The 255,510-nt window shown below is 43.0% G+C and overlaps 4 protein-coding genes and 1 long non-coding RNA gene across 18 annotated transcripts; 2 read left to right on the top strand and 3 right to left on the bottom strand.

Moving 5' to 3' along the window:
• The first annotated feature begins 28,208 nt into the window (after positions 1-28,208).
• On the top strand, positions 28,209-74,161 carry LOC308608298. The gene is made up of 4 exons (XR_014014136.1): positions 28,209-28,391; positions 33,889-33,950; positions 38,520-38,602; positions 74,072-74,161. It is a non-coding gene; the product is annotated as an uncharacterized lncRNA (long non-coding RNA).
• Positions 73,971-95,130, bottom strand: CASP3 (caspase 3). Of its 2 annotated transcripts, XM_081221181.1 has the most exons (8): positions 95,041-95,106; positions 91,921-91,984; positions 84,834-84,901; positions 82,720-82,844; positions 78,931-79,059; positions 78,426-78,601; positions 77,968-78,088; positions 73,971-76,300 (listed from the first exon to the last, which is right to left on the bottom strand). In XM_081221181.1, the coding sequence occupies exons 3-8, from the start codon at positions 84,884-84,886 to the stop codon at positions 76,077-76,079; spliced, it is 828 nt and encodes a 275-aa protein (XP_081077307.1). In that variant the 5' UTR covers positions 84,887-84,901; positions 91,921-91,984; positions 95,041-95,106; the 3' UTR covers positions 73,971-76,076. The 2 variants fall into 2 exon arrangements, with proteins under 2 accessions (XP_081077307.1, XP_081077306.1); XM_081221180.1 differs by lacking the exon at positions 91,921-91,984 and having other exon boundaries at positions 95,041-95,130.
• A 214-nt stretch (positions 95,131-95,344) lies between these two features.
• On the top strand, positions 95,345-156,133 carry PRIMPOL (primase and DNA directed polymerase). 10 transcript variants are annotated; one of them, XM_081220988.1, is made up of 14 exons: positions 95,345-95,676; positions 101,158-101,394; positions 103,327-103,424; positions 104,313-104,442; positions 111,760-111,907; positions 116,134-116,421; positions 125,117-125,279; positions 127,280-127,368; positions 129,326-129,415; positions 129,491-129,599; positions 135,149-135,231; positions 135,311-135,357; positions 138,457-138,538; positions 155,754-156,133. In XM_081220988.1, the coding sequence occupies exons 2-14, from the start codon at positions 101,215-101,217 to the stop codon at positions 156,038-156,040; spliced, it is 1,794 nt and encodes a 597-aa protein (XP_081077114.1). In that variant the 5' UTR covers positions 95,345-95,676; positions 101,158-101,214; the 3' UTR covers positions 156,041-156,133. The 10 variants fall into 10 exon arrangements, with proteins under 10 accessions (XP_081077114.1, XP_081077117.1, XP_081077116.1 ...); XM_081220991.1 differs by having other exon boundaries at positions 101,155-101,394; positions 104,391-104,442; XM_081220990.1 differs by having other exon boundaries at positions 101,155-101,394; positions 104,316-104,442.
• Positions 135,735-168,961, bottom strand: CENPU (centromere protein U). 4 transcript variants are annotated; one of them, XR_014014112.1, is made up of 15 exons: positions 168,790-168,874; positions 165,667-165,715; positions 163,779-163,896; positions 159,048-159,153; positions 155,053-155,113; positions 154,367-154,600; positions 150,605-150,671; positions 149,336-149,444; positions 147,487-147,565; positions 147,213-147,260; positions 146,041-146,102; positions 143,884-144,040; positions 139,264-139,448; positions 138,177-138,450; positions 135,737-137,371 (listed from the first exon to the last, which is right to left on the bottom strand). XR_014014112.1 is itself a non-coding variant. In XM_081220999.1 (13 exons), the coding sequence occupies exons 1-13, from the start codon at positions 168,819-168,821 to the stop codon at positions 139,335-139,337; spliced, it is 1,173 nt and encodes a 390-aa protein (XP_081077125.1). In that variant the 5' UTR covers positions 168,822-168,961; the 3' UTR covers positions 138,942-139,334. The 4 variants fall into 4 exon arrangements, 2 of the variants coding, with proteins under 2 accessions (XP_081077125.1, XP_081077124.1); XR_014014111.1 differs by having other exon boundaries at positions 135,735-138,450; XM_081220999.1 differs by lacking the exons at positions 135,737-137,371; positions 138,177-138,450 and having other exon boundaries at positions 138,942-139,448; positions 154,430-154,600; positions 168,790-168,961.
• Positions 168,962-181,525: 12,564 nt separating this feature from the next.
• Positions 181,526-246,843, bottom strand: ACSL1 (acyl-CoA synthetase long chain family member 1). The gene is made up of 21 exons (XM_081221175.1): positions 246,686-246,843; positions 226,497-226,723; positions 208,072-208,186; positions 207,273-207,337; positions 204,853-204,954; positions 202,224-202,323; positions 201,839-202,017; positions 198,489-198,521; positions 198,282-198,333; positions 197,691-197,764; positions 195,995-196,072; positions 194,087-194,221; positions 192,252-192,386; positions 191,301-191,396; positions 190,354-190,426; positions 188,425-188,513; positions 187,357-187,473; positions 185,124-185,267; positions 183,680-183,781; positions 183,500-183,571; positions 181,526-183,123 (listed from the first exon to the last, which is right to left on the bottom strand). The coding sequence occupies exons 2-21, from the start codon at positions 226,692-226,694 to the stop codon at positions 182,983-182,985; spliced, it is 2,100 nt and encodes a 699-aa protein (XP_081077301.1). The 5' UTR covers positions 226,695-226,723; positions 246,686-246,843; the 3' UTR covers positions 181,526-182,982.
• Positions 246,844-255,510: the final 8,667 nt, after the last annotated feature.

The raw sequence follows: 255,510 nt of genomic DNA, 5'->3' as shown, positions 1-255,510 counted from the left end.
TCCCCACAATATATTCCTTACTTTGCTTAAAGTGGTTTTGCAACTCTGATCAAACTTTAACTGATACAGAATTTGGAACCAGAGTGCGTGACGCTGTAATAAAAACCTAAAACACGCGCACTGGCTTTGCGACCGGTCTTGAATGTCTGTCGGTGGAGGCTCAAATAAACATGAGGAAAATGTTCTTGGAATCTGGAAGGAAGGAGACATTTTTATACAGTGGTGGGAAGTTTAGCAACATTGACATCCATGGTAACTTGGAAAATAGAAACTGTACCGATGAACCATGTGATCTAGCCACAGAATTGTCCAGGCACAGTGTTGACAGTGCCACCTGGCCTCTTCCAGCTCCTACATTAAAATGAGAGGGTATAAAGATAAGCTAAGGAACAAACACTTAAATATAAAGGTGACAGGTCTTGCTGAGTTTGAAGATAAAATTGTTTCTCATTCTCAGATGACAAGCCAATCTAAAATTAAGAAATGGCTTCTGGATCTGGTTCCAGTCAAGATGGAGTAAGCAGACTGCACGGTCTCTCTCCCACTGATTCCACCTATAAACCCTAGACAGAACACATAAAGCAACTAATGAAGACTGAAAGGAAATAACAGCAGGTAGATTGGGGAGGGAAATCAAAACTCCAAGAAGGTCCAGTAAGATGGTGAGTGTCCTGGGTTTTTTTCCTTCCACATTTCTTGGCATAGATGCAGGACAACCTGGAACTCAGAACTGCTTAAGTTGCACACACAGGAAAAAGTGCAAGAGAAACTCTCTCTTTCTGATCAAAGGAAAAGAGAGAGAGTCACAGTCCTTGAGGGTCTTGGGGAGGGGGAGGGGTGTGAGTCACCGTGGCAGAGGGCAGCCTGTGGCAGACTGGATCACCCGAAGACGCCACCACAGTATCTCCCTTCCCACATGCTCCTTTGACAAGGTGATCTTGTCATCTCCCATCGAGAGGTGGAGTCTGCGTCTCTTCCCCTTGAACCTGGGTGGACCTTTGTGACTACCTCAACCAACAGAGTATAGCAGAAGTAATACTATGTTGACTTCTAAGAGTAGATCATAAAAGGCAGTGCAGTTTCCTTCTGGATTTCTCTTTGGATACTTGCTTTTAGAGCCCAGCTGCCATGCCGTCCAGAAGCCCAGATACACGAAGAAGTCACATGTAGTTCTGACTGACGGCTGCAGCTGAAGTCCTAGCTGACAGCCAGCGTTAACCCCAGATTCCAGCACCAGCCCCCACCTGACTGCATCCACATAAGAGCCCCCAACTGAGAACCGCCTGCCAAAACCAAATCAACCCCACAATTTTGAGAGGTAATAGCACTGACTGATTTTTTTTGTTGTTTGATGCCACTGAAGTTGGGGTGGTTTGTCACACAGCAATAGGGAACTAGAACAGGGGTCATAAAAACAGCTGTTTTGGGGCTTCCCTGGTGGTGCAGTGGTTGAGAGTCCGCCTGCCGATGCAGGGGACACGGGTTCGTGCCCCGGTCTGGGAAGATCCCACATGCCGCAGAGCGGCTGGGCCCGTGAGCCATGGCCGCTGAGCCTGCGCGTCTGGAGCCTGTGCTCCGCAACGGGAGAGGCCACAACAGTGAGAGGCCCGCGTACTGCAAAAAAAAAAAACAAAAAAAAAACAGCTGTTTTGGTGTCTTGCTCATGAGCTCTCAGACTTCCTCCAGATCTACCATCCTACCTCCCACCTACATCTCAGTCGCTAAAGTTTCCCCACCCTGTTGTTCTCATAGCGTGGTTTGCCCTTCTCATCTTGGTCTTTAGGAAAACCACTGACGAGTCAATCCCTCATTGACTAGGAATCCCCATACCCCAGACACTGATACTAGGAATACCTCCAAGATCCACCCCCAGTAACCTCACCCATCAGATGTGGAACCAGCAAAGTAGGAAGTTCCTCACCTGCCATGAACAATAAGCCTCGACAGATCAGAAGCTCAGCAACCCCTTGTGAATGTGGGGAAGAGTAATGCATGTAATTATTATAATCAAAGTATCACATTATGGAAATCTAAAGAAATGTTTTAGAGAAATACAGAATAAATAATGACGGAAGAGAGAAAAGGAAGAAAAGATAAAAGAGGAGATTAAAAGAAAATGGGCAAAAAAATGAAAAAAATAGATACAGGGTCAGAGAAATACCGAGGGAAGACATAAAGATCATTAGGTGAGAAACAAAAAGTGAGGAGAAAGAAGATCAAATACAGTCCCTAGCACTTGAGAGGTGTGCCAAAAATACCTGCTGAAGGCATGCACACTCGAGTGGGCACGAGCCAAAGGACTGTGCAAAAAATGTACTAGCACCTTACTGTATGTAATCTATACTTCATTTAAAAAGTAAACAAGGGACTTCCCTGGCGGTCCAGTGGTTAAGACTCCACGCTTCCAGTGCAGGGGCCACAGGTTCAATCCCTAGGTGGGTAACTAAAATCCCACATGCCTTGCGGCCAAAAAATAAAAGTAAAAAGTAAACAGCAAGAGAAAAATGTACCAACTGGACTGATGCATACTGATCTTACATCTGTGCTGTTAGAACAGTGGCATTCGAGTGACTTACTATCTATTAACAATGCAAAATTATGACATTTGGAGATGGGACCTGAAATTTGAGTATATTATTAGAAAAGACGTTATAAGGATGACTCTGCTTTTTATGGTACATACAGAAAGACTGAGAGAATGTATTGAATGCTCGAAGTTGGCTTCCTGACCATCTGTTAGGATGTTAATCATTAAGGAACAAAGCATACTCTACCATTAAATAGAGCATGCTGAAAGAAGACAATAGTCATGATAGATGTAGAAATAAGCAAGAACAAAATAAGCAACAGTGTAGAAGCCAACAGTCCTCCATTTACAGAGAGACACCAAACCAAAGAAGCATATTCTCTCCTACCTGCAGCCCTTGTACAATAAACCATCACTGTGTGTGGCGGACAAAGGGAGGCTGTGACCTGCATCTCCAGTTTTGGGCGAGGAGAAATTATTCTACCAATCGGAGACAGATGCCAAGAAGAGAAGACGACGTCATCTAGCTTTACTCCTGGTAGCACCCTGGTTTGAGAGGGCCCGTGACACGGCATTCCAGACAGTGTATTTGGGCAAATGGGTTACAGGCGGGGCCAAAACGTTGAGTCCCTCATCCCTTGGGGTGGCCACGTGCAGCTCCACACATTTATCCCAGCATGCAATACACAAATACAATTTTCTATCATTATCTCTCTCTATGTGTGTCCAGTGGGGTGAAGAAGGTTGGGAGACTGTGTTGTGGTTGAAATGGTTCTTGATTTATGAGGCCTTCATATAGGTAACAAAATTCTGTGCATAATCTACCCTGATTCCAACCAGTTAAGGAGAAGTAAAATCCCCTTCAGACTATCTCACGATTCCCTTGGGACTCTCCCTGCCCTCACTGACCCACACTCTGCTCCCAAATTTACACAGAGAGAAGTAAAGTTGGAGAAGGGTAATGGGGTAAATGTCCAGTTGTCACTGATCAGCTTAGTGACCTTGGGCAAATTACAAAGATCATATAGTGAAATCCCTTCAACGTATAGATGAGGAAACCTAGACTGAGGTTAAATAGTTAGAAATATCAAAGATGTGCCTAGTGGTAGCACCGAGACAAGAACCCCTATTTTCTCCAGTCCCAGTATGCGGCTGCAACTGCCCTTGAACCAGACTCCTGCCCTACATGCCTCAAGTAAATTATTCATTTAAGTAAAAGAAAAAAAGCACCACGTGCACTGTCACTATGGGAGATCAGCAGAGCTGCTATGATCCAAGGATACTGGCTTCCACCAGAACGGGATGGTCAAAACGGGCAAAGAGCCTTGGTATGCTTGTCGCACTTAAGGATCAGGGTTCTGCTTTGCTGATGCAGAAGCCCCAGAACTGGCTGCACCATGGGAGGACAGACTCACACCAGCTATACCCAAAGACCTGAAATCTAAACCAGAATGCTAGTTTACTACCGTATAAGGGGGAATAGTTCTTTCCAGACTGTTTACTCCAATCTCAGCAGCCCCTTCTCATTTTCCAGGTCCCTTAGAGGCTGCTTGATGAGCATGAAATCAGAGCACAGGGATTCCCAGGCCCCGGAACACCTGATGAAGCATCCTGTGCCATAACAGGGGATTTCAGTGACTGCCAGTTACTTCCTTCTCCCACCCCCTCACCTTCCCCCGACGCTTACTGCCGAATTCCTGCTTGAGAGGGTGGTGTTCAGCCATCCGCCTCCTACTGACAGTCATTCTTTCCTAGATAAAGCAAACACAACTGATTCGTATTCCTCCAGGTTAATAACACCTATTATGTTCAGCCTCAGATACGTTAATACAGATGTCCTGATATAAAGCATTGATTGGCTTAGGGCATCTCTATCTCCTTAGTCAATAATTTACTGACTGCATTCATTATCTTTTGAAACTTCCTCATTGAGTCCCAGAGGTTAACTTTATCTCAAAGTTGTGTCTTATTGTTACTCCATGTACTAACTACAATATCTGCTACAAGCAATGCCTAGCAACTAGCTAGGGTGTCAACCAAAGAATTCTCATGGACCATCTTTTGAGAAATCATGAAGTGTAGCACGTATTATAGCTGCTCATTTCATACTTTCGCCCTATGGCACATGGGGCTGATTCTGCTGCACTGAACCACATGTTTCCATAACTTCTCTAGTTATTCTCTCCCCCTTTTAGTCCATTTTCCGTATCTTTTTTTTTTTCTTTTTTAATCTTCCAGCTACCTTTCGTCTCCATACTTATACCAAGGCACACACACAAGTATCAGCTGTACTGACAAACAGCCTCGGTTCCTTCTGGAACGCAGCAAAGATTAGATCCTTATTTTTGGTGCAGAGTGCCACTGCCAGTTCTCAGCCCTGAGACCTTGGAGCCTCAGTTTCCTCACCTGCAAAATGATGACAGTCACTTTTGTCACCTGTTTTCTTCACAAGGTTGCTGAGAAATTCAAATAAGAGAATGCAGGTAAGAACACTGTGAAAGGCTCAGCGAGCCACACAAAGGTAAGGAAAACATGCAGATAATTTGCAATAAAAATAATTAGGCATTCACGTTTGTTCATTTAAATGTGGCTTTGCTCCTTTTTTGCATCAATTAAATCAAGAGAAATGTCAGGTATGATCCTTAGGGACCAAGATTATGTTTTTGCTGGGCAAGAGGAATATGCCCTCGAGTGCCTTGGGGATATAGTTAATTTGGTTTTTCTATGCTTTAGAATTAAAGCCCTATCTGGAATTCTCATGCCTTTTTATCCTTCTAAGCATTTTGATGCTAATGTAGGAAAGTTCAGAAGCGATGACTATTCTAAATATATATTACTCTATTTGATGAGTATCTTCATTAATACTTACGGTTCATCACATGACTGGCTTTTTCAAACGCAAGAGGAGGTGGATGGCAAGCCAACCCTTGTGCCTGCACACACAAAAAATTTGGAGACCCAAATAAGTAAATTTAATTAGAGATTGCACATGACATGATTGTGGGATGCAGGCAAATTTACCCTGCCCTACAGCAGGAGGGCTTTGTCCTGGTGTGTAACATTTCAAAGGCCCTTGTTCATGGGAACCATTTCTCCCTTCTGCATAGATGAGTTTGCAGCTGCTGTCAGGTGTAGAGATTTCATTTTAAATACTGAATGTGCCCCAGCTCCTGTAATAACCTGCAGCTGTTTGACCACTCCGTGCAAGAGGCTGAATGTTGTGCATTGTCCCTGGAGCTGCTTCAGACCAAAGCAAAATATTTTCCACTTCCAGGAATCAGTGAAGGGCCACCTATCAGTGGAATTTAAAATATTTCTCCAATTAAGCTCCAGACCTACAGTGTCAGTCTTGAATGTGAGAAGAAAGGGACAGCAAGTCAGCAGAGTTGCTCTAAAAAGAACTGTTCTTTTTTTTTTTTTTTCTTTTTGCGGTATGTGGGCCTCTCACTGTTGTGGCCTCTCCCGTTGCGGAGCACAGGCTCCGGACGCGCAGGCCCAGCGGCCACGGCTCACGGGCCCAGCCGCTCCGCGGCATATGGGATCCTCCCAGACCGGGGCACGAACCCGTATCCCCTGCATCGGCAGGCGGACTCTCAACCACTGCGCCACCAGGGAGGCCCAAAAGAACTGTTCTTGAGATGACAGAGTTCTCTGTTTGGAGCAGCCTTCGGCCCTGTTTCTGAAGAAGGAAACACCTGTGTGCAGCAGGGGTGCAAAGCCCTCATTCCCTCCAGGCAAAATGAGAGAGAAAAGTCTGTGGATTTTTCAGTGCTGTTATCTAACGGTCAAGAAGTGAGTGCCTAACTAACAAGCAGCGTATATAGTGTATAGACAATACATGTTAGTTGAATGAATTAAGTACTGAACACCATAATTTTAATAACATTTTAACGTTGCAAAACTCCATCAGTCTGAGTTCGAGTTTTTTCCTTAAAATTCTAAAAATACAGATTTCACTTATATCCCATGTCCTTTTCTATCTGGGCATTGCAGGAGCAGACATTAGATGCTGGTTTATTGCTCGGCTATTACTTTTTTTTTCTTTTTAGATTGTTCAGGATTGACCGCACTAGAGTTGGTCATATTCCAAATACTTGCACCAAGTATCTGTAACAATAAGTGCAAACCTAATGGTATTTAGTTGTGTTCTGGAGGAATTTTGGGTAATGATTATAGATGCTAGAATTAGAAAAAGAAATAATGGGTGTGATTATCATTTCCTTCTGTTATCTATTCAACCCCTCTGTCTTGCTTTTCTTTCCGTCATAAAAATAGAATAGAAACAAAATGTCAAGGTTTTGTTTTTGCCACTGGATTGTCATATGTGTTCATTTAATTTTTCTCCACAGAAACAAGATGTCCTTGGCTGAGGGGACATTTAGGGCCTAGAATACAAGGTTACACAATAGGGTTTGGTGCACAGAGATGCTGAAGCTGACCCCTTCTCTCTCCTTGTCCCAAACCTGAGGACCTTACTCAGAAGAGACTCTGGGATTTGTCATATTGTAACGTCCACAGGAAACAGGCTGTGGGTCTGAGAAAGCCAACCTTGCTGGGGTTTCTCATGTGAATGCTGGATAGTATTCATCTGTGTTCCCTTACAGGGACACAGTAGTACTGAAGCCTGCAGAGTTGGACACCAGGATCCCAAGAGCAAATGTCTTATCTCAGAGCTGTGACTCAGGGGCCTCAGTAGAGGGTCTTCATCTTAACTGTGTTTGCCCAAGAACTGAAGGGCCCTTTACAGTAGAGTCCTTCAACCACGAAGGGAATTACAATTTGGGATCCTTGTAAGATACACTAAGAGGATACAGGAAAGAAGGAGGGCAATGGAAAGGAGAAAGGGAACATTCCTTCACTTACGCCCCTGCATTGTACCCAACCTCACGGCCTCACCAAAGTCACGGCCCACAGCTTCCGGCAGCAAAGCTGCGGGATCCAGGAGTCTCCGGGACAACTCCTGACGAATGTCTATGCTGAATTGCTGATCCAACCTGGAGCAACTTGCCTTTCCTTCCCTCTACACCTCTGACGTCTCTGAGCTTCTTTCCAATGAGATCACTACTTTGAGGGCAGTGCAAATGAAACCTAACCACACTGCTGTGCCTCTTTTTATTACAAACTTTTTCCTCCCAACACCTTTTAGGGTGCGGTGCATAAATGTACACGCGGACTTTTTTTTTGTCGGAACTGAGAAAGATGATGAAGCGTTAGGGATGGCCTAGGTTTGGATATGCAATAGCAGCAGATCCTTCCGCTTAACCCCATGCAAAAAAAAAAAAAAAGAGAGATTCTGTGTATTCCAGCCTCTGTCACCCTGGCAGCACCTCCTTCAGGTCACTCCTGTGAGCTCAGACTTATGACCAGTTATTTTATTTTATTTTTTTTGCTTCACAATGGTGTATTAGTTTCTGCTTTATAACAAAGTGAATCAGTTATACATATACATCTGTTCCCATATCCCTTCCCTCTTGCGTCTCCCTCCCTCCCACCCTCCCTATCCCACCCCTCCAGTTGTTATGACCAGTTTTCAAAGACCGTCCCTGAGCGGAACCGAGAGGCTAAGGTACAGTTTTCAAATGTGGAGTTTCCTCTTCAGGACCTCCCGACTCATTTGTGTCCCAGCCCATTTGGGGGAGGATGGAGAGAGTCACTTGCTAAAAGGCTGAGTGCCCACAGCTGGCCGCGCTGAGCTGTTTCTGAAGCTCAGAGCAGCTATGACTCATCCCTCCCACAGTCCGTTAACTTCTCACTCCTCTTAGGAGACCAGCTACCCTTCTCACTCTGACTCCTACAAACCCACTTATTTTCAAATTTGCTCAATAACCGTGACATTCAAACCCAACCTGCTCCTTGCACAGGATGCTGAGAAAACACACAGGGGAAGTCGAGGGTCTGCAGTAAAAAATAATGACCATAAGGTAAGGACTATTTTCTTGGACTCTGGGTGGTAAGAAATAGGTGGTAGGAAGAGATTCCAGCATGTTTTAGGATATGTGCCCTCTTGCCCAATCAAGTTAAAGGAATTCAGTCATCCTAAATGGTGATTTTCAGGAAGTCACACAAGATTTTAATTGAATTCACAGGCTCCTGCATGATTAGGAACATAATACTTTGGGTACCCAAACAGAGGTAACAACAGAGCTAAAATGATTTTCTGCCTTAAAGTAGTAATGCTCAAAGTTATTCTCCCTGTGACACTTTCAGGCCCTGTTGCCAAAGTCACAAAAGTTAAAAAAAAAAAATTTTTTTTTTCAGAGAAGGTTCAGGTCTTTCCTCCATGGCTCCAGCTGCCAATGCGATTAAAAAATGCAACAGGGGCTTCCTCGGTGGCGCAGTGGTTGAGAATCTGCCTTCCAATGCAGGGGACACGGGTTTGAGCCCTGGTCTGGGAAGATCCCACATGCCGCGGAGCAACTCAGCCTGTGAGCCACAACTACTGAGCCTGCGCGTCTGGAGCCTGTGCTCTGCAACAAGAGAGGCCGGGATAGTGAGAGGCCCGCACACCACGATGAAGAGTGGCCCCCACTTGCCACAACTAGAGAAAGCCCTCGCACAGAAACGAAGACCCGACACAGCCAAAAATAAATAAATAAATAAATAAATAAATAAATAAATAAATAAATAAAAAGTATCAGGATGAACTTATTAAAAACAAAACAAATAAACAAACAAACAAAAAACCACACTCTAAATGAAAAACATCTCTCTGTATTGCTATGGAGTGGTTTCCAGAATACAGTGTGAATAAAGCAAGGGTGGAGCTGTATTTATATATGTTTTTAAATAGAAGGATAAACCACAAATAAATTTGAAAAAATAATTCCCTAGATTGAGGGAACCAGTTATAGGTGAAGGGTAGAAACTAGATTTCTCTGAAAAAACTTTGTTTTGTAGATTTTACTTTGGAAGCATGATTATAAAACAAAATTGAATAAAAGAGAAAAAGATAAAACTCTTAAAATAAAAACAATAGGCTCACAAAATCATACAGATGAGCAAACTTTCTAAGCAAATACAGTGCTTTGTATTTGCTTAGGAAAATAAACAAATGTTTCTTCATTTGGACCTTCTTAAAAGAAGTACTGTGGCTTAAGCTGGCAAACTAGTTTTTCTCTGGGATCCATAGACTAGAGATGGGAATATAAACCCTAAATCTTAAAGAGAACATTTTGTAACGAGAAATGCCTATTTGCTCATTCCTTTCCTATGTAAATTTTTTTAATTTCCATTTTTCATAAAGAAAGTAAATCTAACTGAATCATTCCTCTGCTGAAAACCCTTCAAGGACTCCCCACTGCTTACCTGAACAAGCATGATACACATTCCCTCAGGGGTATCTGAGATGATTTTAAGTGATCCATGGATAAATATTTTCTAAATTTGTAATTGTAATGCATTTATTGTATTAGAAAAATAAAACTGTGATTTCGGGGATATTACTGCTTAGGCCAAGATGAAGTAAAAATGAACTGATTTTAATATTAAATAATATTAATTTAATATTAAATAATGTTATAGAGACAACACGGGTACGGCAAAACTTTAAAGAGAGTGGGAAAAAAGCTGTTTTGGAAACTGGCTGACAAGATGGAGTTCAAGTTTTTCCACATGGCACACACGGTGCTTACTTCTCCAACCTCATTTCTTGCCACCTCTTGCTCAAAATTTTATGCCTCAGCAACAAACACCAAATACCACTGGTTTTCCACTCTCCCATCGGTGTCTTGCATTCCTAAGCCCACCTTTTTCTAGTCACCTACCCTCTGAACTCCAAATTATCCTTTAAAACAGCTTTCAGGAAGACCATACACCTGTACTTCTGCTCTAACTGCACTTGCCCACAATATCTGGGAATGATCTCTTTGTGTGTTTTTAACCCACAGGACTTTGAGCTCTCAGGGCAAGGACTGTCCTATTTATCTTTGTATCCCCAGTGGTAACACAGTAATTATTAACTCAGTAATTTCTTGCGTAAAACCTAGAGTCGGTATGGAATAAGTTTAGTCATAAAGTGGTAGTGCTTTTATTGAAATCTCTTCTATGTGCAAGGCACGGTAATGGACAATTGGAATCAAAGAAGAATGAGAATAAACCGTTCAGGGAGGTTATAATGATCTCATTTAACCCTCAGAATGATTTTATGGGTTAGGAATTATTCTCTATCTTACAGATGAGAAATCTGAAGCTGAGTGGCAGCAATATAGCATAATGGCTAAACGATTGATTTCTGCCATTAGAAAGCCTGTGTTCAAATCCATTTAACAGCTCTGAATGGGTTACTCAACCCCTGTAAATCTTCGTTTCCTCTTCCATAAAAGGGAATACTGATAACAATACCTATCTCTTAGGGTTGTTTTCAGGATTAAATGAGATAAGGTTGATAAGGCCACTTCAACAGTGCCTGGCACATACTATTTATTAAATCTGCATATATATATGACATTTATTAAAATATAAATCACAATAAGTATACTATAATAAATAAAAAAGACTGTTGTGCTGCTTCAAGGTCTGCCTCAAAAACAGAAGACATAAGTAAATTATATCCAAAAATAATTTAAAAGCAACTTAAAACTTTATATCATCTTTTGAAAATGCCATAGAAATTTTCCTTTATAATACACAACAAAATGTCTATAATATCCTCCTCATCCAGCAAAAAAAGCCCTACTGATCACAGCATTCAACAACATCCAATCTTTTTTTTTTCCATGTCTCAACCCCGTCCCCCCAAAACAGAACAAATCTCTCTCTTCAAACACACCCTGTGCTGGCTCTTTTACTCTTTGCCCATCTCATTTCATCTCCCAAACCCTTTATCTTCTTTCCTCAAGTAACTTTCTACCTGTTCATTGTAAATCAATTTTGCTGTGAACCTAAAACTGCTCTAAAAAATAAACTCAATATTTTAAAAACATCTTCAGAGCCTTCTTGGTGTATATGCTACATCACAACCCTTCAGCACAGTCTGGACAAAACCGACTATATTTTTCATTAGAGTAATAATAAAATTATAACAGCTAGTATTTTTTGAACATTTCTTATATGACAGGCACTGTTGTAAGTACTTCACATACATTATCTCATTTAGTCCAGACCACCCCATCCCCACGCCTCCAGCCCTTAACTTCACTCTGATCTGTTGAGTAAGGCAAAGATACCAAGATGGCAAAGACGGACTTATCCTCATCGGGCAGGACCTTGTAAATATGTGACCTCTTCTTTCCATGTCTCATTAAGTTAACCTCCCCAAATCACATACTTAGTAATGGAAGAGGTAACATTTCTCTCTGACCCCAAAACCCACAGTTTTCGCAAACTCCATGAGGATAAAAGACAAAATTATTCAAAGCAGAGCTGTCTCAAACTATAGTGTTGAAGAACAAATCAGTGGCTGCCAGAGGTGAGTGTGAGTACAAAGGTACAGCACAGGGAATTTTATGGGATGGTAGAATTGTTCTGTATGCTGACTGTGCAGCTGGTTACATGAATTTATACGTGTTAACATTCATACAAAGTCCATTTACCGGTAGGATGACTTTTTTCAAAGCAAAGCTGTTTCAACACTTAGAAATTTTCTCCTATACAATGTGGATAAAATTGAAATCGATTCCAAAATTAAAAAGTAAAAAAATCTAAGCTGTCTTTCTGTTCTTCCTCTAGCAGAGCTGTACCCAAAGGTCAGCCCTTGGTAAAGCTGTGACTAAGCAAAGGCTCCTCTTACCCTCCTCCTCCCTTTCCGAGCACCTGTCTTCCTCTCCCGATTCCCCACACCCCCCCAAACCACAAGCAGAGAACCCATGGGTTCATGCTGCCCTCCCCACAAACGCACAGGCTTTGCTATGTGCAACATCCAGGCCCACTGCCCTTATGCCCCTGCACTGGGGAGCTCCCCCATTCCACAACTGTTTATCAAAACTCATTTCCTTCACCTGAGGTTCCACTCTCAGCTAATTGCCAGAGCAGGAAGGATCCAGTAAACCCATCTCACCAGTGGAGGTCTTAATAACCAAGAATGATTGAATGGGATAGAAATATCAGTCGGAAGGAGACAGATCACAGGGAAATCTTGGGCAGAGAAGCTTTCAGAACCTCATTCAACTCATTCTTTGTAGTATGAGAGGCCTGCCCAGTCCGGCCTCAAAATATACACAAGCCGGGCTTCCCTGGTGGCGCAGTGGTTGAGAGTCCACCTGCCGATGCAGGGGACACGGGTTCGTGCCCCGGTCCGGGAAGATCCCACATGCCACGGAGCCGCTGGGCCCGTGAGCCATGGCCGCTGAGCCTGCGCGTCTGGAGCCTGTGCTCCGCAACGGGAGAGGCCACGACAGTGAGAGGCCCGTGTACCGCAAAAAAACAAAAAAACAAAACAAAAAATATACATATATACATATATATATATATATATATATATATATATATATATATACACAAGCCATCTCAGAAAGATGTCATTCCTTAGAAGCCTTCAGAATCGTAGGAGAGGCTGTACGTGTGTTGGGGGGCAGACACTCTGTACTTTCTGCTCAATTTTGCTGTGACCCTAAAACTGCTTTAAAAAATAAAGTCTATTTAAAAGAGGTCTTCAGGGACTTCCCTGGTGGTGCAGTGGTTAAGAATCCACCTGCCAGTGTAGGGGACACAGGTTCGATCCCTGGTCCGGGAAGATCCCGCACGCACGGAGCAACTAAGCCCATGGGCCACAACTACTGAGCCTGCTCTCTAGAGCCCACGAGCCACAACTACTGAGCCCACGTGCTGCAACTACTGAAGCCCGCACGCGTAGAGCCGGTGCTCCGCAACAAGAGAAGACACCGCAATGAGAAGCCTGCGCACTGCAACGAAGAGTAGCCCCCGCTCACCGCAACTAGAGAAAGCCCGCGCGCAGCAACGAAGACCCAACGCAGCCAGAAATAAATAAGTAAATAAATGTTTAAAAATAAAAAAATAAACGAGGTCTTCAGAGCCTTCTCAGGATATATGCTACATTACAATTCTTCAAAACTGACTATATTATTCATTAATAACGATAGTAACAAATATTATCCTATAGATAGTGTTTATATATTATATTTAATAATTTTAGTATTATAAAATTATATTTATAAATTATATTTAATAATCTATAGTATTATAAATAATGATAGAATAATACAATAATAACAGCTGGTATTTTCTGAACACTTATGACAAGCACTGTTCTAAGTGTCCCCTGTGTGTTGCCTCATCTAGTTCTCTCACAATCTTAACAGGTAGATAGTATTCTTGTCTCCGTTTAACAGGTGAAGAAATTGAGACAAAAGCGGTTAAAGCAATTTCTTGCGATCGACACGGAGATGTGGCACCCAGAGGTCCGGCCATGCTGCCCACCTGCGGGGAGCAGTGGTCAGCCTTCTGCTGTCAGCTGCTTCAGAGTCGGCCGCAGCTGCAGACCACCCCTGGCCTGCAGGCCTCCCCCTCTGGGGCAGCACACACCAAACTCCCGCACAAGTTCCCTGTAAAAAAGGCCTGGCCATTTCAGCCCAATGCAGGAGACTGACAGTCGGGGTTGGCTGAGGTTGCGTCAGACCTGCATCTCACTTCCATCCCTTCCTCCAGCCAGTCCTGCTCCTGCCTTGCCTTCCTAAGTCCTGATCCTTCATAAACATCCTGCACCCCAAACTCTGTCTCGGAATAGGCTTCCGGAGGACGCAACCTACAGCACTCACCAGGGGTCACGCAGCTGCTAAGTGGTGATGCCATTTGGCAGTCTGATGATCTTAAACACTGTGAAACGCTGCTTCCAAATATAAAAACAAATACAGGACACTCTGATAGTAATTTAGCAAGGGCTGAAACAATTACCTGGAATATCTGAAACTGTCTTTAATTTTTTTTTTTTTTTTTGCGGTACACGGGCCTCTCACTGTTGTGGCCTCTCCCGTTGCGGAGCACAGGCTCCGGACGCGCAGGCTCAGCGGCCACGGCTCACGGGCCCAGCCGCTGCGCGGCATGTGGGATCTTCCCGGACCGGGGCACGAACCCGTGTGCCCTGCATCGGCAGGAGGACTCTCAACCACTGCGCCACCAGGGAAGCCCCACCCCTCTCCAGTATACATACAGTTCAGTTTTCAGTATATTCCCAAAGCTGTGCAACCATCGCTGCCATCTAATTCCAGAACATTTCATCACCTCAAAAAGAAAGCCTGTACCCTTGAGCAGTCACTCCCCATTTGTCTTCAATTTTGGTCTTCCTGAACAATAATTAAACTATTCATCTGTTTGTGCCAGTTATGAAATTTATCTACCATCATCCAACGTACAAACTTTCCTAATGTCACTCTCTTTTAAAGTACCAAAGACATAAACATGTTCAAATTCTTGTTTGGTAATCTCATTCTTGGGAATTTATTCTTTTTAAAAAAATTACAAAAGATGGGGGGGAAATCAGTTTGCATAGTTTATAAAACTAGGAACAACTTTTGTTCATCAAGGGTATTTGGTTAATTAAATCACAGCCCATTAACAAAGTGGAATATTATGTATCTATTAAAGACTAAAGAGCAACAAGAAAAATGCCTGGTATAACATTAACCATAAAAGCAGAATATAACATTGCATCTGCAACTATGTGAAATATGTACATATGGATAAGGATCGAAAGGAAATGGAGAAAGATGAAAACAGTTGCTGAGGCAGGATGTTGAAAATGCATTATTTTCATTCGTCTGAGTTCCTTTATTATTGTCAAAAGGTGGTCCCTGCAATGAATGAGAATTGGAGGGAAATTCCATATAATATACTCTTGCCAGTGAAACTTCTCATTCAGAAGGGGAGGTAAGTACAGCATACAAGTCTTGTTAAGAGCAAGGATTCTGGAGTCATACGGACTTGGATTTTAATTCTGGCTCTGATACTTCGGAGATGTGACCTCAGGCAATAATCTAACCTCTGTAAGACTCATTTTCCACAACTGTTAACAGGGGCTCATGGCACACCTGCCCCATAGGGCTGATGCGAAGATGCAGTGAGACCGTCGTTTCGTGTCTAGCACCACTTTGGTAGCTACTGATAGTTTTGCTGCAATGGTTCTGGGAGTGACAGTGATGGTGCCGACAAGGGGACAGGAGAACAGAGGTTTTTGTTTACGAAAATATTACTAACACTGAAAAACTTGAATGGCAGTAAAATTTTACACTGAATACACAGGCAGAGGACTTTCCATTCTATCAATTGATTACTCCAATTCAGACCAAAGGAGCATTACTTCAAAGGAGAGCTGGAGTTGCAGGCATTATTATCCCTTCTCAGCTGGAGATACCCAGAAATCTGTACTAACAAGATGCTCATTGGTGTCCTGGTTGAAAACATCATCAAAGAAAATCAATTACTGCGGATTTTTTTTTTTTTTTGCGGTACGCAGGCCTCTCACTGTTGTGGCCTCTCCCGTTGCGGAGCACAGGCTCCAGGTGCGCAGGCTCAGCGGCCATGGCTCACGGGCCCAGCCGCTCCGCGGCATGGGGGATCTTCCCGGACCAGGGCATGAACCCGTGTCCCCTGCATCGGCAGGTGGACTCTCAACCACTGCGCCACCAGGGAAGCCCAATTACTGCGGAATTTGTGTGACTCATTTTATTAATGAATACAGTGCCTACTAACTGTTCTCATTGTTGTAATTGTTGATATTGTCATCATTACTAACAAAAAGCCAGTGCGGCACATCAAGCACGCCTCCCTCTTGCCTTTGTCTTGACTCCCGTCGTGGATGAGCTGTCCTCTTCTCCAAGGCCCATGCCTCCTTCGCACACAGGATACCAGCCCAGACTTTCCTGCCCACTCAAGGACTCTGTCATTTCCTCTTACTCTTGCATCTGTTTGTCCTCTCCCCTCATCAGAATATAAACATGCTACAGCATATCCCAACTTAATAAAAAACCAAAATCCACGCTTGATCCCATATCCCCTTCTAAGTACACCGCATTTCTCAATTCCCCTTTACCCCCAAACTCCCTGAAAGAGAATAGCAGAATCCTGAAAATTACTGAAGCTATAATTGGCACACAGTAAGCTGTATGTATTTCATATGTACGATTTAATAATGTACAGTGGGCATATGCATATACCCGTGAAACCCCCACCACATTCAAGATAGTGAACATATCACCCTTGAAAGTTGCCTCATGCCCCTTGGAAATCCCTTCCCTCCCACCCCTTACTCCCTGGCAACCACTGATTTCATTCTGTCACTATGTATTCATTTGCATTTTCCAGAATTCTTATAAATGAAATCATACAATATGTACTCCTTTTTTTGGGTCTGTCTTCTTTCACATAGGTTAATACTTGTGAGATTCATCATGTTGCAACATGTACAAATGTTTCATTCCTTTTTATTGCTGAGTATTATTTATTTATACCACAGTTTATCCATTTACCTGTTGATGGATGCTTGGGTTACTTCCAGTTTAGGGCTATTACAAATAAAGCTACCATAAACATTCATGTACAAATCTTTGTATAGCGATATGCTTTCATTTGTCCTGGGTAAATACCTAGATGGAATGGCTGGATCATTTCAAAACAAATGCAAAATTGTTTCCAGGTTGTTTGTACAATTTTACATTCCCAGCAGCAGTGTAGGAGAGTTCCAGACCCTCCACATCCTAATCAACACTTGGGATGTAATCAGATTTTATTTTTTTTACCATTCCAATAGTTGTGGTTTCTCATTGTGGTTTTAATTTGCATTTTCCTACTGACGAATTAGGTTGAGCATCTTTTCATGTGCTTGTTTGCCATCCAGAAACTTTTTTTGGTGAAGCGTCTGTTCAAATCTTTGCCCATTTTTTATTGAGTTGTTTTCTTATTGTTGAGTTTTGAGAGTTTTTTTTTTTTAATATCCTGGATATATATCCTTTCTTGGACATAATTTACAAATATTTTATCCCAGTCTTTTCATTCTCTTGACAGTGTCTTTTTTTTTTTTTTTTTTTTTTCCTTTTTTTTTTTTTTTTCTTTTTTTTGTGGTACGCGGGCCTCTCACTGTTGTGGCCTCTCCCGTTGTGGAGCACAGGCTCCGGACACGCAGGCTCAGCGGCCATGGCTCACAGGCCTAGCCACTCCGCGGCATGTGGGATCTTCCTGGACTGGGGCACGAACCAGTGTCCCCTGCGTCGGCAGGCAGACTCTCAACCACTGCGCCACCAGGGAAGCCCGACAGTGTCTTTTAAAGAGCAGAAATTTAAATTTTGATAAGTACAATTTATAATTTTTTTATGCATAGTACTTTAGGTGTTGTATTTAAGAAATCTGTGCCAAACTCAATGTCATAAATGTTTTATCCTATGTTTTCGTCTAGAAGTTTCATAGTTTTAGGTTTCATATTTGTCTATAATCCATTTGAGTTAATTTTTGTAGATTGTGTGAGGTATATGGATTGAAGTGTTTTTCTTTTCTTTTCTTTTTTTTTTTGGTATCTAATTGTTTCAGCACCACTGGCTGGCAAAACCATCCTTTCTTCACAGAAGTCCCTTTGCACCTTTATTGAAAATCAATTGTTCATATGTCTGTGGAAATACTTCTGGTATCTTCATTCTGCTCCACTGATCTATTTGTCTCTGTCTATGACAATATTACATTATCCTGATTACTGTACCTTTATAATAAACCTTGAAATCAAGTAGTGTTAGGCCTCCAACTTCATTCTTCTTTATAAAAGTTGTTTTGATTGTTTTAGGTCCTTTCATTTCCACATGAATTTTAGAATCAATTTTTCAATTTCTACAAAAAACCCTGTTGAGATTGTAATCTGGATTGTGTTAAATCTATAGACCAATTTGAGGAGATTAACATCTTAACGATATTGAGTCATATATAGATATGCCATTGAATAAGGATCCTCCACACACTTAGGTCTTCCTCTCAGCAATGTCTTATAGTTTTCAGTGTACAGATATTCCACATTTTTTTCAGATTTATCCCAAAATATTTTATATTTTTGATGCTATTATAAATGGAATTGTTATTTTTAAATTTCAATTTCTGATTGTTCATTGTTTTTATATGGAAACAAAATTGGTTTCTGTGTATTGGTCTTGTATCCTGCAACCTTTTTTTTTTTTTTTTTTTGCGGTATGTGGGCCTCTCACTGTAGTGGCCTCTCCCGTTGTGGAGCACAGGCTCCGGACGCGCAGGCTCAGCGGCCATGGCACACGGGCCTAGCCGCTCCGCGGCATGTGGGATCTTCCCGGACTGGGGCATGAACCCATGTCCCCTGCATCGGCAGGCGGACTCTCAACCACTGCGCCACCAGGGAAGCCCTCCTGCAACCTTTTTAACTTCACTAGTTCTAGTAACTTTTTTGTAGATTCCAAGAGACTTTCTACATAGACCAAGGGTTGCAAACTACAGCCCATGGGCCAGATGTGGTCTGATGCTTGCTTTTTAAGTGAAGTTTTACTGGAATACAGACATGCTCATTTGGTTATATATTGTCTACTGCTGCTTTGGCACTACAGTGGCAAAGGTGAGTAGTGCAACAGAGATAATACAGTTAAGCATGTCACATGCAAATAAAGACAGTTTTGTTTCTACAACCTTCAGTACAATGCTGAATAGAAGTGACAAAAAGCATTCTTGTAAGTATTCTTGAGCTTTGTCCTGGGATGTTAAGATACTTGGAAATGATTTGATCTTTTTGGATCTTGCCTTTAAGATCTTGTTCTTGCCAGGCAAGAGCACTATGGCTAATTAGTCTCATTACTGAGGCAAAAACTTCTGGGTACAGTACCAAATGCCATGTGAATCTTGCTGTTTTCCACTGTGGATAGAGGAAAAAGGCACTGTTACCAATACTGTGTGAGCACCAGACACTGTTTCTGCTAATCATTTTAGAGGGACCATATTCAGATGAGTATTTGGATAAAAAATCAAGAGGGACCCTCTGCAGATCTTTGAAATTCTCTCTTAGTGCTCTCTTCTCTCCAGTACTCTGTCTTGTGACCTCCAGCCACCTTGGTCTCCCTAGACTCTCAGCTCTATCTCCTCAACTCATGGAGTACACCAGGCTCTGTCCCCCTCCCTGTGCTGAGACCTGAAAACCCTCTTAAGGCAGTAAGCTGTAGCAGTCATATGTCTCACTCATTTTTTTTCTTGTCTCTCAGGCATCATTGTCTTTTGTTGCCTGTTGCCCAAAGTCTTTCAAACCACTCTTTCATATATTTTGTCCATTTTAAAATTGTTTCATGCAAGAAAGTAAAAATGGTCCCTGTTATTCCATCTTGGCTAGAAGTGAAACTCTTCCTTCCTGCTACTTTTGTTCATGAAAATGTCTGGAAGTAAAACAAATTAAGAAAAAAAGGGGGGAGGGAGAAAAAAAGAGAGACTCCTTGAAAGAGTCTTCCATTTCCACTTCATTCCTTCCCGTTCTTTCTCAAACTCACTCCAATCTCTTGTCCCCAACACTGCTGAATCAAGTTCTTTGGTGAACTCCAACACATGACTCTCAGTCCTCATTTTACTCACGCTCACAGCTTGTGACACAATTAATCACTTCCTCCATCTTTTTCCCCTTCACAGACAAGATACCACACACACACACTCCTGGTTTTGCAGCTATCTGCATCTCTTTTATTGAACCCTCTTCCTTTTTCCAACCTCTCAAAGTTGGGGTACCCTGCGATCCATCTTCAGAACTCTTCTTTTCTCTATTGATACTCCTTCCTTTAATCACTTCATTCAGTCCCAAGATATCGAATACTATCTGCACACTCACTTATATTACCGCTCTTATCTCTTCCAGAATTATACACATATAAATTTTTACTTGACAGTTCTATAAGGATTTCTAATAGGCATCTCAGACTTGCATGTAAAAAGCAAAGTCTTGATTTTTTGTCCTCTAACCTGCTCTCTTTCATGAGGGTTCCCCATATCAGTAAATGCCAACAGTGTTCACTCAGTTGCCTACATCAAAACCTTTAATCACCCCCAGTTCCTCTCTTTCTCTCACACCACAATCCATCTACAAACCCAGAGAGTCATATCTTCAAACTCTAACCACTTATCAATTCTACAGTTAACACCCCGTTCCAAGCCAATATCATCCTTCACCTGGACTACTAAAAGTAACCTCTTAACTGGTTTCTCTACAGTATGTTCTCCATATAAACAGCTGTAGTGTTACTTTTAAAGCATAAGTCATCCTAGTTGGCTTTTTTTTTTTTTTTTTTTTTTGGGGTACGCGGGCCTCTCACTGTTGTGGCCTCTCCCGTTGTGGAGCACAGGCTCCGGACGCACAGGCTTAGCGGCCATGGCTCACGGGCCCAGCCGCTCCACAGCATGTGGGATCTTCCCGGACCGGGGCACGAACCCGCGTCCCCTGCATCAGCAGGCGGACTCTCAACCACTGCGCCACCAGGGAAGCCCCCTAGTTGGCTTTTTTACAGAAATTGATGAGGTGATCCTAAAATTCATGTGGAATTTCAAGGGACTCAAAATAGCCAAAAAAATATTGAAAAAGAGTAACAAAGTTGGAAGGCTCATATGTCCCAATTTCAAAACTACAGTTTTCAAGACTGTGTGACACTGGCATAAGGATAATATATAGCTCAATGGAAGAGAATAAGAATCCAGAAATAAACCCACACATCAATGATCAATTGACTTTTGACAAGGGTGCTAAGATAATTCAATTAGGGAAATAGTCTTTTTATTTTTATTTTTGGCCATGCCGTGTGACTTGTGGGGTCTTAGTTCCCCAACTAGGGATTGAACCTGGACCCACTGCAGTGAAAGTGCCGAGTCCAACCCACTGGACTGCCAGGGAATTCCTAGAAATAGTTTTTTAAATAAATGATGCTGGGACAACTGGATATCTATGTGCAAAAGAATGTATTTGGGCCCTACCTCACACTATTTACAAAAATTAATTTAAAATGGATCCAAGATCTAAATATGAAAGCTAAAACTATAAAACTCTTAGAAAGAAACGTAGATATAAATCTTCATGTCCCTGGGTTAGACAATGGTTTCTTGGGTAGGAAACCAAAAGCACAAGCAATCAAAGAAAAAATAAATAAATTGGACTTAACAAAATCAAAAACTTCCTTCAATATATACTACCAAGGCAGTGAAACGACAACCTACAGAATGGGGGGCAAAAATCTTCAGATCACATGTCGACAAGGGTCTATTATTGAGAATATATAAAGGACAAAACTCAACAATAAAAAGACATAATCCAATTAAAAAATGGGCAAAACATTTGAATAGACGTTTCTCCAAAGAAGATAAACAAATGACCAATAAGCATATGAAAAGAAGTGCAACTTCATTTTTCATACTTATTAGGGAAATGCAAATCAAACCATAATAGGATACCATTTAACACACACTAGATGACTATAATCAAAAGAAAGAAAATAATAAGTGTTGGTGAGGATGAGAACCCTCATACAGCTGCTATGGAAAACAGTCCAGCAGTTCCTTAAGACGTTAAGTATGGAGTCACCACATGATCCAACAATTCCACTCCTAGTTATATTATCCAGGAGAAATGAAAACACACATCCACACAAAAACTTATACCCAAATGCTCATAGCAACTTTATTCATAATTGCCAAAAAGTGGAAACAACCCAAATATCCACCACTGGATAAATAAAATGTGGTATATCCATATAACAGAATACTATTCAGCTATAAAAGGGAATGAAATACTGATACATGCTACAACATGAGTGAACCTTGAAAACATTATGCTAAGTGAAAGAAGCCAGACACAAAACACCACATGTTATATGATTCCTTTGTGAAATGTCCAGAATCAGTAAATCCATAGAGACAGGAAGTAGGTTAGGGGTTTCGAGGGCCTGGGGGAGGAGAATGGGGAGTGACTGCTCACCGGCACTGCTAAGAGGTTTCTTTGGGGGATGACAAAAGGTTCTGGAATAATACAGTGGCGGAGGTCACACAATCACGTGACTGTATGAAAACCACTGAATCGTACGCTTTAAAAGGGTAGGCTTTACCGTTTATGAAATATATCTCAACAAAAGTAAAATATGGAATATAAGCCACATCTTGTTACTCTCCTGCACAAAACTCTCCAATGGCTTCCCATCACACTTAAAATAAAATCCAAAGTCCTTCCTTAGACTACAAGACTCCATATGATCTGGCCCTTGGTTTCCTCTGCAGTGTCTTCACCCATCACTCTTGCTATCTCTCATGTGTGCCAGTCACTCTGCCCTCCCTGCTGTTCCACGGCTCCCTCCAGCTTCAGGCCTTTGGATTTGCTATGTCCTTCTTTGGAATGTTCTTCTCCAAGATCTTTGTGTGGCTCATTTCCTCACTTTATTCTGGAACCCGTCACTTTCTCTAAAAGACTTCCCCTAGGCATCCTATCAAAAATAACAGTACCATCATTTTCTAATCCTTTACCATTGCCTGTCATTATATAATCTGTAAATTTGTTTACTGTATGTCTCTCACTAGAATGTAAACTTTAGGAGGGAAGGGACTTTTCTTGTGTCCTGTTCACTGTTATATTCCCATACCTATTATCTTCGCCTGGGACCTAATAGGGATCCAGTATTTATTTATCAAGTTAAATAATGAAGAGGATAATCTATCTAGCTGGGTAAAAAAATACTTTAAATTTTAAAAGTTACTTCTCTTCTTTTTAAGGAAGTATAATTCATATCAGTTAGAAAGTAAGACTCATATCCACTTAAAATAAATGATAGAGAAGGGAGAAAAGACTCAAAATTTTGAAACTCTTGTCAGTACTGAGGGGTAGATGAACCTTGGCGAGCAGGACACGTTAATATGATTTTTGGATATGCAAACATAAAGTCCAAAGCTGAGGTGGGCATGTAAGGCTAAACTGCCCTGTATGCTAAAGACGAAAATTTTAATTTCCTTGGAGAGCCTAAATAAAAAGAGGCCCAAGAAGTAAAACCTGGGACTCCATGTGAGTTGGAAAGGTGAGGGGAACCACATACATGAAAGGAAGCAAGAGTTTGAAAAAAAGATGTGAAAATCTGGCAAGATAAAGGGTCCTTCCATGGAGGCTGAGATAGTGAGTCAGGTGAGAACAAATGCTCAGAGCCAGAGTGTCCCTGGAAAGCGGAGGGAACCATGGGAACTCAATCCCAATTTCACTCAAAAAGTGACCACAACTGTAATATCTCAGGAATGAAAAGAACAAGGTAAAAACAGAACATCAATTATCCACCTTTTAGGAAAATGATGGAAGTAAGTCATCAAGTTCCCCTCCTTGAAAAAAACTCACAGTTTGACAGTGAATGACGCCTCCTGGGATGATGCAGTGAAAGGCCTGAGGCTTTGAAACAAGGTTAACTCAGCAGCTGAGGCTTCCATCTCTGCTAGGTGCTTTAGTTATCAGAAAGAATACAGATATGGACAACCCACCAAGAAAACAAAACCAAGTGTTAAGTCCCACCCTATTTCATCCAAGGTTATTCCTATTAGAAAAGGATTTATCAAGATATTCTAATGCTTTGGACAGGACATCAATCAGTCTTAATTTGACACTGAATTAAACTGACATTTGATTATCCTTAATTTGAAAATAATAAATGTGAAAGTACTGTTTTGATTCTTTATTATGAGCATGTCTCAAACAAAAGCAAGGAGGAACTCCATTTAAATCAGTGGTGTTTTTTTTTTTTTCACTTGGGAAGCAGCACAGAACAGTGATCCTTTTTTGACCCACCCCTAACATTTAGACAAGAAATTATCTTGTAATCTTGAAGAAAGGTCAAGGTGACCACTGTTCCCCACCAAAGTCCAGTCATCCACAATTGGATGACACTCAAAAAAAATGTTACTCTAAATTCCACAGTCCTCTATGTGAAGAAATGACCTTGGGTCAAAAAAAGAACTGCTGGAAGAATCTATCATTCTTAAACGCGGCTCTCACGCCCGTTTATTTCTTATTTCTATCAACGAAGCAAAGCAGAAATCAAGAAGCAAAAACAAGGCTCAGAATGCTGCAGCCGACTGTCTATTTTTTCACAATCTGCCTACTCCTTAAACAAACATGAAACGTTGTAACGAGCTGTAGTCAGATACTATAGGAAGCTGAAAGACCAGAAGAAAAACCTCGAACATCCGGCCTTCATCTTTCTTCTACATGAAATCTACTTGCCTTCGTGACTATAAATATTTCCTCCCAAGAAGTTAAAATCAGACATGATGTCACAGAATGACCAGGTCCACACTATGTTTTTCAAAATTAGTATTTTTCTGACGAACACACAACCCACATATCGGAAAAACAATTATGTTTTATCAGAGGGGACCAAAACTAGAAATTCTGTTTATATCAATAGGTAAGCCACAAGACATGCACTGGGTTCAATGTGAGTATGTATTCCTTTGGGTCTTTTTAAAAACGCCTGTTAGCTGTATATGGTAATAATTATGGTGGAGTCGGGTCAGGGTAGATAGAAAGCTGTTTTGGAATCCACCATCTCTCTTGTTACCCAAAGCAAGAACCTCAGGAGAAAACAAAAGAATCCTGGTGAGCAAAACATCAGCAGCAAAAATGTACATTTTTCTCTCAAGTGTTGGTAGGAAGCTAATGAATGGGACCTCTGACCTGGAACCAATTAGCCCTGCAGTTCAAATGGCAGCCTGGGGCAAACTGAAGGGTGCGGTGTCAATTAATCTGTTTTCTGGGCTGCATACACTGAAAGGTGTTCCTTCTGTTTTGAAACAAAATTAAAGGACCCTGACCTAAAGTGAACTATGCCCCTAACTCTCTGCAGGACCCAAACTTGTGTATTAACATCACTTCAGACTTTAGCATCCCAACCTCACAGGCCCTTCGTCTTTTAAATTCCAATAATTTTGCTTTTAGTCTACTTCAGTGATTCTTATTAATGTCTCCACTTTGATACTGAATAATAATTATGATATTGACAACAGCTACCTCTTACATGCTCACTATGTGGCAGGTTCTAGGCTAAACCTATTATTACATCAATTCTTCATTATTGGAACAACCCTGTGTACTAAGTATTATTATTCTCAGTTTACCAATGAAGAAACTGAGGCCCAGAGACATTAGATAACCTGTCCAAAGTCACACAGCTAAGTAACAGGGCAAAGGGAACGCACACCCTGATCTGTCCTATGCTGCTTCTTCACTACTTTTTCCATCTCCTAGATATGAACTCTGAAATTCTTCCTTTTTTTCCTGCAATCTACTATCCTTCCACCCTTCAAGAGAGTCTGTTCAGGAGTACTTCAGGATGAAACCCTCCATGTATTCCACAAGAATTTACTGAGTAGCCACCTTCAAAATTCCTTCAGTCATTCACAAAGATTTATTGAGGGCCTACTGTGTGTTAGGTACCATTCAACGTGCTGAGGATACATCAGTAAACAACACACACAAAAATCCCTGCCCTGTGGAGCTTAAAGACAGTAAACATAAGAAATCAAAAATAGGGCAATGGATCAAAGATAATAGGTGCTAAGGGAAACATTAGAAAAAGAAGAGGAGGGTAGGGAACGTAAGGCTGTGTGTGTGGAGGATTCCAATTTTAAATGTTATGAAAACATAATATTGAGTAAAGACTTTCCAGGATATGATGGTCAGTTATATGTGTCAACTTGTCTGGGATATAGTACCCAGCTATTTAATCAAACACTCACCTAGATGTTGCTGTGAAGCTATTTTGGAGCTGTGGTTAACATCTACAAGCTGTAAGGGGGAGACTACCCTCCATAATGTGGGTGGGCCTCATCCAATCACTTGAAAGGCCTTAAAAGCAAAACTGAGGTTTCCCCAAGATAGAAGAAGTTTTGCCCCAAGACTGCAACATTAGCTCCCACTTAAGTTTCCAACCTGCCTACAGATTTCAGACTTGCCATTACAGAAGCCAATTCCTTGAAACAAATCTCTTAGTATACCTTATATATGTGTGTGTGTGTGTGCTACCATATGTGCATATATGTATGTGTATACTGTATACATATAGTATACATGCATATATATACTGAGTATACATATATGTATGTATACTCATTAATATATACATTTATGTGTGTATACATATACACACACACACACACACACATTTCCTACTGGCTGTTGTTTCTCTAGAGAATCCTGACTGATAACATGGGGTAACAGTGTTCCAGGCAAAGGGAAGGTAACAGCAAAGGCACCATGTGCTGGACACTGTGTCAGACATCAAGCAGACAACTGTGAATATCAGATGTGGCTCCTACCTTTCTCAAGCTTAGCAACAAGACAGAGAGAGAGAGATACTGCCAGCTGACCCATCTGTCTTCTCCCAGAATCTCAGGCCCTTCCCAGATTCATTTGCTTTACTCTTCAGCCTTGAACCCATGGTCATTAGTTTCAACCCTTCTTTTAACTGGCGTTCCTAGTTGCCCTGGCCTTTCATTACACTTGCCACATTACTATCATTACCAACTCACTGTTGGGTGATTATGGAGTTTAAGAAGTGTGTTCATATATACTTTAACTTGCCTTCACAAAAACTGTCATGTGGGGAGGAAAGGTAAAATCATCCTTATTTCACAGATGAGGAAACTGAGATTCAAAGAGGTAAACTAACCTGTACGAAATTACAGAGTTAATAAATGGCAAAGCGGGGTCTCAACCCACCATCCAGCTTTCTCCTCAACAAGAACACATTTTTTGAAAAAGCAATTTGTGGTCACCTGTAATTGTTCACCTCCCACCCATCATTCGCTCTTCAACCCATTTCTGACATTCCCCACTCTGGAACTGGAGCGTTCCTGCTTTCAGCGGGATGGGGTGGGGACTGTAGTTGCCCACGCATTACATTTATTAATCATGTCATATCACATATATTAATTACATATATCAAGGGTGTCAGTCAAGAGATGCGTTAGGAGACTTCTTATTTCCCCTTAAATACAGGCATTCCTCCAGGATTCTGTCTTCAGAGCACATTAACAATTACGAGTTGAAAGATCATGAAAACAGGGATCCCAGGCCCAACCGAAACAAAGTACGAAACTATAACTAGGCGCAATCTTTCAAGAAACGCGCGTGGATTTCCAGGGTAAAATATCTGACTTGCAGCCTCCTCTACAGTCTACTAATTTCCCATGAAATGCCTGCGAAGATATAAAGAAAACCCACCACTCCAATAAAACCCAGGACTGTCAGCCTCTCCCGCGCTCTGGGAAGGATGCTGGATAACTCCAAGGACAAGCTGACTGCAAGGACCAGCGCAAGGCGTGACCACCTGTGTAGGTGCCTGAAAGACCGCTCTCCCGGTTCAGAAAAGCCAAGCCCGTGCACACCCGATATCTAGGCAGCTGCACATCAGAAATCTGCTGCAGACCTGCTGCTTTCTTGTGACAGAAAGAAAGTAAGCAACTCCTAACACCCTCCCAAGCAGCCCACAAGCTCCGCCCACCTTTAACTTTTCTTGGACTCGCAGAGACGCTGTCACTCATGAAACGCCCCAGCAGGAAGTAGAGGGGCGAGGGCGGCAGCACGATGCAGTCTGGGAGTTGTAGTCCATGCTCAGAATGCGCAGGCGCAGGGGTGGAGGCGGGCGCCCAGGAGCAGAGCCCTACGGGAACTGTAGTTTCTCCTGCATTACGTAGACTAAGAGTGTCAGAAGGTCAGACGGTGCCGTTCTCATTTCAGACAGCGAGGGTGCCCTCAGCGAATGCCGGACGGACAGGAAGACTTGGTTTGGCAACTGTGCGTGTCGTCTTCCGTTCGACAGTAGATCTCAGATGGGTTGAGACAGCCCCCAAGTGGACTGAGTGGGGCGAAGGACAAGCCACCAAATCTGCAAACAGGACTATGGAACTGAGAAAATAGTGTAGAATTAAGGTAAGAAGCCGTCCCAAAGACTCAGAGAAAAAACGGACTTCAGTATCATTCACCTCATGAATCAGAAGAACATTTTTGAGAAATTTTGGCCTCTTCGAAAAGGATACCAAAAAAATTATGTATATAACATGCAGGCTAGTGAAAGTATGGCACAGCCTGGAAAAATATGCAACAAAATGTTAACATTCATTTTTTATTTATTTTATTTTATTTGCGGTACGCGGGCCTCTCACCGCTGTGGCCTCTCCCGTTGAGGAGCACAGGCTCCGGACGCGCAGGCTCAGCGGCCATGGCTCACGGGCCCAGCCGCTCCGCGGCATGTGGGATCTTCCCGGACCGGGGCACGAACCCGCGTCCCCTGCATAGGCAGGCGGACTCTCAACCACTGTGCCACCAAGGAAGCCCCCCTAACATTCATTTTTTAAAATGAGGGATTACTTTTTTTTTTTACACTATGTATTTTCTGAATTGTTTACAAGGACTAAGTATTCGTTTTTTGGTATAAAATACTTCAAATATGAAGAAAAGTATATAGAGCAATTTTTAATTTACAAAGCTTTGTCTTACTTACTTTAGGTCCTCCCTCCCCCCCTCCCTCCCTCCCTCCCTCCCTCCCTTCCTTCCTTCCTTCCTCTTTTTCTCCAACCCTCCCTCTTTCTTTCCTGCATTCTGAAAGAAAAAAATTACGGGGGGGTCAGGAGGGAGGAACGCTACAAATAGAGCTGTCCCTTATATAGTCCTTTCTCTTCTGCGGAGAAATACACACACACACATTCTGAAGTTTTTATGTATATGTGTATATATCAACATACAAGTGTGTGTATATTGTATGTTTTTCAGATAATGGTATCATACATACTGTACGAATCATTATGTAATTTGCTTTTCTCACTATGCTGCATCCTGCTTTGTTTTTTTAGGCTTATCAAAAAACAGAATACATATAGTTCTAATTCATTTATTTTAACTTCTATAGGCTATTGCATTGTGTGACAATGACACAATTATCTAATCTGATAAAGGATATTTACTCTGTCCCAAATATTTTGCTCTTATAAACAATACTTTTATACAGATTCTTAAGCCAATGTGCAAAAATTTCTCTAGGGCATTTACCTGTGAAATTGCCAGGTCTTGGGAGTATACCTTCTTTTAGCTTCACCGGATGCTGCCAAAATGCTCTACAAAGTATTTGAACCTCTTTTCACTCCACCAAAATAGACTGTGAATCTCCTCTGATCCACATTCTTGCCATAACTGAGTGTTGTCATAACGTCTTCTTTGTTAGCCTGATAGACTTACAGTAGTATCTGGTTATTATTTTAATTAAAATTTACTTGATTTTGTCAGAATTTTAAAATTTTGAAAATGGGGCTCTTATTCATTTTCTCCTTTGGTTCATCTAGGTATGGTAATTTTCTACAAGAAACATATTATTTATGTGGTAAAGTAATCTATTTTATATTTACATTGTGTTTAGATAATGGTGTCTTTCTCTTTATTCTAAGTTTTCCATAATATTTTATATTATTTCTATATTTTAATTATTTTAAATTTTATTACAGTACTTCTCAATATCTTTATGCATGCCAAGGACTGAGCAACGTTTCCCTGATAGTGTAGAGAGCACCATATTTCTAATGAGTTCTGCTTAAGTCTGCCTTAAGTTTTTAGCTGTTATGGCAACAAACACAGAGTATTGTGTATTGCGTACTCTTTACTCAGAGTATGTGTGTGTATTAAACCTGTAAGCCACAGAAAGCTCCTGACCTTTTTCTCCTGAATGGCTTCTCACCAGAAACTAGCTTTTCCTATTTTTGATTACTTTCAAAATTCCTAATTATTTATTATTTTGTTGTCTTTTTCTTTGCCCATTTACATCTAAGCCAGTTCATTGTTCTACTCATTTTTTTTCCAGGCATTGACTTTGTATCTTGCTGTCATACATAACATTTTTAGGGGTCAGGTTTATTGAGATATAATTTACACATAGTAAAATTCACCCTTTTTAGCATACAATTCTATAAGTTTTGACAAACACATATAGTGATATATCCACCACCATAATGAAGACAGATCCATCACCCCCAAAATATTCCTTCGTGCCTCTTTCTAGACAGCTGCTCCAACCTGAAGCCCTGGCAACCACTTAAAGGTTTTCTGTCCCTGTAGTTTTGCCTTTCTTTGAGTCTGTGGTTGTGTTTGCCTGCTCTGTTTGCTATAACAAAATATCACAGACCTGGTAGCTTAAACAACAGACATTTATAATTATTATTATTTTTAATTAATTTTATTTATTTATTTATTTTTGGCTGCATTGGGTCTTCGTTGGTGCGCGCGGGCTTTCTCTAGTTGCGGTGAGCGGGGGGACAACTCTTCGTTGCGGTGCGCGGGCTTCTCATTGCAGTGGCTTCTCTTGTTGCAGAGCACGGGCTCTAGGCGCGTGGGCTTCAGTAGTTGCAGCACGTGGGCTCAGCAGTTGTGGCTCGCGGGCTTTAGGGCGCAGGCTCAGTAGTTGTGGCACACGGGCTTAGTTGCTCCGTGGCATGTGGGATCTTCCCGGGCCAGGGATGGAACCCGTGTCCCCTGCATTGGCAGGTGGATTCTCAACCACTGCGCCACCAGGGAAGTCCTAACAGACATTTATTTCTCACCATTCTGGAGCCTGGGAAATCCAAGATCAAGGTGCCAGCAGATCTGGTTCCTGGTACGAGCCTGCTTCCTCACTTACAGACATCTGCCTTCTCACTATGAGAGTTCTGGTCTCTCTTCCTCTTCTTATAAGGACACTAATCCCATCGTGGAGGTTCCACCTTCATGACCTCATCTAAACCTAATTTCCTCTCAAAGGCCCCACCTCCAAATACCATCGAATATGGGGTTCAGGTTTCAACATAATCAATTTGGGGATGGGGGCTATGAACCTTCAGCTCACAACAGTGATATGAGTGGAATTATACATTACATAGCCTTTTGGGTGTCGGCAAAATGCATTTGAGATTCAATTATGTTGTTGTGTCAATAGATTTTTTATTGCCGAGTAGCATCCCCAATACATAGATGTTCTGTAATTTGTTCGTATACTCATCAGTTGAAGGAAATTTGGGGTTGTTTACAGTATGGGGCAAATACACATCAAGCTGCTATAACCATTTGCATAGAGGTTTTTGGGTGAAGATTAGCTTTTATTTCTCTTGGGTAGTTACACAAGAGTGGGTTTGTCATGTCGTATTTTATTTTATTTTCAGAAAAGTGTAAATTTATTCACTGCTGCATTATTCACAATGTGGAAAATAAGAAACAATCCAAGTGTTCATCCATAGGGAATAACTAAATAAACTGTGGTACAGTCATACAATGGAGTACTCTTCAGCAATTCAATGAGGGAGCTCTCTGTATACCTATATTGGAAAGCTCTTCAGTATACCATTTGAGATTTAAAAAGAAAAGGCAATGTCCAATTGTGTATGCTACCTTTTCCATAACAGAAAGTAAAAGTAAGAACATATATTCATATTTGCTTAATAAAGCCATGTCATAAAGTGTATGTTTAGGGCTTCCCTGGTGGCACAGTGGTTGAGAGTCTGCCTGCCGATGCAGGGGACACGGGTTCGTGCCCCAGTCCGGGAAGATACCACATGCCGCGGAGTGGCCCGTGAGCCATGGCTGCTGAGCCTGCGCGTCTGGAGCCTGTGCTCCGCAGCGGGAGAGGCCACAACAGTGAGAGGCCCGCATGCCGCAAAAAAAAAAAAAAAGTGTATGTTTAACTTGATAAGAAATTGCCAAACTATTAAGATGGATCAGTCAGATTTTTCCTTCTTTTGCCTGTCCTGTAAATGTTTGTGCTTCCTAGTATTTCCTCCTTGGATTTCTTCTCTTGCTACTCTTTTCTCTCCCCTTGGACAGTCTCAACCACTCCCTTGGATTTTGCTAACCACCGATGAACCTTATTCAATAGCTCCAACCCTGATTTTCTTGCTTGTATATCCACCTACCTTCAGAATACCTATGTCCACATTTCTACAGCCTTGCCCACTTTGTCCAAATGAGCTGACTAACACTATGACCATCACCGCTGTGTTCTTCTCTGTGACTGACCTCAGTCATGAAAACCAGTCATCGAAGCCAATAATCCGGGAAATGTTCTAAGCTTCTCTCTTTCACAATTCACCTTCATTAAGTTCTATAAATTCCACTGCTTAAAGAGGTCTTGATACTCTCCCTTCCTTTTCATTTTCCCACCACTATTGCCTCAGCTCAGAACCTTGCCTGTATTACCGCACTAGCCCATTTACTGACTTCTCTGCTTTATACAACCTCAAATATCCTTGCCCAAGTGTGTCTCTAACCTGCCTGCATCTCCAGCTACCTCTTCTGCTCATCCCTACCTCATTCCCTATGTCCCAGTTGCACTAAACTATTAGAAGGTCTTTGGAAAAATTATGTTGTTCATCATATGACATATTCCATGTCATTGTACATGCTGGCTAAGGGATAAGGTTATAAATCAGAGAATTTGGAAGAAACCTAGTAAATTCAGAGAAGAGAAATTTGGAAATTTTTGAAATTTAAATATAAACAAACTAATAAGGAGTCCAGTTAGAGCCTCTGGCTTGTGATTTTTATTTCTTTAATTATTTAATATATGGATACTCTTCTGCACTCTCATTGGAAGGGTGTATTGGGGCTATCTTCAAGGAAAATTGTCATATTAAAATTATAGTGTTCAACTCAGATATTCAGCTTCTTGTTATTTATCCTAGAGAAACACTTGTACTTATGCATAAAGGGGCATGTACAAGGATTTTCATTGCTTCTTAGTTGTATTTGTGGAAGACTGAAAACAACCTGAAAATTGGCAATAGGTTAGGGTTAAACTGTGGTGCATCTATAGAATGAAATGTGTTGCAGTAATTAAAGATAACATGTTAAATCTGACATAAAAACCTCTCAAGGGTATACAGTTTAGTGGGAGGGAGGAAGCTGTGGGATAAAATACATGGTATAATATGGTTTATGGCATTTTAAAAGGTCTAGAAGAATCATTTAAGACCAATGACGACAGTATTTACCTCCAGAGAGAGGATTGGGACTGGGGTAGTGATCAAGACAGGTTTTGCTTAGTCTTGTTGTGTGATTTTTCTAACTGGCGTGTTGTCTTAATGTATTATTACTCACAGTTTTTTTTTTAATTTATAAAATAAAAAAGCATGAAGAAAAGAGGGCAAAGCATTCGGACAGGTTTGGCACAAAAGGAGAAATGTAAATAGCAAAAAACAAAAGTTCCAAAAATATTCTGAAGAAAATTTATCAGGAATCAATGATAGCTCTGTTTGGATGATAAAGCTATGAATAATTCATTTTTGGCTTTCTACTCTTTCTACCCAGCTGTATTTTTCAATCTTTTTAAAGAATGGAAATACATAGATATTTTTAAAGGGCTAAGAAATGGCTGGAAAATCCTAACTACATCCACCTTTAATTCTCACTCTGCCAGGTGCCATTTGGCGTATGAGGAAGTTTCTGATGAAAAACTCCCATGGAAAAGTGATATTTGAGGTGAGTGGCCCTCTCCTGGTGTCATATGACAGACCAACACACTGATATGCTGGAAACCAACTCCCCCCCTTCAAAAAAGCCCTGACTTGTGGCATTTGCTGATTTCTGCCGTGTTATGTATGCTTTGAATTGTGACACCCCCAAAATATATGTTGAAGTCCTAACCCTCAGTACAGTACTTCAGAATGTGACCTTGTTTGGAAATAGGGTCATTGTAGATGTAATTAGTTAAGATGAGGCCATACTGGGAGGGCGCTTAATCCAATATTACTGGTGTCCTTATAAGAAGAGGCACAGAGACAAAGACACACAGGGAGAATGCCAGCGACCACAGAGGTGCAGATTGGAGAGATGCATCTACAAGCCAAAGAACACCAAAGGTTGACAGCCACCACTGGAAGCTGTGAAGAAGCAGAGAGGAATTCCACCCAGCATCTCAGAGGGCACAGAGCCCGGGTGACACCTTGATTTCAGACTTCTGGCCTCCAGAACTATAAGGGAATACAGTACATTTAAATCACTGTATTATCCTTTATACTATCAATTAGTTGCATTATTATATTGGTTAAGAAAATGATTTATACAAATAACTAATAAACACATAATAATAGTTAACTCTCAATTATGGTACTTTGTGTTAATTTTTAAGGTAGCCCTAGGAAACGAATACACCTGCCATAAATACTTCTGTTGTGGCCAACTGACATGACTTCACTGAATGCAGAGTTAAAGGACTGTCCACAAACAATTCTCATGAGCCATATAAGCTGTAGCACTGAACAGCTGATTTCGGGCTCATCTAAGCCACAGAGAGTTCCAAGTGTGTTCAGAGAAGAATTTGACATAGGTTCAACCAAGAACTTTCAGCATAGAAGTGTCATCAGTGGACATTGTCTTATGTGGTATGCACTTTACTTTTTAAATCTCCATGTTGGGTTCAAGATGTACATTAACCTATTTCAATTCTGGAGAAGCAAGTAAGAACATGAATGTGAAACTACCTGATAACCATTCAGGTAGCAATGACAACATGAGGATATATAGGTCAAGTTCCCCACTTGAGATTAATTCCTGTGTAATTCTCTTTTTTTTTTTATTTTTGGGTTTCTTTGGGGGGGTTGTTTTTAATTTTTGTTTCTTTCCTATGTTATTCTGACTGTTTCAGTTAGGAGTTTTAAAACTGCTTAGCGCTGATATATCCCAGATCAAGATACACACACACACACACACACACACACACACACACAGAGTGATTGATAATGGACACATACAGGAGTGTCAGGCAGTTGTCACCAAAACACACTCATCAACTTCTCAGTGAATTTGACAGAGGAGATGACGTTCGCTCAGTGATAGATACTATGTGTGACAGAATTAAAAGACTGAGAAGAAAATGAGAATCACTTTACAATCATTTCTGGCTTTGCTGTCAAGATTAAAACTGCTGCGATTTACAGAACCTCCTTCCAAGGTCAAGGTCCAGAGGAGGAGCTGCGGGCTGTGGGAGCTGGGACAGGAGGACCAATGATGAGCACTTCAGATGGAAAGACAGAACAACTTCGTATAGACCGCATTCCTGGATGCCATTTCCTCATGTAGATTCCTGGTTCCAGCAAGATGATAAGCAAATAGTAGAGAACCTTTCCACTTCACATTTGGCTAAGCCCCTCCTCTTTGTGGAACATATTAGATCTACCTTCATGTTTTTAAAAAAATACCCGTCCCCAACTAACTGTTTCCTGGAAAGAAATGAAGAAAAAAGAGAAGAAAAGAAAGAGAAAAAGAAAGGAAGAAAGAAAAAAAGGAAAGAAGAAAGGGAAGAAACAAGGGAGGAAGGAAAAAAAATGGCTTGGCTTATGGAATAAGATCTCTCCTCCAGAGAGCTTTAAATAGGAATTACCAAAAAAAGCAACTTTTTGGCATGACAAAGACCATTGGTGGCAGTTGGAAAGAATATAAATTTGGAATCTACATCCGTTGAGTGTTAGTTCTCCTTCCTTACCAGTGTCTTTCAAATAACTTTCAAAATAAAATCTTATTTTGGCAAAAGAAAAAAAAAAAGAATCTCACTACCACCTTGCCATACACATAATCATTAAAACCTTTATTAAGTGCTGTGTTTCTCTTCAGAATAAGTTGCCAGACTAAAGGAATTATACAGACATAGCGCCACAGTTCTTGAAGGTAACAAACTCAAGTTTCCTTCTTAGGAAAGGATGAGGAGAGCTCGTCACATTTACACATTGGGCTGACTCTCTTCTCGCTTTAAATCCTTGAACAGTTTTCCAGGGTAACGTCCACTCCTTCAAGAGGAATACCAGACCCTTTGGGAGCAGCGTCCAGCACGCACATTTACTCTCCCATCTGTAATCTTCCACTTCCTGTTTCTCATCCTCCTCCCTCCAGCCATATGGGATGCTATGCTGTTTCTTTCTTTCTTTTCTTTTTTTTTTTTAATATTTATTTGTTTATTTGGCTGTGTCGAGTCTTAGTTGCAGCACATGGGATCTTCGCTGGGGCACACGGGCTCCTTGTTGCGGCGCGCAGGCTCTCTGGTTGTGGCATGCGGGCTCTAGAGTGCACAGGCTTAATTTCCCCACGGCATGTGGGATCTTAGTTCCCGCCCAAGGATCGAACCTGTGTTCCCTGCATTGGAAGGTGGATTCTTAACCACTGGATCACCAGGGAAGTCCCGCTATGCTGCTTCCTGAAGACTCTCTGTTCCTGCCCCCGTCTCCTTGGTCCAGGGCACTCCCCCTCCCTGGATTGCTCTCCCCACCCCCCACTCATTACCTATCCACCCTCCAAGTCAGTCCTGAACCCTTGCCTTTTCTGCCAGGACTTCCCCTGCCCCTCAGTCCTTCTCTACCACATTATACTTGGTCATTACCTCTACTATACTATTTATCAATTTTGATTATAATCATTTATATTTCTCCCTTCCAGGAGAGATAAGCCTCTTAAACGCAGAGACAGTTTTGTTTTTCTCTTTGTCTCCCCAGGGCTTGGCACATAGTAGATGTTTAAATACTACTGAATGAAAACCAGTAATTGATAAAGTGCTTGGCTATTTACAAAATGTTTTTCAAGTGCATTATTTCTATTACTATTCTAGAATTGACTCCATTTTTACCTGTTATTAGCCATTATCATCAGCTCAGTTATTTTGCAAATGAGGATGCTATGGTTCACAGAGGGTAAGGAACTTGGCTTAAGATATTCAGCTGGTAAATGGTCAGGCTGGGCGACAAAGCTTGGATCTACTGACCAGAGAGCAGAGAGACAGGAACAGGAAGAATAGAAACCTCAGCAGACTATCAAGTTCATCAGGTCTTTTTACTGAACAGTCTGACAAGGGAGCTAGGAGGCTGGGTGTTTAAGACTCACTAGTTTTAAGATTTTAACTATGCTGGACCTCAGTTTTCTATAAAATGACAGGATTGTACTATATAAGTAATTCTCAATTATCTTATATTTCATATCCACTAATCTTTCTAATCCAGAGATTCCCAAACTTTCCTGGTTCCTGGTGCCCCTGGGCCAAAAGAAATACCTGAACAATTCTCTTTATTAAGTAGTGTGGTCTAAACAACTTAGTAGTAGTTGGCGAGGTATCCAACAGTTGTGTGTGCCCCCTCAAAAACTTAAAATAACCCACAGTGCCTCTGTAAGTTTGCTTGTCACACTAGAGTGGTTCAGAACACAATTTAAGAATCACAGTTTTAATCAAAGAAACTCAGCTCTACTCTGATAGAAATAAAGTCTCTTTTTTAGAGAAAAAATGCTTATATCATAGTTATTTACACAAATTTTAAACACATGATCATTATAATGGCATTATTGAAGGTATATTTTAACGCCAAAGTTTTAAAACACAGATAATTCTGTTAATAAGCTGAAACATAGCAAAATGTTGCTGGGAATATGGTTTCCTGATATCATCATAAAGCACAAAATAAATTCTGGTAATATTATTAGAATTATTATAGCTCTGACTAACACAAAAAAATAAAAATCATTCTATTAGAAATTAAATGGTAGTAAAACTATTGACCTTGACTTTTACAGCTATCATTATAAACTTCAAAGATAAAAAATAAAACCATCACCAGGAAACATATAACGATTATTAAACCTTATTGTTGAGAAGCCTGTAGTTGCATTTTGCTGAATAGCATCTCAGTTCTTGGAATAAAGTTTTAAACAGCAACTGGAAGAACAGCTTTAAGTTAAAAATGTTTTATTTTTAGAGTTGTCATGGTGTAAAAGTTATTCTCACATAGCTAAGTTGCTGGAAAGAGTCCAAGTTTTGTGAAAGTTTTTCATTAAGTGTTTCATGTTGTCCCTGCTTTACACCCAAACAATTGCAAACTCTTCATAAGCTGTTGTAATACTGGTTTAGCTGATAAATTAAGAAAATCCCCCTTCTTTGAGATCCTAAGCCACAAAACATGTGTTACATTGCTAATAAGGGGGAGTGGACAGAGATGGGCCACCCAAGGATTCTCCTATTCCTGCATCATCTGCAAGGAGAAAACAGCAATTTAATTGTGATTCTTGCTTATCCAGGTCAACAGTTACCACCAATACAAGGAACCCAACTGCACAGAGATGGAGCCTAGAGCAGCAGGAGGTGGTACATAAAAACACAGGTACTAAAAAAAAAAAAAAAAACACACAGGTACTCCAGGAAACTGGGGGAGGGGCGGGACAATAATTAATAGCTGTCAGGTGTGGTTTTCAGGATGTAGGATGTGGCTGGTGGGCTAGAGGAAGAGAATTAGAAGAAATGATGCTCATCCAAGGTTATTTTGATTAACTAGCCAGAAGCCCACAGATGGATACTCACAGTAAAATGATCAAAGCAGAAACAGCACATTTGGCACGTAGATGTGGGGATTGAGGGAGAATTCATTTTAGCTTTAATTTTTAAATAGTTTTAATTAATTTTGATTTTACTTTAATTAATTTTTAAAAGCTTTATTTTTTTAATATTTTTTAAAAGCTAGGATTTTTTTTTTTAAGTAGTTATGTATTCAGTATTTTATTTATTTATTGTTGGCTGTGTTGGGTCTTCGTTTCTGTGCGAGGGCTTTCTCCAGTTGTGGCGAGCGGGGGCCACTCTTCATCGCGGTGCGCGGGCCTCTCACTATCGCGGCCTCTCCTGTTGCGGAGCACAGGCTCCAGACGCGCAGGCTCAGTAGTTGTGGCTCACGGGCCTAGTCGCTGCGCGGCACGTGGGATCCTCCCAGACCAAAAGCTTTAATTTTAGAAAAGCTTTTAGTTTCTTATTGTGGAGATACATATGTATATATATAACAAAATATACCATTTTAACCATTCTTAAGTGTAGAATTCAGTGGCATTAAGTACATTCACATTGTTGTATACTCATTACCATCATCCATCTCCAGAGTGTTTTCATCTTCCCAAACTGAAACTCTGCACCCATTAAACAACCCTCTGTTACCCTCTCCACTCCCACCCCGGCCCCTTGCAACCACCATTGTACCGTCTGCCTCTGTGAATTTGACTATTCTAAGTACCTCATGTAAGTGTAATTGTACAGTATTTGTCCTTTTGTGTCAGACTTCTTCATTTAGCATAATGTCGAGGTTCATCCATATTATAGACATGTCAGAATTTCCTTACTTTCTAAGGCTAAATAATATTCCACTGCATGCATATATCACATTTTATTTGTCCATTCATCTGTCACTGGACACTTGGGTGCTTCCACCCTTAGGTTATTGGGAATAACGCCGCTATGAACATGGATTTACAAATATCTGTTTAAGTCCCTGCTTTTAGTTCCTTTGGGTAAATATCCAGAAGTGGAATTGTTGGCTTATACGGTAATTCTATGTTTCTTTTTTCTTTGCCTTTTCTTTTTTCTTTTTATTTTTTCAGGAACTGCTGTACCGTTTTCCACAATAGCTGCACCATTTTACATCCCTAACAGCAATGCATGTGTTCTAATTTCACCACATCCTTGCCAACACTTGTTATTTTCTGGGTTTTGTTTGTTTTAATAATAGCTATCCCAGTGGGTATAAAGTGTTGTCTCATGATTTTGATTTGCATTTCCCTAAGCGCTACTGATGCTAAGCATCTTTTCATGTGCTTCTTGGCCAATTGCATATCTTCTTTGGAGAAATAGCTATTCAAGTTCTTTACCCATTTTTATTTTATCTTATTTATGTATGTATGTATGTATGTATGTTTGGCTGCGTTGGGTCTTCGTTGCTGCACACGGGCCTTCTCTAGTTGCGGAGAGCAGGGGCTGCTCTTCATTTTGGTGCGTGGGCTTCTCATTGTGGTGGCCTCTCCCGCTGCGGAGCATAGACTGTAGGCACGTGGGCTTCAGTAGTTGTGGCACGCAGGCTCAGTAGCTCTGGCTCACGGGCTTAGTTGCTCCGTGGCATGTGGGATCTTTCTGGACCAGGGCTCAAACCTGTGTCCCCTGCATTGGTAGTCGGATTCCCAACTACTGCACCACCAGGGAAGCCCCTTTACCCATTTTTAAATTGTTTTTGTTGTTGTTACAGTCATTGAGTTGTAGGAGTTCTTTAAGTATTCTGGATATTAATCTATCAGATATATGATTCACAAATAATTTCTCCCATTCCGTGGGTTCTGTTTTCACTCTGTTGATAGTGTCCTTTGATGCACAAAAGTTTTTGATTTCGATGAAATCCAATTTACCTATTTTTGTTTTGTTGCCTGTGCTTTTGGTGTCAGAAAATTTTGAGTTTTAAATTTAAAAACATCATGTCTCCTGCCTCATAGGTACCACTGGACCAGGTCTTTGTTTGCTAGGATTCTGTCAGGGGTAAATGCATTTTGAAGTAGAGAACATGGATAATTGCACACTTGGAATGGAAAACTAAGGTAATTATGAATGTTCCAGATGCAAACAGAGAGGGTTCACCAATCCATCCTGGACGTCTTTTGTCAGAATTGCCTAAATAGTGCAGGGGTGGAGTTTAGGACACAAGGCCTTTGGGGGCCAAGCAGACAAGGTGTGGAGATGAGATGGAGGTAAGATAGAATGAGATAAGAATATGAAGAAGTCCTTTGTTTAGAAGATTGGGAAGGGGGCAGCTTCACTTTGCTGAGGGATACAAGGTGTTAATCACACTCTGGTGGAAAACCCCTGCTTATTCTAACACAGAGAGAAGGGTTTGACCTCTTCCCGAAATTCAGTTGTATTAAGGTGTGAACCCTCAGTGATGTTGTAGGCTCATTTTAGACTATAGGGCAGTAGATTGCCATGACTCATTGCTCTCCTAAGAAATTCAAACTTACATTCAACTTGGTTTACCCTCTGCTGTCTAGAAGAAGTTGCTCTGGGTGTGAAAGTTCAAGGCAAAAGTTCATACCTTCCTACCAACTCAGGAGATTTGACAGAAGTCTTGCCCTCCGAGGGGCCCAGTCCAGAGCAAGGCCTAGTCCTTGGGCTGAATCAGCTGAATATCCTCCTGGATATATCCTTTCCCTTCCTCAAGACATTGACTCTGAATAGACACTCCAAGATAGATCTCCCCTCAGGGTCTGTCTGGTCCCTTCACTGCTTATCCTCCGGTCACTTCTGCTGAGACCAGACTACCCCATCCCTCTGCTGACTCTGGAGAATTGAAAGCTACTCCCATGGTACATAGACTTCTTGCTACTTCACAAACACACAGCCTCACCTGGGACAGGACGCGGCAGGAAAGTTAAGGGTGGTCATTGCTTGCCTCTTAGGGTCTCTAGACAGTTTGATCATTGCCTCCCAGGACTTTATTACCTTGCAGTCCCCTGGGCCAATCAGAAATATTTCCCCTGAGGACAGGGTAATCAGCCCGATGTGACCTACTTACTAGTTAAGTCTCCAACCTGATCAAAAGGGCCTCCTGCTCAGACACCTCCTGCTCATTAGTTAGAGCACAGACCTGTGTCCACTCGAGAAAGCCTGGAACCAGGAGAAAGGTGACTTCACGAGCAGAGGACGCCACACTCCGTGTGAGCAGCAGGTAGCAGTGATCCTGCCACATGGGCTGAAGTAGTGGCAATGGGGACACTTTGGGGAGGCGGGGAGGGCCTTGGTATGAAAAGCATTTATCAGGGTGTTTAAGTGGTATCAGGGAAAACTTGTAATGGGAAACTACTAAAATCAATCTATCATAGAGCATCTGTGACTATAATTTCTCTTGGAGGACTTGGTGCCAGCCTAGTGAAACATCCGGATTTCTGGTTGGAAGTTGCCACCAAATTTCCATAAATTATCCATGCACATCTTTTAGAAAGTGTTCAAAGCAAAATCTCTGACCTCCTGTCTTCTCCTGACCCCAATGCCCTGATACCACGTCTCTCCTGCCTGTGTCTCTCTGATAGTTTGCCCAGAAAAACTCAATTCATGTCCATTTCTATTTTAATCAGAGTCAAACCCTCTGGAGGGAAGGCAATAACTGAGCAGCTATTAGAAGCGGGGAATACTATGAGGTTAGCCTGTTGTTGTAATGAAAAGCACAACAAAAGATAAAAAGTAATAACATTACATGCAAGGGAGTTCACCAGAAACTTTTGCTGCTATTTACAGTATTTTTAGGAGGAAGAAAGAAATAAATATGGTGCTAGAAAACCTCAGATATTTAAGTGATTTTTGCCAAAGTCACACTGTCAAAAATTAAGCAGTTTGATATTAGATATTTTTTGGAAGAACGTGGAGAATGAACAAACCAGCAAAGAAAGAGATTGTTCATGGAAATTAAGTCTCCTGACTTCCAGATCAGATTCAGCTAGAAATACTCTTACTTTTATATATGCCTCATCTTCATGTCACAATCTTGATGCACCTGGAGTTTGCACACACTAATTGCTGTACCATGCCGTATGCAGGTGTATGATTCATTCATCTTCGAAAATCTTATTTACTTTTTCAAGTCAATTGGTTTCTCTGAAACATCGTGTTGCTGCCTAGTAGTCAACAGTTCAGCATCATTTTTTTTTTTTTTTTGCTTCAAGAAATAGCAGAGAAAATAACAGTAGCACTTTAAGGTGGGTTTTATTTCTCCATATGTAAATATATATATCGTTTGATCAAAAAAATGTATTCGTAGTCAGGTGAAGATTATAGCGATCTGTTTGAACATCTGTTTTATCTTGACTAGTTTTAAATTCAGGAGCAGTAATTTCATCGCAATTCAACTTGTTTCTGTTTTATTATATCATACTCGGCTAATCTTAAAGACCCCTAATAGCTTTCATTCTATTTAGACCAGACTATCACACATCTCTAGACTGAGTAGTATAATGCCCACTATTCAAATAAAAGCAAGTTATTGTAATATAATGACACCTCCAAATGCTAAAAGCAGACCCATGGATATTAAGTTGAGGTAGAGACACCAGCATTCCTACTTATTATTTTAGGGCAGAAATATCCCAGTTATGCTGATTGCAAAATAAAATGGAAACTGTATGGTGGAGAGGGACTTGGGAACCACACAGACTGGATTATAACTCCAGCCCTTACACATAGAAACTGCATGACTTTGGGTAGATTATGAACTCCCCCAGAATTTGAATTTCCTCACCTGCAAAATGGAGATTAACATCTACACATTATGATTGACGTGGCATAAAAGAAAACTAACACAAATGCCATGGGCAGTGCCTGGTCCTTAGGGCAGGTGGCATTCAACAGAGATTAGTCCCCTTCCCACCTTTGCTTGCACTACAAAATTGGAAATATACAGCTATAAAAAGTTGTCTTGGAAGAGACTGAAGTGGAAACTTGTGTTATGAAAAACAGGATTGCAAGGGTGTGAATTCTGAGGCATGAGGATTTGTGAGCATATACTTGGAGCTTTATGCCTGCAAGATACTTGTAGAGCTTTTATAGCTTTAAGAGAACAGTCTGGATGCCATCTTCTTCCTCTACCATAGAACTTCCTTTCCTTTTCTGAGATTTGTGGACAGTACCTTGTACAGCTCTAAAATAATGCAATTCTTTCCCTATTGTCTGGACTATTCTAAAAGGTTACAAAACAGTATTTCACCAGCAGAGGCTACTACAGTTTATATAAAGGTTACAATCTGAAACTTCCTCTAAGATTATGCAATGAATTTTGGGGGGGAAAGGGAGGAAATACTTTAAGTTTAAAATTTTATAAAATAAATAAAAAATTATGATTACTTGTTGCATATGTCTATCACACTATATTATATTTATATACATATTTGTTTCCTATTTTATTTATTTTAAAATATTATTTATTTATTTGGGTGCACTGGGTCTTAGTTGTGGCATGCGGGATCTTCGTTGCCTTGTGCAGAATCTTCATTGCGGCATCTTCGTCGCGGCACGTGGGATCTTTTAGTTGCGGCATTCAGGTTCTCAGTTGCAGTATGTGGGATCTAGTTCCCTGACCAGGGATCAAACCCGGACCCCCTACATTGGGAGCGTGGAGTCTTAGCCACGGGGCCACCAGGGAATTCCCCTGTTTCCTATTTTAGTGTGTAAGTTCCTTGAGGGCAGAGACTGTGTCATAAGTTTCCTGCACCCTTGGTGCCTTGCTAAGCACAGAGTACACAGTAGGTGCTCAATAAACACTTTTAAAAATGTACTAAGAATAAATCTTGGTAGACATAAAAATACATGAGTACAATCTATTGACATGGCCAGGCCCACAAAATTCAACTTCCAGCTGTCAAAATCTTCCCCATCTTTCAAGGCCCAGCCCAGAAGCAAAGGAATTTCTTCCCAGACTCTTCCCTAATCCTTCCACAACCCCGAGAGGTAATATACCTCACTTTTGCATTCTCATAGCGCTTCATACCTCTTCTTTTTGAACACCTGCCACTTTCTGCCTCGTGTTATAATCTGTTCAATGACTTAGGTATAAATTATTATTAACTCCTGACTATCCATTATTGCATCATCCTCAAATGTCTCAGAGTCCTCACCAAACGCATGTTGAATTCACCCCTTATTCAACAGCTAACCTCTGAAATCCTAAAGTTAAAAGACAAAGTTTTGGGCTTCCCTGGTGGCGCAGTGGTTGAGAGTCTGCCTGCCGATGCAGGGGACGTGGGTTCGTGCCCTGGTCCGGGAGGATCCCACATGCCGTGGAGTGGCTGGGCCTGTGGGCCGTGGCTGCTGGGCCTGCGCCTCCGGAGCCTGGGCTCCGCAACGGGAGAGGCCACAACAGTGAGAGGCCCGCGTACCATAAAAAGTAAAAATAAAAATAAAAAAAAGACACAGTTTTAAAGTAGCTTCAGAACCTTTTTGGAAATACATATATTCATAACAAGATGAATATAGGAAAATACGGAACTTCGTATAATAGAAGGATACTACCTGGACTTGCATCTGGGCTCCATCATTTATTTGCTGCTGGGTCATGGTCGAGTTACGTAGCCTCTCTGTGCCTCAGTTCCTTCATCTGTAAAATGGGGATGATAATAATACCTAACACTTATGGTTGGAGACGGTATATGTAGAGGTCTTTGAGGAGAGCTTGTCACATAGTGAGTGCTCAGTCATTGTCATCTACTATTTAATCATCACCATCATCGTCATCATCATCATCATCGACTCAGAGAAAGATTCCTACTTTATATTCAGCTTCTCGAAAGAATACCAGACATTGGTGATATGAAAGGAAATGACACTGATACGAATTTTTAAAATTCTATTGTGGTGGGCTTCCCTGGTGGCGCAGTGGTTGAGAGTCCGCCTGCCGATGCAGGGGACACGGGTTTGTGCCCCAGTCTGGGAAGATCCCACATGCCGCGGAGCGGCTGGGCCCGTGAGCCATGGCTGCTGAGCCTGCACGTCCAGAGCCTGTGCTCCACAGCGGGAGAGGCCACAACAGTGAGAGGCCCGTGTACCGCCAAAAAAAAAGTAGCCATCTTAACAGGCGTGAATTGATGTCTCGTTGTTTTGACTTGCATTTCCCTGATGATTAGTGTGTTAAACATCTTTTCCTATACCTGTTGGCCATGTGTCTGTCCTTTTTGGAGAAATGTCTATTCTGGTCTTTGCCCATTTTTGACCAGATTATTTGTTTTTTTGCTATTGCATTGTATGTGTTCCTTGTATATTTTGGAAATTAACCACTCTCTGATATATGGATTGCAGATATTTTCTCTATGTTGTAGGGTGCCTTCTCATTCAGTTTTTATTTTCTGTGCTTGGCAGAACCTTTTAATCTGACATAGTCCCATTTATTTATTTTTGCTTTTACAGTTTTTAAACTTTTACAGTTTCAGGTCTTACATTTAAGTCTTTTATCCACTTTGAGTTGATTTTTGAATATCGTGTAACACACGGGTCCAGTTTCTGATATGAATTTTTACATTGATAAATTGGTTCTTTATTTTGCCATTCAGTTTCTGCAGTCCCCACTTCAACCTCACAGTCCACCTTTTTTTTGTCTTCTAAAATTTCTTCTCTTCTTGTAAGGTTCATCTTTGCCTGGACAGGGCCCAGTTCCCTCTGCTTTGCTTCCCGCATTGCTTACTGACCCAGATCTGCACCGCTCCTGGTGCCCTCCTGCCCCGCCTGCGGCCAGCACTGAGTCAACAAGCAAAATCTCACATGTAATATTCTGAGATTCAACCCTCAGGTAATAATTCTCCTGCATTTAGTCATTCATATCCTTTGGTTCACAGAGACGTTGAATCTAGTGCCTTCAAATGGCTGACCTAAATAATATCCCTAGATTTTTGAAGGTAATATAAAGTTTATTTTAGTAACAACCGTGAGTCATTACAGAAGCTAATGAACTTGGGAGTTCTATATAAAATCATCCAAGCATATAAAGCCTATTTTCCAAGGTTCCTTTTTCTCAGTTCAAGGCCACAAAAATTGGAACGTGATAGAACTTGACTCCTACATTTGCCATATGTCTAAATAATTATGAGGTATAAATGAAGCCAGCAAAGTGTTAAATAAAACATGCTCTGTTCTCCTACCGTGACAAATATACTACAGTAATGACCTATAAAGGCCAAGGTTGAAGTTAGAATTCTCAGACTCCTTGGTGGTCTGTACAGGAATGTGGTAGCAGAGGGAAAGCTGGCCCCAACCCTGGGCCAATCGCCTTCCCCTTCACCCGAGCCCTGTTCTCACATGAGGGGCCTTGCATCCCCCGTGTGGACTTCCTAAGCCCCATTCAAGCTCCATCCACACATCCTCACCCCCTTCAGACAGCAGCACTTTGGGTACTGTTTGGCTAAGCAGCCTGCCTTTGAAGATAGAAGAAGCCATGCAGGCTCACAGCCATTTGAGGAGCGTCCTCAGTATGCAGTCTGTTCCAGAAGAGAGGGCACAAGCTCTGGGTGGGAAGGGGTGTGGTGGGGGGAAGGCCGGAGAGGCACGTTCTAAGGCACAAGGTCTAGGCAGGGGCCTTCTTGCCCAAATCAACTGCTCAACCAACAGTGGTACATCACGTGCTCTCAGCCCTTTCATTTCAGTCTCAGCCACAGTGAACCGTTCCGTGGAAGCACAGACTTTCCTCGTGCTGTCAGCATCTTACCTGAAGCTCAAGCTCGAGCCAGACTTTCTGCCCCAAGGTCATCTCCAACACACACAAATGCAGCCCAGAAATACCAGGAAGTTCACAGCCTAGGAGGAAACCTCAACTAGTCCAGGTCAGAAGCAGGTGGGCAAATCTCAAGCTTTCCATCTTTTTCAGGTGGACAATTCTGAACAGCTTTCCCTGGGCTTCTTTTGAGATCCCGGTGGAAACAAGCCCACCGCTCACAGCAGCAACCTCAGCAGCCCACCCTGGTCTCAGCTTTTCCTCCTTCCCTGTCTCACTCTCTTGCTTCCTGGAATCACCACCCAAATAAACCACCCACACCCCTCAGGCTCTGCTTTGGGGGTACTCAGAGGACTAAAGGGACAAATCCAGAAAACAGAAGGACCAGCCCCTTCCAAGAACAATTGCATCATCATGGACACAATCTCACTGGTGACCTTTATCAACGATCACGTAAGCACGTTTCCTAAGGGGAAAGTGTCCTCGACATTTATATTACAACCTAAACTCTTACTAAAGAGGTCTTTTGTTTGGTTTTATTTTTCTTGGAGGGGGCGGTCCCTTTGCTCTTTCCTCTACCTCAGTGTCTAAATTCCTCATGTGACGCCTCACTTTCCTGGTTAAAATTTCCCCGAATTGACTGTGGCCTGTTGGGAGACAGGATGGAGGGAGCTGCTTATAGAAAATGAACAAGAAGGGGGAGCAGGGCTTCCCTGGTGGTGCAGTGGTTGAGAGTCCACCTGCCGATGCAGGGGACGGGGGTTCGTGGCCCGGTCCGGGAGGATCCCACATGCTGCGGAGCGGCTGGGCCCGTGAGCCACGGCCGTTGAGCCTGCGCGTCTGGAGCCTGTGCTCCGCAACAGGAGAGGCCACAACAGTGAGAGGCCGCATACCGCAAAAAAAAAAAGATGCCAACGAACATGACAAAGTGCAAACAGCACTTTTTACAGCTGACCATCATGCTGAAGACTGTGGACTACAGATTTTCCTGAACAGTCCCATTTCAAATTTTTGACATGAGATTTGGAAACACATTCCTCTGGTCAGACCATTGTCCAGATTTAAGCTTCAGAAAATAGGGCCCCAGACCATCAATGGCCGTGGCCAGGTGAGGGGCTACTTGCTGTTGCCTGGGTACCTTGTGTGAATCCGGGGCCTCCTATGGGGCACATAGCACCCAGGTCCTGGGTGCCCGTGAGAAGGGGCTCTTTGACAAGGCCAATCAACACCTCTTGCACAGCCTGGCCCTGTTAGGTGTGCGCCACTGCAGAAAGCCCCTCTGGGCCGGGTTATTACCAGCCTCTAGAACCACCTTATTCTGCACCAGCTTTTACTAATGGCTCTGAGTGGAGACCCCTTTGCCCAGACTTTGGCCCCCGTGGGAGGGAGCCTGCTACCTGGGGCTGGGGTGCCTTAACTCTTTGACAGCTTTCTTCTGTTTAATTTTGAGTTGGAGCAGGCAGAGGATTAAAAGAGAAAAGCAAATTAAAAAAAAAAAGAAAAAGAAAACAGGGTCAGCATGCAATAGGAGGCCTAGTTAGGGTCATGGGGCTCTTCTTCCTCACGGCCTGATTCTGCCCGGAGGCCTTCAGCCACTCCTGACCTGAAGGTGAACCCGATCACCTCCTATTTCCCTCCACATTTCAAAACCAGAAATGGGGTGGGTGGCAGAGAGATCAACCTGGGAAACCAGTCGTCTTAGAACTGGAAGCAACCTTAGACTAATCCCTCACTTAAAACATGAGATTATGTCATCGGATTATATAGTCTAAGGTAATGTATTGGAGTTTTCTATAGATTTGGAAAGAAGAATCCTAAAACCTGAAATGGTTGCACATTGCTATTTAATAACGTTTTCTACAAGCAAGGGGCTATTTTGTACAGACTGGTATGGAGGGATCCTGCGAGGTGTAACCGGAGGGAATTGATTTCATTACCTGTGCTGCCCCCTAGTGGTGGAAGTAAAAAGGCACACCCAGGACAGGACACAGGCATTAGGGCCTCCAGGAAACAGACATTTACAGACATGAGAATAGACAATTACCCATCATTAGAAACAATGCTACAATAACTTAGGTTTTGTCCTCCTTTCAGAAATTAGAATAGCATCCATATGACTATGAATAAACACCTTTTATGTACAAGCACTGGAAAATCACATTTTAACCTTCAACACAAGACCATGGAAAGATGTTTTAAATATTCCAAGTATTATTGAGCAAACATTTATTGAAATGAGCCATGAGCCTGGCACTGTTCTAGGCTCTTGGGATAAAAAGGTGAATAATACAGAGCCTTTGACTAAAAGAGCTCACAGTTCTTGCCCCGGAATGAACAAGCAACAAATCATTACACAGTGTGATGTGCACAATAATAGACAGTATAATGATATTTTTCATATTTTCCATCTAAACAACAGCAATTCAACAAAATGTAAATGGAGGAGTACAGGGATACTCTCTTCCCTCTCCTAATATCTGAAACGAACCTTCCATATCTGCCGCTCCAGGCTCCTCTTTTAAGATGCAAACACCCAAGAAGGCTGGTGTTCTTGTCAAAGCCTGAAGTCAGCCTGAGGTCACAAGATGCAACTTTCAACAGATAATTTTCCCCATCTTCCATAAACTTTTAAATGTAGTCTTTGAAGACTTTGAAGACAAAACAAAACAAAAAACAACCACCAAAAAAAAAACCCCACTTGCCTACTAGTCACATTTTTAAAAACACCTATTAACTTTACCACTTTATTATTTTTCCATTATCAGTGTAGAAGCAACAAATTGTCTTTTTACAATAATATTATTAACAGCATCAAACAGAGATATCAGAGAAGAAAAACGAACTTGCCAGATATAGGATTTCTAGAACAAAACAATGGAAAGGGAAAACTTTTAAAACAGGCCAAATGACAAATTAAATAGAAAATAGTTGGAAGTGTGGTAATGAAGCAAACAGAAAAAATATAGCAAGCAGTATTGGGAAAAGAAAATAGTGTCCAGAGCTTTGGGTGTCTTTGTCATCAAAATGGAAGATGGAAAAGAGGCAATATGCATTGATCCAACTGTGTTAACAAATTTCAGTAAAAAGCAAATTGAGGGACTTCCCTGGTGGCGCAATTGTTAAGAAACCGCCAGCCAATTCAGGGGACACGGGTTCGAGCCCTGGTCTGGGAGGATCCCACATGCCCAGGAACAAATAAGCCTGTGCACCACAACTACTGAGCCTGCATCTAGAGCCCACATGCCTAGAGCCCAAGCTCTGCAACAGGAGAAGCCACCGCAATGAGAAGCCCATGTACCTCAATGAAGAGTAGCCCCACTCTCCGCAACTAGAGAAAGCCTGCGTGCAGCAACGAAGATCCAATGCAGCCATAAATAAATAATTTTTTTTAAGTAAAAAAAAAAAAAAGTAAATTGAAATATATTCATCTTCAGTAGGTAAACAAAAGGACTAATGCTTTAGATTTGGGCAAATTTGGTTAAAAAGACGGAAGCAATTTTGAACCATTTAAAAAGAAAGAATCAGGCCAAAATTTAGGATTAATTTAATTGGGATTTAATTAGTAATTTAGGGGGAAATGTTACCTAAACAAGTAATAACCAAGGAATGACAGACACATTCTAAAATATCAAAAGCTAACAATGTCTTCATGTCGGTGCCTCTGAGAAAGGACTAAAAATGATAGTTTCCACTTTTTTTTTTTTTTTTTTTTTTTTGTGGTACGCGGGCCTCTCAGTGTTGTGGCCTCTCCCGTTGTGGAGCACAGGCTCCGGACTCACAGGCTAAGCCACCCCGGCTCATGGGCCCAGTCGCTCCGCGGCATGTGGGATCCTCCCGCACCGGGGCATGAACCCGTGTCCTCTGCATCGGCAGGCGGACTCTCAACCACTGCGCCACCAGGGAAGCCCAATAGTTTTCACTTTTAAAGAAGGTTGAATGAAGTTGGATCACAGAATCTACCTCCCTCAATACCTAATGATATAAATCACCCCAAAAGAAACAGCATAATTTCCTTGGAGTAACCAACATGGAAAAGGGTATAATGCCAGGCTATAAACTTCAGAAGGAGATGTTGGTTAATGATAGAGAAAAAATTTTTTGACAAGGCTCTGCCAGGTATCAAACCTACTCTCATCAACAAAATGAGTCCAGAGCCATTGGACAGCACAGGTGCAGAGTCTAGGACCACAAAACCATAAGGACTTCCAAGAATGTTCACTATTGTCTCAAAATGGAAAAAAAAAAAAAAAAGAAATGAAAATTAATAAAAATCTCATTGCTGTATTATTAAAATCCCTTCAAATATTTTTATAGGAAAATTATATGTAATGTGAAATATGTGATCCTTTTAACATGTTTGATATAGTAAAGAACAAGGGTGTCTCCAAAATCGAAGACCTGCCATAATTTCTAAGAGGCCCTGCTACTATTTTCTGTATTGAGAAGAAGGGAACTGAGGGAATAGCTTTATCTTGTCTTGGAGTGAAAAAAATTGTTCTAAAGGTCAGCATTGACTTCACTTTTGCTTCAGTTATTTTTTTCGGTTAAATTCAAACAAAATATGACAAGTCAAAAAAAATTTTTTAATCTTGCTGGATAGGCTCAACAGGAGAGTGGAAGTGACAGAAAATTAGAAACTTAAGAACAGTGACTAGAAATTACTCAATCTGAAAAACAGAGAGAAAATATATTGGGGGAAAAAAAAATGAACAGAGCCTCAGGGACCTGTGGAACAATAACAAAAGTTATACTACTTGTGTCATTGGAGTCCCAGAAGGAGAGAGAAGGAACGGGGAACTGAAAAAAACATTTGAAGAAATAATGACTGAAAGATGTAAACCTATTGATTCACGGAACTGAATGAAATCCAAATCAAAGAAATCCATGCCAAGACACATTGTAATCAAACATCTGAAAACTAAAGACAAAGAAAAAAATCTAAATGCAATCAGAGAAAAATGACACATTTCCTATAGGGGAACAGCAATTTAAAACAGCAGATTACTCCTCTGAAACCATGAACCATGGAGGTTGGCAGGAAGTGGCACAACATTTTTCAAGTAATAAAAGAAAGGAATAGGTGATGTGAATTCTGTGTCCAGAGAAACCATCCTCAGGAAGGAAAAAGAAATAGACATCCTCAGATGAAAGAAAACTAAGACAATGTATCACCAGCAGACATACCCTTAAAAAATGGTGAAAGGAAGTTCTCCAGATAGAAAATGATAACAGAAGAAGACCTGGGATTTCAGAAAGAAAGAAAGAAAGAAACAGCAAGGGAATGGGTAAAAATAGGGTTAAATATAGTAAGCTATTCTTCTCATGAGTTTCTGAAATCATACTTGATGGTTGAAGCAGAAATTAAAACAGCATCTATTTGGTGCTCAATATATGTAAAAGAAACACTTGAAAGAATTACGTTTTAAAAATAGGGGGTAAAAAGGACCTAAATGGAAGTAAGTTTTCAGCACTTCACTTGTAGTTAAACATCAAAATCAATAGATTGTGATGTCATGTATGTATCTTGTAATACCTAGAGCAACCACAAAGAAAGGTATACAAAGCAATATGCTCAAAAAAAGTTCACAGTAACAAGATGGAATCCTAAAAAAAAGAGGCCAGGCACCGCACAAAAAAACAAGAAAAGAGAAATAGGAAACAAACAGAAAACAAATAATAAAGTAGCAGGCTTCAGCTCCAACATTTCAAGAATTGCTTTAAAAGGAAACGGTCTACACATACTAATTAAAGGACAGAGATTAGCAGAATAGATTTTTTTTTTAATTAATTAATTTATTTATTTTTGGCTGCGCTGGGTCTTTGTCACTGCACGAGGGCTTTCTCCAGTTGCTGCGAGCGGGAGCTGCTCCTCATCGCAGTGTGCGGGCCTCTCACTGTCGCGGCCTCTCCCGTTGCGGAGCACAGGCTCCAGATGCGCAGGCTCAGTACTTGTGGCTCATGGGCCCAGTTGCTCCATGACATGTGGGATCCTCCCAGACCAGGGCACAAATCTGTGTCCCACGCATTGGCAGGCAGATTCCCAACCATTGCGCCACCAGGGAAGTCCCAGGATAGATTTTTAAAACGAAAAGAAAGTGTAATCCAACTACGTGCTGTCTGCAAGAAACTCACTTCAAACACAGTGACATAGGTAATTTGAAAGTAAAAGGATAAAAAAAGATTTGTCAAGCTAACATGAGTAATAGTGAAAGCAAGTGTGGTGCTATATTGATAACAGAAAAAAATTAAAGGGACTTCCCTGGTGGTTCATTGGTTAAGAATCCACCTGCCAATGCAGGGGACACGGGTTCGAGCCCTGGTCCGGGAGGATCCCACATGCCACGGAGCAACTAAGCCCGTGCACCACAACTACTGAACCTGTGCTCTAGAGCCCGCAGGCCACAACTACTGAGCCCACGAGCCACAACTACTGAAGCCTACGTGCCTAGAGCCCGTGCTCTGCAACAAGATAAGCCACCACAATGAGAAGCCTGCGCACTGCAACGAAGACTAGCCCCTGCTCGCTGCAAGGAGAGAAAAGCCCGTGCACAGCAACGAGGACCCAACGCAGCCAAAAATAAATAAATAAAATAAATAAATTTATTTAAAAAAATTTTTTAAAGGATAAAGAGGGTTATTAAATAATCATTTTTTAAAATCCACCAAGAAGACATAGAGACACTAAATGTGTATGTACCAAACAATAGAGCTTTAAAATTCAATTAAATGTAAAACTTTTAATCAAAATTAGCATTATAGTGATACCATTTATTCAGAATTACTTTAGTCTATCCACCCTTCCATCATCTATCTTTCAGTCTTCCTGTTTATCCGTCTATGAGCCCAGAGGGTGAACGGCATGTATTTTCCTGTATTAACCATGGTTGTTTGTAGGCTGTGGGGTTGGGAATGGTTCTTTACCATCTTCTTCGTCCTTGGTGTGATCGTTGATTTTTTTATTATATGAGCACTTTTTAGAACAGTAAAGTCATAGAAATAAGGAACTAAATTAAAGTAAAATAATATATAAATTAATTTGTTCAGTGTTTAAACTTTTTATTGGCATTCTGTTAGATTCAAATTAGATTTTGGAATAGTATCTCACAGAAGGCAGATGTGCTCAACTTATGTTAACTCTGCCTTTGCCTGTGGTTTAATTTAAGCAATTTGCTTTTGTAAAGGAACACAGATCCAACCTATTTTAAATATATGTAAATGCTTATTTATTTAATTAAAATGAGATAGTGTCAAGTACTCATTTGAATAACGCAGAGCATCTTGATCTGTGTTCTGGGGAACTGTGTGTTATATGTGTGTGGAGATTACTGATGCTCTCAGCCATCAGGAAGGCTCAGTTTGGCCTTGGGCCCTGGGCATTTATGTTAGGCCACAGGCATTGTTGTCCATTAACCCCCATCTGCTATAGAAATGTTATTTACGGGGGCTTCCCTGTTGGCGCAGTGGTTGGGAGTCCACCTGCCGATGCAGGGTACACAGGTTCATGCCCTGGTCTGGGAGGATCCCACATGCCGCGGAGCGGCCTGGCCCGTGAGCCATGGCCGCTGAGCCTGCATGTCCGGAGCCCGTGCTCTGCAACAGGAGAGGCCACAACAGTGAGAGGCCCGCGTACCACACACACAAAAAAAGAAATGTTATTTTCTGTGCGTGCTATGATTAAAAAAAAAAAGGAGCTGGGCGATTTATTACACCCTAATGCATAAGTCATGTTGGTCAATGAAGGTGAAGCTTCTTCTGAATTAACAGGAAACCTCACTAATATTTATGCCAATTTAAATATAATTAAACAGAGCAACTGATTATTAAGTAAAACAACCCATTTGAATTGCAGAATTGTAAGGTTGTAGGTTACATTTCATAGATCATAGCAGTAATCTAAATCTGTCATGAAGACAAGAGCCAAGAACATCCAAGACATTATTAAAGAGGAAAGAGAAGAAACTTACCCTGCCCAACATCCGAACTTTTATGAAGCTACAGCAATTAAGACAGTGTGGTATTGCTACAAAGATAAACAAACTGACCAATGAAACTGGCCCATGAAGGAGAATACAGAACTCCCAAACCGTCCTCACATATTTAATCTTTGATATATGATATAGATGGCATGGCAGATCAGCAAGGAAAGGAGGGATTTTTCAATAAGCACAACTAGAAAAAAATGGTTATTGGTACAGGGAAAAAAGAAAATTATAGTCCTAGCTCCCTCTATATACAAAAATTAATTCCAGAGGGTCATTCTTTCTTTTTTTTAACATCTTCATTGGAGTATAGTTGCTTACAATGTTGTGTTAGTTGCTGCTGTATAACAAAGTGAATCAGCCATATGTATACATATATTCCCATATCTCCTCCCTCTTGCGTCTCCCTCCCAATCCTACCCCTTTAGGTGGTCACAAAGCACCGAGCTGATCTCCCTGTGCTATGTGGCTGCTTCCCACTATCTATTTTACATTTGGTAGTGTATATATGTCCATGCCACTCTCTCACTTCATCCCAGCTTGCCCTTCCCCCTCCCCGTGTCCTCAAGTCCATTCTCTACACCTGAGTCTTTATTCCTGTCCTGCCCCTAGCTTCTTCAGAACCTTTTTCTTTTTTTTTTTAGATTCCATATATATGTGTTAGCATACGGTATTCGTTTTTCTCTTTCTGACTTACTTCACTCTGTGTGACAGTCTCTAGGTCCATCCACAGAGGATCATTCTTAAACGTCAGAAGCAAAATGTTAAAATGTTTAGTAGAAAGTAGAAGCAAGTGAGATGCAGAAATGCATTTAACCATTAAAGGAGATTAAAATTTTGGACTATAGCAAAATTAAGAAATTCTTTCATCAAATGGTGAAAAGAGAAACTATAAAATGGAAAAAGATATTTGCAGCACATAAAACCTACAAAGCGTTAACATATCAGCACAGTTTAAGGAGCTCTTACAAATTAATGAAAAACAACAATAGAAAATTGGCAAAAGACATTAATAGGAATTTCACAGAAGAGGAAACATCCGGCCAATAAACACATAAAAAATTGCTCAATCTCAGTAATTGGGAAAATGAACAATGAGACATTTTGCGTCTATTCTATTGGCAAATATTAAGAAGTTTGACAATACCAAATATGGAGAGATTGTGGATCAAATATGAAGAGAAAGCTATTTATTATTTGGTCAGAGTTTCAATTAGAACCACCACTTTGGAAAACAATTTGGATTATCTCATGAAGTTGAGCATTCTCATACTTTACGACAAAAAAATTCCTCTAAGTATAAGCTGTAGGGAAACTTGCCCATGTGTACCAGAAGACCAAAAAAAAAAAAAAAAAACCCTCACATAGTGCCATTCATAATAGCAAAAATCTGGAAATAAACCAAATGTTCATTCATAAGAGAATGGGTAAATTAACAGGAGAATGGATATAAGTTATACATTTAAAAAAGAAATACAACCAAGCAATATGTTGGTTAAGCAATCATATATATGCAATAAAACATTTTTTGAAAGCCCAGGAATCATAAGCATAAATTCAGGGCAGTGGTTACCCCTGGGCTGGAGGGTATGAAGCAAGGAGAAGAAAGGGGTAGGGCAGATGTTAGTAGATGTTAGGCCAGAGTGCTTGTTCTTGGGTTGTGTGGTGGGTTCACAGGTGATCACTGGTTTATTCAAATACACTCAAATATATTCACATAGAGGCCCAGGAACAGTCAAGGGTGACCTATGAACCAAGAGGTGCCATGAACCAAGGATTATGATTAATCCATTTTGTGTACTTTAAGTCATTTTAAAAACAGAGAAAAGTAAACCAACAGAAAAGAATTTTTAACAAATGGAATATTGGGCTTCTTGTCATTTTCCTATTCTACAATTCTTCATTGCCTCTTTTTTTTTTTTTTTTTTTGCGGTATGCGGACCTCTCACTGCTGTGGCCTCTCCCGTTGCGGAGCACAGGCTCTGGACGCGCAGGCTCAGCGGCCATGGCTCACGGGCCCAGCCGCTCCTCAGCATGTGGGATCTTCCCGGACCGGGGCACAGACCTGTGTCCCCGGCATCAGCAGGCAGACTCTCAACCACTGCGCCACCAGGGAAGCCCTTCATTGCCTCTTTAGCAATGTTTTATTTTAAATTTGATTCCTCGCAAGACTTCTTACATTTGGTTCTTCAGATTTCTTTTCCAAGTCTATTCTTAAATATATAGTGTTCACTATTTGTTAGTATCCAGGTGAGAAAATTCAGAATATGTGCTTTTATTTATTTTTAAAAATATTTATTTATTTATTTGGCTTTGCTGGGTGTTAGTTGCGGCATGCGAGATCTTTAGCTGCAGCCTGTGAACTCTAAGCTGCAGCTTGTGGGATCTAGTTCCCTGACCAGGGATCAAACCCACTGCATTGGGAGAGCAGAGTCTTAGCCACTGGACCACCAGGGAAGTCCCCAGAATATGTGCTTTTTTTTTTTTTTTGCGATATGCGGGCCTCTCACTGTTGTGGCCTCTCCCGTTGCGGAGCACAGGCTCCGGATGTGCAGGCTCAGCGGCCATGGCTCATGGGCCCAGCCGCTCCGTGGCATGTGGGATCTTCCCGGACCGGGGCAGGAACCCGTGTCCCCTGCATCGGCAGGCGGACTCTTAACCACTGCACCACCAGGGAAGCCCAAGAATATGTGCTTTTAAAGGTTCAGTTCCTGCAACATGTTCTAAGTATTCATGTTTCATGTAAACTATTATTTCCTTTCCAATTGTAACTGTCATCTAGAACACAGTGGCCACTATACTTACTCTACAAGTGTTTGGGTGGATTTTTAAAGTAGCCTAAGGTAGGATTAAATGCTAGTTTCTAACAATACAGATTCATCGGTGGCCTAGCACACTAATCTTCAGTTGCTAGTTATCTCTGTTTTTTTCCACTGAGTTGGAAAGGGAAAGTGCAGACTCTGTGAAGTTAGACTAGTTGTGTTACCCGTAACGTTTGGAGAGCTTTGTTCTTTCAGCCTTTTGCTGTTCAACTGTCACACGCAGCATGTTAGGTGAGAAGGTCCTCTTGTCTGGGGATTTTCCCATCGTGCCTTGTGATGCATGAGCGCAGACCCTGCATTTAGAAGCATTTAAGTATTTTGTATATCAGTGTGACAATTAAAGGAACAAATAGTTATTGTACGTTTAGTTCCTGAAGATAAGACCACAGTGACAGTAATGAGGTCAAGACATGGTATCCAGAGAGGGTGAGACTTGGTCTTTAAGGGTGAATTCCCTTTACCTCCCTGCCCTTACTCATTGACCAGGAGGTTTAGATGGAGCAATGCAGCAAGTAACAAACATCCTGGTGTGTAATCACTATCGTGTGCTGCTGATACATGTGATGGTCACTAGACCTGTCTTCCTGTTGACAACAGGTAGGTTGAAGAAAATGTCTCCTTGGGGATTTTCTTGAGTCTTTAAATTGTATCAGAATGAACTTACTTAGAGTTCAGGAAGCTTGGAGCACAGGTTGAATTTTAGTCTTTGGTAGATCTAGGTTAGAGTAACGGGCCTATCCTTTGTCCTTGTAGCCTCAGGTCACCCTTGGGAAAACATGATGCCACTACTGATTTTGAACTTGATGGAGAGTGGGTTGCTAACCCCTGTGTCTAGGGAGAAAAAGAGACATTAATGCCAAGAGTTATGAAATGAGTGGGACTGACATCTGCTTATTATGGGAGGTAGGGGTTTAAGATATAAGAACTTAGGACTTGACAGCCATATTCGTTCATGGGGCTTGAAAAAACCCTGTCCAGTGACCTTTAGGCAATGTGAAAACTGATGAACGCAAATTTGAAACCAGTGTTATTTCACGATCATCCAGATCAATTGGTAGAGCTCTCTTACTTGTAAATGAAATATCACACCTCAGAGGTATTGTAATAATCCAACACAGCACAATTCAGCTCATGTCTGTTCTTCCAGAAGTGCCTGAAATACCCAAAATCCTACAAATTAATATTGCATATGGCGAGAGTGCTTGTCTTTTTTAAGCTATAGATTTCATGTTTATAAGAGCTACGGGTAGGGCCAGTTTTTTTGGGTTTTAAAAATTTATTTATTTTTGGCTGCGTTGGGTCTTCACTGTTGCATGGGGGCTTTCTCTAGTTGTGACGAGCGGGGGCTACTCTTCGTTGTAGTGCGCAGGCTTCTCATTGTGGTGGTTTCTCTTGTTTCGGAGCCCGGGCTCTAGGTGCACGGGCTTCAGTAGCTGTGACACACGGGCTCAGTAGTTGTGGCTCACGGGCTCTAGAGCACAGGCTCAGTAGTTGTGGCGCACGGGCTTAGTTGCTCCGTGGCATGTGGGATCTTCCTGGACCAGGGCTCGAACCCGTGTCCTCTGCCTTGGCAGGCAGATTCTTAACCACTGCGCCACCAGGGAAGTCCAGGGCCAGTTTTAACACAGATCATGGCAAGTTTATTTTTCAAAATGCAATTTTGATATTTCACTATTAGTGTTGGGTAGTGGAGGCATTGTTGATGTATAGGGCTTTACAAACTGTTTGCACCATCCCATAAAAAGTCCACTCGCTCTTAATGGACAAGGTGTTTCAAATGTTGGAATAAAGTCTTTTAAAACTTGCTGAATAAGTATTTGAATGTGAACTGCTTCTACCCATCCTGAAAAGATACTAGAGCATATATCTATAAGGATAACATTTTATTTACTAGAGCATATATCTATAAGGATAACATTTTATTTACTAGAACATATATCTGTAAGGATAACATTTTATTTGAATAGATTGTCTAAATAGTTACAAATATCCTTCCAGGAGAAGGATGAGCTACCTTCTTTGTCTTTAAGGTTTTTCTCTTACTGTGAGCTTGAAAAATAGGGCAGTTCTGACAGTCCTGGTGAGCTCCACTGGCAAAACTGTAGAGCATGTTACTCACACCTAATTATTCACAGCATCCCTTCTTTGTTCCTGTGTGCCAAGCTGTGAGTTAAATTAGTGGGAGATGGAAGTAATTTTTTGGCAGTACCAAGTGGCCATCGAGGGAGTGCCAAAGATAATTTGGGTACAAAGTCACCCTAACAGAGTCCTAAGTATTTTCCCCCACTGAATTTAGTGTTGTCAGAGAAGACCGGTCATTTTTTTTAAATCCAGGGTCCAATCTGGGGACAAGGAATAGCAATGACTTGTGTTAGCGACCTAGCAATTTAATCGTCACAGAGGTGGTCATAGAAGGGCCATTTGGACATCTCACCTCCTGTGCAAGGGAGACACCCTTATGGTTTTATAACCATCATTACCTCAAAGCATAGCCAGTGCCCTTGAAAATGTTAACAGGTTTTTTTTTTTAAAGAGGAAACAGTACTCACTTGAGGAAGAAGAGGTTCTGCTGCCTGGGTGCCCTTGGTGTTCAGCTGGGTGTAGAGCGAGGTTGTTTCCTGTCGTGTGGGCTTGAGCGGGCTGGTTATTGTCTAAAAGTTTTCTGTCTTCCTAGGCTGCCCCTCTCTTTGGAAGCTTTTTTTTTTTGGTTTGCACCCACTGCCCTTTCTGTGTTGCCAGCTTCTCTGTTCTTCAATCCAGGATGCATGAGACAATAAGAAACTCAGGGAACTCATTGCCACATCACTCCCTGGGTTCTGAGGTCACTTCCCCGTCTTCCTCCTCCTCTCCCCTTTCAGAGTTTTCTATATTTGCTTTATAACATCCAGGCTTTCTAGCAGAAGGAATAAGAAGAGTGAATTGACTCCACCTTGGTCTCTACAGTATTTTTATATCAGTTAAATAGGAATTCCGTTGGAATTGAGACACAGCATAAATTTCAGAGGTCCCTAGGGATACACGGGGTGATCTTCATCAGAGTTTTCTCCAGTAGGAACCCTGCACCTGGGTCACTTTTTAAAAATCAACTTTTGGGAATTCCCTGGTGGTCCAGTGGTTAAGATTCCTCACTTTCACTGCTGAAGGAGCAGGTTTGATCCCTGGTCAGGGATCTAAGATCCCACAAGCTGCATGGCGCAGCCAAAAAAAAAAAAAAAATCAACTTTTGGTTGGTTTAATATTTATATAATAATGAATATTTTATATACAACTGAGTGCACTTAAGACTGCACTTTGATGTGTTTTGACAAATACATACACCCACGTAGGCATCACCACCATCAAGATATCGAATATTCCCATTACCTCCTAAAATCTTCCTTCTGCCCTTTTGCAGTTTCTAGAGTCCTAATCTCTTCCCCAGGCAAGCACTAATATGATTTTTCTCACTGAGAGCTTGGTTTTTTGCCGGTTCTCATCCCTTATTTAAATGGAATCTTATAGTATGTACTCTTGTCTGGCTTCTCTCACTCAGCAAGATGCCTCTAAGATTCAACCATGTTGTGTATATTGGTAGTTTGTTACTTTTTTACTGGTGATGACTATTCCACGGTACAACTATACCTCAGTTTGTGTATGCATTCACCTCTTGATGGACATTTGTGTTGTTTCCATTTTGGGCCCTTATGAATAAAGGTGCTATGAACATTCACGTACAAGTCTTTTGGTGGACATGCATCTCTATTTCTCTTGAATAAACACCTAGAAGTAGAATGAGCGGCTCACATAATAAGTGTATATTTAACTTTTAAGAAAGTGCCAAACTGATTTCACAAGTGGCTGTCCAAGTTTGCATTACCAACAGCGGAGTATGAGAATCTGATTACTTCACATCACATCCTTGGGCTCTGGCCGGGGTCCCCGCCTCCAACATTGATGAGGGTCCCTCCAAAGCCAGTATGGTTTCGGTGCAACGCTCAGCCGATGGCACTTCTTAGTAAAGCTAGTCCGTGCCCTCTCCCCACGGCCCCCCATCTTGGCTCTTTCAATTCCCTTCACTGGAGTGCTGGGTTAGGACAGATTCTGGGATCTTCTCTTGCACAGACCCAGAACCACTCTTCCCATTTGACTTTGGACTCCGAGAGGTCTTTCTCAAATCTAACCCCACATTTTTTTCAGCACAGGGGAATGCTTTCTTTTTTTTTTAAAACATCTTTATTGGAGTATAATTGCTTTACAGTGGTGTGTTAGTTTCTGCTTTATAACAAAGTGAATCAGCTATACGTATACATGTATCCCCCTATCTCCTCCCTCTTGCGTCTCCCTCCCACCCTCCCTATCCCACCCGGGGAATCCTTCTTTAAGGGAAAACTAATACTGCCAGGTGTTGTTAAGAAGCTCAGCCTGCAAGAGATGTAAAAATCTTTTGGAGGGGTACTAGAGACTGGTAAACCAATCAGGTTTCAGTGATCTGGATAGGAGGTAATGAACAAGATAACTTTGTAGCTGTTTTAATCCCAATAGACCTGGAGCCTACTAATATTAATACAAAATTTTTTTCATTGAAAATGAGGGAAAAAAGACTTTATGCAAAAGAAATATTCCTCAATTAATTCCAATAATTCAGTTTCAATTAATTTGAAAATAACTTTTACCATCTCTTTCTCTTTATAGTGGTAGTCATCAGGACATTAAATTTTATTTGGAAAATCTGGCTAGTATTTTTTCCATTTTCTGGTGGTCACCTACTCATTAGACCACCTACTAGGAATCCTACTCAACTGGTACGTCTCTCCTTAAACAGCAGGGACATTTTGGTCATGACATCACTGCAAGAGGCCCAGAGCAGGGGGCCAGGTGAATTTAGTCCTGTATGGGACTCAGTTTCCCCATATTTAGATTGAGAGTATTTTAAAAAGTAGATCTCAGGCCACGTGACCTGAATTCTTGTGAACGTACATTACAGCCTCAAGAAGTCTGCAGAACAGAATGGAAGGTGCCTGAGATGGTACTAGATGCTTCCTCCAGGGCAAAACATTTCCCAAAAGGACAATTTTCTTTCAGGGTGCGGTATCCGGAAATTTTTTGCTGTAATTCTGTAGAATACATTAATCTAGCAAGAAGAAAAATCACCTGGTGAACTTCCAGCTGAATCGAAGCTGATTCATAAGTTGTCTACCAAGTGTTACTCACCTCCGTGCTCAGCCCTCAGCCCTCACTTGGAGCTGGGCATGACCAGGCAGGCACAGTGGGTAGAATTCTCAGATGCCCCCCCAATTCCTGCCCCCTGGTGTCCATGCCCTGTATGATTCTCGCCCCTTGAGTGCAGGCAAGACCTGGGAATATGGTGGGATTTCACTCCTGTCATAGGTTAGGTTACGGGGCAGAAGTGAAGGGAGTTTGCAGAGGTAACTGTCTCCAACTGGTTGCCTGTGAATAATCAGAAGGGAGGTGATCCTGGCGGAGCCTGACCTGAGCAAGTGAACACCTCAAAAGGGGGCCTGGGCCTTCTCTGGAGGGAGGAAATATTTGAAGTGAGAGATCCTCCTGCTGGCCTAAAAGCAAACAGCATGTCAGGAACCGCCTGTAAAGGGGCCCTCGAGGCGAGGACTCAAGGGTGGCTCGTCGTTGCTGAGGGTGATGTCCGGCTGCCAGTCAGCAAGAAAACAGCCATAAGGAACTGAGTTCTACCAATAACTTTAATGAGCCTGGAAATGGTTTCTTCCTGAGTCAAACCTCCAGATGAGAACACAGCCCACTGGCACCTTGATTTCAGCTTGGTTGGACCCTGACCTGAGAACCTAGCTCCACTGCGCCTGGACTCCAGACAACAGAAACTGTGCAAGAGTAAACGTGTTGTTTTAAGATGCTGAGTGTGTGTAAGTGGTTTTGCATCAGTAGAAAATGAAAGCAGCAGAGACCAATCCATATTCACATTCTTGCAGCTTTCTGCAGAAGCTGCTTGCACCTTGAATTCACAGCACTAGCACAGCTGCCTTGCACGTACATACGTGCAGTGAATCCAACCTATTATGAGCTCTAGGAATCCGAGGGAAGCCGTGGACGATCCCTTAGGAAATACATGAGCCGTGATGTAGGGCAGAACTGATTGCTTGTGAAGTCCTAAGCTCTGAGCTTTATATGCATCCTCTCTAATCTTCCCAACCACACTGCAGGGATGATGTTATGGTTGTAATTATTTTATGAATAAGAAAACTGAGGTTCACGGAGGTGAACAAAAATGCCCAAGGTCATGTAGTAAACGAGCAGAGACATCAGCCTTCATGACTGGATCCTGCTGATCCCAAAGCCGGTGAACTTTCAATGTCACAACGCTCCTTCCTGTTTCTCACCTCCACTTTCTTTTTGAGTTCCTAAAAGCCACATCATCATTTGGCTTCCCAATTGCCCAACTCTGTGGCACGCTCACGCAGTTACTCCTTGCTTGGAGCGATGCTTGGAGCCCAAACTCTCCTTGTTGGTCTTCTTGCTCATGTATGTTTGCTGCTACCCACACACAACACCATGGACAGATGCTCCCGACTTCATTCCGTCAGCTATAGGAGCTGCTGCTGCTTTGCTTTCTGGATCCTAAGGTAACAGATGGGTGAAAGAAGAATGGAGTTGCATAGAAAATCGAAAAGGAAAGTAAAAAAGAAAATTATGGTGTTTTAAATGCATTGCCAAGAGACTTCGAAATTTTTTAGTTAAGAAAACCAGTGTGTACATCACAGGATAGGGGTCTGCCCATCTGCAACCAAATTTGACTCCAACTCTGTAGTGTTCCAGCTCTATCCTGAGGCTTGTTTACCCTCCTTTAAGGTGGCTTCTTTAAGTGATGCACTAAAGTATAGTTGTGGGTCATCTTGAGGGCAGGTTCTGGAAAGGTGAGTCTCTGCCATTTGTTCACATTGTTCATAACCATCTGAGAGCTTGTACTCTTCTGCTCTCTCCTCCAGCTACTCCCCCCACCCCCCAACCAAGAAAAGATCCTTTCTGATCGTCTATCACTTTGACCAACTCTCCATACACGTGCTGATGCAGTATCTCACAAGGACAAAGCTCTAAGGATCAGGTGTGAGGTGTTTTCCCAATCTGTTGTGCAGACACACGCTTTCTTCTAGATTCCAGGTGCATGCTTTGGCTTGTGTTTTTCATTTGGTGTCCGTTAAAGAAGTGAGTAATCGGGGGATTGTAGAAAGAGCAAGGGCTTGGGAAGCAGAAGTACCTGGATTCCTGTTCAGGCACCACCAACCACAGGCTGTGTGACCTTAGGCCAGTCGTTTAACCTCTGAGCTTTCAATTCCAAAATTTCAACCTCAGTTAGCAAATTGAGATGATAATGCTACTTCCTAAGATTCTTGTGAGAATTATGGGAGATAACTGTTTGTGAAGAGCTTGGCACAGAGAAATTGCGTAAGGGTAGCTGCTGTCATAAGCACATGTGGCAAAATCTGCATCCTCACGTCCTTTCACCCTGTCACAGCCTCCGGTTCCCGCACTGTCGATTTGGCTGTGAGACACAAGGCCTTCATGGCCCCAAGGAGACTTGTCGCATTAAGCTCTTGTGTTTTGATGTTTAACAGCTGAAGGCCAGGTGTGACACAGACAGAGAAGGCTGATCTGCCTCTCCCCTCTCTGTCCTCCCACCACCAGGTGAAAATCCTCCAAGCTGGGGAAGGGAGGAGACCTGGTGAGGCAAGAGCCGGGGTGAGTCAATGCCGAGGGCCTCACAGAAGGAGCCCTGCTGTGCAGCCCCTTAGATTTGGGGTTCTGCAACTTAGAACAGACTGGCACCCCATTTCCTGCTTGGATCCCTGAAGGAGAAGCTCCCTACGTGCCCGCCCCATCATGGTAGCTGTAGAACAAGGCATAAGCTGTAGAAAGGGCTTAAGTAGGTGGGCTGGGGGCAGCCTCCCAGACACCCTGCTTGTCCCGCCAGGCCTCAAGAAACAGCTCAATGACCTTCCCCTGTGGTCTGAGATGCAGCTGACTTTGATGGGTGAAGGACAGCAACAGAATGTGCCGCCCTAAAAAATACCTTTGGCACAGGATTCGTTTGAGGAACTACAGACACACGAGAAGCTCTGAAAACAAAGGAGAAGTTACCCTTTTGCAAGAGAAATGTACATTTACAAAGGAAATTTCCACTTGTGGGGTTATCTCCCTCTCCCTACCAGGAAGATAAGGAAAACCCTTAATCACAAGGGACCTATCAACTACCAGGAAGGGAAGGAAAACCCTTAATCACAAGGGACCTATCAACAGAGGAGGTACACACTGAAATCTGTGTAACAAGCCTTACCCTTGTTTACCTTGCTCTTCCTGGTAACAGTCCCCATAACTGAGCTCCCCTCTCTTTTCTTTCGTCTTTAGTGAAGAGGTTACTCAAGCCAGTGGCTTAGGTCATGTTGGGGAGTTTCTCAGTTTTGCTGGGTGTCTTCCATGTACACACAGGTTCATGAACTTCTGTTCGTTTATTGTCTTGTGAATCTGTCTCTTATTACAGGGACCTCAGCCAAGAACTCAGAAGGGTAGAGGGAGAATTATTTTTCCTCCCCAACAAGGGCCTCGTGACTGGGAATGAGAGGACGCAGAGTGGCCGCAGAGTACACAGTGAGAGCGGAAACCCCATGGGCACGCAGGTGTCCTGATGGATGCCGGGGGGGGAGGGGAGGAGGACAGCCAAGCAGAATGACATTCATCTCAGCAGGACCCACGGGGCACCTGTGACACTGGAAGACCAGATACCTCCAACCTCCTCCTCCCTGCATGTCATGATGCTTCACAAACTCCCAGGCAGGGAGTGAGCCCCAAGTTGGATGGTTTAACTCTGAGTGGATTGGGTTTGCCCTAAACCGATGAGTTCTCCACTACCAAGCAGAATTGAGGTTCAAGTAACTTGACATATCCACAGAGTGATAAAGACAGTTCGGGGCTTCCCTGGTGGCGCAGTGGTTGGGAGTCCGCCTGCTGATGCAGGGGACGCGGGTTCGTGCCCCGGTCCGGGAGGATCCCACGTGCCGCGGAGCGGCTGGGCCCGTGAGCCATGGCTGCTGAGCCTGCGCGTCCGGAGCCTCTGCTCCGCAGCGGAAGAGGCCGCGACAGTGAGAGGCCCGCGTACTAAAAAAAAAAAAAAAAAAAAGACTTCGTGTATCCAGTGACCCCACCCATGTCACAGATCTAAGCCTAAATCAGCCTGCTTTTACCAGAAACTCCTGCCAAGGAAACCTGACATACACCACACACAATCCTCCAACGCAGCTTTAGCTAGTTCACCTTACCCTAGAAAACAGGACCTGCTACTTTTGTAAGGAAATCCCCACCCTCCTACCCAGTCGCGCTGTTTCCACGTGGCCTCTTCTCTCTGTAAACCTCCTTCTTGCCCGAAATCCCTCCGGAAGTGGGTTCCACTGCTTGTGAGACGCTGTGCTCCCCAAATCCTTGAATAAGGGACTTCAAACTCATTACTAACTCATTTTCGTTTTGTCATTAAATGAGAAAGTTGTGAGGGGAAACAGAATATGCCACCCCAAAATAGCCATTTTGACATGTGGATGTTTTGGCCTGAAGGCATGAAGACCCAGCAGTCTCTGGAAAAGCTTTTTGCCTCTCCCTTAACTGCCTAAAGGAATTTAGATAAAGGGCTTGTTGCAGGAAAAGAGCTATTACTAGAGATAGCTTTTACATCAGAAAGACTTATCTGCAAGGCAAGGCAAACATTTGTTTACCAGACATTTTTTTCTTCTCCTCTCCCTGTGATTTGTCTACCCCCTTCTTGGCTCAGGGTGGTATGTAAGCCTCACTTAGAATAGAAGGGGCACAAAGTTGAGAGCTATAAGGACAGATAAGTCAAGAAGGTCGTTTCCCTAGTTCTACTGGCATTTCCAACAACAGCAAACTGATGGATACGTAGAATAACCTGCCATGGTTCTCTAGAGCTTTAATCTGTCAAGACAACTTTTCCATCGTTATCTTTTAAAAAATTCTCATGTCACTACTACTGGAAGGAAGATATTATTGCCCCCATTTTAGAGAAAGAGAAACTGTAGTTCAGACTGGGGAAGAAGCAGCTAGTGAGCGGATTCCAGAGCTGGTACTACCCAAACTACACGAAACCAACCCAGTGGAGGAAGTGGGCACGTGGGAGGTGAAGCAGGGCGGGGGGGAATTCTGAGCTGAAATGAACTGTGACTGTATTTCGTGAAAAACATTTCTTAGTCATAGTTTACCTGTAAGCTTCACATGCCGAAAAAAATGGGTTGCCCCAAAACATAAGACCTTCAAAGACAGTGCAGGTGTCAACTAGGAATTTCCCAGAATTTACTTGATGTCATTCAAAATTATGCTCCCGTCTAACGAAGCAAGTTGATATCAGTGCAGTGGTTGGAAGGGACTTTTACATCAGGGCTTGAACACGGAGTAGATGCCCTTAAGGCTCATAGATAAACTTCCACAATAAGCTTCCATCGGTGACTTGATGACTTTCAAGAAGAAAACTGTAAAGAGAATCCCTAACACTTTTAGTGGTTAACTTTAAGGATGTGAATGTATTATAGTGGCTCTGAGTCTAGCCTATCTTTTTTATGTTTTCCCTGGGTAAACCAAACCACTGTTTTGGTTCAACTATTTCAATCTATTAATTCTGCTCTATGCTTGAGGGCATGTGAGGAGATGAGGAGAGAACACGGGGGTAAATCAGGTTCTAATTTTGTCCCATTTTGTACTTACATGAGAAATTCAAATGAAATATAAAGGATATTTGATTGCTTTGAATATCAGATATACCCAGAAAGTTCAAATTAAATTTCTCACATTAAAGGTTTTTTGAAAAAAATTTGTTTGGAAGGTACCAAGGGTACCTTCAACAGGGATTAACTGAAACGAAAATAGGCAGATGGAATCTGTCCTTAATGGACAGACTTTTAATATTTAGATCATTTAATCTTGTATCAGCCTGGGTTGGGTCAAGGTTGTGATGATAAATCAGACCAGAGTTGATACACACAAGCCAGACAAATCTGATTTGTTTGTCAGTGCAAGGTCCAAGCTCATAGCTGGGGACGGAGAGCCACGAGGAGGGCAAGCAGGAGATGGGGAGAGAAGGGTGAGGCGTGGGTGCAGAACAAGATTTTGGTACCCAGACTGCCTCCATCACTTACCCCCGCAGGAGTTCAACTCATTCTCACAGATTTACAAATGATTGAAACTCTCAACAGACACCACTTGCAAATTTTATTGCTCAGTCTCTTACCTCTGAATTTGCATCAGCAACAGTAGCTCAGAAAGCAAATGTTCAAAACAGAGACCCAGCAGTATTGGCTGGAAACAGGCAACTACGATTTCTACCTGGTGCTTTTGTCTATTTTATGTTCCAATTACAAATTGGAAACAAAAATATATATATTTTAAAGTTTTGAGCAGAATTATTGGTTATTTTTTCTAAGCTTTAAAAATGAGCAGGGACCTTGGGAAATGTGAGATTATGTCCCTCCTTATTTTGGGAGTGAGGAGGAAATGAAGGAGGTGGGAGTTAAAATGCCCTTTCTTTTATGAATGGTGATAACAGGTGGTAGTTTTAAACAGTGTTAATTGGCAGAAACAGAAGGTGTTTTTTTAAAAGTTCCCTAAAAGCAAAGGTTTATAAACAAAACTACATTTTATCACATTATCTTATACTATACTCCTGCACATGGAATCTCATTTCAGCAAATCAGTGCCCATAGGGAGGAGGACACATCCAGCATTCTGACCCCTTAGTTCCATGACCTCAGCTCCAAAATGGTCTTTCATACTACTTCACTCTTCAACATCAGTCACATCTTTTTCATGATTGAATTTGCCCCACCTCCCATCCATTCTCTGACTACAATCTGCAATCCTTTTAGTCTTATTGTTCCACTACTTGTACGATGAGGGTTCTTCAAATTCATCAGGACCATCAGGCCACGGACCACTCTTCTTATTCCCTAAAATTACCCCCCTTCCGTGTTCATTGCCGTCTCTCCAGCTTAGCTTCCATGGTCCATCAGTTAGTTGAGTAGTAACTCATTTTGCAGTCTCCTGAAGTCCGTGGCTCCTCTTTTTTTTTTTTTTTTACAAATGTGGGCAAATACCCAAAGTTGGATGAAGCCAATACATACCAAGCAGCTGAATGTTCCTAGATAAAACCCCACAGCAGGGCAGGCTGGTACCCCTGTGATTCACCATCGCTGGTTTCAACTGGGTCCTAAACACTGCCCAGCGATCTCACTAAACTTCTCCAGTCAACTCACTCTCCAGCTCTTGACAGTGATGGTTTCAAAGCTTCCTTATTCTTCTAACCCTTTGAACAGTTAACTTTGAGCAGAGTCATTGTCTTCTACTTCTTAAAAAATACAGAGTGTTATAACCTCCTGCTACAAAAGTTACAAGCCTAGCTTTATTCACACCCAGCTTCTCATATTTCCTCCCATTAAAAACAAACAAAACCACCTCCTTTCTGCATCCTCACAATTAGCTCAGATTTAACCCCTTCTCATTTCTTAGGAACCCTACACTGTCAGTTACTTTTCCCTCCAGTATTTTCAGTCTTTTTCCTGACTGGATTCTCGCCATCAGCATTTAAACATGCTCAAATCTCTCACACAACACAATATTCCAACTCACTTCCCCCTCTAGCTACTTCTTCCCCCCAATCCCGCCCTTCCTTCGAAGCCAATTTCTCAAGTTTTCTATACTTTCAATTTCCATTTCCTCACTTGGCACTCATTTAGCAGTCCTCTCTAAGCTGGCTTCTGCCTCAATGTTTGCACAGAATCCCCTTTGTCAAGATCACCTATAACCTCCTGTCACAAATCCAATGCATATTTCAAATGTTCATTTTCTCTGAATTTTCAGTAGATTGTCCCAGCAGACCGCTTCCTTGGGAAGCAGTTTCTTCCCTCGGCTTTCTCACCCTATACTCTCCTGTTTTCCCACCTTCAGCCCTGGCCGTCCTTTTCGGTCTCCTTTCCTGGGTCCCTAGATGTCGGAGCCTCTTCCGTTGCACTAGTACTCTGTCCTGAGGTGGGATCTCTAGGTAGAGCATCCTCAAGGCCCCGCTCTGCAGCATCCCCCCATCAGCCTCACCTGCTCTCCTTCTGCTGACTCTCCTCCACCCACAGTGGCCTCCTCAATGCTCCTTAAACCTGCCACGTAGAAATGAGTCTCTGGAAATATTTCAGGAAGATCAGTGAATTAGCTTTCAGTACATTGACCAAACATGCTTCCCTCTTGGGAAACTGTATATGAGGCTGTTAGGTCCCTGAGCTGACATTTAAGTCACCTAAAACCAAAGCATAAGGTGTAGATCAGACATTGGCCTCTTAGCTCAAACATGCTACTTAATTGCTTTTGCACCAACTTTAAATCTGGAAAAACATTTTCTTGAAAGGGAGATGCTTGCTTTTTCTGAACATCCCTATGCATGTCAGTTCCTCAGTTCTTTCAATTATCAACGTAGCAGACGGTAGAGATTCTGTGCACAAAAATTCTTTGATGGATATTTCTTGGTCTGCCTCATCATGTGATAATTTATTACAATCATATTGCAAAGGATAAGGATGGAACAACTAGAGAGTGAATTAAGAAACGAATGTGAATAGTCTAGTTTGCTCCTTGAGCTATAAAAAGCTGATGCTGAGTATTACTTTAGGCTCAAGTTCTAATATCAAGCGTGTTACGATTTCTCAACTAATACCTACAGAGGTTGAAGCAAAGAGGAAAATAAACAAGCTAAACAAAATCCTGCAACATGGCTATGGACAGCTGTGGCATCCCTTCCAGCCCTACCCCCCCCCCCCGCCCCGCCCCGTATGGATCCACATTCTCATTCATGAAAGTTTTGTGCCATCCCTATCCCCCCTTGATTTGATTCCATTTTTGAAGCCAGGTAATACACTGACACGGTTCCAAAAAGTCAAAACGATATAGAAAAGTCAACACAAAAGAAATTTCACTTCCATCCCTGTCCCCATCCACCATCTACATTTGTATTAGTGTCCTTTATCCTCCTGGTGTTACCTTACGCATATTCTTATACTCTCCCCGCCCCCTCGTCCTTTTTTACACAAATTACAGCGTACTGTCTATAGCATTCTGTGTTTCATCCTTTCCCACCTGATCATACACACTGGAGATCTTATCAGTTCAAGAGGGTCCTCCTCATTTGTTTTACAGCAAGTCGTGTTCCACTGTGTGGATGTATCAGTGTATCTAACCTATCTTTTTTACAGCTGCGTTGCTGTATTAAAAAACAATGCTGAGGTGAATAGTTGCGTATATACTTTTGTACATGTACGGGTGTATGGGCAGTTTGAGCTCCAAGACCTGAGATTGCTACTTCAAGAGTAAATAATTGGATAGGTATTGCCGGATTCTCCTCCACACACTGTTGTGCGGTCCCACCAACGGGGGATACATTTCCCCACAGCTTAGCCAACAGAATGTTGTCAAACGAGGTCTTTTGTCCGTCTGCTAGATGACAGATGATACCTTAGTTTAATCTGCATTTCTCTTGTGATGATTAAGATTTTCATCTGAGGTGTAAGGGACATTTGGTGTTTTTCTGTGAACTGTCTATTCATGGCCCTTAGTCCATTTTTCTATTGGGTTCTTGGCCTTGGTATTTTTCTTTTTAATATTGAAGACTTCTTTATTTAGCAGAGATTAGAATGGGTTCTACTGTCAACGTACTACAGAACTATAGCTTTAAAAGAGTCTTAAAGGAGTTATTCATGTCACCCTGTACTCCTTGGAAACAGGAATCCCCTAGTCCCAATTAGAGAATTTTATTAGTTTTCTGACTTAAGATGTACATTCACTATAGAAATACTGGAAGAAATGTAAACCACTCATGTTTGCACTTTCTCATATTTCTTTTCTAAGTACATAAAACACAAAGGGGACTTCTTCCCCTGTCACAGCTCCTCTTCCAGAGCTGACCATCTGGGGACATCACAGGTTTTTTCCCATACCCCCCCCCCCCCAGTTCTTCCCCCACCCTCTATTCGCCCTACTAAAAATTTATGGGTTGAAATGATTCATTTCAGCAATATCCTTTACACTCTGCTACTCCCCATTCCTCAAAGCAAGGAAACAAACAAAAATATGGTCATATTTAGGGGCTGTGATCTCTGCAAACTTAGTATCCTTCCTGGCGTCATGGTAACTTCAGAAATGGTCTTCTGCGGGGACCTGGGAGAAAAGGAAGGCGGCTTATCCTATTCGGTAATTTGCCACCATCTCAAAGTATTTGATTAAAGCGTCCTGTTGCATCTTATCTGGCCCTTCCAAATCAAGCACTTGGTTAAAAATATTTTAATTTCAGTGAGTAGCACGTCAGAAACAACAACAACAAAAACTCGAATGTATTTGGTTATTTTGGTAATTTTAAGTTAAAATTTATATTTGGAAATAAAAATTCATAATAACAAATTTTTATAAAATTGTCACACAGGGGCTTCCCTGGTGGCGCAGTGGTAGAGAGTCCGCCTGCTGATGCAGGGGACACGGGTTTGTGCCCCAGTCCGGAGGATCCCACATGCTGCGGAGCGGCTGGGCCCGTGAGCCATGGCCACGGAGCCTGCGCGTCCGGAGCCTGTGCTCCGCAACGGGAGAGGCCACAGCAGTGAGAGGCCCATGTACCGCGGAAAAAAAAAAAAATTGTCACACAGGAACACACTTTAAGATATTTCATTGACTTAGAAAAAGTTACAGACATAGCCAAAACAAATAGCTTTCATTTATAAACATGAGTTCCTTTCTTTTAGCAAAAGAAGGCTCACAGGAAATGTCAGACTGAAAACCAGCGGGATACAGCGATGCAGGGACAGCTCAACATCCCGAGCTAGGAGGCTCCTAGCCTGCTCTCCCCAGCTCGGGGCCGTGCTGCCTCTCCTCTCTGGCCTTCAGTTTCCCTGGGCACCAAAGGAGGGAAGACTGAATAACTGCTAACATCCTGCATGCCACGGTCCTTTCATTTCAGAGAACCGTATATGATCATAACAGTATCATTCTCCTTTGATTATAAATGTCAACAAAATACAACTTAACATGCTCAAAAATTTTACTACAAAGAGTGCTATGATTTTTCCCATCCTTGGTAAAGGATGGTTGAGGGCCCACATTATTAGGCCACACTCACTGCTTATATTGGAAAATGAGGAAATGCTAATGAAATTGCTTTTATGGGCTGACATTCATGGGTGGCAGAAAGGGACATTTCAGAAGGAGTGCAGGATTTGCCCTTCGGGAGTACTTCAGCTCCCAAAGCTTGGTGGCCAAGTGCACACGTGGCCACACCCATGTCTGCGTGCAGTCTGTCAAGGTCGCTGAGCACTTGTTATCGGTGAAGCGGAATGAGAGACCTCAGGATTTTCCCCCAACAACACTCCGAGCGTCTTGTAAATCATATTCATATTCATACACTTAAGCATTAATTTACATACTTGATTTCTGACAGGCCTCCCCCTCGGTGTAAAGTGAGAAGTGAATTGTTATTCAGTGTATCCGGTACAGTGGTAATGGTGCTAGCTGTGTTTTATATAATGTGCTATCTGCAGAAAGGCAGATAAGAATTTAACATCCAATTAAAAGCTGTCATTGAAAAAACTGAAAAAAAAAAAAGTGCCACCATTTTTATTATGACTCTCACCATCTTTTGAAAATTTCCATTTCAGAAGTTTGATTTGTTTCACTTTCTTGGAGCTTCTTGCCTTGGGTGCATCCTCCACATACACCAGTACCTATGGAGAAACTAGCCAGCATTCCTTTTCCTGAAGCCCTAGCCTATGGCTCTGCTTTCATCCCATAGGCTGCGCTGTGTCCCTGTTCAGGCTCAAGCCATCTTCTAATTACGAGTGCCCAGCTGACTGATTTACTGTTTCTTCCTCACACCTCACTGTGATTCTGTAAGTTGTATTTTAGTATGTTCCTATAGAATTTCTTCAATTCATGCTGCTATCAGTGTGATCAAAGTTTGAGGTTTTGCATAAGAGCCCTTCAGGTATTCTGTGGGAATGCGAGGCCCAGCAGCTGGTGGGAAGAGTTGCATTTCAGCACCATATAGTCCTAACTGTCTCCCTCTATTAATGTTGCATTTAACCTGAGAGTCAACTTAGTTTTCTTGCATATTCTCAAGTAAAACATTTAGTTCCTTTTTCAATACTAAACATGATTTTTTCTTTTTTTTTAAACAACAAGGACATGCTCGGGACAGACATCACAACACCGTGTGCTCAGATGAGTGATGTAAAAATACCATTGTCTTGTCTCCAAATGCTAATTCTAAGATCAAGGTCTTCAAGCATTTGACCATGCACATGGACCACCAAGTTCGAGGATACATTATTCCACATCGTCATGTCTATAGTTTGACAAAAACCAGAACATGTTCTCTGAAACAAGAGCATTGTCAATATCACTGAAACACATTACAGCAATGTTAAATTCTTCCATAATTCCTTGAAAATTTGTAGCATAGCATAATCACTAAAACTTGCTAATTATGAGAGCTGTTAATTTACAGTCATTTCCTCTCATAATGACTGTACCATTATCCATTTTTATTTATTCTTCATTAAGTTCAATTTCAACTACCTGATTGTGTTTGAGGTAGCTTCACAGTAGTTTTATTGCTATGAAAGTGGCATGTTTCCATGTATTACCTGGGGGATTAGATTAGATTTAAATGAGAGAGGAAAATATAGTTTATCAGTCACACCATTTCCTCACTTGGCATACAGATTAAAAAAAAATCATCCATTTCTTCAGTGATTAAAAATACAGTTCTTTTGTGAGCATAGACACAATACAAGGAATCTGTTTCTTTGCATGAAAAGTAGAATCAGTGGAAAATGACTCGAATTCTATTGCTACCTTTCGGTTAACCCGAGTGAGGATGTGCATAAGCTCAAGCTTGTGAGCATACTGTTTCATCATTGCACAAAGTGACTGGATGAACCAGGATCCATCCTTTGAATTTCGCCAGGAATAGTAACCTACAAGGCAAAATGTAACCAAAATATCATGGATAGCCAATGTTAGCTGATGTAATAAATTATGACATAATCATGAAGGTAAAAACAAGCATAAACATCCATAGGTATTATTAGCCATAAAAATAAATACATAAATAAATAAATAAATGACACCTTTGATTCCAGGGGAAAACAAAACAAAAACCAAATGGGTGCTTTATGTATACCTCTGCTTTGACAAGGAAAACAGTTGTGGACTAACTTCACCACTGAGTTACTAAGAATTTTACTTCCTGGGCTTCCCTTCCAATAGGCAAGAACAGGGTAATGCGCAGAAGATGCAAAAGCAAAGAAATAAAAAGGATCATTATAAGTAGCATCGTGTTGCAATCAGATTATTGGCTTATCCAAGAAATAACCTGCTTTACATATGCACACACATTTCAGTGTCCTAAATTTGTCTAGAGGGCATCTGAATAGAGTATAATAAACACATTATAGTATATTCAAAAGTCCAAAAAGGGGAAATAGTGTATTTATTGTTCTTTTCCCAGATTAACTATTGGATCCATTCCTTTTTTTCAGCTGTGCTGCGCGGCTTGTGGGACCTTAGTTCCCCGACCAGGGATAGAACCCGGGCCCGTGGCAGTGAAAGCACTGAGTCCTAACCACTGGACCACCGGGGAATTCCCTGGATCCATTGCTTTTAATTTGAAAGTACTTTATCTGGAAAGATGCCTGGAGGTTAAAAGAAATCACATTGACTATATTTAAAAACGTAATACTGTTTAAAAATACATTTGCCCTATATTTCCAAACTTTGTGACACCCTTAGTTATGTAAGTAAACAACTGTATGATCAATAAATATTTATTTATATGATGACACGTATAATACAACCACAAAAAAATGGAGGTTGATAACCTACTCATAAATCCTTTTTAACTTTGTTTTCCCTCATTCCATTTCTACCTGCGCATATGCTATTCAGGCTTATCCTTTCAATTTCCTATCTTCCAAAGGATTCCTAGAAAACACAGTTCTCTCCTATTCCAGGAAGTGGGCAAAGCTCTGACTTGTCCTATGTTTTAATAGTTTCCATGTGGTATCAAGTTCATGAATGACACTATGTAAGTATGCTTTCTTATAGATGCATATTTTCTAGACCAACTTTGCTAAAGACAACTTTTTGAGACTTGTCTGTGGTTAAGGTACCCTAAAATACAGACAAGTTGGCTTTTTTTTTTTTTTAATGTATTTATTTTGGCTGAGTTGGGTCTTCGTTGCTACGTGCAGGCTTTCTCTAGTTGCAGTGAGCAGGGGCCACTCTTCGCCGCGGTGTGCAGGCTTCTCACTTTGGTGGCCTCTCCTGCCACAGTGCACAGGCTCTAGGCATGCGGGCTTCAATAGTTGTGGCACGTGGGCTCAGTAGTTATGGCTCGCGGGCTCTAGAGCGCAGGCTCAGCAGTTGTCGCGCACGGGCCTAGTTGCTCCGTGGCATGTGGGATCTTCCCGGACCAGGGCTTGAACCCGTGTCCCCTGCATTGGCAGGCGGACTCCCAACCACTGCGCCACCAGGGAAGCCCCAAGTTGGCTTTTTATGGATATCAAAATCATGACAGCCTTTGGAACACACTCTTCATTGTTTAAAGTCTACATATAACATTCAGTATTAGTAAGTTTCTCACCAGGTGCTGTAGAATATGCATACAAGAAGTCCGCCTCAACTGGTATTTTCTGACAGGCCATGTCATCCTCAACACCACTGTCTGTCTCGATACCACAGTCCAGTTCTGTGCCTCGGCAAGCCTAGAGGTTAGAAAATAAACATTTATTTAAAAAGTTAAAAAAAAAAGAAAAAGAAACTAGACATTTATTTTTAAAAATATGTGTGTACATGTACAACTGTTATTTCTAAGAAATGCAAAGGCTCTGTAAAAATTGATGTTAATTATGCAGAATCCTTTTGCTAGAAGTCTAAAATTAAAATTTATTCTCTATCTCCTAAGTGGTAGTTTAAATAAACAAAAAACTAACAATAGTTCAGTAGCTTCAGGGAAAAAAATAAATTTTTTTGATAATCCACAAGTAAGTAAATTAATCCCTAATGAATCTTCAATAACCAAGTTGCTCAGTTATATATTACCTGAATAATGAAAAGTTTAGGTTTTCCAGTCAGACTTATACAACAATCCCCTCTGAAGAAACCTGTTAATTTTTTCAGATCGACAGGTCCATTTGTTCCAAAAATTTTTCCTTCCTCGCCATGGCTTAGAAGCACACAAATAAAACTGCTCCTTTTGCTATGATCTTCTTTAGAAACTGGGAAAACATTTACAAACAAGAAAAACAAACAGAAAACCAATGCAATTTTATTCAACCATTTCATATGCACTGTATGGGAATAAGATGAAGAAACTGAGAACAGAACTAAGAGATCGTGTAAACCCAACTTGGGGCAGAGCCACACACCTCAAAGCACTCTAGTGAGTTGGTATGAATAACTTGTTTTACTTACATACAATATATAGAGTAGGATCGTGTACAGTTTAGTTCCACAGTTCTCATGCTTTACTTTTATATGTGTATAATTATAGCTAGATTGTAACATAAATTGGACGACGAAGGTCATTCTTTTCATTATTTCTTACCACTGTACATTAATTCCAAAATTTCTTCACATGTAAGATCATTTTTATTCCTAACTTCATATTTCAAGTTCGTGAAGGTTTCCCAGAGGTTTGCTGCATCTACGTCTGTACCAGACCGACATGCCATCCCTTGAACAGAAAAAGTTACTTTTAGTTGCATTAAAAAAAAAAAATTTGACTTAACCTGGTGGCGCAGTGGTTAAGAATCCGCCTACCAATGCAGGGATATGGGTTTGAGCCCTGGTCCGGGAAGATCCCACATGCCATGGAGCAACTAAGTCTGTGCACCACAACTACTGAGCCTGCGTTCTAGAGCCCGCGAGCCACAACTACTGAGCATACATGCTGCAACTACTGAAGTCCGCGCGCCTAGAGCCCGTGCTCCTCAACATGAGAAGCCACCGCAATGAGAAGCCTGCACACCACAACTAGAGTAAGCTCGTGTGCGGCAACAAAGACCCAGCGCAGCCAAAAATAAAAAATATATAAAAATAAATTTAAAAAAGACCCATAAACTGCTTTGAAATGAACTATTCAGTGATTCACACAATCTACAGTAAACTTTTCCTTGCAAATGCTAAGAAAATTCAATATTCTGATCGTGGTGACACAAAGTCTCTTTCATTTCTTAGCATATAAGACATTTCATAACATAAGCTGTTATAGTGTTACAGTCACAAAGACGTCTTTCACAGCTGCTTAGATAGTGAAAAACAAAAATGCCTAACAAGAGAGGTTTGGTTAAATAAATTAAAAGTCACTTATATAATGGGATACTATATTGCCACTGAAATTTTGTAGACAAAATTTTGCCATGGGAAAATGGTCACTTAAAAAAAAAGAATAGGATCCTACTTTAAAGAAAAAATTATAAGTATATATATATATATGTATATAAACATACACACCCACATACATATTGTACATACACAAACACACACATACCACCACACACACATATGTATCAATACACACCTCACAAACTCAGAGGAACTATTTCTTTGATTTCAACTTCTCAACAATTCTAAGATACATTAGTACTTTCATAACACCTTTTTAGGAAAAACCCCACAAACCACTAGCCACTTTAGCACTGTTCATCAGGCATTCTGCTCTGTGTGGTTTCCATTAAGCCTTCTAACCACCATGAGACCGTTATCATGGCTGGCTTCATTTGCACAGATGTGGGAGCACAGAGGAGTCCAGGAACTTGGACAAAGTACTGAAGCTGGTGTGCGGACTGTACCCAGGAGTCCTGGGCTTTCCTCATGCCTTTACAAGCCTTCCACATACACGTACGGATTGACTGAACAGTGAATTCAGATTTAAAAATGCTAAAGTGCTGCCGGGGGAGGGCACACATTGAGGAAACTTAACACATATGCATAGAAAAAAGACTAGGTGTTTCTAGCTCCAAATTATTGTTGATTATCTGAGTAGTGTGATTAGGAGTGATTTCAATTTTTCTTTTGCTAATCTGTAATTTCTGAAATGTATATTATGGCCATATATTATTTTTATAAAATTAAAGTAAGCTCATCAAGGTTTTGACATTGGCAAGGCTGAGGACACCATGCAGCTGTGTGACAAGGTGACTGAATTCTGGTCCTGGTTTGTGAGCCACTTAGTAGTTGAACAAAAAATACCAGGCTGTCAGAGGCGGTTGTAAAACCTGACCTTCAAATTTCAAAGCAGAAAAGGGGCTCACTCTAAGGCTAAAGCCAGACTACAGGCCTAAGTATTTTTGGGGGGAGAGTAGAACAATTTTCCCCCTCCCCCTTTAAAGATAAGTAAGTGGGCTTCCCTGGTGGTGCAGTGGTTGAGAGTCTGCCTACCGATGCAGGGGACGTGGGTTCGTGCCCCGGTCCGGGAAGATCCCACGTGCCACGGAGTGGCTGGGCCCGTGAGCCGTGGCCGCTGAGCCTGCACGTCCAGAGCCTGTGCTCCGCAACGAGAGAAGCCACAACAGTGAGAGGCCCACGTACCGCAAAAAAAAAAAAAAAAAAGATAAGTACTTGGGATGTACTAGAGATACAACATACAATGTGATAAACATAGTTAACACTGTTGTATGTTATATATGAAAGTTTAAGAGAGAAAATCCTAAGAGTTCTCATCACAAGGAAAAAAGCTTTTTTCTAGTTTTTTAATGTTGTATCTATTGGAGTTGATGGACGTTCACTAAACTTATTGTGATAATCATTTCATGATCTATGGAATCGAATCATTAAGCTGTACACCTTAAACTTATAAGTGCTCTGTGAAATTATATCTCAGTAAAACTGGAAGGAAAAAAACCATCCAGTAAGTTCAACAATGGAAAATTCTATGGGACGAGGGCATTATAACTAGCAACGTGAGGCAGAATACCCAATGGTTGAAGGTGGTATCTCAACTTAGAGCCGAAAGTAATACAAATGGTGCCATTCCGGTTGAGACACTCATTTTCAACTACTTTTTCCTCACTCCTTATTATGAATCTAACATCAAATCTGGCTTATCTTTCCAGTGTAATCTGGCTTCTTTCCCTTTTCACCAGCACTCTGGTAGACAGCCTCCTAAACTGAATCAGCAGATTCTAGTTTCTTTAACTAAAATTAATTCTAATACGATTAATATGCAAATTCAAAGAATTATCACAGCACCAATTTAAAAATGAAAAATGAAGAAACAGCCAAAGTGTTCATTCATATGGTAAATTATGCAAGTCAAGTGAACACTATATTTAGGGAATGGGATATTATATAATCATTAAAATAACAGATATGAAAATTATACAGCAACACAAAAAATGCTTATATTACATTAAATGGAACAAGCAAAATACAATATTGCTTACTATTATGGATAAAATTAAGCTTTGAAAGATACTGTCAAGGAAAAAATATCAAGTAATACAGTAAGATGTTAAATAGCTTTTTAGGATCGTGAGGGATTTTATTTTTTACATTCTCTTAAAAAAAACCTCTGAAAGTATTATTCAATTCAAGCCATACATAGTACAGAGACTGAGAACGGGATCTGGTGATCAGGCTATGGTGAACCTAACAGCAACTTCTACAGAGCGGTTGAGGTAGAAACAGAGAAAACAGGATCAAAGGGATGGAAGGAAGTGAAGATGGCAAGTTTAAAGTACGTGTTTTTAAGATTTAGGGAAGGAGACAAAAATCAGATCAAAGCTTAAGAGGCATCAGGGTAAAAGAAAGGTCTCTTTAAGGGTGGGGAGTCTGCTTTTCAGGGGAGGAAGAGAAAGTCAACAGAATGAATGAAGGCACAGGTGAAGTGGCACAGAAAGTGGATTCAGAGCACCAACGCTGAGTCCCAGTTCTGCTACTAAATCATCCGTGGGACTCTGTGCAAGTATTTTTAACCTTTCGGCACCTAATGGTGGTTAGTTTTCAGGGTTGCTCTAAGAATTAAATAAGACAATTTCTGTGAGGTGCCTTGCACAGTTCCTGGAATGGAAAAATACTTCTACTTACTATTTGTTGAGATCCTTCCATTAACATGAAAGAGAGAGCAGGAAGATAAAGAAGCAAGGGTTACACAGAAGTCAGGGCAGAAGAGATAAACATACAGATAGAAGAGGGAGAGATTTTGATGATGGGTAGAAGATTAAGAGTTCATGTTGAATTGTAGGACCCATAGGGTCCTGCTCTATCTCTACTTCATGGCTATTCTGTGTCGTTAGTTTACTAACTAATAACATCAATTCTGTTTGTTATACTACACCAAATATAAATGGTACAAATATTTGTAAAGGATTAAAAACTATCTTATGATACATACCAGTACTTTCATGAAAGTTCTTATTATTAATTATTATACATAAACCCATTTCAGGATAATCCATTTTGTAACTATAGTCCAAGGATATTCCAGAGTCCATTGATTTGCTTCCATGTAAGATCTTTCTGTTTGGAAATCAAACAACAGTTTACAAAGAGAGAAATGACCAATGCTGCTGTTCACATTGACACAACTTCTCTAACACATAGGAACAGTTAACATTTGTTGAATATAATATGCCAGGTTGTGTGCAACAGGCTTTCCCTCACTAAAATTTCACAAAAACCCATTTCACAAATGAGGAAGTGACCACTATGAGGCTGATGGTTATGCAGATACAGTGTCAGACCCAAGGCTGAAAGCATCTGTTGAACTTCAGAGTTCAGACTTTTAATCTCTATATTTTGCTTTCCTCTAAATTTTATTAAAATTTCATCAAATTCATTTTATACTTAAATTTTTTTAAACTTTCTAAAATATTTTATCCTTTAAGGTAAGAGTGAAATCATAAAAATTACCCTGAAATGATAGGGAAATCAAAAAAGGCAACTATGACTCAAAACACAATATTTATCACAATTCCTAAATTGTTCCTTAAACCCTGTGCGCTGAACAAACTAATAATTTATTGCTACATAGAATCACTGTTGTAAATAATTGAAAATACTTGTCTAAAGGTCACTTATTCAAAAACCTCTGTTATCTAGACCAGGGTCAATAAACTTTTTCTCAAAGCGCCAAATATTAAGTATTTTAGGCTGGCTGGCTGCCTGTACAGACTCTGCTGCAGCCCACTCCATCCAACTGGTGGAAGTCGCCCAGGACAATATGTAAACGAATGGGTGTGGCTATGCTTCAATAAAACTTGACCAAAACAGTCTGCAAACCTGACCCTTGAGCTGGACCAGGAATCAGGAAACAACAGCCAAACACTGATACCTAACGTCCATGTACCCACACACTCAACCTGGGGGTATTTCACGTTATATGCAATTCTAAAAATATTGTTGGAAAAGGATAGTAAATTACTATCTTTTAAATTAGTAAATCATGTTCTGTATGATAGGAAAAAGTAGGAAAATGTGTAAATCAGTTTAAAAGGGTTTAAAAAAAGGCAAGAAACCTCTAAAATGAGACTGCCTTTCAAAAGGTTAATTTCTAGGCAAATTCCTTTGCTTAACAAATACTGCAAAAATCCTTATCGGTAACCTGTTAATAGCTCTGCTGTAACAGTATTGTTTAGTACTAAAATTAGTTTATAATTCCCTGGGTGGTCCAGAATAATAATACTGGACCCCAGAAATAAACTTTTAGAATTAAATGTACCACAAGAGATCCCAAATGGATAATAACAGACATGAATTAAGAGTGTTTGAGCTCTATCTTTTCCCTTTCTCCATTTGCTGGTTATTGGAAGCATTAATGAGCAGAATATTCCAAAAAGGAAGACTGAGACAAAGAGTAAAAGATAATCTATAACCAGGCAATTCTTCCCCAGACTGAGAACTGGCATTTTATTTTAGCCTTAAAACTCACAAATAAACAGGAGGCCAGGGGCTTCCCTGGTGGCGCAGTGGTTGAGAGTCCACCTGCCGATGCAGGGGACACGGGTTCGTGCCCCGGTCCGGGAAGAACCCACATGCCGCGGAGCGGCTGGGCCCGTGAGCCGTGGCCGCTGAACCTGCGCGTCCGGAGCCTGTGCTCCACAACGGGAGAGGCCGCAACAGTAAGAGGCCGCGTAACGCAAAACAAAACAAAAAAACAGAAAAAAAAAAAAAAAACAGGAGGCCAAAAAACTCCCCCAAACACAAAACCTCTCATCCTGCACAGAGATTCGGAGGGTGCATCTGCTTCTCCTGGGTCATCCTTCTGCTACTAGGGTAGGGTTTCTGACTACACGTCAGGTACCCTCCAACCTCCCCGCAGTTCTGTGAAAGTTTTATTTTAAGGAGGAGATTCAGAGAGGATAATGTATAGCCATGCAGCTGTCACATGAGGTAGGAAGTCACCTGGGCCTCTCTGGCTTGAAAGCCCATATTCTTTCTGCTTCCTCAAAGTTTGCTGTATTACATACACCCGTCTTTGCTTGTATGAGATTCCATTTAAATACTCACGTCTGTGAAGTTTTAATGGATTTCGAATCCACTGAATTTTCATTGTTCTCCATGGATACTTTTATTAACTAGAATATAAAGAAAACAGATGTTAATCAAAATCAGTCATTATAAGATCACTGCATTAATTATTCCAATGATTATTTCTCTAAATAAACACAGTATATGGATATTTTCATATTAGCAGTTCCATCACTCTCCCAGCTTCACCTCTACTATTCAAGGCTTCTGTGAGTCAAACCTGAGAACAATCCTTTGTAAAGGTATGTGTAAGGTCACCCATTTCTCTGTCTCTTTCGTTTTTAATTGAGCTATGAAGTACACAGTGCACAGACAGGAAGTGTGCAGCCTGATATATTTTTACATTTGGATACCCCACCAGATCAAGATACACACTGCAACTTGTTTCTATTACGACAGATCTGGTCATTGGTAAGAACTCTGCCTTCCAACTCAACAGTTAAAACAAAAACCAAAAACGGTCTACCTCACATAACACTATTCTACAATGCTTAAATTCCCAAGAGATTCAGCACCAGGAAGTTCCAAACCTCCACATAATCTTTACTCTTAAACTAGACGTGAAAATCCCACTTTCTCATTTAAGGTGGTGGACCGGCTTTAGGAAACCTGGAAGTAAAAACTAAAGTTCCTGCTTTCATTCTTCTGTCAGACAATTGTTTACCGCCCACAGCGAGTGAGTCCTTCTAATCAAAGCAGCTCTCACTTACGGAGCATTTATTATACAGCGGGTACTGTGCTAGGCATCTTATCTTTTATTTCCCCAACAACCTGAAAAGTCAGGAAACCCAGCTCCTAGTGATTACGTGACTTTGTCCACAGACGCAAAGCTCAGTGATGGAGGCCCTCTTCTTCCCACTCTCCCCTACTGCTTCCTAAGAAGCCAGGTCCTTACTACCTGTCTGGAGTTCTACCACGTCTTCTCTAGCTTCCCCAAAGCAAAGGTACTTCTATGGCAATCTGCCTCCCTAAATAAAGAATACAGAAAAACAAGGACAAGACATTTTCCTCCAGCCTCTAGAAGTCCTGCCTATCTCAAAACTTCCAATCAAAATAGAACTTTTAACCTAACTCCCACGCTAAAATCAGAAATCTTAAAAGAATACACACCCCATCAACAGGACTCACTCAACCACAAAAGGCTTTACAGAAAGTCCTAGGCTCCCTCCCCCTTTTTAAATTTAAATTTTTAAAATTATGATAAAATATACATAAAATCTATCATTTTTTTTTTTTGCAGTATGCGGGCCTCTCACTGTTGTGGCCTCTCCCGTTGCGGAGCACAGGCTCCAGACGCGCAGGCTCAGCGGCCGTGGCTTACGGGCCCAGCCGCTCCGTGGCATGTGGGATCTTCCCGGACCGGGGCACGAACCCGTGTCCCCTGCATCAGCAGGCAGACTCTCAACCACTGCGCCACCAGGGAAGCCCAGAAATCTGAATTTTTTAAGACTAGTATTTAAAACAGTTTCTATCTGATAAGGATTTCTGAGGAACAAACACTATGACATATTTTGTTCCCTTTGTTTTTTTTTTTTAAACCAATGATGACGGCTTTATGAAGTCATGTGGCAGGGTCAACAAACACACTTTTACATAAACAAGAAATAAACCCCTTCCTTTAAAGTCTTTCACAGAATCGTACCTGATCCACCATGCCAGAATTAATCTCTTCCACCTATATATTTACTTAGCACGTAATTAGAACCCTTCTTGTATTTTCATTTTATCCTGTTTTGGATTTTTTTTTAAATTAATTAATTTTTGGCTGCACTGGGTCTTCGTTGCTGTGCACGGGCTTTCTCTAGTTGCAGTGAGCAGGGACTACTCTTCATTGCAGTGCATGGGCTTCCCATTGCGGTGGCTTCTCTTCTTGCGGAGCACGGGCTCTAGGCCCTTGGACTTCAGTAGTTGTGGAGCACGGGCCTAGTTGCTCCGTGACATGTGGGATCTTCCTGGACCAGGGCTCGAATCCATGTCCGTTGCACTGGCAGGCGGGTTCTTAACCACTGTGCCACCAGGGAAGTTCTGGATTGCTTTTTATGTGTGTGTATTTGTTACTCTCATAACACCATGACATAGTGATGGTTTTTCCTCTCTCAATTCCACCAATAAGCAACAAGCATGCTATATGCTGGTCCCACTGGATTCTTTGAACGGTTTAAAAATAATTTTCTCTCAGGGTCTTCACACTTGCTATTCCCACTACCTGGAATACTAGCCTCACTGATATATTATGTTATATAATATTATATAAGATAATATGACTTATTTTGCTCAGGTCTCTATTGAAAGGTCACCTCTCCCAGATGTCTTCCCTCATCCTATTTCACTTTCTTTCTTTTTTCTTTTTTTTTTTTTTGCAGTGCGCAGGCCTCTCACTGTTGTGGCCTCTCCCGTTGTGGAGCCCAGGCTCCGGACGCGCAGTCTCAGCGGCCATGGCTCACGGGGCCAGCCGCTCCATGGCATGTGGGATCTTCCCGGACTGGGGCATGAACCCGTGTCCCCTGCATTGGCAGGCGGACTCCCAACCACTGCGCCACCAGGGAAGCCCTATTTCACTTTCTTTACTCTGCTGATATGCAATCAACAAGGATCCTGGAACAGAAATCTTGAGGAATTGCTGAGACAGAAAGTAGGAAATATCAGGGAAAGATTCCTGAGGTGATGGGAATGATTTTGGGAAATTGAGCTGAGAGAACATTAAAAGTGGAACAGAAGTGGGTAGAAGTGGAAGGAAGGAGAATTTTAGGGTCATCTCTTGGTGAGCTGCCTTTGGAGCAGTTGACGGATTGTCCCTTTCTTTTCTTATGGTTGGCTGAATAGTGAGTAGTCAGAGTATTTCCCCGCAGGTTTTAAGGAATAAAAGTGTACATTGAAACCTGGTAAACAGAGTACCCACATTAGCAAATAACACAAACTGGAGTTTGGCACCCAACTTGTTTGCCAAACCCAACTGATTTGGCACAACTCCGAAGATAAGTCCAGCCATCCCAGTGTCCCGTCACAAGCAACAGAGGCAGACAGAAAAAGGGAATAACCAAGAAATCACTGACTATTCAAGAAAAACTGGCACCATGAAAGAGACACCAAACCCAACAAAAATATTAAAACAAACAGAAAAAGAAGTAATTATGAGTTTTTCTGAGCCTACTGTGTGTAATTTAAAAACTAGAAACACCGGAAATCAGTGAGAAGGCAGATAATGACTAGAACAAAAAAGTCATTGCTCAATTTTGGGTTTCAAAAGAGAGATTTAAATTCCAAGACAGACAATAGTTTGAAAGCCAAACATATTTGACTTTAGTTGAAAGAAAAGGTTGTCTGCTGCCAGTGTCCTTGTCCTCACAGTGAGACACAGCCGCCGCCACCCCCGCCCCCACCCCGCCTCTGCAGGAGGCCCTCCACCACTAGCAGGTAGGTCTGGCTCAGTCTTCTATGGGGTCACTGCTCCTTCCCCTGGGTCCCGATGCGCACACTACTTTGTGTGTGCCCTTCAAGAGTGGAGTCTCTGTTTCACCCAGTCCTGTCAGCTGACCTTCATATACTACTGAAAATTTATATAATGATAAATAAAATCCTCACTGCATCAGACTTGCGCACATTTGCTTTCTGCTTGTCACCATCTGCTTTTCCCACATGAAAGCACCAAATCCACACGCTTGGGCGCAGAGCTTTGGTTCCTGCAGAACTTACTTAAGAGTTAACTCAGCATTACCTCACCTCCATTAGCTAATGCCTGGCTGAATATAAGTTATTCTGGACACGGTGATCTCATCTCAGAGGATTAAAAAAACTGTCCCCCAAGGGAAAAAAATGCCCTATATGATGACGAGAGTTTAAGGTCTTAGAACACTTTCATTTGACAAAACACAAATAGGAAAATATACAATAGGGCTTAAAAAATATATATATATTGTGTGTGTGTATATATATATATATGATGAATTACTACTCAGCCAGAAAAGAGAATGAAATTTTGAATAAATCCATAAACAGAAAATAAATTAGTGGTTGCCTAAGTTTAGGGGTTTGGATAGAAATTGGGGATGACTGCTGATGGTTATGAGGTTTCTTTTGGGGTGATAAAAATGTTCTAAAATTGACTGTGGTGATGGATACATTACTCTGTGAATATACTAAAAACCACTGAATTCTATAGTTTAAATTGATAAACTGTATAGTATGTGAATTATGTCTCAATAAAGCTATTTAGAAAGTAAAAAAAAAATAATAAAAATAACAAATATATTGTAGCACAGCAGTGGACTGAACACTAATTGCTTCTTAGTGTACTGAGTATGTAATTCTTTCCATCAGTTCAGGATGCTGATGATAATAAATTTCTAAACATATATTGGGTCCCAGAGAAGTTCTAAGTAGATCAATTGGCATTAGATGGCAACCTGGAACCTGGGTCTTAGAATCAGGTCTCTGAGTTCCTAGATCCCTTTAATACTTGCCACTGAAGCTACGACAGTCAGATTTTTCAAAAGTTAAAAAATGTTGTCAGTAGAAATTTACTGTCACTCTAAAATACATAAGCCTTTCAGGCTGTGTTTTCCTAAAGTGAAAAGTTGCAATGATTTCCCAATTTTTTATTGTGGTTAGCCAACTAAAGGGACCGTTGCATAATGCCACAATGAAGTTAAGCAGAATAAATTATCTACAGAGTTCAAAGAGAGAAATAAAAATTGATTTCTAAAACTGAAATTTCTATATGAAGTTACAAAGTATCAACCTTTTAGGAAAAATAACCAACAACAACCTGCTATTAAAAATGGCTTGAGGGAGGGAGGGAGATGCAAGAGGGAAGAGATATGGGAACATATATATATATGTATAACTGATTCACTTTCTTATAAAGCAGAAACTAACACACCATCGTAAAGCAATTATACTCCAATAAAGATGTTTAAAAAAAAAAAAAAAAAAAAGGCTGAGGACTTCCCTGGTGGTGCAGTGGTTAAGTCTGCCTGCCAATGCAGGGGACAGAGAGAGGTTCGAGCCCTGGTCTGGGAAGATCCCACATGCCGCGGAGCAACTAAGCCCACGAGCCACAACTACTGAAGCCCGCACACCTAGAGCCTGTGCTCCACAACAAGAGAAGCCACCGCAGTGAGAAGCCCGCGCACCGCAATGAAGAGTAGCCCCACTCGCCGCAACTAGGGAAAGCCTGTACGCAGCAACAAAGACCCAATGCGGCCACAAATAAATAAATACATAAATTTATTTTTTTAAAAAAATGGCTTGAAAGTTGTGCCTATGGTAGAGATTTCAAAATGAGATATTACGTTAGGATAACCAGTTTAAGTTATTCCTACTTAGTTAACCTGTCACCCATCAGTGGGTTTTTCTTGGTGCCTGTCCTATGAGGAAACTGCAGTAAGGTCTAAAACCTGGCCTTTGCCCTACCAAACGAGTTTTAAATCTCAAGATGAGACATAAGAACCAACATCACTTACTTCTGAATCATCTCCACAAATACGAGTATCTTCAAAAAAATTATAAGTAAAAATTTACCAAAACAGGTAGCCAAAGAAAAGCCCAAAGAATCATAACACAATATGTGATTTGAGTGTTGTGTAATAACAGGTCCTCTTACTGTTGGCTAATAGGGGCTAGACTCTGAGCTAAAAGGTACATTTATCTATGCATGTGTTCATTATTTACATATTTCTAGTTAGTCCTTCCAACGATGCTTTGAGGCATAATGAAATTTCCATTTTATAGTTCAGTTGACTGAGGCTGAAAGCAGTTAAGTAACTTTTTTTTTTTTTTTTTTTTTTTTTTTCTTTTTGCGGTATGCGGGCCTCTCACTGTCGTGGCCTCTCCCGTTGCGGAGCACAGGCTCCGGACGCGCAGGCCCAGTGGCCATGGCTCACGGGCCCAGCCGCTCCGCGGCATATGGGATCCTCCCAGACCGGGGCACGAACCCGTATCCCCTGCATCCGCAGGCGGACTCTCAACCACTGCGCCACCAGGGAGGCCCAGTTAAGTAACTTTTAAGTGGGAGAGCCTGGATTCAAACTCAGATCTGTCAGCTTCCCACACTTCTACATGGCTTAGTTCTACAAAGGAGGGGTAATGCTATCAATAATTTCAAGCAAGGAAACAAAAATCCACAACCTAGAAACACTAAGATGAGAGAGGAAGCATACATAAACATGATAGAAACTGACTGCAAGGACAGTGAAATAGGATAAAGTGCACTCATTCCCACCCACGAAGAAACCAGGAATGATGTTTATGGCGTTTTGGGTGCCCCTGGGTAACTTACTTCTAAAAGTAAGATTACTCTATTAAGCATTTAGGATGTCATTCAGACACTTTTTTCTATGTCTCTATTTGCCTCTAAAGGAGAGGTGAAGCCTTTTCACCATGACTTGTGGGGAGATTAGTCAGTCCTCTCTCAGTATCCATAGAAGATTGGCTCTAGGACACACCCCCTTCCTCCTCCTTCCAGGGATACCAAAATCTGCAGATGCTCGAGTCCTTTATGTACAATGGTGTAGGAGAAGTGGCCCTCCAGATCTGGTTAAGAACCTACAGACAAGGAGGGTGGCCCATCCTTTGGCCAAAGAACTTGAAAAACATCGGGATTCTATTTATTACCAATTAGAGTGGACAAAGTCTCAAAAGCAGTCATGTTTCCAGATTTGGTAAGTGAAACAGAAAGAAGAAAATACTTTTTACACAACAGTTTGGATAAGAGGAGATTTCTGCTGTGACGTACTAGAGGTTTTATTGAAATCGTTTCCCATCTGGTCCCTGCATTTCTTTGGGAAGAGTCACCAAACCGGATATTGTCATTGGGCCTGGTAAAAGTCAGACTTTTAATATTTATTTTGTAATAAAGGAGGAATCTCACACATGGCAAGTAAAATTAAATACAGGAGAAACTTAAATAAGCTCAGTTGTGCCACACCAACAAAACCATTCTTTCTTTTTCTCTGGCAAGGACCGCACCACCAGGAAGACACAGACGGGAGGCCTTCCCCACCATTCAAAAGCCACAAGCCAGAAAGGACACAATGCTTACTAAGTGCAAGGGGCCTGTTTCCCTCACCTGAAGTCTTGTCCTAAGATGGTATCTCTGGAGGGGCAGGAGAAATGGGAAAGTCCTTGCAGACCTAAACATTGTGTTAGGAAATAAATGTAGAATGAAGGATCTTGGATGCCCTTTATAAAAATTATAGATAACCTGTAAGGCCTCCTCCCTCCCACTGAGAATCACTCCTCTGTAGAAGGGATTCAGTTTTACAACCACCTGCCAGAGAAGGTCTGAACTGCGAAAAGCCAGAGTCAGTAGTATTTATTTATTGGTCACTTGTACCATAACAACTGACTGAACACCAACCGTGTGCAGAGTCGTAAACCCTGAGTGTTTGAAGTAGTGGAGACCAAGATCCAACCCCTATGTGTGACTCGCACCAGAGCTCACTGTATTCAAAAGTGGCTCAACAAGACAGGTGCCAGTGTTCAGGACAAAACAGATAACTTTATTTTACTCTACCCTAATGCAGAAACTCTGTAAGCAACTTGAAGATCAAAATAGGGAGAGAATTAACATTACTTAGAGATTTACAAGGCACTGTCACAGACATCTCATTTTATCCCTATAATAACCCTGCGAGGTATGTATATTACTCCTGCCTAATTGATGGATGAAATAGGAGGTGTTGCCCTTGGGATGTGGCCTCGGGTCCTATGACAGCATAACTATCCCATTACATTTGTACTTGTTAAATGTGTACACGACAGTATCTAACAGTCTAAGGATTCCACATCTTTTTTTAGATCCAACACCAGCGCTTCCCATCTTTGAGGCAGAGACTAAAGAACTATCTGATACCAGGCACCAGAACTGACCTAACGCCATTCATGAAACTGAAGACTGCTTTCCAGCATCAGAAGGGGGATGAACCAATAGGAGATGGTGTTAAATTGGATTTGAAAGCAAAACAGAAAAGAAGCATTATAATTGCCTCTATCAGATGTCAGTCTCTTAAAATCGCAGGAGGTAAGACTTTCTTTTTTCAGGATAGCAAAAGCAAATCTGATGTAATTGGATACAATGTTTCACTTCTTTCTTACTGGGAACAGGTTTTATTGCTACACTCCAATAAACTGTTCATTCCTTCATTCATTAAAACACATTCTAACGTTCAAAAGCCTTCATTGCAAAAGAGCAAAGCAAAACCATCAGGTTGGGATAGGGGTGATTTAAGCTTTGTATTTCATTCTTAGAGATCACGTAACTACCATACATTCAGAGTGGCTGAGCGCATTTTGACACAGGCTGGTCTACGCAGCTTGCTGAGCACCTCCTAATACGAACCTGCATAAACACATTGTTACAGCAACTCTGCATTTCAACTCTACCATTCCTTTCTAGTCCGCATCATTTAATTATAATTTGCTAAGCAACCTTAAAATAGGATTTTTTTTCTACATAGGGCATAATTATTAAAAAGCATAATACTGTAGTATTGGCATTCATTTGTGCCAGGCCCCAAATATGGGGAAAGACAATACGGAACAAGATAACAAGAAAAACACAGTTCCTTGTGGAATTTGCTTAGGAGCTAATAGGGGAGAGTGTAAAAATAAGCAACTGCAAAGGATATGACACTTTCCTCTTAGGATGAGATGGATGCCAAAGGAACACATAATAGCTAGACTTAACCTTGAAATGTTTAATGAGAACAGAAACATAAATAGGAGTTCCTCAAGCAAGTGTGTGGTGATGGGAAGAGAGAGAGAATGCAAGACTGTTCCAGGCAGAGAACAGTTAGTGTTAAGATCAGCATGGCTCTGCAGAAAGTGAAACGGTGCCATATGAAAGATTAGGCAGGGGAAGGGGACCAAGGAGCCAACCTATGCTTGGCTTTGTTAACCGTGTTAAGGGACTAGGTTATCCTATGACCAAAGGAACAGCTTTCTGGATTTTTATTCTGTAAAGATCCCTCAGCCTGTGCTATAAAGAATGGACTGGAGAGGGGCCAGAGGGGCCTCCTGTAGCCAGGTGAGAGCTTAGGGTGGCTTAAATCTGAGATGGACAGAAGGGGCCAGATCCAGTGGATATTTAGGAGGGCCGGGAGGCTTGGCGGCTAACTGGAGGAGCCGGGAGAGGAAGCTGATAAGGTTGGTTCCCAGTTTCTTGGCTTGGGAGCCACTTATTGAGAACTGGGAAAGAGGCAGCTGCCTTGGGAAGTAAGGCTTGAGAGCACACCCACTGAAAACAAGAGTGACTAAGGCACTCTTATTCAGCATGGGCTGAGGGGATTTCAAAGCCTAAGGGATTTGGGCCATGGATACACAGTCACCCGCAGGAGCTAGAAGGATGCATGGAGGCCTTCAGGTCTGAAAGTGAATAGGAGTTTAATACTTGAAACTACCTCTTTGGAAAGCGGAGTCACCCGTCAACCTGATAATACCTAGACAAAGAAGGCAGCAGAGACCAAGTCCTCACCAGCAATGGGAGGATAAGCCCTGAGGGCCAGAGCCCTTAGGACAGCACCAGCCCGCCTCCTGCCCTCAGGTCATCTTTTCTCCTTGCCCAGCCTCCTCACCACCTTCCCGATTAAAATTTCAGCCTTCGATCCCCGCTGCCTCCCGCTCCCGGGTCCGACCTCCTACCCCCCGGCCTCAGCGCCTCCGCCTGGGCCTCCCGCGCCTCTCCTCCCCAGGTTCAGCGACCCGTGTCAAGCCTCCTGATACCAGGCTTCAGCGACCCGACCCGGGTCTCCCGACACCCCCCATTCTCGGCCCGGCCACCTGTCCCCCGGGCTCGGCGTCTCCGGCTGGGTCTCCGCTCCCCAGCCTCCCGCTATCCGCCCTCCACATCCCACGCGGATCTCCCACCACCCCCGGCCCAGCCTCTCGACCCTCGGTCCGGCCTCCCGTCCCCCAGGCTCGGCATCTCCAGCTGGATCTCCGCTTCGCAGCCCAGCCTCCCGTCCCCGGGCCGGGTCTCTCGATCTGCGGGCTTCAGGGCTCGTCCTCGCCCCCGTGGTCGCGCCAAAACAAAGGATCCGCCGCCCGGACCAGGCACGTCTCCTCCGTCTCCCCGGGGCAGCTGCAGGCCGGTGCAGGCCCCCGGGGCAGGCGCTGAGCTTGGGAGAGTGGAAGGAACCAGCCCAGGGCCTATGGCGCCAAAGCGAGAAGCGTCGAGGGCATATCTCACCTCTCAGCCCCCACGCCACAGGGACCAACTCGCTCTGCTGGGCTCGGTTCCTGCTCTGCTTCCGCCGCAGCCGCGCTCAGAGGTAGGAGCCCGAGCAGCCCCGCCCCCCTCTGGCCCCACCCCGGTCCCGCCCCTCAGCTCCGCGAGCTCCGCGCCGCGCCGACACGTCCTTCGGCCCCGGCTCCCTCCGCCCGAGAACACCGCCCCCTCACAGGCCCCGCCCCGCCCGAGAACACCGCTCCGCCCGAGAACACCGCCCCCTCACAGGCCCTGTCCCGCCCGAGAACACCGCTCCGCCCGAGAACACCGCCCCTTCACGGGTCCCGCCCCGCCTGAGAACGCCGCTCAGCACGAGAACACAGCCCGAGAACGCAGCTCACTCACGGGTCCCGGGAGCTTCTGGCTTCCAGGCACGCTTCCGGGCCGTTCTAGGCCCTTCCCGGCCTCCGCTCCCTTTCAGTCCCCGTCCTGCCCCAGAACGCTGTCGTCTCTCGGGCCCGCGCTCTCCCCACTTCCCGCCCCAGCCGCGCCCCCGCGCCAGGTTTGAAGACTCGGTCCCGCCACAGAGGGCGGGTCGCGTGTCCTGCCAGCTGCAGAGGACCCACGGCTTCCCGCCCACAGGGAGCGTCTCTGGAGGTAAACGGAGGGAAACCCGAAGGCCTCGCCGGGCCCCGGGGGCAGGGAGAAGGGAGTCACGGGCGGGCCCTGCGGGAGGACGGTGAGCGGGTCGCGGCCTGCCGGTAGTCCCCGCTTCCCCTCGGGCGACCGGAGGCCTTCCCTTACGTCACCCCGAATTCCCTGTCCCGAAACCAAAAGCTTTAACCGCCCTGCTGGGCCGCCTCCTGTCTTGGGTCACGAACCCTTTTCAGACTCTTGAGTCATTTTCGCAAAAGAATGTACCAACCCAATTGAGCACGAAATTCTCCATCAAATTTCAAGAGGTTCAGGACATTCTGACAAGTCAGGGGCCCCAGGTGAAGAACTCTACCACTTCCAGCACTTTTGTTTACTTGGGTATAAGTGAAGGCGCTGGTTTGTTCACAGATACACATCGTTCTGAGTATGGCTACCGTTCCTTGAGTGCTTACGTGTGTTCTCACATTGTGGCAATGCATTTTCTTTTTCTTTCAGCAACCCCTGCAGGTAGTAATTCCAGTTTCCACCTGGGCTTAATTAAAAAGGCTAAGGAGTTTGCTCTTGTTAAGGGCTACACGAGTTAAACTCAGATCCTAGGAGTAAAACCTAGGCCTTTATCCCTGCCACGTTGAGAGAGGACCAGTGTTTGGCAGTCCTTTTTCTGCTGCAGTAAAACTGAAGAATAGGACCCACTCCCAACCTGCACGGTGGTTGGCATGCAGTTATTTGTAAGGCAGGCACTAGTGTACTAGTTTTTTTAACTAGTCCTATTACCCCGTAGTGATGCTCAAACCCCTTCCTGTGCTAAACTCTCTTACCAAAATTATGCTCTAGTTAAAGCAGCGGCAGCAGCAGCGGTTTTCTGGTTTTTGTGTAAATTACACTTATTAGTTTGGAGAAACTTTTATTATAGTAAAGTAGCTGGCTAGAAGCAATGTGGGAAGTTTTCTTTCTACAGAGGTGTCTCAGAGACACCTGAACCTGATCTGGGCCTGGGAGGGGAAGACTTCTGGAAGGGTGAGCGGGGCATTCCAGGGGAGGGAAACATGCAGGAGGGCTCTTGCAGTGGGCCAGGTGCAGGCAATGGTCATCATCATTCATTTGGTGAGCAGGCTGAACAAGAAGAAGTCGAATGGGTAAGTGGTTGAGGGCCAGATTCTGGAGAGTTTGGACTTCTTGAGGTAAGCTTTAGCGTGCCTTAAGTGATGCTCTGAATCATTAATGAGTGTCCCTAGGAAAAACTATGAACATGGTCTTTTTAAAATTTATCGGCGTATAGTTGGTTTACAGTGTTAATGAGCTTGTTTCAGGTGTAGAACAGTGATTCAGTTACGCATATATTCATTCTTTTTCAGATTCTCATATAGGTTATCACAGAGTATTGAGTAGGGGTCCCTGTGCTGTACGGTAGGCCCTTGTTGCTTATCCGTCTCGCAGATAGTAGTGTGTGTGTGTTCATCCCAAGCTCCTGATTTACAGCCCCCCCCGCCCCCCGTTTCCTCTTTGGTAACCATGAGTTTGTTTTCAATATCTGGAAGTCTGTTTCTGTTTTGTAAATAAGTTCATTTGTATCATTTTTAAAAGAAATTAGATTCCACATATGAGTGATATCATATGATATGTCTTTCTCTGCCTTTAGGTAGTATGATAATCTCTAGGTCCAGCCATGTTGCTGCAAATGGCATTATTTTGTTCTTTTTTATGGCTGAGTAATATTCCACTGTATATGTGTACCACATGTCTTCATCCATTCCTCTGTTGATGGACATTTAGGTTGCTTCCATGTCTTGGCTGTTGAAAATGGTCTTAAGGGTGATTAGTCTGGCAGAATTAGGCTCTTTGGATGGGAGATCCTGTGGGGATGGTAGAAAGGTGGAACTGGATAAAACTGTACCACTGGATGTTTTCTTCCTTATAGGAGACTTCTGGGAAATTTAAATATGAGTTACTCTGTTCAAGCATAGACAGGCAAGGTGACTGAAGTAGGAAAAAAAGAAAAAGTCAATTAGTATATTTAATAATTTTGTAAGGTGTTATTCATCTGGGAAGTAAACTATTATTGCTGTAAATGAAGTTTAATCACATACTTCATTGTGAATACTTTAGCAGTGGGAGAAATAGTATAAATGTATTACAAGAGGCCATAAAGGTGGGCTTCCCTGGTGGCACAGTGGTTGAGAGTCCGCCTGCCGATGCAGGGGACGCGGGTTCGTGCCCCGGTCTGGGAAGATCCCACATGCCGCGGAGCGGCTGGGCCCGTGAGCCGTGGCCGCTGAGCCTGCGCGTCCGGAGCCTGTGCTCCGCAACGGGAGAGGCCACAGCAGTGAGAGGCCTGCGTACCGCAAAAAAAAAAAAAAAGAGGCCATAAAGGGAATTATATTAAGAAAACACTGCCAAATACCAGAACATTACTAAATATTAGAACTGGAACATATGCAGAAAACACAAGATACTGCTCAATCTATTCTCAGGGCAGAGGGAGAAGTTCGAGTTGGGGAATAGGAACTGACTTGTGATTAGACAAGAAAAGAAACTAGGAGAACTGGGCTAGAGAGAGCCATGCGAGGTAGGCTTCAGCTGTCCCTAGAAACCAGTAGTCGTGAACCATGGGCCTCATGGTCCAGCTGCTCCTGGGGACCAGGCCGTCAAGTGTCACCGATGAAAAAGTCTAGGCATAAACCTCTGGAAACCAGGGCTGCTTAGGTCGGCTGAGTCATCGCTTCACCCTCACTCTCACTGTCCCTTCTCCCGCTATAGTTACTCTAGAAACACTAAGCCAACCTTTTTTCTAGCCTGACCACCTTTAGTTGTGAAACTGGTATCAAAAATGGTTAAACAATCATTCCCGTGCGATGCTAAGAAATAAATAGTAAAGCTCTTAAGCCTGCTATTTTAAAATACAGCAAATACTTTTCTTTGGGTCTTGGAAACTGTTACAAAAGAAGTTATGGTCCCTGTGTGAAAAGGGGTTTTCATGTGTAATTATATGTATATAAAAAAAGACAGCACTATTTCCCCACCAGCATTTCTGAAATGGTGATATGTTCTCCCGGGGGTATGGCTGAGGAATATGATAGTCCAAAACCAGAATGCCAGATGCCTTCCTGTTCTCCATTTCCTTTGCTTTTAATATTCAAGCCTGCTGCTTGAATAGTCTAAGCCCCAGTTGTCTTTCAGCCCAGCTGTTAAAATTTTAAAACTGTGCAAAGCACAGGGGGGCATAACATATTTTGAGCTTCTCTCTTTTTTTCTGTTGACATGCGTGGTTTCCTCAGTCCAGTAAGTGTTAAACTGGTTTTCCATTGTGACTGCGACTTTCATATATGATATACTCCCATGGTCATACCAATATTTTTACAAAACCAGAAAAAATTTTCCCGATGTCATTGTAACTAAGTGTGAACATCCACATGGTTATTTCTAGTCAGTTATTTGCTAGATACTAGAGTCATAATTCACCTCTGATCGCATTATGTGTTTATTTTCTTCGTTAAGTAATTGGTGGGCTTTATTAAAAGTTAATTTCTTAGAAGAAAGTTTCTCAGTTAGGTTGTCTAAATGGAGGGAATTTTTATCTGTGTGTGAAGCAGATTAAATAAACTAATACTCAGAATCTATCTAGCAATAAGGAGCCCTGTCACATATATTGAAAAATTAACACAGTTGTATTAAAAATTGCCCCATCTCTTCAGTCCAAAGAAATTGTATTCCTTTCCTAGGCATATCTGTTATGAAATTTATGTTGATAGCTTTAGAATTTTATTTCTGTTTCTTGGTTTATAATTTATAATATCCATGTGGATTAAGTGTAATTCTGAGAGTATAATCTTAAGTCTGTTATGGTTGAAGTCAGATTTGAAATCTATGGATAATATGCCTTTTTTTCTAACAATGCATGAGGCTATTCCTACCCTCTTAATCTTTTTGGGTGATTCTATTTTTCTTTCCAGGGAATATTTCATTTGCCAGGGAGTTTATGTTGCAAAGTTTTCTGCTAAAATTCAAGAGCATATTTATCAATGCAAGTACTAGATAGGCATTGACAAAGGTAAATAGGGATTTTACCTTCAAATGCTTTAGTGTATGATATTATGTCACTTAAAACCTAATATATCTGTTTTCTACATACATAAATTACAACATAGATGATATTAGTGAAGAAGGAAACTTAGTTATTTCTATTTCTGTGTAAAACCCAGGCCAAAACTTGCTGACTTTAAAAACAACAAATTAATTTTTTCTTAGAGTTCTGTGGGTTGCTTGGGCAGTTTGCTGGATCTCTCACCTGAACTCACTCAGGCTTACTCAAGCATTGAATTCAGATGATGGCTGGATGATCCAAAATGGCTTAACTCACGTATCTGGTAGTTGGTGCTTGCTATCAGCTGGGGTATCTTGGTTCTTCTCCAGGTGGCCTTTTATCCTCTGTGAGGCTAGAGTTATAGCATGATGATCTCAGAGCAGGACTCCATGATAGCCAAATCTAATGCAAAAGCACTTATTAAACCTCTGCTTGCTTCACATTTGTCAATGTGACATTGGCAAGTCACATGGCCAAGAGTCTGTAGGGGAGTGGGCTTAGATGGCATCTCTTGATGGCAGGAATGCCAGAGAATTTGTCCCCATTTGTTCTCTATACTGGAAGCTTTTCCCCCCTCTTCTAAAAACCTTTTTCCTTTGTAAGTAAACCGTAATCCCAAATTGGAAAGGTATTGCCTGGTCCCCTTACTTTGGCATGGCTAACATGGAAGCATTGTATGCAAACAAAAACATATCATTAGGAAACAAGGGTTAAAATGTAAACATTTCAATTGACTAATCACAAAAGTAGTCATTAAGTTAACAGATTAACATTTATTCTTTTTTTTAAGTCATGCTTATGATTACCATACATCCCAAACCAAAACTAGCCAGTATCGTAATTCCCACTCATACACTGGTTATCCTCCCAACTAATAGTTGAGTAGAAAAGAAGAGCAGTGGGCAGGAAAAAGAGGAAAAGAGCTAAGAACTAGACAGTGGTGCCTAGAAATGAATTCTACACGAAGAAATAATAGCACTGGAATGATGCCCACCATCTGGGTGAGGTACATGGCACTTGATGCAACAAAATGATTATAATGAAAACCATAGTGATGCAAAAAACTCTTATATTTACACGAGGCATTGGAATTTGCAAAACATTTTCATGTCTCATGACATGTATCCTCAAGATAACTACATAAAGATGTTGATTCCCATTTTGCAGCTGATTACAATTTAGGGAGCTTCATTAACCTGTTAAAACTGTAGCACTATGAGATGGAAGAGCCAGGATCTAAAGATTTCTGATAACCAGCCCTGTCCTTGTTTCACAACAAAACTTCACACAGAACATAAACTATAAAGCAAAGAAATAAGCAGAAATGAGCTTTGAAGTTTTACCAAACAAAATACATTTTAAACAAAGAAACTGACGTCCATGTTTGTTTGTTTTAGTAGTAATTGACAAGAGATCCTACCTGGGATAGGATTTAGTCTCCCCATACTTCTGAACCAATGAAGAGAAAATGGGAAGCAAGACTGAAGCAAATTGAAGAACGAGCATCCCATTATGAGAAGGAACCATTGCCCTTGGAGTACAGACCAAGATTGTCTAAGCCAGAAGAACCACCATCCATTTGGAAACTATTTCATCGGCAAACTCAAGCTTTTAATTTTGTTAAAAGTTGTAAAGAGGTAATTTTTCTCATCTTTTTTTTAGGGCTACTATACCTTAAGATTTCCAAAAAAAATCTGTTGTTTGTCTTCATTTCAGTCCACATATTTTACCAGAAGAATTTAATTGCTATCTTTTTGTACTATTTAGGAAAGATATCCATGAATCATTAACCATTTACTTTATATTAATAATGAAAAAAATGACATATCTAGTGCCAAATAGTTTAAAAAATTTGTAATGACATAGAAATGAAGCTATGCTTAGAGGAGAAGTGACTGTATTCATAGACTGAAAAATAATAGAATGCGTGTAAGAGTTAAACTAAAATAATACCCACAGAAATATCAGGAAATAAGTAGAGTGTGAGATTTTTTTTTTTGGTCTGCGTTGGGTGTTTGTTGCTGCGCATGGGCTTTCTCTAGTTGTGGCAAGCGGGGGCTCCTCTTCATTGCGGTGCGAGGGCTTCTTATTGCGGAGCACAGGCTCTAGGCGTGTGGGCTTCAGTAGTTGTGGCTCTCGGGCTCTAGAGCACAGGCTCAATAGTTGTGGCGCACGGGCTTAGTTGCTCTGCGGCATGTGGGATCTTCCCAGACCAGGGCTTGAACCTGTGTGCCCTGCATTGGCAGGCAGATTCCTAACCACTGCGCCACCAGGGAAGCCCAGAGTGTGAGATTTTAAGGATGAAATTAGGGATTGGAGATTTGAATTTAAATAGTCGCAAATGAAAATGTCTCAGATGTCATAGCTTAGAGTTAATAAGCCCTAAAACTTAAATCATAGTACCAAAGCACACATGTTTTTATCTTTCTACTGTCCCTTTTGTGCTTTGGAGTAGTAGAGTGGATTTATCATAATTTCCAACACATTAGGAAAATGGGAGGAAGGAAGTGCTTGCTACATGCTAGCCTCACAAAGGGAATGGTTCTCAAAAATAAACAAGCAGGTGTGTATTGCACATCTTTTTTTGTTGGGCACTGTGGGGAATATAAAGAAATATAACGAAAAGATACATCTTTCCAACATAAATCCATAAATATATTGTGATTCTGAAAATTGATTATATATAAAAACTCAAAATGCTATAAGTTTTTAAGGAGGAGGACCTTCTTTCCCTGGTAAACAGAAGCTCACTCATATCAGAATAGTTTAGGAAATAGAAGAAAAGCCTTTTGTGTGCATTTTGTGTAACCCTAATTCAGGTATCAGAAATTAAAATACAGATTCGCTTAATCTTGACTTAAAAAAAATAGCTGTATGATTGCTGGATTTACCAATCATCAGTTTATAAAATTTATCTCAAGAAGATTTTTAATAGGGTCGGGTAACTTAGTCTTTTTATGATTTCTCTCATGAAAATGGAAGTTTAGTTCCTTTATAGGCTCAACAGCTACCTTTAGCTAAGTGGAAACAAAAGAACTTGTGTATTCCTTTTCTATGAGAAAGAATAATTCTGCATTTTAGAATGTTGTGCATTTTAAAACTTTCCTTAAGCTTTTAAGATTTACATACAAATATATTTTCTAAAATGGTTCTTATGTATTTTTATATACTCTAGGAAATTTATTAACTTTAGTCCAAATTATTTACAGTAATCAGGTAGTTTTAAAAAATAAGTTCTTTTTCATAAACTGGCAGATAAAACTGTAATAGGAAGTCAAACGAGTGACTGAAAAATGATTTTTCTTTCTTTTTTTAGTTTTAGTCTGGATGTTCTAATTGTTTCTGCCTTGAACATGTATTATTACCTGAGTGACTAAATATAAATAAATACAAATAACTAGATTTTGATTGGCATAGATTTAGTGATTAATTTTCTTGTTTTCAATAATACAAATGTTCCAGTTTTTGAAAATTTGAATGATAAAATCTTTATGAACATTTAATAGCTACAGTTGATTTTAAATTTGCATTTTACTAATTTTTTGAATATTATTTTTGGTTGTATAAAGGACGTTCATGTATTTGCTTTGGAATACAAAGTGGGCGATGGACAACGTATTTACCTCGTAACAACGTATGCTCAACTTTGGTTTTACTATGAATCCCGGTAAGTAGCTTTTAAAGCACAACACATTAAATTACATTTCCTTCATCTGGAAATGCTTGTGAAATTAAATTAGGCTGCCTTGGCTTTCATAGTTCTCAGTCACGCAGTTAGTTACTACTTTACTATTAGAATTGAATTCTGGAGTTTCCTTGTGATAGCAACACTGAATTATCTCACCAGGTGCTAGGAGAGAGAAATTGCGTGTGTTTTGAATTCTTGTACCATGTGATGACACAATTCCCACCATCACTTTTCTTTGTTCAAATTACTGTAAACCTTTTATTTGTATATGATGCCACTAAGCAGTTTATCATTTACTAATCAAGTCAGCATTTCTTCTTAATAACCCACCTTAAAGTCATACCTCTTGATTCCAGTGAGAATGAAACTGCACATGTGAGCATTGAAAGCTCATTGAAGTCAGGTGATTCAGAATGTATGTAACCAGTTTTTAAAATATTCCTAATGAAAATATGGAACTTAAAAATTCTCATTAAAAAATTCATGGAATCCCAAGAATATGTGATTGTGGGATCGCAGTTTGAGAAAGTTCTTAAACAAAATTTGCTTCATGGTGATACCAAAAACATGTAGAAGTGTTACCTGATATCAAAATTATCTGTGAATAAATAACAGTATGAAGTTGACTATATTTTCCAGTTAAATAATGTTACAGAAAATGATTGTTAGATCTTGTTTGATGGAAACTCTTGATACTGTGTTCCGTCAACCTGTGGTAAGCAGTTGTTCACTTTATCTTGTCTTCATTATGTCATAGTTATCTGTCATTATATCACAGTTAATATACTATCTTGAGATACAAGAGCAACTTCTGTGATTTAAAAGGTATGAGATATAAACCTAACAATCTTGAATTATTCAATTCAGAAGAAATCTCTTACACTGCTATGAAGTTATTCCTGAAAATGCTGTGTGCAAGCTTTATTTTGATTTGGAATTTAACAGACTCGCCAATCCAGGAGCTGATGGGAAAAAGATGGTTGCATTACTCATTGAGGTAAATTACAGACTCAGGTTTTTCTCCTTATATCTACCTGTGTATCTTTTCATTCACTCATTCGTTAAATGAATCCAACCTATGTAATATATAGGTTCTGTGTTTCTCCTTTTTCTTGTTACTCTTCCTTTTGACCTCGTTTCTTAATGCCACTTCTCTGAGTAAACTTCTGAAAAGGAGGAAGGTTCAGTTTAAGTCCATATATTTCGTAATATTGCTGTATCAAAAAAAACTGAGAGGACTTCCTGGTGGTGAAGTGGTTAAGAATCCGCCTGCTAATGCAGGGGACATGGGTTCAATCCCTGGTCCGGGAAGATCCCACATGCCGCAGAGCAACTAAGCCTGTGCGCCACAGCTACTGAGCCTGTGCTCTAGAGCCCACGCGCTGCAAGTACTGAAGCCCGTGTGCCTAGAGCCCGTGCTCCGCAACAAGAGAAGCCACTGCCGTGAGAAGCCCGTGTACTGCAACAAAGAGTAGCCCCGCTCGCCACAACTAGAGAAAGCACACGCACAGCAACGTAGACCCAATGCAGCCAAAAATAAATACATTAAAAAAAAAAACCCCCAAAACTGAGAAAGGTGGCAGTTTGGGAATTTTCTGTTTCTTAATTATATATTCTTTTGCATTACAAATAGTTGACTCTGGTGAAGATTAGGTGAAGTAATTTTTACTGAAAAATTGAGTACTAAGATAAACTTCAAGAAAATTTTGATAAAAATAGTATCAGAAGTTTCGAGCTGGCAGAAATTTTGGAAACTATTCTGTCTTACATCATCATAAATGAGGAAGCTAAAGCCTAGAGAGACTTAATTCCAACTCCAGGTCCAACAACTAGTTACTGGCAAAACCTGGTCTAGAACTACAATTATCATTTCTCTTTGTTTTTCACAAAGAGAAAAAGTGTAGTTCTAGTATATATTTTTGATTTAGCAGTGTCAACCAGGAAGTTAGTAATAAAAGGAATATGGGCTTGTGCAACTAAGCTCTATTAGGTTAGTTTATAAAATCTTTTAAGATTGTATTAAGGTGTACTAAAATTATATTGACTATTATTTGGACTCAGTAGGTATTAACATTAACTATTTTTTGTTTTAGATGTTAACTGTAGATGACTCATTTTATAATGTTAAAAATACATCCAAATTAAAATGTTTTTGATTAAAAATATCTGTTGATTTTGTCGGATCTCTACATGTTTTATTTTAAATTTATTTGAAAAATGTATGCAAATACTGTTTTTTTTTTTTTTTTTTTTTTTTTTTTTTTTAAAGAAGATGTTGGGGGTAAGAGTTTATTAATTAATTTATTGATTTTTGCTGTGTTGGGTCTTCGTTTCTGTGCGAGGGCTTTCTCTAGTTGTGGCAAGCGGGGGCCACTCTTCATCGCGGTGCGTGGGCCTCTCACTATCGCGGCCTCTCCCGTTGCGGAGCACAGGCTCCAGACACGCAGGCTCAGTAGTTGTGGCTCACGGGCCTAGTTGCTCCGCGGCATGTGGGATCTTCCCAAACCAGGGCTCGAACTCGTGTCCCCTGCATTAGCAGGCAGACTCTCAACCACTGCGCCACCAGGGAAGCCCGCAAATACTGTTTTTTAAAAAAATCATAATGTCAGCTTTCTCCTGACTTTGAAGCAAAAGAAATATACATAAGTTCCCCCCAGCCCTCCCAAAAAACAACAGAAAAGTTATGTTTTTCTTAAGATAGCCATTGGACCCTTAAAAATAAATTTAAATGTTTTATTTCATTATAGTTGATAAGTTGTATTTAATTTTTAACCTTAATTACATTTTAATAATCCGTAGATATTGACTCTTTTCTAGTGTATGATACAATTCTACAGTCTAGGGTAGGATTTGTTATGTGGGCTCTGTGTGGCCAACAAGGAATTAAGATTCAGAGATTTTCACTGGCACTTTAATATGGTGATACTGTTAAAAAAGAAGTATTAGTACTTCATTGTATTAGAAACTGGAAACTTATCCCTAATGGAATCAACACTAGTGCAAATCCCATTTATAACAAGAATGAACACTGGTATGGGAAAGATCATGTAGGAGTTTAAATTTTTTTCCTCCTAATTCTTTATACAATCTTATCCAAATTAGTCTTGAACAACTAATCTTTAACATCAACAAAAGTTGGAAAAAGTTGTAGAAGTCTGAGTTTAAAATTATACAGCATTTTTATTTAACATGATCATGTTGGTAGAAAAGTTATTAGGATTATTTTACTTAATATAACCTTTACAAATGATTATATTGAAATTAATTTCATTTACTGGTTACTTTGTATGTTAACAAGTGTATAATACAATAAGTACTTTTCCTTTAGCGTCTCTGTGTGAGGAGGCATAGGTTAGCTGTTATCATAACAGATGGTTAATAAATAACTGGCTAATAGTAACTAGTGATAATATGTAATGCCCTTTGATACTGACAAATTTTTTTTTTACATCTTTATTGGAGTATAATTGCTTAACAGTGGTGTGTTAGTTTCTGCTTTATAACAAAACTAATCAGTTATACATATACATATGTTCCCATATCCCCTCCCTCTTGCGTCTCCCTCCCACCCTCCCTATCCCACCCCTTCAGGCCGTCACAAAGCACCGAGCTGATCTCCCTGTGCTCTGCGGCTGCTTCCCACTAGCTATCTACCTTACGTTTGGTAGTGTATATACGTCCATGCCTCTCTTTCGCTTTGTCACAGCTTACCCTTCCCCCTCCCCATATCCTCAAGTCCATTCTCTAGTAGGTCTGTGTCTTTATTCCTGTCTTACCCCTAGGTTCTTCATGACATTTTTTTTCTTCTTAAATTACGTATATATGTGTTAGCATACGGTATTTGTCTTTCTCTTTCTGACTTACTTCACTCTGTATGACAGACTCTAGGTCTATCCACCTCATTACAAATAGCTCAATTTCGTTTCTTTTTATGGCTGAGTAATATTCCATTGTGATACTGACAATTTTTAACTGACAATTCCAGTAAGCCACTTCTGCCAGATGGAATGACTTCTGGTGCTAAAGCATTTTATAAAACTATGTTGACAGGTAACATTGCTCAAATAATCATATATTTTTAACTTCTGGATTTTACAACTTAAATACTTAAATAAAAAACTTTTAAAGTTGAGGTATAATTGATTTACGATATATTAGTTTCAGGTGTACAACAGTGATTCAAAATTTTTACAGACTACATTTATAGTTATTATAAAATATTGGCTATATTCCCTGTAACTTAAATTTTTATTTAAAATTTAACTTGGGAAAAGGAACTTAAGGGGACTATGATTACTTTTATTATCTACAGTTTTTACATTTACTCTGTATAGCTCCAAAGTACATAACTAGACTTTATTCATTTATCAAAATTTTTTCAGCCTCTTAGTGTCAGTGTGCCTAGGCATTAACAATACAATGGCTAGCCCAAAGAGACATGATTTCTGCCTTCACAGAATTTATCATGTAATGGAGGATAATAAGTTAGGATAGATTTAGCTGCCATAATAAAGATCTAAAATTAAAGGGACATAAACAAGATAGAAAGTTATTTCTCTCATGTAACATCTGGATGTGACTCCATTGTATTAGGGGACTAGGCCTGTTGCTTTGCTCTTCTTAAGATGCCATTATTTACATTGTCCAAGATGGCTCAGCACCGCTGTATCTACATTTTAGACAGTAGAAAATGGGGAAGGGGTGAGCATGCCCCTTTCCTTTAAGATTATAATGTAGAAGAGGAATATTTTCCTTCTGCTCACATCCTCTTGGCCAGAACTTAATCACATGGCCACACCTTACTGCAAGGGAGTCTGGGGAACATGGTCTTTATTCTCGATGACCTCATATCTACCTAATAATCAGGGTTCTATTTCTACAGAAGCAGGAGAGAACAGATCCTGAGGGATATTCTCTATGATATAGAGGAAACCTATCAAAATAATTGCAGCTGTTGTAAGTACTACAAATAGAGGTAGAATATATATGGGGCAATTTGATGTAGATAACGAAATTGAGGAAGGCTTCTCTGAGAAAGAACTTACTGAGGAAGAGTAGGATCAGAGAACATGATGGGAGGTGGTATGCTATAATACCAAAATAACATTAATAAACACAATTTACTGCATAACTATTTGGTATCTAAGTGTTTGGCAGTTTACAGACATTTTTGCTAATCCCAAGATAACCCTGTGTGGTGTTTATTTATTTTATTTTTTTATTTTTTCAACATCTTTATTGGAGTATAATTGCTTTACAATAGTGTGTTAGTTTCTGCTTTATAACAGTTATCAGTTATACATATACATATGTCCCCATATGTTTTCCTTCTTGCATCTCCCTCCCTCCCACCCTCCCTATCCCACCCCTCTAGGTGGTCATAAAGCACCGAGCTGATTTTCCTGTGCTATGTGGCTGCTTCCCACTAGCTATCTATTTTACATTTGGTAGTGTATATATGTCCATGCCACTCTCTCACTTTGTCCCAGCTTACCCTTCCCACTCCCCATATCCTCAAGTCCATTCTCTAGTAGGTCTGCATCTTTATTGCTATCTTGCCCCTAGGTTCTTCATCACCTTTTTTTTTTTTTTAGTATTCCATATATATGTGTTAGCATACGGTATTTGTTTTTCTCTTTCTGACTTACTTCACTCTGTATGACAGACTCTAGGTCCACCCACCTCACTGCAAATAACTCAGTTTCGTTTCTTTTTATGGCTGAGTAATATTCTGCTGTATGTATGTGCCACATCTTTTTTATCCATTCATCTGTCGATGGACACTTAGGTTGTTTCCATGTCCTGGCTATTGTAAATAGAGCTTCAGTGAACATTGTGGTACATGACTCTTTTTGAATTATGGTTTTCTCAGGGTATATGCCCAGTAGTGGGATTGCTGGGTCGTATGGTAGTTCTATTTTTAGTTTTTTAAGGAACCTCCATACTGTTCTCCATAGTGGCTGTATCAGTTTACATTCCCACCAACAGTGCAGGAGGGTTCCCTTTTCTCCACACCCTCTCCAGCATTTGTTGTTAGTAGATTTTTTGATGATGGCCATTCTGACCGGTGTGAGATGATATCTCATTGTAGTTTTTTTTTTTTTTTTTTTTTTTTTTTTTTTTTTGCGTTACGTGGGCTGCTCACTGCTGTGGCCTCTCCCGTTGCGGAGCACAGGCTCCGGACACGCAGGCTCAGCGGCCATGGCTCACGGGCCCAGACGCTCCGCGGCATGTGGGATCTTCCTGGACCAGGGCACGAACCCGTGTCCCCTGCATCGGCAGGCGGACTCTCAACCACTGCGCCACCAGGGAAGCCCTCATTGTAGTTTTGATTTGTGTTTCTCTAATGATTAATGATGTTGAGCATTCTTTTTTTTTTTTTTTTTTTTTTTTTTTTTTTTTTTTTGCGGTACGCGGGCCTCTCACCGCTGTGGCCTTTCCTGTTGCGGAGCACAGGCTCCGGATGCGCAGGCTCAGCGGCCATGGCTCACGGGCCCAGCCGCTCCGCGGCATGCGGGATCCTCCCGGACCGGGGCACAAACCCGTGTCCCCTGCATCAGCAGGCGGACTCTCAACCACTGCGCCACCAGGGAAGCCCTGAGCATTCTTTCATGTGTTTGTTGGCAATCTGTAAATCTTCTTTGGAGAAATGTCTGTTTAGGTCTTCTGCCCGCTTTTGGACTGGGTGGTTTGTTTTTTTTGATATTGAGCTGCATGAGCTGCTTGTAAATTTTGGAGATTAATCCTTTGTCAGTTGCTTCATTTGCAAATACTTTCTCCCATTCTGAGGGTTGTCTTTTCATCTTGTTTATAGTTTCCTTTGCTGTGCAAAAGCTTTTAAGTTTCATTAGGTCCCTTTTGTTTATTTTTGTTTTTATTTCCATTTCTCTAGGAGGTGGGTCAAAAAGGATCTTGCTGTGATTTATGTCATAGAGTTTTCTGCCTATGTTTTCTTCTAAGAGTTCGATAGTGTCTGGCCTTACATTTAGGTCTTTAATCCATTTGGAGTTTATTTTTGTGTATGGTGTTAGGGAGTGTTCTAATTTCATTCTTTTACATGTACCTGTGCAGTTTTCCCAGCACCACTTACTGAAGAGGCTGTCTTTTCTCCATTGTATGTTCTTGCCTCCTTTATCAAAGATAAGGCGACCATATGTGCGTGGGTTTATCTCTGGGCTTTCTGTCCTGTTCCACTGATCTATGTTTATGTTTTTGTGCCAGTACCATACGTGTGTGGTGTTTTTTTTTTTTTTTTTTTTGCGTTACGTGGGCCTCTCACTGCTGCGGCCTCCCCCGTTGCGGAGCACAGGCTCCGGACGCGCAGGCTCAGCGGCCATGGCTCACGGGCCCAGCCGCTCCACGGCACGTGGGATCCTCCCGGACCGGGGCACGAACCCGCGTCCCCTGCATCGGCAGGCGGACTCCCAACCACTGCGCCACCAGGGAAGCCCTGTGGTGTTTCTTAGTACCTTCGTTTTGCAAAAGAGAAGACTGAGGCTTCAGAAGTGACTCATCTTGTGGCTGCACAGCTGATGCTTTTAAGCAGTTACGTGTGCCAGCATTGGGCCAACTCTTTACTCCCCTTCTCTCTTTGCTTCCTACAACAACCTGAAATGTTAGGTTCTATTATTATCCCATTTTGCAGTTGAGGAATGTTAGGTTTGGACTTGACTAAAGCGACAGAGCTGGTAAGTGGCAAAGCCAGAACTCAAACCTTTCTGACTCCTAATCGTGTGCTCTTAACCCTGCGCTCGCTACCTTCCTATAATGCGTAACTGCTTTCATTACTAGCATCACCTACCCCTGGAGGCCACATTTTAACTCATAGATAATATTTAAAGAGATGCTTAGGACTTCCCTGGTGGCACAGTGGATAAGACTCTGTTGCTCCCAATGCAGCGGGCCTGGATTCGATCCCTGGTCAGGGAACTAGATGCCACATGCATGCCGCAGCTAAGGAGCCCACCTGCCGCAACTAAGACCTGGTGCAACCAAACAACAAACAAATAAATAAATAAATAAATATATAAATTAAATTTATAAAAAGAAGTGCTTAAAAAGAAATATTTTTATTGTGATTTTAGAGATTAATGTATAAGATAAATTGAATTCTGAGAGGACTTTAACCCTGAGAGCCTATGCATTTTAACATAAACTATAATAATTTAAATATGTATATTTCAGTAAAATTGTTATGTAATCTGATATCAAAATAAAAAACAGATTAGACTTGTACCAAGGTATTTGAATTTTGCTCATGGAAAAATTTTAAAACAAAAAACACTAATTATTGATGTTTTACTTGTGTTTTCAGCATGTTTGTAAAGCACTTCAACAGTTTTACAGGGTTAGTTGTTCAGCTGAAGATGTTCTCAACTTGGATTCTAGCACCAATGAAAAATTTAGCCGCCATTTAATATTTCAACTCTGTGATGTGGCATTTAAAGATAATATTCATGTTGGTAAGTGTACTGTTTTTTTTTTTAAAGTCACAATTATATTAAAAACCTATGTTTTCCTTTCCTCTTAAAGTTTTGTATTTGTCAGGTTTTATGGTCATTAACCTGTCCCAAAAAAATAAATCATGATTTTTCATGTTTTCAGGATTGACCTTTAGTTCTAGATCTATCTTGCTATTCTAGATACATTTTAGACACATTAATGTACTCAGGATATCCTTGGCATTCGTGCCTCTTGCTGTAGATACTGGGATGGCCATGCATGCCCTGGTCCTGGTTTCTGTTCCAACAGGAGTCATTTCAGAAGTTTTCTGGGTAATGCAGGAGAGGCCTAATTCAAGTCTTATCTGTGATGCCTCAGATCTGGATTTCTGACCTTCACTTTAGCCTTGCCTTAGCTTTTAGTACATGAGAACTGGGCTTGGGTTCCAGGCCACACTCACAAAACCTTGTTTATTGTTGCAGGCCAAACCTTAGGGTTGGAGAGAAGTGTAGATGTGTAAGCCTGAAAGTGTAACCAGAGGATTAATTCCAGGACTGGACATTTAGAGATATAGGCCCAGGTATAAAATGAAGTCGGTCCAAAGGGGAACAAATAGGCAGAAAGGGAACACTGAAAACCAAGATCTGAATAAAAGCCAAAATCCTGAGTGTATATCAGAGCAGGAGTAGGGCAAGCAGTTGATTGACTGAAGTTCAGGTAACAGGTAATCCATTTCAGGACAAGTGTCTGACAGTTTCCAGGGTACCAAGGGCAAAAGGCATGAACATAGTCACTAAAAGACTGGCATAAAAGTCAACGTCTAATTGCTAGATTGGGGTAACAGTAGGTCACAGGGGCCTAGTGTGCCGTAGACCTAGGACTCCTTGTTATCTCCCCATTTTCTGTTAGTTTAGTTGGACATCTCTTTTCTGTCTCTTTCTTTCATCCCTTGGATGTTAGTAATTGTTGAATCTGTCCTTGTCCCTTTGTTCACTCCGTCTGTAACCTTAATGATCATCCACTGTCATGGCTTCAGTTCCCATCTGTGTGTTGATGACTCAAGTCTTTATCTGCAGCTAAGACAGTTGTCCCATTAAACATCCCCACACAGACACTTGAAACTCATCTTTTCTCCCAAACTTGCTCTTTCTCCTGTGAGGTGTATATCCGAGTGGTATGACCATTCACCCAGTTACCCAAGTGGACATGCTGTGTCTTGCTTACTTCTTTAGCCAGCTAGCTAGATGGATCTGATCATACTACTGTGTGCCTCAAACCCTTCCAGGATTATTCCTTGCCTTCAGGGAAGAGTCCAGGTGTCTTAGTTTGCATGATGAGGCCCTTGGGGCACTGGCCTCATCTCTCACCACTTGGCACTTCTAACTCTGTCCTTCACTTAGCTCCCACGGGGGCCACATTTTCTGTAGTCCTTAGGCCTCTGCACTTTTTTTTTTTTTTTTTGCAGTACGCAGGCCTCTCACTGTCGTGGCCTCTCCCGCTGCGGAGCACAGGCTCCGGACGCGCAGGCTCCGCGGCCATGGCTCGCGGGCCCAGCCGCTCCGCGGCCTGTGGGACCCTCCCGGACCGGGGCACGAACCCGCGTCCCCTGCGTCGGCAGGCGGACTCCCGACCACTGCGCCACCAGGGAAGCCCCAGCCTCTGCACTTTGTGACGCGGCTGTCTGACCACATCAGCTGGTCTGTTAAGACTCCGTGTAGGTTCGTCATCTGAGAAGGCTTTTCTGTCACATCCCAAACCCTAGGACAGGTTCGTGTTCCCTCCGGGGTGCAGAGCGTGCCCAGTGCCTATCGTGTCAAAGCCTTCGCTGCTTCCTGGGGTAATGTCTTCTTTTGTCTTCTCTATTCTACTTAGTGTTTCTTTAGGGCATGGATTGTTTCTTATTCACTGTTGTATTTCCAGAGCTTATAGATAGTAATGTCTTTATCACTAATAATAATATAACAGTAGCAGCAGCAGCTACCATAAGTACAAGAAGTCACTTAATATTTGCTGAACGAATGACTGAACGTTAGGTGGCTCTGCTGTCTGGTGCGTGGGGTAGAGTCCTAAGCAGGTATTTCTTTGATTCCTATTTACTCCTCGTGGTCTGCTCTGGCTCCTAGCCACGAGGCTAAGCACGGAGATTGGCTGCTAGGCGGAAGAGGAGAGTGGAAATTTGACCGGTAATTAGCAGTGTCTCCAACAGATAGCTTCTGAGGGCAGCTGACGTTGAAGCTGGGCTTTAAATCAAATTCCATCAGGCAAAGATAAGAAAGGCTTTACTGTCAGGACAGCGTAAGCAAAAGTATAGAGGTAAGAGTTCGTGACTAATTTGGGGAGCAGTGGGAGTCTAGTGTGGCTGGAGTGAGAGGCACGGTCAGACCTGGTAAACGGGATGCCATCTGCAGCTCTGATCCTCCAGAATTATGAACTGTCAGAACCAGAGATGCAGAGATTATGAAGTAGTCCGGATTCACCACTTTGGTTCCCCTCCCTCAATGTATCTCTTGGTGACATTTCTACTTCCTTTTGTCAGCCTTTCAGAAAGAGGAATTAGGAAGTGTAAGATCATAGGATGTTAGCAAGATGTACAAATTTGATCTCCTTGAAATACTTTCCTACCAGCCTGCCATAGAACCTGAAATTTCTATGATCGATACGTTCTTTTGAGTTATTCCCAGCCAATAAAATTGTCCCTGTATTAATGATGAGGGAGGGTGATACTATTGGGGAAGAGCAGCAGAGAGCAGCGTCGTTTGCTGGAGCCGGTGTTAGTGTTAAGGTGGTTGCACCGTCCGTCGTTCTAGCCCGGCCTCCTAAGCATGGTCTTGGCAACTGGTTCTGCAGCCACGCCTCTTGGTGTCAAGTAGGTGTAATTTTACTTTTCCAGGAAAATTTACTTTATCAGTTTGTGTTTGGACTGCTTTATTGTCCTTTGATATATCATGATTTCTTTTTGCTCAGTATTTACCTTATTTCCCTCATTCCAGAGATAATCATGTCTATATATGATTGCAAGGATCAAATTCTTTTGCCTTCATTTTGATTTTTAGTTTTAGAAGATAGTGGATTTGTTTCTTTGAGGAGGGAAGTAATGAAGTCTAATTTGGAGAAAGAGAATTTTGAACTTAGAGCATGTGTATCTTATGATTTAAGGGTTCAGGCTGTCTGGTAAATAAAGTGACAAACCCAGACTATACCAATTGTAAAGACTAAAATTAAGTTTTTCTTATAGTAGTGCATTTCTCCGGTATTGTTCTGTGTGAAGCAACTTAACCAGATTGTTATTTGATTTTATGATACAAATGATGAGAGTTTAAAGAAGCTCTGGATTGTCATACCATCTTTTCTATGTAAAGATAGTGCTACTCATATTTAGAGCTCTTAGAATAAATGTTGAAATACAATAGATGTATTTACTTGCTTTAGTTCTGGACTTTAGTTATTGAGCCACAACCCCGCTCATGACCAGTTATCGGGAGAGGCAGGAGGAGCAAGAACCTTAAACTGATGGCTGTGAATGTCCAGGTTCTTGGGGCGTGTCATGCGAGTGAAGGAGAGAAGATAAGTCCTGAGACATTTGCTGACGTCCTGACATAGGGAGAGTGTGGCAGCACTGTTTGCTTGTGTAAACCTTGCATTCTGTAATCATTGATTGTGCATGTAAATTCTACTCACTTTGTATTCGTTAAAGTGGCGCTTTGTGTGGTGACAGAGCATGTGGCCCAGGCCCAGACGAGCAACACGGACAAATGGTCTCACAGTAACCTTCCCTTCTAAGATGATTTGTTTACAAGTGACACCAAACTCCCCTGTCAAAGGGAATTTAAAGAGTAAAAGATTACACAAGAGGAAGGAAGTATAGGAGAGGTGTGTTACAGTTCATAATAACAACTCAGTTTTTTTTTGTTTTTTTTTTTTTGCGGTACGCGGGCCTCTCGCCGCTGTGGCCTCTCCCGTTGCGGAGCACAGGCTCCGGACCTGCAGGCTCAGCGGCCATGGCTCACGGCCTAGCCGCTCTGTGGCATGTAGGATCTTCCCAGACCAGGGCATGAACCCGTGTCCTCTGCATCGGCAGGCAGACTCTCAACCACTGCGCCACCAGGGAAGCCCAACAACTCAGTTTTAAAACCAGAAATCGAAAGTAGAAGCCTTACTGTGTAAAATTGTCCTGTGTAGATTTGTGCCTAGATCTTGTTATAGTTTGCAGAAAAGAATTAGATTAACCTTTTTATTTTTCCTTTAGGTAATTTTGTGAGAAAAATTTTAGAGCCTGTTTTTCGCTTAATTGCTACTGAAGATGATGATATGACTCCAGAGACAGTGGGCCATGAACTTTCCCATTTTTCTGAAACACCAGTTAAACAAGGAATTTCCTTTAGCAAAAAGTCCACAGATAAGGATATAGGAGAGAGCTGGACAATGAATTCAAAGAAACTGGAGATGCTGGGGTCAGCTAAGCAATGCAGTCCTGATCTTTCATTTTTAATTGTGAAGAACAACATAGGAGAAAAGCATCTTTTTGTAGATCTAGGTAAGTAGAATTGACAGCTCTCTGTTGGACTGTCCTTGTGTACTTCTGTGAGAGACCAGTCAGTGCCCACTTGTCACTTGGCTTAGGATTCTTACTGCCACCACTGCTCCACAGCGACTGGGGTCACTAGCAGAATGTGATCAGTGAGCTCAGGTGCAGGAAATCTAGTACGTTTCTGTTAGGAGATCTTTTTTTTTTTTTTTTTTTTTTTTTTTTGCGGTACGCAGGCCTCTCACTGTTGTGGCCTCTCTCGTTGCGGAGCACAGGCTCCGGACGCGCAGGCTCAGCGGCCATGGCTCACGGGCCCAGCTGCTCCGCGGCATGTGGGATCTTCCCGGACCGGGGCACGAACCCGTGTCCCTTGCATCAGCAGGCAGACTCTCAACCACTGCGCCACCAGGGAAGCCCCTGTTAGGAGATCTTAAAGGGGTCCTGTGGGACATAAGCAGCAGGCTGGCCTGAGCTCCAGAAGAGAATGGTTGTGGCTGGCACCTGCTCTGAAATGTTCACAGGATTCATGACAGGGGACAGTTGGATAGCAGTCTCCAATGCTGCTGACAGGTTTAATTAGATTAAATAAATTGTAAAAATAGGTACACTGTAAAAATGGAGCTATTATGTGGCAAAGTAAGCCTGGCGTTTTCTGCACTGAAGAGCTTTGCAGGGGTTATTTCATCAACTTCCTACTATGATAAAACTGGGGGCTTCTTCAGCTGTGCTCTCTTCTGCCCTGCTTGCTTCTGGTCTCTGAATCTGAGGATATATGAAGCACTGGCACAAGACCTCAGCCTGTTTAGGTAATACACAGGCCAATCAGGACCCCTAATTCAGCTGAGCTCCAATTTGGTGAACTAAACCTCATTTTTTTTTTTTTTTTTGCGTTATGTGGGCCTCTCACTGCTGTGGCCTCCCCCGTTGCGGAGCACAGGCTCCGGACGCGCAGGCTCAGCGGCCATGGCTCACGGGCCCAGCCGCTCCGCGGCACGTGGGATCTTCCCAGACCGGGGCACGAACCCACGTCCCCTGCATCGGCAGGCGGACTCTCAACCACTGCGCCACCAGGGAAGCCCTAAACCTCATTTTTATGTTGAGTTCTAGCTTGTGATTTGAAAAGCCATAAGAGCAGCATTTTTGCCACTGATGGTTAGAGCAACTCAGAGAGCTTCAGTGTCTACAAGTTGAAGAAAAGTAGGTTTAAGCTATAAGCAAGATTACCAAGCCAATCAGGCTGAGAATAGGAAGTGTTCCTGCTGTATTGCATATCTTTCTAGCACCCCTGACAACCAAGTATAAGAATTTGGAAATAAAACAGGCATTCCTTGCTTTATGACACTTTACAGATATTGTGTTTTTTACAAATTAAAGGTTTGTGACAGCCCTGAGTCAACCACTGATATCGCAGTTTTTCCAACAGCATTTGCTCACTTTGTATCTCTGTTTCACATTTGGTAATTCTTGCAATATTTTATACTTTTTCATTATTATTTGTTTTGATGATCTATGATTAGTGATCTTTGATGTTACTACGATGACTCGCTGAAGGCTCAGATGGTGGTTAGCATTTTTTTAGTTATAAAATTTCTTAAGGTATGTATATTTTTAAAGACTGCTGTTACACCCTTAATAGACTATAATGTAATATAAACATAACTTTTATAAGCACTGGGAAGCGAAAAAATTCATGTGACTTTATTCTGATATTTGCTTTTATTGTGGTGGTCTGGAACTGAACCCACAGTAGCTCTGAAGTATGCCTGTAGCTTTCAGTGTACAGGTCTTTCACCTCTTTGGTTAAATTTATTCCTAGATACTTTATTCTTTTTGATGCAATTGTAAGTGGGATTGTTTTCTTATTTTCTCTTTTGATAGTTTGTTATTAGTGTATAGAAACACCACAGGTTTCTGTATATTGATTTTGTATCCTGCAGCTTTACTGAATTCATTTATTCTAACATTTTTTTGGTAGAGTCTTTAGGGTTTTCTATGTATAGATGATCCCTGACTTAATGATGGTTTGACCTACCACTTTTTTTTTCCCCACTTAAAATTTTTTGACTTTACAGTGGTGTAAAAGTAATGTATTCAGTGGGAACCGTACTTTGAATTTTCAGTTTTGATCTCTTCCTGGTCTAGTGATATGTGGTATAATACCCTCTTGTGATGATGGGCAGTGACAGTGAGCTGCAGCTCACAAGTCAGCCATGCAGTCAGGAGATAGATCAGTCACAATCATTTTGTATCCAGACAACCATTCTGTTCTTTTTACTTTCAATATACTATTCAATAAATTACGTGAGGTATTCAGTGCTTTATTACAGAATAGGCTTTGTGCTAGATGATTTTGCCCAACTGTAGGCTAATGTAAGTGTTCTGAGCACATTTAATGTTGGCTAGGCTAAGCTATGATATGCAGTAGGTTAGGTGTATTAAATGCGTTTTCAACTTATTGGGATGTAACCAGTTGTTAGTTGAGGCAGACCTGTATAATATCGGGTATACAAGTATACAATATATCTGCAAACAATGACGGTTTTACTTCTTCCTTTACAATTTGGATGCCTTTTTTCTTTCTTTTCTTGCCTAAGTGCTGTGGCTAGGACTTCCAATACTACATTGAATAAAAATGACGAGAGTGTGCATCCTTGTCTTGTTCCTGATCTTAGAGGAAAAGCTTTCAGTTTTTCACTCCTGAGTATTTCTAATTGTGGACTTGTCATATGTGGCCTTTATGTTGAGGTGTGTTTCCTCTGTATCCACTTTATTGAAAGTTTTTATCATAAGCGGATGTCGAATTTTGTCAAATACTTTTTCTGCATCTGTCGAGATGATCATATGATTTTTATCCTTCATTTGTTAATGTGTTGTGACATCACATTGATTGATTTGTGGATGTTGGACTGTCCTTGCATCCCTGGAATAAATCCCACTTGATCATGGTGTATGATCCTTTTAATGTAGTGTTCAAGTTGGTTTGCTAATATTTTGTTGAGGATTTTTAGATCTATGTTCATCAGTGATACCGGCCTGTAATTTTCTTTTCTTGTGGTATCCTTGTCTAGTTTTGCTCTCGGGGAATTTTGTTCTTGTAAAGTAAGTTTGGACATGTTCCCTCTTCTGTTTTTTGAAAGAGTTTGAGAAGGATTGGTATTCTTTGAATCTTTGATAGAATTCACATCTGAAGTCATCTGGTCCTAGACTTTGCTTTCTTGGGAGGTTTTTGTTTACTGATTCAGTGTCCTTACTAGTACTTGGTCCATTCAGATTTTTGATTTCTTCATGATTCAGTCTTGGCAGGTTGTATGCTTCTAGGAATTTATTCATTTACTCTAGGTTGTCCTATTTGTTGGCATATAATTATTCATGGTAGTCTCTTATGATCCTTTGTGTCAGTTGTAACATCTCCTCTTTCATTTCTGATTTTATTTATATGAGTCCGCTCTTTTTCTTGGTGAATCTACCTAAGGTTTATCAATTTTGTTTATCTTTTCAAAGAACCAGCTCTTGGTTTCATTGATCTTTTTGTTTTTTGTTTTTTTAGTCTCTATTTCATTTGTTTCTGCTCTGATCTTTTATTTCTTTCTGTCTGCCAACTTTGGGCTTCATTTGGTTTTATTTTTCTAGTTCCTTGATGTATAATTTTAGATTGTTTATTTGAGATTTTTCTTGTTCCTTGAGGTAGGCCTATATCACTGTTAACTTCCCTCTTAGAACTGCTTTTGTTGCATCCTGTACATTTTGGTATGTTGTGTTTCCATTTTCTTTTATCTCAAGGTATTTTTTTATTTCTCCTTTAATTTCTTTGTTGACCCATTGTTTACTCATTAGCATGTTATTTAATCTCCACATACAAGTGAATTTTCCAGTTTTCTTCTTATAATTAATTTTTAGTTTCACACCATTGTGGTCAGAAAAGATGCTTGATGTGATTTCAGTCTTCTTAAATTTGTTAAGACTTGCTTTGTGGCCTAACATATTATCTGTCCTGGAGACGGTTCCATGTGCATTTCAGAAGAATGTGTATTCTGTTGCTTTTGAATGGAATGTTCTGTAAAGTCCATCTGATCTAATGTGTCCCTTAAGGCTAATATTTCCTTACTGATTTTCTTTCTGGATGCTCTATCCATTGATGTAAGTGGGGTATTAAATTTTTCTACTATTATTGTATTGCTGTTTCTCCCTTTAGGTTTGTTAATATTTGCTTTATATATTTAGATGCTCCTACGTTGGAGCATATTTGTATATAAGTATTTACAAATGTCCTTTTCTTGTATTGACCCCTTTATCAGTTATCGTTACGTAATGCCCTTCTTTGTCTCTTATTACAGTCTTTGTTTTAAGTCTGTTTTGTCTGATACAAATATAGCTATTCCAGCTTTCTTTTTGCTTCCATTTGTTCAGAATATCTTTTTTTACCTCTTCACTTTCAGCCTGTGTGTATCCTTATGTCTGAAGTGCATCTCTTGTAGGCAGCATATAGATAGGTCTTGTTTTTTTGTTTGTTTGTTTGTTTTTTAAAGGAAAGCCAACATTGGGGGAAGATGTGGAATCTTTTTTTTTAATTTATTTTTATTTTTGGCTGTGTTGGGTCTTTGTTTCTGTGCGAGGGCTTTCTCTAGTTGAGGCAGGCGGGGGCCGCTCTTCATCGCAGTGCGCGGGCCCCTCACTATCGTGGCCTCTCGTTGTGGAGCACAGGCTCCAGACGCACAGGCTCAGTAGTTGTGGCTGACGGGCTTGGTTGCTCCGCGGCATGTGGGATCTTCCCAGACCAGGGCTCGAACCTGTTTCCCCTGCATTGGCAGGCAGATTCTCAACCACTGAGCCACCAGGGAAGCCCGGTCTTGTTTTTTCATTCATTTAGCCACTCTGAATCTTTTGATTGGAGAATTTAGTCCATTTACACTTAATTATTGATAGGTATGTACTTATTGCCGTATTGTTAATAGTTTCCTGCTGTTTTGTAGTTCCTCTTTTCCCTTCTACTTTTCTTGCTCTCTCCCTTTGTGGTTTGATGACTTTTCTAGTGGTATGCTTAGTTTCCTTTTGTCATTTTGTGTATTATCTACTATAGGTTTTTATTTTGTGGTTACCATGAGGCTTGCATATAACAACTTATAGCAGTCTGTTTTAAATTGATAACAATTATTTAATTTTTTTGGCTGCGTTGGGTCTTCGTTGCTGCGCGCGGGCTTTCTCTAGTTGCGGTGAGTGGGGGCTACTCTTTGTTGTGGTGCGTGGGCTTCTCATTGTGGTGGCTTCTCTTGTTGTGGAGCATGGGCTCTAGGCGCGTGGGCTTCAGCAGTTGTGGCATGTGGGCTCAGTAGTTGTGGCTGACGGGCTCTAGAGTGCAGGCTCAGTAGTTGTGGTGCATGGGCTTAGTTGCTCTGTGGCATGTGGGATCTTCCCAGACCAGGGCTTGAACCCATGTCCCCTGCATTGTCAGGTGGATTCTTAACCACTGTGCCACCAGGGAAGTCCCTAGTTTTATAAGTCTTAATCCACTACCTTTACTATATATTTACCTTTACCAGTGAGATTTATACTTTCATTTTTTAAAAAGACTTATTTATTTATTTATTTTTGGCGTGTCAGGTCTTAGTTGTGGCATGTGGGATCTTTGATTGTGGTGCGTGGGCTTCTCTCTAGTTGTGGCGTGTGGGTTTTCTCTCTCTAGTTGTGGTGTGCAGGCTCCAGGGCACATGGGCTCTGTAGTTCTGGTGCTCGGGTTCCAGAGCACGTAGGCTCTATAGTTTGCGGTATGCAGGCTTTCTAGTTGAGGTGCGTGAGCTCAGAAGTTGTGGCACACATGGGCTTAGTTGCCCTGCGGCATGTGGGATCTTAGTTCCCTGACCAGAGATCGAACCTGCGTCCCCGGCATTGGAAGGTGGATTCTTTACCACTGGACCACCAGGGAAGTCCCCATGTGTTTTCTTGTTACTAATTAACACCCCTTTTATTTTTTCAGTTTAAGGAAGTCCCTTTAATATTTTTACAAGGCTGGTTTAGTGGTATGGTGATGAACTCCTTTAGCCTTTATTTGTCTGGAAAACTCTTTCTCTGTCCTTCAATTATAAATGATAACTTCAGGTAGAGTATTCTTGGTTGGAAATCTTTTTTTATGTCAGCCAGATTGAATATATCATACCACTCCCTTCTGGGGTAATAGTCTTATGGGGGTTCCCTTGTATGTAACAAGTTTTTTTCCTTGCTACTTTAAGATTCTCTCCCTTTAACTTTTGGCATTTTAATTAGAATGTGTCTTGGTATGGGTCTCTTTGGATTGATCTTATTTGGAACTCTCTGGGCTTCCTGTATCTGTATGTCCCTTTCGTTCTCCAGGTTAGGGATGTTTTCAGCCATTATTTCTTCAAATAAGTTTTCTGTTCCTTTCTGTCTCTCTCTGTCTCTTTTTTTTCCTCTAGGACTCCTTTAATGTGAATGTTAGTCTGCTTGATGTTGTCCCATAAATCCCTTAAGCAGTCTTCACTTTTTTTTTCCATTCTTTTCTTTTTTTGCTGCTCTGATTGGGTGAGTTCCTCTGCCCTGTGTTCGAGTTCACTGATCCTCTCTTTTCCTTCATCTAGTCTGCTGTAGAACCCCTCTAGTGTATTTTTCAGTTCACTTATGGTATTCTTCAGTTCTTTGATTTATGTTTGGTACTTTTTTATATTTTTCTTTTTGTTGAAGTTCTCATCGTTTTCCTCCATTCTTTCCTGAGTTCGGCAGGCATCTTTATGACCATTATTTTGAACTCTTTATCAGGTGAGTTACTTTTCTCCATTTCATTAAGATTTTTTTCCCTGAGGTTTTATCTTGTTCTTTCATTTAGAATAGATTCCTCTGTTTCTTCATTCTGCTTGACTCTCTGTGTTGGTTTTTACCCATTAGATGAAACAGCCACTTCTCCCAGTCTTGAAGGGTTGGCCTTGTGTAGAAGATGAACTTTATCATTCAGTCCTGTCTTAGCTCATGTTGTCACAAACCTCTGTGCTTGTCCAAGCAGCCTATTTTATTTATATATATATATATATATATAATTTTTTTTTCTTTTTGCGGTACGCGGGCCTCTCACTGCTGTGGCCTCTCCCGTTGCGGAGCACAGGCTCCGGACGCGCAGGCTCAGTGGCCATGGCTCATGGGCCTAGCCACTCCACGGCATGTGGGATCCTCCCGGACCGGGGCACGAACCCGTGTCCCCTGCATCGGCAGGCGGACTCTCAACCACTGTGCCACCAGGGAAGCCCCCCCCCCATTATATATTTAATAGCTCCTAGTAACTGAGTGTGTGCCAAGACCAGTCAGTGCCCCAAAGGGGAGGATCTCAGACAGCACCTAGATTCAAGCTGATTGGAAGCCAGACCTTCAGGCAGCAGCTTTTAAAGAATGCAAGTATATACACTCCTGTGGGATCATAAGCTTAAGCCCTGCTAGTCACCAGAGCCAGGCAGTCTGGTTGGGCAGGAGTCACAAAAATTGGGGCTCCAGATGAGTGTATAAGCTCCTTTATGAGAGATACTGGTGAGCTGTAGTGAGGTGGAGGGAGAGTGCCAAGCTGGTGTCCACTGACCTCCATTCCCTAGGAGCCCCTAAGCTCCAGGACAAGCAAATAGGCCTCTTTGTTAGAAAGACTGGGGGTGTGTTTAAGTCTGCTGTCTGTGCAGTACTCTGGGAGTGGTAGTCTACCAAGAGCTGTCTCTCTGATTGTTACAGCTCCATGGGACCCAGGATCACAAGCTTCCCTAACCTCTAGAGCCAGGAGATCAAGGGGTATCTGGATGGTAGCCACAGAAACTGTCACCAGCTGTGAAAACCAGGGCAGCAGATATGTGTAGAAGCTCCCCTCTGGGAGCTACTGGCACTCTGGATCATGGCAGAGGGAGAGCACAAAGATGGCACCCACTGCTGGAGCAAGGCAGAGGGGTGGTATGAAGACGGTACCTGCTGATAAAATAAAAAAGAAAGATGAAAGAAAGATGGCTCCCTCCAGCTTTTGCAAGGCAGAAGGAGAGCAGGAAGGGGGTGCCCACCAGCCTCCATCCTTAGAGAATATCCCAACAGGACCTTGCCCCTCAGACCAGTGCTTTAAAATTAGTAAATGAGTCTCTTTCACATAACGAATGGGCGCTTTTCGATGGGCTGCTTCTGCACTTGACCCTGGGGCAGGTGAGTCTTCATGAGAGCCCTTTAAGAGCCGTTTTCAGTTTTCATGGCCCTGTGGGTCTCGTGGGTGTGAGCCAAGTTGGTCTTCAAATCCAGGTGTTTGGAGGGCTCATCTCTCAGGTGCTGGTCTTAAAAGTTGGGGTGCCTGATGTGGGGTATGAACCCTGTACGCCTTGGGGAGAAGTTCTGGGTTTGCGTTCCCTTCTGACTGTGTGCTGCCGTGCCTGGGGTGGGGTTTGTGGTGAGAGTGCCTGTCAGCCTTTCCTGTCTGCTTCCATGTGAGTTCCCTCTCGTTTGCCTGATGTGAAGGGGCCATTCCGGTTTTCAGATTTTTTTCCACAGGAAATTGTTCCATGTATAGCTGTAGATTCAGTGTGTCCCTGGGAGAAGGTGAGTTCAGGATCTTCCTATGTCACCATTTTGAACCACAAGCAGGTGTTTTTTCTAATAATACTATACAGAATTAACTTAATATTTGCTGACTATAAAAACAAATCACTGAAAACATGCATTCATATTTTATTAATTTTTGATATAGGAGTTTATACAAGAAATAGAAACTTCCGACTGTATAAATCATCAAAAATAGGAAAGTATGTGCCTTTGGAGGTTGCTGAAGATAACAAATTTTATCCTATACAATCGAAGAATATTTCCAAAGAAAATCAATATTTCCTCTCTGCTTTGGTCAGCAATGTCAGGTATACAGGACCAGAATTAAATCACTGTGTGTTCATGAATATTTATTAAGCAGTGAATGGCACTGTATATTACTAAAATGTGAATTGTATAAACTTTTTATATCTTGAGTAAAAGAAAGTCATTTCTTAAAATTCTAGGTTAACTGTTCTTTTTTGTCCATTAACTAAATAATAATAGTAAAAGTTATTTTTTAACCATTTTTCTCTTTATATCCTTTTATGATTATATTTGATATATTTTCCAGTTTTTTAAAATGATTATTCTATAAAAATGAAAAATGACTTGTATTGCATCTGGAAATATAATTACTGTTAACATTTAATTTTCTTTTTATATATGCACATACAGAAATATAATTTACATAGCCCCTTCATTTAAAACATTTCTTTTTTTTTTTTTTTTTTTTTTGTGGTACACGGGCCTCTCACCGTTATGGCCTCTTCCGCTGTGGAGCACAGGCTCCGGACACGCAGGCTCAGCGGCCATGGCTCAGGGGCCCAGCCACTCCATGGCATGTGGGATCCTCCCGGACCAGGGCACGAACCCATGTCCCCTGCATCGGCAGGCAGACTCTCAGCCACCAGGGAAGCCCTTGAAACATATTTCTTGAGATCATTATTTATATTGTTATGTCACCTGTTTTATCCACTCAACATTATGTCATGAATATTTGTCAAGTTAATAATTACCACCAATAAATAAAATTGTTGATGTCTGTATAATTTTCCATTACACTGATATACTCTATTGTCAGTTCTGTTACTGAACATTTAAATTCCCATGTTTTGGTCATTTTTAAAAAGTGTGAAAGACATCTCCCAACAGAAATATATGCCTTTATTCCCCTTCACTCTGGGCTGGCAATTTTGTTAGTGTAGGACATGTGGTTAAAGATCAGACTAAATTGCCTTGCTGAATTAACTTGTTCTGATTCTCCTCCTTTTTGCCTTTCCTACATATAATTTTAAAGAGAAATTTCATAGAGATAAATTTTAATAAAAATACTTAAAATACACTGCCATAGGGCAAGTTGTGTCCAAATGTCGACTTGATAGCGGTTACTCAGGAGGGTGGGAAGATGTGTTGTTTTTCTCTATATATTTATGGACTATTTAAGTTTTCATAACAAATCTTAGAAGTAACATCAAAGTCTTAGTTTCCTACCTTTAAAATGGAAATAATATTAACATCTATTTCATGGAGTTGTGAGGATTAAATAAGAGCTGTATGTGTGTGCTTACAACAGCACCTGGCACATGGTCTCTGCTCAATAAATGTTAATTATTCGTCCTATCTGAGATTCTAGAGGTAGTGTGGTCGTAAAAATTACATGATTCTTCTCCCCACTGTTGTTGGCACCAGAATAAGGTCACATTCTGTCATGTATGGGAAAAGCAACACAGTCTCTAATAACAGCCTGAAAGTACAGGTAATCTCTTGATTACCTAATCTCATTTCTTTTGTAGTTTCAATATTAATTTTACAGAAGTGGAGAGTTCTTTTACTGAGTAGAGTTATCTTAATTGTCATTTGTGTATCCAACTAAATATCAGGTATTTTTCTTCCTGAAATAAAGGCTAAATTCTTTATGGTTATGAATGTATTTTTGCTTTCAGTTAATTTTAATCTATTTTCCCTTTGCTTTCATCCTACTTTTTTTCTTCCTATTATCCAGACTTTTAAAATTTTGTTAACATAAATTTCAAAGGCTCTGTATGTTTGGGGAATAGTTCATTCTGCAGCTTCAGCAGTCCTAGAGTCTTCTGATACACTCTGTAGTAGAGGAAAGCATCAGTTTTAAATGATCACCAAACTACTCTTTTTTAATATGGGTTGGATTGGTGCTTTTGTAGGCAAATGTGGCATAAATATCCTAGAACAGTTAGTTATCTGTTGAAAAAAGGATTTTATTATGAAACTATTTGAAATTGTGTCCTTTCTGTAGTCACGTCTCTTTAATTCTAATGTTACTTTTTGTTGTACATATTTTCTTCTTCAGATTCTCAGATACTTTACGAATTCTGACATGTGACATATCTCAAAATAAACAAAAACGAGTTGAGGATTTTAACCATACCAGTACTTCAGGTAATTTTAAGAAAACAATTTCCTATAAAAATTTAAGGATGCAAAATTTATTTTGCTTATAAATCTTAAATCTTAAGTATTCATATGTAGTGATCCTTCAGAACAACTGGGTTTCTATCCAAAATGGAAAAAGTATAATAATTGATGTATTTTAAAACTTCTTTACTAATCTTCATTTTATGGTGTTTTGGGGAAAAATATGAAAATGTAGATTGTTTATATAAAATAAACGCATATTAAAATGAAAAAACAAAGTTCTCTTCACCCCTCTGTCCACAATCAAAGATGGGTAACCACTGTTAATAACTGCCTATTTAACCCAGCAGAGCTTTTCCTATATTTCCTGTACATGGAGAGCTTCTGCATTCTTTTAATGGCCATATAATTTTTCACAAAATCTATGTGTTCTTCATTCCTATACTGAAGAAAATATAGATCTTTTTCTAAGATATATATCAACTCTCCAGTAAATATTTTTATACACATATTTTGGGCTATCATTATTTATAATAGTGAAACTGAAAATTTAAATGTACAACAAAATGGGATTGGTTACATACTGTAAAATACTCTGTAGCCATTTGATTTAAATTTATAAAGCCTATATAATATGAAAAATGCCCAATTATGACATTAGGACTCAAAATTATATGTGAGGTATGATCACAGGTTTATTTTAAAAATATGGATAACATTTTCTTATGTTTATTTTCCTCTGGTTGTTTAACAGTTATTTCTAGACATTCCTCTCACTTCTGCTGTAATATATTTTCCAAAATTTCTTAAATGTGTACTATTTTTGTAGGTGAAATCGGGCTTTATTTTTTTTTTTTTTTTTTTTTTTTTGCTGTACGCGGGCCTCTCACTGCTGTGGCCTCTCCCGTTGCGGAGCACAGGCTCCGGACACACAGGCTCCGCGGCCATGGCTCGCGGGCCCAGCCGCTCCGCGGCATGTGGGATCTTCCGGGATAGGGGCACGAACCCGTGTCCCCTGCATCGGCAGGCGGACTCTCAACCACTGCGCCACCAGGGAAGCCCAGGGGCTTTATTTTAAGAAGAGTATTCTGTCTTTAAATTTAAGTAAGATTTTAAATAAATTATTTTTAATTATTCCATTAGAGTCTTAGATAGAAAATATGATGAATGTCAGTGCTGTACAGGTAAAGAGCACCGGAGAACACACCTGTGGTAAGCCGAATTGCTTACTGGTCACCACGGTGGAGAATGCACACCATAGGAAACTGGGGGCATCTCAGTAAAAGGGGGTTAGAAAGGACTTCTTATAGGATTCAGGCTTGAGTTAGATGCTTTTGGAGTCTCCAAGGAAGTGTGTTTGTTTTGAATTGGGTGCTGTCAGTGACAATTTTATGATGAAATATCTTGATAAATCTTATCAAGAAGGAGCAGCTCCTTACATTAGACAAGATAGGTGGGCGCTTGGTCATTTTTGTGGTTTGGAAAATGTTCATGTTTTGTCTGTGTTCACACATGATTACAGAGTGGTGTTCATTTTTGTCTTGAATCATCATGGCCACAGAGTGACCTTATCTGATGTTGAAGTTCTGTGAAATAGTTTATGATTAATAGGAGAACACCAGGGCTGAGCTGTGAGTCCCCAGCCAGCTTGTAGCAACACCAAGGCCTCAATGATACTAGGACAGCTCCTGGATGCAAGGGGCTGCTTTTCTCTTTATCAGAATGAAGCAAGCAACTGAAGTGATACTAAATGCTTTTTATGCAAATTAGCTAAAATTTGATTTGAGAGGTCTGAATTTTACCTGCTTCCTTGTAAGAGTCCATGACTGACTAAAAGACAAATTGCAGAGAAGGCCAAAAAAACCCGAAACAAACTGGCAGGAGCAGGTTGCAAAACCCATAGTTGTACTAAACAACTTAAAATTTAACTCCTCATCTTTTAGCCGTTACGATTTATAATTAATTTTTCTTTCTGTTGCAGTAGAAACCATTGAAGGTTTTCAGTGTTCACCTTACCCTGAAATTGATCAATTTGTTCTCTCGTTGGTGAATAAAAATGGCATTAAAGGAGGTAAACAGTCTTATTCTTAATTAACTGTTATATGATACAATAATAATATCTTTAGAAACATTATTTGTGGTTCAGGAATTCGGCGCTGGAACTACTTTTTCCCAGAAGAATTATTGGTTTATGATATTTGTAAATACCGCTGGTGTGAAAACATTGGAAGACCCCACAAGAGTAATAATATCATGTAAGTAATATTGTTTAATGAGTTCTGTGTTTAACCAGTATTTTATTTTTTTATTTCTCTTTGCGGTACGCGGGCCTCTCACTGCTGTGGCCTCTCCCGTTGTGGAGCACAGGCTCCGGATGCACAGGCTCAGCAGCCATGGCTCACGGGCCCAGCCGCTCCGCAGCATGTGGGATCTTCCCAGACTGGGGCACGAACCCATGTCCCCTGCATCGGCAGATGGACTCTCAACCACTGTGCCACCAGGGAAGCCCCTAACCAGTATTATATTTTAAATGTTTATAATTTTTAAAGATGAGAATATAAAAATGATTTTGTTATAATAGATTTAGTTGTAATTCAATTTATATTTTATTTGGTTTGTGTGGTTTTTTTCTTTTCTTTTAGGAGTTAATTTATTTTTGCTGTGTTGGGTCTTCGTTTCTGTGTGACAGCTTTCTCTAGTTGTGGCAAGCGGGGGCCACTCTCTATCGCGGCCTCTCTTGTTGTGGAGCACAGGCTCCAGACGCGCAGGCTTAGTAGTTGTGGCTCATGGCCTACTTGCTCTGCGGCATATGGGATCCTCCCAGACCATGGCTCAAACCCGTGTCCCCTGCATTAGCAGGCAGATTCTCAACCACTGTGCCACCAGGGAAGCCCTGGTTTGTGTTTTTTAATATTTAATTTGAGTTTCTTATTACCTTGCCTCTAGCACATATCTTTATTTGTATTTTATTTGGTAAAATAATCCCTTAAATAAACAGTAAAATCTTGAGGAAACTAAAGTAGAATTAAGTAGGGCTAGAAAGAAATGAGAGGTAGTAGCCATTGGCCCTTGACACCTATGGAGTCTAAATCAAAAGTGAGCAAATTTGGACAAGAAGGAAACTACTCCATCAGTGTTTAAGAATTGGAGTTAAGGTTATGTTAACACGTTCAAGACAAAGAATGGTATAGAAGGGAACCAGTATTTATTGGGTGCTTGCTGTATATGCCAGGCCCTGTTTTTAGAGGTTTTTTTTTTCTTTTATTCTTTATTTTTTTGTGTGGTATGCGGGCCTCTCACTGTTGTGGCCTCTCCCGTTGCGGAGAACGGGCTCCGGACATGCATGCTCAGCGGCCATGGCTCACGGGCCCAGCCGCTCCGTGGCATGTGGGATCTTCCCGGACTGGGGCACGAACCCATGTCCCCTGCATCGGCAGGCGGCCTCTCAACCACTGCGCCACCAGGGAAGCCCTAGAGTTTTCTTTTAAATGCCCCTGGCAAAAGGAGAGGAAGTAATGGAAGAAGTAAAACCATAAGAATTTTAAATCTTACAAGGAAATATTTAGAATAGGGATAAAATAGGAACCCAGTAGTTATCATTTATGATGTGAGAAATTTTGCTGTTTTAATGTCAAAACTCAGACTTCGATATATCAAGCTTTTATAGCACATGGGCCAGATGTGATAAAATGATCATGAAGCTTTTGTTAGAAAGCTGGAAAACAGATATTATTATTCAGTGCTATATTATATATGTAGATTAATTCAGTAAAGAAAAAAAACCCTATATGCTCAGTGCAGAAAGCTGTAACAGAAAAACACAAAAGAAAAGACCACCCATCATAGTCCCAGAACCAGTAATAACTATGGTTAAGATTTTGGTGTATCTTTCTAGTCTTTTTTCTATGCATGAAAGTTTGCCAGAAAATCATTATCATACAGTGATCATCTTTTAACTTCTTGAGATATTCAGGTTGCTATATATTTCTTTCTGAAGAATTACCAGGTTGTATTATGTATCCACAGTGTATTCTTTCTCTTAACTGTGAGATACATCATATATATAAAAGTGTGTATATAATGTATTGATATATGTACATTTTAAGAACTAATACTAAAACGATAACTTGCCATATCTGTCACTCACCATAAGAAACAAAATTTATTCAAACCTCAGAAGTACATTGTGGGCCCAGCCCCAGTTTGTTTAGAGATTATAGCTATTATCCTGGATTTTGTGTTAATCTTTCCCTTGCTTCTCTTTATGGTTTTTCCATATATATTTGTATCTCCAAACAGTATATTACTTCATTTTACATTTTTTGAATCTTAGGTAAATTGCATCCTTTGACTTGCTTTTTTGGTCAGTACTGTATTTGTGAGGTTCATTCATACTATACTGCAGCATGTAGCTGTTGCTTATTCTTGTTTTCATCATTGTGTATGATGTCATTATACAAATATAAATATACCAGGTTATCTGTTGCCCTACTGTGGACATTTGGCTTGCTGCTATAAACAGTGAAGCTACAAATAGTCTTGTATGTATCACTTAGTGCACATATGCAAGTTTTTCAAAATATTTCTTAAAACTAGAATTGCTGTGTCATAGAATATGCACATATTTAATTTTATTAGATAATAAATAATTTTCCCAAATGGTCACGCTACTTTACACTCCCACCAGCAGTGTTTTCAGATTTTGTACTGATCCATATTCTTACCAAAACTTTATTTATTATTATTTTTTATTTTATTTATTTATTTTTTTTGCGTTACGCGGGCCTCTCACTGTTGTGGCCTCTCCCGTTGCGGAGCACAGGCTCCGGACGCGCAGGCTCAGCGGCCATGGCTCACGGGCCAGCCGCTCCGCAGCATGTGGGATCCTCCCGGACCAGGGCACGAACCCATGTCCCCTGCATTGGCAGGTGGACTCCCAACCACTGCGCCACCAGGGAGGCCCCAAAACTTTATTATTGTTAGATTTAAAAAATTTATTTTGCTAATCTGGTGAGTTTAAAATGGTATTGTGGTTTTCATCTGAATTTCCCTGATTGCTAACAAATTTGAGGATTGGATTGTCAAACCTCACTCATACGAATCACAGATCTTACCCAATGATAAGCTTTACTAGTAGCTTTAAAGATATAAGGAAGCAAAGGCACAGGTGAAGCAGAATGAGGCCTGGGACATCTGGCACGGTGACCCGGGTCCTTCCTGCACTGGATGCTTTTCTCTAACTTAGGTTGAAAGCTGAGGCAGAAGTGAGCAGTCACTGTACACAGCAGGGAGCATTGATGTTAGGAAACATCTGTGTTTTATATTCATAGTTACATAGCATGTGTGACATGTCCAGGGAACCATGCCTCATAAATCCATAGACTCTAGGTTTGTTTACCATATGCAGAGACATCCTGCGAAGAACATTCTACATAGACAAGGACTCTCAGCTTAGCAAATTGCCATTGGTCCCCAGACTTTCTCAGTTATGTTGCCCTTAGTATCGTAATAATTTTTTCACATTGCTCCAAGGACAAAAGAAATACCTAACAGTTTATTAATCAGTTTCAAGCAACTTAGTATTTGTCCTAATAATTTAGTACCTCTTCGGAAAAAAAGTTTATCAATTGAAAGAAAATATTTGTATTTATTTAAAGTGAGGTATAATTGACATAACATTACATTAGCTTCAAGTGTACAACATGATTGCAAAATGATCTCCCCAGTAAGTCTAGTTAACATCCATCACCATGCGTAGATGCAGTTACAATTTTGTTCTTTTTTTGTGATGAGAACTTCAGATTTACTCTTACCAATTTCCAAATATGTAATACCGTAGTATTAGCTATAGTCACCATGTGTACATTATATCCCAGTGAGTGACTGATTTATACCTGGAAGCCTGGACCTTTTGAGCCTCCTTAAATATAATTATTAATGGGATGTGTGCCCTTTTGAGCACTGCGTCAACCCCTAAACCTGGGAATTAGGCTGGACACTGCCACCCTCACTGTTGCATCTCATTCCACATTGATGGTACTTTTCACCACAGCCACCACCAAAACACCCAGCTCTACAAAGACAGGACATCACTGAAAGGAACGAAGGAAGGTGATATATTGAAGCTGTGAATTACCAGCAAGTACTTTGCCGGGTGCTTGACAGATGTGTTATCACCGTTTCCCTAGAAAGATAAATATCCTACATCACCCTGGGGCACTCCGGTGTACAATTTGGGAACTGTAGCATGAGTCTGTTTATTAGGAAGTCTATTACTGGAATGTTTAGGGGGCCATGGGATCGGGTTGCCAGCATTTTTCTCTCCTTGGTAAATGTCCCAATACCATATAGACTGTTAACCATTTTATGTTTCCTTTTCTGTGAAATGTGGGAAGATTTTAAACTACTTAATCAAATTTTAAAAAAATTTTAGTGGTTATAGGATTGTTTGGGTTTTCTGTAACTTTAAGTTTGCTTGGCTTGGTATATTCTTACCTAGTACTTTGTCTCTTCTACCAAAATTTTCAACATTACTGGAAAAAGTTCATAATAGTACATTTTTAGTATATTTTGCATTTGTAGTTATATCTCGATTTCTAATAACATTTATGTCTTTACCTTTTTTTGTTTAATCTTGAATTTTATTAGTTTTCACATTTTGTCCTTGTTGATTTTTCTAAATTTTTGCTCTTTATTACTTCCTGCCTTTTAATTTATTAAGGTTTATTGTTACTTCTCTAAGTAAGTTGTGTTTAGCCATTTTTTTTGTACATAAGGTTTTAGGATTCTAAATTTCTTTCTAAAGATCACTTTGGCTGTTTCACGTATTTTATTTTTTATTTATTTTGGTGGGGGGAGGGTGCCCACCACGCGTCTTGTGGGATCGTAGTTCCCTGACCAGGGATTGAACCTGGGTCCTCAGCAGTGACAGCGTGGAATCCTAACCACTGGACCGCCAGGGAATTCCCCTCATATTTTAATATGTAATTTCAGTTCCATTCAGTTCTAAGCATATTCTAATTTCCATCATGGTTTTTCCTTCAGTCACGTGGTTATTAAGAAAAATGTTTTAGGGCTTCCTTGGTGGCACAGTGGTTGAGAGTCCGCCTGCCGATGCAGGGGACACAGGTTAGTGCCCCGGTCCGGGAGGATTCCACATGCCACAGAGTGAGAGGCCACAACAGTGAGAGGCCCACGTACTGCAAAAAAAAAAAAAAAAAGAAAAGAAAAGAAAAAAGAAGAAAAAAAGAAAATGTTTTAAATTTCTAAGTTATGAGTTTTAGTTAGCTATCTTTTTTTGTTGCTTATTTCTAAATTGCTTTGTGGTCAGAGAATGTGTTGTGTGAATGAATACTTTTAAATGTGATGATTCATGTTGTACCTAGCATAGTCAATTTTTAGAATTGTTTTAAATTTTTGATATCCTGACTTTTGGGGAGTTGTTTGGTATCAATTATCAAAAGAATTTTTTTTTAAAATCTTGATTTATGGTTGAAGATTTGTTTACCCTTGAAGTTGTCAGTTTTGCTCACATATTTTGAGGCTCTCTTATTTGGTGGATAGAAGTTGGGAATTGTATATTCCTGGGAGGAACTTTTGTCAGTATGTAATTTTTGCCCTGAAGTTCATTTTGTGTGATACTTTTGGCAACCATGGTTTGCCAAGTAAGGGTCTATTTTTATCCTTTTACTTTTCTCCATCTCTGAAGTCTTAGGCATATCTCTTGTAAATGGCATGTAGCTGAATTTTGTTTTCTATGAAGTCTAGATAGTAAATAATTTTTTCTTCTTTTTTTAATGTAAAGGATTTTGGTTGACCTGAAAAATGAAGTTTGGTATCAAAAATGTCATGACCCTATATGTAAAGCAGAAAACTTCAAATCTGACTGTGAGTTACTAATTTTTACATTTACCACAAAGTAAAAATTAGTTATTTATATAATAGTTCTACTGTTTTTCTGATTCAGGTTTCCCATTACCTGCTGAAGCACGTCTTCTGTTTCTTCTCAAAGAGGTAAGTGCAGTTTTTAGTTTCCTTCTCATTACTAACTAGTTCTTGGTACAATGGTGAATGAGCTAATGGTATCCAGGTGTGTCCAGATACTGTTTAAACACGCTGTTCTGTACCTTGTTTTCACTTAGGAACATGTTGTAGTGATTGTCTCAGCACAAATCTGATAATATGAACCTCATTTTTTCCCACTGCTGCATAAGAAATTAATGTAGCTAGCTATTTAACCAGTTTCAGACATTTAATAAATTTCTCATTTTTTGCTTTACAGAGTGTACCAAAATATATTGTTTCTTTAAACTATAAGAAGAATTTCTGGAAGCAGAATTGTGTCTAAGGGTATATGCATTTTAAATTGTGGTAGATATTACTAGATTGCCAAACCAATATTTTTCTTTTTACAACTTTTATTTACCCAAGTAATTCACATTCATTGTAGACAAACATTAGAAAATACATAAAGCACAAAAGGAAAAAAGCATCATCACTTATAATTTGACCACGCAGATAACTGATGTAAATGTTGTGGTATCTTCCAGAATTTGTTACCTGTCTGTGTACCCTCATGTTTTTTTAGTCATAGTGTATGTACTATATTGTAGGCTTTTTTTCCTACTTAAACTATCACAGATATTTTCCATACATACTACCAGTTGCTCTCCAAAAAACGATAGGAAATTAGATTTCAGTTTATGGGAGCACCTATTACCCTACACTTGCCAACATTGCTTGTTTTTGCCTTTTGATCTCTACCAACCTGGTAGGCATAAAGTGGTATTTCGGGTGTTTTAATTTACACTTATTAATGCAGTTTAACTTTCATCAGATTTACTATGTGTTTTCTATTATGGATTGCCTATAACTGCCCTCTACTTTTATATGGGGTCTTATTAATATTTTACAAGAACTTTTCATTGAGCAATCTTACATTATTTTCTAGACTTTAGTGTTTTTTTTCCTCACATCTATCAGCCTTTTTGTTTACAGTGTTACGGTTAGAATGAAAGTTACTTGCTACAAGCTGAATTAGTGTTTGAGTTTACAATTTGATTGGTACCTATTAAATTTGATTTTTAAATGTCTCCTGAAAAAATTCATTCTGAAATGGTAGAAATCTCATTCTTGATCTGTAGGAGCTGGATATAAAATAGCTGATAGCCAGATTCTCTGGTGAACTAAAGAGATAACCAAGAAAAAAGATTTAAATTGTGCCTCTAAGGAAGAATATTTTATCGTTTTTCATTTGGAGTGTTATTTTGATGCATGTTTGTGGTTTCAGTGGGTTTCTAAAACTGATTTATTTTCCTGCCTATCCAGTAATACCTCAGAAATGCCAAGGTGAAAGTATTTTTGGTGTACAGTATTACCACTGCTTGGATTTAATTTATTTTGTCTTTTTATTTAAAGTAAGAACAGTATAAACCTATCACTTAGTTTTAACAGTTAATATTTTGTCATTTCTGCTTCATCTGGTTTTAAAAGATTCAACCTACAAAAATGTTGCAGCAGAACAAGGAAGCATCCTGTATGCCCTTCCTCTAGACTTGTTAAACATTGGGCCACACTTTTTTCTCCCTCTACTGTACACATTACACATCATCATTTTTGATGAATCTTGTCTAGGCATTTCAGGCTGCTATAACAGAGTACCTTAGACTGAGTGACTTAAAAACAACAAATTTCTCTCATTTCTGGAGGCTGGTCAGTCCAAGATCAAGGTGCTGGCAGACTCAAGTCAGCTTCTGGGTCATTGAGAGCTGTCTTCTCACTGTCCTTCCCTGGTAGAAGGGGTCACAGAGCACTGTGGTCTTTTATAAGGAGGCACTAATCCCATTCATGAGGGTTCTGCCCTCATGATCTAATCACCTGCCAAAGACCTCACCTCCTAATACCATCACATTGAGGGTTAGGATTTCAACCTCATGAATTTGGGGATGGGGGTACATAAACATTCAGTTCGTAACAAATCTCTTCAGAATAAGTTGCAGACATCAAAATCCTCCTTCTTATTCTCCAGCTACATACGAGAGAAAGAACATTCTTATATACCTATAGTGAAATTATTAAATTCAGGAAATTTCATGTTGATACAATATTATTTAATATACAAATCCACACTCATACTTTGACAGTTGTCTCAAAACTGTTCATAACTTTTTTCAATCCATGTTAATTTTTTTTTTTTCGCGTTACGCGGGCCTCTCACTGTTGTGGCCTCTCCCGTTGCAGAGCACAGGCTCCGGACGCGCAGGCTCAGCGGCCATGGCTCACGGGCCCAGCCGCTCCACGGCATGTGGGATCTTCCCAGACTGGGGCACGAACCCGTGTCCCCTGCATTGGCAGGCGGACTCTCAACCACTGTGCCACCAGGGAAGCCCCATGTTAATTTTTAAAATACTTTAAAGATAGAGAAATATGTTAAGATAGCAGATACATTTTAAAATCAGTTTCTTCGGCTAGACTATCCTCTTTTTTATAAATTTATTTTTATTTTTGGCTGCGTTGGGTCTTCGTTGCTGCGCGTGGGCTTTTCTCGAGTTGCGGCGAGCAGGGGCTACTCTTCGTTGCGGTGCGTGGGCTTCTCATTGTGGTGGCTTCTCTTGTTGCGGAGCACGGGCTCTAGGTGCATGGGCTTCAGAAGCTGTGGCTCGCGGGCTCTACAGCACAGGCTCAGTAGTGGCGCATGGGCTTAGTTGCTCCATGGCATGTGGGATCTTCCTGGACCAGGGCTCGAACCCGTGTCCCCTGCATTGGCAGGCAGATTCTTAACCACTGCACCACCAGGGAAGCCCCTATCCTCTTTTTTAAAAAATCAGTCTTACCTTTGCTGTAGCCCCATCTGTGTACATTGAAAAGAATGTACCACAGGAACTGCAGGTATTTCTAAATTTGGAGTTTCAAGAGTGTGCCACAAAGGCAGCAGTAGTGAGCCCATTCCCATGGTGACTGTATTGGAGACAGTATCGTCCAGTGTTTTCATTTTAATATCTGTTGAACTGAATACTTTAATTCAGTAGAGATGAACTATCGGGTGAAATCATACATTCTGTCTGAATAAGCAGGATTTTCTTCCTCTACTCTCCCTCCCCTTTGGAACTAAAGGCAGAGGAGTTTACAACGGATCAAACAAGGGACAATGAAACCAAGAATCCTCATGAACCATCATCTAGTGCATCGTCAAAAGGTACATTTTGTGATGCTGACTGGGATAATGGCATTGATGATGCTTATATTTTGGAGGCTACAGAAGATGCTGAATTGGCAGAAGCTGCAGAGAACAGTCTTCTCCGTTATGATGGAATTGATGAAATTCCTGATGAACTAATTATAGATGTATTACAAGAGTAGCTAATTATGGACACTTACATAACTAGGCTGTAATTTGCTTGAAAACAGATTTAATAACAAACTAGTAACTTATAAAGCCTGTTGTATCAGCTAAGTTTTATTACTTTGCTTCCAAATCTTATTTATTGAAGTAAACCTGTTTTATTGAAAATTAGCTCCAATGTGCTTAAATTCAGTATAAGTCTCCTTACTCGATTAACCAAAGTTATTAGTCTTTGTTCGTATCGGCTTAACTTTGCATGTTTATTTTTACAGTAAAACTTTTGTATGTCTAGGGCTGATTAGGTGTCAACATTTTGAAACTCACTACTTGACATTAATCAGAAAAATTAACTATGGCCTCTAAAACTACTATACCTTGCCATTTAATTTTAATGACAAAGTAATATTAAATTTTGATGACAAGACCATACAACCAGCCTGAACAATTAGACAAGTTTACTTTTTTTAAATGTACCTGAGAATGTTGCTATAACATAACAAAAGAAATATTCAATTCAAATTAATAGTAATAAAGTTTGGGTTATTTTTCCCCCTTCTCCTTTGTGGAAAAATACATACAGTTTCAGAAGGTAACAGGCAGTAGTAGCATGAGACTCATCTTTATATGTGCACACTTTAGTAGACTGGCCTCATTTCTGGTCAAGGAGCTTCTCTAATTGACAGTTGATATTTTGCAGATGGTTTTCAGCTCCCAAAAGGGGTCTTGCTTTGAATAGCAGAGCTGGAAGGCTGGATGAATCATACTGTTGAGGGAAAATATTCAGAATAACAAATATCAAAACTTTTAGAGCCCTATCCATTTTACATAGCTCAATGTTATGACCAAATGCCAACATTAATAGAGGTTTCTATGAATCACTCTCCTCTCATTTTTCTGATAAAATTGGTTTTAATTCATTGCCTTAGGACAATTGATAAGTAAGGTTGCAAGGGAACTGCTCTGCAAAGCTTGACCTAATCATCCCGGGAGATAAATTGGCTCAAAGAACTGTGGCATCTGAATTATTTAAAACAAAATCATCCCTGGGACAGGGTAAGACCTGGTTTGGGCAAGTCAGCTAGAGCTCTGTGGGGTCGGCTTGATCTCATGCTATTTTAAACACAGGAAACCATATGGAAGATTTACTTTTACTATAAGAACTGATGGAATGAGAACAGCAGGTCCCTAAAATTCATCATCTGGAAAAATTACTTACTGGGAAGATCAATAAAGTGTCTTAAAAGTTGCCAATCCAAACTGTCCTTAATGATTAAAGACAAAATTAAATGCAAACCCAATGTAAAATAGAAAACAAAACTCATGATTTTGAAATAATTAACAAAGCCAAATATCATGGTGAAATTTGTATCTAAAGGGTGAGTGACTAAAATCACCCGACAGCTGTATCATACTTACGATAGTTTGTTATGTTTTCAAGGTGATTTTCTTAGAAGTGAAATTAAGCAGAAAAGCTGTCAGACTGACTACCACCCAATAATAATGGAATTTTTTCTAGAATATCAGTTACCATATTACTAGGCAATTCAGTTTAACAAGTATTTGAGAGCCTAATGTGTTCAAGCTGCCATGGGGCACCTGCTCTCAGGGAGGGTGGGCAAGGGGAAGAACATTTGGTGCTAGATTCTTAGTTTAGGAGAAGAGGTAAGACATAAACCCCAGTATCTACACTCTGAAAGCATAACGCACAGCTGTCACAACGAAAGTCCAGAACCCCTGAAGGCTTGCACAGAACAAGATGTTAGTAAGAGTCATGTATTCCAAACAAGGCAGTCACTAAGTCTCAGTTCTCATCAAAGTTATAATGTTCAAATTCAACCAATGCCATTGTTAATTTCTTCTACTAACCAAAATCCCCAACTCCAAATAAGCTTTAGACCAGTTGGGTACTGTCAAAAAAATTTAAAAACATTCTATTTCCAGATCTCTAATATACTGATTATAAACAAATCTTTATTTTCCTGAGCCTAACTTTTAGATCAGTATCAAAACTTTGAAGTTGAATTTGGAAGTGAAGAATAAGATATATGTATACATTATATATTTGTATATCATAATTTTATATAAAATATACAAATTTTTCCTATAATTTAAATATTTCTATTAATCTGAGTTGGTTATAACAGTAGAAAGTCTGCAGCAAAAATCAGAACTACAAAGTTTACTAAAACTGAACCAAGCAAGAAACAGGAAATATGAACAGACCAATTACTAGTTACTGAAATTGAATCAGTAATTTAAAATCCCCCAACAACCAAAAGTCCAGCACCAGATGGCTTCACAGGTGAATTTTACCAAACATTTAGAGATGAGCTAATACCTATCCTTCTGAAACTATTTGCAGAGGAAGGAATACTTCCGAACTCATTCTGTGAGGCCACCATCACCCTGATACCAAAACCAAAGATATCTCAAAAAAGTATCACTGATGAACACAGATGCAAAAATCCTCAATAAAATCTAGCAAACCAAATCCAACAATACATTATGAAAAGAATCACACACTATGATCAAGTGGGACTCATTTCAGGGATATAAGGATTTTTCTATATCTACAAATTAATGTGATATACCTCACTAACAAACTGAAGAATAAAAATCTCAGTAGATGCAAAAGAGCTTTTGATAAAATGCAACATCCATTTTTGATAAAAACTCTCCAGAAAGTGGGCATAGAGGGAACGTGCCTCAACATAATAGAGGCCATATATGACAAACCCAAATCTAACACCATACTCAATGGTGAAAAGCTGAAAGCATTCCCTCTAAGATCAAGAACAAGACAAGGATGCCCACGCTTGCCACTTTTATTCAACGTAGTTTTGGAAGTCCTAGTTACAGCAATCAGAAGAAAAAAGAAAACGAATCCAAACTGGAACAGAAGTAAAACTGTCACTGTTTGCAAATGACATGATACTACACATAGAAAATCCTAAAGACGCTACCAGGAAACTACTAGAGCTCATCAATGAATTTGGTTAAGTTGCAGGATACAAAATTAATATACAGAAACCTGTTGCATTTCTGTACACTATGAAATACAAAGAGAAATTAAGGAAACAATCCCATTTATCATCACATCAAGAAGAATAAAATACCTAGGAATAAACCTACCTAAGGAGGCAAAAGACCTGTACTCTGAAAACTAAGATGCTGATAAAAGAAACTGAAGAGGACACAGATGGAAAGATATACCCGGTTCTATACCGGATACTATAAAACTCTTTATAGTATAGTATTTATAGAGGATAACATAGGCAGAACACTTTGACATAAATTGCAGTGACATCTTTTTGAATCCACCTCCTAGAGTAATGAAAATTTAAAAAATAAACAAATGGGATGTAATTAAACTGAAAAGGTTTTGCACAACAAAGGAAATCATGAACAAAATGAAAAGACAACCCACAGAATGGGAGAAAATATTTGCAAACAAAGCGACCAACAAGGTATTAATTTCCAAAATATACAAACAGCTCAATATCAAAAAAACAACCCAATCAAAAAACGGGCATAAGATCTAAATAGACATTTCTCCGAAGATGACATACAGATGGTCAAAAAGCACATGCAAAGATGCTCAACATTGCTAATTATAGAAATGCAAATTAAAACTACAATGAGGTGTCCCCTCACACCGGTCAGAATGCATCATCAAATAGTCTACAAACAACAAATGCTGGAGAGGGTGTGGACAAAAGGGAACCTTCCTACATGGTTGGTGGGAATGTAAATTGGTACAGCCACTATGGAGAACAGTATGGAGGTTCCTTCAAAAACTAAAAATAGAACTACCAAGTTATCCAGCAATTTCACTCCTGGGCATATATCTGAAGAAAACCGTAGGGCTTCCCTGGTGGCACAGTGGTTAAGAATCCGCCTGCCAATGCAGAGGACACGGGTTCGAGCCCTGGTCTGGGAAGATCCCACATGCTGCAGAGCAACTAAGCCCGTGCGCCACAACTACTGCGCCTGCATGCCACAACTACTGAAGCCCGCGCGCCTAGAGCCCGTGCTCCGCAACAAGAGAAGCCACAGCAATGAGAAGCCCGCACACTGCAACTAGGGAAAGCCCGTGTGCTGCAGTGAAGACCCAGTGCAGCCAAAAATTAATTTAAAAAAAATACCATAATTTGAAAAGATACCCTAGTGTTCACTGCAGCACTATTTACAATAGCCAAGACATGGAAGCAACCTAAATGTCCATTTACAGAGGAATGGATAAAGACGTGGTATATATGGAATATATAGACCTGTCCAAAGGAATATTACTCAGCCATAAAAAATGAATGCCATTTGCAGCAACATGGATGGACCCAGAGATTATCATACTGAGCGAAGTAACTCAGAGAAAGACAAATGTCATATAATATCACTTACATGTGGAATCTAGAAAAATTATACAAATGAACTTATTAACAAAACAGACTCACAGACTTCAAAAACAAACTTACGGTTACGAAAGGGGAAAGATGTGGTGGGAAGGGATAATTAGGAGTTTGGGATTAACATATACATACTACTATATATAAACAACAAGGACCTACTATATAACACAGGAACTATATTCAATGTTTTGTAATAACATATAATAGAAAAAGAATCTGAAAAAGATTCTTATATACATATATGTGTATAACTGAATCATTTTGCTGTACACCTGAATCATTGTAAATCAACTATACTTCAATAAAAAAAATTTGCCACATTTTCTCCTACTACATGCCTTTTTAATATTTCTCAACTTCTAAAATTACACCTACCATTTATATGGGATAATGGCTAGTTTTTCAGATACAAAAGATACTAAAAGTATGGGCTGAACAAAGAACAAGAGGTTGGTCTTTATAACATGTATGAGTAGTCTTACGTTGATGACAATTATAGTAATAAAGCATAGCTGTTCACTTGAGATTTGTACACAGAGGATACACTTCCCTTAAAGAAATTCAGTTCTCTGAAGCTTAAGTATAACACCTTAGTAAAATCAATGTTTCTGGATTTTTCTTTACTCCTCTGGCCTAAATTAATTAGCAAGAAATGGTGATAACAAATTTTCACCAATTTATAGTGATGCTTTTTGGGTAGACACCAACGCTGCCTCTCCATAGCTCTTGTACTGTAGCATGCAAATGCCCTGTATCTTCTGAAGCATAGTGAAAAGTGAAAACTGAAGTTACCGTTTCCTTTACATTTGGTTCTTTCTCTTGAATATCTGAATAATCTTGATGAAGCTGTTTTAAATCAGACAAGAAATATGCTGCATTCATAAGGGAAGCTTTTCTCTCCTTAAGTTCATCATACTTTACTTGTAGTTGTGTCAGCTCTGGCTCTAACCTAAAACAAAAAAAAAATTTTTCCCGAAAATAAATGACATAAAGTATAACAACAGCCTAATAAGGTAGATGAGATGGAGTATGTCAGGGTGCTGAGTGAAGCTTTAAAAAAGCAGGGAAGGTGGCCTAGGTGGTCCAAGGTATCTTTGGCTCTGAAATTACAAACGTGAACGACTCTGGACTCAACACACAGAAAAGACTCTGAGACGTGATGCACAACGAGTGCTCAGCAAAGAAGCCCACGCACGAGGATGCCTGTTAGGTCCTAAAATTCATCGAGTCGTTTGTAAGGTCTTGGGAACTACTGAATTAAAACATATACTTGGGTAAAGATTTTAGCGCCCCAGGTGGCAGTAGACAGGCAGTGCAGTTTAGCAGTAAAAGTGGACAAAAAGCCTTCCCTATGCCCCTTCCTCTTGCTGAAATTTTGTCCATTTCCAAGGTCTAAGAAAACCAGTGGAAAAACTCTCTCAGTGCCTGGAGGAAACGTGTGACCTTGAGCAACCTGCTCTCTCTCTCAGTAGCTTATTAGTTTCTTAACCTATAAAATAAAAAGGGATAACTTGGATTTTCTGGACCAATTTATAAAAGAATGGGGAGAGGCTACCATCTTTTATTCTCACAAATGAAGATATAAAAAAACAACTATGCTCTGATATCCTTTTACAAAAGAAAAGTCCTCATAACAGTTCCGTACACTGAACAAGTGCTGCATTCTGGAAAACTCACTGTGCCATCTGGGTTGTGGGCAGGAGTGCTTGATTCGGAGCCAGTTGGCAGACACCAGGCGGGTGGCTGAGGGTCAGTTACTGCCCTGTGCCTTAGGTCTTTCACATGTAAAGTTACAATAATGACATACATTTTTCTCTTTCTGTGCCTTTTCAAAATGCTATACTTCTCAACTTCTAAAATTCTATCTAGAAAAGGAACAGTAGATCTCAAAGACAGATGAGTCTTCTGTAGTTGTCTTATATGGCCAAATAACCTACCTCACGGGGTTACAGCGATGAGTTAGTATGTAAAACATTTATAGGACGGTGCCCAGCACACACAGCTAACACCTTAAAAAGCTTCCTCTCATTATCTTTCTTATTTTGGCCTGGGCCAATGAAAGCTTTAGCATGGGCCAGCAGCACCTGTCCATACACCAGATTTGGAAACCAAAGGCCTAGACATCCAATTTTTACCACTTCTAAACTTCTGTGGCCATCTCATCTTTAAAACTTAGTACTTTTTCTAGCTATTTTAAACTCCTTAAGAGCAGAGAGCATATCTGACACTGCTTATTCTGCTGCTGCTTTACTACCAACCCTCCAGTTCACACAGCAGCCCTGTCTGTATGGAAGACCACCAAAAAATACTAGTTGGTTGACCAGCTGACGGATTGTGCTCCAGTCTTCCTAACCAGACCATGGAGGTGGCCCTGGTGGAAAGTGTCCTGGCCCAACACTTGGGAATGGACCCACACGAGTGCCATGCCAAGCTATACCTTTCAACAAGATTCACAAAAACTGTTAACACTTAATACAAAACTTACGGTATCCCAGTCTCCGTGAGGCACTTTCTGTATATTTATTCATTTAAATCTCACAACACCCTGTGAGGTATAGTTATCGTTGTGCTCATCTACAAATGAGGGAACTGAGGCACTGAGAGGTTAAGTAACCTGCCCAAGGTTGCACAGCCAGTAAGTGGCAGAGCCTAGACTCAAAGCCAGGCAGTCTGGTTCTAGATGGAGTCTGTGCATGCACTAAGTCTCTAATTCGGCTGCCTCTCGGGCCAGAACTGAGCGCTCTCATGGGGGTACGGGCCACTGCTGAATTCCCCTCTGCTCACAGCTTCTCCACTTGGCAGCAAAGCCTGCCTTCACTGAGCTTCCAAGCTCAGAGAAACCTGAGGTTTAAACGCAGCACAGCAGCAAGTTTTACAACAAAGCTTCGCATGGCGTATCATGATTAAATCCTTGTTAAGTTCTCAAAGAGGATTTTGATATTATCTTACCGAAGCAGTTCATCCTGGACTTCAATCAGATGTTGCCTTTTCTTTTCGATATCTGAGATCATCTAAGTAATACAACAGTTAGTTAAATTAATTTTGTAAATATTTGAGCACTGCCTTGTACACTGTATTGGAAATATAGTGCGAAACAAGACAAACCCCATTCTTACCATCATGGAACTTTGGTCTAATAGGGAAGATAGATATTACATACAAACAGGATGTAATTACAACATGTGATACATGCTATGAAGGGAAAGAACAGGGAACTCTGAAAAAGAACAGGGGTATCCAGTTGAGGACTAATTAAAGAGGAACTGGGGTCAGAGCTTTACTACCCTGTGAGCTATAAAGTAAGGAGTTTCCATTTTATCTAGGTACACTAGAAAAATATTGAAGCAGGGGAGTGTCATGACACAATTTGTATTTTAAACAGGACATTTCAGTATAATACACTGTATTATCTCAACTGTCACTTTTAGTGACTACCTCATATTCCACTGCTGGACATTGAGACTACTCCTGCTTGCTTATAAGAAATGCAGAATTGAGCAACAGGAGATTAAAACTGAAAAACGACAAAGGCTTATAATCACCAGAAGGAAAAATGTGTACATTTCAAATCCATTTGTTATAAATGTAGAGGGGGAGCTGTGCTTCTACACGTAGGTTCATGCAAGTTTGGAGCTAGAACATCGGATGTCAGGTGGTCCAACTACAAACAGACGGGCAAGGAGGGCCTCGTGTTTCCTTTTGCAAACCTAGTGGCACACAGTGCATTGAGGGAGCAGAACCAGGACGAGAAAGGAGGCCTCCTGACCCTTAACCCAGGATTCTCCCCAGGCTGCCCTTTTACCTGAGACCTAAGACAGTTCTTTAGCCTAAAAGGTTTTTGACATACACAGCAGTGACAAATATACATTACTTAATACTTATCCATATAAGTGGCTACTTTGGGCTTGAGAGCCATTTTTAGGCTAACAAGGATCCCCAGTTCCTCAGCTTGCAGGATACTCATCTGATCGATCACCAGATCAACCAAAGAAAAGCCTGACTAAAGAGATAAAAGATCTTATACAAACTCTCAAGGTCGTAAAACCCAGAGTCAGGTCTTTACTTAACTCTACATATGTGCATGTTCTACAGGACTGTTTCTAATCACATAAGTGAGTTACCTTAGTGTTCTTCCTTCTCAGAGTTTTCAACATCTGGACTTCTTTAAGCTACACAAAACAAAAAATAAATATTCGCCTGCATTTTCCACAGTTAACTGTTTTATCAGTTTACAATATAACCACATCTAGTTTAAAAACAACATGTGAAATAGGTATAGTTCTAATGAGTTCTTTACCACATTGCCAGCAAATGCAAGCTTTTCTAAGATAACAGTATGCTGCTCAGGATTAATAAAAAATATCCAGACCAACAAATTTATGTCAGTGAACTTACCATTTTGATGAGTTCTTCTTTCAAATTAGAATGAAATTTGTTGATGGCTTCCTTACAAATTCTAGAGTCTGTTTTTTGTCTATAGCAGGATAAAGAAAGTTAAACTTAGGTATTACATAAAGGATTTTGAAAGGTGTGTTGCATTTGTTTAGCACACCCATAGACACACACACTGTTTGGTACATGCCCTTTTGAATATCTAAGATGGCATGGTCAGCTTGCAGCCCTTTCTCAGATTAAAAAAAAATACTGGAAACATCTCAACAAACAAAAAGAAGAGGAAATATTTCCCCCAAACCCTCATGTATGTGGTCAGCACTCCCTGACACTGGCCACATCCACAGGTGACACTAAGCCATGTAGAAAGCAATGTTTACAGCCAATCTCCGTCTTTTTCTGCTGCCTGATCCAGTGACCAGCAGACTCTAGTGCCTTCCTTCCTCCCTCCCTGCTATAACTGGAGAAATAACTGTATAACACATCTGGACTAACCAATGAGTAAGTAGCCAGAAGCCTGCCATTCAGTTCTGCAAAAACTATAAAGCTGACCCAAAACTGGCTCAGGTCCCTGTCATCAGGGACAAAAGAGCCCAGTCTCCCGTCTGGCTCACTCTGGCTGGACACAGACCCACAACGACTGTGCAGGAGCAGCGCACACACTGCCAGGGCGGCAGCCAGCCCACTCTGCCTCGGCACGGTGCACCACTATGAAGTGTGCTTTTAATCGAAAATAAATCTCGTGTGACAGTTTATCTTATAGTTATTTTTATCTTGGGGCAAATCCATGAGGAAAGGTCACCCAGCATAAGGGGACTAAGCCCACGGCCTAATTCTTCAGAAGCTAAGCATCACATAAGAGAAGGCCTACACATCTGAATACAGATTTTTGAAGTTTTCATCAAAAAAATGGAGTATTTCTAGTGACATCAGAAGATGGTGGAATAGGAAACCCCACAGGGAAACCAACTTAACAACTACCTACAGCCCAAAAAGCCTTTATGAGAACCCCAGAAACCAGTTGAGAAGTTGCAGTACCCTGGCAAGTTCAAAGTCAAGAAATATTCAATCTAAAAGAGCAATTTTAGGGCTTCCCTGGTGGCGCAGTGGTTAAGAATCCGCCTGCCAATGCAGGGGACACGGGTTCGAGCCCTGGTCCAGGAAGATCCCACGTGCCGTGGAGCAACTAAGCCTGTGCGCCACAACTACTGAGCCTGCGCTCTAGAACCCGCGAGCCACAACTACTGAGCCCACGTGCCACAACTACTGAAGCCCCTGTGCCTAGAGCCCACGCACCGCAACGAAGAGTAGCCCCTGCTTGCCGCAACCAGAGAAAGCCTGCGCACAGCAACAAAGACCCAACACAGCCAAAAATAAAATAAATAAATAAAAGCAATTTTAAACATGATGTCTTAATAAAATAATCTCTCTATATAAATAGCATAAATTGATAGAAGTACCAGGAAAAACGTGAGTAATACTGATTCTACATAGATCCAATAATTAGAGATTCTACATAGAACCACTAATTAGAGCTTTCCCACAGATTACGTGCCAGGCCATAAAGGAAGCCTCAGTATTTCAAAAATAGCTATCACCAGTCCATGAAATTTGACCATAACTATGTAAGATGGAAGGTTAATACAAAAATATAAATTAAAAAGTCATATTTGGACATACAAAAACATACTACTTAATAATTCACAGGCTTGAAAAAAATCATAATGGAAGTTTAAAAATATGTAAAACAGTGATAATGAAAATTCTACATATCAGAAGCTGTGGAGTGAGTAGAAGTGCTATTTCAAGGGAAATTTATTAGGCACATATATCACAATATCAAAAGACTTACGTATACTCTAGGAGGATGTTCTCAAATGCAGACAAAACGACATCTAACTCCATGATGTCACTGGTTTTCTTTTCTTTTAAACACCAAATAGGTACACAGTCGGAGGTATCTAAAACATTAGGATAAGTCAATTTAAAATACTGATTATCAACAGTTTAGCTCTAGGTCCAGGGTTCTGAAAGCCTACAATGAAAGTAGTTCCACCAAATTGCTAAAAATAGCGAGAGCTTTTGAAGCACATGGGAGGAGACATGCTCACTTCTTCCTCTCCCGGTCAGTCTCACAAACCCGTCTGTACCTCACCCTCCAACTGCCGTCTGCTTGGTTCTCCCCTTTCTGCTGAAGCGGCCTAAAGCGCTGCTGCCTTTTCATTACCTTGCTGAGTCCTTACTTAACAGTCTGCTCTTACCTAACACTACTGGTGACTGAGATCTTCTCTGTTAACTACATTTTCATAGTTTTAATCTACCTGAGAGGCCACTTCTAGGACACATAAAGGTTACTGAGTGTATTGATTCAGATAGCTGTAGGAATATAATAAGAGATTAACTAAACTATGGTACATTTGTGAGCAAAATATTATACATTCAGTAAAATGGTATTGTAGAATATTTAATGACAAGGACTTGAGCCCACTTAGTGTGAGAAAAGCTCAGTAAAAGAATTGAAGAGTAAAGACCAAAAAACATGGTAGTTATTTTGGGGTGATGGAATTGTAGGTGATTTTATCTTTCTTTCCATACCTTTGAAATTTTCCAAAATAAGCATTTTTATAATAAGAAAAATATAAAACTTATCTTTTAAAAGAACTGAAGGAAAGAGAAAATGCTTTATTTTCCTCCCATTTTCCAATAAACTGTCAATAAAAAATGATGCAAAATAACATGGATGAATCTCAAAGTTATGCTGAGTGAAAGAAGCCTTCTATAATAGAGTACATACTATGTTGTATGAAAAGAGTATATACTATGTTATGAAAAATTAAAATAGATTAATGAATAGGCGCTAAAGCAAGTATAATAAATTTTGACAGTAAAATCTAGGTAGTGGGTATATGAATATATATTGTAAAATTCTTTCTCCTTTGTTGTATGTTGAAAATTTTCATGATAGATGTTGGGAAAATCAGTTATTCCAAAGTCACATATTTTTAACTTTTTAAAGTAACAATTTTATATACTTAAATTTACTACTTTATCAAATTAAGAAAAATATTTTAAAAAAAGAAATTCTTGAATGATTGACTATGTATAAAACACTATTGTATACCCAAGTCTGTGGCTTCACTTCTTGGTTTCTTCCTTTTGCCACGAAACATCTTCTTTTTCTGAGCTTTCTTAAAAAAAACAAAAAAAACCACAGCAAAGATTTTTATTTAAGAGGAGTTTCTCTTAAAACAAGAATTAAGACAGTATTATCAGACACTGTCAATATTTTAGCTACAATTCTCATTTTGTTCTAAGTTAATGGTTAATTATATAAATTATCTAAATTAATATAAGGAAATGCTGAAAAAAATTAAACCACCTCAAAATAAAAAGTAATTAAAACTTTCAGTTGGCTTGTAACAGTGGGTGCCTTGGAGGAAACTGAACTTTTATTATTTAAGATAATAATGTGTGGGGCTTCCCTGGTGGCGCAGTGGTTGGGAGTCCGCCTGCCGATGCAGGGGACACGGGTTCGTGCCCCGGTCCGGGAGGATCCCACATGCTGCGAAGCGGCTGGGCCCGTGAGCCATGGCCGCTGAGCCTGCGCGTCTGGAGCCTGTGCTCCACAACGGGAGAGGCCACAACAGTGAGAGGCCCGCGTACCGCAAAAAAGAGAAAAAAAAAAAAAAAAAGATAATAATGTGTGGAATCAGCTCAATTTCTGCTCCAAGCTAAGAGGAAGTAACAGCTTCTGAACTAGCTGTCTTGCCATAAACAGCCATAAAGTGGGGAGAGGGGTGGCACCTTCATTCAGGCACTGGACAACAGGCAAAACAAGCCTGAGAGACTCAGAAGGTGGACTCTGGCTGCCTGCCTTCCCGCACGCCTGGGGACAGCTGAGACCGCAGCACAGCAGGCCCAGTCCCAGCAGAGTGGTAACCCTCGTCCGCGGGAGGCAGAGGCCTGCAGTAAGCTGCTCAGGGAGAAGAGCCCAGGTCTTGGGTGCGGGTCCCCGACAGCCCCTGACCGCCTACTCCACATGCGCATGAGGCTGCAGAGAGTATACTGGGACGTGGCTGTCGTGGGATTAAGAAGGTAACAGGTAATAACAGACAGGAAATTCTGGGGGAGATCAGATGGAGAAAATGCAGAGACCTCATTAACAACTAGTTAACAGATGTCTATCCAGCTGAGCTTGGGGAGAGACCACAAGTTAGGGCTAAGAACGGTACCCTAGATCATGCAATATCAAACAGGGTGAAACTGTTCCCAAGGGGGCAGGCCAGAAACCCTCAGATAGTACAATGGTTTGTGACTCTCCTAAGTACCTAGTATATACACAATATATTTATGATATTACAATTTAACTGCGGGGGATGGTTAGGAGGAAAAATGTCTAAAAAGGCTTCTTAGGGAGGACAGCAATGGAAGAGGGTTGAGAAGCACTGCTCTAGAGAAAGGCCTACCCTAGACTCACCCTAACAAAGCCTAAAACCAGTCTCTGGCCAGATTCACCAGGGAGACAGAGACGGGAGGGTGTGGTAAGCAAGATCCCCAATGACTTGGACAATTCCCTCCCCTTGAGTGTGGGTGGCTCCTGTGAATATGATGGGATGGTCACTCCCTTGATTAGGTTACGTTTCATAAGAGACCACTGCAGCAGACTGGAAAGATCCTCTGGCTAGCTCTGAAGATGTCAGCTGCCATGCTGTGAGAGGGCCATGTGACCAGGACCTAAGGGCAGAGAGTGACCCGGCTTTAACCACAGAGAAAACAAGAACCTCAGGCCTACAACGGCAAGGATCAGAATTCTACCAACAGCTTGCATGATCTTAGATGGGGACCCTGGGCCTTGGATGAGATTTCAGTCCTGGCTGGCACCTTGACTCCAGCCTCTGAGACCCCGAGCAGGGAATCCAGCTAAGGTGAGCCTGGACTTCTGACCTATAGAAACTGTGAGGTATAAATGTATGTTGTTTGAAGTCACAAAATTTGTGGTATTTTGTTATGCAGCTACTGAAAACTATTACAGAGGTTGAGTCCCACTGAGTTACAGAGGCTTGGAAGACACCTTAGGCTTTCCACAGATTGACTCTAACGAAGGATAAACCACACTACAGAAGTTCAGGATGATCAGCCAATAATTAAGATGCCTATTAGAATGGAAGGCAGCATTCAGAAGAAAACACAACTCAAAGTCTCAACAACCTATCAACAATGTGCAATACACAAAAAGTACCAGGTTAAAAATGTTATACAAAAAATGTAACCTATAGTCAAGACAGACAAAGTACTCAAAAGAAGCTGACCCTGAGACAGCCCAGATAGTCATCCCTCAATATCCAAGGAAGATGGTTCCCGGATCCCCCATGGATACCCAAATCCGCTGATGTTCAAAGTCCCTTTTATAAAATGGTGTAGTATTTGCATGTAACCTATATACATCCTCCTATAAACTTTAAATCATCTCTAGATTACTTACAATACCTAATATACAAATACTGTGAAAATAGTTGCTGGTGCCTGGCAAATTCAACTTTTGCATTTTTGGAACTTTATGGAATTTTTTGTCGAATTTTTCCTATCAGCGGTTGGTTGAATCTATGGATGTGGAACCTGCAGATACAGAGGGCTGACTCTACCTGACTGAGAAAACAAAGACCTTAGAGCAGCTGTTATAAATATGTCCAAAGAAGGAAATGATGGTCTTAATGATTATGCAGATAGGGAATCTCAGCCAAGAAGTAGAAACTATGGGGAAAAAAAAAAAAAAAGGAAATTCTAGAACCCAAAAGCACGCTACTAAAAAGGAAAAGTCACTGGGTGATGTTTTATTTCCTGTGGCTGCTATAATAAACGACCACAGCTTCGTGGCTTAAAACAACAGAAATGTCTTCTCCCACAGTTCTGGAGTTCAGAAGCCTGAAATCCATTTCAGTGGGCCAAAATGAAGGTGCCGGCATATTATGACATATTAAAAGCTTGACTAAAAGATATTATATATTGATATGTCAAGAATCTTAAAATAGGGACTTCCCTGGTGGCACAGTGGTTGAGGGTCTGCCTGCCGGTGCAGGGAACACAGGTTCAAGCCCTGGTCTGGGAGGGTCCCATGTGCTGCAGAGCAGCTGAGCCCATGTGCCACGACTGCTGGACCTGCGCCCTGGAGCCCGCGAGCCACAGCTGCTGGGCCTGCGCTCCATAACTATTGAGACCCGTGTGCCTGGAGCCTGTGCTCTGCAACGGGAGAGGCCGCCACAGTGAGAAGCCCGAGCACTGCAACAAAGAGTAGCCCCTGCTCACCGCAACTGGAGAAAGCCCGCGCGCAGCAACGAAGACCTAATGCACCCAGTAAATAAATAAACTTATTTAAAAAAAAAAAAAGAATCTTAAGATTTCATATGACCCAGAAATCTTATCATAGCAATTTCTTCTAAGGAAATGATCAAGGATGTGCACAGAGATTTAGCTAGAAAAGAAAATCATCAAAGCACTTACATTTTAAAAATTACAGTTGCTCAGTAGTAAGAGATTAAACTATGGCACGTTCATGAATGAAATGTCATGCATTTATTAAAATGGTATGTAGAATACTTAATGAGAAGGATATGGTTCCACTTAGGGTGAGAAAAGCTCAATAAAGAAGAGTATAGACCAAAAAATGTGGTGGTTATTTTATTTTTGGGGTGATGGAATTATAGGTGATTTTATCTGCTTTTCCATACCTTCCAAATTTTCTAAATAAACTTATTTTTATAATAAGAAAAGGGTAAAACTTATCTTTTAAAAGAAGTGAAGGAAAAAGAGAAAATGCTTTGTTTTCCTCCTAGACATTTTCTATCAACATTTTTTCTCTCCAAGGGGATAGCAGACACTCTCCTACCAGTTGACTTTCTGTTTCCAGGGTCTCTTCTTCAACAGAGGGCTTGGCACCAAGGGGTCCCACCTTTTTAAGCGTGACCAATTCAGCTGGTTTCTCTGAAGGTTCTGAAGATGCTGTAGCTGAAACAGCTTCATGTTGTGTACTTATGTTCTCTGCTGGTTTAACTTTTCTCGTTACATCACTTTCTTCAGTGCTTTCAGATTCATCACTAATGGGCTTGAGTTTTCTTCCTGGCTATGTCAAGAAAACAGCATTACTGTTTTGAAAGTACAGATGCTTACCATTCCTATTGTATTAGATAACCATGAAGCCCACATTTCTTATCTCTAAACTTCAAGACTGAACATAATAGGAAGATGGCAACACGATTTAGCGGATAGGACGGGAAACCTTGACTAAAGGGCTCCAAGCAGGCGCTCCCAGCAAACCACTCTGCCTTTGTAAACCACCATCTAAACACATTACACGAACACGATGAAAACTGACAAGGTACACAGAGAGTTGAGATCTCTGTAATGAAAAACACTTCAGATATAAAAATATTTCATTTTTATTAAAAAAAATCTTCTAAAACATTATATACTCTTTATGAAAAATGTTGCTACAGAACATTTTCTCTATTTGCATCCAACTTGACTGGATATGAAATATCTTACAATTTAAGATAGGAGAACACGCCTACATACCTTTTTTGCACTAATTTTTACAGACTCATTTTCACTTGCTTCAACGTCAGAAGTGTCCGAACTGTATCAAAGAACAAACCATCAATATCTTGCACACATTTCATTTTTATTGACATATGTCTTCTAAAAGTTGCTCCCCCAACACAAAAACGAGCTCAATTTATAAGGAGATTTCCCACCTGTCACGGGTGGGCCTGCCACCTTCCCAGATTTACTGGTCATCTCCCACACCTTCCCACACCCAGGCCACATCAGTTTAGTGCTGGCAGGCAAGTAAGTGTCCCATAACTGCAGTACCTCATGGCCCTGTCTGAGAACCGCTCTTTTCTCCCCGTCACCACTCCCAGGTGTACGGGCCATCATCTGTACTAATCCACAGACACTAGGCCCATGCTCAGGGGACGGAAAAGAGAATACCTTCTTTCATCCTTTGAAAAGGAAAAAATAACCCTAAACTTCTGATGAGAGTTCTTTCATTTTTTTCATTCAATTCAACAAACATTTATTTAACACCAACCTCAAAATGCAAGTACAAGGAATAAAATGACTTGAAAAATGAGGAGGCTTCCTTTAATGGGTTCACTGACTAGCAGGAAGGCCAAAGACAGTGAGTGCAGAGGAGATGTGGAGAAATGGCTGGGGAATCAGCAAACACATCATGGTTATGAGACTTGAGATGACTTTTGAGAACACTTTTCCAGGCAAAGAAACAAAGGGAATGGGATTTAAGGAAGAAGGAAAAGTAAACATAAAAGCACCATTCGACGTACGGGAAATCAGAGTACAGAGCGAATGTCTTGCTAAAGAGAAGCTAACACTAGGGAAGAAGCCAAAGGCTAGGACCGGGGAGGCACCGAGGCGGCCAGAGGCGTCCTGCTCAGACCTGCCTTGCTTGGGTGCTGCGCCAGGGCGACCCTCGCGTGGCGGCCACTGCTGCCCGGCCTTCCCTTCAGAGCTGCCCACCACCTGGGGTCGGCCAGAGCTGTGAGAGCTGCGCTGCAGTCTGAGGCCATCTCTGCTCAATCCGGATTCTTCCACCTCTAACTTTCCCTGATGTTGCTAATAAATCTCTTCAATTCTCTCACTGCCTCAGGTCTACTTACCCGAGGAGCCAGACAGACACAGGGGGCCCCCGTACCACGCCTACAGGTTGGGGGTGAGGGAGCTAAGGCCTCCATGCTAGACACACACACTGGAAGCGGGGGTGGTGGGGGTGGTGATCGCACAGACAAAGTGACCAGCAGCAGGGGCCTGAGCCGTGGCCACAGGGAGGCGGAGGGTGTACGCAGAGAAGCAGGTTCTCAAGGGAGTCACAGGCCAGAACAAAGGAGACCGGTCAGAGAACAGAAGGTACCAGGAATGGTTCCCAAACAGCTTTGTGGGGTGACTGGGTGACATCAGGACCCTCAAGCTAGAGGACACCAAAGGAGCTTGTTGATACCAGACGAGGGAGGAATGACGGAGCCTGGTTTCGGCTGTGTTGAGCCCGAGGTGCCTATAGGCATCTAGGGAAACGTGGCCAAGGTGCAGGACAGCCGGGGCCTTGGGAGGGGCTGGGCGAGAGGGAGACCTGGGGTCAGCGGCTTATGGGTCGTTAAAGCCACGAGAGGAATACGAGGAAGGGTGGAGAGGAGAGGGTGAGCGCAGACTTGCAGACACAGAAAGAGAGGAGAGCAGAGCTGGGAACAAAGAACCTGACAGCCCTGGGGGCCTGGCAGCTGATGCCGCCTGAGTCCTGGGGAACGCTGACGTGCGCGCCTCCCCGTGCATCCCTTCTGCCCAGACTTCCTTCTGTATCCATATATAAGCCCGGTCTAACCTACCCAAATAAAGTTTTTTGTCTGGACGTATCGCACCACCAAAACCAAGATTACCAAGGACGTCCACACTGTTAAACCAACCCCTGTGCTCAGCCTTTCCCCGACTGGCATTTGGTCCTCCTGAGGACACACACCTACTCGCCCCCCCGCCTCTCCTGAGCACAAGCCCTCTCCTGGCTTCCTTCTTTCCCCTCTGGCCACTGGTCCTCTCTCTGCTTTGCAAGCTCCTCCTCCACCTGGACAGATGCCAGGCTTTCCCGCAGGGTGGCCCCAGGTCCCCGCCTCCTCTCGGCCCACCGTCTCTCCCTGGGAGTGCTCACCCGTGCCTACACCTCCTGTACCAAACCACTTCAGTCTGAACTCCGGCTCAGCCCCTCCTGGGAGCGCCAGGCCAAAGTACACAGCAGTCTCTCTAACATCTCCACACCAAGTTCATGACCGCCTCAGGATGACAGGAGTACTCAATCTCCTAGGTAGCCCCATCCTACTCCATGGCACAATCTCAATCCACTTACACGACAGAAAGGCAGGAGTTGTCAATGACAAATAGGATTAATTGCACCCAGGTTTAGATGAAGTCACAGAAGTCAAGGAGAAAATGACCAACACTAGAAGAATGGAAAAAGGATACAAAGAGTGTGCAGAGAGAAATTCAAGGACTTGTAAAACATATAAGAGACGCTATTTAACTCAGTCATGAGAAAAATACAAACTAGAACTAGACAGACAGCATATCACACTGGCAAAACTCCAAGTCTGATACCATGCTGGTGGGAACGTGGCAGTAACTGAAAACTGCTAACATATTTCATGTGACTGAGGATTTCCCTTATAAACACATCCCACAGAAATATAGGCACATATGTGAAAAATACAGGCACGTGTGTGAAACGGCGTATGTGCCAGGTTACTGACTACAGCACTGCTGGTGACAGCAGAAGACTGGAAACAACCCAACTGCCTGTCCATCCAGGACTGGGGAAACAAACTACGGAAGATCCAAACTGTGGAAAACCTGCGACTGTGAACAGAAGAACGAGGAAGCTCCACATGCACTGATATGGAAAGACCTCCAAGATACAGAGTGGAAAAGCCAGGTAGCAAGGTATCCTGCGTTTTCGAAAAAGGTTAAAACTCTGTATTCTTACTCTGATGTGCACAAAGAAACTGTGAAAAGACATATAAGAAATTAATAGTGGGGGAGAGGGAAAAAGTGGATGCAGGAGCTGGATGATGGTGGAGAGGACGTAAAGACTATTGTTAACCTTTTTATATTTTTAAACCATGTGAATGTGTCACCTATTCAAAAATTCTTCTTGAAAAATTCCATTCACCATTTAAAATGGACTGTGTGGTTTTCCAAATATTTGGCTTTTGTTACCAATTTCCAATAACATCTCATAGAAAAACTGGAGTCTCCCAAATAACCAAGGACCATAAGTTTTCCCCAGTGCAGAGAACCTCAGAAAGATGTCCTCATCTAGATTTCTGCCCAAGTGGGATATTTGTTTTAAAAATACAGTTTTGTTACTTTCAAAATATAGTCAGTAACTAGAACTGACCTATTACCTAACAGAGGTCCTTAAGTCAAGGATTTGCTCTAGCTAATAATTTTTAGTTAGTACTACAGCTGCTGAAGAGTTCTTCATTATATGTGCTCTCGAGTTGCCCCTGGTGTCATTTTTACAGATTTTCCTGACTCAGGCCTCCACATAAATCTGAAAACTCAAACCAATGCAGCTTAGGGACCACGCAGCTGAAATGTACAACAGACTGCGTTTCCTTTGGGATTATCAGCTTCTCTTCCCTATTCCCACCCTGAACTAGAAAACATATCTTTTGTGACAATTAAGCATATTTGTAAATTAAAGGGACCTCTGAAAATCATCTAAAATTCTATGCTCCTAAAACCTTTCCCCTCCTCCTTTGTTTTACCTCAAAGCTAAACCACCTTCACTGGTAAGTTTTCTAGGATAATCAGGTGTCAGTTACAGTTCTTATAAGTAATGTCAATTATTGAAAAACTGCCTTTTCATGTCCCAGTCTTCTTGAGGGAAAACATAAGTTGGCTCAAAAGATCTTTAAAAAGTTTTGGTTTTATAAGCTTCTGTCTTAAAGAACGTCTCAGAAATCCCATTAACCAGGAGTAAACAGTTGCTTGAGATCCACCCATACCTTCTTTTTGCTTCCTTTCCTTGAGGAGTTGAGGGGAGAGATGACCCGCAGTGCTCGGAGAATTCTTCCTCATCAGCATATATAGCAGTGCTGTGTAAAGGAGGGTCTACAAAAGATTTTTTTAAAAAGGGCATTCAGAAGTCTGGCTGGCTGAGCAGTATTCAAGTTTGTTCCTTTACATTGGAGTATAAAGCAACCTGTGTTTAAATGGCTAACAAAATCAAAACCAATTACATATGCTACTTATGATCTCACACCTCAACAAGAAAAAATGTAAACCATTTCACCAATAAATACATGGATAGTTAAGCTATAACCTTACTGTCCTTATATATTACATGGAAACTTTTAAATGAGCTAAAAGATAAACAGGAGGTCTGACATTCTTTCCTCACCTGATGGAGCATCACACATCCACCTGGGAGACACAGCATGAACAATAAACTCAGAGGTGTGGAGGGCTTGCCCCACTCCTGCAACTCCATTACCCCACGGAGTGCCTGGCGCAGGGTGGGCACTCGACAGCTGTGGACGACGAGCCCTATAGGGAGGGACCCCAGTCCTTCCGCACTTCCCCTCCTCTCTCCTTTACTCTAGAGCCTTGAGCTAAGCATAAAAAGTTAACTGGAGGGCTTCCCTGGTGGCGCAGTGGTTGAGAGTCCGCCTGCCGACGCAGGGGACACGAGTTTGTGCCCTGGTCCGGGAGGATCCCACATACCGCGGAGCGGCTGAGCCCGTGAGCCATGGCCGCTGAGCCTGCACGTCTGGAGCCTGTGCTCCGCAACGGGAGAGGCCACAACAGTGAGAGGCCCAAGTACCGCAAAAAAAAAAAAAAAAAAAGTTAACTGGAATGGAGACTTGCCTGGTGGCGCAGTGGTTAAGAATCCGCCTGCTGATGCAGGGGACACGGGTTCAAGCCCTGATTCAGGAAGTTCCCCAATGCCGCGGAGCAACTAAGCCCGTGCACCACAACTACTGAGCCTGCGCCCTACAGCCCGCGAGCCACAACTACTGAAGCCCGTGCGCCTAGAGCCCGTGCTCCACAACAAGAGAAGCCACCCCACCACAACAAAGAGTAGCACCAACTAGAGAAAGCCTGAGCAGCAACGAAGACCCAACGCAGCCAAAACTAAAAAAAAAAAAAAAGTTAATTGGAATGAAGATAAAGGAGATAATGAGATAATGAAGATAATGGAGAAACGGAGATAAAGGAGACCACAGGGCCTTGGTGGGAGGATGCGCCTACCTGCTGAGGAAGAGGGGGGTCACAGGAGAGGCCTCGGCACCCTGGCCTGGGCTTGTGGCGGGGGAAGGAGGAGGCCAGCAGCGTGGAGCCAATGGCTGCAGGGGCGCCTGGTAAGGGCCAAGCACCCATCTCTTCACGCTCAGGCTTTAGCGTGCTGCACACATTTAAACGTTCTCACATTTAAACGTTTCAGCTGCTTATATAATGAACATAGCAACTGCACAATTTTAAAGTTAGTAATATACTTTGTATTGGCCTCAACTAGGCAAAGGGGTTTATTTACTTTACTACTGGGAATAACAAGGGAGAAAAAGAAAACTAGACCAATTTTTAATCTCCATATGTAACCAGTCACACAAGCTGTACTCTTACTACTCAACAATAAAAAGATAAATAACCTGATTTCAACCCAAGTAAAGGATGTGAACAGACACCTCTTCGAAGAAGATAAAGGCGTACCTCGTTTTATTGCACTTTGCTTTATTGCACTTTGCAGACACTGCATTTTTTACAAATTGAAGGCTTGTGGCAACCCTGCATTGTCAGATGATGATTAGCAATAAAGTACTTCTTAATTAAGGAATGTATATTGTTTTGTTACACATAATGCTATTGCACACTTAACAGATTACAGTGTAGTGTAAACATAACTTTTATACGCACTGGAAACCAAAGAATTCGTGACTCACTTTATTGCAATATTTGCTTTACTGCAGTGGTCTGGAACCGAACCCGCAGTATCTCCAAGGTGTGCCTGCATACAAATGGCCAATAAGTGCACCAAAAAGATGCTGAACATTAGTCATTAGGGGAATCCAACTCAAGACCACATTGAGATACTACCGCACATCCATGTGAATAGCTATTATCAAAAAAAACAGAGAACAAGTAATGGTGAGGATGTGGAGAAACTGGAATCCTTGTGCATTGCTAATGGTGCAACTGCAATTCCTCAAAAAAATTAAACCCAGAATTATCATATGATCCAGCAATTCCAGTTCCGGGCACATACACAAAAGAAGGGAAAGCCAGACTGGGACAGATATCTGTACACCTATGTTCACAGCTGCATTATTCAAAATAGTCAAAAGGTAGAAGCAACCCAAGTGTCCACTGACAGGTGACTGGATAAACAAAATGTGGTCTATACGTAAAATGTATACACTACACTGTTAAAAAGGAAGTTCTGACACATGCTACAACATGGATGAACTTTAAAGACGTAATGCTACATGAGAAAAAGGATACAAAAGTACAAATATTGTATGATTCCTCTCACACGAGTGGGCAAATTCATAGAAACAGAAAGCTAGAAAGAGGGGGCGGGGCGAGGTGCCATCGGCTGTTGGGCAGAGAGTTTCACTCAGGGGAGAGAAAGGACAAAGTCCTGGGGACGGATGGGGTGATGGCTGCACACGATGCACACACTTCACGCCACAGAACCAGACACTTCAAAATGATTAAAAGGGTTAATTTTATGTTATGTATATTTTACCACACAAACACAATGAGACACCATTTCATACCCATTAGGATGGCTAGAATCGAAAAGTCAGATAATAACAAGAGTTGATGAAGATGTGGAGAAACTGGAACCCTCATACATAGCCGGTGGGAATGCAAAGTGGTACAGCTGCCGTGTCAACATTTCCTCAAAACGCTGAAGCGGAATCACCACGTGACTGAGGTGTACAGGCGGCCCTCCATATCTGTGGGTTCTGCATCCACAGAGTCAACCGACCATGGACTGAAAATATTTGGGGAAAACAAATTCCAGAGAGTTCCAAAAAGCAAAACTTGAATTTGCTGCACACAGGCAACTACTTACATAGCATTTCTATCGTACTAGGTATTATAAGTAACCCAGAGATGACTGATAGCGAACGGGAGGATGTGCACAGGTTACACGCAAACACTATGCCATCTTCTGTTTGTATTTTGTTGATTTCCTGGCCACACCTCGCACCATGTGGGATCTCACCTCCCTGACCAGGGATTGAATCCGCACCTCCTGCATCGGCAGTGTGGAGTCTTAACCACTGGACCACCGGGGAAGCCTCCACTATGCCATTTTATATAAGGAACTTTAGCATCCTCGGACTACGGTATCCACGGGGGGTCCTGGAACCAATCTCACATGGATACTGAGGGATGACTACATTCCCAAGAGACATGAAAACACATGTCCATACAAAAAACTGGTACATGAATGTTCCCAGCAGGATAACTCATAATGGCCACAAAGTGGAAACAATGCAAGTGTACATCAACTGATGAATGGATAAAAAAATGAGGTCTATCCAATGGATTATTGAACTCTAAAAATTTTTAGGAATGAAGTACTTACACTACCACGTAGATGAACCCTGCAAATACTACACGAAATGGAAGAAGCAAGTCACATATGACCACATACACAGTGTATGATTCTATTTAAATGAAACGTCCAGGATAGGCAGAGCCATAGAGACAGGAAGTAGATTTATGGTTGCCAAGGGCTGAGAAGAAGAATAGGGAGTGATTACTTCTGGGCACGGAGTTTCTTTCTGGGGTGATTAAAACGTTCTGGAATAGAAAATGGTGATGGTTGTACAATTCTGTGACTATACTAAAAGTGAATTGAATTGTACACTTTAAAAGGGTGAATTTTATGGCAAGTGAATTACATCTCAATTTTTTAAATTATGATTTCTTTTAGATGAGTAGTTAAAACATTTTTATCAAGTCATAATAAAAGGGGTATTCTGGTAATGACTACTTTTCACCTTACAAAACGTACACTATTTTCTTTTATTAACAAAAATTAGACTAGAAATATTAGATGCCAAATTAAAAATACGTGAGAAGTTGTATGTTTTCAAAATTCCCTTAAAACTTATTCTGGCAAAAAATGTCTGATTACTGCTGTTCTAGATGTGGGCACACATGGCACACTCTGTATCATTTCTGGCCTCTAGAGTGGCCAGTGACACACTGACAGAAGCCGTACCATCTGGACAACTCACACACCCCTGGTCAGACAGGCACCAGTCCCGTCTTCCTAACACTCCAGGGAACACAGGGGAAGCTCCCCCGAAGCATCCTCTGCCTCAGTGTGTTCACGAAAAGGAAACATTATCCCTCTGCTCCTACCTAAACCAAAGCCCCTTACCGAATGACTGCTGGACGTATGAAGTAAGAAATATATTTTATATTCCTCTTGTTATAAAGGTCTACAACAGGTGTCCTAATGTGGCTGGCTTGTTGACAAATGCTACTAGGAGAGCTCCACTTTGACAACACTTAAAAGAGTTCTTAGTTCCAACGTACCTAGAAGTGAGAAAAATTAATTCAAATTATCAAATACTCCCCAGAACATTGTATTCATGTGCAGACAACCTCGCTTTTGTATTTGAAGACATTTCTATATTTTTATTAGTAACTAGCCTAAATGCTGTTGCTTGAACCACTTTAAAGACTTTAGGATAAAGATTTAAAATACTAACCAAAGGTTTCATAGGGTTCTTCATCTTTCTCATTTTCACCCAGCCTGCCGATGCTTGAGATCCCAGAATTATCAGGAAAATCAAATACATCGGTAGGCTTGTGCTTTTGGCCAGCTTCCTGGAAGTGAATAAAGTTCAAAGTCACTGAATTGGCCCTCCCAAAAGGAACATTACAAAGCTGATTTACGTGGCAAGGATCCTCCCGCTATCACCGCGGCCTAAGAAGTGAGCCTTCACACTCTTGGGGGTCAGAGGCTCTTCTGGTCCTCCGAGGCAGGGGTTGGGAAGCTTTTCTATGAAGGACCAGGGGGTAAGCACAGCTGACCACTGAACAACGCAGGGCTCAGCGGCGCCCACCCTCCGCGCAGCCGAAACCCCCGTGTGACTTCGCGGTCGGCCCTCCCGATCCGGGTTCCACATATGCGGTTTCAACTGCGGATAGCCGGATAGCGTAGAACCTACTATTGAAAATAATCCGGGTAGAAGTGGACCCTCCCAGTTCAAGGGTCATCTGTATATTAGACTTTGCGGGCCCTGGGGACTGGTGCCACTACGCAGCGCAGCCGTCGCAGTGTGAAAGCAGACAGTGGCAACGCAGAAGGAAGCACGGCTGGGCTGCAATCGAGCTTTGTGTGTGGATACTGAAATTTGACTTTCATATTTTCACATGGCATGAGACACTCTTGATTTTACTTCAGTCATTTCAAAATATAAAAACCACCCTTAGCTCGCAGGGCTTTACAAAACCAGCAGGCGGACTAGATCCGGCCCACAGGCCACTGCCTGCCAACTCCTGAGCCCGTGTGGGCCTCTCCCCAGAAACATGCCCATGAAAGTTCCTAAACACAGAGGCTAAAAACTCCTGATTGCAGGAGAGAGACGAGGGTTTACAGTCTAATATACTAATAAGCCCCAGGAAGACTGCCCCTCAAATCCCAATGAAAGACAACATACAGAAAGTGAGAAAAACATCCACAGTAGCTCTGGAAAACGTGGAGGGCTGCCATTAACAGACAGGAAAATATGAAGGAATCCTGGAAGATATACAGGAGATTGAATAGAAGTGAGAGACAAAACAGAAACTACCACTCACAGACCCTCAGGGAAAAATCTTTCACGGAGCGTGTGTGGGGAGAACGGATGCCAAAGACGAGCTGACATCCTGCATCCTCCCCAAGCAAGTGGGCCTGTGCAAGGCAGCTCCCTTCCCGAGGAGGGAGGAGGACCGGAGAGCTGAAGAAACCCTTCCAGAGAGGAAAAGCGCCCCCTCCAAACGGGGAGGGGGTCAGGGGAGCAGAGAGGAGACACCCTGCAAAAGGGAAAAGCAGGGGAAGGGCACAGAGCAGGGAGAACTCCCGACGCCCGGGCACCCCCAAGTAGGCACTGTCAGAGGTTGTTCATGTGAATTTCCAAGGCCAACTGGACAGGCCGCTGGAAAATACTCTGAAGTGAGCTAGCCGGAGGGTTAAACAAACGCACCTGCCTTTCACAGACACTTACTTCTAAGACTCCACCCTGAAGTAAAAATACCATGCGAATGTGAAACTAAATGGAATATTATGAAATCATCAACTGTGGAAAACTATAACAACATGGAGAAATGGCTATAAGTGACAAAAGCAAAATACAGAACGTTGTACAATTGTTCAACGATGTCGATTATCCAAATGAAAATGAAACCAGCCGAGGCCCAGAAAAATTCAAAACGTTAACAATGGCCATTTTCTCCATTATACTGGAAGGAGCAGGAGGAAAAGGAATATGCTTTTTCACTGCAAGAAAACACTGAGCTCACCAAGTCTACGAAACTCTGAGTCTCCTATAAAACGCTATTTTGTTTTGTCAATTACGAGAAAAATTATATTAAAATATAAAAAAGATAACTTACATCTTTCGTGGAATGTGTTCTTCCTACAGTGTTCTTTGGATATCTCGTACTAGGAAACAGCAAAAACACACACAAGAGTTAGGAAATACTTAAAATAACTTGGGGAAACACCAGAATTACACCTCAGCCAAGCATTTTCTTTCCAAATTACATTCCTTGTTAGTTGCACTAACAATGTGCACATGACGAAATTCAGGTAATGGCAAAATCCTTTTAGAAAGCAGAACCCATATCTCACATACTGAATTAAATTTTTTATAGGCCAACTCATAACACCTGCGTATAAATAGCACACCTCTGCCCTCAGGGACACAGAAAACTACTAACGCTGCTCTCATCCTTGTCCCTGAAGTCGCAGTCAACAGCAACGGCTGGCGTTCCGCAGAAATGAGCGAGAGGTACCTCTCTTTCTCAAGCACTGGACCCCCGTTCCCTCCGTGCCTGGCTCTCTTACACACACTTTCTCATTTAGCTCTGAAACAGTCCTCAAGGTAGAAGTGAATCCCATGTTCCAGATGTGTATCTGCCCAAAGCCACACGCGGCCAGGAAGGAGGGAAGCCTGCGTTAACATCTGCACCAGTTCAAACCCAGAGCTGCCTGCTTTCCGCCCTTCAGGCTCCCTCCACTGGGCATTAGGATAAAAGGATAAAGTTGCGTACCTTCAACGGAGCTTAAAGTAAACAAGATATGACAATAGTGACCAGAAGAAAAAGTGGAAATATGAGAGGCAGGAAATAATCCCGCCAGGGACTATGCTTTGAGTATCCTCTGTGGTCCAGGCATGGTGCCAGGGCGGGGGGGATGCCCTACACCACACACACAGGCCCTGACTTTCAAAAGTGCCCTGCAGACACCGGTTAGGGACGGCAAAGTCCGTTTAGTGTCTGAACGAGTATTTCTTTGTGGAACAAGTATTTCTTTATTTGATATAATTTCAAACTTAGAGAAAAGTTGAGAATGCTCTAAGAACCTTCTGTATACCCTTTACCTGCTTCACCAACTGTTTACATTTTGTCTCACCTGCTTCCTGTGTGTCTGTGTATGGTAAACTGGGGACACTGCAGTGTGTCTTTCCTAAGAGGGCGTTACCTTGTGTAGTCACAGTACAACTTCCAAATCAGGAAATTTAACACTGACATCATTGTCTAATCTACAGTCCATATCCAAGTTTCATCAACTGCCCCATCATGTCCTTTAAGGTTTTCCCCCAGCATTAAAAAAAAATAAATACAGGGGCTTCCCTGGTGGCGCAGTGGTTGGGAGTCCGCCTGCCGATGCGGGGGACACGGGTTCGTGCCCCGGTCCGGGAGGATCCCACGTGCCGCGGGGCGGCTGGGCCCGTGAGCCATGGCCGCTGAGCCTGCACGTCCGGAGCTCCGCAGCAGGAGAGGCCACAACAGTGAGAGGCCCGCGTACCGCAAAAAACATAAAAATAATAAATAAATACAAAAGAATATAAAATATAAGATTTCTTAAACCTTCGGTTTTATTATGTGTGCGTACGTGCACGTTTGTGTACCCACTGTGATATAAAACATCATTACTGTGAATTACAGTAAAAAAAAAAAAAAAAGTTGGAAAACTGTTAGAGCAGTGATTCTCAATCCTCAGGTATCAGAATCACCTGGAGGGCTGGTTAAAACAAGACTGCTTGGCCCCAACTCCAGAGCTGCTGATTCAGGAAACCTGGGGTGGCCACTGAGAGTCTGCATGTCTAACAAGTTCCCGGTGGAACCACATTTGAAAACCACTGCTCTATTTGATTCTCAGACCCAAAAAAGAAGGTAGAGCAGATACTAGTGTTACGGCCTTTATGATTCTGGGGTTCAGAAAAGTTAAGTGACATCAGTGGTCACACAGCCAAGTGATAGGACGAGAAACCAGATCACATAACTTCTTAACCCACTCATTCCACCCTTTCTTGCCTTGTCTGTGTTCAAAAAAGTGGTCAAGTTTCCCCCTCACCTTAGGTTAGGAGCAAGGTGAGGCTCCCAAAAGATGGAAACCTCGGTGATAACATACGTAAAAAATTTTGGTGTATGTGCATTAGTGCGTTTTAGGGGGAGAGATAAACAGATTTCAGGAGTCCCAAAGGCAAAAATGTTATATGTACGTGTATACGTGTGTGGGGGGAGGAGGGAGGGAGGGAGAGAGAAAACCCCCCACTGGCCTATCAGATAACGTTTCACTCTTGTCGGCTGAGGTTCAGGCCCCTTATTCTTTCCCAACCCTCCTCCCCACTGGCCACGGGAGCCCAGTCTCGGTTTACTCAACTGCCCTGCTTCGTCCCGCTCCAGCCTGTCCCCTACGCTGTTTGGCTGCCTGCACCCTCACCCGCCTCTACAAATGCACCTTCTCCAGACCGCCTTCCCACGGCCCAGGTGGAACTCCTAAGGCCTTGAGTACCAGCCGGGGCGCGAAGCACGCCGAGGCCCCTCCAGCCAGGACCACACAGGGCCTTGGATGCACTCCAGACACGGCCAGCGAGACACGGGCCCATGAGTCCATGAAGAATAACATTTTAGAGAGCAGTTTTGTAACCTATTTTAAAATGCAAGCCCTTTTTGATTAAAAAAAAAAAAGCTTGACTCATCCCGGCTGGAGGCCCTCTTTAAGAATAACAAGCGGCAGCTGGGGCCCCCGCGGCGGGAGATTTAGTTCAGCTCTACAGTCTGTGGTTTGTGTTACAAAAACAAACAGGGTCTTGAAAATAAGAATACTGACTACCAGCCAGAGTGTAAGCGTCACTAGAACGTAATGTCTGGCAAGTAGTAGGCACTCATTAAGTTATTTGTTGGATAGTTTGTTTCAAAACATTTGGAGTCTACTTTAGGCTACACTCACCCACACAAAGTAATGCTGACACTAGCCAACGTTCTCCCCTCCCCGCCGGCCACGGCTTTAAACTCCTTTAAACCTCACCGTAATCCTTCCAAGGTGGGAATATTATTATTCCCATTTTACCGACGGGGAAACCAAGGCCCTGAGAGGTTAGTCACTAGGACAAGTTGCACAGTGGCAGAGCCAGGGAGCACGAGCAGCTCCGAGAGGCCGAAGCCCGGCGGAGAAGGAACATAAAGCGAACCCCCTAACCCGGCGCTCCGAGAGGCCGCAGCACTTACCCCGAGCGCCGAACTCGCCGCGGCGGGGCCATCTCAGCACACCGCTCACCGCGCCGGCGCAGCTCCCTAAGTTCCCGCCAAACCCCGCGCTGCTCCCAGCGGCCAATCCGGGCCGAGCACGCGGGCACGCCGCCCCCCCCCCCCCGAGCTTGCTTCCTACAGGGCCAGGGCTCCTCCCCGTCCTAGAGCGCGAGAGAAAACTCGGCCTGGTACGGCGCGAAAGCGGAGCTGGAGTCTACGCCTTACAAGCAGTTCCTGACGGGTCCAGGAGACGCCAAAGATTTCCCGGGTTTTCCCTCACCCCACGTCCGCCGCGCACGTTTTCCGCGCTCCTGAGCCGCGAGGGCCCGCCCCAGGGGGCGAGGAAGGGGAGGAGCCAGTGCCGGAAAGTCGGAGAGCGCTCTCCCGCGAGGCGGCGATCCAAACCCAGGGCGGGGCGCGCTGGGTGCTTAGGCGCCTGCGCAGTTGTCTAGTATAGGCCTTGACTTTTACCCCGCTGCTTCCCTGAAGCAGTGGGGTGAGCTTGGCTTATTATTTCTACCCCAGTTTCTTCATTCGTAAATGGGGAGGGCCCCTTTTAATATTCTCTGATTCTTTGCTTTGTGTTTAAAAATGTACTATCCTGCAAAAGAATGATGTTGGACCTTTATCACACCATAAATAAAAATGAACTTAAAATGGATCAAAGACCTAATTGTAAGAGCTAAAACTCTTAGAAGAAAACGTAGGGCAAAAGCTTCACGACATTGGACTTGGCAATGGTTTCTTGGATGTGACAGCCAAAAGCACGGTTTGGGATGATGAAAAAGCTGTAGGTGGTTAATGGTGGATGGTTGCACAGCAGTGTGAATTACATAAGTAACTGTACACTGAGTTGTACAGTTAAAAATGGTTAGGGGCCTCCCTGGTGGCGCAGTGGTTGAGAGTCCGCCTGCCGATGCAGGGGATACGGGTTCGTGCCCCGGTCTGGGAGGATCCCATATGCCGCGGAGCCGCTGGGCCCGTGAGCCATGGCCGCTGGGCCTGCGCGTCCGGAGCCTGTGCTCCGCAGCGGGAGAGGCCACAGCGGTGAGAGGCCCGCGTACCAAAAAGAAAAAAAAAAAAAAAAATGGTTAAAATGCTGAACTTTGTCATGTACAGTTACCACAATAAAAATTATTACATTTCATGCGTACTAAAGAATATAACATATAACGTAAAGGTAAAAGGGAGCACCTATGTGCTCACCACTGGGTTAAGAAATAACGGTCATTCCTTCCACGGATAACCACTCTTCTGATTTTGTGTTTCTCATTCCCATGTTTTTCTACCTTGATATATCCCTAAATGATGTATTAATTATTGTTTTTTGTTTTTTTTTTTGCGGTACACGGGCCTCTCACTGTTGTGGCCTCTCCCGTTGCGGAGCACAGGCTCCGGACACGCAGGCTCAGCGGCCATGGCTCACGGGCCCAGCCGCTCCGCGGCATGTAGGATCCTCCCGGACCGGGGCACGAACCCGTGTCCCCTGCATCGGCAGGCGGACTCTCAACCACTGCGCCACCAGAGAAACCCTATTGTATGTTTTTAAACTTTATATAAATGATATTTGATATGTATTTTGGAAGTGCTGTTTCTTCCTCAAAGCCATGATTTTTAGGTTTTATCCACATTGATGCATGTAGCTGTCATTCATTCATTTTCACTGTCTTTGGAATGCATTAAGTAAATACACCACATTTTATTAATCCATCCTCCCGCGTATGGAAACATCAGTTGTTTTCAGTCATTTTGCTGTTACCAGCAATGCCAGGCTAAACACTCCTGTAAGTGTCTTGCAGGGCACATATCTAAGAGACAAGGATAGACTCAGTAGTACTATTACTGCCTCATGGGATAAAGACATTTTCAGCTTTATATGAGAATGCCAAGTTATACACGCCGTTTTATAGACGGTACAATTTATAGCCCCATCAGCACTGTATAAAAGCCCTCTTGGTTCCATATACTTGTCAATACTTAGAATTTTCAAGACTTAAATATTTTTCCCTGACTAGCAAGTTGAAATGGTATCCTATTGTGTTTTTGATTTGCATTTCCCTTAAGTTGATCATCTCTTCCTTGTTTATAGGTCCTTCCTGATTCCTCTTCAGTGAAATACCTGTTCACCCCATCCAGGAATCATTTGGGCAATTGCCACAGAAGAGTAAATCACCTGTGAGGATTTGAAGGTAGTTCCCCACTGATGCATAGAAATAGCGTTCCTGGAATCACTGAAAGTTGTCACCGGTAGGAGTGTGGAAATATAGCTCCATGTCCCAGGAAAGGGGTTACAGTGAATCCTTTTGTGCTTGTGCTTCTTGTCTTTCTGTTAAGACAAGAAGAGGTTCAGCACTCTGGATGGAAATAAAATCTCAACCCGAGTAGGTTTAAATGATAAAGGAATTTATGAGCTTGTGTCACTGCAAAGTCCAGCGGTAGGATGGCTGTCAAGCTCAATTGGATCTAGAGGTTGGAGAAGCCATCAGGGCTCTGAATCCATTTCCTTGCTCTTCTTGGACCTCAGCTTTTTCCTCAGCCTGGGTCCTGCCATCATCATCCCCATCCCCATCATCATTGCCTGGACTTACTGAGCATTTACCATGATCCAGGCATCGTTCCAAGTGTTTAGTATAATGAAACCATTTAACCCTCTCAATAACCTTCTGTGGTAGGCGCCAGAATCCCACTTCGCCTATGGGGAAACTCAGGAGCAGCCCCACAGGAAGTAAGTGACTGTGGCTGCACAAGATCTAAGGATTCTGGCCCAGAGCCTGCACCTGGCACTCTTCCAAGACTCCCGTTGGAATTCCACCCTTCAGAGAAAGAGAGCAGCTGTGTCCCAGCACTCCTCCTCCAGAAAAAGGCCTGAGATTTACTCTAACTGGACCAGCTTTCGTGACATGCCTACCTGTATTAGTCAGGGTCCCAGAGAGCTAGAACTAATAGGACGTGCCACTGGGGTTGTGAAGAAGTAGGGACAGTGCTCAGGATGGGGCGGATGGGGGCAGAAAACACAGGAGTGGAGCCAGCGGGTCTGGAGCCTCGGGGGAACCCAGAGCAGCGCGGGGAAGCTCAGAGGGACTGCAGGACCTACGAGGCGGGTCGTTAAGTTATGGAATATACTTTCATGTTTGGGAAATGAAAAAAAAAAACTACTGCTTTTATAATACAAGTACAGAAAATAAAGAACTACAAGACATCCTGGATCCTTGGGGTAAACTGAGTGGTTGGGTATGGACACTTCCCTGCGAAAATATATCTTCCCTGTGGAGTAGGTTGATCTATATATTAGTTCTGTATTTTGGAATGATTAGCTTGATGTTTAATGAAAATATAAATGAGAATATTATTTATCTTATAGGATTACCATGAAGATAAGAGATAAAGAATCTGGAGGTCCCTAGACAGATAGAAGGGCTTATCATTTCTTTCTGTGCCTCTTTGCTTTTTTTTCTAGCGAGCTCCTTCTGTTACATGTTCTGTTCAGCGCTGTGTCCACTAGGGGGCAGAGGAAGAATGGGCTGGAGATTGGAAAACGTAACCAGAGACCAGAGCTACTTACCCATGTTCAGACATTGTCAATAATGTTTACCGTCAGTTCAAAGTGGGTTCAAGATTAATAAAACTAGACATCTTAACTGCCTTTGCTCAACTCATTTTCCCCTTCATGTGCATGATCCTCTTCCATAATTTATCAAATCCATTCCTGTAAGTTTCCCTTAAGGCAAAGAGTGTAATTTTCTATCGTGGAAAAGAAAATCATTTATTTCTCTTTCTTTTGTAACTTCTTACAGCACCTGCGAATTATTGGGTACACAGTTATAACCCACTAAACTTGGCAGTTCTCACTGGGAAGAAACTAAAGTCGTTATCTGTTTCAAACAGACCAACGGCTTGACATCTACAACTACGACACGGCAAAACAAACTTGAAACATCCCAGGAGGGCTAGTGGGAGGGGAAGGAGGAAAGAGACCTTCCCTTGGATGCCCCCCTTTAAGAAAAAGGGGAAATAAAAATTCAGAAAGGAAGTACTATTCGGTGTCCTTTAAGTTGGAGGGCAGAAAGATTTTTCCATCGGAGCAAAACTGCAATGACATTAGCTCCCTCCCCAGGTCATGTGCTTTCCAACACTGCCCTGGCTCTGATACCCGGCTACTAAACTTGTTTGCTCTGTAACTAATGTTCTACTTTTTCCAGACCTAATTGGCACTTCTCCTACCCAAGTTGAGATCACATGGCTAAGTAGGTCAACTCACTACATCCTGTCGATGCTGTGTCTCATGTTTCAGATTCCGTTCCCAGCTCCCTGCAGGACTCAGAGGGTCTGGTGCAGGAACCCTGGCAGGAACATTCTAGCAAAATCCAGGATTTCACTCGCCAAAAAAAACCGACTTCCAATCTGTGAAGGGAATAACTTTATAACTTGTACAAGGATCAAAGGAGCACATAAGCGGAGAAAGAGAAAAGAAAATGGAAGAACACCTCAAAGAAAAAGATTTTCTTAAGGACAAAAGGGACATAAAATTTCTACAGTAGGAACTTGTCTCCATGATTCACTTTCCAGCTCTGGTCAAAAAAGAACTTTCTGGAAAAAGTTTTCATCCTTGTGATGACCTTGCTCACTCGGACATGACTTTCGGGTGGCCTGGGGACACACACAGTTGTGAGGCTGTGACCTTGTTCAGAACGTTCCGGGCAAGCAGGGTCCTTTCCTCAGGGATCCTTTCTGCTCAGCGAGCAGGCAGGAGGGGGCAGTGGAAGAGCCAGGGACACTTCAGACAAGCTCAGGTCAGACAGGCTTCCCTCTAACCCCAGGTGACACAAAAACCTTCTTCCTAGAACCTTCTGTAGGAGGAAACGGCTGTCCCCGCCCTCTGGCTGCCACCCTGTACCTCATGATCTAGCTCACTCACCCCGTTGACCTTGTGCCCTAGCATCAAAAGATTGTTATCACCCTACCCCTCCACCTCACACCACTGCCAGGCCACAAACATGCTCCACAATTTGTTTCCTGGGCTTGGAGAATCGGAGAAGGCTTCCTAGAAGAAGTGACACCTATAATCTCACTGAAATAAAGGACAGGAGTCAGCCAGGGGGGCAGTAAGAGAGTGCTCGAGGCAGGGTACATGTGCAAAGGCCCGGGGGCCAGTGAGAGCATCATGCATTCTGGGAGCTAGAATAAGCCCCGTATGGTTGGACGAGTCGGGGAGGTGGCCAGAGATGAGGCTGGGGAGACAGGCAGGGGCCCTCCAGTTCCTTGCCCCTCACAGGCCAGCAGCACTGGCTTCAGCTGGGAGCTTGTTAGAAATGCAGAATTTCAGGCCTGATTCTAGATTTCCTCTCCCCAGGGGATCTGAGGCGCAACCACATTTGCCAAGCCTTCCTCTAAGGACATTCAGCAGTTCAGGCTTGAGAGCAACAGGCAACATCAGCATGATTAAGCAGGTGAATCACGTGATTAAGACACATGACTTAGAGAAATCATTCTTGCTGCAAAGTAGAGGGAAAGTGGGTGAGTTAGTAGAGACCAAAATCGAAGGCAAGGAGGCGGAGTAAGAGGCTGGTGCGGTGGGTGGGAGGACTAAGGGATGCAGGGAGCTGGGTAGATTTGATGCACAGCAGGGGACGCAGCAGCAGGGGCAGCGGCTGAGCTGCCTGGGGCAGCCCTGGAGCTTCTCCCAAACGCAGGGCCTGGTGACAGCTCCGCCCGGGCAGGGCCGGGCAGCCGGCAGGAGCCCACGGGGTAGGGGCAGCAGTATCGTGGGTGCGGGGAAGCAAGAGACTCGAAAACAGGAGTCCCTCTGTGTCTGCGCACGTGGCCCGACGCAGCACGTGAGCCAACTGGTTCCGCACCCGCACCAGGAGTGTCGCAGCCGAGCAGGGACTCCAGCGCCCCTGAGCAGCACTGCTGTAGCGCCCGTGATTCACCCTCCAGTTCAGTAAGCCCCGTGCAAAGCAAGACGCCTGCTCAGGGTTCTTGGGGGAAAATCCAGCAGCCTTCGTATTTAGCAAGGACGATTTGTGTTATAGAAATGTGACAGCCCAAACCGTCCCCTCTCTAAAAATCTCAGCAAAAGAAAGTGGCTAAGAACTTACATGCAAAATATATTTGTGGAAAAAACCCTGCTTCCAGGCAAGAGCAGAATCTCTCTGTACCTGAAGAACGGTGCCAAGAAGCAGAATTCACCCAGCAAGACTGCCACCCTTTGAGCAAATCAATAGCAAAGGAGTTAAAAGTCAAAAGGAAAATTCTAGATTTCTTTTTATGCCAAATGTATGGATAATAAGTAAGGTGGGTCCGTCTCCCAATTCCTCTTGCTGGGTGAAGGGGTGAGATCAAGATGAACACAGGTCTGAGCACCCACTGTGGGATACAGGAGTGAAAGGCGGCTGGGTGAGGGGGTGGGTGGAGGCGGGCTCGCTCTGCTCAGAGAAGACACAGGAGATCCTCCTCAGTGCTGTGAGCCACAGGAGAGTCCCCTTCAGTCACACGCACAACCGTGGCCACCGTCCGTAATAACCGCGGAGGGGGTGGAGGCTGGAGGACGGGAGGGATGCTCGGGGCCTGACTCGCTAACAGATCCATGGCCTCACCTCTCACGGTGCTGCCAGAGCCTTCTGCCCTCTGTCCACCTGCTCTGCCCAGCAGTTGGGGACAGACGGGCAGCTTCTCTTCTGCTGCCGTGAAAAGCAACAATCGCTGGGAATATGGATGAAACACAAAAAGGAAAGTCCAGAGTCTCTGGCATTCACCCTGCCCCTCCTCATAGCCTGACTCAAAGTGCACTGGAGACTGTAACTGCACCCGAGGTGCTAATTAAGAAAACTCACAGGGAGATCAGCTCGGTGCTTTGTGATGGCCTGGAGGGGTGGGATAGGGAGGGTGGGAGGGAGGGAGACGCAAGAGGGAAGGGATATGGGAACAGATGTATATGTATAACTGATTCACTTTGTTATAAAGCAGAAACTAATACACCATTGTGAAGCAATTATACTCCAATAAAGTTGTAAAAAAAAAAAAAAAGAAAACTCATCTAACATGACGACCGGGCCCCTGAGACGCTCAGGACAGTGGGCATCACGCCATGCAGGGGGAGGGCCAGGAGGGAGGTGGCCCAGACACAGAGAGGCCCTGGAGTCAGAAAATCCAGCTCAGCCACTTACTAGGACAAGTTAGCCGATCTCTCCAAGCCTCAGTTTTCTCACCCATAACAAGGAGGTGATACTTCAATGAAAAAAAAAAAAAAAAAGAAGAAGAGGAAATATTCGGATAGGAGCTCCCTAATTGTTCTGCGTCAGTCACCTTGGATCTACCTGTATCTACCCCCGCATTCCCTAGCCCCCTTCCTGTTGCAATGCAAGAATCATCCTATGGAAATATCCCACCGATGGCCGATCTCTGCACTTGACTGTGGGCTCTAACCCCTCCCGCCCTCAGGACAGCCTTGTTCTCCCCTAGTTTCTGCATCATCATTTTCTGTGATGATAGGTCATCATCATCACATCACATCATAACGCTCTGTATCTCTCATCTTCAAAACCACCACCAGCAGCAAAGAAGAGCCAACCTCTCCACCTCCCTTCTTCTCCAGTTACCATCCATCCACCCATCTGACTTCCTTCACAGCAAAACTTCAAGACAGAGCTGTCCATCCTTCTTCCTGGCTCCCACCCCAGCAGGCTGCTGGCTTCCCCACTCTGCGGGCCACTCATTGCCAAGGTGGAAGCCACCCCCTGCTACAGCAGCACACCACGTAACTGGCCCGCCCCTCCCTCCCTTTCTGAAATGCTTCTCCCTCTGGGCTTCAGGGATGCCACACGCTAGGTTCCCACCTTCCTCATGGCAGGTGACTTTCAACCCCCGTTGCTGGCTCTTTCGTCAACGCCCCACTGTGGAGGTCCCCAGGGCTCCGTGTGGGGCCGCCTCGATTTCCTATCCAGGTTTCCCGGTCCCCAGGTTGCCTGATAAAGCCCCTCAGCCTGAAATACCTCTTCTGTGCTGCGGACTTTGCAATCTGTTGTCTCCTGACTCGTCTTCTGAGGCAGTGGCCCCCAACCTTTTTGGCACCAGGGACCCATGTCCTGGAAGCCGAGTTTTCCACGGACGGGGGAGGGGAGGGGATGGTTCAGGCTGTAACGTGAGCGATGGGGCGTGGCAGATGGAGCTCCGCTCCTCTCCTGCTGTGCGGCCCCGCCCCTAACAGGCTGCGGACTGGTGCCGGGGCTTGGGAACCCCTATTCCGAGGTACAGACTCGTATCTATCTTTACGTGGTTGTCCAGCAGGAACCTCAGATGCAAATTGCCCAAACCCAACCTCTTGATTCCCTTCCCAAAACCAACGCCTTGGGGTCTTCCCGCTTCAGTAAGTAGGGCTCCACCGTCCACCCAACGGTGCTCACCCCCGAACCCTCCCTTTTCCTGATTCCCCACGTGACGGGCCCCACCTCCAGCTGCTTTCGACTGTCTTCTATCTCCACTGCCACCAACCTGGTTCGGGCTGCCTTACACAGGTAAGCCTGTCCTGACCGGGTTTCCGTGCTTCTCCTCTGACCCCTCTGCAGCCACCAGGAGGGGTTCATTCAGGGAGTGAACTCCTTGTCTCAAAACCCTTCACTGGTTTCCCCCGGAGAAACATCCAGGTTCCATTCTGGGCTGCAAGGCCTGGCGGCCCTCCTCCTTCTCTAACTGCTTTCAGTTCCACTCTCCTGTGCTTACGAGGCCGCAGCCACACTGGCTTCCTTTCAGGGCCTGGACCAGAGTGAGCTCCTTCTCACCTCAGGGCCTTTGCACTCACTGCTTCTGCTATTGGAAACCTCTTTCTCCAGAGCTTTGCAAGGCTGGTTCCTTCTCATTCTTCAGGTCATCACCTCAAGTGTCACCTCCTCAAAGAGACCTTCTCTGACCCCAACACTTAAAATAGACCCTTGTGGCCCCTCGCCGAGACTTTACGCGTTGTTTTCAAGGCGCCCATTGCGATCTGAAGTTGTTCATTTGCTTTCCTGTTTACTGTCCATCTCTCTCGGCTAGAAAGTTAGCTGCCCCAGGGCAAGGATCTTGTCTGCTGTGCTCATTGCTGCGTCCCCATAGCACAGAACTGTGTCTGGCACTTAGCTGATGTTAGACACGGAATTATGGGTGGATCACCCACCTAACAGGGGTTTTGTGAGCATTAAATGAGAACATAAGTCAGAGTCCAGAACGCTAAGCATCACACCATGTAACCCCTCTGAGAATTTAAGAGTGCAGCATAGCTCACCACCCAGAGCGAGCCCACAGCCCCTTACAGCTGTTACTACCTCCGGAGCTGATTCCTAGGACGTCCACGGGACCTCAGGAACATGCCACAGGTCTGTGACCCAGCTCTACACTTACTTTCCTCCTGAAATAGAGCGGCAGGTTCTACCTCACTTTTGGTCCTTGATGGATTCGGGGTTTCCAGCATCACAGAGGGCAACCATATTTAATTTTTGATGACCCATGAACCAGAATAAAACTGGGAAGTGGTACTAGCCTCTGCTATGACAAAGAGCAATCATTAGGTAGGAATCAAAACCGTTTGAACCAAAGCTTAGAGGCATAACTGCTGGCACCAAGAAACAATCCAGTGACACATTTTGTCAGGTTACTGGCGCAGGCAGACAAGAAACCTCCACGGCGTGAAGTTGAAAGCTCAGTGTCCAGAGGCAGACTGCCCAGCTCCAACTCTGTTCAGTGTATGACCCTGACCCAAGTCATGTGCCTCAATTTCCTCACTATGATGGGGACACCAGGAGCATTTGGCTCAGAGGGTTGCAAACATGAAAAGGTCACCTGTGTAAGATGCTCAGAAGAGTGCCGGGCACGTGGCAACACTCAACACATTTTAGTTCTTCTTCTTCTTCTTCTTCTTCCGAATAATCTAAAAAGCAGAAATGAGGCAAAAATACTTTAACTACCAAATGCCAAATATACTTAAAAACAAACTGTTTTTCTGAGTTTAGACACAGAGTGAGGGTGTGTCAGAGCTGGACCTGCGGGGAGGGCAAGGTGAACCCTCAGGGCAGCAGGGTCACTGCTGCCGGATTGAGACAGAGACCCCTGGGCTTGACGTGTGGTTTTGATTTGGGGGGTGGAGTTCCATTGTACATAGTGCACCATGAAAGTTAAGAATTGGAAACAGTGTTTAGGGGTTAATACCCAGAATATATAAAGAACTACTACTGCTCGATAACAAAAACCAATTTTTTTAAATGGGCAAAGGACACTTCTCCAAGGAAGATACACAAGTGACCAATAAGCACACGAAAGGATGCTCGATCTCATCAGCATTAGGGAAATGCAAATCAAAACCACAATGGGATACCACTTCACACCCATTAGGATGGGCGTTATCAAAAAAGAAGAAAACAGAAAGTAAAGTGAGAATGTGGAGCAACAAAGGCCCAATGCAGCCAAAATTAATTAATTAATTAATTAATTTTAAAAAAAAAGAGAGAGACTTCACCTTCCAATGCAGGGGGTGCGGGTTCGATCCCTGGTCGGGCAGCTAAGATCCCACATGCCTTGTGGCCAAAGCCAAAACATAAAAACAGAAGCACTATTGTAACAAATTCAATAAAGACTTTAAAAATGGTCCACATCAAAAAAAATCTAAAAAAAACAAAACAGGGTCTTCCCTGGTGACACAGTGGTTAAGAATCCACCTGCCAATGCAGGGGACGCAGGTTCAAGCCCTGGTCTGGGAAGATCCCACAGGCCGTGGCGCAACTAAGCCCGTGTGCCACAACTACTGAGCCTGCGCTCTAGAGCCCGTGAGCCACAACTACTGAGCCCGCACGCCTAGAGTCCGTGCTCTGCAACAAGAGAAGCCACCGCAATGAGAAGCCTGCACACTGCAACGAAGAGTAGCACCCGCTCGCCGCAACTAGAGAAAGACCGCGCACAGCAACAAAGACCCAACGCAGCCAAAAATAAAAAGATAAACAAATTTATTAAAAAGACCAAAAAACAAATGAATAAACAAAATGTGGTGTAATTATACAAATATTATTCAGCTATAAAAAGTGAGAGACAACACGAATGGACCTCGAGGGCATTAAGTGAAATAAGCCAGACACAGGACAAACACTGTATGATTCACTCATACGAGGCACCTGAAGTAGTCAGATTCAGAGACAGCAGAATGGTGGTGGCCAGGGGCTGGGGCAAGGAGGGAATGGGAGTTACTACTTAATGGGCAGAGCTTCAGTTTTGCAACATGAAAAGTTCTGGAGGTGGATGGCGGTGACGGTTGCACAACAGTGTGAATGCACTTAATGCCACTGAACTGTATGCTTAATAATGATGAAGATGATAAATCTTATGTGTATTTTACCAGAATTGTTTTTAAAAAGAAAACAAAACAAAACAGTGTTTCTATCAACCTCATTACAGAAGCTTGGTTCAAAATTTCAAATATTTGTCCAAATGAGAGTAATTTAACCAACACCCACCAGTTCCTAAGTCCTGTGCTGGGAGCCCAGGGAGGAGACAGAAAGATCACAGTTCCCGTGAGAGGACGAGAGCAAGAGGGCACAGGGCAGAAAAAGACGACACGAGGAACTTAGTAACCTAACGAAAAAGGCAGACTGGACGAGGAGGCTTGTTTTTTTTTTTAAGATTTTTTTGATGTCGACCATTTTTTTAAAAGTCTTTATTGAATTCGTTACAATATTGTTTCCGTTTTTTTTTTTTTAACTTATTTATTTTGGGCTGTGTTGGGTCTTTGTTGCTGCACATAGGCTTTCTCTAGTTGCGGCGAGTGGGGGCTACTCTTCGTTGCGGTGCGCGGGCTTCTCACTGTGGTGGCTTCTCTTGTTGCGGAGCACGGGCTCTAGAGTGCAGGCTCGTAGTTATGGCTCAGGGGCTCTAGAGCACAGGCTCAGTAGTTGTGGTGCACAGGCTTAGCTGCTCTGCGGCATGTGGGATCTTCCCGGACCACGGCTAGAACCCGTGTCCCCTGCGTTGGCAGGCAGATTCTTAACCACTGCACCACCAGGGAAGCCCTGCTCCTGTTTTCTGTTTTGGTTTTTTGGCCCTGAGGCATGTAGGATCTCAGCTCCCCGACCGGGGCTTGAACCCAAACCCCCTGCACTGGCAGGTGGACCGCCAGGGAAGTCCCTTGGATGAGGAGTCTTACCAGAGAGGGGTGTACAGGGCTTGAGCTTTAGAGGAAGAAAGCGGACATCAGCACCCCAAACCCAAGACTGACGGGAAAGAGGACTGAAAACGGGCTACAGAAAAACTTAGGGGGCGATTAACTGAGACCTCTGGAAAAGAAAATCTTTAAAATGACAGCGTAGGGTAGCGATAGAGGACAAGAAACAGTCGGCTGCTGTCAATGGGACACCTGCCCCGACAGCTCCACAGGGAGAGAATGACTACAGTGAGGCCGAATGAAATCCACCCCAGGACCTCCGACTGCAGCGATGCCTCCTACACTGTCGCTTTCCCCCCGAGAATTTGTACTTTCAAGACTTAAGACTTTCTTCTCTGCAACACAGCAGGGCCGTTGCTGGGAACTGGCCGGGGCCCGGGGTCAGCAACTGGAAGTGTCCGGATGACTGCGTCCGAGGAGGCAGACCTGGGAGGGAGGAAAGACCTGGGAGGCCGAGGTCATTCCTGCTCTTCGCTTGTGCACATCAGAGGCCACGCCGAACGTGACACCTGACGCAAAAAGGGAGGCTTCACTCACTTGAAATGCAGAAATATTTATTTTGGTTTCCTTCATTGTTTTTGGAAATTCTGTTTTGGTTTATAAAACATAGAAATAGCCAACACTTACAGCACACATTCAAAACCCCATTGTGACAAGTTATTGACTTCTTGTGCAATTAAGAACGCACGTATGAAGCTAGGCTACCAAATAGCGTTATTACAACGACAACTCTGTAGGGCAAACCCTGTTGTGCTTGTATAATACAGGTAGCCACATATCCACAAACAACTGCTTTCAACATATAAATGACAACTAAATTCAGTCACGTGTGGCAAAGACTTGCAGTAAAGTGAAATGCTGTTAATTTCCCAAATTAACTTAAAAAAAAAATCTCTTGAGAAGTTAATCCCAGGAAATGAGTTTTCCAGATTCCTATGTCTTAGAACTTTGGCTTGTCAAATACATTTCATAGAAGTCAGGTAGCATTATGATAGAAGAGCATTTATTAATTACCGTCCATTTCAATAAGTACCCAAGTGCATCTACTTCCTTAATATTTTTAAAGACATGCCTTGCCTGAGAGTTTATTCTGGGGAAAAAAAGCCACTTAATCACAACATACTCTTCTGATATGAAAACCACATTAAAAACCATCACAGACAGAGCGACGGCTTCAGTGAAGATAAAGTGGACGGTTCTTCAGGCGTCACAGTTGAACATGGCTGATCCAGGTAATTGTTTCCTTGTTGAAATGCTTGTCTTCACTGCAGAGTCTAAGGCAGATTTTAAAATAACCCCTGGGAAGGGACAGAGGGAGGGAATTGGGTCTGGAGAAGAGGGTCAGCGAATGTTCTGCTCTGTGGACGCCAGAATCCACCCGCTCTGGTGAGCAGCCGCCCGTCCATACCTGCGCTGTTATGAGTTAGGTCCATCCTCTGCTCCGACAGGGGTGACAGGGGTTAATCAGAAGGGTCACGTGAGATGGGGAGGGGACGGTGGCAGGGATTAAAAAAAAACCTCTGGTCCACTTGCGACCTCCTGCAGCTGGGACAGTTCTTGTTTATAAGGGACGGTCCCCTCCAGTGCACGGGACTCTTCAGAGCAGCAGACACCTGCAGAATTTGCAGCAAGTAGCAGACATCTCAGAAATAGCAAAGTCCTAACCACTTGGTTAGCAAAAAAGGGAGACAAGTTTTCACCCTCTTTTTAAACTGAGGAAGTCGTAAATAACTTAGCACATTTATAGTTTCCCCTTTACAATTTTTTTAAGGCTCATTTTGGAAATTGTATATCACCGTGAACATGGTCTGCAATGCGAGGTGACCATAAGGCAGTGTTCCATTCCCTCTAAGCTTCCTATGACGAGAATCTGAACGCACGAGGCAGACAAAGACGCTCCTTCCCTATTTGCTGTTGTCAAAACTACCCACTGAGGCCATGGGCAGGAGAAGACCGCAGAGGCATACGGCCTCTTCCCAGCTTCCTTCCTCGCATTAGATTTTGATGGTGGAATAAAGTTCATCGATCTGTGACCTGAAATAATTCCGAAGCTCTGGCCTTTTAGCCTTCATCGTTGGGGTCAGAAGGCCGTTGTCGACAGAGAATAATTCAGGGTGGAGACAAATACCTTTGACCTGCAAAGAAACCAGGCAGTCAAAGGAGGGAAGGAGAACGGAGGCCACCTGAGTCTAAAAAGCACTTAAGCTTCCCAAGGGATAAAGACCCTTCTGGGCGATTCAAGCCAGCCTCTCAGGCCAGGTCCCGCTGCACTGTCTCAGCAAAGGGCAGTGGCCTCTTGTCAGTACACAATCAGGATTGTAGCCTGACCTCCGGGAAGAGAATTCATACCCTTGGTAACAAAAATCCCCTGCCCTGCCAAACCACTCCACTATCCCTTCCGCACAGATGTCTTTACGTCACCTCATCCTCTTCTATCATATATTCACAAAAAACATCCTCCGGTCAGAAACCCGTTTTGCAGGAATTCATACACTTGGATGCAAGTCTTACCTGTTCAAATGGTTTTAGGCCAGCATCCTGCCCAAGTCTCACCATGTCTTCCAGAACAGCTTTTTGGACACCCTAATAAGGCAAGAAAAGTAAGATCCTTACTCCCGTGGCAGGAGTCCCTGAACTTTGCACTTAATGCGAAGGGCGGGTCAGGAGTAGGCTGCACACTTCCGAACCTACCTTGCTTCTGCACAGCTCTTCAAAGGAGCCTTCAAAGCCTCTCTTCCGGGCCCAGGGACCTACCGTCTCAATGTCTGGTACCACAATTGCTATGAGAAATGCCTTTAACAGAGACAAGTTAAGTTATTAAAAGGCTTGATCCAGATGCTCTAAAATTGTGGTTCTTTATTATCTGCAGCCTGGGCCCCTGGGAGAATCTGATGGGAGTTACAGATCCTCTTTTCAGAGCATGTTACCAGCCCCAGAGTCCGTGCGGCCCAGGTTAACTCCTGCCTCTGCAATATAGACAGCATTGGGGATTTTGCAATAAATGTTTTAAAAGAACCATTGGAAATAAAAACCTAATAAAACCCTAATTTTTACTTACTCTTATATATATTTTTAAAAATAAAACAGGGTCAAATAAGCAAACAAGGGGATAGATATCAGATAACTGCTTTATAAAAAGAGAAAATGTATGCAGATTCATTTAGAAAAAACTCTAATACCTCATTCTTTACAATTTATTTATTTATTTATTTTTATTTTTATTTTTTCGGTATGCGGGCCTCTCACTGTTGTGGCCTCCCCCGTTGTGGAGCACAGGCTCCGGACGCGCAGGCTCAACAGCTATGGCCTACGGGCCTAGCCGCTCCGTGGCATGTGGGATCCTCCTGGACCGGGGCACGAACCCGTGTCCCCTGCATCGGCAGGTGGACTCTCAACAACTGCGCCACCAGGGAAGCCCTCTTTACAATTTAGTGACAACGAAACTAAATAAAAATTAGAGGCATGGGTATGATTCCAGGTCGAAGAAAAATAGGTGCACTCTTGAAGAAAAATAGGTTCACTTTCTTATAAGAAAATATTCTTCCACAATTATTTGAAAATTTCAAGATTTGTAGAAATATTAACCCTCAGGAAACCAGACACCCTTCTCTTCCTTCCCACCATCTGTCCAAAATTTTAGCAAATGATGTTTCATTGCAATACTGATGTTGGTTTTGGACTTTAAGATATGTTGGCTCACAACCACCATTTGCTCAAAAATGACGTAGGAGACATATCATAAATAAGTTGGGTTTAATATGTTTGAAAATTCTAAACTTTCTTATAACCTGTATATCAATATTTCCCCTCATAATTAAATTAGAAGCTTATTTTACCCACTCCCTTGGTACCCCTATCCAACTTCCCTTGGTAATATGAAATTAAAGAGAAAAAAACTTTTCTGGATAAGAATTGCCAAGAATAAGAGGTACATATTTCCAGTTACAAAATAGATGAAAAAAAAAAAAAAGAAATGCCAAGCAGTAAAAACCAGCAACATGTTGATAATATTCCAGCACATAAGACATGAAAGTCAACTCACACCCATCGCAAACTTCCCATCACACTGAAAGGCCCTGGACTTCTAGGCCCAGGCCACACCGGCCACAGAATTCATGGCTGGGGCAGTGCGTACCTGCAAGCTCTCTCCGTGGACAAACACCTGAGCGACAGGTTCACTTCGCTGGTAGATGTTTTCAATCTTCTCTGGAGCTATGTACTCTCCTTGTGCCAGTTTAAAGATGTGCTTTTTCCTGTCGATGATCTTCAAGGTGCCATTCTGTTTGGAGGGCGGGGAGCGGCCTATGAGCAGGTCCAGCAGCTGCTTTCCCCTCAGCAGCAGGCATTTCCTGTACCCTATCATTTAATCCTAATAACCTCTGGCAGGGGTCAGCTGTTAACCCATTTTGCAGAGAGGCAAACTGAGGCTTAGAGAGATTATGTAACCTCCCCCAGGCCACTGAGCAGAGTAGAGAGACAGAGAAGGGACTTGGGAGCCCCCCTCACTCCCAGCCAACCAGAGCACCCCACTTGCTCCCTTCAGCTCAGCAAGCTTCACTTTGTCTCATATCTGAATTGGCCACTCGATGGGGTAAAGGTCCTCGAGAGCAGAGACGCGCTCATCCTCCCACAGGGCTCTGTGCAGAGCAGGGGCTGCAGAGGCAGCAGCTCACTCCCCTCTGTCCCTGTTCCAGGGCGGGGGCAGGAGGGGGTGTCAGCTGCCCCCATGATGACTGTGGGGATGCGAGAATCTCCAGACCAGACTCGCCAAATGCCAGTAGCTCCCACCTCCCCATCTCCCGTAAACAAAACCCCCATCCCCACCCGAGGCCACTCTCTCGCTTCAGAGAGTCATCCACTGGAAAGTTCTCTCAGCCCACATCAGTTTTCCTCCGTTTCCAAAAGGAGCCGACTGAGGTCCAGGGAGATTATGAGATGTGCTCCTTAGAGACACAGAATTAGAACGGATACTTTATCCCTCCTGAGTCTGGAAAGAGGGACTTAATTTATTTCTAAATAGCCTGGGTGGACTTGCCTGGTGGTCCAGTGGGTAAGATTCCAAGCTCCCAATGTAGGGGGTCTGGGTTCAATCCCTGGTTGGGGAACTAAATCCTGTATGCATGCCACAACTGAGAGCCCACAGGCTGCAACTAAAGATCCCACATGCTGCAACTAAGACCCAGCGTAGCCAAAATAAATCAATAATAAATAAATAAATAAATATTAAGAAAAAGAAAAAAAAGAACCACAGTGAAGTACCATAATGTCTATGAAAAAAAATAAATAGCTTGGGTACTCTGAAATTAATTGGGGGGGTATTTTTCAAAACAATAAAAATTTCGGAGTATAAAGCACCATAAAAGAGGGCAGACAGCAGAAGCAAGAAAACTACGATCCTGCAACCTGTGGAACAAAAACCACATTCACAGAAAGATAGACAAGATGCAAGGCAGAGGGCTATGTATCAGATGAAGGAACAAGATAAAACCCCAGAAAAACAACTAAATGAAGTGGAGATAGGCAACCTTCCAGAAAAAGAATTCACAATAATGATAGTGAAGATGATCCAGGACCTCGGAAAAAGAATGGAGGCAAAGATCAAGAAGATGCAAGAAATGTTTAACAAAGACCTAGAAGAATTAAAGAACAAACAAACAGAGATGAGCAATACAATAACTGAAATGAAAACTACATTAGAAGGAATCAATAGCAGAATAACTGAGGCAGAAGAACAGATAAGTGACCTGGAAGACAGAATGGTGGAATTCACTGCTGTGGAACAGAATAAAGAAAAAAGAATGAAAAGAAAGGAAGACAGCTTAAGGGACCTCTGGGACAACATTAAACGCAACAACATTTGCATTACAAGGGTCCCAGAAGGAGAAGAGAGAGAGAAAGGACCAGAGAAAATATCTGCAGAGATTATAGTCGAAAACTTCCCTAACATGGGAAAGGAAATAGACACCCAAGTCCAGGAAGCGCTGCGAGTCCCATACAGGATAAACCCAAGGAGAAACACGCCAAGACACATAGTAATCAAATTGGCAAAAATTAAAGACAAAGAAAAATTATTGAAAGCAGCAAGGGAAAAACGACAAATAACATACAAGGGAACTCCCATAAGGTTAACAGCTGCTTTCTCAGCAGAAATTCTACAAGCCAGAAGGGAGTGGCATGATATACTTAAAGTGATGAAAGGGAAGAACCTACAACCAAGATTACTCTACCTGGCAAGGATCTCATTCAGATTTGAAAGTTAGGGTGCCAGTTTTAACTTTTTCAAAGTTAGGGTGCCACTGCAACGTGGGTTTTTTTTCTTCCCTACGGTGGAACAAAAGCGTCTGTGAACAGGGGAGGGGACCACTTACTGGTAACCACTTTCCAATGTCCCCTGTGTGCAACCAGCCGTCTTTATCCAGAGCTTCTGCTGTGTTTGCTGGGTCCTTTAAGTAGCCTTGAAATACATTAGCCCCTTTCACACATACCTGAGGGAAAAAGATCGGGAGGGAGGCGTGGGAGTTGGAAGAAGGTGGATGAAAGGTACAAACATCCAGTTATAAGATAAATAAGGACCAGAGGTGTCACGTACTGCATGGCGACTACAGTTAGCACAGCCATATGGAAGATTTTAAAGTTGTTGAGAGAGCAGATCTTAAAGAGTTCTCAACACAAGGGAAAAAAACACATCTCTTCTTTTTTTTGTATCTATATGAGATGATGGATGTTTACTAAACTCACTGCGGTGATCATTTCACAATATATGCGAGTCAAATCATGATGCTGTACACCTTAAACTCCCACCGTGCTGGATGTCAATTATATCTCAATAAAACTGGAGGGGGGAAAAGATGATCTGTTAAGAGCACTGACTGGGGCTTCTCCAGAGAAAACTCGTGTGTGTGTGTGTGTGTGTGTGTCTCCCAGCCTTTAGCCAGACCCTGAATGCCAGATGCAGAGGGAGCTACCAGAGCCCCGCTGGCATCGTGGCGGCACCTCCAACCCCTCACTCCCCTTCCATAATGGCCTTGGCTGCAGTCAAGTTCCAGGACTCACGCTCACCCTAGGCTCTGGATCAGAGCTGCTGGAAAACCCCAAAGGGGGTGAAATCCCAAAGCAATCTGGCCTTCCTTCCTCTAGCCAGTAGCTCACTAACAGGCATGGAGGGCAATGAGCAGACAGGACTTCAGGCCCTGGAGCCTCGGTACCCTCCTGGGCCCACGGCCCCATCGTGGCTGGCAGCAGAAGGCAGGCATTAGTGCCCCCCACCTCCCTACCCGCCCTGCGAGTTAGGCATAAATGTACCGTCAAAAAGAAGGCTGTGTGACTCAGGGTCACCAGCAACACCAAGCTCAGTGGCTTTACGCGCTGTGGTGCTGAGAGGTGGCTGGTTGCTGGAGGAGCCCACATTGAGGGGGTGACTGCGGGATTTCACTCACCTCGCCCTCGCCCTTGGCAGCCATGTAATTCATTTCTTCCACATCGACGAGCTTTACAATGTTGCAAGGCATTGGGGCACCAACATGGCCTGTATATCAAATAAAAGATGATCACTCCTACTGTGACTACCGGTATCCTTCGGACAGATCACTTTTATCACAAACATGCCCACTCACGATGAGGACAGAGGGTATAAACCTCTGGTTTTGGCAATCACAGCCTGTCTCCCCCTGGTAAATTACAGAGTTTATTCCTAGAAAAGAGACAAAGACATTCAAAAGTCTCTTAGGGAGCTTTCCCAAGTCTGATGCTCCAAATTATTTTTCAAAGTATAAATGATCTGGCTGCTCATTTTCAGGGTTTCTTTGAACACCTGGAAGCAGGTTTCCTGAAACTTTCACCTAGGAAAGTTCCTATGATCTGATGGCCCTGCTCTCCCTCATACAGACGTAACGTCCCCGTTCTCTATAAGAACAAACCTTGACAGGTCCGATGGTTCTGACCAATACAGCCTTATTCCCTTGATTATAAACAAACATGTTTTACATGTAAGTTTATGAAGACAGGACAGGGATTCTTTTCACAGCTCACTTAACTCTCTTGCCAAAGGGTGCTAGGACTGGGTTCTTTTCCCAAAACAAAAATAACAGATATTAGACTAAGTTTTAAGAGTATCACAAAATCATTCTTCCTATGTTTTGATAATTTTAGCTTAAAGTCACTATTCAAATTCTCTAGCCGGTAAGGACCAGGAGTTAAAAATTAAACAAACAGGGACTTCCTTGGTGGCGCAGTGGTTAAGAATCCACCTGCCAATGCAGAGGACAGGGGTCCGATCCCTGGTCCGGGGAGATTCCATGTGCCGCGGAGCAACTAAGCCTGTGTGCCACAACTACCGAGCCTGCGCTCTAGAGCCCATGAGCCACAACTACTGAGCCCATGTGCCACAACTACTGAAGCCCATGTGCCTAGAGCCTGTGCTCCACAACAAGAGAAGCCACCGCAATGAGAAGCCCACGCACCACAATGAAGAGTAGCCCCTGCTCGCCACAACTAGAAAAAGCCCGCACGCAGCAACGAAGACCCAACGCAGCCAAAAATAAATAAATAAATAAATTTATTTTAAAAAAAATTAAACAAACACCATGAAAAAGGTTCACAGACTGTTAGTGCCAATCGCAGCAGAATTATGCTACTAGAAAGTGCTTGATACTAGAATCTATGTCACTAGATGCTCATATGTGTAAAACAGCAAACAAATCACAGAATTTATTTATCACAGTGTAGAATACACTGCCGGTGTGGGACAGGGGAAAGCATAGAAGTTTTGTGGTCAGACCTGGGTTGGAATCCTGGCTCCAAAACATAAAGCCGTGTAAATTCTTATACATTACTGACATGCTTTTTAGCCAACAATCAATCGTGTCCTTGCAGAGGTAACAGGGCTTCTCTCACAGGGATGCTGGGATGAAGCACATATAATATGCATCATCAACTCCTGACGCAAAACACCTCATGCAGGACAGTTTGTCCTCCTCTGTTTTTCCCTTTTGGGACAAAGGACTTGTGTTTATTTCTGTCTGGAGTCTCTGGAAATTTAATTAAAATTTACCAGCAAACACTTAGGCCCCAATCAATTCCTGGAAAGCTCTGTTGGGCCAAACATTCTGAACCTGGTATAAAGAGCACCATCTCTAGATGTGAGCTTCAGGATCTATGTAAGTCTCTGTTGCCACCCACCCAGATTGACAGTCAGAGCCTCAAAGTCACATCCCACTCTGCCACAGGGCCCTCTGGTTTCCAAGATTGTTGACCTCAAGGCCTAATCATCAGAGACACAGCACTTGTTTAGGTTGGTTTATTAACCCAGTTCCAGTAATTCCAATGCCCAAAGTAAGATCCCAGTAAGGAAAGTCCTGCCGTCATACCTGCGGTCCAGTCCCCAGGCACAGTCAGGCAGCACCCGGCAGTGCACTCGGTCTGTCCATAGCCTTCGTAGAACTGGGTCACCAAGAGACGGGACAGGAAGAGAGGGGCACAGTCACACCTCTGCTGCAAGTGCTCAGTAACTAAGCTCCTCTAGCTCGTTTGGTAACCTCAGCCGATACACTACAACACGCTTTATTACAGCACCCAACGTATTCACCCACATAGGAGACAACGTCATTCACAGGTCACGCCGTGCACCACCTGCCCAGGGACTCACTCGCTCCTTCGGCTCGGCTACTTATCACCCAGGCTGTGCTGGCTCCCCCTCCCCTTTAAGAAAGGGTCTCTGCATGCTTTGCAGGTCGCCTTATCACTTACTGCCAACCCCCATGCCCTCACACCTGATCTAAAGGCATCTTTTGTGCCTTACCCTAGAGAAAATTACCCAGTGGTAGACACAAACGCATATTCTGCCTGGGGTAAAAGATATATACAGGCACACCTCATTTTATTCGCTTTGCAGATACTGCATTTCTTACGAATTGGAGGTTTGTGGCAACGCTGCGTTGTCAGATGACAGTTAGCAATGAAGTATTTTTAAATTAAGATATATACATTGCTTTTTAGACATAATACTATTGCACACTTAACAGACTACAGACTAGTGTAAACATTACTTTTATATGCACCGGGAAACCAAAAAGTTCACGTGACTGGCTTTACTGCGGTATTGGCTTTGTTGCAATATTGGCTTTATTGCAGTGGTCTGGAACTGAACCTGCAGTATCTCCGAGGTGTGCCTATACCCCTTTCTCCAAGCAATCTAGGAATAACATGATCTTAACAAAAATACGGCACACGGAGAAGAAGAGTGCCTTTTGGAAAGCAGACTCCTGGGCATGACTCAGTCCGAGCCCAGAGGGAGGTGCAGAGGGAGGCACCTCACCTGGCAGCCCAGCGCGGCTCTCAGGAAGGTCAGCACGGTGGCGGACACGGGCGCTGCTCCTGTGATCATCAGCCGTACTTTTCCTCCCAGGCTCGACTTGCAAGGCAGGGAGAGGGGAGAGGGTGAGGGGCAAGTGACTGGAAGGTGGCGGGCTTCTCAAAGATTCCTTCTGGGAACCCCAATACTCTAACCCACCAGCTCCTTGTCTGCAGGCTGCACAGAACTCACTGCGCCCAACGACGCACAGGCACCCCAAGGGGGACACCTGACTGGAGTTTGGTTCCACCCGAAACCACTCCATTCACTCTCAACAGGTGTGGAAAATAAAGCAACACCTCTATACCTGCAGGTGTTTTAAGGAATTAGAACAAGAGTGTCGTGGGTTTATGGCAACCACCACCTTCTGGAGGACATAATATTATTCCATATTCTTTATTATTCCATATTCTTTATCTTTATTCTGATAAAGAATACCTCAAGAGTTCCAGAACGGTAAAACAAAATGGAGAATCAGAAAGGCTATGCTACCTGATTCATTTTCTGCCCTGGATAGCTAAACACTGTTCAGACTTACCTTTGACACTGAGGTTTTGCTAATGGCTTTGTCCTTAGTTTTTAGAAATGTGCCAGAAATTCTGTCTCTTACCTTCTCTTTTAAAAACAGCCCTCACACAATATAGGGGTAGGGGATTAAGAGGTACAAACTATTAGGTATAAAATAAGCTACAAAGATATATTGCACAACATGGGGAATATAGCCAATATTTTATAATAGCTATAAATGGAGTATAATCTTTAAAAATTGTGAATTACTATATTGTACACCTGTAACTTATATAATATTGTACATCAACTATACTTCAATTGAAAAAAAAAAAAAGAGCCCTCACAGAAAGTTTGAAATGCAAAGGAGTTTACATGACAAATAACTGTTGTGAGTCAATGTGCTACCTGTATTTTGTGGAAGATCAACTTATCCCACAGGCTGTTGTTTCTAATGATGCCACTGCGAAGCTCGGCTTCTTTCCTCTTGGAGGCAAAGTCCAACAGCCATCGCTTCAGCGTGGTGTTTGCCTGAGCAAAAATCTAATAAGTCAAGAAGCAAGAAGGTTTCACAATAAGTAGGATGGCGAGATAATAAGAAGTCAGACAATAACAAGTGTCAATGAAAATGTAGAGAAACTGGAACCCTCATACACTGCTGGTGGGAATGTAAAATGGTGCAGCTGCTTTAGAAAATAGACCAGCGGTTCCTCAGTTAAACACAGAGTTACTGTATGACTAGCAATTCTGCTCCTAGGCACATACCCGAGAGAATGAAAACACATGTCCGCACAGCCTCTTGCCCGTGAATGTTCACAGCAGCATTATTCATAATAGCCAAAAAGCGGAAACAACCCAAATGCCCATCAATGGATGGATGGATAAATAAAATGTGTTGTATCCATGCAGTGGAATATTATTTGGCCATTAAAAGGAATGAAGTATGGATGCATGCTATGACATAGATGGACCTTGAAAGCATACTAAGCAAAAGAAGCCAGCAACAAAAGAATATTGCATGATTCCATTCGCATGAAAATCCAGAATAGGGAAATCTATAGATTCAGAAAGTAGATGAGTTTTTTGGGGGGTGGAGGGAGGTAGCCGGGTGGAGTATGATACCACATTCGTTTTGAGATGATAAAAATGTTCTAAAATGGACTGTAATAATGGTTGCAGAACTCTGTGAATGTACTAAAATCCTTTGAATTGTACACTTAATGGGTGAATTGCATGTAATGTGAATTATGTCTCAATAAAGCTGTTTTACAGTTTTTTAAAAAAGAACTATTAAGAAATTGAGAAGGTTGGCACCTCCCTTGTGGCACAGTGGTTAAGAATCTGCCTGACAATGCAGGGGACACAGGTTCGATCCCTGGTCTGGAAGATTCCACATGCCGCAGAGCAACTAAGCCCGTGCGCCACAACTACTGAGCCTGCACTTTACAGCTCGCGTGCCACAACTACTGAACCCACGTGCCACAACTACTGAGCCTGCACGCCACAGCTACTGAAGCCCGCGTGCCTAGAGCCCATGCTCCACAACAAGAGAAGCCACCACAATGAGAAGCCTGTGCACCACAGCAAAGAGTAGCCCCCGCTTGTCGCAACTAGAGAAAGCCCGTGGGCAGCAACGAAGACCCAATGCAGCCAAAAATAAATAAATTTAAAAAAAAATGAGAAGGTTCTCATAGATGACGAAAGCCATGTCTCAAAATAAAGAGTATTAGAACCACCCAGTCCAAATTCATTCTGGAGACTGCTCACACCACACGGGGTTCTGCCCCAGCTGTGGGGTCTGTGCTCTAAAGGCTCACCACCTCCTCTTGGTCCCTGGCTTGGTTTAGTCACGTCTCTCAGGGTGGCTAAGTAAGTAATATTTTTCATGCAGTGGAGCTTTACAATTTATAAAGCCTTTTCATATGATGTAATTAGCATCTTTATGAGATGGAGGAGGTAATAGTCCACTGTAAAGATGAGAAAACAGAGGCTCAAAGCGTTTATCGTGAAAATAAAACCACCTCCACCTCACACCTGTATTGTGCCTTCCAGTTTACAAGGTGTGTCCATAGGCGCTCTCTCTTATAACCCTCACTCACAGCTCTGGGAGGTAAACGCACTCAGGTTTATTAGCAGAGGGGTAAACTGCAGTCCCTCGAGAGAGTAAGGGCAGTGGCCATGGTCACACACAGTCTTGGACTCAAGGTCCGGAGCTCTGCCCCTGCTCTTCGCTTGGCACTTACTCGGTCAAATATCCGGTTCAGCAGTCTGGGGACCACAGGGAAGATGGTGGGTTGAAGGGTCTTGAGATCATCCATAAGCAGCCTGATATCTCCTTGGAAAAATCCTATTTTAGCTCCGTGACTCAGCATCACACACTAGAGAGGTAAACAGAAATATCCAACATGTCATCATTGCAGCAGGGATTACACAACACACACAGACACACAAGGCTCCAGTTTTAGCATTTCAGACCAGCTTCCAGAAATCATAAAGTTCCTAAATGTAGGGAGCTTTTAAAACAATGTTCTTGTGTCCTTGGGTCCTTGTACAACACGGGAATGTGGCATTGCTCTTGCTTACCCTGAAGATAAAGGGACTAGTAAGAAACCAGGGAATGTGGTTTTCAGTGATGATCAGAGAGGTTCTGCTATTTTAGCTTCAATAATAAATATCTGCTGAATGAATGACATGGTATTCGATAACCCAAGTATTTTTAGCCTTCCAGAAACTTTAGGTCTAACTTATTCTCATCAAAAAAACTTAGCTACTTGCCTTAGCTTTTTAAAGTCTCATCTCTTCTATTTGAATCTAACTAAAAAATTCTGAGTAGTCAGAATACGCTGCGGCTGAGGCCCTAGGCCATCTATACCACAGCAGTTTGCATTCGGCTATAACCTAGTGCCTGCATTTTTTCCTGTCTGATGCAAGCTGCACTGGCAAGCCACAGGCACTTGACAAAGAGTCTGCCTGTTTTAAATTTTAAAAAGAAAGAGAGATTCAAGAGATGATGCAACGGAAGTACAAACGGTCTCAGGCTTGAAAGCAGAAACAACTAGAAAGGTTCATTGTTTAAAAATTAAAGCTCGGAGGTTTCTGTTCAGTGTGGTCTGCCTCCTGGGCACACTTTGAAAACTAGTTAGGTACTTACGGTCCACTGTCAACATGTCTGCAATCACTCTGTAAACTCACAAGGTCTCCTGAGGTGTGCAGGAGACACAAGTATCAGATGGAAGATCCTTGATCCTTTGGGGGAAGTGAATCCTACAGGGCGGCAGCTAGTCAAAGGGCCGGGATTTTATCAGCCGCCCCTCTCTCTCTAATACTTGCCCAGTACCTGCAACCCAGCTGGTGCTCCGTGAACATTCATTAAATGAGTGAGCAGTGCTCACTGTTTCTCCTATAAGTGTACAATCCAAAACTGTCCAAGAAGGAAAAAAGATGGTTCTTGGTCAGTTTTTAAATTAGGCACACACTCGTGTATGAGGAGCTCAGGCAGAGGTCAGCTGAAGATCATCCCGCTTTGCCAAAGGCACTTGGAATATTGCTGAAAAAATGAGTCTGAAGTCAACTTGTGCCTTACGAACAAGCACAGTCAAAAATAGAGACTTCTGGGACTTACGTGGTGGTCCAGTGGTTAGGACTCCGCACCTTCCACTGCAGAGAGTACGGGTTCGATCCCTGGTTGGGGTACTAAGATCCCACAAGCCGCATGGCGTGGCCAAAAAAAAAAAAAATAGAGACTTCTTACAGAACTGAAGCCTCACCAGCCTTTGTGGGATGGTATTCATAAAAATTCTACATTCACAGCTCATCTTTCTGAATTCATGTCCATATTCATGTCCTTCAAAAGTCTGAGTTTCCAATTTTAAAATGAGTATTAAAGTTCAAGTATCTGGACCCAGAAAAAAAATTATACTCTTAAATAATTAGCTCAATTTCTAAAATGGGTCTGAGCAAAGAACTCTCTACATAGAGGACAGTCTGCACACTCAAACTTATCTGCATGAACCACTCATGCATGTGTGCAATGGTAAAAATGGAATGTCTGTGTCACTGGCATTCAAGACAAGTGCTTTCTGTAAAACACAACAACTTAGCAGAACACAACCAAACACATGTGCACAAACAAAATAAAACTCAGTGCCTACCTCTACAACTTTCTCAAACATGTGGGCGAGAGGCAAGAAAGAGATCAGAGTATCATCTGAGGAAGGAGTGAATGCACCCTGGAAAGCAAAGACACCAGGCAGGCAGAAAAGCATTAGAATTTCCAGGAATTTTCCATTTTATTATTATAAATTATGAATTATTAATCTTAATATTAACATTAACTGTAAACATTTACTGCAATGATTCATGAATTTTAAGTTTTCTTTGAAGGTCAGTAAGGAAATTAAAATTTCACTTGGTAAGGTACTAAATGTTGAACTCTGTTTAGAAAGTATATACCAACAGGATTAAGAAAGTGTAAGTATAAGTGAAAGTGAGATCGAGCTTCTGCAGTCGCCAAAGGTGCCCATTCCCCAAAACCATTAAGCACAGGCTCCTACCACAAAAAGTAGACCATATGGAGCCCTCCCAGAGACATGTAATTTGCAAAAGCAAATTATGTAAAAGTGTGCAAAGGATATGAGGGAAAGGCATTCATTATATTATTCAATAAGTACTTTTTTAAAAGGCACTTTGGGGCCTCCCTGGTGGCGCAGTGGTTGAGAGTCCGCCTGCCGATGCAGGGGATACGGGTTCGTGCCCCGGTCTGGGAGGATCCCACATGCCGCGGAGCGGCTGGGCCCGTGAGCCATGGCCGCTGGGCCTGCGCGTCTAGAGCCTGTGCTCCGCAACGGGAGAGGCCACAGCAGTGAGAGGCCCACATACCGCAAAAAGAAAAAAAAAAAAAAAAAAAAAAAAAAGGCACTTTGAAAGAGACTTTGGTGTTACAGACTGAATTGTGACCACCCCCCTCAAAGTCATATGTTAAAGCCCTAGCCCCCAAAGTGACTGTATTTGGAGACAGGGAAGGTCATTAAGGTTAAATGAGGTCATGAGGGTGGGGCCCTGATCCAATAGGGCTGGTGCCCTTGTAAGAACAGGAAGAAACACCAGAAACCTCTCTCTTGTTCTCCGTATGCAAACAGAGGAGAGGCTGGGGAGAGGGGTGGTGAGGAGCCTGCGGTCTACAAGCCAAGGGAGCCTTCACCAGAACCAGACCTGCTGGCACCTCGGTCATGGACTTCTACCCTCCAAAACCGCGAGAAAGTACATGTCTGTTGTTTAAGCCATCCAGTCTGTGTTATTTTGTTGCGGCAGCCCAGGCAGACTAAGATACTTACAAAGCAAACTTTAAGGTTATAGGAAATAACTAAAGTTTGAGGCTTTAATCCTTCTTATAAAGTGGAAGCCAAATCACATCAAGCATAATAAATAATAAAAACAATAATAATCCAAAAAACCTTCAGCAGCATTTAACATTTCTTTGTCAACTTAAAGAAATTAATTCTTTTCCATACTCAACTAGGAGATAAAAACCAGACAGTCAGTTCTTCTCTGACCTTCCCTGGAAACAGTTATAGAGCAGCATCCACATACAGTTTTACCATATGAAAGATGTAATAAATTCTGTCAATTCATCTTAACGGTCACAGCAGGAGTTGGGGATTAGGTCCACAGTGAAAACTGTTTGGGAGAAGGTGAGTGTATGAAAGCTCAGACCTTATCTATATTTCAGACACTGTTTCAAATACAGCCCATGCCTAACATGATAGTGGGGCTTTTACCACCTTCATTCTTGAGGCCTGATGCCAACCAATGGATATGAAGAAAGATGACAATATCCCCAAAGTTTACCTCTGTTATTTTAACAAATGCTGAACAATCGCTCACTACATTTCGATGGGTGATCAGTGCTCCTTTGGGGTTGCCTGTGAACACATATGAACAGAACAAAGTTAGAGGACAGAAACTCCATCCAAGAATGACGGACATGACAGAAGCCCAGAAACCCCATATCATTAGAGCCTCTGATGCCTGTAGTGTGAGGTACACCCATGAAGGCCAAAAGTGAGTCACATTAAATTCCTGAGCAATCTGCAATCCTTTAAAATGAAACTTATTACTTTAAACCATCTTTACTAATATGGGCAAGTTTTAGAGGGTGTATGTAGCAGTAAGAGAAGAAAATCCAGGGATTTTATTTCTGGAAACCATGGATACACTTTGTCCTAGGAAGACGGGTGATCCTACTGTGACCTTTCATAAATGTTTGAGGACATGCTCAGATTCTGGGAACGTCTTATAGAGCTACCGTAAGACAGGCGTGAACACTTCTGTCTCTTCTGCTTCTAGTCCATCTATAGCTCGAATAAGTCATCCACAAGAAGAGGCAGGGAATATACACTTCCAGATACCACTCAGAAATAATTCCTTTTCAAAACTGACCTGTAGTGCCACTTGTGAAGCAAATTATTGCAATATCTTCCGGTGCTGGAGGCTACAACACATTAAAAAAAAAAAGCCAGTATAAATCAGAATAGAATAGAAAACTTTAAGTCATAAGATATCACTCAAGATTTCTACTAGGCTCTGAGCTGACTAGACACGGAAGCTACACAGAGGCTGGGGCAGGGTCACACATGGTGCACTCACCTTGGGCTTCCGTTTGTTGGCTCTTCCCAGGTCCTTAAAGAGAGAAAAAAAAAATCTTAAATGGAAACATTTTTTAAATGTAAAGAACAAAAGTCACATCAAGTCAGTTCAAGCTGACTTTTCTATGGGATTCACTCACAGCTGACTCAAAGACAGCACAGATTTCAAATTAAATAAACTACAGCAATTTTAATTAACCTGAACCCATTGTTCTAAGAAGCCATTTTCTGGTTGTTTTCTCTCTTATATAAAACTATATCGATGGCATTAGGACTGGCCTTTGAAATAGGATTTATTCAAAAGACAGGAATCAAAGTCTTTTACACGTTCTTCTGGTTTCCACTCCCCTTCCTATCACAGCCTTTAACAAAGCCTGGCTCTTCACTGTAATCAGAGAACCACAGCTGCTCTGTACCCTTCCAAAACCAGAGCTCAGCACAGATATGTGATCACCCAGTTCTGCAAAACTGACATCTTCAATCTGGAGAGAGAAAATCAGTCTCTGCCAGACTTAACTGGTGGCCATTCTGGAGAGGCTCAACTACCTGTACTCCCCACATGGAGCAGAGGAAGGATGGGGCACCTCTGATTATAAAACAGGCCACGACAGAAGCTCTAAGACCACTCTCGAATGGCTATGAAGGTGAAGAACGACAGATTCATTTCTGAGGTATGGCATTTCGCAAAGGCGGACTCCCAGTTACTACCAAGGGCTAATTTTGATGTTGTTATTTCATGAAGGTGTCTCCATGACCACTTTAATATCTATTATTTTTTTTAATGAACTATTTATATTCTTTTCCTATTAAAATTGAACAGCTTGAGTGAACATGTGGAATGAGCATGCCTAGAAATAAATGGAAATTAGATGGGTGGGCTCAGGGCTCAGTGAGTTTGTACCCAGCATACAGTTTTAAACAGTTTTTAATCCTAATCACATTTTAAATTATATATATAACAGACCGCTGATTAAAAATAGGAACACTGACATCCAAATGGAAGTCAACTAAGAGTTAAAGTAGTGATAATTCCACCAATCTTTTTTCTAAAATAATCTTTATCAGATCCAAATTTCCACTCATCTTTTTAAAATTCTTACATTAACTTCTTAAGATCTCTAATTCTTCAAAAATTGATGTTAAGTAAAATAAAGCAAGTTATATGCAATTAGACTTTTAATTTATTAGAAAAAAATTATCCAGGGGCTTCCCTGGTGGCGTAGTGGTTGAGAGTCTGCCTGCCAATGCAGGGGACACGGGTTTGTGGCCCGGTCCGGGAAGAGCCCACATGCCGCGGAGCGGCTGGGCCCGTGAGCCATAGCTGCTGAGCCTGCGCGTCCGGAGCCTGTGCTCTGCAACGGGAGAGGCCACAACAGTGAGAGGCCCGCGTACCGCAAAAAAAAAAAAAAAAAAAAAAAATATCCAAATTAGTCCATTATTTGCCAAGAGAGTTTCATAGCCTGAAGCCTGACTTATGTCATTATTTAGGAAAAAAATACAGCTATTATAAAAATTAAAGTTGTCATCTTTAGGTTCCAAATGCCAAAATAACAAAGAATCATAAACAGAAGGAAAACTGAATTCTACCTAATGAAGTATTTGGGGGTGATAAAATTGGTACCCTACTGAAAATGAATAAAAAAAGACAAATCAGTGAATAAGGAGATAGAATGATTAATCTGTGATAAAGCAGATATATTAAAATGTTAATTGTAGACTCTTGGTGGGATATAGTGGTCTACTGTTCAACTCTTTCAACTTGTTTGCATATTTGAAAATTTTCGTAACACAATATTGGAAAAAACGCAAAAATACCAATGTTTCTATTTTTGATGCTATAAAAATAGACATTAATAAAAATTAGATCACATGATCAACCAAAAAGTTAGTTTTAAATTCATTGCTTAAAAATGTAATCTTTTGCTTATAAAAATTCTAAAAACCCAATATGAATCATATTATACAGGTAAGTGTAAAACAATGCCTTTTATAAATATTTTAATATAAACTTTACATTATAATCTTTGGTCACTTACTTATCTAAATTTTAATCTTAAGATTACTTCTTTATCATACAGAGCAGTCAAAAAAGACAAAAAAATGCTTGTGTATGTGTCTGTGTGTGGTGCGGGCAGCAGGAAGAGGAAAAATGGGGGGAAGGATATAATTATGAAATGGGGTTACAAGTAAAAAATACAAAACTAGGGAAATGCTAGGTGAAAAGCTAGTTAAAAACCCAATTTAACAATTCAGCACACCCATTAGCTCTTATGGACTCCTGTTGTATGCTAGTGTGTGTGTGTGTGTGTGTGTGTGTGTGTGTGTGTGTGTGTGTGTGTGTGTGTGTGTGTGTGTGTGTGTGTGTGTGTGTGTGTGTGTGTGTGTGTGTGTGTGTGTGTGTGTGTGTGTGTGTGTGTGTGTGTGTGTGTGTGTGTGTGTGTGTGTGTGTGTGTGTGTGAGAGAGAGAGAGAGAGAGTGTCAGAGAGAGGCAGAAGCTCTGACAGAACAAATGACAGATTCTCTGTGACGACTAAGTTCCCCAGGAAAGGTTTTATAGATCCTTCCTCGTAGCTCAAATTCTTGATAGAAGGAGAACTGTAACTAAAATTCAAAACCCTATTTATAACGGTTCCAGGAAAATATTTGTAACATTTTCAGAAAGAGAATGACTTATTCTATTGAACCCATTACTTCCCGTGATATGCACATAATAACAAGGGCCTCCTCTTGCCCACTGTTTTGGATTGAAGTTTAATCCAAAAACAACTGGGGAGGCTGGCTTCTTGTAGGATCCGATGTCAAACAATCAATTTAAACATGGACCACACTCATTTTCCTAGAATGGTTACCTTTAAAGTTGTGATTAATGTGAATCTTAAATATAATACAAAAATAAACCAAATCAAGCCTCTATGCTAGGAATTCACCAGGACCCTATAAAAGCAACCTGGGGAAAAGAATAATGAGGCAGATTTCTATGTCTGGCTCCGTTTTAGAGATAAATCAGTAAGTAAAAGGTGTTAAAGCCTAAAGAGGACATACAAACTTAAATCTCTGCCTGGATCTGAAATTCCCATTTCCAGCATTTATGGGCGTGGCTTGTCAGCGCTCTAGAATGAGTATGTGAGCGCTGCACCTCGCCTGATGAGAACACTTTCTGTAAAATGTGACGGATTAACACTGGGATGCGGGTAGAATTCTTCTTTCCAGTAATGAGACAGAGATTTCTGCTCGCCATCTTCTACAGGACCAGCCAGAGTTGGGACTTCGTGGTCGCCCTGGACACCATATTTGAGCCAAAATGACCTCAGGGAAACCCTGCAGTGAGGTGGGCAGGGCAGGGTGACTCACCTCCATCGCTTTCATGCTGATGATCTCCACCCCGCACTTCTTGCCTCGTTCCAACAGATTACTGCCATAGGAGTCCATGAGAACGATAGTTTTAAGGGATGGTGTTAATTTATTTTCTACACCTTCTAATAAGAGGTTGGCCTTCCCTGGCTTGTCCACAAAAACCAGAGAGAGTTCAGCTGGAAGTGAAGAGACACAGTGAGGAACCAGCTCTGGGATATTAAAAGCTTGACTGTAACATCTGACACCAGGTTAAGTACTACATGTTTTGAACAGGAGGTTAGATGTAAATGGAAAAATCCCTATCATATCATGTATAAGCAAATGTAGTCTCTGTATCTAACCAATAACTATGCCAAAGTGCCCCTAAAGGCCGCAAACATACCTTTGTTGATGATGTAGGTGATTGCTTCTGTTCCGAGGGTATCGTAGAGGGGAACGATCACCATCGAATAAGTAAAGCATCCCTGTTCAATGATCACCCACTAAAGACAAAGTAAAGATCAGGGTGAGAAAATGAGATACTGTGGAACCACTCCAGGGAAAACAATACTCTATAGAGATTCAACATGGAGACACCAGATGTAGCAAAACTAACATCTGTGTATCTACTACTATGTGCCAGGCACCAAAGGGATTCCTAATGAGAGCAAAACACTTGCCCACTTCTTAAAAGGAAAGTACAATTTGCCTGAAAATTTGAGGCAAATATGTGAAAAGAGGATGAACAGCATGAGAGTGACGGGCTCAGAGGCAAGACAGCCTGCAGCGGGCCTCCTTGGTGGGGGAGGTAACCGAGCTTGCCCTTTGCAAGAGCAGCACGATTTGGGAAGGTGGAGAGAAAGGTAAGGGGACTCTGGGAGCCGGGACTGTGAGATCAAAGCAGGGAGGGTAAAAGGAGATGCAAGAGGGAAGAGATATGGGGATATATGTATATGTATAACTGATTCACTTTGTTATAAAGCAGAAACTAACACACCATTGTAAAGCAATTATACTCCAATAAAGATGTTAAAAAAAAAAAAAAAGCAGGGAGGGTGGTCCAGTGGGTAAGAATCTGCCTTCCAATGCAGGGGTCGCAGGTTCGATCTCTGGTCAGGGAACTAAGATCCCACTTGCCGCGGAGCAACTAAGCCCACGTGCCACAACTACTGAGCCCGCATGCCACAACTAGAGAGAAGCCCGCGTGCCGCAATGAAAGATCCTGCATGCCGCAACGAAGATCCCACGCGCCGCATCTAAGACCCAATGCAGCCAAATAAATATTAAAAAAAAAAAAAAAGCAGGGAGTGGGGGCATCAGTGAGCCACCAGGCTGGCAGGGATGGCCCAGCAGGGCTGTGGGGACTGGCTAGGCTGGAGCGAGGGCTGGAGCCGGCCTGAGGCCACGGGGGAGCCTGGCTCTACGTCCCTGGCAAGGTGCAGCCTCTGGGGTTTCTCGGCCAAACAGCAACTGGGGCCCTGAGGGACAGCAATCTGGCCACAGTGTGCCATAGGGCCTGGGACTAGGGGAAGAGGGACACATTGTCTACCGGGAAAACTGTCCTGGAAGGCTCCCCAGGAAAGTGAGGAAGGAAAGAAGTGACACAGTCACTGGTCATCTTCCTCTAAACCCATCAGCCACACAGCAACTGACCCGCCTACAAGGCAGATGCAGCAGAGTCACTCTTTTGCTTATAATCCTCAGTGGTGCCCATCATCTGCAGAACACATGGCATGGATAAGGGCACAGCGGCTGTGGGAAGCAAGCACAACCCACTCACATTCACTTGGCCTGGAGCTGTCTCTCTCTCTCTCATCCTGCCACTCCACCCTCCACCACAGTGAAATGCTTCATCCCCCGTCACAGACATGCTGCTCCATGCAAGCGTGCCATTGTTCCTGACATTCCCTTGGCCTCCCCACCCTCGAAGGCATCAGGACTCCACCGTGGACTTCCCTGGTGGCGCAGTGGTTAAGAATCTGCCAGCCAATGCAGGGGACATGGGTTCGAGCCCTGGTCCGGGAAGATCCCACGTGCCGCGGGGCAACTAAGCCCGCGTGCCACAACTACTGAGCCCGCGTGCTGCAACTACTGAAGCCCACGCACCCAGAGCCTGTGCTCCCCAACAAGAGAAGCCATGGCAATGAGAAGCTCGTGCACCGCACGAAGAGTAGCCCCAGCTCGTCGCAACTAGAGAAAGCCCGTGCACAGCAACGAAGACCCAATGCAGCCAAAAATAATAAATAAATAAATTTATTTTAAAAAAACCACTGAGAAACCACTCTAATTTATAAAACAGTAGCACAGAGATTGAACCAACATGTCTTTTGGACCCAAGTAGGTCTAAGACTCAATTCAATTTCTTCAAGTCCAGTGTTTGAATTTTTCTGCACCAGCTATGCCACTATTTGTTTACTCACACTACAGGCAATAGCTCCAAGGGGCTTCTCATTTAAATGTAATTCAATACAGCGGTTTACAGAAGCACCACACATGGGCCCAGATGGCTAAACAACAGTCTGCTTGCCCAAATTAAGGCCAGCTCCCAGTGAGGGCCCTTCTCCATGGTCCCTGGGATTTTAAACTTTATAACCTGGGCAGAGAGAGCCCAGACCTTTTAGAGAGAAAAGATGAGAGTTTGCTACTGACAAAAATGTATCCAAGTTTCTCTGTCATTTATTAATGCCATTTTTCTAATCACAGAGGAAGCCCTTAAAGTGGGAAGACTTCTTTGTTAGTTATTTGTTCTAAGACTTTCTTGACTAGTTTTTGTCTGGGGACCTGATTTAAAAAAAAAACAAAAAACCATAATTTTCTTTAAAAGTGATTTTCTTTTTCCTACCTAAAGGCTAAGAAGGGCCTGGTTTGGGTTTTCATACATGTAACTCTCTAAGGCATAACACAAAGTCATGTTCTCAGAGGTAATCAGAACAAAGAATCTGGGCTGAAGCAGAGGTAGGTGTGAACCCTAACTGGTTCTTCCATCTGAGATCTCTCCGAACCATGTACGGTCAGCGCCTAATGGTTAATACCTCAGGTCTGTTCTGAGAAAAGATGCCGATGAACTGATCTGGGGCCGCCTTGAAGCCCTTGTGGAGCAGCGCTGAGCCCACACACTCTGCCATTTCTGCAACCTAAAACGGGGGAGAAAAAATCAGGAAGAGCATCAGGCCCAACTCAAGGAACACGGCTTCCTGCGATGGCCAAGCCTAATATCTCAGCCAAGAAGCAGCATTGCCTGGGGGGAAAGAACAGGGGCAAACAGGCATTCCTTTAGTTACACATTTTTGTAAAGTTCAAGGTTTGAATCACCAGAACTCACTGTAAGAAAACTGATCATACAGTTCCTTCTGCAAAGCAAATGAACTTCACCCCAACAGCTGCAAGTCACAGATGACACATGTCAGAGTTTCTATATTTTAGTTTAGTTTCTATACTTTTATACTTCAGTTTTATAAAATTATAAAAGCAATCCAGGGACACAGAATTTTGTGTCTGTGTCTATAAAGAGCAACCAAGTGGCCAAAACTTGTCCTTTGATATAAACACACAAACAACAAGTTTGGGGGAGATCTTTAAAAAAAAAAAAGAACAGGCTCTTATCAGTAGGCTCCACAATTCTATTCTTGAGAATTCATTCTTTGGAAATAACCCGATCCTAACCAGAGGTTTGAAAAAACTTTAGGTACAAAGATATGTATTTCAAAATTATCTAAAGTCACAAAAGTCTAGGGGAAAAAAGACCAATGGCTGGATGGTTAAGTAAATGATGGTAAATCTCTAAGAAAATGTTCTACAGCTAGTAAATACTACAGTTATGAAAACCATATCAAACAGAGTATTTGTAACAATTTTAAGTAAGATAAATGAATACAAAAATGCATACTATTAATTACAACTATGTAAAAATAGGTGGATTCATAAAAATTAGGCAGGGCTATATCCCTGCCCCCAGCCCTCATCCTCTCCTCATTCCTACCCCAAATGAACTAAAAAAAAATGTTTTTAATCTTAATTTGGAATTCTTTTCTTTAGTCTCAGTTGGTAAATTCTCAAGAGCACTTTAAATCCACACCCACGCCCGCAGAAAATAGAATCACACCTATTCCTGCCCCAGAAGCCCGTAGGTTCTGGCACATAGTACCCCTCCCCACGCACCAATGGCGGTGAAAGCAACAGCTGGCCAGGCGACAGCAAGAATGACATTAATGTGCTTATTACTTCCACACGTCATGGACTGTTTCACAACTCCTGCTTGTGTGTAAGGGCTGGGAACCTGCGAGTACCTAGATGGTTTTCAGAGCTTATTGGGATTCTATGCATGCACTTGTATCTCTAGAAAGAAGGTCCAGACCTTTCTTTGAAAAACCTTACAGGGGTTCCTAACCCCAAAAGCTAAGAATCACTGGGCTAGGGGGGAAAAGTGATTGAAATATACAAATTCAAAGTTAGCTTAAGTCTATTTTTTTATCTTCACCAGCCTCTGTCTGAAATGTACAAATGTACTTCTGAAACCCCAGTGATTTTTCAATCTGCCTTCAAACATCCCACCTGCAATGGACCTGCTTTCTCTCCTCCAGCCAATATATAACAGAAGCAATAGAGGAACAGACCACTAGAGGAGACTGCAGTGTAAACCCCAAGGGCTGGGCTTTCTCTCTTTTTGTAATGCAAGTGCCGGCCTTAAGCTTTGATTGCTGACCATCCACTTCCAAGGCTGATGCATCACCAGCCAAAGGCTAGATAAGGAGCCAGGCCCCCTCCCAGCAGGAGGCTGCTTTGTTTTACAGATCTTGGCTGATGTTGATAACTGACCTTTTGAGCCACTTGTTTTCTCTCTTCTTGTGCTTTAAGTTCCGGCTCTTCTGTTTCAAACTCATCAATAAGATGAGCCCTCGAAACCCTAGGCCCCCAGCTTTGACCCCAATAAAGCAGAACCCCAGGTGCTCTATGCTCTCTCTCCCCCTACCCGAGACCTCCCCTGTGTGGCCCAGGTGTGCTGTGTCATTTCCATGTCCTGTAGTAAGAAAGCTTTATTTTTTCCAAGTTTCCTTATGGTTATTCCTAAAAGGCGTCTTGCAATCATAATATGAACCACGAGGGCTGGCCCAGCCACAATATTGATTATTGATAGGCTGAGACCTGTACAAAACAGTAACGTGACAAGAAGATGATGTAACCCAGAAGCACTTGAAGATTCTGTGAGGCCTGAAGACCATCGTGCAATGTGAAATTTCCAACGCACATGAACTGTTTTTACACCACTTGTGAAAATGAGGGATCTGAAAACTACTATTTGGCTCTGGTAAGGCAAAATCAACACTGAGAGATCCCTCTGCCCACCGGACCTACAGCTCATTACTCCTTCCTGCCCAATGTTCAACGGCTCCAAGAACTGCCATGTTCCAGCACTATGGCTTGCGTAAGGCGGCCACACAGCCAGAAAACTCACCTGTTTGTATGAAAGCCATTCATAAGGTTGGTCTGGTTTCCGAGAGCCTAAACATGGGCCATTATCTGAAAGGCGAAAAAAATTAAAAAGAAAAAAGGATGGACTTAACATGCATAAATATTCCTAGATTCTCGTTTTAACACGCATAAATATTCCTGGATTCTCGTTTGTATCTTTCATTCCACAAAGTATCAGGTAGATTCTACTGTGGTCCTCAGACGTGAAACAATGAATTCAGATTGCAAATGTTTTCTCCCTGGGTTTTGGTCTGAGTCTTTGTTTCTTTATTTCTATTTTGTTTCTTACATGGGGCAGGAGGGAGAGGGGCTGGAAGGCCGGGCAGCTTCCAGGTACCCGGGGTCTTTCGTGCCACCCTCAGGGATGAAGGGCAGTCCCGTGAGCCGACGCCCCCCAAGTGCCTCTGATGGAACCCCGCTTCCTTGGATGTCAGTGTTCATTTCTCAAAATATGGGTCTCCTGGTCAAGCAAGTCTGAGAAATGTTGGATCAGGCGCAATTAAACAGGTCTCTTTACTGCAAGAAACGTCAGAGCCTATTCTGAGCTAACAGACGTGTGACTCTCCATGAAACACGTATGTGACCATGGAAGCCCCTTGGCCACGGGGCACACCCGGCGGGACCCGTGTGCAGTGAGACTCACTCTGTGGAAGTTATGGATGGAGACAGGGAGCCGGGAGCCAGACCGAGTGGGAGAAAGTTGGGAGCAAATATGGCTTTCACTCCTCTTTCTGAAGGAAAAACATGAAGCCTTAGTCACACGGATTCAGGCAAATGCTTACTTGACAGCTGTATGCCCCTCTGGAAACCTTCATATAATGTTCTGACGTCATCATAGAAATACACCAAGGGCTCGTCACTGTCCAGGAGCACGGATCTCCGGGCACCATCACTGCCCTGGGAAAAAGACAGACAGACAGATGGCACGTCAGCAGAAAGCATCAAAAATAAAAAGTCTACCATGTGCACTTTCAGTCCTCTCCAGGGCCTGGGAGCAGCTGCTTGGTGAGCATTTGCTGGATGACCTCCAGGGCGGGATGTGCTGGCGTCTGATATAAATCATCCACCTGGAGACAAGTGCAGGCTTCAGAGAAGCAAGGCCGGGACCATGTCCATCCAGGACCCCTGGGAAAAGGAAGCAGCTGAGGGAAAAAGAAAAAAGGTTCACTGACCTATAAGCACTGGTCATGCCAGACAAGGCTGAAGAGTCTGAGGACTGGACACCAACCCCGAAATGCACTGTGATGATTCTCAAACTGCGGCCAGCAGCACAGAGGACGGATTTTTGTCAGGTCTTGTGGAAAGGACACACTGCTCAGTTTTACTTCCATCATGTTATCTATATTCTTTTGGAGATGATGTCTACTGCTTTTTCTCTTTGCCGACTTCAGTTTCTCAGGTAGCATCTACTAGTTACCATCATCAGCTATAAAATGTAGGATGTGCATGGACACACTGACCTGCAGCACTTGTAAGGAGGCAGAGTTGCTACCGTTGTGCCCCCTCCTCTCAGCTGCCATCTGTCGGCTCAGAAAGTACACCCGTTATGGACAAGAACGCCTAACTGGCAAGTCATCTCAAGAGGCAGGAGTTCTCAACCAGTGAGCAGCTCAGCATGCTGGGGCCCCGGAGATACTGCAAGGGGTACAGACGTATTTTTGTTTAAAATTTCTTGGGGGAGGTTAGATCATGATACAAGGACTTCTGGTACCACAAGAAAGCACGGTTCAAAAGTGGGAGACATTGTTTCTAGCATGAGGTTTGAAGGAAGAAACTAGGAAAGGCTTCAGGAAGGGGCAAAAGGCGAGGTCTCCAAGACGCAGAGCTGACGGGGAAACAGGATGCACTGCAGGGGACAGGCCAGTGTGGAGACCCTTTATAAGGCAAAGAGACAGCCACACAGGTGCTGGTGGATTCTTTTCCTTATTGTTGCTGTTTTTTAAAAATTAGGATTCTTCACTCCTCCTCCCATTAGCTCTTTCCTTCCCCTATTAAGTTATCATTTATAGGGGACTTCCCTGGTGGTCCAGTGGTTAAGAATCTGCCTTCCAGTGCAAGGGACATGGGTTCGATCCCTGCTCAGGGAACTAAGATCCCACACGCTGTGGGGCAACTAAGCCTGTGAGCTCTGGAGCCTGCGCTCCGCAACTAGAGAGAAGCCCGCGTGCCTCAACTAAGACCCGACACAGCCAAATAAATAAATAAATATTTTTTTAAAAGTTATCATTTAGGGCTTCCCTGGTCGCGCAGTGGTTGAGAGTCCACCTGCCGATGCAGGGGTCACGGATTTGTGCCCCGGTCCGGGAGGGTCCCACATACCGCAGAGCAGCTGGGCCCGTGTGCCATGGCCGCTGAGCCTGCGCGTCCGGAGCCTGTGCTCCGCAACGGGAGAGGCCACAACAGTGAGAGGCCCGCAAGAGAGGACTACAAGGCCAGTCCTTCTTAGCCTATATCATTTCACCAACAAATATTCAGATTAAAATTCAGAAGCAATTCGTGGCTTTAGAGTAAACATCAGAAGCCTCTTCAACCCAGGAAACTACCCCAAAGACCCAGGGCACCGAGGCTAAGATAGAAAGAGAGAGACAGGAGACTGAAAGATAGAAAATGGGAAGGAGAAAAAACGCTGAGAAAAGTAAAAGGTGCGCCTGCTAAAGAGGAGCCAGCCGCCATTAAATACCTGTCTCCTGGCCACCCGACCGACCTGCTCTGCGTGTCACCACATGGCCTGAAGGCGCAGGCAGCCTGGTGGCCCGCGGAGAGGCCCTCATGACCTCAGCCTAGCATGGTGCCACCTACACCTCTCCTCAGGCCAGTCGCTCATCCGTGGCACTACTCAGTTGTTTCTCTGCAAAAGCAGTATTGCCTTCCCAGTGCGCTCTGCTGAGCGGTGCCCACGGCTGCCAACAGAGCTGACGGGAACCAGGAAATAAGATACAGGGCTTGTTCTGAAGGCGGCTAAATCTTATCCCTACATGACCAGAGGGACTCCAGGAGTACTGGCCGAGCAGAGGAGTGTGGAGGGAGCCGGAACGAATAGAGAGGAGAAGCCTAGAAGCTACAGAGCACAGGCTCACCCCCGAGCTGAGGTCCTCAGAGGATGGTCAAGGTAACACCTGGCCCTTGTAGGGAACGCATTTGGCGAGCCCTCTGCCAGATCTACCAAGTCAGAAACTCTGGGGGTGTGATCCAGCAGCCGCGTTTCAGCCGGCCCTTCGGAGGACTCTGGTGCGCCAGCCTGGAAGCATTAAGGTCCCCAGCAGGGAAGCGGTGAAGATCCGGGTAATGCTTTAAAAGGAAATCTACAAGGAGGGTGAGCAGTGTACGGAACAAGATGGACAGAGACCGACGGACGTGGGCCTGGACTAGGGCAGGGGCGTGACACTGGAGGCGCTAAGCACGAATGAATGGGATTGGTAGGTAACTGGATGCAGGAACACAGGAAGGGAGAGTCAGAGGCCGGAGACGACAATGCAGAATAGGAAACTAGGGATTGGGGTAGGTTTGAAAAAACAGAGTACGTTTCGCTCTGGATATATGGAGACCCTATCTCTTCAAGACAACAGGCCAACTCCCCAGTTCCTACTTTGAGAATCACTGCTCTGGAGTATCATTTTATAACAAACGTTTGCCTAAGTAATTCTTCGGTTATGCTACCGTTTTGGGGGTATATGATCTTCAGGGCTTTGAGAAGCATGGTGGTGAAAAAGCCAAATCAAAGTTAAAGAAGTTAATCAGGGGCTTCCCTGGTGGCGCAGTGGTTGAGAGTCCGCCTGCCGATGCAGGGGACACGGGTTCGTGCCCCGGTCCGGGAGGATCCCACGTGCCGTGGAGCGGCTGGGCCCGTGAGCCATGGCCGCTGAGCCTGCGTGTCCGGAGCCTGTGCTCCGCAACGAGAGAGGCCACGGCAGTGAGAGGCCCGCGTACCGCAAAAAAAAAAAAAGTTAATCACATCCCAAATAAAGCCATCATCTTGACAAAGTAACCGAGGACAAGACATTTATTATTACTCTAATTGGCAAAGTAGCAAAAGTTTGAAGATAAAGCAGTAAATGAATTCTATGCCCAAACTGTACAATTTAAGGTATAGGTGAAACACTGGGTGACAGGTCACAGTGTCACTTAACTGTAAGGCGTACTCTGTAATTTCAGGAGAGGAGCTGAGTGAAATGAGGGTGGGGAGACCGAGCAACAGGGTCTGTGCTTTGTTGCTCCACGATGATCGCAATATGCCCGTAAGGACTCATCATTTTTGATGTGCATATGAGTTACCGTTCATCTTGAACGGAAGTGCTATCCATAAACCCTGGGTGTTAGCAACCTTAGTTACACCTGCAAGGTGAGGGCTTACATGCTGAGTGCAACGGAAGCTCAAATGTCCATATGTGCTACAAAATTGAGCCATTTCAAAGGCAGGGCATTTAACTATCGGGTTATCCAAGTACATGCAGCTATTTCTAGGAACACCTACTTAAATGAAGAAATATTTTAAATCTGGCCTTTCTGGACTTCTGACATCACCTACAGATCGGGGGTGAAGATGTGGGTTTCAGCTGTACTCAAAACACAGGGAGGGGCTTCCCTGGTGGCGCAGTGGTTGAGAGTCCGCCTGCCGATGCAGGGGACACGGGTTCGTGCCCCGGTCTGGGAAGATCCCACATGCCGCGGAGCGGCTGGGCCCGTGAGCCATGGCTGCTGAGCCTGCGCATCCGGAGCCTGTGCTCTGCAAGGGGAGAGGCCACAACAGTGAGAGGCCCGCCTACCGCAAAAAAAAAAAAAAAAAAAACACAGGGAGAGCTATGCAGACAACCCCAGTGGAATGTGCAGGAAATTGGCCAATAAGATTGAGTCAGGGAGGATTAAGGGTTTTTTCTTTCCTCTTTAGTGTGGTTTATACAGTTTTCCCAGTTTTAAAAAAAGAAAAGATTGTGAGTCAGTGGGTAGTGACCACCCTACCGTCAAATTGCGGTCACGAGGCTATTCGGCAATGGCTATACAAGCAAAGGTTCCTCTAGAGGTCAGTCTCCCCACGTGGGCTGAGTTAGGAAATAAAAGTTCAAGTTCCCCTCAGGGGCAGTAAGGACAGGAAGACAGTGAACATCTGTGAATCAACGGTTCCCAGGACTAGAGCTCTTGCCAATACTTGAGAAAAAGGAACATTTGATGGTGAGACTCATTTTGCATCACTCCCACATTTAAATGCAAAAGCAGGGACTTCCCTGTTGGCGCAGTGGTTAAGAATCTGCCTGCCAATGCAGGGGACAAGGGTTCGAGCCCTGGTCTGGGAAGATCCCACATGCCGAGGAACTACTGAGCCTGTGCTTTAGAACCCATGAGCCACAACTACTGAAGCCCATGCACCTAGAGCCCGTGCTCCGCAACAAGAGAAGCCACCGCAATGAGAAGCCCACACACCGCAACGAAGGGTAGCCCCTGCTTGCCGCAACTAGAGAAAGCCCGCGTGCAGCAACGAAGACCCAACGCAGCCAAAAATAAATATAAATAAATGAATGAATGAATGAATAAATGCAAAAGCAAATTATTACATCCCTGAGGATTTCTCACGAGTAGAAAGGCCTGAGCTTTATAAATTGTGGTCCCATTTATCTCCATCTAGAAAATGGCCCCAACAGTCAACCACCTGTTACTACCCTTTATTTCCTCTAAGGAGATGGATTGGGGGAGGGCAGGAAGTAGGAGGGAGGGAGGGAGGGAGGAGGAGAAGGTAGGGACAGCAGAGAGGGAGTGGGGAGAACCCAGTAACATCTAAAGAGGCTGCTGAAGACTGGGCTGGATTTTATCTAATCCATCTCTAGGGAGAAAAGCAGCAGGTGGAAACCACAATTCTTGGGGGTAAAAATGACCTTTTTTTGCTCTTTCCAATATCGTCCGTGTAAAATACACTCCTCCCAGCACGCAGATTTCACATGCATCTTACCTGCTCAGGCCACCATCACCTGCAGCCTTTTATAAACAGGCACAAAGAGACTTTTCCATCCGGGGACCTAGAGGCTCTCTCTGGCCATCAGTTCTACCCAGCAACACGAGATCTTTGACAGAGCAAACTAGGGCCTTTATTCAAGACGAGCCAATAGGTAGGTGATGTTGCCAACCAGATTTTTTAGGATAATGAACAGGGTATTTTAAAAATACCTAGACTCCTGCATTATGTTGACATAAATGTAACCAGGCACCCATGAACCCTCCGGTTTACTGTTCACGCTCACCATTTAACCAGCCAATTTCCCGAGATCCTTTACCCACAGTGGGTGAAGGAGGGGCAGAAGCATCCGTTACAGCCGGCGCTGGGTGTTGTCATCTGAGTGCAGGAGGCTTGGAAGGAAGTGTTCACTTCGAAGAAGAGAAAATGGACAAACAGACGGTGGGGAGACCTTCCCGTCTCAGTCCCACATCTAAAATGCGGCAGAGCGAGCTTCAGACCAGCCTGTAGGACATCCGGGTTCAAACTCGCCCACACATGGCTCATCTCCACCTTGCAGGAGACAAGCCCAGATCCTGGTGGCCACCTGGGGGGCTCTGGTTCTCTATCGCTCTCCTCTAATCCTCAGGAGGCTTTCCTGTCCCCCCACCCCAGCTTCCTCTCCAGTTTTCGGCTTCCTGAGCGCCCCCGTACCAACAGGAGGACCTGCCTAAGGGGTGGGGGAGGCCGACTCAGTACTTAGCAAACCAGTTCTGTGCCGCCAAACACAGGTCAATCTCGTCACCAGAGAAAACTAGCCAACTGCACAAGGGAAAATAGCTCCCTCCCACCTCCGTGGAAGGGGAGAGAGTTCAGAGTCACAAAATCCAAATTCCCACAAACACACACTGGTCCAGCAAAACAAGCCTGCCTGTAGCATCTCCGAGTGCTGGCCACTTAGAACGTACGAGGCACTAGCTCACAGGCTGAAAGGAAACGTGTCTGTTCCTTACCCTTCCTCGGCCTTTCAGAGGCTGCTGTGAAGGCGGGGTTTTGCCCAGAGGCTCAGAAGGCCTACATCTGCCATGTTTCTTTCGATAGGAGTGGACCTTGCTTGGGGCGAGGCTAATTAAGTAATTTACTTATTTATTTATTTATTGGGCTGCGTTGGGTCTTTGTTGCTGCGCGTGGGCTTTCTCTAGTTGCAGCGAGCGGGGGTTACTCTTCATTGTGGTGCGTGGCCTTCTCATTGCGGTGGCTTCTCTTGTTGCAGAGCATGGGCTCTAGGCATGTGGGCTTCAGTAGTTGCAGCACGTGGGCTCAGTAGTTGTGGCTCGTGGGCTCTAGAGCACAGACTCAGTAGTTGTCGTGCACGGGCTTAGCTGCTCCGCAGCATGTGGCATCTTCCCGGACCAGGGCTTGAACCCGTGTCCCCTCCATCCCACCCTCTGTGCCCCATCTGCTAGGACAACTGGCTGAAAATGCCCTCTGAAGTTGTGATGTTTCTGGAAAACTTGTGTGAAAATCCTCTGAATATCACAGCAGCAAAGTCGCCAGTGGTGGGGCTGGAAGGGCACATCTCTGCCCACCACTTTACCTGACCACGTGCGTAATCATATCACAGGGAAGAACAGGCCGTGGGGAACAGTGACAGGAGCTTGCAATGACAAATGGTAAGTAAGTGAGCGTTAATGCCTAATCACAGATTGACACAAGGATTCCAGACAGATATGAAGCCAGAGCCTCAAACCAAGGGATTCTTCCAAAGTCTCACACGCTCTCCTAGTCGACTGTTCCCAGGCTTCCCAGAGGTGAGAATGACGTTCACGTTTACGTTCATATTTACACGTGACTCTGCAGGAACAAGGCCGCCCCCTCCCTTCCTCCTAGCGTGGACCTGGCTCAGACTCACGCCTGACGAGGCTACTGCCCCTCGCAGGCTGCCCCGAGAGTCCTCCGCACGCCCCCAGGGCGGTGTCAGAGGAGTGAGCGGCCCTGCCGTCTGGCCGCACCTGCCCTTCCGTGACAGCCCTCCTCTTGCTGTGCCCCTGCAGCTTCCCCTCGGGCTTGTCCCGACGCTGCTGCCGCTCATCCTGCCCGATTCCACAGCCGCTGAAGCCCCTCCACTGGGTCCAGAAGGGCATCGCCATTCTTGCCGTGTTTTTCCAGCTTTGCTGAGGTGTAACTGACAACACTGCAACATATCCACAGTGGACAACGTGACGTGACACACACACGCGTTGTGAAAGGATCCCCCATTGAGTGAATTAACACATCCATCACCTCACATCTTTACCATTTTAAATCTTTTTTGGACACTGAAGTTCTACTCTCTCAGCAAATTTCAATTATACAACATTATCAACTACAGTCACCACGTCAGACATCAGATCCTCAGACCTTATTCCTCTGACAGCTGAAAGTTGGACCCTTTACCAACCTCTCCCTGTTTCCTCCACCCACCCAGGCCCTGGCAACCACCATTCTACTCACTGTTTCTAGGAGTTCAACTCTTTTTTGGGGGGGGACACCATCATCACCCCTTTGTCTCCACAAGTCCAGGGTGAGAACTTCATAAAAGCTTTCAAACAACGACCTGCTCTCTTCTTGTGTGGAAACTGCTTTGCCAGTTTGCAAGGAGGTCCTTACACCCACACCCTGTGTCGAGCGTGACTCTGCCAGCCACGGGGGAAATCCTACTCAGTGACAGTCTCCACAGGCACCTGTACACATGGACTAAGAATGCCAGTCCCTGTCACAGCAGGCACGTGAGCTGGGAGGCCAGAGGTTTGTCCGGATAAGCAATGGCATCAAGAAGGCCTCCCGGGGGCTTCCCTGGTGGCACAGTGGTTGAGAGTCCGCCTGCCGATGCAGGGGACGTGGGTTCGTGCCCTGGTCCGGGAAGATCCCACAATGCCGCGGAGTGGCTGGGCCCGTGAGCCATGGCCGCTGAGCCTGCACGTCCAGAGCCTGTGCTCCTCAACGGGAGAGGCCACAGCAGTGAGAGGCCCGCGTACCGAAAAAAAATAAAAAAGAAGGCCTCCCTGGAGGAGGGGACTTTTGAATTCGAAAACCTTGCTATTTACTGAGCATGTCTTCCACAGGCTGGATGTGCTACCTTTAGTTTGCTTCTTTCAAGTTCTTCCTGATAAAGAACCGTGGCTCTAGTTTTATGGCATGAAAACAAGTCACTCATGTGACTCTTAGTTTGAGGATGACCCTTGTCCTCTGCCAGGGCTGGAAGGAGTCCTTGGTGGCCCTTCCTGCTGGGCTGTACTCTCCGCAAAGGCAGCAGCCTCTTCCTGCCTGGTCTGGGCACACCATGTATTTGCTGAATGAATGCCCATCTCATACCTACTCTGTGACTCAGGAGGATCGAATCCAGAGTGTCACAGCCTCTATATTTGACTTTCAGCAGCACGGGATTAAAATGCTAAGGCAAGTTCCTCACCATATATATATCCCAACATATGAATGTTTAAATCTCAACCTTTCATGCAAAAGGGTCACCCAGCCAGCATGTGACCTGGATGTCATGAGGTTATCTGGGGTGGAAGTAAGTCATCCAACACGGAGATAGGATGAGTTATACCCAGAGAACTCGTTCTACATATTAAAAGGTATAAACCCACGCTAAGCCAAGGCCTGGTAACAAGTCTAAACAGTGACTCTGCTATAGACTAACTGGTTGAGTTACCAGAGGTACATTTTAAACTAAGTTGTGATAGTCTTCAAATGAAGCCTTTAAAATGCTAAGGGGCTTCACTGGTGGCGCAGTGGTTGAGAGTCCGCCTGCCGATGCAGGGGACATGGGTTTGTGTCCCGGTCTGGGAAGATCCCACATGCTGCGGAGCGGCTGGGCCCGTGAGCCATGGCCGCTGAGCCTGCGTGTCCGGAAAAAACAAAAAACAAAAACCAAAACAAAAACACTGCTGGAGGGAATGTCCCGTCACTTCCGTTTTCCAGATGAGGAATCTCAAGGTCAGGCTGGGTGAGCCTGCCCAAGGCCGCCTGGTCCCAGCAGAGCGGTCCGGTCCAGCCTCGGCCACAGCTGCCCCTGTCCCTCTGGTCCATTCTGGCTCCAAAATGCTCTCCTACGCCCCGTAACTGCAACTACCACGGCCTGGGCCCTGACCAATCCCAAAGGGTTTCCGGTCACTCCAGCAAAGATCAGCTTCACGAGTGGGACGTGAGGTCTCAATTCCAGAGGACAGGCTGAGACCAGCTAAAACTGGAAAACGTGCACATCACTTGTGAATATGATTTAGAAAACAAAACCCCAAAACACCCAGATATACACACAAAAACTTGCTTTCACACCCTGCTCGAAGTTATGGAGCTACAGCAGAGAAACGCCGTGGAAGACAGAATTCTTCCCGGACACGCACTGTTGCAGGTCAGGAGCTGGGCCTGCAGACGGAGGGAAACGGCTCTCTGAACAGGGTCTTGAGCAAACCAGGCTCAGAAATTTATGAGAGACTTTTGGGATTCTGTTGCCAACGCCAGTTTCGCTGCCCTATCCTACAGCGTGTGTCTGCATCACCTTTCCTGCACAGGTCTACAGCATGGGTGCTAACATCCACTTTATTACCCTGATTTGTAAAAGGAAATTTTAGAAGCTTTAACTTATCCAGAACCTCTGTGCTACTGCTTTATTTATTTATTTATTTATTTATTTTCTTCTTCTTCTTCTTTTTTTTTTTTTTGGCCACGCTGTGCGGCATGCAGGATCTTAGTGCTGTGACCAGGGATGGAATCCATGCTCCCTGCAGTGGAATCGTGGAGTCCTAACCACTGGACTGCCAGGGAAGTCCCCTCTGTGCTGCTGCTTTAAAAGAAAAGTGTGACTGGGAAGCAGCCTGTGTGGGTAGTGATGAGATGCAGCCAAACCCAAACGGCAGATTCCTCTCACTCTCATAGCCATGTAAAGTTTATGGGAAGAGGAGGGTGAAAAAACTGCCTATGCAAAATGGGAGAGGGGTGTGAAGGTGGGGATGGGCAAATGGTGCTTACTTGGCTTCAAAGTAGGAACAAAGCAACAGTACTTTATTCGGCTCATCAGCCCCTTCAACATTGCCAGCCAGACAGGCTCCTGATTAATACTTAATGAATTAAGTTACTCTTTCTGCCATGGACGTCCATATGACGATGCCAGCTATATAAAAGCATCTATATTACTAAGTATCATAATCCCAAATTCAATATTTTAAGTTCTTTTTTAGATATGCAAAGCAAATTTTGTATCTCTTCCTAAGACCTACAAATTCTGAAAATCAGAGCTAAATCTATTCCTATAAACAAGGAGAAAAATCAGGAAGCCCATACACCAGGTAATGGAATTAGAGATTTTAATTTTCTTTCTGCTTACCTGCAGTTTTAAATTGTCCTACAGAGAACATGTATAATTATTTTAATAAGGCTCAATGACTTTATGCTAAACTGGAATTTAAAAACCACATTGTAAGTGCCTCTCCAATTTCTCATACAATAAGAATTTGGCTTTTTTATTTTTTACAGTTACTGCTTAATTAAAAATATCTTAAATCTATACTGGCTAAGTACTCTTTTCAGAGTGATGGCAATGCTACGGTGAGACACCAGGTCCTCTGCCAGAAGAGAAGGGATGCCAAAAACTTCACACATATCAGAAAAAATTAAATTCTATTTACGTTTGGTATATGACTAGCTGTTGTGAAATACTAAGTTTACCTTCTAACTAGAAATAAAATACAAAGCCAGCTTTCCTCAGCAGTAGTTCATTCTATTTTTACATTTTGGCATGAATTACACTGACATATCATTTTATATATTTTAAGAGTTTCACATTAATGAATCCAAGAAATTGTCTGAAATGAAACAAAGAACTGAAGCCCTATAAATAACAAAAAGGTATTAATTAGGCCAGGGCTTCATTTGGAAGGACACACTCTCCTGCTTGTGACCATCAGCCCGGGTCCGAGGAGGGCAGGGAGGGGGTGGGGGGCGACCATTCACTGCTACATCTACAAGTAAATGAGGTGATTCTCTGTTTCCCAATGCTTTTCTCTTGCGAGTCATAAATCCTGAAAATGAATTCTGACCTGGGTAGGGGAAAGCAGGAAACTACAGAGAGTAGGTGAAGAGTCAAAGCACCAGTGAACACCTGGCTGCTTCTCTTTTCTATTAACCTTAAACAGAGATTCGCGAGGGCAGGAAGGTAGAGAAGGACCGCTGAGAATCTCCCTCTGGACTTCCCTATCACCCCCCCAAGTAAGCCCGAATTATGGAACTTCACTCTCTGCTTGGTTCTTAGAGTGATGAGAGCCTGACCTTTTGTTTGCCCAAGTTAAACACAACCACGGCACCCAATGCTACCTTATACACCTCTTTTTTTTTTTCTGAATGTTTTTTCTTTTTTTTTTAACATCTTTACTAGAGTATAGTTGCTTTACAATGGTGTGTTAGTTTCTGCTTTATAACAAAGTGAATCAGTTATACATATACATGTATGTTCCCATATCTCCTCCCTCTTGCGTCTCCCTCCCTCCCACCCTCCCTATCCCACCTTACACACCTCTTGAATGTCCTTGATTCTTCACGCCCATCCTAAATTCTGTGGCCACATTAACCCTGCAGGCTCCCAGTCTGGCCTCATCCTATTAGAACTCCCCAAGTCCCAACTCCCTCTTGCGAGAGGCACCAGAATCACAACTAGCTGCTGAACAATCATCAACAGGAAGACACTGGAACTCACCAAAAAAGATACCCCACATCCAAAGACAAACGAGAAGCCCCAGTGAGATGGTAGGAGGGGCACAATCACAATAAAATCAAATCCCATAACTGCTGCATGGGTCACTCACAAACTGCAGAACACTTATATCACAGAAGTCCACCCCCTGGAGTGAAGGCTTTGAGCCCCACGTCAGGCTTCCCAACATGTGGGTCCGGCAATGGGAGGAGGAATTCCCAGAGAATCAGACTTTGAAGGCTAGTGGGATTTGATTGCAGGACTTTGACAGGGCTGGGGGAAACAGAGACTCTACTCTTGGAGGGCACACACAAAGTAGTGTGCATATCAGGACCCAGGGGAATGAGCAGTGACCCCATAGGAGACTGAACTAGACCTACCTGCTAGTGTTGGAGAGTCTCCTGCAGAGGTGGGGGGCAGCTGTGGCTCACCTCAGGAACAAGGACACTGCAGGCTCCAGTGCTGGGTTGCCTCAGGCCAAACAACTAACAGGGAGGGAACTCAACCCCACCCATCACTAGACAAGCAGATTAAAGTTTTACTGAGCTCTGCCCACCAGAGCAGCACCCAGCTCTACCCACCACCAGTCCCGCCCACCAGGAAGCTTGCACAAGCCTCTTAGATAGCCTCACCCACCAGAGGGCAGACAGCAGAAGCAAGAAGTACAATCCTGCAGCCTGTGGACAAAAACCTCATTCACAGAGAGATAAAATGAAAAGGCAGAGGGCTATGTACCAGATGAAGGAACAAGATAAAACCCCAGAAAAACAACTAAATAAAGTGAAGATAGGCAACCTCCCAGAAAAAAATTCAGAATAATGATAGTGAAGATGATCCAGGACCTCAGAAAAAGAATGGAGGCAAAGATCGAGAAGATGCAAGAAATGTTTAACAAGACCTAGAAGAATTAAAGAACAAACAAACAGAGATGAACAATACAATAACTGAAATGAAAAATAGACTAGAAGGAATCAAAAGCAGAATAACTGAGGCAGAAGAACGGATAAGTGACCTGAAAGACAGAATGGTGGAAATCACTGCCAAGGAACAGAATAAAGAAAAGAGAATGAAAAGAAATGAAGACAGCCTAAGAGACCTCTGGGACAACATTAAGTGCACCAACATTCACATTATAGGGGTCCCAGAAGGAGAAGAGAAAGAGAAAGAACCTGAGAAAATATTTGAAGAGATTATGGTCAAAAAATTCCTTAACATGGGAAAGGAAATAGCCACCCAAGTCCAGGAGGCGCAGAGGGTCCCAAGCAGGATAAAACCAAGGAGAAACACGCCAAGACAAACTGACAAAAATTAAAGACAAAGAAAAATTATTAAAATCAACAAGGGAAAAATGACAAATAACATACAAAAGAACTCCCATAAGGTTAACAGCTGATTTCTCAGCAGAAACTCCACAAGCCAGAAGGGAGTGCCATGATATATTTAAAGTGATGAAAGGGAAGAACCTATAACCAAGATTACCCGGCAAGGGTCTCATTCAGATTCGATGGAGAAATCAAAAGCTTTACAGACAAGCAAAAGCTAAGAGAATTCAGCACCACCAAACCAGCTCTACAACAAATGCTAAAGGAACTTCTCTAAGTGGGAAACACAAGAGAAGAAAAGGACCTACAAAAACAAACCCAAAACAATTCAGAAAATGGTAATTCAGAACACACATATCGATAATTACCTTAAATGTCAATGGATTAAATGCTCCAACCAAAAGACACAGGCTCGCTGAATGGATACAAAAACAAGACCTGTGCATATGCTGTCTACAAGAGATGCACTTCAGACCTAGGGACACATAGAGACTGAAAGTGAGGGAATGCAAAGAGATATTCCATGCAAATGGAAATCAAAAGAAAGCGGAAGTAGCAATACTCGTATCAGATAGAACAGACTTTAAAATAAAGGGTGTTACAAAAGACAAGGAAGGTCACTACATAATGATCAAGGGATCAATCCAAGAAGAAGATATAATAACAATTATAAATATATATGCACCCAACATAGGAGCACCTCAACACATAAGGCAAATGCTAACAGCTATAAAAGAGGAAATCGACAGTATCACAACAACCGTGGGGGATTTTAAAACCTCACTTACACCAATGGACAGATCATCCATACAGAAAATTAATAAGGAAACAAAAGCTTTAAATGACACTATAGACCAGATAGATTTAATTGATATTTATAGAACATTCCATATGAAAACAGCAGATTACACTTTCTTCCCAAGTGTACACGGAACATTCTCCAGGATAGATCACATCTTGGGGCACAAATCAAGTCTCAGTAAATGTAAGAAAACTGAAATCATATCAAGCATCTTTTCCGACCACAACACTGAGATTAGAAGTAAATTACAGGGAGAAAAATGTAAAAAGCACGAACACATGGAGGCTAAACAATACATTACTAAATAACCAAGAGATCACTGAAGAAATCAAAGAGGAAATCAGAAACTACCTAGAGACAAATGACAATGAAAACACGACCATCCAAAACCTATGGGATGAAGCAAAAGCAATTCTAAAAGGGAAGTTTATAGCAATACAATCCTACCTCGAGAAACAAGAAAAACCTCAAATAAACCATCTAACCTTACACCTAAAGGAACCAGAGAAAGAAGAACAAACAAAACCCAAAGTTAGCAGAGGGAAAGAAATCATAAAGATCAGAGCAGAAATAAATGAAATAGAAACAAAGAAAACAATAGCAAAGATCAATAAAACTAAAAGCTGGTTCTTTTTTTTTTTTTTTTTTTTTTTTTTTTGCTGTATGCGGGCCTCTCACTGTTGTGGCCTCTCCCGTTGCGGAGCACAGGCTCCGGACGCGCAGGCCCAACGGCCATGGCTCACAGGCCCAACCGCTCCGCGGCATGTGGGATCTTCCCAGACTGGGGCACGAACCCGTGTCCCCTGCATCGGCAGGCGGACTCTCAACCACTGCGCCACCAGGGAAGCCCTAAAAGCTGGTTCTTTGAGAAGATAAACAAAATTGATAAACCATTAGCCAGACTCATCAAGAAAAAGAGGGAGAGGACTCAAATCAATAAAATTAGAAATGAAAAAGGAGAAGTTACAACAGACACCGAAGAAATACAAAGCATCCTAAGAGACTACTACAAGCAACTCTATGCCAATAAAATGGACAATCTGGAAGAAATGGACAAATTCTTAGAAAAGCAGAACCTTCTGAAACTGAACCAGCAAGAAATAGAAGATAAAAACAGACCAATCACAAGCACTGAAATTGAAACTGTGATTAAAAATTGTCCAACAAACAAAAGCCCAGGACTAGATGGCCTCACAGGCGAATTCTATCAAACATTTAAAGAAGAGTTAACACCTATCCTTCTCAAACTCTTCCAAAAAATTGCAGAGGAAGGAACACTCCCAAACTCATTCTACGAGGCCACCATCACCCTGACACCAAAATCAGAGAAAGATACTACAAAAAAAGAAAATTACAGACCAATATCACTGATGAATATAGAGGCAAAAATCTGCAACAAAATACTAGCAAACAGAATCCAGCAACACGTTAAAAAGATCATACACTATGATCAAGTGGGATTTATCCAAGGGATGCAAGGATTCTTCAATATACGCAAATCTATCAATGTGATATTAACAAATTGAAGAATAAAAACCATATGATCATCTCAATAGATGCAGAAACAGCTTTTGACAAAACTCAACACCTATTTATGATAAAAACTCTCCAGAAAGTGGGCATAGAGGGAACCTACCTCAACATAATAAAGGCCATATATGACAATCCCACAGCAAACATCATTCTCAATGGTGAAAACCTGAAAGCATTTCCTCTGAGGTCAGGAACAAGACAAGGATGTCCACTCTCACAACTATTATTCAATATAGTTTTGTAAGTCCTAGCCACAGCAATCAGAGAAGAAAAAGAAATAAAATGTGTACAAATTGGAAAAGAAGAAGTAAAACTGTCACTGTTTGCAGATGACATGATACTATACATAGAGAATCCTAAAGATGCCACCAGAAAACTACTAGAGCTAATCAATGAATTTGGTAAAGCTGCAGGATACAAAATTAATGCACAGAAACCTCTTGCATTCCTAAACACTAACAACAAAAGATCAGAAAGAGAAATTAAGGAAACAATCCCATTCACCACTGCAACAAAAAGAATAAAATACCTAGGAATAAACCTAACTAAGGTTTACCTAAGAAGGTAAAAGTCCTGTACTCAGAAAACTATAAGACACTGATGAAAGAAATTAAAGATGACTCAAACAGATGGAGAGATATACCATGTTCTTGGACTGGAAGAATCAATGTTGTGAAAATGACTATACTACCCAAAGCAATCTACAGATTCAATGCAGTCCCTATCAAATTAACAATGGCACTTTTTACAGAACAAGAACAAAAAATCTTAAAACTTGCATGAAGGCAAAAAGACCCTGAATAGCCAAAGCAGTCTTGAGGGAAAAAAACAGAGCTAGAGGAATCAGACTCCCTGACTTCAGACTATACTACATAGCTACAGTAATCAAGACAATATGGTAATGGCACAAAAACAGAAATATAGATCAGCAGAGCAGAATAGAAAACCCAGAGATAAACCCAAGCACCTATGGTCAACTAATCTATGACAAAGGAGGCATGGATAGACAATGGAGAAAAGACAGTCTCTTCAATAAGTGGTGCCAGGAAAACTGGACAGCTACATGTAAAAGAATGATATTAGAACACTCCCTAACACCATACACAAAAATAAACTCAAAATGGATTCGAGACCTAAATGTAAGCCCGGACAGTATAAAACTCTTAGATGAAAACAGGAAGAACACTCTTTGACATAAATCACAGCAAGATCTTTTTTGATCCACCTCCTAGAGTAATGGAAGTAAAAACAAATAAAAACAAATAGGACCTAATGAAACTTAAAAGCTTTTGCACAGCAAAGGAAACTATAAACAAGTCGAAAAGACAACCCTCAGAATGGGAGAAATATTTGCAAATGAATCAACGGACAAAGGATTAATGTCCAAAATATACAAGCAGCTCATTCAGCTCAATATCAAAAAAACAAACAACCCAATCCAAAAATGGGCAGAAGACCTAAATAGACATTTCACCAAGGAAGACATACAGATGGCCAAAAGGCACATGAAAAGCTGCTCAACATCACTAATTATTAGAGAAATGCAAATCAAAACTACAATGAAGTATCACCTCATGCTGGTTAGAATGGGCATCATCAGAAAATCTACAAACAACAAATGCTGGAGAGGGTGTGGAGAAAAGGGAACCCTCTTGCACTGTTGGTGGGAATGTAAATTGATACAGCCACTATGGAGGTTCCTTATAAAACTAAAAATAGAACTACCATACGACCCAGCAATCCCACTACTGGGCATATACCCAGAGAAAACCATAATTCAAAAAGACACATGCACCCTAATGTTCACTGCAGCACTATTTACAATAGCCAGGTCACAGAAGCAACGTAAATGCCCATCGACAGATGAATGGATGAAGAAGATGTGGTACATATATACAATGGAATATTACTCAGCTATAAAAAGGAATGAAATTGGGTCATTTGTAGAGACGTGGATGGATGTAGAGACTGTCATATAGAGTGAAGTAAGTCAGAAAGAGAAAAACAAGTATCATATATTAATGCATATATGTGGAACCTAGAAAAACAGAACAGATGGACCTGTTTGCAAGGCAGAAACAGAGACACAGATGTAGAGAACAAACGTATGGACACCAAGGGGGGAAAACGGCGGGGGTGGTGGTGGTGGGATGAATTGGGAGATTGGGATTGACATGTATACACTAATATGTATAAAATAGATAACTAATAAGAAGCTCCTGTATAAAAAAATAAAATAAAATTCAAGAATAAAAAAAAAGCTTAAAAAAAAACAAAAACAAAAAACAGATGTACCATACTAATGTTAGATGTTAATAATAGCAGAAATCGATGTGGAGTTTATGGAAATTCTGTAATTTTTCTGTAAATCTAAAACTGTTCTAAAAACTCAACTTAAAAAAAATCTGATACAAAGAAGCAAGTAATGAGTATGCAGCCAAAAAAAAAAAAAGAAATCCCTGAGTCCTTTTTAGCCCTGTGCAATGTGTTCCAGGTATCAGACAACCACAGGTGAAATCCTTCTTTCTCTAACAACTGACAACCCTCTTCTCCGCTGAGGGCAGGGACCCTGTGCCTGTCCTTTCCCCTCTCAGGATCCTCCGGGCACAGCTCAGAGCCCAGCGCAGGCCAGAAGCCCCATGAGATTACGGGACGAGCCTCTGCTCCGTGTGATGTGGCCAGACACCCAAGCAGCATCGCTGCCTGTGTCCCTCTGCCCTATTTTTCTGCCCTCCTCTTCTCATCACTGCTGAAATTCTGTTTGGGGAGCACATTTCAGTTTACAAAGTGCCCCACCAATATTCGCTTGTGATTATGATCTTGCTCGACGCCGCCTTCGATGGGGCCTGGAACCTGTGGAGAGAGAGGCAGAGGCCCAGGGGCGGCCAGGCTCCACTTACCGCCACCTGCACTGACTGCATGGCCAGGTCACACGGTGGCTTCAGGGCCCGCGGCCGCGTGGCGTACCAGAAGGTGGTGAGCGCTGCGAACGCACCGAAGCCCATGAGTGTGTTGGTTGGAAGGGTGCGCACGTACTGCCGGAAGTCAACCATCTCTGGCATCCGAAAGTACTGGGACAGCTCGTGGGCTTGCATCATCCTGGGTTGGTGGCACCCTACACCGATATCTGCCAGAGAGAAAAACATCACGTTCATTCCAGGGTGGCGCTATGCTGCTCCAGACTCCCCGGGGCTGACCATCAACTCGACGCTGGCTGACCAACTGGGGGCATTAAAGCCACAGGCTGATGGTCCAGGTCTTTTTCTGGCTGTCAAATCTCACTTTTCTAAAAACATTTTAGGAATTCGTTTTACTTCTATCATTTTGTGAAAAGTTTTTGTTGACCACATTAAAAAGATTTAGTCACTCAGAATTCCTGCCATAAAATGTTCACACAAGGGGCATAAGTTACCATTTTCTTGCCTTATATTCTCTCTCTTGTTCTCTTCCACCTAATCAAATACACTCAACTCTCATTATCACAGCTGGTGGGGAGAAGAACAGAGAGGCAGAAACTAGCCCGGACCACCCAAAGGCCATCAGTTTCCATTTCTTCTGACAAAGCTCAGCACAAGCTCCCCAGCTGGTGAGAGAGACCAAGCTGGGTTCTGAGTGGGCCCCTCACCTTCCCCACGCTCTTTGTACCACAAAAGCAGCCATATAAGCGCAGGGTAAACTGGAGTTGGCTATTCTGACAAAACAGTGTCATTTATATTCCTCAAGCTATTAGAGCTAAAATAAATAATAAAAGGGTGTGCATAAATATCTAGAGATATTTATCTAGCAAGTATCTAGGGAGATTATAGCATAATATTTGAGAGAAAGTACAAAATAGTATTTAAGATCCCAGATTCTAGAGCCAAATCCCACCTCCCCAGCTCATCAGCTGTATGACTGGGGACAAATCACTTGCCCTTTCTGTGCCTCAGTTTCCTCATCCATAAAAACAGCACCTATCTCATAGGGCTTTCATAAGGACTACATGGTTCACATAAAGAGCTCAGAATGGTGGGAGGCAGCACAATGTGTTCAGTCCCTGTTGGGCATTATTAGTATTTCCTCTACCGACATTCTGTGATTAGTCCTGCCTGGAGGACAGTAAGAGACAGAGGCCGTAAAAGACGACACAACCACAAGGAGTTTACATACAAAATTAAGAAGCCAAAACACACGGAAGAAAATCAGATGAACAGCCCCACATATATATTAAAGCCTCAAATTGAATAGTATAAACAATATATATATATATATATCAATGTAAAAATGAATGTGCAGTACAGAGAACAAATAAGAATAATTCTAATTAGAAAATTATTGATGAATAACTACTCTAAAGTATGTTTGGCAGTACAGGGAAGGAAATCCTAGGAAACGACCTGAAAGACTTTTCTCAAAAACTGCCCGGCAATGCGACAAGTGTTAACCTTTATCATTAATTCAGATGGTATTTTTGAGCTCCTTATTTTATGCTTTTTAGAGAGCTACGTCCCAAGACTGAAAATCTTTTTTTCCCCCAAATATAGAAATCCTCTTCAAATTTAAATCTACATCACTGTATATATCTTTTTACAGAGCTGAGAATATCAGGGGCTTTCACTGGCCGTCAGTTCTCTAGGAGGCAATCTTGTGCTACAACAGCCCTGTGTAGGCAGACATACACACACACAGACACACAGACAATTTCGAGCTTTAACATGACAACAGAGAAGGAGCAGTTAAGTGCATTTCTGCAGGTCATAACTGTGCAGAGAAAGCACCAGCACTTACAAAGCCATTCACCCTCTGTGCCACCAACAGCTGGCTGCTGGGTGACACACCACTGCAGAAACAGACTAGGCATCAGGGTAGGGGCGGAGTAGGGGATGGACGTGCTCACCCGGTGCTTAGCCAGCCTGCCAAGGTCTCTCAGGGCATCCGTCACATGCCCGGTCCTGTGCTGCTGCCCACTGGGCTAAAGGTAACTAGCAGACAAAATCCATACTTCCCAAGAGAACAGACAGTGGAGGATAGGCCAATGAGAAGCTGGGAGCAGTCACCCCACTGGGCAGGGACAGGATCAGTGAGTGTCAATGCCGGTGCCAGTTCCGAAGACAGACACTGTTTTCTTTCTGCTCAGCATCCCAGTAAGGAGAGACAATGGGCATATTTTTTTTAAAACCACTGAAATGAACGATCAGATGTTGGGTGGTCACGTCAAACGGACATAAGACAGATCAAGAAAGTAACTGATTATCAGTACACTGACAGCAGGTTTCTTCTAGATGAATTCATAACTTGAACTGAACTATCCCAGCGATTCAACAAATCTGAGCACCTTGTGTGGGCTAGGAGCTGGGAAGACAGTGCCAGATGACCCGGTCTGGGCTCTCAACGGGCTAACCAGCTAGTGGGGGAGATAAACAAGCAGTATCTGTCTGCAAGGTGGAGTAAGCGTTAGCACCGTGAAGATCCACCGATCAGGGAAGACCCCTCTGAGGAGGGGATGTTTACACCGAGACTTCGAGGATAAGCAGGCAAATCAAGTGCAGGTCTTACTGGCCCCGAGTAGTCAGATTTCATAAACAGTATTGCAACTCCACGGATGCATAGAAACCTTATGCATATAATGTGCACACCTGCCTTTCCCTCCAATCATTCTGGCTGCCTTCTTCACCTCACAGCACTTGGAGTCTGGATGGGAGGTACCCACCCTATTTATTACACACAAGCCTGACCTTCCCTCCTCTGTCCCCGAAGTCCCTGAAGTCATTTCCATAAAACCTAGATCGTGCAAATTTACAGGAGTTGTTCAGCGGACTCACATCCCTGTGTGAGCATATTAAATCATCCCCCCATAAACAAACACAGTCATAAACAAGTGATTAATTTTTTTATATTATATTAAGCATCAGCAATAGCCAAGCTACAAGTAGATGGCATTACACTAAGAAAGAAACGTCTATTTCTAGAAATAAGTCTAGGAAAGAAAACTTAAAAAAAAAAAAACCCAGAAAATTGCTGATTTAGTAGCATTATACTAAAAGAAATAAGCCTATTTCTAGAAATAAGTTTAGGAAAGAAAACTTAAAAAAAAAAACAGAAAAGTGCTGATTCAGTAGCACCCATGCAAGAACATTTTATTAGGTATTAATCTGTAACACTAAGGATTTAAATCCAGCTAAATTCTTATCTTTAGTGGGTGATGATGACAAGCTATAGCAGTTTAATTCATGCCTTTTAGCTGGCAGCCAGGTAACAAGCTGCAAATCAACTATGCTGAACAAATCGGTTAATGCTATACATGGGAAAACTATAATCCACACAATGAAGAAAGAAGGCAATACCTCGTGTAGATCCATGTAAGGGAGAACTCTTAAATGTGAATGGGGAGTATTACACATCTCTTCCCTTCTATTTTCCCTTCTATTTAACTGCTATTAAGGAAACGGCACTTGGGCTATTTAGAAATGGAGGCAGACCTACATGCAAAGAAAATTAGCCACAATAAATAGCCTTTAAATGCTCCAGGTGAACACAAACACCACGTCTTCAGACAGTCCCAGCAGGCCTCTAAGAAGTATCAAGACTCACGTACTTGCCAACAAGCGGTTGAAACCCAGATCTTATGCTTGTTCCAATGGTGCTCCAGTTGGAATCTTTTTCCTAATTCTTAATTTCCACATCACCATCTCAGGAAGTTTTTTATAGCCCAGGCATATAATCATGGTGCTGTTTGCTAAGAACATGATTCAGGCGGCTTTTAAGCCGGCTTAAGCGGCCAGTATTTGTTGCACACACAAGGCTACTGGCAGCCAGCTCCTCCTTCCCTATAGCTACTCTCACACCGACAGAAAGTGAGCTCGCTCAGTTGAGTCTTCCGAAATTCCTATAAAGCTGGAGTCTAAAACCACAGGATGACGGGGAGCGTACCAATGGTGGGGGAAACCTGGCACAAGCTCACTGCAAAGAACCAGAGCAGAGGACGCCTTTAAATAGACCTGGGTAGAAATAGATGTACAAGCAGGGGAACAGAAACTGGACTGCATGACTGTCAGAAAACAGAAATCCTGGCACCCATCTGCCCGAACTTTGGGAAGAAGCGCTAAATGATACAATTAGCATCAATATGGTGTTTTGGAAAGGCTTTCACATCGTGTGTCTTATTTAAACATCAAAATATAAAATCTGATGAGGAAACAGAGGCTGGACACTTACAAGGCTTCCAGAAGGTATCTCCCAAGACGGGGACACCAACCCAACTAAACTCATGCTTTTTCCTCTACAGGAACAATTCTTACCTTCTGCTGGGCCGCTGACTCGCTCCACTAAGAACATGCACGTACTTGTTTGCACCTGGGGCTCACAAGCCCCCTGCAGCTCACACCCCAGGTTAGGACCCATGAGAGCTGGCAGCCTCTACAGATCCCTGCAGCACTCACATGCCTCAGTATTAGGAGAGCTCGGCATCTGAAATCCATCTCACCCTCCGTGTCCTACAGAACCGCGAGCATTCACCCCTTTACCTTGGCCTGGGAGCATGTGGGTTCAAGGCCCACTGTACACAAAGGGTCACCTCTTACCATTCTGTTTGCACCAGGAAAAAAGTGGCTCAGGGCCAGAGGTGACTCACAAGGGCATCATTCTCTATGGACACACATATACGCATGCATAGCTCCTGCGATTCTGCAACCGGATACTTACATTAGCATTTTATTTTCTTCGTGTCATTTATAAATCCCCCAAATGGGTGAGCTGGATGTTTCTCTCCTTCTAAAGTTCCTCGAGCTTTCATCCAGCTGAATTATAGCAGTTTGATGGACTACTTTACCAGGAATGCAGCCCTCCAACAAACCCACATACATAGCACCCTTGCCCCAGCAGCAGCAAATGAAGAAGTCCTGACGTCCTGCCTTCAAGCAGCAAGCCAAGCTGGCGAGATGCTGCCATTCCTCGTCCACCTCCTCCCCTGCACAATAGGCTATTTACAGAGGCCTGAAAGTGCCCTCTTTGTCCGGCACTAGCTGGGCAGAGCTCGGCCTCGAGAGCAACAAGAGGGCAGCAGCCAGACCGTGTGCTGTGCTTTCAACCGGCCTCTCCAAACCCGCTGGATTCCTGCTCCTTAACCCTGGCTGGCAGAGTACCTAAAGCTAGATTTGCTTAAACCATCCGCTCTGGAAACGAGAGAGCAGCCAGGCTCCCTGTACAGAGCGGGAGCTATAGAAGCTCCACAGAGGTACCCAAGTCTGCTGTTCCAACCCCATCCCACGGGGGAGTTCCTGACCGTGGTCGCTGCCCCTGGACCATCTCCTCATCCTGAGCAGGAGAAGGACAAGGACCACTTGGGTCACTCAGGGATCCCAGGCAGAAGGAGCAAGTAGTTCCACAGGGAATTATCCCCATCCGCTGCCTTGGGGTTTCCCTCCCCAAGGAGGCATAGTAAACCTTAAACCCGCTTAATTTTCATTAAAGTGATTCTGTGTGTGGATCCCCAATTCAATTTCCAAGAAGATTTTAAAAGGAGAAAGGGAGCGGAGATGCTTTGTTTTTAGAAAACTGTTTTTTTGTTTTTGTTTTTTTTCAGTATGCGGGCCTCTCACTGTTGTGGCCTCTCCCGCTGCGGAGCACATGCCCTGGACGCGCAGACTCAGCGGCCATGGCTCACGGGCCCAGCCGCTCCGCGGCATGTGAGATCTTCCCAGACTGGGGCACGAACCCACGTCCCCTGCATTGGCAGGCAGACTCTCAACCGCTGCGCCACCAGGGAAGCCCTAGAAAACTGTTTTATTGAAACAGTCGAGGCAAGCTGAATAATTCTATACTCAACCACTCCCTGCCCATCTCCTTAAAGCTGTCCAAGGGTGGGACACAAAGCTTTCACAGGCAAGTATAGGGCTAGACTGATTTTTTACCAGTAAGATTAGGGCCAGGCCTCACCCGTTCACACTGGCCACCGGCCACCACTACCACATACATCCCCAAATAAAGAGATTCCAAATATAACGTGCCCAACCGGAACAGATAAACTTTTAGGGATCAGATGAAACTGGTCAAATGCCTGCTCATTACAGTCTCTGTATTCACCAAGCTATACATATATTTAAGTCATACAACAATATACATTACTTTAGAAATATTTACTGGTTTTCTATTCACATTTCATTAGTATTTTATTCAAAGTCTTTGAACATGCTTCTTCCAACAGGGTCTTCAGAATCTCCAAAGCCACATTTTGAGGATTAACAGTTTTCTGTGGCATATCTTCACATTTTTCTCTTCCATTTAAGCTGGTTAAGTGGAAGCATTTTTTGAACTCCCATCTGCAGCTACCACTGCAAAAATTCTCCCAAGTCACAGGAACACATCTGTATAATGTTAGGACAGTTAAAAAAAAATCTGTCCTATGGGTCCATATTCATATAACTAAACCACATACTTCACTGCTTTTTAAACTGATGTTTAAAAGGTTTTTATAATAATATCCAATGCTTGCCTTTGTAAAGTCCAACCCCCAGAAGTAATTACCCAGCCAGCATTCAATTTCTTTGCCTCAGACTTTTACAAGAACCCAAGATTCAGATTGGCAGGGGTGGCTTCAAGACAGGGTGCTCAGGCTTCCCTGGTGGCGCAGTGATTGAGAATCCGCCTGCCAATGCAGGGGACACGGGTTCGAGCCTTGGTCTGGGAAGATCCCACATGCTGCGGAGCAACTAAGCCCGTGTGCCACAACTACTGAGCCTGCGCTCTAGAGCCCGCAAGCCACAACTACTGAAGCCCGTGCGCCACAACTACTGAAGCCCGCGTGCCACAACTACTGAAGCCCGCATGTCTAGAGCCCGTGCTCCACAACAAGAGAAGACACCACAATGAAAAGCCCGTGCACCTCAACGAACAGCAGCCCCCGCTCGCCGCAACTAGAGAAAGCCCGTGTGCAGCAACGAAGACCCAACGCAGCCAAAAATAAATAAATAAAATAAATAAATGAAAAAAAAGACAAGGGTGCCCCCTCTACTGATGTTGTTCAAAATAAAGTGCCCAAGAGAGCACTCCGTAGCGCGAAAGGCTTGGTAAGACTTTAACGTGAGGACTGAAAGAGGGTTTGGGAAAACCTCACCTTCTATGGACACGTACATGAGTTACTATCCACTTGGGGGTACAAATTTCGAACACTTGCAGACGCCATTCACGAGGCTTGGAAGTAAACTGCGTAACAACAATATAGACACAACATAGAGAATAACGAGGTGCCAGTAAGTGCAAAAGAAACTGTGGACGCCATCACACCGTCTTGGGAGAGCTGTGTGTGGACGCAGGAGGTGAGTGTGGCCTAAGAAAATGAGCGTTAACTTCAGGCTCTGGGGGTGAGAAGCAGCTCCCCACCTCAGCTCAAGGATTTGGAGCAGGTTAATCCAGAATGCATGACAGGGTAAGCTGCACAGGAGATGGGAAGGAAGACGTCTGGGGAAATCAGCGTGAGGTTACGATGTCTGTGAGGCCACTGTGAGTTAGGCACGTAGCACGTGTCAGGCCGGTGCTGAGCAGTCAGCCGTGAGAGCACGTGTAGTAACAGTCCTCACTGCATGGAGTTGCTACTGTCAATGCAAAGACCAGGAAACCGTGCGGGGAAGTTCAACTCCCTGCCCAGCTCCACACAAGAACAAGACTAGAGGCTGGGCTGAGCGCAAGGCCACTGGACCTTAAGAGGCAAGTGCTGGGACCCAGGCACACGGTGATTCAAATCTACACAAAGGTGGGACACAACGCAGAGGATGACAAAAAGCGAGGACACATGGGGCTTTAAAAAGCTGGGATGTGACCCCCAATGTCCACCCACAGGTGAAGAGATAAACAGAATGCGGTGCATGCACAGGATGGAATACTCTTCAGCCTTTACAAAAGATGGAAATTCTGATACCCACCATGACATGGGTGAACCTTGAAAACATTATGCCAAGTGAGAGAAGCCAGACACAAAAGGACGCATACCATGCGATTCTGCTTATACCAGGGGCCTAAAATAGGTGAATTCATAGAGACAGAAAGAGACACACGGGGATGGGGGGGTTTACTGCTTCACAGTACAGTTTCTGCTTCAGATGATGAGAAATTCCGGACTAGAGCGTGGTAATGGTTATACAACACTGGAAATGTACTTAAAGCCACGGAATTGCACACTTAACACCACGGAATTGCACACTTAACGATGGTTAAAATGGTAAATTTTATGTTACTCATATTTTACCAGAATTTTAAAAAATTTAATCATTAAAAAAAAATACGTACCAGGATTCGGTAACTAAGTGGATATAAATGGAAAAAAGAGAAGGAGTTGGAAGGTGAGTTTTGGAGTCTGGAGAATGGTGGTGGAGCCATGAAGTGCGGAGGTGGCTGTGAGGCATCTGTAGGCCCTCGTCCTGGCGCGAGTGGAAGGGCGATCCCTCCTCTCCCCGTGCTCCTTCGGGCTCCCCTGCCGACCCCAGCCTCAGGGCCGCCACGAAGGCAGGTGTCACAGCGCACACCACCTCCGTTCCTCCTCGGCACCCCTGCCCTTGCTGCACCGCACGAGCCCCCCAAAGCCCAGCAGAAGGTCCCTGTGCCTCCAAACCCACTCCGCAGTCCCCCTCACCTTCAGCTCTCCTCCCTGGTCCTACTTTAAGATGTCCAGGGCTTCCCTGGTGGCACAGTGGCTGAGAGTCTGCCTGCCAGTGCAGGGGACGTGGGTTTGAGCCCCGGTCCGGGAAGATCCCACATGCCGCGGAGCAGCTGGGCCCGTGTGCCACAACTACTGAGCCTGCGAGCCACAACCACTGGGGCCCGCGCGCCTAGAGCCCGTGCTCTGCAGCAGGAGAGGCCACCACAACCAAAAAAAAAAAAAAAAAAAAAAAAGATGTCCAAATCCTACCCAAATAGGCCAGAGGCTGCTTTCCCGAATAAATTCTTACGGGACCCACTCAGTCAGAAGCCGGGAGTCCTTCCTCTGAATTCCAGGAATGCTCTAGTTGTAGCCCTCGTGCGGTCCTTAGCATCTCCTGTTTTGCGCTTATGGTGAGTGTGTGCTTCCCTTGGGGAGATGCTCCCCCTCCTCACGGGCCGGAGCCCTGGCCCAACTGGCTCAAGATGCCCTCAGTGCTTAGCATGGCCCTGCCCAGAACAGGTGCTTCCTAAATATTTCCTGAGTCATGAAAGACCCTCTGTGATCCTGCCCAGTTCTCTACTGCAAGCCTCCGGAAGATGTGTACACAGAGCTGTGATTCTCCAAAGGGAAAGGGGGTATTCAGGCCATTTCCAAGCTTCAGCATCTTCCCTCGGCACCCTCGCTGCTGCTATGAGGCAGTGCGCTGGGAGGAAGCAGCACCTTCCAGGGGGCCTGAAGGGGAAAGAAACAAACCAGCAGACAGGATGGCAAGCCACTGACTGAGAGGCTACCTCCGAACATCCACTTTCCCATCTTCCCATTGCCTATTTCTCAAACTCTTTCACTTATGTATGATGTCACCCCCAAGGTCATCTAAAGGCAAGGGTCCTCACTTCTCCTTTGTAGAAATCCATTCAGACATGTGATTGCGGGTTAGTTTACAACAAATCAAGGCTGCCCATGAGGAAGACGAGAGCAAACCCCTTTCTTAAATAGAACAGCCAATGCCAGAGGAAGGGCTGAGTCCAGAGTCTGACCCCAGGGCTGGCCACCAACTTCTGTAAGTGAGTTTTATCTCTGAAAGGAAAGCAAATCCTCCCAACCAGAGAAACTGCCCAGGGGCTGGAACACAATGGCGGGCTGGCGTGAGGAGCCCTTAGAAAGGCCCAGAGCGTGGATGGGTGGGTGGCCATCTGGGATGCAAGGAATGCTCGAAGCAGGACCTGCCCAGCATTCCCCAGAGAGAAAAAAACCACCAAGCACACAGCTCTCCTCCCTTCTCTCTTCAACACAGATACAGAGACCTGTCAGGTACATCCACTTGGGAAAATGATAATTATAGTCAGGCCCTGCCTGGTGAAGATATGCAGGTCACCTAAAAGCCTCTCCGTCAGGGTGAAATTTTAGTGGCATGGATTTCAGAGGAAATGTTTCCATTCAAAAAAAACATTCCTAAGAGAAGCAAGATGTTTCCACTGGTCTCCCAACAGCGATTCACTACTATTAAGTGGTATCTAGATATGAGTCACGACGGGGCAGGGACGTTTCCCAGGAAGAGCCAGAGAAGGGAACAGCCCTGGACAGAGCAGACCCACAGTCAGCCAGCTCTGCTTCAGCAGCTGGAGACCAGCAGCTGTTTGTTAGGCTGACCCCAGGCTTCTGCGAGAACCAAGACAGAAGAGGCTCCTGCAGGCGAGGCTTCCCGCTCATCAGTGGGTCTGAAAGGCATGTTGTTTCAGCTGATCTGGGCACAGAAAGGGAGGGGCCTGATTACGTCTGGGGGCCTGCATGTCACAGAGAATGACACCATGGTATGGGGCAGTCAGGCAGCACAAGGGGAACCTGTTATGATAACAGCTGGAGAAGAAATAAAATTCCTGTGGCCACTAAACAATCCAGAAGAAAAGACTCTCTACCTTCCTGGCATGCAATGAACCACAAAGTAAACCCTGAAGCAGAAGGCACCCCGAGAGAAGGAGACAACAATCGAACAGGAAACAGGACCCATGTCTTTCACAACGACCAGGGCTGGACCCAGCTGGCAGGAGCCCTCCTCTAAGGGCCTCAGGACCGGGAGGAGGTCCATTTGTTTGAGACGCTGCACACAGAGAAGGCACCGAAGTCCTGGGGTCCCTTCAGATGCTCTGTCCAGAACTAGCAACTTCCGGTAGTGGCCACGGGAGGGGGCAGAACAGAATCGTGAAAGAACGCTAGACCCACAGGCACGGAGCTCTCTGTCCAGGTACTGGCTGTGCCCCGTGAGCCGCAAAACCTGAGCCAGCCGCCCTGCTGCCTGCGGAGGCCCCCGGGGGACGAGGGAGGGAGGGGGAACAGAGGGAAGCTTCACCCCTTCTGTCACCAACACCACAGAGCATCTCCAAGGTGACGCTCAAAGAGGCAAAAGCTGGCCACGCAGTCCTGGCATTTGGGACTAAATAACAGGATCCCATCCACCCAGAAACTCCGGGCGATGGCAGGACATAAAAAGAAAACAACCCATTGTTAAAAAAACCCATCAATTCTATGGGTATTTGTTTTATGGTTTTATTACTCTTTGTACTTTGCTGTATTTTTTTTTTTTTTTTTTTAGTTTCTCAAGATAAACAAGCTATAACTAGGTCAGGTCAGTTCATTTCCTCCTGTATTTATGTATTTCCCACCTGCTCCAGAAAGGGCCCTGGGTGGTAAGCTGTCCTTCCAGCAAAGTGACAGATGGGGTGAAAGCCCCTCCCAGAAAATACATATCTAAGCTCTCACCGTCTGCCCTAACCTGTAAGAGTTAACACACCTGCAGGAGTTAACCAAACTATGCAGGGCCCTGGGCTCCAGGAGCCAGAGGGGAGAAAGCACTGTGTATGGGCTGGAGCACAGAGGGAGGGCGGTCCAGCGAGCCAAGAGCCAGACAGGAACAGGCAGAGGCAGCTGGGGGTGGGGAAACGTCAAGGCCCAGCCCGTGCTGGCAGCACCCGGGGTGGCGGGTAGGTTAAGGACAACAGTGACATAAACCAGAGGCCCCGACACTCCTCCCTCCCAGGAGAGCAGCCTGGCAGCAGGCTGAGCAAAGCTGGTGCAGGAGCCAGAGGGCAGCAGGACCAGCCCCTGCAGCTCCCAGAGGATGCAGTGATCAAATGTCAGTGACCTGGATAAGGAGGCTGAGGGGACACAAGGTTGGGTAGAGATACTTACACCTCTGAAAACAGACCGAAGTTCCAAAGGGACAGATAAACCAGAGAAATGGCTAGCAAAGCAGGGGTGAGTGGAACACAGAATAAAAGGCAGATTTCTACCCAGAGAGACAGCAAGGCCAGCTACTCCCAAACTTGGGAGAAATCCACTTTTGAGCGTTGACGGATTTCAGCTCTGGGGACACCCTCAGTGGCGCAGCAGGAAGCGACAGGAGAAACAGAGAAAAGGTTTAAGCAGGATTTAGCTCATTGTGTGAGAAGGGATGCAGGTAACTGTAAGAGGTGATTAGCCCCAGGGAAGCTAAAGACGGAATGAATCTAACCAGTTGCAGAGGATTATAGAATAATGACCCAGTGTTTAAAAGAAGGAAGGGAAAAAAAAGAGATTGTCCCATCTGGCCGTACTTCCTCGGAACAGGTGACACTAGTTTTGGGTCTTTATTTTCCCTTTATGTTTTGTTTAAATTTTTATTATGAAAATTTCCAAGTCTATTCAAAAGTATACAGGGTAGTATAAGAAGCCACCATGTACCCATAATAACCCCAGCTTCAGTTTCAATAATGATCAACATCTTGTCAGCACCGTTTCATTCTTAAACAACAATTTAAAAGCAAATCCCAAACGTCCTACCATTCAGGTGACACTACTGAGGCCCGTTTTAGCTCTACGATCCTACAGCTTTGAGAACTCAGTTAAGAGGAGTAAAACGGGCACAGATGCTGTAACCTGCCACTGACCAAAGGTTTAAACAAAGAAAGCCAACTCAAATATTGACTTGAAGTGGCCAACCCAGCATGATATTTAATTGTCATGCAAGAAAAAGGTACACATATACACACTGAGAATATTTAGGGAGCACCCACTCTACATCAAGCACTGCCTGAGGCACAGGAGTGAATTAATACAACAGAAAAAAATGAAATCCTTGTCCTAAAGATGTTTCTTTCTACATTGTCAAGTTTTGGCCAAAGGCAAAACATCTTCCAGGTTTAACCTGGCTCTCCTAAAGTCAGAGGCTAATTTGACACGAATCACAACCCAGTGTCACAAAGCAGTGTCTATCCCCCCTTAACTAACAAATTCCTTTATTTTATTTTATTTTTGCGGTATGCGGGCCTCTCACTCTTGTGGCCTCTCCCATTGCGGAGCACAGGCTCCAGACGCACAGGCCCAGCGGCCATGGCTCACGGGCCCAGCCGCTCCGCGGCATGTGGGATCTTCCCGCACCGGGGCACGAACCCGTGTCTCCTGCATCGGCAGGCAGACTCTCAACCACTGCGCCACCAGGGAAGCCCTCCTTTCTTTTAAAACTGGCATTTGGAGGGGTCTTGCCATACTGGTGGCAGAGAAGGAGTTAATTTTCTGACTCTCTAAACTTTTGATAATGCATCAAAAATCATAAGTAAATGTATCCCTGACATGTAGATGCACTTATTTATAAACTGTATACATGTGCAAATATTTTCTGAACATTATGAAACATACAATTATGAATTTAAAAAGAAAGCTAAAAAATAAATATCTACAGAAGTTCTAATACATCCACCTGCACCCTAATAGATGGTCTCCCCAACCCGGGGCACATGCACCCCATTTTGGAGACCAGCGCCCCACCTCCTCTCTGTCACCTGCCTGGCTAGAGTCTCTGTCAGTTCCCGACTACAGGCAGCGGTAAACACAACTGCTAACCGGAGCGCCTGCAAAAGCCCGCGGCGCCCAGGACGCAGGGTAACAGTGCCGGCCCAAGCTGCACACGGACCTTCCATCCAGGGGGAGACAAAAATACTCCGCATCCCTGTGATGGAAAGAAACGTGCCGGGAGGGCAGCACAGCACAGGTCACGGGCACCCGGGCTAGTGCCGAGGCCAAGCGGACTGGGGCGCTGCTCTGGAGGAAGGAGACTCTAGGCAAGGGCCCCGGGCAGGCTAAGGGCCTGGCTCATCGGAGGCGGTCTGTCCCGGGACCTCAGCTAGAGTCCCTGAGTGCCCTCCAGAGAGGCCCTGGAGTCTGACGTGCTGCTCTCTGACTCATGCCAGGAGGGGAAACACAGCCCGGCACCACCTCCGGCATCTAGCCTGCTCGGGCTGCTGGGCATACCCTCTGCATTGCGGGGCCCTCCCCGGTGAGCTGGTTGGTTGGACAGTGTGACAGCAAGGTCCCTGCCAGCTGCTCAGTCTGGGGCGCCTCCGGAGATTTTCAACGAACTTGATCTCAGCTACAAGATCTAAGCCTTGCACAGGATCATAACATACAAACCTGGAACGATGAAATGTACATTCTTGTCAGTGACACCGTCTATGAGACATCTGTCCATCTGAATGTCTCCTGGTCTCAATCAATCATCAGATAACACTAAGGACTTACTAGCAGCGAGGCCCTGTGTTAAACGCTGCTGAAAACACAGAAACGACAGTGACTAGGTCTCCTAAGTGCACAGAGCTCAGTGTGTGGCTGGGGGACCTAGTGGGGAAGTGAGCTATGCGCGTACGAAGAGGCAAAGGAAGGGCCGGGGCGGGGGGTGCACTCAAAATGCAGGGTAACCAGTACAGCCAGGCACCAAGCAACTGGAAAAGAAGGAGGCCAACCACCAGAACAGGGTTCAGGAGAGCCTCCCCGGCCAGGCACTAACCCTTCAGTTTCTGAATTAGGGGTGAGGGCTCTTGGGGTAGCAGCTGTCTTCTAACCGGAATGGGAGTGTTTCATCATTTTAACCACCAGTTGCTGTCAGCCGAGGGTTTCAGTGAGTGACGTGGAGTCTGAGGACAGCGACGGTCCCTCTGGGGAAAGTGCCTCTGAAGAGCGGAGCGATGAGCTACGAGGGTGGGATGAGGAATGTCACTGCAGACGGGGGACGGTGGGCACACAGGACTGGGGGGCTCGTCCAGGGCACGGGACGGTGAGTCGGGTGGAAGACAGAGTCGGGGTGCAGAGGCCTTGGTTCAATCCTGTGCCACCAGAGTGTCTTTCCAAAAGTCCCAGCTCGTGGTGGTTTGGGAGACTCATGGGAAACAGCAGGTTGGACCCAGACCCCAGAAGCCCCCGAGAGCCAAGCTACGTGAAGACTTGGGGCCTTCCAGAGGGACCCTGGAAGGCTTCTGGGCGGAGGAGGGATTCGATCCGAACTCTGTGTTACGAAGAGTCATCGTCCTCCCCCTCTTTTTTTAACTAAGGACTTTTGCTGTCTAAACTGGAGGTGCCAGACTCTGGATTAGGGCAGTGACATGGACAATGAAAGGAAGAAATGCGTGTGTGCTGGGCAGCATGGTACAGAATAAGCAGAGCCTGCTGACTGGCAGGATCTTGGGGCATGAGTCAAGGATGACACCGAGGTCCAGCTGTTCCCCGAACAGGCATAGGGCCCGGGAATAAACGCCATTGTGTGTCACGGCCCGAGGGGGAACACAGTTTGTGTAACCTTGGTAAGTCACCTCCTCTCCTGCACCAGGTACTGAATCGGGCGATGAGTGAGTTAGGCTCAGGGACCCGGGGAACCTGGGGTGCGCTGGAGTGTCTCAGAGGTGAGGAAGCAACCGCATCTCGAGTCTCTGTGATCTGGGATTCCCACCCCTCCCTCCTTAAACCATGGCAGCCCTGCTTTTATTTATTTCATATATTGGGGTTCTGCCTAAAACTGTCCTGGGGAAAGGAGGCCATAACCACTGGACTACACCTCTGTGCCTGCAAACCCTGCAAATCCACGATTCTATTCTCTTGTCTATTAAAAGTTTCTAGCACAATCTAGAACAAGACTAACTTCCAGGGCAGGCAAAGCCTTTTACTCTTTACTTTTCTAGAAAGTCACACCTGTGTAGCAAGTGATCTTATCACTCGCCGTCGCTGAATGGAGCTGAATCAAAATCTGTTGTCGTTTCAGCCCGCTGGTAGTAAAGACAGCGTGTGAATGAGACAGGGGATGACCAAGGAGTAATGATACGGAAGAAGAATCAGCTCTGTCCTCAGTCTTGCTGGATAACCTAGAACTTTCCAGGCCCCCCTGGACTAAGAACCCTTCAAGTTCAAGAAGCAGAGCCAAGCCATTAGGCGCTCTGGCCCTGGAGCCAAACTGCCTAGGTTCAAACCCTGGTTTGAGAGACTTAATCCCTGCACCTGTTCCTTTACCTTTCGTAAAATATGGATAAAAGTAGGACCTACCTACAGGGTAGCTGGGAGGATTAACTGCGTTAACAGATCTGAAGCACCAAGAACAGTGCCTGGCGCTATTAGCTGTCACTACCCCCTATCCTATCCACTCAGCTGACACTGCCTTGCTCTGCAGTTGACAGCCGAGCCTGGAGGGAGAAACGAGCTCCTGTAGGAACCTTCTTTTTACTCTGGTTAATAAAAGAATAAATGGTACTCAGGGTATTTTGACCTTACGTATATGGACATTTTCCCCACAACAAACCTGTGGGAAAAGTGCCAACTTCTATAGCGGCCAAATAAGTGTGCAAATGGACAGATAATACATTTATCAGAAGTCCCTCTAGAATGAGGAAATGGTGCAAAAGGCAGCCCACATTTCCTCCTGTGATGCCCTGACTTCTTTTCACTTATCGTTCCAAAGCACGAAATCCTTATTTGAACAGCTTTTGACTAGAACACATGAACCCAAAAGTCCATTAAAACCATACACTAATAAAAATAATTTCCAAATCATTGTCAATTTCAACAATTTTAAAGCAGAACATGCCCAAACTTAAAAAAATATATATTGAAATATATAAGAAGCTTGGTGAACTGTTCTGAAATAGACAGTTGTTCCTAAATATCCAACAATAGGGGAAAGGTAAATAAATTATGGCATATCCCATAAACCATATAAGGCAGTCACCTTCAAAACTCATTTTTTTCAACAGTTTGTAACATGAAAAAAAATGTTCACGACATAACTTAGGTGATTAAAATTTATCAAAAATTTTATCTTCGATTAAAAATATACACTTAAGCTTAAAAAAATCTGGAAAAACACAAAAAGGAAATACATGAAAATGTTACTAATATTCAATCTTTGGAAGAGAGGTTTTTGTTTTTTGGGGTTTTTTTTTGGCCATACCATGTAGCTTGCAGGATCTCAGTTCCCCGACCACTGACTGAACCCGGGCCACAACAGTGAAAGCCCAGAATCCTAACCAGTAGGCCACCAGGGAACTCCCAGATTTATTTTTTATAGTCCACAAATTTTCTATAACAAGCATAGATTTCTATTACAACATTAAATGTATATATTATAAAAATGTCTTATTGTATACTGTATTTATATAAATATATAATTTTATTTATACATACAGATTTTCTGAGGCAAATGGTTTTGACTTAGATATTAGCTTTCAAATTTTATTTAAAACTTGAAAACTACATGGAGCCACCAGTCCTGAAATCTTAGATTCTAGAGACAAGACGCTGGTCTCCAGCCTAATATATTCTTCTGCAGCAGGGAAACAGAGTCCTCACCCCTAGCTAAGTTTCTGGCTGAAGAAAGTGCCATCCCTCCAAGCCGGCCAAATTTCAGGGAAGGCTCTGTCATATTTCTCCCTTCCCTCTTGATTCCACAAAAGTTATGACTAATAACTGTGTCGCCTCCAACACAGTTAAGAAATTCTAAATGTTAGGATGTGAGAAAGCAGAAAAATGAACCAAACTCAAATTATGTGACCCTTTTCTCTTGTCACTGTGGTACAAATTAGGTAACACCTCAAGCTTACACAAACTAGGATTTCTTAAGAGCTGGCATTCAGCATTTTAGATGAGGAACGGGCGAGGAAATGGCATGGAGCTGCGGACACAAGCACTGGTAAGTCTGCCTCTACCTTCTAGCTCATCACGTACAGCTATGACTTCAGGGCTTGTGCTTGTTTGAAAGCTCTCCAAAGCTCCTTTAAGTACTAGAACGTTGAAACTCAAACTCATCCCCTGGCACGTTCTCTGTTCCCTGAGACTTGGCCTCCAGGCAGGAGTGTCAAAGCAAAGTGACTCTAATGTGTTTGTCTGGACATCAAGTTGGACCGATAACCTTCAATAAAAACTCTGGCATCTTTGATCTCCCTCCTGACTGGCCACAGCCTATCACAGAGCAGAGCTTGAAGAGGACTTAGGATAACTACAGATCTGAGCTGCCTTAAAGGAGGTTCTTTTGTATTTTCTAGGACAGGAGTCTAACGCATTGCATCATCCAAACAATACTGTTCACAAAACGTGATTAATTCTGTCAACACTGACAGAATTTGGTTATAACAGATAGTAAATGCCAAAGAATAATGGACATAGGTGGCAAATTTGCACAATAAATTCAGCAACCGACCTTAAAAAATTATCTATTCCCCCAAGATTACTGAGTATCACATCTAGAAATTACTACTATTCCTACAGTCTCCCTCTTTCCAGAAAAGTGAAACTTGAAGGGAGAGAGGAGAAATCCCCAGCTGTAATGACAAAACTTGATCTTTCCCCAGCCCCTCCTCCAAACTTCCACAAGACAGCTACATCAAAAACCAAAGATGTAGCCAGCCCTGGATATCAAGCAGGACACTGTGGCATGCGGTACACTGTCAGCTATTCCAAAGCTCAACCAAAAGCAGAGACAGTTATGAACACTTGACCTTTGTGATATAAACAGACACCTGTCTCTACCTGCCTTTGTCACAAGTATCTATCTCTTAAATACCCCAAATTTAAAAGCCCAGAGATTCTTTTTAGTCAGGCTGCCCACAACGATAATAAAAATACTGCCAAACTATGCATAACAGAGACGGGAAGGAAATAGGTCAACATGCTTATAAGTGTGAGAGAAGGGTGATTTAATAAAAGTCTTTTCATTTTACAGCAAATGCAGAAAACAGAAATCTGTAACACATGGTCTATGATGCATCTATCTTATTTTAAGTGAGGGAGGGAGGTATGAAGTGTGCTGCTCTTCAGGGTTTGCTTTTTCTAGTCACAGAATTTTAGCTGTGAAAGACTTTGGTCTAATGCAGTCTTTTCCAAATGAGGAGTCAAGTTTCATACTGGGAAGGGATTCTCCCAGTTGAGTCAGAATAAGAAAAAAAGTCTCCCAGGACTGGCTCTACCCTGATGGCAAGCGAAGTTTCCTTTGAAAGCCCCACCTTCTCAAGCCCACCCAACCAGACTGTCAACTCAGACCTTAAGTTTTAAGCCAATCTAACCTGCCACCTCCATCTGAAAATGCTGAATCAAACCAGAGGTTTTGACTGGCTTTTTGTTTGTAAGTGTGAAGCAAATAATTGCTTACACTGTGACAATCACAGGTGAAATCTGTGTCAGAAACCGTGAAATTTAACCAGTTTCTCTTATGCTAAGCAAAGGTCAAAAATAAAAGTAAGGATATTAACAGTTAGGCACTCTGTATATTCCTGCACCAACAAGAAGCTTAAAAGTCTGAACTTTCAAAGGCAAGGGCACTTTTTATAATGGTCTTAGTTAAGCTCCATAACCTTGAAAGTGAGTGGGGTGGGGAAGGAGTCTGCAATTCTAACGTACACACTGATTAGCAGGAGCATCTATCTCTCGGTTCTCGTGCACGTGTTCATTCAAGTCACCGTCTAGGCTACAAGGTAATAGATAACATGATTTTTGCTTCCTAATTTCAAAACATGCCAGGCTCTTTAAATGACTCCATCACGGCCAAGTGCAGCGGATACGGGCACTCCTCTGCAGGCACCGCGAGAATTTCCACATGGTGGCAACCGGCTTTTGATGCTGCCTTTGACCCTCCCGCGGGCGCTGCGCGCAGGGGCCACCGTCACGCCGAGGCTGGGAGATTGCCTGCTCCGATGCTTCCACGCGCGGTCCGAGCGCGCCTGAAACCCCGCCACGGGGGCAGGAGGGAGGCCGCGGCCCAGAGAGCACCGTCACGGCCCCGCGGGATCATCGCCTGGTATCTGCAGCTCCGGGTCCGGCTTCCCGCCGGGCCGGTCCCCGCCGCCACACAAACAAGGACCCGGTCCGGCGGCGCGCGTCACACGCACCACGCCGTGCACCAGCCCCAAGCCCGCGCCGCCCGCGGGGAGCTGCGGGCCGGCCTCCCCGGCTCCGGCACAGGAAGCGGCGGCGGCTAGGGCGGCCCGGAGGCCTCCGCTGCGGCGGGAACCCGAGGAGCCGCGGGGCAGAGGCCGGAAAAGCGGAACGTCCCTGCGAGCCGAGGCCCTGTTCGCGTGCCTCCGCTGCGGCCGCAACCTCCTGGGCTCGGGCCGGCAGGGGAGCCTCAGCCCCGCGCCCCGCCGAGACGCCGGCGCCGCAGCGGGCACGGATGCGGCTCCCCGCGGCAGGAGCACTCACCTCCTCCACAGGCTCGGCCGTGCACCCCCGGCTGTCACCGCAGCCCACTGCTGACCCCAAGCCGACTCCGGATCTTATTTAAGGGGGCCGCCGCCGCTGCGTGCGCTGGCTACGCCCCAGGCCCCGCCGCCTTGGAACCAGGCTGCGGCGGGTGCTCGTGCCGCGCCCGCCCCGCCCTCAGGCCCCGCCCCGCCCACCGCGCGCTCGCCTTCCCGTCTGGTCGCGCGTATGCCGAGAGGGCACGGAGTGTCCCGGGGCACACGTATCTCTAGTCGTCCGAAGTGCCGTGGATTTCATAATGAGTCCGAGGAAGGGCAAGGGGTAAATTGTGGTGGCTCAGCCCGGAAGGCTGCGGTGCTGCGGCGGCCGGGAAACGCCCTTTTGCGTCTTCCACCCGCAACCGCGTGCCCCGCTGACTCCTTGGCGGGCGGGGGCTTTTGCAGGGAGGGGCCCTGGGGGCCCGAGGACTTTCCTTTCCTATTTTCTTTGGCAGCGACGTGCGTAACCTGGTTTCACTACGGGCCCCACATAGAGTTTCGCCACACTCCCTGGCTGGGAAGGCTCTGGTCTGGATTTCTGCAGAGCCCTGGACATGAAGCAACCCGGACAGATGAGCCCAGGTACAGGCGGAGCAGAGCGCATGCTCGACATCGCTCAAGGGCAGTGTTCACCTGACAATTCTTGTGGCCTGTCCACTGCGCAGTCCTGGTTGTGCTATTTTGAGGACTTCTGTCTGCGAGCATGCGATGCCGATTTGGGGCTTTCAGAAGCCAACGCAATTTTTTTCAGGCTCGTAGCCAAATGTTATTTTTCCTCTCAGCACCTGTGGCCTGCCAGCATCCTTAACCTCTAATACCAGTGGTCCCAGTTACAGTGGCGCTTGTGCCCCGCAGTGCGTGGAGGGCTCTTATCTAGTACTGCTTGGAATTGGAGGCAGGAGAAGAATTATTGTTATAATAAACACCTCTAATAATGACAGATAACTTTTACTGAAACATTTCACACACATTTTATTGAATCTTCATCATAACCCTATGAGGTGGGTGCCGTCATTATTCCCTTTTCGCAGATGCAGAAACTGAGGCCCAGAGAGGTTGAATGCTAGTGAGGGCAAAAGTCATTGGGAACTCAGGCAGTCGGCCTCCAGGGCACGTCCATAATAGGCCGTGCAAGTGTACTTGTACACTGTACAGTACAGTACAAATGTACTTGTACTTACATTCTGGTGAACTTGTGCTCACGGAGACCTCAAAGCAGACTGCAGCTGACTCCATGATAATCTCCTAAGGACTTCCCCCTGGGCTTCTCTCACTGCTCCAGAAGCTGATGGTGAGGCAGCCCACACCCCGGCGGCCTCTGTAACAGCTCACTTCTCCTAGGCCCCCTTCTCCACCTAGATCTGCTAGATCTTGACTCTCCACTTAAAAGAAAAAATGGGGCTTCCCTGGTGGCGCAGTGGTTGAGAGTCCGCCTGCCGATGCAGGGGACACGGGTTCGTGCCCCGGTCCGGGACGATCCCACATGCCGCGGAGCAGCATGGCCGCTGGGCCTGCGCGCCAGAGCCTGTGCTCCGCAACGGGGGAGGCCACAACAGTGAGAGCCCCACGTACTGCAAAAAAAAAAAAAAAAGAAAAAAAAGGACTCCACTTTCGTTTGTATGGGTTTCCACCTGGATTTAGATCTCTGCCTGTGTCTCCTTCTCCCCACCGTGATTTCATCATTTCAGCCCCTCCTTTGCCCCCTGACTTCTCCTGCCGGTCCTTCAGCCCCGGTGCCTCCTCAGATGCTTCCCAAGGTCTGTGGTGCATTAGTTTGCTGGGGCAACCATAACTAAGTGCCACAAACTGGGTGGCTTAAGCAACAGAAAAGTATCGTCTTACAGTTCTGGAGGCTAGATGTTCAAAATCAAGGTGAGAGCAGAGTTGGTTCCCTCTGAAGGCTGTGTGGGGAGACTCTCTTCCAGGCCTCTCTCTAGAGCCGTCCTCTCCCTATGTCTCCTTGTGTGGCTTTCCCTCCATATGTGCCTGTGTCCAGATTTCTCTTTACAAGGACACCAGTCCAACTGGATTAGGGTCCACAATAATGACCTCACTTTAACATGATTACCTCTGTAAAGACTCTATCTCCAGATAAGGTCACATTCTGAGGTCCTAGGGATTAATACTTCAACATATAAATGTGGGGGGGCCCTCAATTCCACCCATAACATGTCACAGTTGTCATTGGCTGCCTCCTCTTATCCCTTCCCTCTCCAGGGACACTTTTCTCCTAATAAGCATGCCTGTCCCTGGGTTCTAGCCCTTAATTCAGGCTCTAGACCGGGACCGGCACACAACCGGGGATTGCATCTCGATTCCTAGCCCACTGGCAGAAGCTACTGTGTGACGCTGGGAAGCAACTTCACTCCCCAGAAGTTCAGGTTTCCCCTCGGGAATTAAGGGGGCTAGATGAAATCATTTCTCAGGTCCTTTTCGGCACTAACACTTCTTTTTAACATCTTTATTGGAGTATAATTGCTTTACAATGTTGTATTAGTTTCTGCTGTATGACAAAGTGAATCAGCTATACATATACATATATCCCCATATCCCCTCCCTCTTGCGTCTCCCTCCTGCCCTCCCTATCCCACCCTTCTAGGTGGTCACAAAGACTTTTTAAAAAAACCTTTGCTCTGTAATCATTTCAAAAACTTTCACAGTTTATGGGGTTATCCTGTGACCATCAGATACAGACTTGATGGGTGGCAGTATTGCACAGAAGTTGAGGACACAGGCTTTGGGGTTGGGCCAACTTGCATAAAGCCCCATCCCATCCTCTGTAAAATGAGATTAAGAGTACGTACCTTAGAAGGGTGTCACAAGGATTGCCATCCTCTGGCCTCAGTCTTCTCATTAAATGAAAGTTCCAGACTCCACAGTTAGGGGTTCCATTCTGTGACTCACGTAGAAGTAGGAATCCAGTCTCAAACCTCTTTATTTCTTCCAAACGCCTCTCTACCTGAACGACCAAGAGCCAACTGGATGTTTCAGTGCAACGAATTTCCTATCAGAAGCTTGAGTCTTCTTAGTTGTTCTCCCCGCCATTACATTTTGGCTTGATTAGAATTTTGTGGCTAATTCCAGCTAGATCTAAATCTACATCAATCTTCTAGAGAAGCTAAAGTGAGTCAAAGTCCTCCTTTGGAGACAAGCTGAGGGGCAGGTTGACAATGGCCTTGTCTCCAAAGCCCTCACTTGCAGTTGCCCCTTGCGAAGTTGTGATGATTATTAATCGTGTACATCTGTTGCTTTTGAGCACAGTCCTCTGAACTAAGCCACATCAGTTAATAATGGCTGGATTGTAAAGTAACTATATTCCAATAAAAAAATTTTTTTAATGTATGAACAATTTTTAAAAAATGGCTGGGACTTCCCTGGTGGTCCAGTGGGTAAGACTATGCGCTCCCAATGCAGGGGGCCCAGGTTTGATCCCTGGTCGGGGAACTACATCTCGCATGCATGCCACAACTAAGAGTCTGCATGCCACAACTAAAAGACCCCGCATGCCGCAACGAAGATCCTGCGTGATGCAACTAAGACCCGGCACAGCTAAAATAAATAAATTAATTAAGTAATAATGGCCAATGTGTTTTTACTTCCAGACCTTGGGAGGTGGATGGTTAAAGAAAGGGTTGGCATCAGTGGACATTTACGTTAGACATAGAACCGTCTCCCCCATGAAACTGTGAGTGTCTGGAGAGCAGGCACCGTATCCTATTAATCTTCATAAACCACCACCACCCCACATGCCTATGCAAGTCCTAGCATACTATTTACACACAGTACGTACTCAGTTGTTGAACTGGACATACTTTTCTAACTATTCACACATGGTCAAACAAGCGTGGATCCAGGTTTTGTGGAACTGGAAGTTTATGTAATTTAGAGGGCCTCCTTAAGAAAATTACAAAGTTGAATACAAAAGAGAATGTTTCTATAGATTGAAACAAGAAACAACAATAAATTACAAATTTTAAAACTTTATAACACAATACACTTCACAAAAACTAGGAGAAATCTAAACATTTTATTAATTTTTTCCACCCTCTACAATAAGTTTTTACCCCTACCATTTTGGCTGCATACTCATTAATTGCTTCTTTATATGAGATTTTTAAAAAGTTTATTTATTTATTTAAAATAATCTCTATTTTTAAAAACACTCATTTATTTATTTATTTATTTATTTATTTATTTATTTATTTTTGGCTCCATTTGGTCTTCATTGCTGTGCATGGGCTTTCTCTAGTTGCGGTCAGCAGGGGCTACTCTTCGTTGCGGTGCGCGGGCTTCTCACTGAGGTGGCTTCTCTTATTGCAGAGCACGGGCTCTAGGCACACGGACTTCAGTAGTTGTGGCACATGGGCTCAGTAGTTGTGGCTCACGGGCTCTAGAGCGCAGGCTCTATAGTCGTGGCACATGGGCTTAGTTGCTCCGTGGCGTGTGGGATCTTCCAGGCCCAGGGCTCAAACCTGTGTCCCCTGCATTGGTAGGCGGATTCTTAACCACTGTGCAACCAGGGAGGTCCTAAAATTTATTTTTTAGAACAGTTTTAGATTTATAGAAAAATTGCAGAATTTCCATAAACCCCACACCCAATTTCTGCTATTATTAATATCTAACATTAGTATGGTACATTTGTTTTTAGTTTTTGCTTTTTTAAAAAAAAATTTTTATTCTTGAATTTTATTTTTTATTTTTTTATGCAGCAGGTTCTTATTAGTTATCTATTTCATACATATTAGTGTATATATGTCCATCCCAATCTCCCAATTCATCCCACCCCACCCCACCCCCGACTCTCCTCCTTGGTGTCCATACATTTGTTCTCTACATCACTGTCTCTGTTTCTGCCTTGCAGATCGGTTCATCTGTACCATTTTTCTAGATTCCACATATATGTGTTAATATACGATATTTGTTTTTCTCCTTCTGACTTACTTTACTCTGTATGACAGTCTCTAGGTCCATCCACTTCTCTACAAATGACCAATTTTGTTCTTTTTATGGCTGAGTAATATTCCATTGTATATATGTACCACATCTTCTTTATCCATTCATCTGTCGATGGGCATTTAGGTAGCTTCCATGACCTGGCTATTGTAAATACTGCTGCAATGAACATTGGGGTGCATGTGTCTTTTTTTTAAATTTAATTTAATTTATTTTTTATACAGCAGGTTCTTATTAGTTATCTTTTTTACTGTTTTTATTTTTCTTCATTTAAAAATATTTATTTTTTGAATTTTAGAATTTTATCTTTTTATACAGCAGGTTCTTATTAGTTATCCATTTTATACATATTAGTGTATATATGTCAATCCCAATCTCCCAATTCATCACACACACCCCCCCCGCCACTTTCCCCCCTTGGTGTTCATATGTTTGTTCTCTACGTGTGTCTCTGTTTCTGCCCTGCAAACTGGTTCATCTGTACCATTTTTCTAAATTCCACATATATGCGTTAATATACGATATTTGTTATTCTCTTTCTGACTTACTTCACTCTGTATGACAGTCTCTAGATTCATCCACGTCTCTACAAATGACCCAATTTCGTTCCTTTTTATGGCTGAGTAATACTCCATTGTATATATGTACCACATCTTCTTTATCCATTCCTCTGTCGATGGGCATTTAGGTTGCTTCCATGACCTGGCTATTGTAAATAGTGCTGCAATGAACATTGGGATGCATGTTTCTTTTTGAATTATGGTTTTCTCTGGGTATATGCCCAGTAGTGGGGTTGCTGGGTCATATGGTAATTCTATTTTTAGTTTTATAAGGAACCTCCATGCTGTTCTCCATAGTGGCTGTATCAATTTACATTCCCACCAACAGTGCAAGAAGGTTCCCTTTTCTCCACACCCTCTCCAGCATTTGTTGTTTGTAGATTTTCTGATGATGCCCATTCTAACCAGCATGAGGTGATACCTCATTGTAGTTTTGATTTGCATTTCTCTAATAATTAGTGATGTTGAGCAGCTTTTCATGTGCTTCTTGGCCATCTGCATGTCTTTGGAGAAACGTCTATTTAGGTCTTCTGCCCATTTTTTGATTGGGCTTTTTGTTTTTTTAATATTGAGCTGTGTGAGCTGTTTACATATTTTGGAGATTAATCCTTTGTCTGTTGATTCGTTTGCAAATATTTTCACCTATTCTAAGGGTTGTTGTTTTGAGTTTTTTATAGTTTCCTTTGCTGTGCAAAAGCGTTTAAATATCATTAGGTCCTATTTGTTTATTTTTGTTTTTACTTCCATTACTCTAGGAGGTGGGTCAAAAAAGATCTCACTGTGATTTATGTCAAAGAGTGTTCTTCCTGTTTTCCTCTAAGAGTTTTATAGTGTCCAGTCTTACATTTAGGTCTTGAATCCGTTTTGAGTTTATTTTTGTGTATGGTGTTGGGGAGTGCTCTATTTTCATTCTTTTCCATGTAGCTGTCCAGTTTTCCCAGCACCACTTATTGAAGAGACTGTTTTTTCTCCATTGTGTATCCTTGGCTCCTTTGTCATAGACTAGTTGACCATAGGTGCGCATATTGAAGAACCCTTGCATCCCTTGGATAAATCCCACTTGATCATGGTGTATGATCCTTTTAATGTGTTGTGGGATTCTGTTTGCTAGTATTTTGTTGATGATTTTTGTATGTATATTCATCAGTGACATTGGTCTGTAATTTTCTTTTTTTGTAGTATCCTTGTCTGGTTTTGGTATCAGGATGATGGTGGCCTCATAGAATGAGTTTGGGAGTGTTCCTTCCTTTGAAATTTTTTGGAAGAGTTTGAGAAGGATGGGTGTAGCTCTTCTCTAAGTGTTTGACAGAATTCACCTGTGAAGCCATCTGGTCCTGGATTTTCGTTTGTTGGAAGATTTTTTTTTTTTTTGGCTGCATTTGGGTCTTTGTTGCTGCGCGTGGGCTTTCTCTAGTTGCAGCAAGTGGGGGCTACTCTTCATTGTGGTGCGCAGGCTTCTCACTGCAGTGGCCTCTCCTGTTGCAGAGCACGGGCTCCAGGCACACGGGCTTCAGTAGTTGTGGCATGTGGGCTCAGTAGCTATGGCTCGCGGGCTCTAGAGCACAGGCTCAGTAGTTGTGGCACATGGGCTTAGTTGCTCCACGGCATGCAGGATCCTCCCAGACCAGGGCTCGAACGCGTTGTCCCCTGCACTGGCAGGCCGACTCTTAACCACTGCACCACCAGGGAAGTCCCTGTTGGAAGATTTTTAATCACAGTTTCAATTTCATCACTTGTGAGTGGTCTGTTCATATTTTCTGTTTCTTCCTGCTTCAATCTTGGAAGGTTTTACCTTGCTAAGAATTTGTCCATTTCTTCCAGGTTGTCAATTTTATTGCATAGTGTTGCTTGTAGTAGTCTCTTATGATGCTTTGTATTTCTGTGGTGTCTGTTGTAACTTCTCCTTTTTCATTTCTAAATTTATTGATTTGAGTCCTCTCCCTCTCTTCTTGATGAGTCTGGCTAAAGCTTTATCAATTTTGTTTATCTTCTCAAAGAACCAGCTTTTAGTGTTATTGATCTTTGCCATTGTTTTCTTTGTTTCTATTTCATTTATTTCTGCTCTGATATTTATGATTTCTTTCCTTCTACTAACCTTGGGTTTTGTTTGTTCTTCTTTCTCTAGTTCCTTTAGGTGTAAGGTTAGATAGTTTACTTGAGGTTTTTCTTGTTTCTTGAGGTAGGATTGTATTGCTATAAACTTCCCTCTTAGAACTGCTTTTGCTGCATCCCATAGGTTTTGGATGGTTGTGTTTTCATTGTCATTTATCTCTAGGTAGTTTTTGATTTCCTCTTTGATTTCTTCAGTGATCTCTTGGTTATTTAGTAATGTATTGTTTAGCCTCCATGTGTATGTGTTTTTTACATTTTTTCCCCTGTAATTTATTTCTCATCTCGTAGTGTTGTGGTCGGAAAAGATGCTTGAAATGATTTCAATTTTCTTAAATTTACCAAGGCTTGATTTGTGCCCCAAGACGTGATCTATCCTGGAGAATGTTCCATGTGCACTTGGGAAGAAAATGTAATCTGCTGTTTGGGGATGGAATGTCCTATAAATATCAATTAAATCTACCTGGTCTATAGTGTCATTTAAAGCTTTTGTTTCCTTATTAATTTTCTGTATGGATTATCTGTCCATTGGTGTAAGCGAGGTGTTAAAATCCCCCACTATTATTGTGATACTGTCGATTTCCTCTTTTATAGCTGTTAGCATTTGCCTTACGTGTTGAGGTGCTCCTATGTTGGGTGCATATATATTTATAATTGTTATATCTTCTTTTTGGATTGATCCCTTGATCATTACGTAGTGTCCTTCCTTGTCTCTTGTAACACCCTTTATTTTAAAGTCTATTCTATCTGATATGAGTATTGCTACTCCAGCTTTATTATGATTTCCATTTGCATGGAATATCTTTTTGCATCCCCTCACTTTCAGTCTGTATGTGTCCATAGGTCTGAAGTGGGTCTCTTGTAGACAGCATATATACAGGTCTTGTTTTTGTATCCATTCAGCGAGCCTGTGTCTTTTGGTTGGAGCATTTAATCCATTGACATTTAAGGTAATTATTAATATGTGTGTTCTGCATTACCATTTTCTGAATTGTTTTGGGTTTGTTTTTGTAGGTCCTTTTCTTCTCTTGTGTTTCCCACTTAGAGAAGTTCCTTTAGCATTTGTTGTAGAGTTGGTTTGGTGGTGCTGAATTCTCTTAGCTTTTGCTTGTCTGTAAAGCTTTTGATTTCTCCGTCAAATCTGAATGAGACCTTTGCTGGGTAA

Source organism: Mesoplodon bidens (assembly GCF_964165515.1).
Source record: "Mesoplodon bidens genome assembly, chromosome: 20".
Taxonomy (NCBI): domain Eukaryota; kingdom Metazoa; phylum Chordata; class Mammalia; order Artiodactyla; family Ziphiidae; genus Mesoplodon; species Mesoplodon bidens.
Note: the sequence above shows the minus strand (reverse complement) of the source record. Positions and strands in the feature narration are given on the sequence as shown.

What these genes read in the sequence shown, in the direction of transcription:
- CASP3 (XM_081221180.1), bottom strand. Translation starts at nt 84,886, where the DNA reads ATGGAGAACAATGAAAATTCAGTGGATTCGAAATCCATTAAAACTTCA. An exon ending in TTTGGAATTAATGTACAGTG is followed by an intron (nt 78,602 to 78,930) that starts GTAAGAAATAAT and finishes ATGTTTTCCCAG; the next exon opens with TTTCTAAAGAAGATCATAGC. An exon ending in CTAAACTTTTCATTATTCAG is followed by an intron (nt 78,089 to 78,425) that starts GTAATATATAAC and finishes TCTAACCTCTAG; the next exon opens with GCTTGCCGAGGCACAGAACT.
- PRIMPOL (XM_081220988.1), top strand. Translation starts at nt 101,215, where the DNA reads ATGAAGAGAAAATGGGAAGCAAGACTGAAGCAAATTGAAGAACGAGCA. An exon ending in GCTTTGGTCAGCAATGTCAG is followed by an intron (nt 125,280 to 127,279) that starts GTATACAGGACC and finishes TTTCTTCTTCAG; the next exon opens with ATTCTCAGATACTTTACGAA. An exon ending in TAACCATACCAGTACTTCAG is followed by an intron (nt 127,369 to 129,325) that starts GTAATTTTAAGA and finishes TTTCTGTTGCAG; the next exon opens with TAGAAACCATTGAAGGTTTT.
- CENPU (XM_081220998.1), bottom strand. Translation starts at nt 168,821, where the DNA reads ATGGCCCCGCCGCGGCGAGTTCGGCGCTCGGG. An exon ending in TGGAAACAGAAAGTCAACTG is followed by an intron (nt 150,672 to 154,366) that starts GTAGGAGAGTGT and finishes GTTTTTTTTAAG; the next exon opens with AAAGCTCAGAAAAAGAAGAT. An exon ending in AACCAAATGTAAAGGAAACG is followed by an intron (nt 139,449 to 143,883) that starts GTAACTTCAGTT and finishes TTCCCTCAACAG; the next exon opens with TATGATTCATCCAGCCTTCC.
- ACSL1 (XM_081221175.1), bottom strand. Translation starts at nt 226,694, where the DNA reads ATGATGCAAGCCCACGAGCTGTCCCAGTACTTTCGGATGCCAGAGATG. An exon ending in GAGGGGCATACAGCTGTCAA is followed by an intron (nt 207,338 to 208,071) that starts GTAAGCATTTGC and finishes TTCGCCTTTCAG; the next exon opens with ATAATGGCCCATGTTTAGGC. An exon ending in TGATCTTCCACAAAATACAG is followed by an intron (nt 191,397 to 192,251) that starts GTAGCACATTGA and finishes CTGCCTTGCAAG; the next exon opens with TCGAGCCTGGGAGGAAAAGT.